Source organism: Pecten maximus, chromosome 12, assembly GCF_902652985.1.
Source record: "Pecten maximus chromosome 12, xPecMax1.1, whole genome shotgun sequence".
NCBI classification, from domain to species: domain Eukaryota; kingdom Metazoa; phylum Mollusca; class Bivalvia; order Pectinida; family Pectinidae; genus Pecten; species Pecten maximus.
Window position 1 is genome coordinate 27643429 of NC_047026.1, and position 288358 is coordinate 27931786.

General features: G+C 35.6%; 8 protein-coding genes and 1 long non-coding RNA gene across 10 annotated transcripts; all 9 read right to left on the minus strand.

The window, feature by feature from the left end:
- Nucleotides 1-338: 338 nt before the first annotated feature.
- On the minus strand, nucleotides 339-86633 carry LOC117338962. The gene is made up of 91 exons (XM_033900327.1): nucleotides 86467-86633; nucleotides 85757-85890; nucleotides 84179-84329; nucleotides 83903-84081; nucleotides 82156-82450; nucleotides 80525-80694; nucleotides 79463-79553; nucleotides 79026-79192; nucleotides 78048-78139; nucleotides 77426-77493; nucleotides 76858-77054; nucleotides 76122-76293; nucleotides 75562-75722; nucleotides 73438-73597; nucleotides 72747-72913; nucleotides 72565-72653; nucleotides 72015-72085; nucleotides 69190-69395; nucleotides 67690-67804; nucleotides 66782-66942; nucleotides 66126-66309; nucleotides 65416-65549; nucleotides 63568-63718; nucleotides 63292-63470; nucleotides 62764-63058; nucleotides 62260-62429; nucleotides 61206-61296; nucleotides 60776-60942; nucleotides 59799-59890; nucleotides 59176-59243; nucleotides 58608-58804; nucleotides 57869-58040; nucleotides 57315-57475; nucleotides 55213-55372; nucleotides 54522-54688; nucleotides 54340-54428; nucleotides 53789-53859; nucleotides 50930-51135; nucleotides 49425-49539; nucleotides 48451-48611; nucleotides 47797-47980; nucleotides 47207-47340; nucleotides 45403-45553; nucleotides 45126-45304; nucleotides 44629-44923; nucleotides 44125-44294; nucleotides 43458-43548; nucleotides 43021-43187; nucleotides 42047-42138; nucleotides 41425-41492; nucleotides 40863-41059; nucleotides 40127-40298; nucleotides 39573-39733; nucleotides 38316-38475; nucleotides 37907-38073; nucleotides 37725-37813; nucleotides 37173-37243; nucleotides 35304-35509; nucleotides 33789-33903; nucleotides 32823-32983; nucleotides 32164-32347; nucleotides 31456-31589; nucleotides 29579-29729; nucleotides 29302-29480; nucleotides 28805-29099; nucleotides 28302-28471; nucleotides 25670-25760; nucleotides 25220-25386; nucleotides 24245-24336; nucleotides 22418-22485; nucleotides 21856-22052; nucleotides 21401-21572; nucleotides 20846-21006; nucleotides 19584-19743; nucleotides 18870-19036; nucleotides 18688-18776; nucleotides 18138-18208; nucleotides 15443-15648; nucleotides 13951-14065; nucleotides 13304-13464; nucleotides 12656-12839; nucleotides 11944-12077; nucleotides 10507-10657; nucleotides 10224-10402; nucleotides 9696-9991; nucleotides 6538-6605; nucleotides 5061-5260; nucleotides 3879-4046; nucleotides 1101-1260; nucleotides 699-865; nucleotides 339-346 (listed from the first exon to the last, which is right to left on the minus strand). The coding sequence occupies exons 1-91, from the start codon at nucleotides 86508-86510 to the stop codon at nucleotides 339-341; spliced, it is 13695 nt and encodes a 4564-aa protein (XP_033756218.1). The 5' UTR covers nucleotides 86511-86633.
- A 2657-nt stretch (nucleotides 86634-89290) lies between these two features.
- On the minus strand, nucleotides 89291-93299 carry LOC117338963. The gene is made up of 5 exons (XM_033900328.1): nucleotides 93171-93299; nucleotides 92982-93070; nucleotides 92433-92503; nucleotides 89614-89819; nucleotides 89291-89352 (listed from the first exon to the last, which is right to left on the minus strand). Exons 1-5 carry the CDS (start codon nucleotides 93295-93297, stop codon nucleotides 89291-89293), a joined length of 555 nt encoding a protein of 184 aa, XP_033756219.1. The 5' UTR covers nucleotides 93298-93299.
- Nucleotides 93300-112702: 19403 nt separating this feature from the next.
- LOC117339586 lies at nucleotides 112703-120283 on the minus strand. The gene is made up of 3 exons (XR_004535269.1): nucleotides 120081-120283; nucleotides 114554-114592; nucleotides 112703-112805 (listed from the first exon to the last, which is right to left on the minus strand). It is a non-coding gene; the product is annotated as an uncharacterized LOC117339586 (long non-coding RNA).
- A 2559-nt stretch (nucleotides 120284-122842) lies between these two features.
- On the minus strand, nucleotides 122843-125484 carry LOC117338964 (mucin-5AC-like). Its single transcript, XM_033900329.1, has 3 exons — nucleotides 125423-125484; nucleotides 124848-125014; nucleotides 122843-123981 (listed from the first exon to the last, which is right to left on the minus strand). The coding sequence occupies exons 1-3, from the start codon at nucleotides 125482-125484 to the stop codon at nucleotides 122843-122845; spliced, it is 1368 nt and encodes a 455-aa protein (XP_033756220.1).
- Nucleotides 125485-134208: 8724 nt separating this feature from the next.
- On the minus strand, nucleotides 134209-135744 carry LOC117338965. Its single transcript, XM_033900330.1, has 4 exons — nucleotides 135635-135744; nucleotides 135239-135335; nucleotides 134491-134860; nucleotides 134209-134279 (listed from the first exon to the last, which is right to left on the minus strand). The coding sequence occupies exons 1-4, from the start codon at nucleotides 135742-135744 to the stop codon at nucleotides 134209-134211; spliced, it is 648 nt and encodes a 215-aa protein (XP_033756221.1).
- LOC117339600 lies at nucleotides 134403-138220 on the minus strand. The gene is made up of 6 exons (XM_033901291.1): nucleotides 138047-138220; nucleotides 137405-137565; nucleotides 136863-137032; nucleotides 135635-135791; nucleotides 135239-135335; nucleotides 134403-134860 (listed from the first exon to the last, which is right to left on the minus strand). The coding sequence occupies exons 1-4, from the start codon at nucleotides 138139-138141 to the stop codon at nucleotides 135780-135782; spliced, it is 438 nt and encodes a 145-aa protein (XP_033757182.1). The 5' UTR covers nucleotides 138142-138220; the 3' UTR covers nucleotides 134403-134860; nucleotides 135239-135335; nucleotides 135635-135779.
- A 213-nt stretch (nucleotides 138221-138433) lies between these two features.
- On the minus strand, nucleotides 138434-186314 carry LOC117338966. Its single transcript, XM_033900331.1, has 4 exons — nucleotides 186195-186314; nucleotides 152228-152540; nucleotides 138746-138844; nucleotides 138434-138450 (listed from the first exon to the last, which is right to left on the minus strand). The coding sequence occupies exons 1-4, from the start codon at nucleotides 186312-186314 to the stop codon at nucleotides 138434-138436; spliced, it is 549 nt and encodes a 182-aa protein (XP_033756222.1).
- Nucleotides 186315-215890: 29576 nt separating this feature from the next.
- On the minus strand, nucleotides 215891-229205 carry LOC117339591 (putative GPI-anchored protein pfl2). 2 transcript variants are annotated; one of them, XM_033901278.1, is made up of 10 exons: nucleotides 229035-229205; nucleotides 225009-225315; nucleotides 224709-224813; nucleotides 222454-222489; nucleotides 221783-221886; nucleotides 221509-221576; nucleotides 220289-221214; nucleotides 219438-219549; nucleotides 218683-218828; nucleotides 215891-218119 (listed from the first exon to the last, which is right to left on the minus strand). In XM_033901278.1, the coding sequence occupies exons 1-10, from the start codon at nucleotides 229068-229070 to the stop codon at nucleotides 218097-218099; spliced, it is 1863 nt and encodes a 620-aa protein (XP_033757169.1). In that variant the 5' UTR covers nucleotides 229071-229205; the 3' UTR covers nucleotides 215891-218096. The 2 variants fall into 2 exon arrangements, with proteins under 2 accessions (XP_033757169.1, XP_033757170.1); XM_033901279.1 differs by having other exon boundaries at nucleotides 229047-229204.
- A 39121-nt stretch (nucleotides 229206-268326) lies between these two features.
- Nucleotides 268327-268812, minus strand: LOC117338967. The gene has a single exon (XM_033900332.1). The coding sequence runs from the start codon at nucleotides 268810-268812 to the stop codon at nucleotides 268327-268329; it is 486 nt and encodes a 161-aa protein (XP_033756223.1).
- Nucleotides 268813-288358: the final 19546 nt, after the last annotated feature.

A 288358-nucleotide genomic window follows, 5' to 3' on the forward strand; every position in this document is an offset into this window, starting at 1 on the left:
AGATAATTTGGTAACTAGATGGGTAGATGGACTTGGTTTAGACAGGTTATACTGCAAACATAAATACCATAGGTATTTGTATATAACAATTTACACCGGTATCTTCATATTTTTTCCGAAGGACTATTTATATCTTACATTGATTATAACTACATTGGTAATGCTTGTGTATTTGAAACATCATATCACACGTAAGAGTTGATAGGTATAATTGTTTTGTTAAAAGAAATATAATAAATTGAGATAAAAATAATTTGGCTATGAATATAAAAGGTATAGTTATCACAGTTTTTTCTTTGTACACAAATGTAGCTCTATCTTCTTGATGACACATTTCATTAGTCATCTGAAAAAAAGAAAATCAAGCCATGTTTAGTGAATATCAAAGTGAGTTATGATGAAAAATTAAGAAAAAGGTAAACTTATCCAAAACATGTTTCTTTTTAAAAGCTGAACACATTTTAATATGACATCCTTAGCCTTAAGAATATGCTTCATGGAAATTACTAACGTATGCCAGATATAATATTGTAACCGATGATCAGAATTTAGAAGAAAAATTGCAAGGATCACATTAGCAACCACACTTTATCAGATATTTTCATTTATATGCATTATGGTTTGGTATTTCTGTTGATCTTTCTATCATGTATTAAGACTGTATTTTTTCATTCAATATCTTTGATTGATAAGCATACCTTGATAAAAACACTTGGTCACATTCAATCCTGGGACCAGTTGGTCATACCAGTCCCCTTTCAAGATTAGGGAATCCAATACATCTTCTACTTTACACTGAAAGTATTGCTGGATATCATCGTTCATCGTGATGTTATGAGCACATTCAAATATATGATGTCCGACTCTAAAATGACAAATCAATGAACTCATATATTTATGACATCCGAAATTAGAATATGCCTGCGAGGTGCTTTAGACCTAAGATATATCACGTAAATAGTTTATTCCATCGCAAATATAACTTTCCACGTGCTGATATAGTTACAGAACGTATTTTACTTAATAAAAATGAACCAAACAAACCATGGAAGTTTAATCAATTGCAAGACAAAAAAAACAACAAATAAACAAAACTTTACCTGCATCCTATGTCATCTATCCCTGTATAATTGCCAAAAAGGACGGGCATAAGTACGTCAATCTCATCCCAATCAAGAAGACACGTCGACAACAGCCATGGTATAATATGATCTTCGTTATCACATATGCTTTGATCATCTATCCAAAATCCTGGTTGAGCTAGAATAGCAATCATTGTTAAATCATGATAAACAAGGAATCAAATTTACAAGCCTTGTCAGTGACATATAAATACAGGATACTCTTATGACAGAATAGTTCGATATATTTCACTCGGGAGAATATCGATCATCTTTCATACTCGTGAAATATATATTATATTAAGCGGGAAACCCTTCAATTTTCTTTTTATTGCATTTTATATACTTAAAAAAAAAAATTAAAACATCGGAAAAATTAATAGTGTGAAAAAATGCGGGAATCAGTAACATAATTCATTACGTCATCTCTTTGTGACGATACTCCACGTCAATTTGACGGCGCCATTTTGAAAGGACCAATCAACATAATTTAAGCGTTTTCTGCAGTTATCGGATAATCTGTGCATGAATAGCTAACGTCTAATGTTATTTGTCAAAAACTAGTCTGAATATTTCACAAATACAGCAAAATAACAAATTTATCTATCTTCGCTTCGATTGAAAAATCGGCAAGTTTCAATCAATTTGAATACAAAGTTATGATCATTTTATTAATACATGTAGGTATACTTAGTTTTCATTTACACAGTACAACAAATCGGAACAAGAGGCCCAGAAGGCCTGTTTAGCTCATCTGGGTATTTCAGTAGTTATGGTAAAACACTCTAATCTAAGTTATATTACATGTGCTTTTTCCAAATCGGGGATCTGCCAATCAGTATCGTGCACTACAATCTTTTAAGTAACATTTAGATTTTTGGTTCGAAAAATGTGACACCAAAACAATAGCAAGGAAGCAAACTATACATTATACATGTCCTGTGATGCGACTCTTGTTTCCCCCTCAAACTCCATATTTGTAAATACCAATATAATATTCATATCTTAGCTTTAATTTGATTTATTTATTATTTCATTGACCTTTAGACCCGAATGGCCTTGACATTTGGTTCAGTGAACTCCATCTTGGTCAGTATACTCTTGTTTAATTCCAATTTTGCTTCATAATGTCTTAATGGCTTAAATTAATATTTATAAGTGAAAAGATACAAAATTTGCCCTTGACCTTTTGCCCTAATGACAACAGTTTTCCTTGTTTGTATACTCAAAATTTCATGTAAATCGGTCAATAAATACAAAACAATTGAACTAATTGTAGATGACAGGGTGATTAATATAGGGTAACCTTATCTTCGATTTGGGGACCTGATACGGCAAAAGTCATTTCTGCAAAAGAAAGATTTTAAAGAATTAGCCACATTTCCTCTTTTTGAACCACTCCTCAGTCCCATGGGGTTCCAGACTCACTGTTTTCATGAAATTAATTTCCATGAACCTAAGGATGCTATATATACCTAGGAAATGTATGAAATCTATTGAAGCATTGTTTTTTTTCAAAGCATAACAAAGGCCCTAAAACGACAGGATCAGGAATTGAGATGAGAAGTACTACTGCAATCTTGATAACCATAGCGAATTTCTTTGAAGGTCTGTTTATTCAAAGATCTAACCATCTGCACTGAAAAAGTTAACAGAAAAAGTTAATGTTTGATTATTAAAATTGATAGAGTGATGACATAGTGAAATAAAACTGTACAACAAGTAAACAAGAATTCCACAGATGTGGATGTGGCGCCTGCACAGAAATTTGGATGATTACTAGAGTTATTGCATGGAAACATTTTTTCTACATGAATTAACAATACCCTTGACCGTTGACCTTTCGACCAGTAAAAATATAACATGCAAACTCTTGTTGAAAGGATCTGCATACAGTTTGAGTTTGATCGGCCCAAGAGAACTAGAGTTATCGCACAGAAACAAATTGCGATTTTTAGTAAGTGAACTTGACTTTTGACCTTTGGACCTCAAAAATATTCCCAAGCTAGTACTTGTGGTAAGGAAGATCTGCAAGAAGTCTGAGTTTTATCGGCCAAAGGGGACTTGAGTTATTGCACGGTAACCTCTGTGGGGACGACGCTGGTGACGCCAACATAGTGATATCTATATGTAGCATGCTTTTTACTGACGACACAAAAAAACAAAAGCGTTCAGTATCAGGTAATTCGGGTCTGTCAACCTGTTATCGCTTATGTTGATAAACTGATTGAAATGTATACCTGTACATTGGTTGAGGGTAGTGTTCAATTTCATAGCATTTACACCAATTGAGGCGCTGTAATCTAATATAGTTGTCAAGGCAGTTTCTTTTGGACAGTGGTTTTCATTCCAAATGGCGTGAAGAGTTGTGTTAAAACAAGACCAACCAATGCTGAGAAGACTGAAACAGAAGTAATGTCGAATATAAACCCCTGGGGTTATTATAAGTTTTCACTGAATACTATCTACTAATAAGCTACAATATTATATGTATCATATAATCAAACATTTCAACTGAACGATATTTTACCTTTTCGATACATTGATGGTGTCGCTAATATTTAGCTACCAGAAACCTAATAATTGTATATATTGTTTAGTTGCAGGCGACGTCATCATGATAGAATGTGGTATTATAATTAGCATTCCCTACTAAAGGTATATGATGTAATTACAAACATGAGCATATTACATTACCAGGATACAGTAGATATGACGAACAAGATGAACAATTATTTGATCTGTTGACTTACCTACAGCTTTCACCATCGACTTTTGACAACAGGTTTTGTACATTGGCGAAACCAGTAAAATTGCCAAGTCCTGCTTGTAAGTAGGTAGATACTTGATATCCATGGAAACATTCAGAAAACACATGGTATCCGAAAGAGGGATCCGTCTGCTGATAACATACATCTCTGTGTTCTGTAAGGAAGTAGATCTTGAGAATAATTCAACCTTCAAATATTTATGTTACATAATTTGTTGATAACGACTTCCAAACTTTTCCCCTAACAACCTTTACCTTAGAAGAAAAATATCCCAGATTGAGAACTAACGGACAATTTGACACCGGACGGACAACGGACGTCACACAACGGCATAATAGCATATTTCACCACTGTGACCATGGCTGTAGGTCAAGGTATTTCATTTGAACAAATTTGGTAACTCATCACCTGAGCATGCTACAGGCCTAATATATAGGCCCTGGGCCATTTGGTTATTGAGGAGAAGTCGTTTTAAGATTTCAGTCTTTTTGACCCCAGTGACATTGATCATTCATTTGAACAAACTTGGTAGCCTTTCACCCAGAATGCTTCAATCCCAATATCAAGTCCCTGGGCCTCATGGATATTGAGACGAAGTTGTTTAAAGGAAAAAGCCGACGCCGAATGGACGGACGAGGCACCACGGCATAAGCGCCCTTCGGGCAGATGAGCTAACAATACATCTCCTTTGCTCTAGACCAAATTTCATCAAAAATCCATTCAGGTGCTCAGGACTAGCAGGGATTTAGAGAATTTACCTCAATTTCCCCTATTGGGTCCCGCAACTCTGGCCCCAGAGGAGCAACACCCATTGTTTATACAACATTAGATCTCTTTTGGCCAATAATACTCATGACCAAATTTCATCGAAATCCATTATGGCGTTCAGGAGTAGTCGGAAATGTTGACGGACGACGGGCGGACGGGCGGACGGACGCCACACCATGGCATAAACTCACTGGTCCGTCGGACAAGGTGAGGTAAAAGCTGTTGAACTAATATGCCGCTCAGTAAAAACACAAGTTCATATAATGATTTAAAAACTTTCAAAGTTTTAAGGAAATCGCGCAAAAATCAAATGCTGAAATGGAAATCATGGGCTATCATATTCTGACAAATTTACGACTGGCAATTGGGTAAATTTTTAATCTAAATACAAAATGCAAACCTTGGTCATCCTTCTTTTCTCCTACTTGTACTGTAGCGCCATAGAAAACACTTGAAATGTTCACTTTATTGATGGTCTCGGTGATGTTCCTTGTCACATTCACAACAGATACATCACTGGCAATCTTGATTTCACATTCCGCAGCAAATCCTGCAGTTGTGGAATTGTCTGATGCCTGTCTTTTTTGTCTGCTGATTTCACTATTAGAACCAAAAATAAATACACATGATTTACTCAAGTCACACAGAAATGTTCGAAAGTATTGGTTTTGCAAATTAATCTTTTACAAGGTCTCTCACAAGAGAAAAACCTTTATATTACAAAATTGCAAATAGTTTTCAACTTGATCCCTGTTATTGAAAGTACATGATTCTTCTTTGCCTTCTTAAGTTCTCAAATAAGCCTTCTATACTTGACATTCATATGAAAAACTGCGTTCGTGAGTTATGTTGTAAGACGGCATTGAAGGCTTACATTATTGTATAGTTTTATTTAAATTTGTATGAAGTTACCTTACAAAACTAGAGATAATGTAAAGTGATATGTTAACAGAAATAGTTATGCCCAGCATGCTTTGTAACAGGCCCAACAACATGATCTTGGGCCTCTTGAATTGGTAAATGAGAAGGTATCGTATACAAAATTTCAGAAGTTCGAAATGCACATGGTTCAAAGTTTACATTCAGTGCAGTGCAGTGATAACTTTTAAGGGGATAAGACATGGTCAAACATCTTAAACTGATTGTCATGAAAATTTACACAAGGGACATTTGCGCCGCCATTTAATCTGCAGGAAAAGTTTACATTCAGTGCAGTGCAGTGATAACTTTTAAGGGGATAAGACATGGTCAAACATCTTAAACTGATTGTCATGAAAATTTACACGAGGGACATTTGCGCCGCCATTTAATCTGCAGGAAAAATTGCCTACAGCTAGTTTTAGAGAAAACATGAAATTAAAAAAAGATTTTAAAAAAATACCGCTATTTTCTTTACATGTCTTATGGTTACAGGGAGTATACTATTTTAGCTGAGAAACTTGCAATTAAGAGTATTGTTTTTGGAGACATTTTCATTTCACCAAAATATAGAAGTTAAAAACATCATATAACTTTTCTTAATAAATCATGATCAACATCAGACTGTGGAAGAATGAAATTAATTAGCAATGAAAATAAAAATAGCACAACATATTATAAAGTTTTTCTTTGTGTCACATAAAGGGGAGTAATCTACCCTTGATATTTCATAAAGTTGCTTTGTCATTATGCTGGAGACACGTTTTCCTCGTGACAGAGACCAACACTGTCTCTTGGTTACCTCTGAACCGTATCAGTGCTCACAAGGAGAATAGCTCTTACGAGTTGTGCTCAAAAGTAGGTTTGATTGGAATTCTTTTTTCTAGAGCGATAGTATTTGATGAGTGTTTCATATTCCAGTTAATTGGGCTGTCAAAGCATATATGTAAATGACTCACCTGATAGATCCGACATAAAAACTACCCAAAATGTAACCCGTTAACGCCTGTCTCATCAAAGCCTCGCCCTAAAAAGAAACGTAAAGGAAAGCCAGCAATAAAATAACCTGAATTAAAGTATGACATAGCATGTACTAGACATTAGAATTCCAGTTGATATTCTATCTAGTTTTCAGAGCTAAAACAGGATTAAACAAAACATTATATAAACAATTGATCTTTTTGTGAAATTTTCAAGAATATGAAGAACGAATCATGTAACTTTTGCATCAAGTATTTCATGTCGTCTTCGAAATTGAAACCTCTGTTGTAATATACACCTCAATAAGATGCCAATTTGACATGGACTTGTGAACACAGTCTATGCCTTTCTAGTGATGAAATATAATTGATGAAACATGGTTCAGGTAGATATCTTGGATCACATCTCTCCCAAATGAATCATGGAAGTCACAATAAGTTGATTCACTTGAGCCGACTACTAATTAACATATTCAAAATAGTAATGTGTATGCAACCCTCACTGTTATTTTAATTCGGTATTCCATGTCTGCATTCCATCCGCCAGGAAAGAAAATAGTTATATCGAAGACTTTATATGGTATCTCAGAAGGATCTGAAACAAACAAAAGCACTATATTGGCAATAATGATACAGATAAAGTATAGTGAATGCGTCAAATGTGAATAACATTACAACATGAGGAAGACCTCACTGACACCAAAGAAAATAACAAGCATTCCAATATAAATATCCTAAGTGTTTCTTACATATTTTAATCCGATACGTTATATCTGTTACGTATCCTGACACATGCTGATTAAAGAAATTGAAACTGAAAATATATTTTCGTCATCACACCTGTAGTAGAGTAGTTTTAATGTGATTATTTGAATAGATTCTTTATTCCTGGCAAAAAAGTTCAATCATTTTGATACACTGTGCTGCTGAGAACTACACATTAAGAAGACATTAATTCTGGATTTACTTTATTTATATAATTTGATTTCGAATGTGTTTGAATATAAAGCTGTTCGTTAGAAATTATCGCAAAATAAATATTCAAGAACCGTGGACAGCAATTCCGTGTCTTTTGTAATTTCCCACAAGTAGTAGTACTTTCAAAATGTTTACGTTCATAGTCAAAGATTGCCATAGCGTATCTTATTACCTTTATCTCCACTATCCTCACACTTGGAAGTATTCAAATGTGGATATATAAGATTTTTCAAGTGATCTCCGTCCTTCCATGCTTGTACTATCTGGTCGTAAGTACAATTATCTTCAGTGGAAAACGTGTTGTTACTTAAAACGCAGTGCTTGAAAACTTGGAATGACCTACAAAAGACAGCAGATGGTAGGTTGGTTATTGGACACATAAACAAGAAGCCAATGGACATAAATGGTCAATTTGGGTCCGATATATATAAATAGAAGTTTTGTTTGTTTTAAAGAAGAGAAAAAACCAATCAAAACCCATATCAATCAATGTGTTAAAACAATTTTTAAACAGTGTGACGATAATTCAGGATTCTCACTTTTCTATGACAGCAATGATTTTAGGCAAATACTTATAAGTATATGATAACTTCTTAACATTCAACTCACATGCAGGAATCGCTCCAATACCACAGACAGCTTGCTGCACGCTTCAGCATCAATTTTCTTGGGTTGCAAATGGATTCATTCGATTTCTTCACTATTAGTACAAAACAAGACAAGCATGTTCTTTAATAGTCACCTGAATTGCAGTTATTATTTTGCTGCTGTGCAACTGAATGATGTATACAAGGCAATAAAGCAAAATGCCCCCAAGACATTTTACAGAATTTAAAGCACGGCTTGTTAGATATATCTGAAAAATGTTGACATTATTTGGGCAAAATGGTTTTTGTTTTCTTGAGTCACAACGATATTCAGTACATGGATGTAATTGCCGATTGGGTGTCTGTGGCAATTAAGTTACCCATGTCATGCCACAGCTTGATGAAGTAAGCAGTGATACAGCCGTTAGGATCGTACAGGATGTTGGCCACTGAGCGTCACATTTAAAGTCATTCAATACGGGAATCACGTTGTTAACGTGACATCGAAAAGTTCTTATCACTGCGATGTTATCAATAACAGGGGCTTGATAACGTAATAATGCCACCTGTTCACAGAGTCATGATTATTTTGGCAGTGGAAGCATTAAATGTGTACTGGGGTACAACTGATCATCAACGTGGTTGAATGGACATCAATTTCCCCCAGATCACAATGCAATTAGCGCCTTTAGATCAGGTGGACAGAAGAACAAAAAAATAACGCCATTAGCCATGACCATTTATTAAGTTGAGAACGGACTTACAACGAAAAAAACAGGATATCCTAAACGAGGTCTATAAATTGACAAATTACTTCCATGGATTTGAAATGTGCTAGGTACAAACTAGGCGGGGTGATTTATGGTTGTCCATTTTTTTGGCTGTTTTGAACTGGTGAAAATAATTGTCTGATTTCAATATAATTCGAGAGCACCATGTTCATTTCATCCCAAATGAACTTCAAGAAGTCTGTTGTGACACACATATATTATCAAATTGCACAATTTGTTAGAATTTATCTAGTAAATGAATGAAATATCTGTTTAATCAAGATATCAATTGATTATGTCAGTATTTACCTGTCCCATTACAATTATCCAGTATTGCAGTGGGGTTAATATTTGGCCGAACATGATTAAACAAGAGTGCCACAGCAGCCTTCACGGAGGGTAGCATATTAGTCACACTGCAGTTGTTCTTCTCTTTGTCCAAATATGCCAAAATACGCCCAAGTTCCATCTCATACACACTGAAATAATTAGAAATCAATTAATCCATGCTATCATGTTTGATTATAATCATGTATCTTAAACAACTAGCGAGGAAACCATTATTTTAATTTTCAGATTTAAGAATATAATACACTTTGTTCATATTTTCATTTACTCTTCAACGTGTGGAAAATAGCCTATTTATATAATCAACGGCCATTGTCTGATGTAGACATAGACATTTCTGATCGAGGTCAACATTTGTAAGATTCAGTATGGTGTTTAGCACCGCGCCAATGTACTTCTAATCCATCCGAGATATGTTAATAAAAGTATACCCTATGGGGTTTCAATTAAATACCTGCACACAAGGATCTGCCGATTGGCTGGTATCGATGATGCATTCCGATGATCCTGGGGAATAAGGCATGTGAGAAGTGACATTTTCGTTAGTGCTTGATCCATTCATACGTAGGCCACTGGTTTCATTAGTGAACAGGCCGCTGTCTGTAGAGTCAGACCCATCAAAGCTCCTTATATCGATATTATGGAGCAAGCTCAACGTTCCCATCATATGAGTGTAGAGCAGGGACCCGTATGCATTGGAGGCATGGAAATATGCTGGCAAGGCACAAATCTGCCCACCACTGCTGTCGGCTGAAAAACGAAATGAATTTAAAATCAAGAAAAATCGTTAACATATCAACAATGAACTATATCGAAAATATACGTGTTGCCAAAAAGTAAATGTTGCTACAGCTAATATCACAGACTCAATTTTATTTAAAATCTAAGTTAATGCATTATCAGTGAAAATACCTCTTTATGATTTAAAGTAATCACTTGAAGAAATAGGAAAACCCCGCAATCCCTCAGTCGCAAATTTTACCTGGACATGTGTCTGCATCAAAGGCGACAGATGAATCAATCCTGGTTAATGACGTGTTCATACTCTTGACATATTGTGAGATGACAGGTATAGCCCATTTATTCATATAAGCACTACTACAGTTATATCCTTTGTTTCTTGTGGAATTCACTACACATTGTAAGCTCACGTTGTATAACCTGAAATGAATAATTTGATTTTCAACAGTGATCATAAAACATACAAACACACACACAAAGAAAAAGAAAATATAATTAAAAATGTACAATGTCTTCCTACTTACTTGCATAATGCTAGGTGAGTGACATTCCTGTTTACTCCAGTATTTATCATACTGTCTACCATCAGAGCTGTTACTAGCAGATGCATGCAGTTAGTCCAGTTCTGATTGGCAACTGATAATTGTCCATAGCTGCTACATACATCATTCGTACCTAGAAATACAAGTTATTTTTTATCAAGACGGGAATCACGTGTGAACATTTTGCATTCTACAAGTTTTTATAGAATCAAATGACAAACAAAAAGTCATCAAATAAAATCATACCTCACAGTCTATATAAAAAGATTTTTTGTTTGTTTTGCACAGCTAAACTGTCAGACGTTTGCTTTTCTGCAAATTAGACTCAAAATCAATGGACACAACTAGGGACCGAAGGAAACCAACATATAAAGTTTGAGACAAGCTTAATTCCGACCTACTTTGCTACATAATTTCAAAATGTTTATCAGTCAAGATACAAAATTTACGTTCATATTTGACAGTGACTTTGACCTCTGCCCCGTCGACCTCGACCTTTCGTCAGCTAAATACTTGCAACATTTTGTGTAAAATAATATTCCATAGGCCATTATGATTGCGTATGAATTTTAGATCAATGTAGAAACTTTAACATGACTCATTTATTCAAATTTCAAATAAGAGAAACATTAAAAGTTTGATAAAATCCTAATCTGAAATGTGCGTTGGGATGGTTATATATACATACAATCATATTGTAGGTACCATTATAATAGATTATGCATTAACAGAGAAATTAAAAGTTTAACAGAAATGATGACGCCGCTGCAGACTCCGTCGCCGTAGCTACTGCTGCGGAAAATAACGTTTCGCTATGCAACTCTATCACACGCGATACAAAAAATACTCCCAGTGCTTCTCAAGAAATGGCTTCAACAAACTTCAATTATCGAAATTCAAGAAAAATCCTTCCAGTACTGCTCAAGAAATAGCGATAATAGGGAGTATCTACATACAGACGGACAAGGGACGAATGACGGACCACGGAAATAGAGGGTTTTGAAAAGCCGAGGTAGGTAAATATTGCTGATTACTTTCACAATAATCAAGTCAAATGTTTCATTTTAGTTATGTAAAATACTACCAATTCATTTTAACTGGACTACTTTGTTTCCTTTTGGCCGGTACGTAATTTTTCCTAATGAACTATGAAGCTGAAATTGTCTTTCTTGTATTTGTACCCCGGTTGACTTCCCTAAAACAATAATTTAAGGTCTTTTGTTGAAAATCTACCCGTTCATACTCCTAGTCTCCGCTATTGCATGTGTCGGCATGAAAATGGTTTCAGTTAGAATTCTTCTAAATACGGTATTACACATCAATTATTAACAGTTTTACAAACAAAGTAGAGTTGATCCCCCTCTTTAGTTGATACATCATGAACATCAAACTTCATCTTTATCACTTTCAATTACTTACAGTTTTCCAAAGTGACGTTCTTTCCAAATATGTTCATTGAGTTTCTTTTCAAAACATCCTTGACATTGTGGCAGGTTGTATTAGCCCAATCCTTCATTGTATCATCCACACAGTTCTTCTTCCAAGCCGCAACCCTTTAACATTGAAGCTCAACAATTCAGAATCATCAGTGGTATATACTTTTTTCTTTCTATTGATCTGTCTCAAACATAATGATTGTCAACTGTATGAACCGAGGGAAACCTCAACTTGGAATTCTAGAACAATCATTGACGTATTTTTTCTGACCAAGAGAAATTAATGCAAACACAATTTTAAAATTGAAAATATGCAAATAAGGACTAAATGATTTAAGGGCAGACAGACGGAAGATCATCTCTAAAAAAAGACACTATGAATTAAGTATGATCTGAACAGTCCCGAAGCTGATGATGAGATAATAGTGAAACATAAACGCCGTTTCGTCCATATTCTAATTTTAAATGTACCAATTACTATCGGATGCAAAATTCCCAGCCTCACAGATAACAGTACAGATTTTGACAAACTAATTTAGCGCAAAAACGCTACATATAGGCTATTTTCAGTTCATATTTGGTATAAACCATTACATATAAATCGTATATTAATTAAATGTTTCATAAATCCTTGCTGTTTACAAAACTGAGTTTTCTTTTATTTATTTCTATCATGCTAATTTTTTACTACTTACCCACATGTGTCGTTCATCATCAAATGCCATTCTATATCAGACATATGCTCCGGCCGAATATTACAGTTATACTTGGCGATGTACTCTATGCTATTATTCTCACATGGTAAGCTCCCAAGTGTCTTCGTAATATTTTTAATGTGACTGCCATTCAGATGTCTATATTGAACATTGCCTTCATACACTGGAAAATACAAAATGAACTAATGAACGTTAAATCATTTTACACCTTTTAACAAGCTGACTAATTTAGAATCACCACCTTGATATTAGATCAGGTGATTTTGACAGAAAAACATCGAAAAGAAAACATCAAAACGAACACTCTTGATATCAAACATATACATGATTTACTGATATAATAAAAAGAAAACCTTATGATACATATTTGAATATTCAATGCGAAATTATTTAACATAATTCATACATTTCATATCAAACACAATCAATTGCAAATCAAGGACATCTCGCAAGGTTAAATCATTTAGAAAGTAATTGATTACGGTAATCCTTTCTTTGTCCCCGATCAAATCATTCTTAAACTACATATGTATAAGGAATTAAGAAATCTGACTTCTACAGAACAAGCCATGGAATTATTCACGAAATTCATGCTAAACCAGTCATGATTTATGTTGACATACTTACAAATGTTACAAGAAGATATATTCTTTCCACCAAAGACTTTTTTAAACTTTTCCTCATTGGACTTGATTGCCATAACCATTACACTGTCATTACATTTCCCAGCCATGTAAGGTCTGTTGTTAAATACTACTCTGGCGCACAGCAAACTGGCATGGAGGTGTCTGAATGAATCAAATATGTACGGTATTCTTCAAGGTTTCAGTTAATAAGTTCAAGGGAACACTTAAATTAAAAATTAAAACAGTCCTAGAAGTTACAAGTGGTGCTTCGCAATATATATAATTTCAAGCTGTACATTTAGTCAAGATTTCTGTCAACCTAGGGTATCAAAGATTGTCAGTACTCTAAAGCTCACTGTACTGCTGTCGCAATATACGACGGCACCATGGCCGTTGAGCGACATCACGCTCTGATTAAACATGGACAATACATATTGCTTGAAACACAGCCAGTAAATTCAATAATCAACCAGTAAATATCATAAAGAGTGTTACAGGCGGATACTAATATTAACTTATGAAATATATATCGAAACCAAACTTAATATCGCCTTTATCAAGCAAACGTTTGCACATCATATTGTACATCTGCAATTTAATCTCCCACTTTACATCCTTCACATAGACGGTAACCACAATTTAACTTACTTGCAGTAAGTTGTTGAGTCATTTGTGTTCAAATATTGCACTGATGGACAACTTTGGTTTAAATGAAACATAATCGAGTCGATATCGGAACAATCCAATACAGGAGCAGGCATACCTGAAAGGAAATAAGTAATCATTACATTGTAAGTCGATTATACTCATCGCATATAATTTGTGCACTAGCTCATATATCAAACGGACATATAACAAGGGAATCAGTAGAACTCATTGCTTATGTCCTCTTAAATTCCATCGCAACTGCATATTGTACAAAGCATATTGTGCGTTGACTGTTAGGTGAAGCACAAAGTCAGCATGCAATTAAATGGGAATAAATAAATAATTTAAATAATTAAACCACTGGGATACCAACTTCAACGTTATCACATAACTTCGTTGTGAGCCACAACAAACCACCTTGCCGCAAATGTTTGAAACATCCTTCTGGTACTTCTCATAAGATAAGGATATCAAGGAATCCTTATCTCCTGATGAGCGACAAGACAACGGACAATAGCAGCTTTGTGTGAACCACCAAATAATGATAATGAGAAATTAAGATAAAAACCAAGTCGCCCGGTTGTCCTGAATCGCTCATATGTTGAAGCAGTACCTGGTAATGAAGATAATCTTTTTTGGAGCATTGAAAATTCTATTCAGGTGACAAATGATATCAATTCATCAAATTTAAGGGACGCTAGGGTTATTCGGTAATTTCTTTTTCAAGCATGTGTGATCAGGTCGCTGTGCTCTTGATAATTCAGGGGGGAAATACTTCAAAAGGTTTTGGCACATTTGAACCTTGTGGCATTGAATGTAGGTCAAGCATATTTGACTCCTTTCATCTTGAATACAGGTTAAGGTCATTTATTACAAATAAATTTGGTCTAACCCTTCATTACAGCCTACATCAGGCCCAGTATCATGACTCTTATCCTCTTGATTATTTAGAAGTTATTCAAACGAAACAAAATGACGTCGGACAGACTACTGGCGGACGGTTCGGCGCACAATGCACCACGGCATAAGCTCACTTGCTTTTCGGGCAGGTGAGCTAACAAGAGTACCGTCGGGCGTAACAACAAACGACTATCTAATACCGCAGAGGAAGACACTGTTGTATTAAAATAGATGCAAATATAGAAATGAGATATGAATTGTGAATTTAAAAAAGGCATGTTCATGTCATAGCAAACTGTACAAATATATTGGAAGAAATTGGAGAAAACTGAGCGAGAGGACCTAAAAACAAGACCAAAATACCGATAGAACCAAAAGGCATTTTTCTTTTATTTATTAAAATTTTTTTTTTGAATTTTAAGCACAGGAACATAATAATAATTACAAACCATGCAATGTTTCTAAGAAATCTATTGAAAAAAAAATTAAAACTGAAATGAGCAAATATCCATTGGAATGATGAGGTTATCATATTCTGACTGACATTGACAAACGACTGGCTATGTGGTAAATTTTAATGCAAAATTCAAACCTGGTTCATCCTTCTTTTTAGCTACTTGGACTGTAGCGCCATAGAAAACACTTGAACTGTTCCTATTATATATGGCGCCGGTAATGTTGTTTGTCACACTCTGAACAGTTACAGCACTGGCACTGGCAACCTTGATTTCACATTCCGCAACAAATCCACCGCTACTGAAATTGCCTGATGTCTGTCGTTTCATTCTACCGATTTCACTGTATAAAACAAAGATACACTGAGGGTAACAAAATCAAACTCGAAATTCATTTCATAATCCAGTAACATTGACTTATAACGACTACCCAAGCATTAGTTTATCAAATGTTTGGGGCTGTAGGGCTAACTAACTTCTAATGAAACTTTTATTCAAATACATGAATATAGTCTAGGTTTATTGATTTATATAAATTCTGTAACCTTTTCTCCCAGAATTCTGCTAGCCAAATATCAGATCTATGGGTCTCTTGGTTATTAAGAATTCTTTTTTTAAACCCGTACTTGCTTCACCAGATGTGTCTAAATAAGCCTAATTGCACCAGACACTCATATGACAAGCTGCGTTATTATGTTTTAGAATGGCCTTGAAGGCTTAATATATGATTATTCAGTTACCTCTAAGCTTGTTTTTGTAAAGAAACACTGTACCAAAGCAATTTATGCAGTATATTTGTGTTCATAATTTAAAAAATACCCGATGGGCCTGTATCACTCTCCAGTACTACAAGTTTAATACCTCTTCATATATTCCAATATGATGATATACTGAGTTAATTCATCCAAGTTTTCTTTTTAATGACTCAATATCATGATATTTTGCCTCTTGAATTGACAACAAGAGGCCCATGTGCCTTACCAGTCACGTAAGTTTTGAAATATTTAAGTTAATCTAATTGATCCTTTTTGACCCCGTCCATCATCCCATGGGTCAGTCAGTGCCAACATGTGCAGACCATCAATCTGTCATCCAATTCTCATAATGTTAAAGTGAGAATGAATTCCAATAGAAATAAAACAAATGATAGTTAAAAATGTGATTTCCATTAAATAAACTATAGCAAAAAAATAACCCCTTCCTTAGTGGCAAACGTGGGACCACTGGGTAATGAAATTCACTGTTTTTGTAAAGAACCTTAAGACCTTCAATCTATGAAGATTATTTGATTCTACCTTATTTCGATTTGAGAAGAAGTTTCTTGATATTTCAATTAACTTAACCATTTTTGGCATGTCCCTCAGGCCCCTGGGGAGTTGGGGGGGGGGGGGGGGGGGGGGGGGGGAGAGGAGAGAGGGGCATATAATTCACAATTTTGGTTGACGTTTGGCAATGGAATCTTCCTGTTAATTTTCATTGAATGTGGTGCAGTGGTTTTGGAGAACTCGAAAATGTAAATTGTTTACGGACCGACGACGCATGACGCACGACGACGGACAAAAGGCGGTTAGAATAGGTCACCTGAGAGTTCGTCTCAGGTGACCTAAAAATGAGAAGCTGTCTCGGTAGATTTCCATCCAAGCATGCTACTGGCCCAAAGGATACTGCATAATAACATCGATTTACTTGCCTTTCGGGCAGTTGAGCTAAACTAGAGATGTGTTTTAAATGTGTTTTTGTGCCTTATATCCAAAGGAAACAGTTGACAACATCACTGTTCCCATAAGGTTCACGTAACTTGCCCTTTTGCTGGACTTGACTTAAAAACATACGAAATGCAGATATAAATGTATCTAATTTCAACGAAAGTATAACAGGTCACCTTAACGATGACCAATGACGACTCATGGCAGAACAATAATTACAGCTTATTATATATCTCGCCTATCCTACTTTGTTTATATACTGAAGTTTTAAACAACAAACATGCTGGGTATTGCTAAAGCAATACATGACCCTTAACGTCCCTCGCTAAAAATAGTTACAGTGACTTTTAAATCCTCAAACTTGTGCTTCTTGGAAAGACTTACAGACGGACGGGGAGGTAACCTATAGCCCCTCCTGTTTCACTGATAGGTGACTTAAAACAATACTTCCCTTAACATTTTTTTTTAAATAAAAAAACGTTCACATTAAAAGAATGTGTAAATATTGAAGCATTGAAAAAAACAACTTAAATTTCGCGAAATGATTTATTCTAACAATTCACCAAAATACGTCAAAACTTCTAGATTCCTGGCATGATTATTTTCAGAATCACTGGATCATATGTTCTGGAAGATATTCCGTAAGTGGAGGCCGTGTTCAGATGTCCACTGAGATTAATTTCAGAAAGTATGAACTTGTTTTAGGCCTGATACTTTGAAAATTGTATACCTGTAATGCACATCTGCACAACAGTGTATCACTATGTGAAATTTAAGAGAATTTTAGTCTTCTTGATTCTGTATCAGATTTATTCATATCCGGAATCGAAAGTTCTGACGGATGAACGGAAGAAATTACCAGAACTGAGGTTAATCATTTGTTCTCAAAGAATAAGCGAAACTCACAATATCAATACAATATGCCGGACGGACAACGTGATTACTATTTCATGCGGGGCTAATCAATAATGATCAAAATTTAATACAGCATCATCGCATTGTAAACAACACTCTAAAGATAGGTTCAAAGGTGGTCATCATAGGTTTCGTATGGCATACTAAACAATAAACATACAGTGTAGCGATGAAGTAAGCTGCACTAACAAAGCATGTGTAATGGACTCACCTGATAGATATGATCCGGAAACTCCCCGAAATGTAATATTGCATCATTGCCTGTCTCATCAAAGCTTCGCCCTAAAAAGAAGCGGATGTAAAAGCTCACAATAAAGTACAATATAACGAGGACATTCCTAAGTGATCTTTTTAAACAAATTGATGTGCCACTTTAAACCATATTATTTCATTAAATTTAAAATTCAGTTTTTCATTATGATGTTTGACTAATCCTGAAATAATCGTATCGGATATTTGTATATGGACTTCAACATTGCAACGTCTGACATAAAATACCGTTCAATAAGGTGTCGATGGGAACTGTGAACACATGATATTCCTATGATAAGTGAATAAGTGATAAAATCCAACTAATGAAACATGTTTCAGGTAAATATATTGAATAAAATCTAAAAATCCAGAATCATAAAGGTCACAATTAGAGGATTCAACTGACCCGAGGATTGTCTTTACATGCTCAAAATAACAATAACACAGGACAGAACAGGAGAGAGAAAGCTATAAATCTTTCTAATATATATATCGTTTGCAACCCTCACCGTTGTTATAATTCGGTGTTTCATGTCCTCATTCCATGCCACAGGAAAGAAAATAGTTATATCGAAGACGTGGTATGGTATCTCGGAATCTGTAACAAACAAAAGCAATATATAGCTAAGAATAAGAATACAGATAAAGTATCACTACAGTAAGGTTTGAAATATTTGATTACTACCCATACCTTGATGGAGACACTGTGTCACATTTAACCCTGGAACCAGGTTGTCAAACCAGTATCCTCCGAGGTTAAGGGCGTTCGATATATCCTCTACCTTACATTGGAAGTATTTTGGGATATCATAGTTCATCGCGATGTTCTGTCCACATTCGAATATGCGATGTCCGATTCTAAAATAACAAATCAATGAACAATATTATTTTCATTATAACAAAACCCTACATAAATGTCTCGCATCAAAAACCTCAGATTTTAAATGATGTTAAAACTACAACACAAAAAAAATATTTAGGACAAACTTCTATTAAGAGTATACATCAAATGAAATGTTAAGTAACCGACATGGATACACCCGTAATACCATCATTAGTTTTTAACAACTACCATTCACAATTGATTCAGCATCGTCAATTGGATCCTTTACGCTTACAGAACCGTTAGCTGTAATCATACCACCATATTTAAGCATATGTCTATAACTTATTAATGAAAACGTATACTTGAAGAAACCACTGTTTTAATGGTTTACCGTAGATATATGATATATATTTTTTTTTAATCGCCGATATCTTTTGTGATGTATGCCGATTTATTTATGAATCAAATAATTGTACTCGTATACACTGTACAACGAACCAAGCAAATTAGGCAAATTTTATTAGTTGCGAAGCTTACAGATAGCTGACCAAAAAAAGACATTTCAAGTTTTCACAGTACCTGCATCCAATGTCATCTATCCCGGTTTTATCCCCAAAAAGGATGGGCATAAGTAAGTCAATCTCATCCCAATCAAGAAGACACGTCGACAACAGCAATGGTATAATACGATCTCCGTCATCACATATACTTTGATCATACCTCCAAAAGTCTGGTTGAGCTAGAATAGCAATCATTGATTTATCATGATCGACGAAGAATTAACTTTGGAAATTTTGTAATATCAACAGTTGTGCAAATGTTACGAGTATTTTATGAATGGAGATAGATCATGCAAACAGAACACTGAACAAAGTTATTGTGAGTTAAGAAATGTTGGACAGACAAACAGGTGAACATTGATTTTGTATGGTCGACGACAGGACCTTTCAATGACATTTGTTAACATAGATCGATTCAGTACAAATAAAATGTTGCAGCACATCAGATTAAATGCTGTTGTTTTCAGATTTGAAAAAAAAATCAAAATAGAATATGCACAACTATAGGGACCAAGGGCAATCTACCTATGAAATTTGAGAATGACCCCTTCAGTGCTTTCTGAGAAATTGCGTTAAGAAACTTTAATTGTCAACATCCATGATGGATGCCTGTCGACCATGTTGTTTTCCGATTAGTCCGAAAATGTGATATGCATAACTATGGACCAAGGGGAACCATAAATGAAATTTGAGAACGATCACTTCAGTAATTTCTGGGAAATAGTGACAACAAAGCTTAATAGCAAAACTCCAAGATGGCTGCCTGTCGACCATGTTGTTTTCCAATTGGTCCCAAAATGCAATATGCATAACTAGGGACTAAGGAGAACCTACATATGAAATTTGACAAAGATCCTTTTCGTACTTTTTTCAAAAATAGCGATAACAATAATTGTTTACGGGCAGACGGACTAAGGACGCGATTTGAATAGCCGATCATCTGATGATGGTAAGCTAAAAACCAGTTTAAGTTCAATTTACGCACCAATCCAATCTTCTGTACAGTACAGTTAAAACAAAAAGTATTATTTTACCTCACCATCATATTTTTTCAGACCTTCCAGCATCTTTAGACAATGATTTCAGGAAGAAACACGGAATCACGTAAAAGAAATTTTCTAACAGACCAAACATTTTAATTTGTTTTCATAGAATAAACTGACACTTTAATGGCTAACTATTACAGCGAGAGTGATGACAAAATAAGATATACAACGAGTAGAAAAGACTTGTTCTGATGAGCTGTTATGAGTATAATGATAAATTATTTGTCAGGTTTACCTGCACATTGGTTGAGGGTAGTGTTCAGTTTCATAGCATTTACACCCATTGAGGCGCTGTAATCTAATATAGTTGTCAAGGCCGTTTCTTTTGAACAGTGGTTTCCTTTTGAAGAGGCATGAAGAGTAGTGTTAAAACAAGACCAACCAATGCTGAGAAAGCTGAAACACAAGTTATGTAGAATATAAAACAACTGAAGTTAGTATAAGTTTTCACTAGAAAAATATCTATCATGTAAGTATGTATCATAATAATAAAAGCTTTAAACTAAACCAAATTTCCCCTTTTCGATACCTTCGCTGGAAGAAGTGTCGCTAATATTTAGCCGAATAGAAACTTGATTATTTTATTCATATATTGTCTAGTTTCAGGCCACGTATTCATGATATACTGTTATCTTATAATCAACTTACCCTAGTAAAGGTATCTGCTAAAATATGAGACATGATGGAATTAAATAGTTGGCCGACACATTGAAAACGTGAGCATATTCCATTATCAGGGTATTATAACAAATATGATGAAGTGATCAAAATTATTTTAGCAATCACTAACCTACAGATTTCACCATCGACTTTAGCCAACAGGTTTTTTACATTGGCAAAACCAGTAAAATTGCCCAATCCTGCTTGTAAGAAGGATGATACTTGATATCCATGGAAACATTCAGAAAACACACGATATCCATAAGAAGGATCCGCCTGCTGATAACATACATCTCTGAGTTCTGTAAGGAAAATAAAACTTGAGAATAATTAAACCTTCCAACATTAATGTTACAGAAATTGTTAATAATGACTTCCCGACTTTTTTTTTTTAGTTTTGCCTGATCATAAGACGGTTAAAGGGCGGTAAAAAATTCCTCGTAACATACTTTCCTCAATGCATTTAACAATGTAAGAAATAGCGCAAAAATGTAATACTGAATTCGAAATCACGGAGTTATCATATTCGAACAAACTTATGATTCATAGTGTAGTTAGTTATCAATTTTAATTCAATATCCAAACCTGGTTCATCCTTCTTTTCGCCTACTTGTACTCTAGCGCCATAGAAAACACTTGACATGTTCACTTTATTGATGGCCTCGGTAATGTTCTTTGTTACATGATCAACAGTTAAATCACTGGCAACCTTGATTTCACATTCTGCAACAAATCCAGCACTACTGGAATTGTCTGTCTGTCTCTTTATTCTACTGTTTTCGCTGTATAAAACAAAAGTACACAGGAGTTACTCAGGGCAACAAAGTCAAGGTCGAAACTGATTTGATAACTCTAGTAACATTTATTTATTACGATTAAGAATTGGTTTTGCAAACCTTTGACAAGAAATTTTGTTTTGCTTTTGTTTTGCCTCACATAGAGGGGAGTAATCTACCCTTCATATTTCATCACATTGCTTTATCGTTTGTCACGTTTTCCTCGTGGCAGAGACCATCACTGCCTCCTGATTACATCTAAAAGTAGGTCTGACGTTCAATTGGAATTCATTTTTCTAGAGAGACAGTATTTGACGAGTGTTTCACATTCCATTAAATTGCCCTGTCGAAAGCATATGTAAATGACTCACCTGATAGATCCTACATAAAAGCTACCCAGAATGTAACCCGTTAACGCCTGTCTCATCAAAGCCTCGCCCTAAAAAAATAAACAGATATGTGCATTCCGGTTGAAATCATTTTACATGTTCAGAGAAAAATAGCACGAAACAAAGCATTTTATTAACAATTGATCTTTTATGACATTTTCAGGTGAAAATCCCTCAGGTGACATTTTCTTTACAAGAGGCCCATGGGCCTTAACGGTCACCTGAGATTTGAAATATTTCAGTTAATTTAATTGACCATTTTTGGCCCCGCCCATAAGCCCCTAGGGGTCAGTCAGGGCCAACATGTGCATATTTTCAAACTTTCATCCTATGCTGAAAATGTTAACCAAGTTAGAATGAATTCCAATAGAAATCAAACAAATCAGTCAAAAATGTGATTTCCCTATATAAACTATAGTAAAATTTACCCCCTCACCAGGTGTAAATGTGTGACCCCAGGGTCATGAAATTCACAATTTTAGTAAAGCACCTTAAGATTCCTCCATCTATAAACAGTATTTGATTCTATCTTACTTCAGTCTGAAAAGAAGATTTGTGAAATTTCAGTCAATTTGACCCTTTTTAGCCCCGCCCAACAGCCCCTAGGGGTCAGTCAGGGCCAACATGTGCATACCCTCAAACTGCCATCCCAAGCAGATAATGTTAACCAAATTAGAATGAATTCCAATAGAAATCAAACATATTGTAGTCAAAAATGTGATTTCCCTATAGTAAAGTATACCCCCTCCCAAGGGGCAAACTTGAGACCTCAGGGTCATGAAATTCACAATTTTAGTAAAGCACCTTAAGACCCTTATAACTATAAAGAGTATTTGATTCCATCTTATTTTGGTCTTGAGAAGAAGATTTTTGAAATTTCAGTCAATTTGGCCCTTTTTAGCCCCGCCCATCAGCCCCTGGGGGTCAGTCAGGGCCAACATGTGCATGCCATCAAACTGTCATCCCATGCTGACACTGTTTACCAAATTAGAATGAATTCCAATAGAAATAAAACAAATAAAAGTCAAAAATGTATATATAGTCTATATAAACTATTGTAAAGTTAACCCCTGCCCAGGGGCAAACGTGAGACCCCTGGGTCATGAAATTTACAATTTTGGTAAAGCACCTTAGGACCCTTCCATCTATGAAGAGTGTTTGATTCCACGATATCTGAGAGTAGTCAATTCAACCCTTTTTAGCCCCGCCCCTCAGGCCCCTGGGGGGTGGGGACCATATAATTTACAATTTTAGTTGACCTTTAGCCATAGAAGCTTCCTGCTAAATTTCATGGAATTTGGTTTAAGGGTTTTGGAGAAGAAGTCGAAAATGTAAATTGTTTACGGACGCACGACGGACGACGCACGACGCACGACGGACGACGCACGACGCACGACGACGGACAAAAGGGGATTAGAATAGGTCACTTGAGACTTTGTCTCAGGTGACCTAAAAAGCTGTGTGGTAATTTAAAACAGATTATTTTCATCTAAATTTTGCAAGTCAAACTTTTACAATGACAGTGGACTAATCATGTAACTATTGTATTAGGAATTTTATATCGACTTCCCAATTGAAACATCTGTTGTAATATAGTATTCAATAATGTGTCGATTCAACATGGAACTTTTAACACATACATGTACTATGCCTTTCTAGTTATAAAAATCCAATTGATGAAACATGGTTCAGGTAAATATCTTGGATCACATCTTTCACAAATGAATCATGGAGGTCACAGTAAGTGGATTCATTTGACCTGAAAACTAATTAACATATTCAAAATAGTAATGTGTATGCAACCCTCACTGTTATTTTAATTCGGTATTCCATGTCTGCATTCCATCCGCCAGGAAAGAAAATAGTTATATCGAAGACTTTATATGGTATCTCAGAAGGATCTGAAACAAACAAAAGCAGTAAATTGCTAATAATAATACAGATGTAGCATATTGAAGGATTCATCTGTGAATAGCATGACGACGTGAAACCATCTTTGAGATATAAAGAAAATAACAAGCCTTCCGATATAAATATCCTAAGCGCTTCTTCGATATTTTGATTCGATAATTTATATCCGTTATGTATCATGACAATTGCTGTTTTGTTTAAAGAAATTGGAACTTAAAAATATATTTTCGTCATCACACCTGTATTAGAGAAGTTTTAGTTTGATAATTTAAATATTAAAACTTCAATCGTTATGATACACTGTGCTGCTGAGAACTACAAATTACGAAGATATTATTTCTGGACTAAAAACCATCAGTTCACTCATTCTTTAATCATGATATTGTTTAACAAAATCAAATCTTTAAATTGATTTTGATTGAAGATGGGACTTTTTATGAATAACTAGTATTTAACCTTATGGATCTTTCGCAACTCTGCATTTAGATTATGACAATTCTATCGACATTTTTCGAAATGATTGGTCGCCTCTTATGAACAACATGTATGACCCTTTGCATCACAAAGGAGCCCAATCAGGATGTAGCTATTTCATTTTCGCTTTACTGTATCGAAATCTCAATTTGTTTTCGAATGTGTTAATATCTTGTCTTTTGTAAAATTCTTGACTTTGTATCAAACTCGGTTAGCGCATTGATGAATTAGTGCGGCCGAATCAATAGTACAGACAAAAGTTGAATAAGCATAAATAGAAATTATCGCAAAATACAATATTCTAAACCAGAAACGTGTCTATTGCAATTACCCACAAGTAGTAGTACCTTCAAAATGTTTACGTTCATAGTCAAAGATTGCCATGGTGTATCTTATTACCTTTATCTCCACTATCCGCACACTTGGAAGTATTCAAATGTGGATATATAAGATTTTTCAAGTGATCTCCGTCCTTCCATGCTTGTACTATCTGGTCGTAAGTACAATTATCTTCAGTGGAAAATGTGTTGTTACTTAAAACGCAGTGCTTGAAAACTTGGAATGACCTACAAAGACAGCAGGTGATAGGTTGGTTATATTGGACACATAAACAAGAAGCCAATGGACATAAATGGTCAATTTGGGTCCGATATATATAAATAGATGTTTTGTTTGTTTTAAAGAAAAGAAAAAACCCATCAAAACCCCATCAAAACCCCATATCAATCAATGTGTTAAAACAATTGTTAAACAGTGTGACGATAATTCAGGATTCTCACTTTTCTATGACAGCAATGATTTTAGGCAAATACTTATAAGTATATGATAACTTCTTAACATTCAACTCACGTGCAGGAATCGCTCCAATACCACAGACAGCTTGCTGCACGCTTCAGCATCAATTTTCTTGGGTTGCAAATGGATTCATTCGATTTCTTCACTATTAGTACAAAACAAGACAAGCATGTTCTTTAATAGACACCTGAATTACACAGTTATTATTTTGCTGCTGTGCAATTGAAAGATGTATACAAGGCAATAAAGCAAAATGCCCCAAAAAAGACATTTTACAGAATTTAAAGCACGGCTTGTCAGATATATCTGAAAAATTAGTTTGGGCAAAATGGTTTTTGTTTTCTTGCGTCACAACGATATTCAGAACATGGATGTAATTGCCGATTGGGTGTCTGTGGCAATTAAGTTACCCATGTCATGCCACGGCTTGATGAAGAAGGCAGTGATACAGCCGTTAGGATCGTACAGGATGTTGGCCACTGAGCGTCACATTTAAAGTCATTCAATATGGGAATCACGTTGTTAACGTGACATCGAAAAGTTCTTATCACTGCGATGTTATCAATAACAAGGGCAACGTAATAATGCCAACTGTTCGCAGAGTCATGATTATTATGGCAGTGGAAGCATCATAATGTGTACTGGGGTACAACTGATCATCAATGTGGTTGAATGGACATCAATTTTCCCCAGATCACAATGCAATTAGCGCCTTAAGATCAGGTGGACAGAAGAACAAAAAATTAACGCCATTAGCCATGACCACTTAACAAGTTGAGAACGGACTTACAATGAAAAAAACAGGATATCCTAAAGGAGGTCTATAAATTGACGAATTACTTCCATGGAGTTGAAATGTGCTAGATACAAACTAGGCGGGGTGATTGATGGTTGTCCAATTTTTGGGCTGTTTGGAACTGGTGAAAATAATTGTCTGATTTCAATATAATTTGAGAGCACCAGGTTCATTTCATCCCAAATGAACTTCATGAAGTATGTTGTGATACACACTTATTATCAAATTGCACAATTTGTTTGAACTTATCTAGTAAACAAGAGGCCCAATGGGCCTGTATCGCTCACCTGGCTCTACAACAAATTTGCAGTAGATACTATGCTGATAACCACTTTATTCAAATATCAGAGTAAGCTAGGTTTATTCATGTCAATAAATATTCTAGTCCTTCATTCCAGCATACTATTGGCCTAATATCAGGTCTTGGCGACTCTTGGCTATGGCAAGATTTAAAAATATTTCACCCCTGTGACCTTGAATGTAGGTCAATGTCATTCAGTTGAACAAACTTAGTAACCCTACGTACACCCAGCATGCTATAGACAGGCCCAACCTCAAGTACCTGAGCCTCTTGGTGTTTCAGAAGAAGTCGTTTAAAGATTTTAGCCTATTTGACCCATGTGACTTTGAATGAAGTTCAAGGTCATTTATTTGAGCAAACTTGGTAGCCCTTCACCCCAGCATGCTACAGGCCCAATATCAAGTCCCTGGGCCTCTTGGTTATTGAGAAGTCGTTTGAAGATTATAGCCTATTTGACCCCTGTGACCTTGAATGAAAGTCAAGGTCATTTATTTTAACAAACTTGGTAGCCCTTCACCCCAGCATGCAACAGGCCCAATATTAAGTCCCTGTGCCTCTTGGTTATTGAGAAGAAGTCGTTTAAAGATTTTAGTCTTTTTGACCCATGTGACCTTGAATGAAGGTCAAGGTCATTTATTTGAACAAACTTGATAGCCCTTCACCCCAGCATGCTACAGGCCTAATATCAGGTCCCTGGGCCTCTTTGTTATTGAGAAGAAGTCGTTTAAAGATTATAGCTATTTGACCAATGTGACCTTGAATGAAGGTCAAGATCATTTATTTGAACAAACTTTGTAGCCCTGCACTCCAGCATACTACAGGCCCAATATCAAGTCCCTGGGCCTCTTGGTTATTGAGAAGAAGTTGTTTGAAGATTATTAGCCTATTTGACCCATGTGACCTTGAATGAAGATCAAGGTCATTTATTTGAACAAACTTGGTAGCCATTCACCCCAGCATGCTATATGCCCAATATCATGTCCCTGGGCCTCTTGGTTATTGAGAAGTCGTTTGAAGATTATGGCCTATTTGACCCATGTGACCTTGAATGAAGGTCAAGGTCATTTATTTTAACAAACTTGGTAGCCCTTTACTCCATGATGCTTCAGGCCCAATATCAAGTCCCTGGGCCTCTTGGTTATTGAGAAGAAGTCGTTTGAAGATTATAGCCTATTTGACCCACGTGACCTTGAATGAAAGTCAAGGTCATTTATTTGAACAAACTTGGTAGCCCTTCACTCCATGATGCTTCAGGCCCAGTATCAAGTCCCTGGGCTTCTTGGTTATTGAGAAAAAGTCGTTTGAAGAGTATAGCCTTTTTGACCCATGTGACCTTGAATGAAGGTCAAGGTCATTTATTTGAACAAACTTGGTAGCCATTCCCACCAGCATGCTACAGGCCCAATATCAAGTCCCTGGGCCTCTTGGTTATTGAGTAGAAGATGTTTAAATGAAAAAGTTGACGCCGGACGGACGGACGGACGACGGACGTCGCACCACGGCATAAGCTCACTTGCCCTTCGGGCAGGTGAGCTAATGAATGAAATATCTGTTTAATCGATATATCAATTGATTATGTAAGTATTTACCTGTCCCATTACAATTATCCAGTATTGCAGTGGGGTTAATATTTGGCCGAACATGTTTAAACAAGAGTGCCACAGCAGCCTTCACGGAGGGTAGCATATTAGTCACACTGCACTTGTTCTTCTCTTTGTCCAAATATGCCAAAATACGCCCAAGTTCCATCTCATACACACTGAAATAATAAGAAATCAATTAATCCATACTATCATGTTTGATTATAATCATGTATCTTAAACCACTAGTGAGGAAACCATTATTTTAATTTTCAGATTTATGAATATAAAGAAAAATATGCACACTTTGTCCATATTTTCATTTACTCTTCAACATGTGGAAAATAGACTATTTATATAATCAACAGCCATTGTCTGATGTAGACATAGACATTTCTGATCGAGGTCAACATTGGTAAGATTTAGTATGGTGTTTAGCACCGCGCCAATGTACTTCTTATCCATCCGAGATATGTTAATAAAGTATAACCTATGGGTTTTCTATTAAATACCTGCACACAAGGATCTGCCGATTGGCTGGTATCGATGATGCATTCCGAGGATCCTGGGGATAAGGCATGTGAGAAGTGACATTTTCGTTAGTGCTTGATCCATTCATACGTAGGCCACTGGTTTCATTAGTGAACAGGCCGCTGTCTGTAGAGTCAGACCCATCAAAGCTCCTTATATCGATATTATGGAGCAAGCTCAACGTTCCCATCATATGAGTGTAGAGCAGGGACCCGTATCCATTGGAGGCATGGAAATATGCTGGCAAGGCACAAATCTGCCCACCACTGCTGTCGGCTGAAAAACGAAATGAATTTAAAATCAAGAAAAATCGTTAACATATCAACAATGAACTATATCGAAAATATACGTGTTTCCAAAAAGTAAATATTGCTACAACTAACTAGAATGCATTATCAGTCAAAATACCTCTTTATGATTTAAAGTTATCAATTGAAGAAATAGGAAAACCCCGCAATCCCTCAGTCGCTAATTTTACCTGGACATGTGTCTGCATCAAAGGCGACAGATGAATCAATCCTGGTTAATGGCGTGTTCATACTCTTGACATATTGTGAGATGACAGGTATAGCCCATTTATTCATATAAGCACTACTACAGTTATATCCTTTGTTTCTTGTGGAATTCACTACACATTGTAAGCTCACGTTGTATAACCTGAAATGAATAATTTGATTTTCAACAGTGATCATAAAACACACATACACAAAGAAAAAGAAAATATAAATAAAAATGTACAATGTCTTCCTACTTACTTGCATAATGCTAGGTGAGTGACATTCCTGTTTACTCCAGTATTTATCATACCCTCTTCCATCAGAGCTGTTACTAGCAGATGCATGCAGTTAGTCCAGTTCTGATTGGCAACTGATAATTGTCCATAGCTGCTACATACGTCATTCGTACCTAGAAATACAAGTTATTTTTATTCAAGATGGGAATCACGTGTGAACATTTTGCAATAAAATGACTTGGATTCGACATATAAATTTCATTTCAGCTATCATCTACAAGTTGTTATACAATCAATGACAAACAAAAAGTCATCAAATAAAATTATACCTCGCAGTCTATATAAAAAGTTGTTTTTTGTTTTTGTTTTTTTTTTCTTTGCAAAGCTAAACTGTCAGACGTTTGCTTTCTGCAAATTAGACTCAAAATCAATGGGCACAACTAGGGACCGAATGAAACACACATATGAAGTTGGAGATAAGGGGGACCTACATATGAAATCTTAAGAGATATATGAAGAACTTTGTGTGAATACGAAATCATCATATTAAACTTCGTCGTTCAGCCATTTTGATTTCTGTATCATATTCAAATTCCATATTTGCTGCCGAATTAAAAAACCAGTTTCAATTATTGTGTGAGAATTGATTCGTTTTATTTCAATCCAAATGATTCATAAGATAAGAATCATGGTCATAATTAGATAACCACTTTCTCCTTGTCCTTTGAAAAAATCCATTACATTAGACCCAGTGACTTTGATCTTTTGAAAGTTGACTTCTTGCTTAATTCCGACCTACTTTGCTACATAATTTCATAACAAAATGTTTATCAGTAAAGATACAAAATTTACGTTCATATTTGACAGTGACTTTGACCTCTGCCCCGTCGACCTTGACCTTTCGTCAGCTAAATACTTGCCACATTTTGTGAAAAATAATATTCCAGAGGCCATTATGATTGCGTATGAATTTTAGGTCAATGTGGATCCTAACGGAAAACTTTAACATGACTCATTTATTCAAATAAGGGAAACATTAAAAGTTTGATAAAATCCTAATCTGAAATGTGCGTTGGGATGGTTACATATACATACAATCATATTGTAGGTACCATTATAATAGATTATGCATTAACAGAGAAATTTAAAGTTTAACAGAAATGATGACGCCGCTGCAGACTCCGTCGCCGTAGCAACTGCTGCGGAAAATAACGTTTCGCTATGCAACTCCATCACACGCGATACAAAAAATAATCCCAGTGCTTCTCAAGAAATGGCTTCAACAAACTTCAATTGTCGAAATTCAAGATGGCCATCTGTCAAAATGAAATGGCTTCAAGTAGGAACCACGCAGAATATATTAATGAAGTTTGAGAAAAATCCTTCCAGTACTGCTCAAGGAATAGCGATAATAGGGAGTATCTATATGTACATACAGACGGACGAGGGACGAATGACGGACCACGGAAGTAGAGGGTTTTGAAAAGCCGAGGTAGGTAAATATTGCTGATTACTTTCACAATAATCTAGTCAAATATTTCATTTTAGTAATGTAAAATACTACTAATTCATTTTAACTGGACTACTTTGTTTCCTTTTGGCCGGTACGTAATTTTTCCTAATGAACTATGAAGCTGAAATTGTCTTTCTTGTATTTGTACCCCGGTTGACTTCCCTAAAACAATAATTTAAGGTCTTTTGTTGAAAGTCTACCCGTTCATACTTCTAGTCTCCGCTATTGCATGTGTCGGTATGAAAATGGTTTCAGTTAGAATTCTACTAAATACGGTATTACACATCAATTATTAACAGTTTTACAAACAAATTAGAGTTTATCCCCCTCTTTAGTTGATACATCATGAAAATCAAACTTCATCTTTATCACTTTCAATTACTTACAGTTTTCCAAAGTGACGTTCTTTCCAAATATGTTCATCGAGTTTCTTTTCAACACATCCTTGACATTGTGGCAGGTTGTATTAGCCCAATCCTTCATTGTATCATCCACACAGTTCTTCTTCCAAGCCGCAACCCTTTAACATTGAAGCTTAACAATTCAGAATCATCAGTGGTATATACTTTTTTCTTTCTATTGATCTGTCTCAAACATAATGATGGGCAACTGTATGAACCGAGGGAAACCTCAACTTGGAATTCTAGAACAATCATTGACGTATTTTTCTGACCAAGAGAAATTATTGCAAACACAATTTTAAAATTGAAAATATGCAAATAAGGACTAAATTATTTAAAGGCAGACAGACGGAAGATCGTCTCTAAAAAAGACACTGGATTAAGTATGATCTGAACAGTCCCAAAACTGATTGTAGGATAATAGTGAAACATAAACGCTGTTTCGTCCATATTCTAATTTCAAATGTTCCAATTAATATCGGATGCAAAATTCACAGCCTCACAGATAACAGTACAGATTTTGACAAACTAATTTAGCGCAAAAACGCTACATATAGGCTTTTTTCAGTTCATATTTGGTATAAAGCATTACATATAAATCGTATATTAATCAAATGTTTCATAAATCCATGCTGTTTAAAAAACTAAGTTTTCTTTTGTTTATTTCTATCATGCTAATTTTTTACTACTTACCCACATGTGTCATTCATCATCAAATGCCTTTCTATATCAGACATATGCTCCGGCCGAATATTACAGTTATACTTGGCGATGTACTCTATGCTATTATTCTCACATGGTAAGCTCCCAAGTGTCTTCGTAATATTTTTAATGTGACTGCCATTCAGATGTCTATATTGAACATTGCCTTCATACACTGAAAAATACAAAATGAATTAATGAACGTTAAATCATTTTACAATTTTTAACAAGCTGACTAACTTAGAATCACCACCTTGATATTAGATCAGGTGATTTTGACAGAAAAACATCGAAAAGAAAACATCAAAACGAACACTCTTGATATCAAACATATTACATGATTTACTGATATATATAAAAAAAAAAAAACTCATGATACATATTTCAATATTCAATGCGAAATTTTTAACAGATTTCATACATTTCATATCAAACACAATCAATTGCAAATCAAGGACATCTCGCACGGTTAAATCATTTAGAAAGTAATTGATTACGGTAATCCTTTCTTTGTCCCCGATCAAATCATTCTTAAACTACATATGTATAAGGAATTCAGAAATCTTCTGACTTCTACAGAACAAGCCATGGAATTATTCACGAAATTCATGTTAAACCAGTCATGATTTATCTAGTGTTGACATACTTACAAACGTTACAAGAAGATATATTCTTTCCACCAAAGACTTTTCTAAACTTTTCCTCATTGGACTGGATTGCCATAACCATTACACTGTCATTACATTTCCCAGCCATGTAAGGTCTGTTGTTAAATACTACTCTGGCGCACAGCAAACTGGCATGGAGGTGTCTGAATGAATCAAATATGTACGGTATTCTTCAAGGTTTCAGTTAATAAGTTCAAGGGAACACTTAAATAAAAATTAAAACAGTCCTATAAGTTACAAGTGGTGCTTCGTAATATATATAATTTCAAGCTGTACATTTAGTCAAGATTTCTGTCAACCTAGGGTATCAAAGATTGTCAGTACTCTAAAGCTCACTGTACTGCTGTCACAATATACGACGGCACCATGTTCCAATGAATCACTCCAACAGAAACTGTCCAGATAATTAAAATTAAAGCAAATACATGACCCTACCGGCCCCCGATCAAAATAGTTAGTGACCTTAACCTTTACCTAATAACCCTGTTATTCATCTAGCTACTCATACTGAAGTTACATACCAGATTTCACAACACAAACATATCTTAAAAGTATAGTTGAGACGGACGGACGGACCTATAGTTCCCCTTATTTCACCCACAGGGGGTTATAACTACTCACGACAGCCTATAATTCAATGTAAAGATAAAACTGTTTCGTTTGTTTTTTTTTTTTTTTTGCTTTGTTTGCTCTTTGAGCGACATCACGCTCTGATTAAACATGGATAATACATATTGCTTGAAACACAGCCAATAAATTCAATGATCAACCAGTAAATAATATAAAGAGTGTTACAGGCGGATAATAATATTAACCTATGAAATATATATCGAAACCAAACTTAATATCGCCTTTATCAAGCAAACTTTTGCACATCATATTGCACATCTGCAATTTAATCTCCCAATTTACCTCCTTCACATAGACGGTAACCACATTTTAACTTACTTGCAGTAAGTTGTTGAGTCATTTGTGTTCAAATATTGCACTGATTGGCAACTTTGGTTTAAATGAAACATGATCGAGTCGATATCAGAACAATCCAATTCAGGAGCAGGCATATCTGAAAGGAAATAAGTAAGCATTACATTGTAAGTCGATTATACTCATCGCATATAATTTGTGCACTAGCTCATATCAAACGGACATATAACAAGGGAATCAGTAGAACTCATTGCTTATGTCCTCTTAAATTCCATCGCAACTGCATTTTGTACAAAGCATATTGTGTGTTGACTGTTAGGTGAAGCACAAAGTCAGCATGCAATTAAATGGGAGTAAATAAATTATTTAAATAATTAAACCACTGGGATACCAACTTCAACGTTATCACATAACTTCGTTGTGAACCACAACAAACCACCTTGCCGCAAATGTTTGAAACATCCTTCTGGTACTTCTCATAAGATAAGGATATCAAGGAATCCTTATCTCCTGATGAGCGACAAGACAACGGACAATAGCAGCTTTGTGTGAACCACCAGATAATGATAATGAGAAATTAAGATAAAAACCAAGTCGCCCGATTGTCCTGAATCGCTCATATGTTGAAGCAGTACTTGGTAATGAAGATAATCTTTTTTGGAGCATTAAAAATTCTATTTAGGTGAAAAATGATATCAATTCGTCAAATTTAAGGGACGCTAGGGTTATTCTGTAGAATTTCTTTTTCAAGCATGTGTGATCAGGTCGCTGTGCTCTTGCTAATTCAGGGGGGAAATACTTCTAAAGGTTTTGGCACATTTGAACCGTGTGGCATTGAATGTAGTTCAAGCATATTTGACTCCTTTCATCTTGAATACAGGTTAAGGTCATTTATTACAAATAAATTTGGTCTAACCCTTCATTACAGCCTACATCAGGCCCAATATCATGACTCTCATCCTCTTGATTATTTAGAAGTTATTCAAACGAAAAAAATGACGTCGGACAGACTACTGGCGGCCGGTCAGACGCACAACGCACCACGGCACAAGCTCACTTGCTTTTCGGGCAGGTGAGATAAAATGAGTACCGTAGGGCGTAACAACAAACGACTATCTAATACCGCAGAGGAAGACACTGTTGTATTAAAATAGATGCAAATATAGAAATGAGATATGAATTGTGAATTTAAAAAAAACAAGTTCATGTCATAGCAAACTGTACAAATATATTGGAAAAAATTGGAGAAAACTGAGCGAGAGGACCTAAAAACAACAAGACCAAAATACCGATAGAACCAAAAGGCATTTTTTTTTTTATTATTTTTTATCAAAAAAAAAAAAAAAATTTGAATCAAAATGCCTTTTAAGCACAGGAACATAATAATAATTACAAACCATGCAATGTTTCTAAGAAATCTATTGAAAAAAAATTAAAACTGAAATGAGCAAATATCCATTGGAATGATGAGGTTATCATATTCTGACTGACATTGACAAACGACTGGCTATGTGGTAAATGTTAATGCAAAATTCAAACCTGGTTCATCCTTCTTTTTAGCTACTTGGACTGTAGCGCCATAGAAAACACTTGAACTGTTCCTATTATATATGGCGCCGGTAATTTTGTTTGTCACACTCTGAACAGTTACAGCACTGGCACTGGCAACCTTGATTTCACATTCCGCAACAAATCCACCGCTGCTGAAATTGCCTGATGTCTGTCGTTTCATTCTACCGATTTCACTGTATAAAACAAAGATTCACTGAGGGTAACAAAATCAAACTCGAAATTCATTTCATAATCCAGTAACATTGACTTATAACGACTACCCAAGCATTAGTTTAGCAAATGTTTGGGGCTGTAGGGCTAACTAACTTCTAATGAAACTTTTATTCAAATACATGAATATAGTCTAGGTTTATTGATTTATATAAATTCTGTAACCTTTTCTCCCAGAATTCTGACGTTTGGCAACGGAATCTTCCTGTTAATTTTCATTGAATGTGGTTCAGTGGTTTTGGAGAACTCGAAAATGTAAATTGTTTACGGACCGACGACGCATGACGCACGACGACGGACAAAAGGCGGTTAGAATAGGTCACCTGAGAGTTTGTCTCAGGTGACCTAAAAATGAGAAGCTGTCTCGGTAGATTTCCATCCAAGCATGCTACTGACCCAAAGGATACTGCATAATAACATCGATTTACTTGCCTTTCGGGCAGTTGAGCTAAACTTGAGATGTGTTTTAAATGTGTTTTTGTGCGTTATATCCAAAGGAAACAGTTGACAACATCACTGTTCCCATAAGGTTCACGTAACTTGCCCTTTTGCTGGACTTGACTTAAAAACATACGAAATTCAGATATAAATGTATCTAATTTCAACGAAAGTGTAACCGGTCACCTTAACGATGACCAATGACGACTCATGGCAGAACAATAATTACAACTTATTATATATCTCGCCTATCCTACTTTGTTTATATACTGAAGTTTTAAACAACAAACATGCTGGGTATTGCTAAAGCAATACATGACCCTTAACGTCCCTCGCTAAAAATAGTTACAGTGACTTTTAAATCCTCAAGCTTGTGCTTCTTGGAAAGACTTACAGACGGACGGGGAGGTAACCTATAGCCCCTCCTGTTTCACTGATAGGTGACTTAAAACAATACTTCCCTAAACATTTTTTTTTTAAATAAAAAAACGTTCACATTAAAAGAATGTGTAAATATTGAAGCATTGAAAAAAACAACTTAAATTTCGCGAAATGATTTATTCTAACAATTCACCAAAATACGTCAAAACTTCTAGATTCCTGGCATGATTATTTTCAGAATCACTGGATCATATGTTCTGGAAGATATTCCGTAAGTGGAGGCCGTGTTCAGATGTCCACTGAGATTAATTTCAGAAAGTATGAACTTGTTTTAGGCCTGATACTTTGAAAATTGTATACCCGTAATGCACATCTGCACAACAGTGTATCACTATGTGAAATTTAAGAGAATTTGAGTCTTCTTGATTCTGTATCAGATTTATTCATATCCGGAATCGAAAGTTCTGACGGATGAACGGAAGAAATTACCAGAACTGAGAATAAGAATAAGCTAAAGGCACAATATGAATACAATATGACGGACGGACAACGTGATTACTATTTCATGTGGGGCTAATCAATAATAATCAAAATTTAATACAGCATCATCGCATTGTAAACAACACTTTATAATCTAGTTAAATGTCCGTGATTCAATCGAACAGATAGAAGAAAGAAGATTGAAATATGTTTCTAAAGATAGGTTCAAAGGTGGTCATCATAGGTTTCGTATGGCATACTAAACAATAAACATACAGTGTAGTGATGATGTAAGCTGCACTAACAAAGCATGTGTAATAGACTCACCTGATTGATCTGATCCGGAAACTCCCCGAAATGTAATATTGCATCATTGCCTGTCTCATCAAAGCTTCGCCCTAAAAAGAAGCGGATGTAAAAGCTCACAATAAAGTACAATATAACGAGGACATTCCTAAGTGATCTTTTTAAACAAATTGATGTGGCACTTTAAACCATATTATTTCATTAAATTTAAAATTCAGCTTTTCATTATGATGTTTGACTAATCCTGCAACAATCGTATCGGATATTTGTATATGGACTTAAACATTGCAACGTCTGACATAAAATACCGTTTAATAAGGTATCGATGGGAACTGTGAACACATGATATTCCTATGATAAGTGAATAAGTGATAAAATCCAACTAATGAAACATGTTTCAGGTAAATATATTGAATAAAATCTAAAAATCCAGAATCATAAAGGTCACAATTAGAGGATTCAACTGACCCGAGGATTGTCTTTACATGCTCAAAATAACAATAACACGGGACAGTACAGGAGAGAGAAAGCTATAAATCTGTCTAATATATATATATCGTTTGCAACCCTCACCGTTGTTATAATTCGGTGTTTCATGTCCTCATTCCATGCCACAGGAAAGAAAATAGTTATATCGAAGACGTGGTATGGTATCTCGGAATCTGTAACAAACAAAAGCAATATATAGCTACGAATAAGAATACAGATAAAGTATCACTACAGGAAGGTTTAAAATATTTGATTACTACCCATACCTTGATGGAGACACTGTGTCACATTTAACCCTGGAACCAGGTTGTCAAACCAGTATCCTCCGAGGTTAAGGGCGTTCGATATATCCTCTACCTTACATTGGAAGTATTTTGGGATATCATAGTTCATCGCGATGTTCTGTCCACATTCGAATATGCGATGTCCGATTCTAAAATAACAAATCAATGAACAATATTATTTTCATTATAACAAAACCCTACATAAATGTCTCGCATCAAAAACCTCAGATGTTAAATGGTGTTAAAACTACAACACAAAAAATATTTAGGACAAACTTCTATTAAGAGTATACATCAAAAGAAATGTTAAGTAAACGAACCAAACAAATTTATCAATTGCGAAGCTTATAGATAGCTGACAAAAAAAAGACATTTCAAGTTTTCACAGTACCTGCATCCAATGTCATCTATCCCGGTTTTATCCCCAAAAAGGATGGGCATAAGTAAGTCAATCTCATCCCAATCAAGAAGACACGTCGACAACAGCAATGGTATAATACGATCTCCGTCATCACATATACTTTGATCATTCCTCCAAAAGTCTGGTTGAGCTAGAATAGCAATCATTGATTTATCATGATCGACGAAGAATTAACTTTGGAAATTTTGTAATATCAACAGTTGTGCAAATGTTACGAGTATTTTATGAATGGAGATAGATCATGCAAACAGAACACTGAACAAAGTTATTGTGAGTTAAGAAATGTTGGACAGACAAACAGGTGAACATTGATTTTGTATGGTCGACGACAGGACCTTTCAATGACATTTGTTAACATAGATCGATTCAATACAAATAAAATGTTGCAGCAAATCAGATTAAATGCTGTTGTTTTCAGATTTGAAAAAAAATCAAAATAGAATATGCACAACTAAAGGGACCAAGGGCAATCTACCTATGAAATTTGAGAATGACCCCTTCAGTACTTTCTGAGAAATTGCGTTAAGAAACTTTAATTGTCAATATCCATGATGGATGCCTGTCGACCATGTTGTTTTCCGATTAGTCCGAAAATGTGATATGCATAACTATGGACCAAGAGGAACTATATATGAAATTTGAGAACGATCACTTCAGTAATTTCTGGGAAATAGCGATAACAAAGTTTAACAGCAAAACTCCAAGATGGCTGCCTGTCGACCATGTTGTTTTCCAATTGGTCCCAAAATGCAATATGCATAACTAGGGACTAAGGAGAACCTACATATGTAATTTGACAAAGATCCTTTTCGTACTTTTTTCAGAAATAGCGATAACAAGAATTGTTTACGGGCAGACGGACTAATGACGCGACTTGAATAGCCGATCATCTGATGATGGTAAGCTAAAAACCAGTTTAAGTTCAATTTACGCACCAATCCAATCTTCTGTACAGTACAGTTAAAACAAAAAGGATTATTTTACCTCACCATCATACTTTTTCAGACCTTCCAGCATCTTTAGACAATGATTTCAGGAAGAAACACGGAATCACGTAAAGGAAATTTTCTAACAGACCAAACATTTTGTTTTCACAGAATAAACTGACACTTTAATGGCTAACTATTACAGCGAGAGTGATGAAAAAATAAGATATACAACGAGTAGAAAAGACTTGTTCTGATGAGCTGTTATCGAGTATAATGATAAATTATTTGTCAGGTTTACCTGCACATTGGTTGAGGGTAGAGTTCAGTTTCATAGCATTTACACCCATTGAGGCGCTGTAATCTAATATAGTTGTCAAGGCCGTTTCTTTTGAACAGTGGTTTCCTTTTGAAGAGGCGTGAAGAGTAGTGTTAAAACAAGACCAACCAATGCTGAGAAAGCTGAAACACAAGTTATGTAGAATATAAAACAACTGAAGTTAGTATAAGTTTTCACTAGAAAAATATCTATCATGTAAGTATGTATCATATAATAAAAGCTTTAAACTAAACCAAATTTCCCCTTATCGATACCTTCGCTGGAAGAAGTGTCGCTAATATTTAGCCGAATAGAAACTTGATTATTTTATTCATATATTGTCTAGTTTCAGGCCACGTATTCATGATATAATGTTATCTTATAATCAACTTACCCTACTAAAGGTATCTGCTAAAATATGAGACATGATGGAATTAAATAGTTGGCCGACACATTGAAAACGTGAGCATATTCCATTATCAGGGTATTATAACAAATATGATGAAGTGATCAAAATTATTTTAGCAATCACTAACCTACAGATTTCACCATCGACGTTAGCCAACAGGTTTTTTACATTGGCAAAACCAGTAAAATTGCCCAATCCTGCTTGTAAGAAGGTTGATACTTGATATCCATGGAAACATTCAGAAAACACGCGATATCCATAAGAAGGATCCGCCTGCTGATAACATACATCTCGGAGTTCTGTAAGGAAATAAAACTTGAGAATAATTAAACCTTCCAACATTAATGTTACAGAAATTGTTAATAATGACTTCCCGACTTTTTTCATTCCAAGATATCACTGAAATTGTCTTCTAATATAACTTATATATAGCGTAGCCTTTAACCTAAGATATGAGAGACTGAACATGATGACACTTTGAGTGGAGTGCGGGTGAAATCATTGAAAGCGTCTTTGAGTCATATATGATAGACATTCTAATATTAAAATCATCAGCGCTTCTTACATATTGGAATTTAATACTTTATCAACATTCAATGACTGCTATTATATTCAGTCTATTATGTGTTTCATTCTCTTATTCGCATTCTAATTAATTGTCAAGTAACGATAGTTTTGCCTGATCATAAGACGGTTAAAGGGCGGTAAAAAATTCCTCGTAACATACTTTCCTCAATGCATTTAACAATGTAAGAAATAGCGCAAAAATGTAATACTGAATTCAAAATCACGGAGTTATCATATTTGGACAAACTTATGATTCATAGTGTAGTTAGTTATCAATTTTAATTCAATATCCAAACCTGGTTCATCCTTCTTTTCGCCTACTTGTACTGTAGCGCCATAGAAAACACTTGACATGTTCACTTTATTGATGGCCTCGGTAATGTTCTTTGTTACATGATCAACAGTTAAATCACTGGCAACCTTGATTTCACATTCTGCAACAAATCCAGCACTACTGGAATTGTCTGTCTGTCGCTTTATTCTACTGTTTTCGCTGTATAAAACAAAAGTACACAGGAGTTACTCAGGGCAACAAAGTCAAGTTCGAAACTTATTTGATAACTCTAGTAACATTTATTTATTACGATTAAGAATTGGTTTTGCAAACCTTTGACAAGAAATTTTGTTTTGCTTTTGTTTTGCCTCACATAAAGGGGAGTAATCTACCCTTCATATTTCATCACATTGCTTTATCGTTTGTCACGTTTTCCTCGTGGCAGAGACCATCACTGCCTCCTGATTACATCTAAAAGTAGGTCTGACGTTCAATTGGAATTCATTTTTCTAGAGAGACAGTATTTGACGAGTGTTTCACATTCCATTAAATTGCCCTGTCGAAAGCATATGTAAATGACTCACCTGATAGATCCGACATAAAAGCTACCCAGAATGTAACCCGTTAACGCCCGTCTCATCAAAGCCTCGCCCTAAAAAATAAACGTAAAGAAAAGCAAGCAATAAAATATCCTGAATTCAAATATGAAACAGTATGGACTAGATATGTGCATTCCGGTTGAAATCATTTTACATGTTCAGAGAAAAATAGCACGAAACAAAGCATTTTATTAACAATTGATCCTTTATGACATTTTCAGGTGAAAATCCCTCAGGTGACATTTTCTTAAAAAGCTGTGTGGTAATTTAAAACAGATTATTTTCATCTAAATTTTGCAAGTCAAACTTTTACAATGACAGTGGACTAATCATGTAACTATTGTATTAGGAATTTTATATCGACTTCCCAATTGAAACATCTGTTGTAATATAGTATTCAATAATGTGTTGATTCGACATTGAACTTTTAACACATACATGTACTATGCCTTTCTAGTTATAAAAATCCAATTGATGAAACATGGTTCAGGTAAATATCTTGGATCACATCTTTCACAAATGAATCATGGAGGTCACAGTAAGTGGATTCATTTGACCTGAAAACTAATTAACATATTCAAAATAGTAATGTGTATGCAACCCTCACTGTTATTTTAATTCGGTATTCCATGTCTGCATTCCATCCGCCAGGAAAGAAAATAGTTATATCGAAGACTTTATATGGTATCTCAGAAGGATCTGAAACAAACAAAAGCAGTAAATTGCTAATAATAATACAGATGTAGCATTTGAAGGAGTCATCTGTGAATAGCATGACGACGTGAAACCATCTTTGAGATATAATGAAAATAACAAGCCATCCGATATAAATATCCTAAGCGCTTCTTCGATATTTTAATTCGATAATTTATATCCGTTATGTATCATGACAATTGCTGTTTTGTTTAAAGAAATTGGAACTTAAAAATATATTTTCGTCATCACACCTGTATTAGAGAAGTTTTAATTTGATAATTTAAATATTAAAACTTCAATCGTTATGATACACTGTGCTGCTGAGAACTACAAATTACGAAGATATTATTTCTGGACTAAAAACCATCAGTTCACTCATTCTTTAATCATGATATTGTTTAACAATATCAAATCTTTAAATTGATTTTGATTGAAGATGGGACTTTTTATGAATAACTAGTATTTAACCTTATGGATCTTTCGCAACTCTGCATTTAGATTATGACAATTCTATCGACATTTTTCGAGATGATTGGTCGCCTCTTATGAACAACATGTATGACCCTTTGCATCACAAAGGAGCCCAATCAGGATGTAGCTATTTCATTTTCGCTTTACTGTATCGAAATCTCAATTTGTTTTCGAATGTGTTAAGATCTTGTCTTTTGTAAAATTCTTGACTTTGTATCAAACTCGGTTAGCGCATTGATGAATTAGTGCGGCCGAATCAATAGTACAGACAAAAGTTGAATAAGCATCAATAGAAATTCTCCGAAAATACAATATTCTACACCAGAAACGTGTCTATTGTAATTATCCACAAGTAGTAGTACTTTCAAAATGTTTACGTTCATAGTCAAAGATAGCCATAGCGTATCTTATTACCTTTATCTCCACTATCCTCACACTTGGAAGTATTCAAATGTGGATATATAAGATTTTTCAAGTGATCTCCGTCCTTCCATGCTTGTACTATCTGGTCGTAAGTACAATTATCTTCAGTGGAAAATGTGTTGTTACTCAAAACGCAGTGCTTGAAAACTTGGAATGACCTACAAAGACAGCAGGTGATAGGTTGGTTATTGGAGACATAAACAAGAAGCCAATGGACATAAATGGTCAATTTGGGTCCGATATATATAAATAGATGTTTTGTTTGTTTTAAAGAAAAGAAAAAACCCATCAAAACCCCATATCAATCAATGTGTTAAAACAATTGTTAAACAGTGTGACGATAATTCAGGATTCTCACTTTTCTATGACAGCAATGCTTTTAGGCAAATACTTATAAGTATATGATAACTTCTTAACATTCAACTCACATGCAGGAATCGCTCCAATACCACAGACAGCTTGCTGCACGCTTCAGCATCAATTTTCTTGGGTTGCAAATGGATTCATTCGATTTCTTCACTATTAGTACAAAACAAGACAAGCATGTTCTTTAATAGTCACCTGAATTACACAGTTATTATTTTGCTGCTGTGCAATTGAAAGATGTATACAAGGCAATAAAGCAAAATGCCCCAAAAAAGACATTTTACAGAATTTAAAGCACGGCTTGTCAGATATATCTGAAAAATGTTGACATTAGTTTGGGCAAAATGGTTTTTGTTTTCTTGCGTCACAACGATATTCAGAACATGGATGTAATTGCCGATTGGGTGTCTGTGGCAATTAAGTTACCCATGTCATGCCACGGCTTGATGAAGTAGGCAGTGATACAGCCGTTAGGATCGTACAGGATGTTAGCCACTGAGCGTCACATTTAAAGTCATTCAATATGGGAATCACGTTGTTAACGTGACATCGAAAAGTTCTTATCACTGCGATGTTATCAATAACAGGGGCAACGTAATAATGCCTCCTGTTCGCATGAAGTCTGTTGTGATACACACATATCAAATTGCACAATTTGTTTGAACTTATCTAGTAAATGAATGAAATATCTGTTTAATCGATATATCAATTGATTATGTCAGTATTTACCTGTCCCATTACAATTATCCAGTATTGCAGTGGGGTTAATATTTGGCCGAACATGTTTAAACAACAGTGCCACAGCAGCCTTCACGGAGGGTAGCATATTAGTCACACTGCACTTGTTCTTCTCTTTGTCTAAATATGCCAAAATACGCCCAAGTTCCATCTCATACACACTGAAATAATTAGAAATCAATTAATCCATACTATCATGTTTGATTATAATCATGTATCTTAAACCACTAGTGAGGAAACCATTATTTTAATTTTCAGATTTATGAATATAAAGAAAAATATGCACACTTTGTCCATATTTTCATTTACTCTTCAACGTGTGGAAAATAGCCTATTTATATAATCAACAGCCATTGTCTGATGTAGACACAGACATTTCTGATCGAGGTCAACATTGGTAAGATTTAGTATGGTGTTTAGCACCGCGCCAATGTACTTCTTATCCATCCGAGATATGTTAATAAAAGTATAACCTATGGGTTTTCAATTAAATACCTGCACACAAGGATCTGCCGATTGGCTGGTATCGATGATGCATTCCGAGGATCCTGGGGATAAGGCATGTGAGAAGTGACATTTTCTTTAGTGCTTGATCCATTCATACGTAGGCCACTGGTTTCATTAGTGAACAGGCCGCTGTCTGTAGAGTCAGACCCATCAAAGCTCCTTATATCGATATTATGGAGCAAGCTCAACGTTCCCATCATATGAGTGTAGAGCAGGGACCCGTATCCATTGGAGGCATGGAAATATGCTGGCAAGGCACAAATCTGCCCACCACTGCTGTCGGCTGAAAAACGAAATGAATTTAAAATCAAGAAAAATCGTTAACATATCAACAATGAACTATATCGAAAATATACGTGTTTCCAAAAAGTAAATATTGCTACAACTAACTAGAATGCATTATCAGTCAAAATACCTCTTTATGATTTAAAGTTATCAATTGAAGAAATAGGAAAACCCCGCAATCCCTCAGTCGCTAATTTTACCTGGACATGTGTCTGCATCAAAGGCGACAGATGAATCAATCCTGGTTAATGGCGTGTTCATACTCTTGACATATTGTGAGATGACAGGTATAGCCCATTTATTCATATAAGCACTACTACAGTTATATCCTTTGTTTCTTGTGGAATTCACTACACATTGTAAGCTCACGTTGTATAACCTGAAATGAATAATTTGATTTTCAACAGTGATCATAAAACACACATACACAAAGAAAAAGAAAATATAAATAAAAATGTACAATGTCTTCCTACTTACTTGCATAATGCTAGGTGAGTGACATTCCTGTTTACTCCAGTATTTATCATACCCTCTTCCATCAGAGCTGTTACTAGCAGATGCATGCAGTTAGTCCAGTTCTGATTGGCAACTGATAATTGTCCATAGCTGCTACATACGTCATTCGTACCTAGAAATACAAGTTATTTTTATTCAAGATGGGAATCACGTGTGAACATTTTGCAATAAAATGACTTGGATTCGACATATAAATTTCATTTCCGCTATTGCATGTGTCGGTATGAAAATGGTTTCAGTTAGAATTCTACTAAATACGGTATTACACATCAATTATTAACAGATTTACAAACAAACTAGAACACTGACACGTCAGAAAGGGCCCCGCTATGTGTCTGACCCTTCAGGTTAAATGTAATAATTATTGTCAGTGTTTTTCCTGCCTATATAACTGGGTGCGCCAAACGACCCCATTCTCAATGCGTTTTAGCCTGATTTTTTCCCGAAATCAACTCGAAAATTCCCAATAATTTCAACCAATCAGAAACCTCCATTTGTTACCATGGCAACAGACGGTTTCATAAGTGGTACCATTGTGTTTGGCTTCCCCAAAAACCACTATGTACCAATTTTCACCGAAATCGAACAATATAGAAATTTCAACCAATCAGAAATCTCCATTTGTTACCATGGCAACAGACGGTTTTGTAAGTGGTACCAATTTTCACCGAAATCCTTCAACTCTTGTCAATAATTTGGCGCAAAGGAAAAAAACGGACAGACGGACGGACAGACAGACAGACAACCTGATTACTATAGGGCACCACATCTTCGATGCGGGGCCCTAATAAACCAGGTTATTTATTAAACAAAATTACAGTTAACCTGGTTATTGCTACAAATTAAAATTAATCAGGTTATAAGATTAACCAGGTTATAAGTACAAACTTCAATGGGAAATTTATATAATTAACCATGTTATTAGTACAAACTACAATAAGTTATATAATATTATATTCAACTTAGGTTATTAGTATAGGAGCAGTTGATGGTGATATCACGTCGGAAAACTAAGTAAGCACAAACATTTCATGTTATTAGATGATTTGTGCTGAATAAAGCCTTTTGAATATTGATATGATTACATTCCTTTTCTAAAAAAAAAGTAAATGACAATTTTAGACCTTTAAATCCTTCAAACGAATTTAAATTGTTGAAGCAATCAAAGTTTCCAATTGAGAACAAGATCATTCATTGATAAGAAAATGTCAAAATTGTTTTGACTGCTAAAATCCAAAAGGGTCGATTACCTGGCATTTTGAAGCCGACCCAGGATGACCTTGACCGTTGACCTTTGAACTTGTGACCTTGAACTATGAGTTTGATCATTCTGTCAGTTAACTCTTGGTTTATTTCTTGACAACTTTGCATAATCGAATAGTGAACAGTTAAAAACAACAAAGATCCAGTATTTTCATGTTAATGTTAAAATCCAATATGACCGCCTAACAGCCATTTTGAATCCGATTTGCATGAAATACTACACATCTGATCTAGGATGCATGAGGAATCATCAGTTCTAATTTGATACAAATCCTTCATCTCCTTCAATCATTTTTGTGCAGAAGAAAAAAACGGACAGACGGACGGACGGACGGACAGACGGACGGACAGACGGACAGACGGACGGACGGACAGACGGACAACCTGATTACTATAGGGCACCCGCATCTCTCGATGCGGGGCCCTAATTAGAGTTTATCCCCCTCTTTAGTTGATACATCATGAAAATCAAACTTCATCTTTATCACTTTCAATTACTTACAGTTTTCCAAAGTGACGTTCTTTCCAAATATGTTCATCGAGTTTCTTTTCAACACATCCTTGACATTGTGGCAGGTTGTATTAGCCCAATCCTTCATTGTATCATCCACACAGTTCTTCTTCCAAGCCACAACCCTTTAACATTGAAGCTTAATCAGTGGTATATACTTTTTTCTTTTATTGCAAACACAATTTTAAAATTGAAAATATGCAAATAAGGACTAAATTATTTAAGGGCAGACAGACGGAAGATCATTTCTATAACAGACACTATGGATTAAGTATGATCTGAACAGTCCCGAAACTGATGGTAGGTTAATAGTGAAACATAAACGCTGTTTCGTCCATATTCTAATTTCAAATGTACCAATTTATATCGGATGCAAAATTCCCAGCCTCACAGATAACAGTACAGATTTTGACAAACTAATTTAGCGCAAAAACGCTACATATAGGCTATTTTCAGTTCATATTTGGTATAAAGCATTACATATAAATCGTATATTAATCAAATGTTTCATAAATCCATGCTGTTTAAAAAACTAAGTTTTCTTTTGTTTATTTCTATCATGCTATTTTTTTACTACTTACCCACATGTGTCGTTCATCATCAAATGCCTTTCTACATCAGACATATGCGCCGGCCGAATATTACAGTTATACTTGGCGATGTACTCTATGCTATTATTCTCACATGGTAAGCTCCCAAGTGTCTTCGTAATATCTTTAATGTGACTGCCATTCAGATGTCTATATTGAACATTGCCTTCATACACTGAAAAATACAAAATGAATTAATGAACGTTAAATCATTTTACAACTTTTAACAAGCTGACTAATTTAGAATCACCACCTTGATAGTAGATCAGGTGATTTTGACAGAAAAAAACATCGAAAAGAAAACATCTAAACAAACACTCTTGATAACAAACATATTACATGATTTACTGATATAATAAAAAAAAAACTCATGATACATATTTCAATATTCAATGCGAAATTTTTAACAGAGTTCATACATTTAATATCAAACACAATCAATTGCAAATCAAGGGCATCTCGCACGGTTAAATCATCTAGAAAGTAATTGATTACGGTCATCCTTTCTTTGTCCCCGATCAAATCATTCTTAAACTACATATGTATAAGGAATTCAGAAATCTGACTTCTACAGAACAAGCCATGGAATTATTCACGAAATTCATGCTAAACCAGTCATGATTTCTCTAGTGTTGACATACTTACAAACGTTACAAGAAGATATATTCTTTCCACCAAAGACTTTTCTAAACTTTTCCTCATTGGACTGGATTGCCATAACCATTACACTGTCATTACATTTCCCAGCCATGTAAGGTCTGTTGTTAAATACTACTCTGGCGCACAGCAAACTGGCATGGAGGTGTCTGAATGAATCAAATATGTACGGTATTCTTCAAGGTTTCAGTTAATTAGTTCAAGCGAACACTTAAACAAAATTAAAACAGTCCTATAAGTTACAAGTGGTGCTTCGTAATATATATAATTTCAATCTGTACATTTAGTCAAGATTTCTGTCAACCTAGGGTATCAAAGATTGTCACTACTCTAAAGCTCACTGTACTGCTGTCGCAATATACGACGGCACCATGCTCCAATGAATCACTCTCACAGAAACTGTACAGATAATTAAAATTAAAGCAAATACATGTCCCTACCGGCCCCCGATCAAAATAGTCAGTGAACTTAACCTAATAACTGTTATTTATCTAGCTACTCATACTGAAGTAACATACCAGGTTCACAACACACACATTTCTTAAAAGTATAGTTGAGACGGACGGACGGCCGGACAGACAGACGGGCAGGGAGGGAACCTATAGTTCCCCTTATTTCACCCACAGGGGGTTATAACTACTCACGACAGCCTATAATTCAATGTAAAGGTAAAACTGTTTCGTTTTTGTTTTGGCTTTGTTTGCCCTTTGAGCGACATCACGCTCTGATTTAACATGGACAATACATATTGCTTGAAACACAGCCAATAAATTTAATAATCAACCAGTAAATAACATAAAGAGAGTTACAGACGGATAATAATATTAACTTATGAAATATATATCGAAACCAGACTTAATATCGCCTTTATCAAGCAAACGTTTGCACATCATATTGCACATCTGCAATTTAATCTCCCAATTTACCTCCTTCACATAGACGGTAACCACAATTGAACTTACTTGCAGTAAGTTGTTGAGACATTTGTGTTCAAATATTGCACTGATTGACAACTTTGGTTTAAATGAAACATGATCGAGTCGATATCAGAACAATCCAATTCAGGAGCAGGCATATCTGAAAGGAAATAAGTAAGCATTACATTGTAAGTCGATTATACTCATCGCATATATAATTTGTGCACTAGCTCATATATCAAACGGACATATAACAAGGGAATCAGTAGAACTCATTGCTTATGTCCTCTTAAATTCCATCGCAACTGCATTTTGTACAAAGCATATTGTGCGTTGACTGTTAGGTGAAGCACAAAGTCAGCATGCAATTAAATGGGAGTAAATAAATTATTTAAATAATTAAACCACTGGGATACCAACTTCAACGTTATCACATAACTTCGTTGTGAACCACAACAAACCACCTTGCCGCAAATGTTTGAAACATCCTTCTGGTGCTTCTCATAAGATAAGGATATCAAGTAATCCTTATCTCCTGATGAGCGACAAGACAACGGACAATAGCAGCTTTGTGTGAACCACCAGATAATGATAATGAGAAATTAAGATAAAAACCAAGTCGCCCGATTGTCCTGAATCGCTCATATGTTGAAGCAGTACCTGGTAATGAAGATAATCTTTTTTGGAGCATTAAAAAATCTATTCAGGTGACAAATGATATCAATTCATCAAATTTAAGGGACGCTAGGGTTATTCTGTATAATTTCTTTTTCAAGCATGTGTGATCAGGTCGCTGTGCTCTTGCTAATTCAGGGGGGAAATACTTCAAAAGGTTTTGGCACATTTGAACCGTGTGCCATTGAATGTAGGTCAAGCATATTTGACTCCTTTCATCTTGAATACAGGTTAAGGTCATTTATTACAAATAAATTTGGTCTAACCCTTCATTACAGCCTACATCAGGCCCAGTATCATGACTCTTATCCTCTTGATTATTTAGAAGTTATTCAAACGAAAAAAATGACGTCGGACAGACTACTGGCGGCCGGTCAGACGCACAACGCACCACGGCATAAGCTCACTTGCTTTTCGGGCAGGGGAGCTAACAAGAGTACCGTAGGGCGTAACAACAAACGACTATCTAATACCGCAGAGGAAGACACTGTTGCATTAAAATAGATGCAAATATAGAAATGAGATATGAATTGTGAATTTAAAAAAGACAAGTTCATGTCATAGCAAACTGTACAAATATATTGGAAAAAATTGGAGAAAACTGAGCGAGAGGACCTAAAAACAACAAGACCAAAATACCGATAGAACCAAAAGGCATTTTTTTTATTTATTATCAAAAAAAAATTGAATCAAAATGCCTTTTAAGCACAGGAACATAATAATAATTACAAACCATGCAATGTTTCTAAGAAATCTATTGAAAAAAAATTAAAACTGAAATGAGCAAATATCCATTGGAATGATGAGGTTATCATATTCTGACTAACTTTGACAAATGACTGGCTATGTGGTAAATTTTAATACAAAATTCAAACCTGGTTCATCCTTCTTTTTAGCTACTTGGACTGTAGCGCCATAGAAAACACTTGAACTGTTCCTATTATATATGGCGCCGGTAATGTTGTTTGTCACACTCTGAACAGTTACAGCACTGGCACTGGCAACCTTGATTTCACATTCCGCAACAAATCCACCGCTGCTGAAATTGCCTGATGTCTGTCGTTTCATTCTACCGATTTCACTGTATCAAACAAAGATTCACTGAGGGTAACAAAATCAAACTCGAAATTCATTTCATAATCCAGTAACATTGACTTATAACGACTACCCAAGGATTAGTTTAGCAAATGTTTGGGGCTGTAGGGCCAACTAACTTCTAATGAAACTTTTAAGTTAATCGTCATCATTTCAGTGGATGCTAAGTTGATTACGACTTTATTCAAATACATGAATATAGTCTAGGTTTATTGATTTATATAAATTCTGTAACCTTTTCTCCCAGAATTCTGCTAGTCAAATATCAGATGTATGGGTCACTTGGTTATTAAGAATTCTTTTTTTAAACCCGTACTTGCTTTACCAGATATGTGTCTAAATAAGCCTAATTGCACCAGACACTCATATGACAAGCTGCGTTATTATGTTTTAGAATGGCCTTGAAGGCTTAATATATGATTCTTCAGTTACCTTTAAGCTTGTTTTTGTGAAGAAACACTGTACCAAAGCAATTTATGCAGTATATTTGTGTTCATAATTTAAAAAATACCCGAGGGGCCTGTATCACTCTCCAGTACTACAAGTTTAATACCTCTACATTCCAATATGATGATATACTGAGTTTATTCATCCCAGTTTTCTTTTCAATGACTTAATATCATTATATTTGGCCTCTTGAATTGACAACAAGAGGCCCATGTGCCTTACCAGTCAGTTTTGAAATATTTAAGTTAATATAATTGATTCTTTTTGACCCCGTCCATCATCCCATGGGTCAGTCAGTGCCAACATGTGCAGACCATCAATCTGTCATCCAATTTTCATAATGTTAAAGTTAGAATGAATTCCAATAGAAATAAAACAAAAGATAGTTAAAAATGTGATTTCCATTAAATAAACTATAGCAAAAAAATAACCCCTTCCTTAGTGGCAAACGTGGGACCACTGGGTAATGAAATTCACTGTTTTTGTAAAGAACTTTAAGGCCCTTCAATCTATGAAGATTATTTGATTTTACCTTATTTCGGTCTTGAGAAGAAGTTTCTTGATATTTCAATTAACTTAACCATTTTGGCATGTCCCTCAGGACCCTGGGGAGTTGGCGGGGGGGGGGGGGGGGGGGAGAGAAGGAGGGGCATATAATTCACAATTTTGGTTGACGTTTGGCAACGGAATCTTCCTGTTAACTTTCATTGAATGTGGTTCAGTGGTTTTGGAGAACTCGAAAATGTAAATTGTTTACGGACCGACGACGCATGACGCACGACGACGGACAAAGGGCGGTTAGAATAGGTCACCTCAGAATTCGTCTCAGGTGACATAAAAATAAGAATCTGTCTCGGTAGATTTCCATCCAAGCATGCTACTGGCCCAAAGGATACTGCATAATAACATCGACTTACTTGCCTTTCGGGCAGTTGAGCTAAACTTGAGATGTGTTTTAAATGTGTTTTTGTGCCTTATATCCAAAGGAAACAGTTGACAACATCACTGTTCCCATAAGGTTCACGTAACTTGCCCTTTTGCTGGACTTGACTTAAAAACATACGAAATTCAGATATAAATGTATCTAATTTCAAGGAAAGTGTAACCGGTCACCTCTTAACGATGACCAATAACGACTAATGGCAGAACTATAATTACAACTTATTATATATCTCGCCTATCCTACTTTGTTTATATACTGAAGTTTTAAACGACAAACATACTGGGTATTGCTAAAGCAATACATGACCCTTAACGTCCCTCGCTAAAATAGTTACAGTTACTTTTAAATCCTGAAACTCGTGCTTCTTCTGTAGCTACACTCATACGCAACTTTCACCAATATACCTTTAAGCATGGCCGAGAAAAGTGCGGAAAACTGAGTGGAAAGACTTACAGACGGACGGGGAGGTAACCTATAGCCCCTCCTGTTTCACCGATCGGTGACTTAAAACCATACTTCCTTAAATTCAAAATTTAAAATATTTTTTTCTTTTCGAAATAAAAAAATATTCACATTAAAGGAATGTGTAAATATTGAAGCATTGAAAAAAAAACACTTAAATTTCGCGAAATGATTTATTCTAACAATTCACCAAAATACGTCAAAACTTCTAGATTCCCGGCATGATTATTTTCAGAGTCACTGGATCATATGTTCTGGAAGATATTCCGTAAGTGGAGGCCGTGTTCAGATGTCCACTGAGATTAATTTCAGAAAGTATGAACTTGTTTTAGGCCCGATACTTTGAAAATTGTATACCCGTAATGCACATCTGCACAACAGTGTATCACTATGTGAAATTTAAGAGAATTTTAGTCTTCTTGATTCTGTATCAGATTGATTCATATCCGGAATCGAAAGTTCTGACGGATGAACGGAAGAAATTACCAGAACTGAGGTTAATCATTTGTTCTCAAAGAATGAGCTAAACGCACAATATGAATACAATATCCCGGACGGACAAGGCGTTTACTATTTCATGCGGGGCTAATCAATAATGATCAAAATGCAACACTTCATAATCTAGTTAAATTTCCATGATTCAATCGAACAGATAAAAGGAAGAAGATTGAAATCTGTTTCTAAAGATAGGTTCAAAGGTGGTCATCATAGGTTTCGTATGACATACTAAATATACAGTGTAGTGATGATGTAAGCTGCACTAACAAAGCATGTGTAATGGACTCACCTGATAGATATGATCCGGAAACTGCCCGAAATGTAATATTGCATCATTGCCTGTCTCATCAAAGCTTCGCCCTAAAAAGAAGCGGATGTAAAAGCTCACAATAAAGTACTATATAACGTGGAAATTCCTAAGTGATCTTTTTAAACAAATTGATGTGGCACTTTAAACCATATTATCTCATTAAATTTAAAATTCAGCTTTTCATTATGATGTTTGACTAATCCTGAAAGAATCGTATCAGGTATTTTTATATGGACTTCAACATTGCAACGTCTGACATAAAATACCGTTCAATAAGGTATCGATGGGAACTGTGAACACAGGATATTCCAATGATAAGTGAATAAGTGATTAAATCCTACTGATGAAACATGTTTTTAGGTAAATATATTGAATAAAATCTAAAAATCCAGAATCATAAAGGTCACAATTAGAGGATTCAACTGACCCAAAGATTTTCTTTACATGCTCAAAATAACAATAACACGGGACAGTACAGGAGAGAGAAAGCTATAAATCTTTCTAATATATATATCGTTTGCAACCCTCACCGTTGTTATAATTCGGTGTTTCATGTCCTCATTCCATGCCACAGGAAAGAAAATAGTTATATCGAAGACGTGGTATGGTATCTCGGAATCTGTAACAAACAAAAGCAATATATAGCTAAGAATAAGAATACAGATAAAGTATCACTACAGGAAGGTTTAAAATATTTGATTACTTCCCATACCTTGATGGAGACACTGTGTCACATTTAACCCTGGAACCAGGTTGTCAAACCAGTATCCTCCGAGGTTAAGGGCGTTCGATATATCCTCTACCTTACATTGGAAGTATTTTGGGATATCATAGTTCATCGCGATGTTCTGTCCACATTCGAATATGCGATGTCCGATTCTAAAATAACAAATCAATGAACAATATTATTTTCATGATAACAAAACCCTACATAAATGTTAAATGATGTTTAAACTGCAACACAAAAACATATTTAAGGCAAACTTCTATTAAACGTATACATCAAAAGAAATGTTAAGTAACCGACATGGATACACCCGTAATACCATCATTAGTTTTTAACAACTACCATTCACAATTGATTCAGCATCGTCAATGGATCCTTTACGCTTACAGAACCGTTAGCTGGAATCATACCACCATATTTAAGCATATGTCTATAACTTATTAATGAAAACGTATACTTGAAGAAACCACTGTTTTAATGGTTTACCGTAGATATATGATATATCAATTTTGTTTTAATCGTTGATATATTTTGTGATGTATCCCAATTTATTGATGAATCAAATAATTGTACTCGTATACACTGTACAACGAACCAAGCAAATTAGGCAAATTTTATTAGTTGCGAAGCTTATAGATAGCTGACCAAAAAAAGACATTTCAAGTTTTCACAGTACCTGCATCCAATGTCATCTATCCCGGTTTTATCCCCAAAAAGGATGGGCATAAGTAAGTCAATCTCATCCCAATCAAGAAGACACGTCGACAACAGCAATGGTATAATACGATCTCTGTCATCACATATACTTTGATCATACCTCCAAAAGTCGGGTTGAGCTAGAATAGCAATCATTGATTTATCATGATCGACGAATAATTAACTTTGGAAATTTTGTAATATCAATAGTTATGTGCAAATGTTAAGAGTTTTTTTTATGAATGGAGAATGATCATGCAAACAGAACACTGAACAAAGTTAGTGTGAGTTAAGAAATGATGGACAGACAAACAGGTGAACATTGATTTTGTATGGTCGACGACAAGGACCTTTCAATGGCATTTGTTAACATTGATCGATTCAGTACAAATACAAGAGGCCCATGGGGCCTGTATCGCTCATGAATAATGTTCATGTTCAATTTGTTTTGTTTGTCAACATCAAACAATGCTATATATGGTTATAGTGTGGGGATCCTAACTGCTCTAAGTTTACAACATGCATTCATAACGTTATGACTAGTAGTGATTTAAAGGAATTACATCTATTTCCTCTATTGAGCCCCATCCCTTTGGCACCTTGGGGGTCAAGGTCACCATTTATGCAAAATCTGTTTCCCTTCCCCAAGGATGTTTCTGACCAAATTGGGTTCAAATCCATTCGTAACTTTATGACTACTAGCAATTTAAAAGAATTGCCTCAATTTCCCCTATTGGGCCCCGCCCCTTTGGCTTCTCGGGGGTCGGAGTCATCATTTATGCAAAATCTATTCCCCTTCCCCCAAGGATGTTTCTGACCAAATTGGGTTCAAATCCATTCAAAACTTTATGACTAGTAGTAGCGATTTAAAGGAATTGCCTCAATTTCCCCTATTAGGACCATCCCTTTGGCCCCTTGGGGGACAGAGTCACCATTTATGCAAATTCTGATCCTCTTCTGCCAAGGATGTTTCTGACCAAATTGGGTTCAAATCCGTTCATAACTTTATGACTAGTAGCGATTTAAAGGATTTGCCTCAATTTCCCATATTGGGCCCCGCCCCTCCGGCCCCTTGTGGGTCAGAGTCACCATTTATGCAAATTCTTATCCTCTTCTGCCAAGGATGTTTCTGACCAAATTGGGTTCAAATCCGTTCATAACTTTATGACTAGTAGCGATTTAAAGAAATTGCCTCAATTTCCCCTATTGTGCCCCGCCCCTCCGGCCCCTTGTGGGTCAGAGTCACCATTTATGCAAATTCTGATCCTCTTTGGCCAAGGATATTTCTGACCAAATTTGGTCAAAATCAAATAAGAGCTTTTTGACTAGTAGCGATTTGAAGCAAATGTTGACGGACGACAGACGACAGACGGACGACGGACGCTGCGCCATGACATAAGCTCACCGGACCTTCGATCCAGGTGAGCTAAAAATGTTGCAACACGTCAGATTAAATGCTGTTGTTTTAAGATTGGAAAAAAATCAAAATAGAATATGCTCAACTAGGGACCAAGGGCAATCTACCTATGAAATTTGAGAAAGACCCCTTCAGTACTTTCGGAGAAATAGCGTTAAGAAACTTCAATTGTCAACATCCATGATGGCTGCCTGTCAACCATGTTGTTTTCCGATTAGTCCCAAAATGCAATATGCATAACAAGGGACCAAGGAGAACCTACATATGTAATTTGACAAAGATCCTTTTCGTACTTGTTTTTTTAGAAATAGTGATAACAAGAATTGTTTACGGGCGGACGGACCAAGGACGCAGGGCGATTTGAATAGCCGATCATCTTATAATCTTCTGTACTGTACAAGTTTAAACAAAAAGGATTATTTCACCTCACCATCATGTTTTTTCAGACCTTCCAACATCTTTAGACAATGATTTTAGGAAGAAACACGGAATCACGTAAAGGAAATTTTCTAACAGACCAGTTTAGTTTTCACAGAATAAACTAACACTTTAATGGCTAACTATTACAGCGAGAGTGGTGACAACATAAGATATACAACGAGTAGAAAGGCCTTGTTCTGATGAGCTGTTATCGAGTATAATGATAAACTGTTTGTCAGGTTTACCTGCACATTGGTTGAGGGTAGTGTTCAGTTTCATAGCATTTACACCCATTGAGGCGCTGTAATCTAATATAGTTGTCAAGGCCGTTTCTTTTGAACACTGGTTTCCTTTTGAAGTGGCGTGAAGAGTAGTGTTAAAACAAGACCAACCAATGCTGAGAAAGCTGAAACACAAGTTATGTAGAATATAAAACAACTGAAGTTAGTTTAAGTTCTCACTAGAAAAATATATATCATGTAAGTATGTATCATATAATAAAAGTTATAAACTAAACCAAATATTCCCTTTTCGATACCTTCGCTGGAGGAAGTGTCACTAATATTTAGCCGAATAGAAATTTGATAATTTCATTCATATATCGTCTAGTTTCAGGCCACGTAATCATGATATAATGTGATCTTATAATCAACTTACCCTACTAAAGGTATCTGCCAAAATATGAGACATGATGGAATTAAATAGTTGGCTGACACATTGAAAACGTTAGCATATTCCATTATCAGGGTATTATAACAAATATGATGAAGTGATCAAAATTATTTTAGCAATCACTAACCTACAGACTTCACCATCGACTTTAGCCAACAGGTTTTTTACATTGGCAAAACCAGTAAAATTGCCCAATCCTGCTTGTAAGAAGGTTGATACTTGATATCCATGGAAACATTCAGAAAACACGCGATATCCATAAGAAGGATCCGCCTGCTGATAACATACATCTCGGAGTTCTGTAAGGAAAATAAAACTTGAGAATAATTAAACCTTCCAACATTAATGTTACAGAAATTGTTAATAATGACTTCCCGACTTTTTTCATTCCAAGATATCACTGAAATTGTCTTCTAATATAACTAATATGTAGCGTAGCCTTTAACCTAAGATATGAGAGACTGAACATGATGACACTTTGAGTGGAGTGCGGATGAAATCATTGAAAGCGTCTTTGAGTCATATATATGATAGACATTCTAATATTAAAATCCTCAGCGCTTCTTACATATTGGAATTTAATACTTTATCAACATTCAACAAATGCTATTATATTCAGTCTATTATGAGTTTCAATCTCTTATTCGCATTCTAATTAATTGTCAAGTAACGATAGTTTTGCCTGATCATAAGACGGTTAAAGGGCGGTAAAAAATTCCTCGTAACATACTTTCCTCAATGCATTTAACAATGTAAGAAATAGCGCAAAAATCTAATACTGAATTCGAAATCACGGATTTATCATATTCGGACAAACTTATGATTCATAGTGTAGTTAGTTATCAATTTTAATTCAATATCCAAACCTGGTTCATCCTTCTTTTCGCCTACTTGTACTGTAGCGCCATAGAAAACACTTGACATGTTCACTTTATTGATGGCCTCGGTAATGTTCTTTGTTACATGATCAACAGTTAAATCACTGGCAACCTTGATTTCACATTCTGCAACAAATCCAGCACTACTGGAATTGTCTGTCTGTCGCTTTATTCTACTGTTTTCGCTGTATAAAAAAGAAGTACACAAGAGTTACTCAGGGCAACAAAGTTAAGTTCGAAACTTATTTGATAACTCTAGTAACATTTATTTATTACGATTAAGAATTGGTTTTGCAAACCTTTGACAAGAATTTTTGTTTTGTTTTTGTTTTGCCTCACATAAAGGGGAGTAATCTACCCTTCATATTTTATCACATTGCTTTATCGTTTGTCGGCGACACGTTCTCCTCGTGACAGAGACCATCACTGCCTCCTGATTACATCTAAAAGTAGGTCTGACGTTCAATTGGAATTCATTTTTCTAGAGAGACAGTATTTGACGAGTGTTTCACATTCCATTAAATTGCCCTGTCGAAAGCATATGTAAATGACTCACCTGATAGATCCGACATAAAAGCTACCCAGAATGTAACCCGTTAACGCCCGTCTCATCAAAGCCTCGCCCTAAAAAAATAAATGTAAAGAAAAGCAAGCAATAAAATATCCTGAATTCAAATATGAAACAGTATGGACTAGATATGTGCATTCCGGTTGAAATCATTTTACATTTTCAGAGAAAAATAGCACGAAACAAAACATTGTATTAACAATTGATCTTTTATGACATTTTCAGGTGAAAATCCCTCAGGTGACATTTTCTTAAAAAGCTGTGTGGTAATTTAAAACAGATTATTTTCATCTAAATTTTGCAAGTCAAACTTTTACAATGAGAGTGGACAAATCATGTAACTATTGTATTAGGAATTTTATATCGACTTCCCAATTGAAACATCTGTTGTAATATAGTATTCAATAATGTGTCGATTCGACATTGAACTTTTAACACATACATGTACTATGCCTTTCTAGTTATAAAAATCCAATTGATGAAACATGGTTCCGGTAAATATCTTGGATCACATCTTTCACAAATGAATCATGGAAGTCACAGTAAGCGGATTCACTTGACCCAAAATCTACTTAACATATTCAAAATAGTAATGTGTATGCAACCCTCACTGTTATTTTAATTCGGTATTCCATGTCTGCATTCCATCCGCCAGGAAAGAAAATAGTTATATCGAAGACTTTATATGGTATCTCAGAAGGATCTGAAACAAACAAAAGCAGTAAATTGCTAATAATAATACAGATGTAGCATATTGAAGGAGTCATCTGTGAATAGCATGACGACGTGAAACCATCTTTGAGATATAAAGAAAATAACAAGCCTTCCGATATAAATATCCTAAGCGCTTCTTCGATATTTTAATTCGATAATTTATATCCGTTATGTATCATGACAATTGCTGTTTTGTTTAAAGAAATTGGAACTTAAAAATATATTTTCGTCATCACACCTGTATTAGAGAAGTTTTAATTTGATAATTTAAATATTAAAATTTCAATCCTTATGATACACTGTGCTGCTGAGAACTACAAATTACGAAGATATTATTTCTGGACTAAAAACCACCAGTTCACTCATTCTTTAATCATGATATTGTTTAACAATATCAAATCTTTAAATTGATTTTGATTGAAATGGGACTTTTTATGAATAACTAGTATTTAACCTAAAGGATCTTTCGCAACTCTGCATTTAGATTATGACAATTCTATCGACATTTTTCGAGATTATTGGTCGCCTCTTATGAATAACATGTATGACCCTTCTTTGCATCACAAAGGAGCCCAATCAGGATGTAGCTATTTCATTTTCGCTTTACTGTATCGAAATCTCAATTTGTTTTCGAATGTGTTAATATCTTGTCTTTTGTAAAATTCTTTACTTTGTATCAAACTCGGTAAGCGCATTGATGAATTAGTACGGCCGAATCAATAGTACAGACAAAAGTTGAATAAGCATCAATAGAAATTCTCGCAAAATACAATAATCTACACCAGAAACGTGTCTATTGTAATTACCCACAAGTAGTAGTACTTTCAAAATGATTACGTTCATAGTCAAAGACAGCCATAGTGTATCTTATTACCTTTATCTCCACTATCCTCACACTTGGAAGTATTCAAATGTGGATATATAACATTTTTCAAGTGATCTCCGTCCTTCCATGCTTGTACTATCTGGTCGTAAGTACAATTATCTTCAGTGAAAAATGTGTTGTTACTTAAAACGCAGTGCTTGAAAACTTGGAATGACCTACAAAGACAGCAGATGATAGGTTAGTTATTGCACACATAAACAAGAAGCCAATGGACATAAATGGTCAGTTTGGGTCCGATATATATAAATAGATGTTTTGTTTTAAAGAAAAGAAAAAACCCATCAAAACCCCATATCAATCAATGTGTTAAAACAATTGTTAAACAGTGTGACGATAATTCAGGATTCTCACTTTTCTATGACAGAAATGATTTGAGGCAATTACTTAGTATCTGATAACTTCTTAACATTCAACTCACATGCAGGAGTCGCTCCAATACCACAGACAGCTTGCTGCACGCTTCAGCATCAATTTTCTTGGGTTGCAAATGGATTCATTCGATTTCTTCACTATTAGTACAAAACAAGACAAGCATGTTCTTTAATAGTTACCTGAATTGCACAGTTATTATTTTGCTGCTGTGCAATTGAAAGATGTATACAAGGCAATAAAGCAAAATGCCACAAAAAAGACATTTTACAGAATTTAAAGCACGGCTTGTTAGATATATCTGAAAAATGTTGACATTAGTTTGGGCAAAATGGTTTTTTTTTCTTGAGTCACAACGATATTCAGTACATGGATGTAATTGCCGATTGGGTGTCTGTGGCAAGTTACCCATGTCATGCCACGGCTTGATGAAGTAAGCAGTGATACAGCCGTTAGGATCGTACAGGATGTTGGGCACTGAGCGTCACATTTAAAGTCATTCAATATGGAAATCACGTTGTTAACGTGACATCGAAAAGTTCTTATCACTGCGATGTTACCAATAACAGGGGCAACGTAATAATGCCACCTGTTCACAGAGTCATCATTATTTTGTCAGTGGAAGCATCATAATGTGTACTGGGGTACAACTGATCATCAACGTGGTTGAATGGACATCAATTTCCACCAGATCAAAATGCAATTAGCGCCTTAAGATCAGGTGGATAGAAGAACAAAAAATTAACGCCATGACCATGACCATTTTACAAGTTGAGAACGGACTTACAATGGAAAAAACAGAATATCCTAAACGAGGTCTATAAATTGACTAATTACTTCCATGGATTTGAAATGTGCTAGATACAAACTAGGCGGGGTGATTGATGGTTGTCCATTTTTTTGGGCTGTTTGGAATGGGTGAAAATAATTGACCGATTTCAATATAATTTGAGAGCACCAGGTTCATTTCATCCCAAATGAACTTTATGAAGTCTGTTGTGATACACACATATTATCAAATTGCACAATTCGTTAGAACTTATCTAGTAAATGAATAAAATATCTGTTTAATCAAGATATCAATTGATTATGTCAGTATTTACCTGTCCCATTACAATTATCCAGTATTGCAGTGGGGTTAATATTTGGCCGAACATGTTTAAACAACAGTGCCACAGCAGCCTTCACGGAGGGTAGCATATTAGTCACACTGCACTTGTTCTTCTCTTTGTCCAAATATGCCAAAATACGCCCAAGTTCCATCTCATACACACTGAAATGATTAGAAATCAATTAATCCATACTATCATGTTTGATTATAATCATGTATCTTAAACCACTAGTGTGGAAACCATTATTTTAATTTTCAGATTTATGAATATAAAGAAAAATATGCACACTTTGTCCATATTATCATTTACTCTTCAACATGTGGAAAATAGCCTATTTATATAATCAACAGCCATTGTCTGATGTAGACATAGACATTTCTGATCGAGGTCAACATTGGTAAGATTTAGTATGGTGTTTAGCACCGCGCCAATGTACTTCTAATCCATCCGAGATATGTTAATAAAAGTATAACCTATGGGTTTTCAATTAAATACCTGCACACAAGGATCTGCCGATTGGCTGGTATCGATGATGCATTCCGAGGATCCTGGGAATAAGGCATGTGAGAAGTGACATTTTCGTTAGTGCTTGATCCATTCATACGTAGGCCACTGGTTTCATTAGTGAACAGGCTGCTGTCTGTAGAGTCAGACCCATCAAAGCTCCTTATATCGATATTATGGAGCAAGCTCAACGTTCCCATCATATGAGTGTAGAGCAGGGACCCGTATGCATTGGAGGCATGGAAATATGCTGGCAAGGCACAAATCTGCCCACCACTGCTGTCGGCTGAAAAACAAAATGAATTTAAAATCAAGAAAAATCGTTAACATATCAACAATGAACTATATCGAAAATATACATGTTGCCAAAAAGTAAATATTGCTACAACTGACATCACAGATTCAATTTTATTCAAAATATAAGTTAATGCATTATCAGTCAAAATACCTCTTTATGATTTAAAGTTATCAATTAAAGAAATAGGAAAACCCCGCAAATCCCTCAGTCGCTAATTTTACCTGGACATGTGTCTGCATCAAAGGCGACAGATGAATCAATCCTGGTTAATGACGTGTTCATACTCTTGACATATTGTGAGATGACAGGTATAGCCCATTTATTCATATAAGCACTACTACAGTTATATCCTTTGTTTCTTGTGGAATTCACTACACATTGTAAGCTCACGTTGTATAACCTGAAATGAATAATTTGATTTTCAACAGTGATCATAAAACACACACACACAAAGAAAACAAAATATAAATAAAAATGTACAATGTCTGCCTACTTACTTGCATAATGCTAGGTGAGTGACATTCCTGTTTACTCCAGTATTTATCATACCCTCTTCCATCAGAGCTGTTACTAGCAGATGCATGCAGTTAGTCCAGTTCTGATTGGCAACTGATAATTGTCCATAGCTGCTACATACATTATTCGTACCTAGAAATACAAGTTATTTTTATTCAAGATGGGAATCACGTGTGAACATTTTGCAATAAAATGACTTGGATTCGAGATATAAATATCATTTCAACAAGTTGTTATACAATCAATGACAAACAAAAAGTCATCAAATAAAATCATACCTCGCAGTCTATATAAAAAGATTTTTTGTTTGTTTTGCAAAGCTAAACTGTCAGACGTTTGCTTTCTGCAAATTAGACTCAAAATCAATGGGCACAACTAGGGACCGAAGGAAACACACATATGAAGTTTGAGACAAGGGGGACCTACGTATGAAATCAAAGAGATATATGAGGAACTTTGTGTGAATACGAAATCATCATATTAAACTTCGGCTTTCAGCCATTTTGTTTTCTGTATCATATTCAAATTCCATATTTGCTGCGGAATTATAATACCAGTTTCAATTCTTGTGTGAGAATTGATTCGTTTCATTTCAATCCAAAATAATTCTTTAGATAAGAATCATGGTCATAATTAGATAACCACTTTCTCCTTGTCCTTTGAAAAATCCATTTCATTAGACCCAGTGACCTTGATCTTTTGAAAGTTGACTTCTTGCTTAATTCCGACCTACTTTGCTACATAATTTCATAACAAAATGTTTATCAGTAAAGATACAAAATTTACGTTCATATTTGACAGTGACTTTGACCTCTGCCCCGTCGACCTCGACCTTTCGTCAGCTAAATACTTGCCACATTTTGTGAAAAATAATATTCCAGAGGCCATTATGATTGCGTATGAATTTTAGGTCAATGTGGATCCTAACGGAAAACTTTAACATGACTCATTTATTCAAATAAGGGAAACATTAAAAGTTTGATAAAATCCTAATCTGAAATGTGCGTTGGGATGGTTACATATACATACAATCATATTGTAGGTACCATTATAATAGATTATGCATTAACAGAGAAATTTTAAGTTTAACAGAAATGATGACGCCGCTGCAGACTCCGTCGCCGTAGCAACTGCTGCGGAAAATAACGTTTCGCTATGCAACTCCATCACACGCGATACAAAAAAATAATCCCAGTGCTTCTCAAGAAATGGCTTCAACAAACTTCAATTGTCGAAATTCAAGATGGCCATCTGTCAAAATGAAATGGCTTCAGGTAGGAACCACACAGAATATATTAATGAAGATTGAGAAAAATCCTTCCAGTACTGCTCAAGGAATATCGATAATAGGGAGTATCTACATACAGACGGACAAGGGACGAATGACGGACCACGGAAGTAGAGGGTTTTGAAAAGCCGAGGTAGGTAAATATTGCTGATTACTTTCACAATAATCAAGTCAAATATTTCATTTTAGTTATGTAAAATACTACTAATTCATTTTAACAGGACTACTTTGTTTCCTTTTGGCCGGTACGTAATTTTTCGTAATGAACTATGAAGCTGAAATTGTCTTTCTTGTATTTGTATCCCCGGTTGACTTCCCTAAAACAATAATTTAAGGTCTTTTGTTGAAAATCTACCCGTTCTTACTTCTAGTCTCCGCTATTGCATGTGTCGCTATGAAAATGGTTTCAGTTAGAATTCTACTAAATACGGTATTACACATCAATTATTAACAGTTTTACAAACAAAGTAGAGTTGATCCCCCTCTTTAGTTGATACATCATGAAAATCAAACTTCATCTTTATCACTTTCATTTACTTACAGTTTTCCAAAGTGACGTTCTTTCCAAATATGTTCATCGAGTTTCTTTTCAACACATCCTTGACATTGTGGCAGGTTGTATTAGCCCAATCCTTCATTGTATCATCCACACAGTTCTTCTTCCAAGCCACAACCCTTTAACATTGAAGCTTAACAATTCAGAATCATCAGTGGTATATACTTTATTATTTCTATTGATCTGTCTCAAACATAATGATTGTCAACTGTATGAACCGAGGGAAACCTAAACTTGGAATTCTAGAACAATCATTGACGTCTTTTTCTGACCAAGAGAAATTATTGCAAACACAATTTTAAAATTGAAAATATGCAAATAAGGACTAAATTATTTAAGGGCAGACAGACGGAAGATCATCTCTAAAAAAGACACTATGAATTAAGTATGATCTGAACAGTCCCGAAACTGATGGTAGGATGATAGTGAAACATAAACGCTGTTTCGTCCATATTCTAATTTCAAATGTGCCAATTAATATCGGATGTAAAATTTCCAGCCTCACAGATAACAGTACAGATTTTGACAAACTAATTGGACGCAAAAATGCTACATATAGGCTATTTTCAGTTCATATATGGTATAAAGCATTACATATAAATCGTATATTAATCAAATGTTTCATAAATCCATGCTGTTTAAAAAACTAAGTTTTCTTTTGTTTATTTCTATCATGCTAATTTTTTACTACTTACCCACATGTGTCATTCATCATCAAATGCCTTTCTATATCAGACATATGCTCCGGCCGAATATTACAGTTATACTTGGCGATGTACTCTATGCTATTATTCTCACATGGTAAGCTCCCAAGTGTCTTCGTAATATTTTTAATGTGACTGCCATTCAGATGTCTATATTGAACATTGCCTTCATACACTGGAAAATACAAAATGAATTAATGAACGTTAAATCATTTTAAATCTTTTAACAAGCGGACTAATTTAGAATCACCACCTTGATATTAGATCAGGTGATTTTGACAGAAAAACATCGAAAAGAAAACATCAAAACGAACACTCTTGATATCAAACATATTACATGATTTACTGATATAATAAAAAAAAAACTCAGGATACATATTTGAATATTCAATGCGAAATTATTTAATATAGTTCATACATTTCATATCAAACACAATCAATTGAAAATCAAGGGCATCTCGCACGGTTAAATCATCTAGAAAGTAATTGATTACGGTCATCCTTTCTTTGTCCCCGATCAAATCATTCTTAAACTAAATATGTATAAGGAATTAATAAATCTTCTGACTTCTACAGGACAAGCCATGGAATTATTCATGAAATTCATGCTAAACCAGTCATGATTTCTCTAGTGTTGACATACTTACAAACGTTACAAGAAGATATATTCTTTCCACCAAAGACTTTTCTAAACTTTTCCTCATTGGACTGGATTGCCATAACCATTACACTGTCATTACATTTCCCAGCCATGTAAGGTCTGTTGTTAAATACTACTCTGGCGCACAGCAAACTGGCATGGAGGTGTCTGAATGAATCAAATATGTACGGTATTCTTCAAGGTTTCAGTTAATTAGTTCAAGCGAACACTTTAACAAAATTAAAACAGTCCTAGAAGTTACAAATGGTGCTTCGTAACATATATAATTTCAATCTGTACATTTAGTCAAGATTTCTGTCAACCTAGGGTATCAATGATTGTCAGTACTCTAAAGCTCACTGTGCTGCTGTCACAATATACGACGGCACCATGCTCCAATGAATCACTCTCACAGAAACTGTCCAGATAATTAAAATTAAAGCAAATACATGTCCCTACCGGCCCCCGATCAAAATAGTTAGTGACCTTAACCTTAACCTAATAACCCTGTTATTCATCTAGCTACTCATATTGAAGTTACATACCAGGTTTCACAACACAAACATATCTTAAAAGTATAGTTGAGACGGACGGACTGACAGCCGGCCGGACAGACAGACAGACGGGCGGGGAGGGAACCTATAGTTCCCCTAATTTCACCCACAGGGGGCTTATAACTACTCACGACAGCCTATAATTTAATGTAAAGGTAAAACTGTTTCGTTTTTTGTTTGTTTGTTTTTTTAGCCTTTGAGCGACATCACGCGGATAATAATATTAACTTATGAAATATATATCGAAACCAAACTTAATATCGCCTTTATCAAGCAAACTTTTGCACATCATATTGCACATCTGCAATTTAATCTCCCACTTTACATCCTTCACATAGACGGTAACCACAATTTAACTTACTTGCAGTAAGTTGTTGAGTCATTTGTGTTCAAATATTGCACTGATTGACAACTTTGGTTTAAATGAAACATGATCGAGTCGATATCGGAACAATCCAATTCAGGAGCAGGCATATCTGAAAGGAAATAAGCATTACATTGTAAGTCGATTATACTCATCGCATATAATTTGTGCACTAGCTCATATATCAAACGGACATATAACAAGGGAATCAGTAGAACTCATTGCTTATGTCCTCTTAAATTCCATCGCAACTGCATATTGTACAAAGCATATTGTGCGTTGGTTGTTAGGTGAAGCACAAATTCAGGATGTAATTAAATGGGAGTAAATAAATTATCTAAATAATTAAACCACTGGGATACCAACTTCAACATTATCACATAACTTCGTTGTGAGCCACAACAAACCACCTTGCCGCAAATGTTTGAAACATCCTTCTGGTACTTCTCATAAGATAAGGATATCAAGGAATCCTTATCTCCTGATGAGCGACAAGACAACGGATAATAGCAGCTTCGTATGAACCACCAGATAATGATAATGAGAAATTAAGATAAAAACCAAGTCGCCCGATTGTCCTGAATCGCTCATATGTTGAAGCAGTACTTGGTAATGAAGATAATCTTTTTTTGGAGCATTAAATATTCTATTTAAGTGACAAATGATATCAATTCATCAAATTTAAGGGACGCTAGGGTTATTCTGTAGAATGTTTTTTTTTCAAGCATGTGTGATCAGGTCGCTGATAATGGTAATTCAGGGGGAAAATACTTCAAAAGGTTTTGGCACATTTGAACTGTGTGGCATTGAATGTAGGTCAAGCATATTTGACACCTTTCATCTTGAATACAGGTTAAGGTCATTTATTACAAATAAATTTGGTCTAACCCTTCATTACAGCCTATATTGGGCCCAGTATCATGACTCTTATCCTCTGGATTATTTAGAAGTTATTCAAACGAAAAAAATGACGTCGGACAGACTACTGGCGGACGGTCAGACGCACGGTCAGACGCACAACGCACCACGGCATAAGCTCACTTGCTCTTCGGGCAGGTGAGCTAACAAGAGTACCGTAGTGCGTAACAACAAACGACTATATAATGCCGCAGAGAAAGACACTGTTGTATTAAAATAGATGCAAATATAGAAATTAAATATGAATTGTGAATTGAAAAAAGACAAGTTCATGTCATAGAAAACTGTACAAATCTTGGCAGAAATTGGAGAAAACTGAGCGAGAGGACCTAAAAACAACAAGACCAAAATACCGATAGAACCAAAAGGCATTTTTTTTAAATTTATTATAAAAAAATTGAATCAAAATGCCTTTTAAGCACAGGAACATAATAATAATTACAAACCATGCAATGTTTCTAAGAAATCTATTGAAAAAAATAAAAACTGAAATAAGCAAATATCCATTGGAATGATGAGGTTATCATATTCTGACTAACTTTGACAAACGACTGGGTATGTGGTAAATTTAATACAAACCTGATTCATCCTTCTTTTTTGCTACTTGGACTGTAGCGCCATAGAAAACACTTGAACTGTTCCTATTATATATGGCGCCGGTAATGTTGTTTGTCACACTCTGAACAGTTACAGCACTGGCACTGGCAACCTTGATTTCACATTCCGCAACAAATCCACCACTGCTGAAATTGCCTGATGTCTGTCGTTTCATTCTACCGATTTCACTGTATCAAACAAAGATTCACTGAGGGTAACAAAAACAAACTCGAAATTCATTTCATAATCTAGTAACATTGACTTATAACGACTACCCAAGCATTAGTTTATCAAATGTTTGGGGCTGTAGGGCTAACTGACTTCTAATGAAACTTTGAAGTTAATCGTCATCATTTCAGTGCATGCTAAGTTGATTACGACTTTATTCAAATACATGAATATAGTCTAGGTTTATTGATTTATATAAATGCTGTAACCTTTTCTCCCAGAATTCTGCTAGCCAAATATCAGATCTATGGGTCACTTGGTTATTAAGAATTCTTGTTTTTAAACCCGTACTTGCTTTACCAAATATGTGTCTAAATAAGCCCATCCGCACCAGACACTCGTATGACAAGCTGCGTTTGTGTGTTATTGTTTTAGAAGGGCATTGAAGGCTTAATATATGATTCTTTAGTTGCCTTTAAGCTTGTTTTAACTTACTTTCCAAAAGGTAGAGTGTAAGGAAACACTGTACCAAAGCAATATATGCAGTATATTTGTGTTCATAATATACAAAATACCCGATGGGCCTGTATCACTCTCCAGTACATTTTTGTACTACAAGTTTAATACCTCTTCATTCCAATATGATGATATACTGAGTTTATTCATCCCAGTTTTCTTTTTAATGACTCAAAATCATGATATTTGGCCTCTTGAATTGACAACAAGAGGCCCATGTGCCTTACCAGTCACGTAAGTTTTGAAATATTTAAGTTAATTTAATTGATACTTTTTGGCCCTGTCCATCATCCCATGGGTCAGTCAGTGCCAACATGTGCAGACCATCAATCTGTCATCCAATTCTCATAATGTTAAAGTTAGAATGAATTCCAATAGAAATAAAACAAATGATAGTTAAAAATGTGATTTCCATAAATAAACTAGAGCAAAAAATCAACCCCTTCCTTAGTGGCTAACGTGGGACCACTGGGAAATGAAATTCACTGTTTTTGTAAAGAACCTTAAGACCCTTCAATCTATAAAGATTATTTGATTCTACCTTATTTCGGTCTTGAGAAGAAGTTTCTTGAGATTTCAATTAACTTAACCGTTTTTGGCATGTCCCTCAGTCCCCTGGGGGGTTGGGGGGGGGGTCATATAATTTACAATTTTGGTTGGCGTTCGGCAATGGAATCTTCCTGTTAATTTTCATTGAATGTGGTTCTGTGGTTTTGGAGAACTCGAAAATGTAAATTTGTTTACGGACGGACGACGCATGACGCAAGACGACGGACAAAAGGCGGTTAGAATAGGTCACCTCAGAGTTCGTCTCAGGTGACCTAAGAATGAGAAGCTGTCTCGGTAGATTTCCATCCAAGCATGCTAACTTGAGATGTGTTTTAAATGTGTTTTTGTGCCTTATATCCAAACGAAACAGTTGACAACATCACTGTTCCCTTAAGGTTCACGTAACTTGCCCTTTTGTTGGACTTGACTTAAAAACATACGAAATTCATATATAAATGTATCTAATTTCAAGGAAAGTGTAACCGGTCACCTCTTAACGATGACCAATGACGACTAATGGCAGAACAATAATTACAACATACAGAAGTGTATTATATATCTCGCCTATCCTACTTTGTTTATATACTGAAGTTTTAAACGACAAACATGCTGGGTATTGCTAAAGCAATACATGACCCTTAACGTCCCTCGCTAAAATAGTTACAGTTACTTTTAAATCCTGAAACTCGTGCTTCTTCTGTAGCTACACTCATACGCAACTTTCACCAATATACCTTTAAGCATGGCCGAGAAAAGTGCGGAAAACTGAGTGGAAAGACTTACAGACGGACGGGGAGGTAACCTATAGCCCCTCCTGTTTCACCGATCGGTGACTTAAAACCATACTTCCTTAAATTAGAAAATTAAAATATTTTTTCTTTTTGAAATAAAAAAAACGTTCACATTAAAGGAATGTGTAAATATTGAAGCATTGAAAAAAAAACACTTAAATTTCGCGAAATGATTTATTCTAACAATTCACCAAAATACGTCAAAACTTCTAGATTCCCGGCATGATTATTTTCAGAGTCACTGGATCATATGTTCTGGAAGATATTCCGTAAGTGGAGGCCGTGTTCAGATGTCCACTGAGATTAATTTCAGAAAGTATGAACTTGTTTTAGGCCCGATACTTTGAAAATTGTATACCCGTAATGCACATCGGCACAACAGTGTATCACTATGTGAAATTTAAGAGAATTTTAGTCTTCTTGATTCTGTATCAGATTGATTCATATCCGGAATCGAAACTTCTGACGGATGAACGGAAGAAATTACCAGACCTGAGGTTAATCATTTGTTCTCAAAGAATGAGCTAAACGCACAATATGAATACAATATGCCGGATTACTATTTCATGCGGGGCTAATCAATAATGATCAAAATGCAACACTTCATAATCTAGTTAAATTTCCGTGATTCAATCGAACAGATAGAAGGAAGAAGATTGAAATATGTTTCTAAAGATAGGTTCAAAGGTGGTCATCATAGGTTTCGTATGGCATACTAAACAATAAACATACAGTGTAGTGATGATGTAAGCTGCACTAACAAAGCATGTGTAATGGACTCACCTGATAGATATGATCCGGAAACTCCCCGAAATGTAATATTGCATCATTGCCTGTCTCATCAAAGCTTCGCCCTAAAAAGAAGCGGATGTAAAAGCTCACAATAAAGTACAATATAACGTGGAAATTCCTAAGTGATCTTTTTAAACAAATTGATGTGGCACTTTAAACCATATTATCTCATTAAATTTAAAATTCAGCTTTTCATTATGATGTTTGACTAATCCTGAAAGAATCGTATCAGGTATTTTTATATGGACTTCAACATTGCAACGTCTGACATAAAATACCGTTCAATAAGGTATCGATGGGAACTGTGAACACATGATATTCCAATGATAAGTGAATAAGTGATTAAATCCTACTGATGAAACATGTTTTAGGTAAATATATTGAATAAAATCTAAAAATCCAGAATCATAAAGGTCACAATTAGAGGATTCAACTGACCCAAAGATTTTCTTTACATGCTCAAAATAACAATAACACGGGACAGTACAGGAGAGAGAAAGCTATAAATCTTTCTAATATATATATCGTTTGCAACCCTCACCGTTGTTATAATTCGGTGTTTCATGTCCTCATTCCATGCCACAGGAAAGAAAATAGTTATATCGAAGACGTGGTATGGTATCTCGGAATCTGTAACAAACAAAAGCAATATATAGCTAAGAATAAGAATACAGATAAAGTATCACTACAGGAAGGTTTAAAATATTTGATTACTACCCATACCTTGATGGAGACACTGTGTCACATTTAACCCTGGAACCAGGTTGTCAAACCAGTATCCTCCGAGGTTAAGGGCGTTCGATATATCCTCTACCTTACATTGGAAGTATTTTGGGATATCATAGTTCATCGCGATGTTCTGTCCACATTCGAATATGCGATGTCCGATTCTAAAATAACAAATCAATGAACAATATTATTTTCATTATAACAAAACCATACATAAATGTTAAATGATGTTTAAACTGCAACACAAAAAAATATTTAGGGCAAACTTCTATTAAGAGTATACATCAAAAGAAATGTTAAGTAACCGACATGGATACACCCGTAATGCCATCATTAGTTTTTAACAACTACCATTCACAATTGATTCAGCATCGTCAATGGATCCTTTACGCTTACAGAACCGTTAGCTGGAATCATACCACCATATTTAAGCATATGTCTATAACTTATTAATGACAACGTATACTTAAGAAACCACTGTTTTAATGGTTTACCGTAGATATATGATATATCAATTTTGTTTTAATCGCTGATATATTTTGTGATGTATCCCAATTTATTGATGAATCAAATAATTGTACTCGTATACACTGTACAACGAACCAAGCAAATTAGGCAAATTTTATTAGTTGCGAAGCTTACAGATAGCTGACCAAAAAAAAGACATTTTAAGTTTTCACAGTACCTGCATCCAATGTCATCTATCCCGGTTTTATCCCCAAAAAGGATGGGCATAAGTAAATCAATTTCATCCCAATCAAGAAGACACGTCGACAACAGCAATGGTATAATACGATCTCCGTCATCACATATACTTTGATCATACCTCCAAAAGTCTGGTTGAGCTAGAATAGCAATCATTGATTTATCATGATCGACGAAGAATTAACTTTGGAAATTTTGTAATATCAATAGTTATGTGTAAATGTTACGAGTATTTTATGAATGGAGATAGATCATGCAAACAGAACACTGAACAAAGTTAGTGTGAGATAAGAAATGCTGGACAGACAAACAGGTGAACATTGATTTTGTATGGTCGACGACAAGGACCTTTCAATGACATTTGTTAACATTGATCGATTCAGTATAAATACAAGAGGCCCATGGGGCCTGTATCGCTCACCTGGTTTGATTTGACCAAATGTCAAAATAATGTTCATGTTCAATTTGTTTTGTTTGTCAACATCAAACAAAGCTATATATGGTTATAGTGTGGGGATCCTAACTGCTCTAAGTTTACAACATGCATTCATAACGTTATGACTAGTAGTGATTTAAAGGAATTACATCTATTTCCCCTATTGAGCCCCACCCCTTTGGCATCTTGGGGGTCAAAGTCACCATTTATGCAAAATCTGTTTCCCTTCCCCAAGGATGTTTCTGACCAAATTGGGATCAAATCAATTCAAAACTTTATGACTAGTAGCGATTTAAAGGAATTATCTCTATTTCCCCCTATTAGGCCCCGCCCCTTTGGCCCCTTGGGGGTCAGAGTCACCATTTATGCAAAATCTGTTCTCCTTCCCCCAAGGTTGTTTCTGACCAAATTGGGTTCAAATCCATTCATAACTTTGTGACAAGTAGCGATTTAAATGAATTGCCTCAATTTCCCCTTTTGGGCCCCGCCCCTTTGGCCCCTCAGGGGTCAGAGTTACCATTTATGCAAATTCTGATCCTCTTCTGCCAAGGATGTTTCTGGCCAAATTGGGTTCAAATCCGTTCATAACTTGATGACTAGTAGCGATTTAAAGGAATTGCCTCAATTTCCCCTATTGGGCCCCGCCCCTCTGGCCCTTTGTGGGTCAGAGTCACCATTTATGCAAATTCTGATCCTCTTCGGCCAAGGATGTTTCTGACCAACTTTGGTCAAAATCCAATAAGAACTTTTTGACTAGTAGCGATGTGAAACAAATGTTGACGGACGACGGACGACGGACGGACGACGGACGCTGCGCCATGACATAAGCTCACCGGACCTTCGGTCCAGATGAGCTAAAAATGTTGCAGCACGTCAGATTAAATGCTGTTGTTTTAAGATTGGAAAAAAATCAAAATAGAATATGCTCAACTAGGGACCAAGGACAATCTACCTATGAAATTTGAGAAAGACCCCTTCAGTACTTTCTGAGAAATAGCGTTAAGAAACTTTAATTGTCAACATCCATGATGGCTGCCTGTCAACCATGTTGTTTTCCGAATAGTCCGAAAATGTGATATGCATAACTACGGACAAAGGGGAACGATATATGAAATTTGAGAACGATCACTTCAGTAATTTCTTGGAAATAGCGATAACAAAGTTTAATAGCCAAACTCCAAGATGGCTGCCTGTCGACCATGTTGTTTTCCGATTGGTCCCAAAATGCAATATGCATAACAAGGGACCAAGAAGAACTTACATATGAAATTTGACAAAGATCCTTTTCGTACTTGTTTTTTTAGAAATAGCGATAACAAGAATTGTTTACGGGCGGATGGACCAAGGACGCAGGGCGATTTGAATAGCCGATCATCTTATAATCTTCTGTACTGTACAAGTTAAAACAAAAAGGATTATTTCACCTCACCATCATATTTTTTCAGACCTTCCAACATCTTTAGACAATGATTTTAGGAAGAAACACGGAATCACGTAAAGGAAATTTTCTAACAGACCAAAAATTTTGTTTTCACATGAATAAACTGACACTTTAATGGCGAACTATTACAGCGAGAGTGGTGACAACATAAGAAATACAACGAGTAGAAAAGACTTGTTCTGATGAGCTGTTATCGAGTATAATGATAAACTGTTTGTCAGGTTTACCTGCACATTGGTTGAGGGTAGTGTTCAGTTTCATAGCATTTACACCCATTGAGGCGCTGTAATCTAATATAGTTGTCAAGGCCGTTTCTTTTGAACACTGGTTTCCTTTTGAAGTGGCGTGAAGAGTAGTGTTAAAACAAGACCAACCAATGCTGAGAAAGCTGAAACACAAGTTATGTAGAATATAAAACAACTGAAGTTAGTATAAGTATAAGTTTTCACTAGAAAAATATATATCATGTAAGTATGTATCATATAATAAAAGCTTTAAACTAAACCAAATATTCCCTTTTCGATACCTTCGCTGGAAGAAGTGTCGCTAATATTTAGCCGAATAGAAACTTGATAATTTCATTCATATATCGTCTAGTTTCAGGCCACGTAATCATGATATAATGTGATCTTATAATCAACTTACCCTACTAAAGGTATCTGCTAAAATATGAGACATGATGGAATTAAATAGTTGGCCGACACATTGAAAACGTTAGCATATTCCATTATCAGGGTATTATAACAAATATGATGAAGTGATCAAAATTATTTTAGCAATCACTAACCTACAGATTTCACCATCGACTTTAGCCAACAGGTTTTTTACATTGGCAAAACCAGTAAAATTGCCCAATCCTGCTTGTAAGAAGGTTGATACTTGATATCCATGGAAACATTCAGAAAACACGCGATATCCATAAGAAGGATCCGCCTGCTGATAACATACATCTCGGAGTTCTGTAAGGAAAATAAAACTTGAGAATAATTAAACCTTCCAACATTAATGTTACTGAAATTGTTAATAATGACTTCCCGACTTTTTCATTCCAAGATATCACTGAAATTGTCTTCTAATATAACTTATATATAGCGTAGCCTTTAACCTAAGATATGAGAGACTGAACATGATGACACTTTGAGTGGAGTGCGGGTGAAATCATTGAAAGCGCCTTTGAGTCATATATGATAGACATTCTAATATTAAAATCCTCAGCGCTTCTTACATATTGGAATTTAATACTTTATCAACATTCAACAAATGCTATTATATTCAGTCTATTATGTGTTTCATTCTCTTATTCGCATTCTAATTAACTGTCAAGTAACGATAGTTTTGCCTGATCATAAGACGGTTAAAGGGCGGTAAAAAATTCCTCGTAACATACTTTCCTCAATGCATTTAACAATGTAAGAAATAGCGCAAAAATCTAATACTGAATTCGAAATCACGGAGTTGTCATATTCGGACAAACTTATGATTCATAGTGTAGTTAGTTATCAATTTTAATTCAATATCCAAACCTGGTTCATCCTTCTTTTCGCCTACTTGTACTGTAGCGCCATAGAAAACACTTGACATGTTCACTTTATTGATGGCCTCGGTAATGTTCTTTGTTACATGATCAACAGTTAAATCACTGGCAACCTTGATTTCACATTCTGCAACAAATCCAGCACTACTGGAATTGTCTGTCTGTCGCTTTATTCTACTGTTTTCGCTGTATAAAAAAGAAGTACACAAGAGTTACTCAGGGCAACAAAGTTAGGTTCGAAACTTATTTGATAACTCTAGTAACATTTATTTATTACGATTAAGAATTGGTTTTGCAAACCTTTGACAAGAAATTTTGTTTTGTTTTTGTTTTCCCTCACATAAAGGGGAGTAATCTACCCTTCATATTTCATCACGTTGCTTTATCGTTTGTCGGCGACACGTTCTCCTTGTGACAGAGACCATCACTGCCTCCTGATTACATCTAAAAGTAGGTCTGACGTTCAATTGGAATTCATTTTTCTAGAGAGACAGTATTTGACGAGTGTTTCACATTCCATTAAATTGCCCTGTCGAAAGCATATGTAAATGACTCACCTGATAGATCCGACATAAAAGCTACCCAGAATGTAACCCGTTAACGCCCGTCTCATCAAAGCCTCGCCCTAAAAAATAAACGTAAAGAAAAGCAAGCAATAAAATATCCAGAATTCAAATATGAAACAGTATGGACTAGATATGTGCATTCCGGTTGAAATCATTTGACATTTTCAGAGAAAAATAGCACGAAACAAAACATTGTATTAACAATTGATCTTTTATGAAATTTTCAGGTGAAAATCCCTCAGGTGACATTTTCTTAAAAAGCTGTGTGGTAATTTAAAACAGATTATTTTCATCTAAATTTTGCAAGTCAAACTTTTACAATGACAGTGGACTAATCATGTAACTATTGTATTAGGAATTTTATATCGACTTCCCAATTGAAACATCTGTTGTAATATAGTATTCAATAATGTGTCGATTCGACATGGAACTTTTAACACATACATGTACTATGCCTTTCTAGTAATAAAAATCCAATTGATGAAACATGGTTCAGGTAAATATCTTGGATCACATCTTTCACAAATGAATCATGGAAGTCACAGTAAGTGGATTCACTTGACCCAAAATCTACTTAACATATTCAAAATAGTAATGTGTATGCAACCCTCACTGTTATTTTAATTCGGTATTCCATGTCTGCATTCCATCCGCCAGGAAAGAAAATAGTTATATCGAAGACTTTATATGGTATCTCAGAAGGATCTGAAACAAACAAAAGCAGTAAATTGCTAATAATAATACAGATGTAGCATATTGAAGGAGTCATCTGTGAATAGCATGACGACGTGAAACCATCTTTGAGATATAAAGAAAATAACAAGCCTTCCGATATAAATATCCTAAGCGCTTCTTCGATATTTTAATTCGATAATTTATATCGGTTATGTATCATGACAATTGCTGTTTTGTTTAAAGAAATTGGAACTTAAAAATATATTTTCGTCATCACACCTGTATTAGAGAAGTTTTAATTTGATAATTTAAATATTAAAATTTCAATCCTTATGATACACTGTGCTGCTGAGAACTACAAATTACGAAGATATTATTTCTGGACTAAAAACCATCAGTTCACTCATTCTTTAATCATGATATTGTTTAACAAAATCAAATCTTTGAATTGATTTTGATTGAAGATGGGACTTTTTATGAATAACTAGTATTTAACCTTATGGATCTTTCGCAACTCTGCATTTAGATTATGACAATTCTATCGACATTTTTCGAGATGATTGGTCGCCTCTTATGAACAACATGTATGACCCTTCTTTGCATCACAAAGGAGCCCAATCAGGATGTAGCTATTTCATTTTCGCTTTACTGTATCGAAATCTCAATTTGTTTTCGAATGTGTTAATATCTTGTCTCTTGTAAAATTCTTTACTTTGTATCAAACTCGGTTAGCGCATTGATGAATTAGTGCGGCCGAATCAATAGTACAGACAAAAGTTGAATAAGCATAAATAGAAATTCTCGCAAAATACAATAATCTACACCAGAAACGTGTCTATTGTAATTACCCACAAGTAGTAGTACTTTCAAAATGTTTACGTTCATAGTCAAAGATAGCCATAGTGTATCTTATTACCTTTATCTCCACTATCCTCACACTTGGAAGTATTCAAATGTGGATATATAACATTTTTCAAGTGATCTCCGTCCTTCCATGCTTGTACTATCTCGTCGTAAGTACAATTATCTTCAGTGGAAAATGTGTTGTTACTTAAAACGCAGTGCTTGAAAACTTGGAATGACCTACAAAGACAGCAGATGATAGGTTAGTTATTGCACACATAAACAAGAAGCCAATGGACATAAATGGTCAGTTTGGGTCCGATATATATAAATAGATGTTTTGTTTGTTTTAAAGAAAAGAAAAAACCCATCAAAACCCCATATCAATCAATGTGTTAAAACAATTGTTAAAAAGTGTGACGATAATTCAGAATTCTCACTTTTCTATGACACCAATGATTTTAGGCAAATACTTATAAGTATATGATAACTTCTTAACATTCAACTCACATGCAGGAATCGCTCCAATACCACAGACAGCTTGCTGCACGCTTCAGCATCAATTTTCTTGGGTTGCAAATGGATTCATTCGATTTCTTCACTATTAGTACAAAACAAAAAGACAAGCATGTTCTTTAATAGTCACCTGAATTACACAGTTATTATTTTGCTGCTGTGCAATTGAAAGATGTATACAAGGCAATAAAGCAAAATGCCCCCAAAAAAGACATTTTACAGAATTTAAAGCACGGCTTGTCAGATATATCTGAAAAATGTTGACATTAGTTTGGGCAAATTGGTTTTTGTTTTCTTGAGTCACAACGATATTTAGAACATGGATGTAATTGCCGATTGGGTGTCTGTGGCAATTAAGTTACCCATGCCATACCACGGCTTGATGAAGTAGGCAGTGATACAGCCGTTAGGATCGTACAGGATGTTGGCCACTGAGCGTCACATTTAAAGTCATTCAATATGGGAATCACGTTGTTAACGTGACATCGGAAAGTTCTTATCACTGCGATGTTATCAATAACAGGGGCAACGTAATAATGCCACCTGTTCACAGAGTCATGATTATTTTGGCAGTGGAAGCATCATAATGTGTACTGGGGTACAACTGATCATCAATGTGGTTGAATGGACATCAATTTTCCCCAGATCACAATGCAATTAGCGCCTTAAGATCAGGTGGACAGAAGAACAAAAAATTAACGTCATTAGCCATGACCATTTAACAAGTTGAGAACGGACTTACAATGAAAAAAGCAGGATATCCTAAACGAGGTCTATAAATTGACGAATTACTTCCATGGAGTTGAAATGTGCTAGATACAAACTAGGCGGGGTGATTTATGGTTGTCCATTTTTGGGCTGTTTGGAACTGGTGAAAATAATTGTCTGATTTCAATATAATTCGAGAGCACCAGGTTCATTTCATCCCAAATGAACTTCATGAAGTCTGTTGTGATACACACATATTATCAAATTGCACAATTTGTTTGAACTTATCTAGTAAATGAATGAAATATCTGTTTAATCAAGATATCAATTGATTATGTCAGTATTTACCTGTCCCATTACAATTATCCAGTATTGCAGTGGGGTTAATATTTGGCCGAACATGTTTAAACAAGAGTGCCACAGCAGCCTTCACGGAGGGTAGCATATTAGTCACACTGCACTTGTTCTTCTCTTTGTCCAAATATGCCAAAATACGCCCAAGTTCCATCTCATACACACTGAAATAATTAGAAATCAATTAATCCATACTATCATGTTTGATTATAATCATGTATCTTAAAGCTGACAGTGCAAGTTAAAAAGCATCCAATTGAGATTAAAAAAAAATAATACATGTACAGATTTCCAAAAATCGTTTCCGAGACATCCCCCAATTATTGTTGTGTCGTATCTAAGGACGGGCAGACATTTTTGTTTTTTGTAATGCGTAGATACGAGCCGCTATAAAAGCGCGTGCGTTCACTGAGACAAATATCAGTATATTGATACACGCGCATAGCGACACATCTCTCCATTATACATAGTATACGTTCTCAATACAAACGCAAATGAGTTTTTGTTCACATTACGGAACTTGAATATGGAATTTGAAGAGGTAACTTTATATATATACATATATATTTTATTTTACAATAAAAGAAAGAAAAGAAAGTATTGACAACACAAACTATTTGGGCCCCAACAAAACATGTACCTAATGAAAATATAGAGTATATTTAGAGTAAATATGAGTAAATTCCTACCTGAGTCTTTCCAGTGGGATATGCAGCAAGAACAACTTTACAACTGTTACCTCATTATATCCATAGTTTCCATCGAAATATTTTCCGTGTCTTCGTACAAATGTATTATTTGTGCACGTGCCATAACGCAATTAAAACGTGATAAAACCGCACAACAGCCCTAGTGTAGTGTAGACAATAGGAAAACACCCGAGGAGTGCTAGTGTAGAATACGAGTAAAAATCGGAACTCCTCGGACTGTTTACTTGTTATGAAAATTGCTGCACCCACGAAAAACACGTGAGAAGATGGATAGAGTATTTGGGATTAATTCGTTATGCATTTTCAAGCATTTATTTGGAGACTTTATTTTCAACAAGATTTGAAAGATAACTGAGAGACACTGACCATCTTTCTGCTCAAGTTACAGGTAAGTGCTTCTGTTTGGTGTCGTTCGCGAATACAGTTGTAGTGTAGAAGATACAAAGTGTGTCACTGTGAACACCTGAGGTTAGAGTGAATGCGAGTGTGACGAAGCACGTTCTTTTTATAGCAGCGGCGGCTTGGTTGTATCCACGCGTAACAAAAAAGAAAAATGTCTGCCCGTCCTAAGATAGGACACTACCATAACTGGGGATTGTCTCGGAAACGATTTTTGGAAATCTGTACAGGTATTTTTTTTTTATTTCAATTGGATGCTTTTTAACTTGCACTGTCAGCTTTAAACCACTAGTGAGGAAACCATTATTTTAATTTTCAGATTTATGAATATAAAGAAAAAATATGCACACTTTGTCCATATTTTCATTTACTCTTTAACGTGTGGAAAATAGACTATTTCTGATCGAGGTCAACATTGTTAAGATTTAGTATGGTGTTTAGCACCGCGCCAATGTACTTCTTATCCATCCGAGATATGTTAATAAAAGTATAACCTATGGGTTTTCAATTAAATACCTGCACACAAGGATCTGCCGATTGGGTGGTATCGATGACGCATTACGAGGATCATGGGGATAAGGCATGTGAGAAGTGACATTTTCGTTAGTGCTTGATCCATTCATACGTAGGCCACTGGTTTCATTAGTGAACAGGCCACTGTCTGTAGAGTCAGACCCATCAAAGCTCCTTATATCGATATTATGGAGCAAGCTCAACGTTCCCATCATATGAGTGTAGAGCAGGGACCCGTATGCATTGTAGGCATGGAAAAATGCTGGCAAGGCACAAATCTGCCCACCACTGCTGTCGGCTGAAAAACGAAATGAATTTAAAATCAAGAAAAATCGTTAACATATCAACAATGAACTATATCGAAAATATACGTGTTGCCAAAAAAGTGGACCCTCGATAATCCGAAAACATTCGTTCCCAGTCCAAACCGTCCGGATTACGAGTTTTCCGGACTGCCGAATTTCGTGTACCAGGTCAAAAAAATTGTCGTGTAAGAGTTATCTCCCTTGATTATATAGGCCTACAATCCGGGACGTTTCATAAACACGTCTAATTGTCAGACTTTTTAATAATAAATATACTTATGTTTCTGATATGTTTTTTTTTTTGCTTTGTTTTGTAGAAAGTTTCTTGTTTTTTTTTTTTTGTAGAAAGTAAAAAATAAACTGTTTTTAAAAGAACATGTAAAGTGAACGTTGTTTTATTTATAGCGGGCATATGTGACCTACAAACAACACACATGTGTCACGTCTCGGAGGTTCACAAACAAGTAGAAATTACAAACGTTAAATACCTTAAATAAATTACCCGGATTTTACAACTTACCGTCAGTCCATGTTTTTTTTATGATTTTTACGTACCAGAAACCCCAAGCTATCTATTTAAAAGTACGCGACACCAGCGAGAACTACCCAAGATGTCCGATAATTATTAAACCCGTATTCACTTAACAATGTGACGCTTAGTTAAGTATCAGACGACTATTGACTAATGTGTGTGTAATCAACCCAGTTCTTGTGATCACTGCTTAATACGTACATGTGTATGTAATTAATAACATGCATCTTTCAATGAGTCGTCGTTTCACGTAACGGTGTTACAAAGCCGATATCCGTGTTTACCCAATACAAGTGTTAATGCTGTTAATTACCAATCATAAATTTATTACATGCATTTGAGATTGATTAATTATCGTATCACGTACTGTATGTTTGTGCATAAATTCTGTAAAATTTAGGTCGTAGAGAAAAAGCAATGTACCGTTATAAAAACAAAAACTACTCATTGTAGCACAGGTAAACACCCGGGGCTATGACCTGGCAGCGGTCGCTATGACTACGCACAGTGTCAAGCGATAGTCTGTACAGCTGTCGACACGGGTGACTTGCCTCGACATTTTTTTCTCCTCGTGGTGAAAAAATCGTCCGATTATTGAGGGAAATTTACTAATGAAAAGTACGTTCCGTTCCCAAAATGGGCTTCCGGAAACGGAATCCGAATTTCCGGACTGGTGAGTAAAAATAACGTTACGGAAATCCGTTCCCGTGCATTTCCGTCCGGACTGTGAGTTTTCCGGACTATCGGCGTCCGGATTATCGCGGGTCCACTGTATTGCTACAACTAACATCACAGATTCAATTTTATTCAAAATCTATGTTAATGCAGTATCAGTCAAAATACCTCTTTATGATTTAAAGTTATCAATTAAAGAAATAGGAAAACCCCGCAATCCCTCAGTCGCTAATTTTACCTGGACATGTGTCTGCATCAAAGGCGACAGATGAATCAATCCTGGTTAATGACGTGTTCATACTCTTGACATATTGTGAGATGACAGGTATAGCCCATTTATTCATATAAGCACTACTACAGTTATATCCTTTGTTTCTTGTGGAATTCACTACACATTGTAAGCTCACGTTGTATAACCTGAAATGAATAATTTGATTTTCAACAGTGATCATAAAACACACACACACAAAGAAAACAAAATATAAATAAAAATGTACAATGTCTGCCTACTTACTTGCATAATGCTAGGTGAGTGACATTCCTGTTTACTCCAGTATTTATCATACCATCTTCCATCAGAGCTGTTACTAGCAGATGCATGCAGTTAGTCCAGTTCTGATTGGCAACTGATAATTGTCCATAGCTGCTACATACATTATTCGTACCTATAGAAATACAAGTCATTTTTATTCAAGATGGGAATCACGTGTGAACATTTTGCAATAAAATGACTTGGATTCGAGATATAAATATCATTTCAACAAGTTGTTATACAATCGATGACAAACATAAAAGTCAATCAAATAAAATCATACCTCGCAGTCTATATAAAAAGATTTTTTGTTTGTTTTGCAAAGCTAAACTGTCAGACATTTGCTTTCTGCAAATCAATGGGCACAACTAGGGACCGAAGGAAACACACATATGAAGTTTGAGACAAGGGGGACCTACATATGAAATCTAAGAGATATATGATGAACTTTGTGTGAATACGAAATCATCATATTAAACTTCGGCTTTCAGCCATTTTGTTTTCTGTATCATATTCAAATTCCATATTTGCTGCGGAATTATAATACCAGTTTCAATTCTTGTGTGAGAATTGATTCGTTTTATTTCAATCCAAAATAATTCTTTAGATAAGAATCATGGTCATAATTAGATAACCACTTTCTCCTTGTCCTTTGAAAAATCCATTACATTAGACCCAGTGACCTTGATCTTTTGAAAGTTGACTTCTTGCTTAATTCCGACCTACTTTGCTACATAATTTCATAACAAAATGTTTATCAGTAAAGATACAAAATTTACGTTCATATTTGACAGTGACTTTGACCTCTGCCCCGTCGACCTCGACCTTTCGTCAGCTAAATACTTGCCACATTTTGTGAAAAATAATATTCCAGAGGCCATTATGATTGCGTATGAATTTTAGGTCAATGTGGATCCTAACGGAAAAATTTAACATGACTCATTTATTCATATAAAGGAAACATTAAAAGTTTGATAAAATCCTAATCTGAAATGTGCGTCGGGATGGTTACATATACATACAACCATATTGTAGGTACCATTATAATAGATTATGCATTAACAGAGAAATTTTAAGTTTAACAGAAATGATGACGCCGCTGCAGACTCCGTCGCCGTAGCAACTGCTGCGGAAAATAACGTTTCGCTATGCAACTCCATCACACGCGATACAAAAATTAATACCTGTGCTTCTCAATAAATGGCTTCAACAAACTTCAATTGTCGAAATTCAAGATGGCCATCTGTCAAAATGAAATGGCTTCAGGTAGAAACCATGCAGAATTTATTAATGAAGATTGAGAAAAGTCCTTCCAGTACTGCTCAAGAAATAGCGATAATAGGGATTATCTACATACAGACGGACAAGGGACGAATGACGGGCCACGGAAGTAGAGAGTTTTGAAAAGCCGAGGTAGGTAAATATTGCTGATTACTTTCACAATAATCAAGTCAAATGCTTCATTTTAGTAATGTAAAATACTACCAATTCATTTTAACTGGACTACTATGTTTCCTTTTGGCCGGTAAGTAATTTTTCGTATCACTTTCATTTACTTACAGTTTTCCAAAGTGACGTTCTTTCCAAATATGTTTATCGAGTTTCTTTTCAACACATCCTTGACATTGTGGCAGGTTGTATTAGCCCAATCCTTCATTGTATCATCCACACAGTTCTTCTTCCAAGCCACAACCCTTTAACATTGAAGCTTAACAATTCAGAATCATCAGTGGTATATACTTTTTTATTTCTATTGATCTGTCTCAAACATAATGATTGTCAACTGTATGAACCGAGGGAAACCTAAACTTGGAATTCTAGGACAATCATTGAGGTATTTTTCTGACCAAGAGAAATTATTGCAAACACAATTTTAAAATTGAAAATATGCAAATAAGGACTAAATTATTTAAGGGCAGACAGACGGAAGATCATCTCTAAAAAAGACACTATGAATTAAGTATGATCTGAACAGTCCCGAAACTGATGGTAGGATAATAGTGAAACATAAACGCTGTTTCGTCCATATTCTAATTTCAAATGTACCAATTAATATCGAATGCAAAAATCCAAGCCTCACAGATAACAGTACAGATTTTGACAAACTAATTTAGCGCAAAAACGCTACATATAGGCTGTTTTCAGTTCATATTTGGTATAAACCATTACATATAAATCGTATATTAATTAAATGTTTCATAAATCCATGCTGTTTACAAAACTAAGTTTTCTTTTGTTTATTTCTATCATGCTAATTTTTTACTACTTACCCACATGTGTCGTTCATCATCAAATGCCTTTCTATATCAGACATATGCTCCGGCCGAATATTACAGTTATACTTGGCGATGTACTCTATGCTATTATTCTCACATGGTAAGCTCCCAAGTGTCTTCGTAATATTTTTAATGTGACTGCCATTCAGATGTCTATACTGAACATTGCCTTCATACACTGGAAAATACAAAATGAATTAATGAACGTTAAATCATTTAAAACTTTTAACAAGCTGACTAATTTAGAATCACCACCTTGATATTAGATCAGGTGATTTTGACAGAAAAACATCGAAAAGAAAACATCAAAACGAACACTCTTGATATCAAACATATTACATGATTTACTGATATAATAAAAAAAAAACTCATGATACATATTTCAATATTCAATGCGAAATTATTTAACATAGTTCATACATTTCATATCAAACACAATCAATTGCAAATCAAGGACATCTCGCACGGTTAAATCATTTAGAAAGTAATTGATTACGGTAATCCTTTCATTGTCCCCGATCAAATCATTCTTAAACTACATATGTATAAGGAATTAAGAAATCTTCTGACTTCTACAGAACAAGCCATGGAATTATTCACGAAATTCATGCTAAACCAGTCATGATTTATCTAGTGTTGACATACTTACAAACGTTACAAGAAGATATATTCTTTCCACCAAAGACTTTTCTAAACTTTTCCTCATTGGACTGGATTGCCATAACCATTACACTGTCATTACATTTCCCAGCCATGTAAGGTCTGTTGTTAAATACTACTCTGGCGCACAGCAAACTGGCATGGAGGTGTCTGAATGAATCAAATATGTACGGTATTCTTCAAGGTTTCAGTTAATTAGTTCAAGCGAACACTTAAACAAAATTAAAACAGTCCTATAAGTTACAAGTGGTGCTTCGTAATATATATAATTTCAATCTGTACATTTAGTCAAGATTTCTGTCAACCTAAGATATCAAAGATTGTCAGTACTCTAAAGCTCACTGTACTGCTGTCACAATATACGATGGCACCATGTTCCAATGAATCACTCTCACAGAAACTGTCCAGATAATTAAAATTAAAGCAAATACATGTCCCTACCGGCCCCCAATCAAAATAGTTAGTGACCGTAACCTTAACCTAATTACCCTGTTATTTATCTAGCTACTCATACTGAAGTTACATACCAGGTTTCACAACACAAACATATCTTAAAAGTATAGTTGAGACGGACGGACGGACAGACAGACAGACGGGCGGGGAGGGAACCTATAGTTCCCCTTATTTCACCCACAGGGGGTTATAACTACTCACGACAGCCTATAATTCAATGTTAAGGTAAAACTGTTTCGTTTTTTTGGTTTTTTTTGGCTTTGTTTGCCCTTTGAGCGACATCACGCTCTGATTTAACATGGACAATACATATTGCTTGAAACACAGCCAATAAATTCAATAATCAACCAGTAAATAACATAAAGAGAGTTACAGGCGGATAATAATATTAACTTATGAAATATATATCGAAACCAAACTTAATATCGCCTTTATCAAGCAAACTTTTGCACATCATATTGCACATCTGCAATTTAATCTCCCAATTTACCTCCTTCACATAGACGGTAACCACAATTTAACTTACTTGCAGTAAGTTGTTGAGTCATTTGTGTTCAAATATTGCACTGATTGACAACTTTGGTTTAAATGAAACATGATCGAGTCGATATCAGAACAATCCAATTCAGGAGCAGGTATATCTGAAAGGAAATAAGTAAGCATTACACTGTAAGTCGATTATACTCATCGCATATAATTTGTGCACTAGCTCATATATCAAACGGACATATAACAAGGGAATCAGTAGAACTCATTGCTTATGTCCTCTTAAATTCCATCGCAACTGCATTTTGTACAAAGCATATTGTGCGTTGACTGTTAGGTGAAGCACAAAGTCAGGATGCAATTAAATGGGAGTAAATACATTATTTAAATAATTAAACCACTGGGATACCAACTTCAACGTTATCACATAACTTCGTTGTGAACCACAACAAACCACATTGCCGCAAATGTTTGAAACATCTTTCTGGTACTTCTCATAAGATAAGGATATCAAGGAATCCTTATCTCCTGATGAGCGACAAGACAACGCACAATAGCAGCTTTGTGTGAACCACCAGATAATGATAATGAGAAATTAAGATAAAAACCAAGTCGCCCGTTTGTCCTGAATCGCTCATATGTTGAAGCAGTACCTGGTAATGAAGATAATCTTTTTTGAGCATTAAAAATTCTATTTAGGTGACAAATGATATCAATTCATCAAATTTAAGGGACGCTAGGGTTATTCTGTATAATTTCTTTTTCAAGCATGTGTGATCAGGTCGCTGTGCTCTTGCTAATTCAAGGGGGAAATACTTCAAAAGGTTTTGGCACATTTGAACCGTGTGGCATTGAATGTAGGTCAAGCATATTTGACTCCTTTCATCTTGAATACAGGTTAAGGTCATTTATTACAAATAAATTTGGTCTAACCCTTCATTACAGCCTACATCAGGTCCAGTATCATGACTCCTATTCTCTTAATTATTTAGAAGTTATTCAAACGAAAAAAATGACGTCGGACAGACTACTGGCGGCCGGTCAGACGCACAACGCACCACGGCATAAGCTCACTTGCTTTTCGGGCAGGTAAGCTAACAAGAGTACCGTAGGGCGTAACAACAAACGACTATCTAATACCGCAGAGGAAGACACTGTTGTATTAAAATAGATGCAAATATAGAAATGAGATATGAATTGTGAATTTAAAAAGACAAGTTCATGTCATAGCAAACTGTGCAAATATATTGGAAGAAATTGGAGAAAACTGAGCGAGAGGACCTAAAAACAACAAGACCAAAATACCGATAGAACCAAAAGGCATTTTTTTTTTATTTATTATAAAAAAAAATTGAATCAAAATGCCTTTTAAGCACAGGAACATAATAATAATTACAAACCATGCAATGTTTCTAAGAAATCTATTGAAAAAAAATTAAAACTGAAATGAGCAAATATCCATTGGAATGATGAGGGTATCATATTCTGACTAACTTTGACAAACGACTGGCTATGTGGTAAATTTTAATACAAAATTCAAACCTGGTTCATCCTTCTTTTTAGCTACTTGGACTGTAGCGCCATAGAAAACACTTGAACTGTTCCTATTATATATGACGCCGGTAATGTTGTTTGTCACACTCTGAACAGTTACAGCACTGGCACTGGCAACCTTGATTTCACATTCCGCAACAAATCCACCGCTGCTGAAATTGCCTGATGTCTGTCGTTTCATTCTACCGATTTCACTGTATAAAACAAAGATTCACTGAGGGTAACAAAATCAAACTCGAAATTCATTCCATAATCCAGTAACATTGACTGATAACGACTACCCAAGGATTAGTTTAGCAAATGTTTGGGGCTGTAGGGCTAACTAACTCCTAATGAAACTTTTAAGTTAATCGTCATCATTTCAGTGGAAGCTAAGTTGATTACGACTTTATTCAAATACATGAATATAGTCTAGGTTTATTGATTTATATAAATTCTGTAACCTTTTCTCCCATAATTCTGCTAGCCAAATATCAGATCTATGGGTCACTTGGTTATTAAGACTTCTTTTTTATAAACCCGTACTTGCTTTACCAGATATGTGTCTAAATAAGCCTAATTGCACCAGACACTCATATGACAAGCTGCATTATTATGTTTTAGAATGGCCTTGAAGGCTTAATATATGATTCTTCAGTTACCTCTAAGCTTGTTTTTGTAAAGAATTAAACACTGTACCAAAGCAATCTATGCAGTATATTTGTGTTCATAATTTAAAAAATACCCGATGGGCCTGTATCTTTCTCCAGTACTACAAGTTTAATACCTCTTCATTCCAATATGATGATATACTGAGTTAATTAATCCCAGTTTTCTTTTTAATGACTCAATATCATGATATTTGGCCTCTTGAATTGACAACAAGAGGCCCATGTGCCTTACCAGTCACGTAAGTTTTGAAATATTTAAGTTAATTTAATTGATACTTTTTGGCCCTGTCCATCATCCCATGGGTCAGTCAGTGCCCCAACATGTGCAGACCATCAATCTGTCATCCAATTCTCATAATGTTAAAGTTAGAATGAAGTCCAATAGAAATAAAACAAAAGATAGTTAAAAATGTGATTTCCATTAAATAAACATAGCGAAAAAAACAACCCCTTCCTTAGTGGCAAATGCGGGACCACTGGGTAATGAAATTCACTGTTTTTGTAAAGAACCTTAAGACCCTTCAATCTATGAAGATTATTTGATTCTACCTTATTTCGGTCTTGAAAAGTTTCTTGATATTTCAATTAACTTAACCATTTTTGGCATGTCCCTCATGCCCCTGGGGAGTTGGCGGGTGGGGGGGGGGGGGGGGGGGGGGGAGGGGCATATACTTCACAATTTAGGTTGATGTTTGGCAACGGAATCTTCCTGTTAACTTTCATTGAATGTGGTTCAGTGGTTTTGGAAAACTCTAAAATGTAAATTGTTTACGGACCGACGACGCATCACGCACGACGACGGACAAAAGGCGGTTAGAATAGGTCACCTGAGAGTTCGTCTCAGGTGACCTAAAAATAAGAATCTGTCTCAGCTGATTTCCATCCAAGCATGCTACTGGCCCAAAGGATACTGCATATTAACATCGACTTACTTGCCTTTCGGGCAGTTGAGCTAAACTTGAGATGTGTTTTATCAAATGTGTTTTTGTGCCTTATATCCAAAGGAAACAGTTGACAACATCACTGTTCCCATAAGGTTCACGTAACTTGCCCTTTTGCTGGACTTGACTTAAAAACATACAAAATTCAGATATAAATGTATCTAATTTCAACGAAAGTGTAACCGGTCACCTCTTAACGATGACCAATGACGACTCATGGCAGAACAATAATTACAACATATTATATATCTCGCCTATCCTACTTTGTTTATATACTGAAGTTTTAAACGACAAACATGCTGGGTATTGCTAAAGCAATACATGACCCTTAACTTCCCTCGCTAAAAATGGTTACAGTAACTTTTAAATCCTCAAACTCGTGCTTCTTGGAAAGACTTACAGATGGATGGGGAGGTAACCTAGCTATAGCCCCTCCTGTTTCACCGATAGGTGACTTAAAACCATACTTCCCTAAACATTTTTTGAAATAAAAGACTGTTCACATTTAAAGAATGTGTAAATATTGAAGCATTGAAAAAAACAACTTACTACCAAATTTCGCGAAATGATTTATTCTAAAAATTCACCAAAATACGTCAAAACTTCTAGATTCCTGGCATGATTATTTTCAGAGTCACTGGATCATATGTTCTGGAAGATATTCCGTAAGTGGAGGCCGTGTTCAGATGTCCACTGAGATTAATTTCAGAAAGTATGAACTTGTTTTAGGCCTGATACTTTGAAAATTGTATACCCGTAATGCACATCTGCACAACAGTGTATCACTATGTGAAATTTAAGAGAATTTTAGTCTTCTTGATTCTGTATCAGATTTATTCACATCCGGAATCGAAAGTTCTGACGGATGAACGGAAGAAATTACCAGAATTGAGGTTAATCATTTGTTCTCAAAGATTAAGCTAAACTCCCAATATCAATACAATATGCCGGACGGACAACGTGATTACTATTTCATGTGGGGCTAATCAATAATGATCAAAATTTAATACAGCATCACAGCATTGTAAACAACACTTTATAATCTAATTAAATGTCCGTGATTCAATCGAACAGATAGAAGGAAGAAGATTGAAATATGTTTCTAAAGATAGGTTCAAAGGTGGTCATCACAGGTTTCGTATGGCATACTAAACAATAAACATACAGTGTAGTGATGATGTAAGCTGCACTAACAAAGCATGTGTAATGGACTCACCTGATAGATATGATCCGGAAACTCCCCGAAATGTAATATTGCATCATTGCCTGTCTCATCAAAGCTTCGCCCTAAAAAGAAGCGGATGTAAAAGCTCACAATAAAGTACAATATAACATGGAAATTCCTAAGTGATCTTTATAAACAAATTGATGTGGCACTTTAAACCATATTATTTCATTAAATTTAAAATTCAGCTTTTCATTATGATGTTTGACTAATCCTGAAACAATCGTATCAGATATTTTTATACGGACTTCAAAATTGCAACGTCTGACATAAAATACCATTCAATAAGGTGTCGATGGGAACTGTGAACACATGATATTCCTATGATAAGTGAATAAGTGATTAAATCCTACTGATGAAACATGTTTCAGGTAAATATATTGAATAAAATCTAAAATCCAGAATCATAAAGGTCACAATTAGAGGATTCAACTGACCCGAGGATTTTCTTTACATGCTCAAAATAACAATGACACGGGACAGTACAGGAGAGAGAAAGCTATAAATCTTTCTAATATATATATCGTTTGCAACCCTCACCGTTGTTATAATTCGGTGTTTCATGTCCTCATTCCATGCCACAGGAAAGAAAATAGTTATATCGAAGACGTAGTATGGTATCTCGGAATCTGTAACAAACAAAAGCAATACCAGGTATATAGCTAAGAATAAGAAGACTGATAAAGTATCACTACAGGAAGGTTTAAAATATTTGATTACGACCCATACCTTGATGGAGACACTGTGTCACATTTAACCCTGGAACCAGGTTGTCAAACCAGTATCCTCCGAAGTTAAGGGCGTTCGATACATCCTCTACCTTACATTGGAAGTATTGTAAGATATCATAGTTCATCCCGATGCTCTGTCCACACTCAAATATGCGATGTCCGATTCTAAATTAACAATTCAATGAACAATCTTATTTTCATCATTACAAAACCCTACAAAAATGTCACACATCAAACACTCCAGATGTTAACATCAAACACTCCAGATGTTAAATGACAAGAGGCCCAGAGGGCCTGTATCGCTCACCTGCTTTCATGAGATATGAAACAAGAATGATGCTGAAGTATATTTGTTACTGGTATTGCTATGTCAATGTATATCATAAGCATTTTATATGGGTACATGTACATTGGTTTTATTTTAATACTGAAAATTCCAAAAAGTGCATTAATCCATGAAATGATATTGACTTTTGGCGCGACCTCATAGGGATGCTACCACACAAATGTGAGTGATATCCATTGCTTAGTTTAAGAGAAGAACTTGTTTAGACCAATTGACCCCTTTTGACCCTGACCTCTGCCCCCTTGGGGGTCAGCTCCTTCCTTTATGCAATTTTGAATCCCTACCCCAATAGGATGCTACCAGTCAAATCATTGCTAAGTTTCAGAGAATAAGTTGTTTAAATCAATTTAGCCAATTTGACCCCTTTTGGCCCCACCCCTCAGCCCCTTGGCGGCCCGGGTCAACCCCAACATTTTGACAATTTTGAATCCCCACCCCATAACCATGCTACCATACAAATGTGAGTATTATCCATTGCTTAGTTTCAGAGAAGAAGTTGTTTAAACAAATTGACCAATTTTGGCCCCGCCCCTCAGGCCCCTTGGGGGGATCAGCCCCACCATTTGTACAATTTTGAATCCCCATCCCATAGGGATGCTACCCAGGAAATATGAGCGATATCCATTGCTTAGTTTCAGAGCAGAAGTCGTTTATTTCAATTTTGCAAAACTGACCCCCTTTTGGCCCCGCCCCTCAGCCCCCAGGGGGTCGGCCCCGTCATTTGTACAATTTCAAATTCTTACCCCAAGGTGATGCTACCAGGCAAATATAAGATATCCATTGCTTGGTTCCAGAGAAGAAGTCAATTATATGAATATAGCCCGATTGACCACATTTGGCCCCACCCCTCAGGCCCCTGGGGGGTCAGCCCCATCATTTGTACAATTTTGAATCCCCACCCCATAATGATGCTACCAGGCAAATATGAGCGATAGCCATTGCTTGGTTTCAGAGAAGAAGTCGTTTATATCAATATAGCCGGATTGACCACATTTGGCCCCGCCCCTCAGGCCCCTGGGGGGTCAGCCCCATCATTTGTACAATTTTGAATCCCCACCCCATAATGATGCTACCAGGCAAATATGAGCGATAGCCATTGCTTGGTTTCAGAGAAGAAGTCGTTTATATCAATATAGCCGGATTGACCACATTTGGCCCCGCCCCTCAGGCCCCTGGGGGGTCAGCCCCATCATTTGTACAATTTTGAATCCCCACCCCATAGTGATGCTACCTGGCAAATATGAGCGATAGCCATAGCTTGGTTTCAGAGAAGAAGTCATTTATATCAATAGCTCCAAATTGACCCCTTTTGGCCCCACCCCAGAGGCCCCCAGGGGGTCAGCCCCATCATTTGTACAAATTTGAGTCCCCTACCCATAGGGATACTTCTGACCAAATTTGTTCAAATTCTGATCAGCGGTTATGAAGAAGAAGTCAAATAAGTCAATTGTTGACGGACGGACGGACGGACGACAGACGCCACGGTATGGCATAAGCTCACCTTGGTCCTTCGGACCAGGTGAGCTAATAATACTTAAAACTGCAAAACAAAACAAATATTTAGTGTAAACTTCTATTAAGAGTATACATCAAAAGAAATGTCATTAGTTTTTAACAACTATCATTAACAATTCGTTCAACATGGTCAATTTGATCCTTGACATTTACAGAACAGTTAGTAGGAGTGATACCACCAGATTTAAGACTATGTCTATGACTTATTAATGAAACCATAAACTTGGTGAAACCACTGTTATCATACAATTATTAACCTGTTTTCAGGTGAATACAATGATTTATCAACTCAAGAAAGTGATATTTCCCGATGCTGAAGACTGAGGGAAATATCATTTTCAAGGGTTGATAAATCATCGTATTCACCTGAAAACAGGTCAATGACTGTTTTATTATTAGAATATGACAAAACAGCAACATATTCTCATTACAGAATGTTTCTCATTACCTGTCATAGAATCGGGTATTGACTGGAGGAAAGTTTTAAATGACAATAAATAAGAAAGTATCCGCAATGAATTTAAACTTGATTATAGTTACTATTGCTTAAAATTCAACAAAATGTAAATGTAACATCATTTACGAAATTTAAGCTACTAAACTATAATAGGGAGCACATACATACATGTATATGTAAGCATACACTTTTGACCTGACGAATAGTGGGAAAGTCCCTTGTTACTATATTTGGGTATGAGAACCAGCTGTTGAATTTTTATATCACCCTGTAGCCCGGATCGGACGTCAAGAATTGTGGGAAAGACCCTCGTCATTATATTTGGGTATGAACTCTCGTTGTTGGATTGATATCTTACCCTGTATCAGGCATTGGTAGTTGATATAATATTTGAGCAAAGTGAGATTGTTAAGAATTGACCAATCAGGAAAGGGGGAAAATCAGTCATATATTAAAATGGTTTTCCATGACTGAAAAATTGAATTGTACAGGGTGTTGTCCTAGACATAATGGTATATCAATTTTGTAATTCCTTCGCTGATATAAATATTTCTTATGTATGTTGATTTATTTATGAATCAATCAAATAATTGTACTCATATACAACAAACCAAATTTAATTAGTTGCCAAGCTCACAAACAGCATTTCAAGCTTTCACAGTACCTGCATCCAATGTCATCTATTCCTGTTTTATCTCCAAAAAGGATTGGCATAAGTAAGTCAACCTCATCCCAATCTAGAAGACACGTTGACAACAGCCAAGGTATAATACGATCTCCGTCATCACATATGCTTTGATCATACCTCCAAAAGTCTGGTTGAGCTAGAAGAGAAAATCATTGTTTTTTCATGATCAACTAAGAATTCATTCTAGAAGTTTTGTCAGTGACCAAAATAAAAGATTATCTAGTCCAGTAAATAACAAGTACTGATTCCCCTAAACATCCCCACAGTCATACCAATGTGTTCCGTATTATTTATAACCTATCTATACTAATTTTCACTTTAATCTGACAATCTCTTAATTTCGACCAATCAAGAGGCCTCAATTTAGTTCCCATGACAACTAAACTTTCAGAAAATGTTACTGTGCTATTCGGCATCCCCCAAACAAACATGCATGCACCCCCACTACCCGCCCCTAATGAGTATATTTGTGAATTAAGTTTCATGAAGATCCTCTCAGACGTTCATGAGAAAAGTGACAGAAACCACTATGGCGCATGAAATGAGAAGAAACAATTGGTTTGCTTGTTTTTGTTTAACGTCCTATTAACAGCCAGGGTCAGAAGAAACAATAATGATAATAATAATAACAAGTGCTTATTGTAATGGGATGACATTAAAGAATTTTAAGTCCCCTAAATGCCTCCACAGTCATACCATTATGTTTGGGATCCCTCAAACCTCCTGACCATGATGAACCCGTGTGTCAAGTTTCATAAAATTAATTTGAATAGCTTTCGAGAAATGTGTCGGAAAGTTTTATGGAGGAAGAAGAAGAATAGCCTCAATAGGAGGAATAATAATAATAACATTAAGAAATGGAGTAATCACAATAAGTCCCCAAAACTTTTGTTTGGGGGACTAATGAGCAAATATAATATGTATGTCCCCACACTTCCTTTAAGGAACATAATAACCACTTAATATTAATAATAATGTTAGTAAAAAGATGTAGCTTAATTCTTTTTCAAAGAAATGAAAAGAAAACACCACTCTTAATTAGTTATATCAACAGATATCTGCAAATGTTATGAGTATTTTATGAATGGATATTGATCTTGCAGATAGAACAAAGTTATTAAGAGTAAAAATGTGGGACAGACAGACAGGTGAACGTTCAAATTTGTATGGTCAATGACAAGGACCTTTCAATGACATTTGCTAACATTGATCTAGAGAACCTTGATTAACAGTACAATTAAAAAGTTGCAGCACATTAGATTCTATTTGACATCTACCCAACTACAGTATCTCAACTTGATAATACAAAATTAATCTAAAACACTTTCTGTTACATATGACTTTGTGAGAGTCTACCATGATTTAAATTTAAAGGTAGGCATTACCGATTGTGAAATGGTTTTTTTTTTTAATTGTCTGGACTAAAAGCTTATTCAGTTACCCTCAGGTTTTTCACACTAACCCACACCATCAGTTGATAAAAGATATCCCTAAGAGATTTTGGCTCCAACCATTGAATGAACTATGCAATATGCACAACTAGGGACCAAGGGGAACTTGCACATAAAATTTGAGAAAGATCCCTTTGAAACTTTCTGAGATATAGTAATAACAAACTTTTTATCAAAATCCAAGATGGCCACCTGTCGGCAATGTTGTTTTCCGATCAGTCCTCGAATGGAATGTGACTAAGGGAAACATACATATATAATTTCAGAAGAATTCTTCCATTACTTTTTTAGAAATAGTGATAACAAAACTTCCAATTGTCAAAATCCAAGATGGCTGCCTGTCAGCCATGTTCTTTTCTGATCAGTCCCAACATACAATATGAACAACCAGGGACTAACCGGAACATACATATTAATTTTCAGAAAAAAATTTCCATTACTTTTGAGAAATAGCAATACCAAACTTTAATTGTTAAAATCAAAGATGGTTTCCTGTCAGCCATGTTGTTTTCTGATCGGTCACAATATGTAATGCACAACTAGTGACCAAGGGAAACGTACATATGAAATTTGAGAAAAATCCCTTCAGAACTTTCTGAGAAATAGCGATAAGAAACTTCAATTGTCAAAATACAAGATGACCGTCTGTCGGCCGTGTTGTTTTCTGACCGGTAACAAAATGCAATATGCAAAATTAAGGACCAAGGGAAACCTACATATAAAACTTGAAAAAGATCCCTTCAGTACTTTTTGAGAAATAGCGATAAGAAACTTAAATTGTCAAAATACAAGATGACCGTCTGTCGGCCGTGTTGTTTTCTGACCGGTAACAAAATGCAATATGCATATTTAGGGACCAAGGGAAACCTACATATAAAACTTGAGGATGATCCCATCAATACAGAGAAATAATGATAACAAGAATTGTTTATGGAGGGACAGACAGACGGAGGGACGGATTGAAGAATGATGAACCATGCACGAACGCAGGGCAATTTAGATAAAAAAAAATAGCATCATCTGATGATGGTGGACTTAAAAACCAGTTCAAGTTAAATTGACACACCGATCCAATCTTCTGTACTGTACAAGTTAAAACAAAAAGGATTATTTTACCTCACCATAATATTTTTCATACCTTCTAACATCCTTAGATAAGGGTTTCAGGAAGAAACTAGGAATTACTTAAAGGAAATTTGGTATCAGACCGACAATTTTGTTTTCACAGAATAACTGACATTGTAATGGATAAACATTACAACCGCTACAGTGGTGACAAAATGATCAAGATACACAATGAGTAGAAAAGACTATTTCTAGTTGTGATGAGCTGTTGCCGAGTATGATAAACTGTTTGTTAGGTTTACCTGCACATTGGTTGAGGGTAGTGTTCAGTTTCATAACATTTACACCCATTGAGGCTGTGTAATCTAATACAGTTGTCAAGGCCGTTTCTTTTGAACAGTGGTTTTCATTCGAAATGGCATGAAGAGTTGTGTTAAAACAAGACCAACCAATGCTGAGAAAGCTGAAACACAAGTTATGTAGAATATAAAACAACTGAAGTTAGTATAAGCAAGTTTTCACTAGAAAAATATCTTCTTATAAGCTAGCTATCATGTAAGTATTATCATACATTCAAACATTTAATTGAACCAAATTTTTCCTTTCCAATACCTTTGCTGGAAGAAGTGTTGCTAATACAGTCAAACCTGTATTAAGCGGCCACCCAAGGGCCCCACAGATATTGGCTGATTAAGACAGGTGGCTGCTTAAACCAGGTTGGCCAGGAACGGCCTGTTGCCCAATTCTTTTTTCAAAAGTTTATTGAATTTATTATATTATAATGCAGTTATTGATATTGATAACAATATACCATGTACAGTGTATTTTGAAAGGAAAACCAACAAAGATCAAAGTTTTGATGAATTTGATAAAAATACCTGGTCATGTGATCATCACGGATGTCTACTTCCGGATGAAATGGCCGCTTCATACAGGACGATACAACAACTCAGGGCACATTTTTCTGGCTGTTGGCCACTTTAGACAGGTGACCGCTTATTTAAGGTTCATTATATAGTGTTTTCCATTGGGCGGACCACAGACTGGCCGCTTAACAGAGGTGGCCACTTATTCAAGGTGGCCGTTAGAGCAGGTTTGACTGTATTTAGCCGACCAGAAACCTGATAATCATATATTGTTTGTTGCAGGCCACGTTTTCTTGACAGAATGTGATCTTATTTATATAATTAACTTTCCCTCTATGAGACATGATGAAATTAAATTGTTGGCCGACATATTGAATAAATGATCATCATGGTATTATAATAAATATTATGAATGTGATAAAATTATTTTAGCAATCACTTACCTACAGATTTCACCATCAATTTTTGCCAACAGATTTTTTACATTGTCAAAACCAGTAAAATTGCCCAATCCTGCTTGTAAGAGAGTTGATACTTGATACCCATGGAAACATTCAGAAAACACACGATATCCATAAGAAGGATCTGCCTGCTGATAACATACATCTCGGCGTTCTGTAAGGAAAATAAACTTGAGAATAATTAAACCTTCCAACATTAATGTTACAGAAATTGTTAATAATGACTTCCCGACTTTTTTTTCTATCCAACTATTAAGCCTATAGTCATTAGAAAAAGTTATCCAAGATATTACTAATATAACTAATATATAGTGCAGCTTTTAAAGGGACATCACGGTAAAAACGTTGTTATTTTCAATGAATGTACATGTTTTGTACCTTTCCAGTTATGTTTCTGTGCTACATAAATGTATCCCAATATTCACAGTCTATCCCTATGTCCAGCTTGACCACTCAATTTAGTTGGGAAACCCCCCTCTAAATTTAGCGCAGAAATTATATTCAAATCATGTGTTTGTGATGGAAATGTCTCAATTTCAAATCAGTCACATGATGATTTGAATATAATTTCTGCTAAATTTAGCGCAGAAATTATATTCAAATCATCATGTGACTGATTTGAAATCGAGACATTTCCATCACAAACACATGATAGCTTACATGTCAAAATATGCTATCTAGGTTAGTTGGATAACGATGTTTATACATTGTTTTAAATGTTTTACCACGTTCTGCATATATTCTGGCGTATATATTTATGTGTGTTAACCCTGTGCATATAGTAGTGAAAGACAGTAGCGAAGTACTTGTACAGACTCTATAAATATTGTACCAAGTTTGTTATTGCTTATAGACATAGCAGCAAAATACGAGCAGCGTATGTATTCATTGTTCGCTTGTTTGAACTGTTCCCATCTACTGTACTTTCCCAGTGTAATTCTAGGATTGTATTTGACCATTTTGCCATTCTTCTGTTTGTTGCTGAAGCTGTTACTGTTTCCAACCGCGGTCGACTCACGCAGAACAACATTTTTGTTTTCAATTGTTGTGGCTTGTTGTGCGCATGCGTTTTATCGTGAATGACACAAAATTTACATATCCAGACTTTTGATCAACGAATTGTGATTACCTTTTTATAATTAATCATTTATGTTTTATGTACAGATTTCATCAAAATCAAATTGTCATCGTTCATAAGGTTATATTTTAAAAATATATACGCAATAATATGAAAAAAGTCCAAAATAAAAATTGGTTTACCGTTATATCCCTTTAACGTAAGATATCATAGACTGAACATGCTGAACCTTCGAGTGGAGTGCGGGTGACATCATTGAAACTATCTTTGAGTCATAAATGATATAGCCATTCCAATATCAAAATCCTGAGCGCTTCTTACATATTTGGTAGTACTGCCTCACCTTACATAATGTACCACTCTTCAGGCTAGATATAAAGCCTCTAGGCTTCTTGATTATTGATAAGTACACTTTGTAGTTTAAACGGATAAGTTGATGCCAGAGAAATTTCAATGTCATGTCATTGCAAAAAATTGTACAAAGCTTATTGGTTTATGGCTGAAAACTGAAGGAGAGGATAGAATAAAAACAATCAGCAAGATCAAAATACCGAAGTGATCAACGAGCAATTACTTTCTTTATTTAAACTGTTGATTCCCTATGCCACTTAGAAAAAACACAGTTCATTTAATGATTATAAACCCAAACAAGTTTCAAGGAAATGCATTTAACAATGTATGAAATCTCGCAAAAATCTTATACTGAAATTGAAATCATTGGGTCATCGTATTCTGACAAACTTACGACTCATAATGTAGTAAATTATCAATTTTAATGCAATATCCATACCTGGTTCATCCTTCTGTACTGTAGCGCCATAGAAAACACTTGAAATGTTCACTTTATTGATGGCCTCGGTAATGTTCTTTATTACATGATCAACAGTTTGAGGCCTGGCAACCTTGATTTCACATTCTGCAACAAATCCAGCACTACTGGAATTGTCTGTCTGTCGCTTTACTCTACTGTTTTCGCTGTATAAACAAAAATACACAAGAGTTACTAAGAGTAAGAAAATCTAGGTCGAAATTAATTTGAAAACTCCAGTAACATTTTCTTATTATGACTAAGAATAGGTTTTGCAATCCTTTGATACAATCTCTCATGGCAGAAAAAAAGCAATATAGTACAAAACTGCAAAAGAATTTTCCACTATAACACTGCTATTCAAAGAACATGATCCTTCTTTGCCTTACTAAGTTCATGTCTCAAACAAGCCCATCTGTACTAGACCATCATATGAAAACCTCAGTGAGTTTTTATGTTGTAGGACGACAATGAAGGCTAAGATTATTGCTTTGTTATAGTTAATTTGAAAATGTAAAGTGATATGTTGACAGAAACAGTTATGCATTATATTTATGTTCATAATATACAATACACCCAGTTGTCATGTATCACTCTCAAATGTTACTAATACAGTTCTAAAATTATTATCAAGTCATTAAGGTGGATATTATCAAATAGCTCCACATTTCAGTAAGTTAAGTTTATTCATTTGAAAAACTGTTGCCCTTGATCCCAGCATGCTTTTTAACTGGCCCAATAACATGATAAACACATCTTGAATTGGTAAATGAGAAGATATGTTTAAAACCTTACTGTTCATAGTTCAAAATTAACATTCAGTGTAGTGATGACTTTTTAGCTAATACGACATGGTCAGGAAATAATGAACTGTTTGTCAGGAAAACTAGAACACTGAGAGGTCAGGAAGAGCCCAGCAATACATCCCCCATTATATTGAAGACATCTGCCCATATAGCTGAGCTTGACTTTGACATTTGAACTTCAAAAACAATCGCAAAGAAATAAAACATGCATTTTACATTTACTATGACATGCATCTTGTTTCCTTCCACCTCCATATTTCCTTGGCTAACAGAAATGTAAATACCAAACCAGGTGCAATCTTCAGTTGTTAGGTAAAATGTTTTTGTGTTTCAAGAAGCTTAGAAATGGACACTTAGCAAGACTTATTGCTCTGGATGGTATATAAAAGGCCTGCCTTACGTTGTTCATAGAGGTAGCGACTACTACACAATCGTAGCCACTAACATGACGATAAAACAAACAAACAAACAATCCTTGATCTTTGGTGAGTTGACTTATCCTTTAATTCAGACTAATTATGCTCAATAGTGTCAACAAAATGTTCCATCGGTGAAAAAATACTAAACCTAAGTGACCTTGAACAACTGGACCCTGTGACCCCTTGTTTAGTTCTCTCCAACTTTGCTTCATGATGATAAAATAACAAAATGACTATCACTAAATTGATACAAACTTAACCATGACCTTTGATTAAGTGACCTTGACCTTTGGTCACTTTACCTCTTCTTAAATTCAAATCAAATTACCTTCATATGGTCATCACAGAGTGTTAAATTAATGTCACATTATACTGACAACGGGCGAACCAGTGGTCCCATTCCTTATAATTATATGCTGAGCGCTAAGCAGGAAAATCAACTACCATTTTTAATGACTCTGGTATGTCTCGGCCAGGGGACAGAACCCAAAGCCTTCCTCACAGGGACGAACGCTCAACTGAAGACCAAAAGTGAGGCATTGTCAAGGGAGACATTAGGAAGAAGAAAGTTGTTCAGAAAGAAGAGAAAAGATAAGATCCCAAATTTAGTCGCCTCTTACGATCATGCAATGGGGGCAGCAGGTACAATTCTTAAGCCTTGGCACTTTTATTTCCCCAAAATATGAAAATTTTTACAGTCAATGCTAACAAGGCGAATAACTCTTACGAGCTGTACCCAAAGATAGGTCTGACATCCGATTGGAAATACTCTCTCTGGAGATAGTATTTGATGAGTGTTACATATTCCATTAAGTTGCCTCGTTGAAGCATATGTAATTGAGTTACTGACTCACCTGATTGATGTGACATAAAAGCTATACAGAATGTAATCCGTCAACGCCTGTCTCATCAAAGCCTCGCCCTAAAAAGAAACGTAAGTAAAAGCAATAAAATGACCTGTATTCAAATATGACATAGTACAGTTATGTGATCGCACAACATTCCCCGATGTGCGACGTGCACACGAAGTCTTCACGATGTGCGATATGTGAGATACGGATCGTGCAGGAAAATGTGCGCACGATTGGGCAATTGGAACAGTACTTGTGCGATAGGTATCGTGGTAGATATAAAATGAGGAGTGCATCATCTAATTTTTTAAATGTGTAGAACGATTGTAAGATTGTAAGAAATGCATAAATCGGCAAGATTATATACAGGCTATTTAATACATGTAGAACTAAACAAGATAAAACGACTTATTTTGAATAGAAACATTTCTTTTTTGTTTAAAAATACATATTATATGTAATTTATGTATTAAGTACGATAAATAATCATAGTGGATCCCGTTTACCATTCTGGTACATGTACATGTAGATATATCACCAGGCCGTCGAAAACATCACGAATACTTGCGAGACAAAATGACGGTACTTAAATGGCAAAAATTAACAGGTCACGATGTCTGCACGATGTGCGCATGATATTTTTGGAACGTTGCGCGATCACACAACTGTATGTGCTAGATATATGTGTATTCCAATTGATATCATTTCTCATCATCAGAGAAAAAAAGAGGATGAAACAAAACATTATATCAACAATTGATCTTTTATGACATTTTCAGGTAGAAATCCCTTACGTGACCTAACAAAGTAATTTAGTATTTTAAAAATGATTATTTTAATTGAAGTTTTTACAACTCAACTTTTAATAATGATAGTGGACTATAATCATGCAACTATTGCATCAGGAATTTTGATATAAACTTTAAAATTGCAACTTCCATTGTAATATACTCTTCAATAACACATTTGGTTGTAATCCACTAAAATTTTAAGAAAGAGTAGGGTTTCAAAGCAAAATTTCAGTAAAGTTCCCCTTTTTGGACCCTGTCCCTCTGGTCCAAGGGGGTCGGTTCAGCTCATTTACATAAAATATAATTGTCCAACCCCAAAAATGTTTCACACCAAATTTGGTTGTAATTCATCAAATGGCTAAGGGGGAGGAGAATTTTAAAGCAAAATTTCACCAAACTTCCCCCAGGGGTCACACCAGCCTCATTTATAAACAAGAGATCCCAGAGGGATCTTGGCGCCCACCATTGAATGATCTTCATAGGTTCCATGTCAGATTGATCTTTTCTCTACTTTTCGCTTCCTCTAAGTCTTACTTATCTGTGTAAATTCAGAAACAGCCCTCTATAGCTAGTACTTTTCAAACAAGGGGAACCTATATATAGAATTTAAGATATAGCGATAATGGCTGTCTGTCGACCATGTTGTTTTTGGATTGGTCCCAATATGCAAAACTAAGCACTGAGGGGAACCTACATATGAAATTTGAGAAAGATCCCTTCAGTACTTTCTGAGAAATAGCGATAACAAACTTCAATTGTTAAAATCCAAGATGGCTGCCTGTCGGCCATGTTGTTTTCTGATTGGTCTTAAAATGCAATACGCATAACTAGGCACCAAGGGGAACCTGTGTATGAAATTTGAGAAAGATCCCCTAGTACTTTCTGAGAAATAGCGATAACAAACTTCTTTTGTCAATATCCAAGATGGCTGCCTGTTGGCCATGTTGTTTTCCGATTGGTCTCAAAATGCAATATGCATAACAAGGCACCAAAAGGAACCTTCATATGAAATTTGAGAAAGATCCCTTCAGTGCTTTCTGAGAAGTAGCGATAACAAACTTCAATTGTCAAAATCCAAGATGGCTGCCTTTCAGCCATGTTGTTTTCCGATTGGTCTCAAAATGCAATATGCATAACTAGGCACCAAGGGGAACCTACATATGAAATTTGAGAAAGATCCCTTCAGTACTTTCTGAGAAATAGCGATAGCAAACTTCAATTGTCAATATCCTAGATGGCTACCTGTCGGCCATGTTGTTTTCTGATTGGTCTCAAAATGCAATATGCATAACTAGGCACCGAGGGGAACATATGTATGAAATTTGAGAAAGATCCCTTCATTACTTTCTGAGAAATAGCGATAACAAACTTCAATTGACAAAATCCAAGATGGCTGCCTGTCGGCCATGTTGTTTTCCGATCGGTCCCAAAATGCAATATGCATAACTAGGCACCAAGAGGAACCTACATATGGAATTTGAGAACGATCCCTACAGTACTTTCTGAAAAATAGCGATAACAAACTTCAATTGCCAAAATCCAAGATGGCTACCTGTCGGCCATGTTGTTTTCTGATTGGTCTCAAAATGCAATATGCATAACTAGGCACCAAGGGGAACATATGTATGAAATTTGAGAAAGATCCTTTCAGTACTTTCTGAGAAATATCGATAACAAACTTCAATTGTCAAAATCCAAGATGGCTGCCTGTCGGCCATGTTGTTTTTCGATTGGTCTCAAAATGCAATATGCATAACTAGGCACCGAGGGGAACATATGTATGAAATTTGAGAGATCCCTTCAGTACTTTCTGAGAAATATCGATAACAAACTTCAATTGTCAAAATCCAAGATGGCTGCCTGTCGGCCATGTTGTTTTCCGATTAGTCTCAAAATGCAATATGCATAACTAGGCACCAAGGGAAACCTACATATGAAATTTGAGAAAGATCCCTTCAGTACTTTCTGAGGATTAGTGATAACAAGAATTGTTTACGGACGGACGGACGGACGGACGGACCACGGACCACGGACGCAGGGCGATTTGAATAGCCCACCATCTGATGATGGTGGGCTAAAAATATGCTTGGTTCCCCCGATGTTTCACACCAAATTTGGTAGTATAAATCCCCTTTTGGGTTAAGGAGGATTAGCATTCTGAAAGTTAAAGACAACAACAGACAGAGCAAGATGGCTGTGTAGGTCATCCTGACCCTTTGGGTAAGATAACCTAACAAGAGATCCCAGAGGGATCTTGGCGCCCACCATTGAATGTTCTTTATAGGTTCCATGTCAGATTGATCTTTTCTCTACTTTTCTCTTCTTCTAAGTCTTACTAATCTGTGTAAACTCAGAAGAAACCTCTAGTACTTTTCAAACAAGGGAAACCTATATATAAAATTTAAGATTTAGGCATCAAGGGGAACCTATATATATGGAATTTGAGAAAGATTCCTTCAGTGCTTTCTGAGAAACAGTGATAACAAACTTCAATTGTCAAAATCCAAGATGGCTGCTTGTCGGCCATGTTGTTTTCCAATTGGTCTCAGAATGCAATATGCATAACTAGGCACCTGGGGGAACCTACATATGAAATTTCAGGAAGATCCCTTCATTAGTTTCTTAGTAATAGTGATAACCAGTTTCAATTTTCGAAATCCAAGATGGCTGCATGTCGGCCATGTTGTTTTCTGATTGGTCTCAAAATGCAATATGCATAACTAGGCACCAAGGGGAACCTACATATGAAATTTGAGAAAGATCCCTTCACTACTTTCTTAAATGGTCAAAATCCAAGATGGCTGCCTGTCGGCCATGTTGTTTTCCGATTGGTCTCAAAATGCTATATGCATAACTAAGCACCAAGGGGAACCTACATAACAAATATGAAAAAGATCCCTTTAGTACTTTCACAGAAATAGCGATAACAAACTTCAATTGTCAAGTCCAAGATGGCTGCCTGTCGGCCATGTTGTTTTCAGATCGGTCTCAAAATGCAATATGCATAACTAGGCACTAAGGGGAACCTACATATGAAATTTGAGAAAGATCCCTTCTGTGCTTTTTGAGAAATAGCGATAACAAACTTCAATTGTCAAAATCCAAGATGGCTGCCTGTCGGCCATGTTGTTTTCCGATTGGTCTCAAAATGCAATATGCATAACTAGGCACCAAGGGGAACCTACATATGAAATTTGAGAAAGATCCCTTCAGTACTTTCTTAGAAATAGCGATAACAAACTTCAATGGTCAAAATCCAAGATGGCTGCCCGTCGGCCATGTTGTTTTCCGATCGGTCCCAAAATGCAATATGCATAACTAGGCACCAAGGGAAACCTACATATAAAATTTGAGAAAGATCCCTTCAGTACTTTCTCAGAAATAGCGATAACAAACTTCAATGGTCAAAATCCAAGATGGCTGCCCGTCGGCCATGTTGTTTTTCGATCGGTCCCAAAATGCAATATGCATAACTAGGCACCAAGGGGAACCCACATATCAAATTTGAGAAAGATCCCTTCAGTACTTTCTTAGAAATAGCGATAACAAACTTCAATTGTCAAAATCCAAGATGGCTGCCTGTCGGCCATGTTGTTTTCCAATCGGTCCCAAAATGCAATATGCATAACTAGGCACCAAGGGAAACCCACATATCAAATTTGAGAAAGATCCCTTCAGTACTTTCTTAGAAATAGCGATAACAAACTTCAATTGTCAAAATCCAAGATGGCTGCCTGTCGGCCATGTTGTTTTCCGATCGGTCCCAAAATGCAATATGCATAACTAGGCACCAAGGGAAACCAACATATGAAATTTGAGAAAGATCCCTTCAGCTCTTTCTCAGAAATAGCGATAACAAACTTCAATGGTCAAAATCCAAGATGGCTGCCTGTCGGCCATGTTGTTTTCCGATCGGTCCCAAAATGCAATATGCATAACTAGGCACTAAGGGAAACCAACATATGAAATTTGAGAAAGATCCCTTCAGCTCTTTCTCAGAAATAGCGATAACAAACTTCAATGGTCAAAATCCAAGATGGCTGCCTGTCGGCCATGTTGTTCTCCGATCGGTCCCAAAATGCAATATGCATAACTAGGCACCAAGGGGAACCTACATATGAAATTTGAGAAAGATCCCTTCAGTACTTTCTGAGGATTAGCGATAACAAGAATTGTTCACGGACGGACGGACGGACGGACCACGGACCACGGACGCAGGGCGATTTGAATAGCCCACCATCTGATGATGGTGGGCTAAAAATACTATTGCTAAAACATGGTTCAGGTAAATATATTGGATAATACCTTTTAAAATTACTCATGGAGGCCATAAAAAGTGGATTTTGTTCAAAATAACAATATGTATGCAACCCTCACTTTTATCATAATTTGGTATTCCATGTCTGCATTCCATCCGCCAGGAAAGGATATAGTTATATTGATGACTTTATATGGTATCGCAGAAGGATCTGAAACAAACAAAAGCAACCTATTGCTTATAACAAGAACACAGATATAGCTTAGTGGAATTTACGGAGTTGGGTGTGAAATCGAATCACAACGTGAATGCAATTTCACTGAAACCATCTTTAAGTCATCAATAAAATAGTTTGGATTCCAACATAAATATTCTGAGCATTTCTTATATACGTTAATTTGATACTTTCTATCTGTATCCTCCCTTGCCAAATTCAAGTAGCAATTCAGTACAATCACAGAAGCTTAGCAGTAGACTATAGATAATTGCAGTAGAATTGCAGTAGCTGGTTAGTAGTATGTAAAAACAATTTTTTCCAATCTACTCTGATTATCCTACCAACTGCAGTTTTTTCCAAGTAGCTCCAATTATCTAAATCAACCTAAACAACTACTGAAAATACTACTGCATCTGCAGTATGATAAACTACTGCATTTTTAATAGTATATAGAGGATATCTAACAGTGTCTTCAGTAATATCAAATATATTTCACGAGTGGGGCTAATATTTTGATATTTTTCACGAGTGCGCAGCACGAGTGAAAAATATCAAAATATTAGCCACACGAGTGAAATATATTTGGTATTACTGAAGACACTGTTAGATATTCTGTTTATTACATTTTTTATCAACGAAAAACCTACCCCGTATGCTAACTAGGCCTATTAATGTAAACAAAAAAAGTAGTTTCTCCTGTCCAGGTGCTGACATATATGTCGGGCTTTCTGATTGGTCAATTATTTTGGTATTTTCTAATCATTAATTTGATTGGTCAAATTAGCAAAAGTGAGATTTTTCACTAGTGAAAAATATGATACCACTTTTATAGAATGAATAATTTTTGATATTTCACTGGTAAAAATGTAATAAATCATAATGTTGCAGTAATTTGACTGTAGTACTGCAGTAGTAATGCAGTAGAATGCAACTATTTTTTCCTATACACTTCTCTGGTTCAACCGTCAACACCTCCTTATTGGACAGCAAGCTCTATTTACTCAGAGACAATGACACAAGGTATTGGCGGAATATGGCTCATCTCTTCGATGGCCGATCATTTATTGTTAAGTTATTTTGCCATTGGATTTGCTAATATTGGTAATGTATAGGTGAAGTACACAGATAGTATGTCCTTTGATTGTACAAGTGCAAGGTAGCCTGGGGTCCATAAGGGTAGAGTATACATTTTCAATGGAATCGTAAATAACAACAGTTTTCAATTTCGTTAAATACTCAATGCAGTACCTCACCAGCAAAACCTGTTTCGAAGCCAGCATGGTGTCTGCGGTCAAGCACGATGGTGTTACAATAGGATTCACTGAGAGTGTTGTCTCAGTAGCCCTTGGCATATACAGCCAGGTGTGATTACTGTAGTCGCTTTGTAAGAAACCCTTGGTTTACAGGTATAATATATCTGAACGGTGATTTTATGTCAGAAGTGTGGTCATGAACCTTAAAGTTTCAGTCATAGGCATGCAATAGTTTTCCAGTAGTTTTAATTACTTAAATCAACCTGCAAAACTACTGCAAATACTACTGCCTCTGCAATTTTCTTTCTTGCTTAATCTAAAAGATTCTGAAATTGTTGTCAAATCTTATAACACTATCACATTTAGGAATAACTGCAAGAATAACAAATTCTGTAACTTTTTAAAGAATGGAAAACTAGAAATTATAGTTATTGTTGATAGACACACTTTAAGAGTTGTTTACATTGATATACATGTATGCATGTGTATATATACAAACCAAGGCATTGGGTGTCCATCATAGTGGAAAAAGGTAATTTTGCATGTGCCAATGTTTGAGCTATAGTTGATACAGAACATTCTGGATTCTGGTGCAAGTGCTGGTGTAAACAACCTATGAGTCCACGACTGGCACTGTAAAGGAAAAGGAATTGCACAGAATGTAATTTATTATATATCAAATTTTGATTCCAGAAAATGAATAAAATAGCACATTATAGCATGCTTAATAAACAAATGAAAAAGAATAGGAGCAACTCCCAAATCCAGGTTTTCAAATTATACCTGATTGCTGATATGTTTCAGCCTGAGGCAGGCCATCATCAAGGTATAGCTTACATGGTGTACATATAGTTAGGATTGACTACATTTTAGTGATTATGCAACAATGGTATGACATTACAACAACAGTGAACACTACAATGATGTCATGTCAACAATTCAACCACATTAACAATGCATTAAGGTATCATAAATATTGCAAACAATAGGAAAAACATGGTAAGAGAATTAAAAACATTCATCTCCTTGGGAGTCAGACAGAAGAATCACAATCCTCTAGATAAAATTCTTCAGATGTTAAATGCTCTACAAAACCTCATGTCTGCAACAAATAAATATTTCCCCTTAGGATCAGATACCTAGTGTCTTTGCCTTCAACTGCCCCAGCCAGATTTCAGTTATATTTCAAATATTTTCTTACTTTTGAACTGCCTCTCCCAACAATGATTCAAACTACAAACAGGCAGACTAAATCCTGTCATTCTTAAAAAAGAAAATATTTTAAATTTTTTGCCACATCCTTCATTTATACATTAGATCTCATTTGCCTAATGATGCTCTGGACCAAATTTCATCAAAATCCATTTGGATTTGTAGCGATTTAAAAGATTGTAGGCAGTAGATTTTTAAAAGATTTACCGCAATTTCCCATATTGGGCCCTTCCCCTCCAGCCCCAGAGAGCCACACCTGTTTATACAATGTTAGATCTTCTTTGTCAAATAATGCTTCAGACCCAATTTCATCAAAATCCTTTCAGACATATAACATTAGTAGGGATTTAAAAGAAAAGTTGACAGACACTGCACCATCGCATAAGCTCACTAGCCCTTTGGCTAGAGGTGAGGTAAAAAAACAATTCTATAAAGATATTACTGCAAAGAGCAATTACTCTGTAAGTTACTGTCAAATAATTCCCATTTTCAAAATTGTATACAAAGTTTTCTCAAACTTCGCTAAGTTTTCTCAAACTTGGCTAATATTTACATCAAACTTAGCTGATATTAACATCAAACTTGGCTAATATTAACATCAAGCTTGACTAATATTTACATCAAACTTAGCTGATATTAACATCAAACTTGGCTAATATTAACATCAAACTTGACTAATATTTACTACAGTTATCATGTTCACAATGTCCAGTAATAATATTACTACAAAAGGCAATATCTTTATAAGTTACTGTTGAATTATTTCCATCTTTGAACCGACATCCGCGAAAGGCAGAAAGGCCACGGTATAGCATAAGCTCGTACACCTTGGTCCTTTAGACAATTAAAGGTAAGCTAACAAGGGGGATTTTTATATTTTAATATCCATTCATTTGCATTTTCAAATATGAATATAAATATTTTAATATTTAATCATTTGCATTTTCAAATATGAATATAAATATTGTATTCTATCTCATATACTTGCCCACAAAAGTCAGTTCCATGTTGCAGTTCATTGATAGCAGAAGCACACGCGATTTCCCAATTATCTGGCCAATCATCCACCAAGCAGAGCAAAGCTGGTGTACCTATGATTATCATTTGAAAGAAATAAGATTATTAGATTCCATTAACAACTAAACAAAGTTTCTTTTCTAGATATTTTGGTTAACAACTATCATTTAGTTAGAAAAAGGTTGGAATATTGAAAAGTTACAATTCAACATTGGAATTCATTAAATAATGAAACCATCAAATATTTTTCTGCACTGAGAAAATGTGACTCGATCAAATAAAACTCAGTTCATCAGGGGTCTGAATTTTGGATTCACATTCAAAATTACAGAGAAAAATTCAATGCTTAGGTATCAAAGCAGGTTAGAAAAGTCTCAGATGATGAAGAAGTTTAGATGGGAAGTCATAAATGATGAATAAGCAGTTTTGCTAAGATTTCAATAACAATTGCAAAGTTCCACAGAAGTGAAGGGTGTCATTTACAGAACTTCATGGTTGCCATATGTATCATCCTTTTTGTTGCCAGTTAGTTGGTTGATGGAGTTCAAAGTTCACACATCGTCTGATATGTCATAGTGAATGGTAATCATGATTGCATTATAACATTGTGTGTGGCATAACTCCAGCAATACATGAAATTTGACCCAAACTGTAATCCCTTATTCCTAAAAAAAGCCAGGCATCAAGTAGCATATTGATGTGACAAGCGATAGTGAAAACTTATAATTAGAGTCAATAATTAAAAAATTCCTGTGTGCAAAGGGTTATTACTCCAAAATAAAAAGAATACTGACTAGGAGGTCAACTCCAACTGTTAATTCACTTATATTATGGTTAAGTTACATACAAAGTTAGATATTGATGTGGCAAGCAGTTCATTTAAAAAATATAGAAAACTATTATGAGAATTTTCTGTGTGTAAGTACTTCAGCAAAAAAAACAGGAATAATGACAGGGGTTCAAACTCAAACTAATTGACAGTGAAAAAGTATCATATATAAATATATATGCATTGAACGTCTTTTTTCAGTTGATAGTTATGAGCTGATAATGCGTATGAACTTCATTAATTTTGCCTTTGGCCAGTTGGCATTATCAGCCCATAAATGCAAACTGAAAGCAGATTTGCTTAAAAAATAGGACATTGACACAGGGTTCAAACATGATCTGTTATCTTATATGATAAAGCCACATGCTAAGAAACGAATCTAAAGAGATGTAGACCCTGAAAGTTTGATATTATTGTGTAAATATGAACTTAATCTGTTAAACATAATTTATGACACAACATTATGTACTCACAATGTTACCTTCCTTTATTAAGTACACATCAAATGGTTTCAATGAAGGCTTTCATTTGAAGCAGATTTAATGAAGTGAATTAAGAAATACACATTTCAAAGCATGAGGCTTGGTTTGCACAGGTATTCAATTAATAGTGGTAAATTTCGTGTTGGCAGTGTGAACGTGTTTTCTGTAGAGAATATTCAATTAAAATGGCATCATATGTATTGTATGAGATTCCAGAGGAAGTATAGTACAGACTGTATTGTGATCTTTCTGGAAAAGATTTTTTATTACTATAATTGCTACATAGTATAGTATTTCCAATGAAAGTGATACAACTTATGTTGATTTCACAGGAGATGGAAAGGTTTTCAAACAAATTTCATGGAAACACAACATCAGGTTTGCTTTCAGAGGTTTTTTTAAGATTACAAAGGAGTGATATAGTTTTTGGCCACTAATGTTACAGCATACTGAGAAATACACTGAAAGACATTTTTAATCCCAGCTTACTCTATTCTTGTGACATACTTACTGGTAGGTGTTGTCCTTATTACAGGTACCAGAATGATGTCTGTAAAAAAACAAAAATTACACATGATTATACATTAATTGCCCTATTCACCAAATTTTCAGGATAAAGCAAAAAAATTGTATTTATTTTATTTAGCTTACTCATAACTATAAACCATTTTTTAAACATTTCATAACTTTAATACAAATCACAAATGTAATAAAGAAACAGGAATCTGTATAAAGAATGGTTTAACAAAAAATGATAAAGATTGCAATACCAGATCATTTTTTACATATGAAGAATTTGACATATGCAAAGATTTTTTTTACATATCAAGGCATTATTAGTATTCTAAAACAAGAGGCCCATGGGCCTTAATTAAAAGTCACCTGAGTTCCGAAATACATACTGATCACTGATGTTTATAAATTCAGAATTTAACACAGTTGACCAGTATGACCTAGCCTTAGGTAAAGTCATTCAATTGAACAAACTTTTCAGTCTGTTAACAAAGTATGCCACTGTCCCAATATCATGACCGGGGCCTTCTTGGTTATTGAGATGTGCCATTTAAAGATTTCAACATGTTCAACCTCTGTGACCTTGAAAGTACATATAGGTAATTCATTTGAAGAACTTTGGTACAAACAGCCCTTTACTCCAGCGTGAAACTGGATCAATATCATGACTATTGGCCTCTTCGTTATTAAGCACAAGTTGTTTGAAGAAATATCATGACTATTGGCCTCTTCGTTATTAAGCACAAGTTGTTTGAAGATTCTAACACATTTGACCCATGTGAACTAGAAGTAGGTCAAGGTAATTTTTATGAACAACTTTTATAGCTTTTTATCTCAGCATGGTTTTGGCCAAATGGATACATTGTATCTTCTAAACTGGTTATTAAAAAGAAGACATTTAATTAATTAAAGATTCTGAAATATTTTACCCCTGTGACCTTGAAAGTAGATTAAGGTAATTCATAACAACAAAATTTGTAGTCAATATTTGTGGTCAATATTGTGACAAAGTAGTTGGAGAGATACTACATCTGGTATTGTTATCATTTATGAAGGTGGACTGAAACACATGTTCCTTCTACTGTAAGCAGAGTTAGTCAGACAACAGTTTCATATTTTTCACTGCTGACACGTACTACTTTTCTACCAGAGGGTTTAATTATGTACAAATTATTCTGCTGAAAATGAAGTGGATATTACTGTTAAATTTCTTGAGTTGAGAGTGAGGAACATAGATGTTGTTTAGAATAGGGTGATTTAGATTGTACTTTTAACTTAATATTGTGAATTTACAAGTTTGTGAACCTTTATGGAGATTTGTAGGTTTGTTCAGTAAAACTCACTTGAACACGCTTGAATGTTTTGTTTGGTACTGATTTTTTCCCTTCTTTATCTTAGTAAATTAAAGATGAATGATACGAACACTATTGTTGAATCGAACTGCAGTTGTGTCAAATATATTTTGTGGTCCCTCCCTTCTAAACTATACTAAAATTTCGTCAAAGCATCATGCTTTCTCAGGAAAAAATTTGCTGACATCTGCTTGATTGACCGAGTGTGACCGATCAGCCGCAAAGGTACGTGTTACCAGAGCCTATTGTTGGTTTCCGGCTGTCTCTCGCACATCATCCCATTGTTTATACAGGTGCACAGGTGAAGTAAAACATTAAGGTATACATAATTTAGAATAAAATGTACACGTATTAAGTCTACTAACCATAACATCATGACCTACTGTGTTCTGTTGACTGTTTTGATACACGTTTGCCAAAAAATATAAGGAAAAAATAAACGATAAATTACATCTCTTCCACCCAAAAAAATGCACAGTAAAAATACTTGTCTGCCATTGATTTATGTATCTATGCCTAAATTATGAATGTATTATACACTATTGCAATAGTCACAAGAATATGCTGGATCTTTTTTATTCTGTACAAAAACATTGTGGCAATACATGATCATGCAGCCGATAAACACTGACTGCAACCTTCACCTTTTATACAAAATCAGCACACGTACGGTTGATCAAATTTTCCTGAACTGCTTGTTGTTTTATATTGTTTAATTGTAGAACAATATAAACAGATTTTAAGAGAAATAATGGGAGTACAATATATACATTTATATTCTTATAATGTAGTTATTGTTTTCAAAGAATATTATGCTGTAATGAGTACGACTCCTTGTGTAAATCGCATGTCAGTATGGCAAAGATAATTTTACCACAATCTGAATTTTGTTTTGATCTGTAACCGTGCACAATATTGTTTATTAGTTAAACAATTCGTTATCATGTACAATTAATTTCTTTGTTACTGTAAATCACTTATATTTCGCGAGGGATTTATTTTCGCGTTAATTCGCGAGGAGAGTCAAACGCGAATTCTAATCCCTCGCGAATATTTGTATTTATATAAGAATGACAGAAATACTAAGTGGCGTCCATTTTGAATCTACCGTAATCTTTAGTTGGTGAGCAAATACCGCCGTTGAAGTAATGATAGAGTGATAGATTATATACTTATATATCAGAGTGTGTTTTTATATCACAAAACACCGAAATTTCACACACAAAAAAACCCACTGAACACTGATATTGTGGTTGAACTCGGACTTAATTAACTTCTAGATGACGTTTTACATGTAGTTAATTTAAGTACAATAGGTACGGTCCCGAGGATTCCGGATGGTCACCCAGAATACGTCGTACTTTATTACCAACGCTGTTGTAATTAAGTTATGTAAGCTAGGTTACATGTATATATAGCACTTCACATCGCTTGATTCTCGAAAAAAATATTTGCCATAACAAAGTTGAAATCAAACAAATTATTTATTTAATTCAAGCATTCAGAGCAAATAATCGCCTGGATCTGTTCATCGGTATCACTGTATACACACGTACTTTAATTACAATGTACGTTAACTCACAACCTATTGTAGTCCCGTCATCTTCCAGGCATTCTTAATGACCCATGGGTTTTGTTCAATGTCTGACATCGCCTTTGTAAGCCATTTAGCATGTATACGGTAAATACAATTCAGTATGTCCAGACACTGATATCACATGATTGAATCACATGACTTTTCTTGTACCGTCGCATGACTCTCGTAAACAAAATGGCTACCAACATGGAAAAATCGCGGATCTGTAACGTCATTCGCGAATTTAAAGTCATTATATGAGATCAGAATTCGCGAAATTATGTATTCGCGAATAAGTCAAATTAGGTGAGTTCGCGAAATTAAGTACTCGTGAAATATAAGTGATTTACAGTATTATTAATTGCTTATTTTCGACCATGCAATCAAGCACTTGTTTGGCATCTGATGATGGTGGGCCAATGAATAGCTGAATGCAGTTTTGCATCATGGTTGTCATTTAACAAAGTTATAAAGTAATTATCTATTCAGGTGTTGGGTTGGTGCAATTATTTTTTCAGTAAAGGGGTAGTAGACAATAATCTGCGTAACTATCTGATTCTTTTGTGATGGTAAACATGCTACCATAGGCTATTTTTCAAGCTGAGTCTAGGTACAGAGTCCTGGCCACTTGACTGTCACATGACCATAGGCATCTTGATTACTAAAAATCATACTTAAAGATTTTAACACATTTACATATGTGACCTTGAAAGGAGGCAGGGTCATTGATTTGAACAAACTTTTTGCCCTTCCTCTCTGCATGCTACTAGACCAACATCATGACCTTGGGCATTTTGGTTACTAGAAGAAAATGTTCGAAAATTTTAAAACATTTGATCCTTGTGACAATGAAAATATGTCAAAGTCATTTTTTGAACAGCTTTGGTCACCCTTCATCCATGCATACTACTGGCCTAATATCATGACACTGGGCCTCTTAGTAAATTAGGATAAGTTGTTTAAATATTTTAATATATTTGACCCATGTGACCTTGAAAATAGGTCAAGGTCATTGGTGTGAAGAAATGTCCACTCCATAACAGGAACATATTGACCAAAGATGAAAGCCCTGGGTATTTTAGAACTTGAGAAGAAGAAGATTCATTATTCTTAACTTTTTGGCCCTATGACCTTGAAAATAGGTCAAGGTCATTTATATGACGAAACTTTTCAGTTCTCTTTCAAATGTAGAATTGTCCAAATGTAAGTTCTCAGTTTCTTATAGTTTTATAGAGGTTAAAAGTTGAAAGCCAATTTGATTATACCTTACTCGAGTCTTGAGAAGAACATTTTTGACATTCCAGGCGATATGACCTCTTTTTTTTTTTTTTTTTTTAGAGCTAAGAAATCGGCTCTTTTTACGTATACATGGTGTATGATGCACACCTGGGCAATGCACGAAGACAAACAAAAGTCGATGAAATTAGGTCACCAGAGACTTTGTCTCAGCTGACCAAAAAATACCAAAAAGGCAAAAATTGCATGTTTATATATAAAATGGAAAATAATTTAACCTCCAGCTATTTATCGGCGCTTTTGCCAAACTCTGTGGGTGTCAATAATCGGTACAACTTAGAAAATCAAAATAATTATAATGCATACATGTATTCCTTCTTATCAGACATTCGTTGAGTAATTCATCTTTTCTGCCATCGAGTTTACATCTTTGGAATTCATTAGATAATGCGATAAAAACACTATATCTTCTTTAAGTACTTTCAAATCTGCTATATCCGATGGAGCAAATTCGCCTCCACCACCATATTTTAACTTTGGCGACAGAAATTTAAATATTTTACATACAAGACTCAGGCATCAGTGTAGCTCCTTGAAATATGATTTGTTCCGTGTTAAGATTGTTGACAACCCTTCATGTAAATGTGGACATTCCCGTGAGGATGTTACTCAATTTTTCTTAGAATGTAAACTTTATAATGCAGCACGAATCACACTATTTCAAAACACTAGGTCGTTAAATATATATCCAGTTAATTTAGACTTGTTTTTATTTGGAAATGAAAATCTGTCCGTAGACATAAATAAAGAAGTTTTCAGACACGTGCATATTTTCATCAAATTCAGCAACAGGTTTTAAGTAAAAGGTATTGATTGTATATTATGATTTGTATGCCTTGTTAAATGTCATAATGTAAATATCAATATATGAACTGTATTAGAGGAAAAGGCGTTGATACGTTGCAAAAACTTGTGCCTAATCCTCTGCTCAATTTTGGGGCAATAAATATGTTTAAATCAGATCAAAAAATACCAGTGTGTCATTTTTCAAACTACTGCATTATGTTTTTCATTACACAATAAAATTTGACACAGTGTAAAAGTGAAGAGTATATTAGGTCACTTTACTAAGTCATACAAGCATGAATTTCCTTTTATCATAGAGTTAGGAGGTTTGCCATCAGAGCGAGAGGTCACCAGTTTGAGCCCCACCTGTGCTCGTAGTGTATTTTTCTTTACTCCTTCCTATTACAACTTATATAAAATTCATGTTACAAATAGAGAATAAATTTTTTATGAAAACTGATGTCTTTCAGTTCATTAGTTATGATACAATCAATGCAATTCCTTTATATAGTTACCTATTTTCTGTGTAACCTGGACCTCTTCAGTGATAACAGCTATCCCAATTCTTTCTTCAAAAACTGGTATATTATCTGCAATAACTTGAATCACTATTGAAGCTGTCAGAGTCACTTCAGTAACAGTCTTGTTGTCTTTCTGACTATCACTCACTACAGTGACAGACAGATTCAGGAATCTCACTATAAAATTAATCCTGACACTGCCATTTCTGAAAAAAAAACAACAACAGAATAAATCATTAATTCAAAACAGTATATTATATATTTTGTCCTCAATTCATAATTCAATTTTGATAAAAAGCTTTTGAACATTTATTAAATCCAAGATACCATCTCTATTAAGAGACCGTTTTTCAACTTCCCTTGAGTGATCGCTTAATATGAATACAGATTTATAAAGACTTATAAAGAAATATTTCAAAGCAAAAATTCAGCAGAATTCCGCTATAAATAACACTTTTTTCTCATTTTGGTATTCTAAAATACTATATTATTATAAGCAGAGTTATAAGAAATTCTCAAAATCAAGCAAACAATTATGACAAAAATGACTCAGTTCCAATTAAATTTGACACAGTGTAAAAGTGAAGAGTATATTAGGTCACTTTACTAAGTCATACAAGTATGAATTTCCTTTTATCATAGAGTTAGGAGGTTTGCCTTCAGAGCGAGAGGTCACCAGTTTGAGCCCCACCTGTGCTCGTAGTGTATTTTTCTTTACTCCTTCCTATTACAACTTATATAAAATTCATGTTACAAATAGAGAATAATTTACATAATATAATATTGTTTACTTACGAAAATGAGTTCACTTCTGTTCCATTATAGTTACTGTCTCCTTGAAATGCCTCATCCATCTGTTAAAGAAATTCACTTTTTGAAAATTTTAAAACTCATTCTAGATACAGTTAAATCTTTTCAATTTCCAATTTTTTTTTCACAAGTTCCCTGAATATTGAGTGATATAACAATGCAAAAAGGAAGACAGTTTGAATTCAGGCAAACAAATAATTTCACATACAATCTATTCACAGGAATTGTCAAACTGGAGTGTAACTTCCCAAAACCGATCACCTCTTGATACGGACTGAAATGAGGACGTACGGATTTGATCGTTCTTTATCATTGTAATAAAAAAAATTCCCAATACTGATCCCTCTGCAGTCCACATACAAAACCAATTTTGTGTCTGACATGGTTAAAATATACCCAAAATTACTTCTGTAAACCACGTTATCAGAGTTAACATGACAAGTGCCGTCCAACCGACAGTAAAATCAACACCTCTGATGATTGTTTCTGATTGCTTTGTCTTGGGGCATACATTTGTAGGAAGTAAATGGTACATAAACCACCTACGACTTAAAGAGCATTATAATTTCATTGTGTACTAATTAAAATCGGCAACGATGAAACCAAATAAGGTCTGTAGGAACTGTCTTAAAAATGTTTAAAATCATTGTTCTTTTTTTTTATTTGCAACAACTTTTTAGTTTGCAATGAAATAAATACCCCTTATTATATATGCCCCATTAACACAGACGTTTAGCGACAGACTAGATGCAGGTCAATGACAATGACAGCATTAATTTGTGAAATTATATGATTATGGCATATGGTTTCAATCAGTATTATAACTTATCAATTCCGTATTCTATGTGTTCATTAATTACCATAACATTATGAATGCTTCAAAAATACAAAACCCCAACCAATCAATTGTACCTGAATCCTATCGGAAATTGAGTGGTCAAAATGGATAACTTTTCCAAACTGAACCCTCTCTAAAATAGCCAAATATTTATGTAGCGTGCATGATCAGTTTAGAGTTGTTCCACTGCTCTAGGAAAATAATGATATTTCTATTAGAACTATGGTATTGATTACCTACCGAGTCTATAAATTGTTGAGATAAATTCTTGAATGCCTCTGATGAGGAATTTTCCAAATCTGTGTTAAATTCTTCTGCAAGTGAGACACTACCTTCAAATTCTGCAATGTAATTGAACACAAACAGGAATTAAAATTTAGTTTTACAGTGTACAATGATAAATTACAATACAAATCTTACTTATGATGAGAATTTAAGGTACCTAAAATTGTACATTGTACAGTGTACAGTAGTCATTAATAGAACTGAAAACAATAGCTTAATAATAATACCCATCATATGCAATAATTTCAACCAAATGGCATCTATTGCTGCAGAAAATATAAACACCATTGTATTGCTATTCCTCAAAAACCTTATACTTGATAATCTCTCAATTTTCTGGAAACAACTGATGTCTCAAGTTGAAGGCATTAATAAATTACATCATATTTTACTAAGTTTGAACAAAGTCTGTTTCACTTAGTGGCTATAGAACTGTAATGCATCCAAGGGCCATAACTCCAGGGCGTTAAAATTGAATGAAAACACTGAACTAGTGATAATATTGCTAAGAGAGCAAGCATGGCTTTGGTACTGATTGCTAAACAAGTCCAAGAAAGGAAAAACTGACATTTTTCATTTGTTTAACATTGTTTCTTTTCATAAATTTCAATTATTATTATTCACACAATTTTTGGTGGTCCTAATGTCTTTTTTGTGTTGATGGGCCATTAAATATATAATGGGACTAATTGTCAATCAGTACACTTATAGAGGTCCTGGGCAGACAAATGCCTAGGCCATGAATGATACTCTTTTGTCACAGATACTTACAATTAGATCATTAAAAGAACGTAAAGAAACATATATGCAGGTACCTGTGGACTTATAGCTCACCTGATTTGGGAACAGTTTTGTTGACATACTCAATCTCAGTGGTCATCGTAGCCATGGTCATGTTTGCAGCAGGTGTGGTGTAATTGTTTGGAGGCATAGTGTAGTTGGTAGGTGGTGTAGTATGGTTTGTAGGAGGCATAGTATAGTTGGTAGGTGGTGTAGTATGGTTTGTAGGAGGCATAGTGTAGTTGGTAGGTGGTGTAGTATGGTTTGTAGGAGGCATAGTATAGTTGGTAGGTGGTGTAGTATGGTTTGTAGGAGGCATAGTGTAGTTGGTAGGTGGTGTAGTATGGTTTGTAGGAGGCATAGTGTAGTTGGTAGGTGGTGTAGTATGGTTTGTAGGAGGCATAGTATTGTTGGTAGGTGTTGCTGGAGCTGCAGTGGTTGTTCCCTGGGCAGCAGTGGTTGTTGCTTGAGCTTCAGTTGATGATGCTTCAGCTGCAATGGTTGTTTCTGGAGCTACAGTTGTTGTTCCTGGGGCAGCAGTGGTTGTTGCTTGAGCTTCAGTTGATGTTGCTTCAGCTGCAATGGTTGTTTCTGAAGCTGCTGCAGTTGTTGCAGGATCTGCAGTTGTTGTTCCCGGGCCAGCAATTGTTGTTACTTGAGCTGCAGTAGTTGTTCCTGGGCCAGAAGCTGTTGATGCTGGAGCTGCAGTAGTTGTTCCTGGGCCAGCAGTGGTTGTTACTGGAACTACAGTAGTTTGTCCCTGGCCAGCAGTTGTTGTTGCTGGAGCTGCAGTGGATGGTCCCTGGTCAGCAGTTGTTGTTGCTGGAGCTGCAGCGGTTGTTGCAGGAGCTACAGTGGTTGTTGCAGGGCCAGCAGTGGTTGTTGCTGGAGCTGCAGTGGATGGTCCCTGGCCAGCAGTTGTTGTTGCTGGAGCTGCAGTGGTTGTTGCTGGTGCTGCAGTGGTTGTTGCTGGAGCTGCAGTGGTTGTTGCTGGCGCTGCAGTGGTTGTTGCTGGAGCTGCAGTGGTTGTTGCTGGTGCTGCAGTGGTTGTTGCTGGAGCTGCAGTAGTTGTTGCTGGCGCTGCAGTGGTTGTAGCTGGAGCTGCAGTGGTTGTTGCTGGAGCTGCAGTAGTTGTTGCTGGCGCTGCAGTGGTTGTAGCTGGAGCTGCAGTGGTTGCCGTTGCTGCAAAAGTTTTAATTTAAAAATTACCAAAATAAACAAGAGCTAATTAAGGATGTTGCCATTTGCTTACTTGATGGATACAAATATTAGTGACACAAACAACAGATGAGTGATTTTTCTCCAAATGAAAATGTTAAAATGAAAATGACTTTATGATCATCCTGGTAGAATATGAATCTTAATGCTTTGTACCAAAGTTCCAACTTAGCGGGTATAAAAACAAGCAAGTAAAGGCCAAACTCAGTAACCTGAGTCTTAAACATATAACTATCTTCTATGTATTTACAAGGTATTTCTAAACAGTTCCTATATAAATAGAAGTATAGTTTCGCTCCCTCTTCATAATCTTAACTAGACCAGGTGAGCTAAAAATGTGACTAGACCCAAATAAACTATTTTGAAAGAATTTTTTATTATTCTTACTTTGAATGAAGGTCAATGTGAAAGATAAGCATTTTTAGCCAGCCATATATGCTATCAATATGCCAAAAATCAAGCATTCATGTGTATTGGTAAAGGAGCTGAAACCTTTTACCGGGTATGTACAATTTTGGGTGATTTTTTTCAAAGTACTATATCTTCATAATTTTTTATGATTTGACCTTGAAACGTTGCACACAGCTTCATCAGATCAGATTTTTTTAAATGTGACCCAAATAAGCCATTTTGAAAGAATTTTGAATTTATTTTAATTCACAATGTACGACAGCCGACAAAGGATGAAGCCAGATGGGAAATAGTCACTGAGCTTTACTCAGATGACCTAAAAAAATGTAATTACACTTTAGTAGTACTAGCTAGTGATTTTTTTCAAATCGTTTCAGTATTCAATAATTTGTTTACCTTTACAAAAATAAATAACTCACCAGACTTAACATCCAAAGAAGCTGTGTCAATATTGGACAAAGGTCCATCAGCTGAACTAGCCTGCTGTGTGATAGCTGTCTTGACATCACTTGCTGTATGGCTTGTGCTTCCTGAACTTCCAGAACTTTTTAGTTTCACGTTAGCATCAACTATGACACTACCAGAGCTGCAAATACATGTATTTCAAAATAGTATTTAAAAGACATTTCATTGCAATATTGTACCTAATGATAGGCTCATAGGTACTCCCTCAATCACCTGATTCTTTTAAATTGATATCTGATCTAGACCTAAATTTATTAATGATTCTTCATATTATGGGCTATGAAAAGTATATGACACTTAACCCTGAACATGTTCACACAATCTTATAGTATCCCAATTCCAAAATCCCTTCTCAAGGCAAGGGAAACCCATGTGAAATATGATAAAGACCCATGAAGAACTTTTTGAGAAATACACAGAAATAATAAACTTCAACTGTCAAAATCAAAATGGCCACCTGACTGCAATCTTGTTTACAGATCAGTCCCAAAATGGATCATGTGGAACTTATGGACCAATGGAAACCTACAAGTGAAATTTAAGAAAAATCCATGAAGAACTTTGTGAGTAATCAAAATTTTTAATGGTCATCTTTCACCCATCTTTAGTTCATCTATTCTAAAATCAAACATACACAACTAAGGACCAGGGGTAACCTACATATCAAATAACTGACAATGATCAATCCAGTGCTTCTCCAGAAATTACCATAACAGCAGCAGTTTAAGGACAGTCAGACTGACACCAGGCAATAAGCAGTACAGATGGTATGCTTACAAAAATTAACATACCTAAAACTATTGACAGTGGCACTTTCGTATGAGTCACTCAAACCGCTTGCTCCAAATATTTGGTTTAGCTGGAAATAAAAAAAAAAATGGCATCTTAATGTTTAGAATTGGCAAGTGCTTTCTAGTACAAACAGGCATCCGCTTTTACAGTGAAGACATATATGAGTTCCCGAAGGGGTTTTAGTATCTACCATACATGTATATGTATCTTTTCTTTATTTGTTTTCTTCATTCCTCTTATTGCTCTTGCTGTCCTAATTACCATATTGTTAAGTGGAAACAGCATATAGTAATGTGAAAAATTCACTTTTAGGACATGTTTTCAAATTTAACTGTGATTGGAGCTATTTGCTAGATCAGTAATATGTTAACTTAAGTGACTATGAGGAACCTGCATGACATGTCAGTAATATGTTAACTTAAGTGATATATGAGGAACCTGCATGACATGTAAGTAATTTCTTGGATTCATCATTTGATAAAAAGATGAATCTAAATATGAAGTCTACAAAGAAAGATCTAAGAAGAGCTGAGAATTTTTAATCATAAAAAAATTCCAACTGTCAAAATCCAAGATGACCTCCTGTATGCCATTCTCAGATTCCTATATCAGACTAAAAATTGAATGGCACATGTACACCAAGGGAAATCTACTCATCAAGTTTGAGAAGTATCCCTTTTATACCCATAAAGTAATGGTGATAACAAACTTCAACTGTCAAAATTCAGGGTGACCACTTGCCATTTTGTTTTCCTCATCGAACCCATAACTGACACATAACAGACCCATTTATGGATCAAGTTTCAGAAATATCCTTCTAATACTTAGAAATACAATTGTAGACATAACAAATGTCATTGCTGACAAAAAAACAAGATGGCCCACTGTTTACTTTCTCGATCAGATTTAAAATTGACACCTATTACAGATACCAATGGGAACCTACACATTAAGATATTCAGAAATTCTGATGATGGCGAGCTAAAAACTGAGGCTGATTGTGAAGCAGTTTGTGAAAATTATACATTGCCTTTTTTAATGCATTTCGATATAGAGTATAGACCATGCATCTCAAACACCTCTTCATTGTAATATTTCAGGTAAAAGTCATCTAACATGATCCCTAAAGCCTCTTGGTTCAGTGAAAATTAACTTGTTTAAAAACATCTAAAACTTTCCCACAATATGGACTGAAGTTCGTTTATTTATTTGATTTCCAAAATCTATATACAGCCAATTTAATTCTAGCATTCTACTGGATAAATATGTCATGATTAAGGCTATCCTGCCAGTAAGAGGTCATTAAAAGATAATAAAATACACTGTATTTGACCTAGTGTAGGTCAAGATTATCTATTGGAACAAACTTGATATCACTTTATCCCAACTTCTTACTACCTGTAGCCATCATATCACAGGACTCCATGTCTTTTTTTGTTACTGAAAAGATGTTTGGGAAATTTTTAACCCTATGAAGTTTGAAGTGATTATAATCCCCTTGGTTAAACAGTCATTCCTTAACACAAAACAAACACTTCATTTATTGTTATGTATATTGTCCCAATATCAAGACAGGCCAGTCTGAGCCTATTGATTAATTTCAAGAAAAGTAATTTGCCAGCAAGCATGAATGGTATAATCAAATTAACGACACTCGATCATCAAACTTCTAAAACAAAATTGTGTGATTTCTATCATACATCAGAAATGACTTGGCTCTCCAGGTTGGCATATGCTGAGCTACTCGAATCTGCAAGATCTGATGTCCATGTCTCACCAAGCATTCTTATTTGAGCATTGAACTCTGAAATCATACAAAGTAAATATGACACAAAAGATTTAATTACTGAATCTGAATATTCAAATGATGCAGTTTGTAACAATTTTTGTTCTGTTTATTTTGAGCAATTCCTTAAGTAAAGAATAAATACAATATAGGGATATGTTATTTACAGGAATCACAATTAAATGAAAGTACCACCAGGCAGTACAATATAATCTGCATCAACGTATGAGTGGTTACAGGTGGCATGCTCATTACCTCTCACTACAAAGTCAATATTATTTAAAGTTTCTAACATTTTGAGGAATACTAGTATACAGGTAGTTTCCAACTCTTTAAGCATAACTTGATATTATTATTTAAAAGCCTACCAAGTTTCAAAGAAATCATTAGAAAAATGGATCTCGGGGCAAAAATCAAACACTGAAATACACAACAAGAATTACACATAATTACCTGGTATACGACTTTGTCAATAGCATAAGCATCAAGGATATTTTTGAAGAGACTAATGAAATTGAAGGTCATATCTTATAGTGCTAAATAACCAGATACTTATTAGGTAATACATGTACATTGTAATTACTGATATTTTAGGTTTATACACCAAAAACACTAAATCTGTTGAAAACTGCAGACAATTACAAAATAAAAGCAAATGTTTTAATGCAGCAAAGAGGCTCTACTACCATGATGCATGAATGACTAAGGTTTGGGTGGTCTCATACATAATCAGAGACAGATCGACTTAAACATATATATATTATAATCCTAATAATAATCACAATCCTAACATTAATTTTGTTCTAATTGCAGAAATTTGAAGTTTTTATCCCAAAAACTGCATAAATCCATGAATTTCTTTTAATGCAGTAGACTTATGATCATGAGGTTTGGTTGGTCTATAGTTATTATACTTTGTCAGAAACATGCAGACTTCAAACTCTTAACCTTAACATTGAAGTCCAGAAGTTTTAGGTTTTTACCCAAAAAATACAAACATTGTAGAAATTAGGCTAGTAAAGAATAATAATTAATGCATTCAACAAAACATCCTATGATTCACCTTTAACCAAAGCTTGGTTGCTCTAGTTTTTATAGTTTGTCAGAAACAGCCTAATATGCAAAAGTTTTACGCATTAAAATATTTGTAATGTCGATTTATTTTTTCCAAAGTCCAGAAATTTGAGATTTTTACCCAAAAAGGTTTAGAGTATAGTAGGCTACTTCCCATGCTTAATCTATGATTAAGGTTCTGTTGGCCTTGCTTTGTCAGAAACAAAGCTATATAAAACCTTAACATTTTTTAGACTGCCGTCGTTATTCAATTCCTAGGTACCACCTTTCCGAAATCTGTCATTGGCAATACAAAAATACACAGTAATTGAATCAAAATGCCTCTCAGAGCAAAACAGCATAACATTTCGTACTTATAATGTTTCAAAGAAATCAGTCAAAAAATGTAGGCGATACCTGTATCCTGACAAAAATCAAATACTGAAATAAACAAAGGGAAATAGCTTTTGCAAAATTAGTAAAATCTGGGAACACAACTTCATCATGATTATATTGCATACCAATGTTCAAAGAATTTGATTAATAAATGTACCGGGAGTAGGAATTCCCTGGACAAACAAAGATTTCAGCAGATTGGCGGACAGACAGACAGACAGACAGACATACAGACAATAAGCGATAATAATCATAATCGTCGAATAACAGACAGACAATGCCATACCATTATACTGTACCATGAAAGACAGGCATATGAAAAAAGTAATACAGTATCACGTAGTGAAAATATCTAATATCAATATCAATCTACATTTAACTTACCTACAGATGCAGAAGTTGATGTATCTGAGCTACTTCCATCACCAGACACTGCTGTAGAATAAAAATTCAGATATGAAGCTAGAGATTGGCTTTTGTATCATTTAAAAAACATCGATCATTTCTCTTTTTCATTTTCGTTTAGTTTTAAAATGGAACACGCGCAACAAGGGATCACAGGGAACCGTCATGTGAAATCAGAGAAAGTTCCATGAAGAAATTACTTGGAAATTAAATAAGTGATAATAATCATAATCGTCGAATAACAGTCACAATTATAAGAACAGCCACCTTTAGGCCATTTTGTTTTCGTTTAACTAAAATTGAAACATGCACAACTAGGGACCACAGGAAACCTTCAGGCAAAATATGAGCTATATACAGCCATGAAGAACTTATCTTCAACTGTATGTACAAAAACACAAAATGACCACTTGTCGGCCATCCTGTTTTCCCCATCAGTCACAAAATAAAACATACACAACTAGGGATCAAGGGGAACCTACAAATGAAATTTGAGAAAAAAACTTTCTGAGAAATAGCAATAATGAGAACTGTTTTTGGCAGACATACAGATGGACAGACGGACAGACAGAAGGAAGGAATGATGCCAGACAAATAGTGATTTAATTAGCCCAAGACCTCCCACTTTTTTGAAACATTTTTTTTCTACAACAAGCACTTGTAGGCCATCTTGTTTTCCCATGGCATAAGTCTAAAAATGAAACATGCACAACTAAAGGCCAAGGGGATCCTCCTTCTGCCAAAACAAAAAACAATAATGGGAATGCGGTTGCATGCCTATAATTAATGATGATCTACATTGTAGCTTGCCAGAACTGAAACTTGTCAGTGATATTATATGGTCCTTTGTTTTCGGAAAGTGAGGTGGACAAACCATGCCCCTTATCCTCCAGTTCGCTATGGAAACTGGATATTACCCATACAGGATGCAAGTGGCAATGACAAGGTATTCGTGTAACAGTAATTAACAGCTAGTACAAGTTTTTTGAGAATACATGTTATAATCATAACCTTACAGTGTTTTGAATATTGTTTTGATTTAAATCAGTTTGCAGACTGGTAGGGGTGACTCCCTACATCTCCACTAACAGACATATGTGTGTTTAGTTCTTACCATTATATCATGTAATATTTTAAACCAAATTGGTCCAGTGCTCCTCATGACCAATGGGTGATACTTAGTTTAATAACTATCTTGGATTGTCCCCCTTGGATCACAACCTGCGATCAGTTATTATTATATATATATATATATATATATATATACATCTGATTTGTCCACCAGTATTGGTGATTTCAGATTTTATATTGGGATTAATCTATTATATTGTAGAAGTGTAGCTTGGAGTTATATAATGGTCCTTTAAATTAATATCAACACACTACATTTACATGTAAATGCACCTAATTATGGTACCCTTTCAACATTATACCAGTATCGAGTGTTTTTCCACTTGAGTATTAATTATCTCATGTGCAGGAAGAATTAATGATTTTGAATCAAACTATAGCTTAGTTTCAATCACATTTACATATTAAAGTAACATGGAATTCACCAGCTAGCATTGAAAATGCTTGGAATAAATTATTGAATTCACTCAGCTGTGCAATATTTAGACTGTGCAGTGTACATTTTCTATGCATTTGTATTAATCTTACTGTGCCTTAATTATTTATGTATATTGCTAAAGACATAACCAGTGATATAAATTAATGTGTTAGGTTGGCAGTAAATATAAGTCAGCTACTGTATCTGACCATACATATATATATTATATAATCCCCTGAAGAGCGGCAGAATGTAGCCGGGAAAGTACTAGGGAGACAGCAGATCTGTGTTTGGCTTTTTATTTTATTATGTATATATATAATATGGGTACCTGTACAGCTGTCATGGTAACTTATTACATCTGGTCATCATGACGCATGCATTGTTACATATTGTATATATATAGCATGCCAGTCTATAGTTGAGTCAGGTCCCAGTCTGTATTAATAGACACTGGTATACAGATTATACCTGCATCCAAACTGTACAATAGTCATGTTGAATTTGTAATTGCTATAATTACTATTTTTTCTCAGATATTATATGATATACTTTTGATATTTATGATACAGCTATGTCAATTAATGAATTCCATATATAGATTATTCATATCTATAATTCAATGTTATTATTTATGAACAGGTACAGCACAATAATGTAGCACATTTGTGTACACATAAGATAAAGATTTTTTTATGTGAATCAGACTAATTCAGATTAATATGTCTGTATTACAGATGAATCTTTTAAACCTTGTTAGATAGAGATGATTTGATATTTATCGATTACATGTACAGTAATGGGGTTCATCGGCTGCATTTTTTGCCGCCAGATGGCGTTTGTGCTCTAGTTGGTATGTTCTCGAAAGACTGAAGAGTTCCAATACACTTTTACAAAGGTCAAGCTGGTGTAACTTTTACGTAGCGTTTGTAAAATATGCCATATTATTGTTGCGTTCCCGGTTGTAAATCTGATGGAAGCGGACATACATTCCCTTCTGATCCAAACCTTAAAAAGTTATGGCGAGTTGCTATTCGTCGTGTCGACGAAAAGACTAAAGGTTTATGGGAACCAGGCAAACATTCCAAGGTCTGTTCGGAACACTTCTTGGACTCTGACTACGTTCAACAGACTCTACTCGGTAAGGATATATCGATATTATCGCTGTATACGGCCTTCTTCAGAGGAAAGACGAACTTTTATAAAGGAACATTAAAACGTTCATTGATAAGATTGACTTGTTATGATTATGCCGAATGAAATGTCGTGTGTCAGCATACATGTAATATAACCTACCTTTGTCTTGTAAGTTGGGACTTGTCACGAAATGTTACCCGCTTCCGGTTCAGTTAATTATTATATACATAATCATAATTGCGTGAAGTTTCTTATCTGGATACAGCAGTGTGATCACACACCTACATGTATTTTGTTTTAGCTGAAATAGATGTTAGAAAACGAAACTCACCGTTTTTTCTGTTATAATGACAACATTTCACTCATAACATTAATTCACATAAGCGTTTTCCAATCTGTTAATGAAAAAAATACACTTACTCCATTTCCAACCTAATATCATTTTATTATATTGCTATACATGTATAAAGACACCAATAAATGACCAGATCATGTTAATATAATTCAGTTTAACTGATCTATATTTTATGTACATGTATATAGACATTACAAAAGATACAACATCATGAACATGTAGTTAACACAATATTATCACTTCATGGGATAGCAATAACAGAAATATATCAAACTGAACATTAGGAACAATATAATGCATTTACCTGGTATACACCAGATAGATATTTCACCATTTATGAAATCTGAAGGGTTCAATATAATTATGGTCAAAGTGTAATTTACATCTAGCAACACCCAAAAGTAAAATACTGCGAGTGTTTTTTTCTCATCAAAGACCTTATCCTTACTTGGTGTTTTATTTCAGGAGAACGCAAAAGATTAAAACCTAATGCTGTCCCTTCAGTATTCTTATTCTCATCTAGAAATACTGCCAGTCCTTCTGCTAAAGCACGTAGTGAACGTCAAAAGAGACAAGAAGACATAGTAACTCCTAGTGATGTAGTGCCCACCCCTAGTGTAGGAGACAGTGTTATCATAGAAAGTGAACCTGAGATAATGATAAATACTCAACATGTTGAAAATGATCAATGTCAATCATTCAGTGATATGTCTGTTCAGTGCGAGATTCAAGGGGGAAGACAAGGATATTCCATCGAAAATTATCGCAGCTGTCCCAAGATGCTCAAATACTATACAGGTTTCGATGACTACGACCATTTCATGCTGTTTTTTAATATACTTGGTCCAGCTGCACATGATTTGCAGTTCAAATCCTCTGTCTTGTCACCAGAAAATCAGTTATTTTTAACACTTATGAAGTTACGCAGAGCAACAGAAAACATTGAACTTGGTCATCTCTTTCATCAGTGAAACCACTGTTTCAACTCTGCTAAATGTTTGGATAAACTTTCTATATTTTCAATTGAAAGAACTTGATATTTGGCCCTCACGAGATATTGTGGATGAACACATGCCAGAGAACTTTTCCCAATTTAGCAATACAAGAGTTATTTTGGATGCAACTGAAATTCCGATTCATAAGCCACGCAATGTCAATGCCCAGAGCGCTACATTCTCCTCATACAAAAACAAAAACACTCTTAAGACTATGGTTGGGTGCACACCAAAAGGTGCTATTTCCTACATATCTGATGCCTATGGAGGCTCTGCAAGTGACCGTCAGATTATTGAGCGCTCTCGTCTTTTACATGATCGTTCAATGTTTGATTCAGGTGATAGTATCATGGCAGACAGAGGAATCATGGTGCAAGATCTGTTTGCATCACGTGATGTTAAAGTAAACACACCAACTATGCTGAAGGGCAAAAGTCAGTTAGATGCAGAAGATGTAGTAAGAGATCGGCGCATTGCTTCCAAAAGAATTCATGTTGAACGTGTGATTGGCTTAGCTAAAACCTTTAAAATATTGAATTCAAATCTTTCACATTCAAAGGTTGCTCTTGGATCTAGAATATTGTATATATGTTTTGTTATTCAGAACTTCAGACAATCCATAGTAAGTTAAATAAGTTGACTTTCAAAATCTTAATCTTTCATCATCTTTCTTGTTCCAGGAATATAACAGACTAGCCATTCCAAGAAAAAAGTATTTGAAAAATGATTCTTGTAAAGCATCTGTAATGACTTTAAAACAACATTGTACAGGGTATTTGTAACATAAAAATACTTCTGGGTTTGCCATTATGTGAATTATGGCATATATAACTCAAAGATTGCAAAACTACATTTTCCCTGCAACGAATTTTCTGTAGTATTTCTGGTAAAATAACTCTAATTTTGGCAGCATACTACCTGACCAAAAAGAATTGTCAACATAAATTTCCTCTACAAAAATATCTTTAAAAGTATAGACTACAAAAAAGCACCTCTGTTTCTTACAAATGTTGAGTTGCCCTTGAATTTGATAAAAAATAATTGTGATTTTGCTTAAGATGCATGTCTCCATTTTCATCTTTTCCTAAAAAAGGAAAGTTGCTATTTACAGAAATTGCATTATTTCTACCTTTATATGGACACTTGATCTCTACAATGTCACCCTGACTTGTTATGCCATCTGGTGAGGCAGCAAGGAAGTTGTTATCAATGTCCACTCTCAAACCACACAAGTTGACTGTTATACCATTAATTTCTTCAAATTTTTTAATAGCAGCCCTCTCAAAAGTTTGTCCATGGATGATGGCTGGTGAAGTGAGTCTGGCAGGCCTGAAGATAGACTGGCACAGTTTTTCCTTATTTCTACGGTCTGTTGCCTTACAAATCTCGCCAAATCTGGAGGATGTCAAACGCCATCTTCTCTCCTGGTGCCATTTCTTGCACACACTTTGCTTCTTTGTAGTTTCTTCAATCTCCAGGACTTCTTCCATAGATGACACCTATAGAAAACAGAAACATATTTTTATTGTTAGGATTTAATTAATGTACCAAACATTGGTTATCTGAGTTACTTGAACCTCATACTGAACCCAATTTCTTTTCTTTTGAAGAATTCGACAACTTCACTAATAATAAACTTTGTGAATAACCCATTGGTATAATCACTCTCTCTGTATTACTTTTATGATCCCATTCACTGAAATTATTTTCTTTAAAAGTACAGTTTCTGCAATATCCCTCATCACGTTATCAGTATTTATATTTTGGAAGGGAAGTGGCAGAAAATGGTTTTAAGTATAAGTCTTTGACAATCATGTATGTCTCATTAGGAAATCAAACATTATATAACATATTTCTTTGATTTTTGATAACCATACCTTAGTTCCGGTATCAACCCAATGTTCTGTCATTGGTAGTGTAGTGTAGTCATGGTCTCTTGCTGCCACTTGTATATTTGCCTTCGGCATAAGATATCTGTTTCAAAATTACTGAATGTTATTGTATGTATGCATTCATTTCCAACTATATATTATTTAGTAATTTCATAGTACAAGGTGTTGCATTGTCTATAATTTTGCTATCAAGTATTAGTCTGGATATAGAATGGATAAAGTTTTGTAGAACTTTTGACATCATTGTATAATGATACTAGATAACTTATAATAGTGGTAATTTATGGCTGCTAAAATGAATTAAAGATGTAATATTTTTACCAATGTTAATAGATCTAATTACAATAATGCACTTCTATGATTAAGTGTTTATCATTTTACCTAAATGCAAGGTCCTTGGATGATACTGCACAATAGTTGATCACTTGGCTCCTTACAAATGAGTTGTATCCATTATTGCCTCTGAACCTCTCAGGTCTTGGATCATCCATGTTAATGTCGAAGTTGGATTCAATATCTTCAGCCTTTACTGGTGAACCTGTGACAGCCAAAACTGATTAATGTTAGTTACTTTTAAGTTTTCATTGGTGAAGTTCAATATTGAATACAGTAACATACAGCGAATAATTATACAAATGTTTAAAAAAAAAAAGATATATAAATAGTGAGTTGAGAGTTGTGTTATATTGACCTACATGGTCTGTTGTAATGTAGTGAACTTATGTATTATATATTCGTTCAGAGATATGTAAAATTCCCCTAAATTGAGGTTGTATATTCTGTTAATTATAGCCATCATACTGAAATGAATATACTAAACTAAAATAAAAAAGTTATCAAAAGTAGCTGATATGGTTTACTTTATTTTTAAGTAAATGCTTATTACATGGTTATTATGATGTAAATCATTAACTTATCACTATATATCATTTCTTATGACAGTATGTTTTGGATCCATGAAAAAAACAGCATAATAATGAAAAACAGAAACAATTTACTAACAACAACAACAAAAAGTTTTGTGGGTGTGGCCATTGACTTTAGTAACATGTTACCATATCAGTATAACGTTCTGAAAAGGAACTGAACATTTTCAATTAACCAAAGGCAGATTTATAAAACTATGAGTTTCTTTGAAAGCTTCAACTTTGTAAATGGACATTCAGCAATATAAAATGGAGCCATATTTCAGAAATGACTATCTGCCACTGGTTCATTGATTGGTTAAAAAACACAAGCAAATTGAACGAACACTTCTTTTGTTATTGCCTTGATAATTCTTCTTCGGTTTGTGAAAAGTTTGTAGATGGTCTGTACAACTTCCCCGAATAGCAAGCCTACCAGTTTCAATAAACTTGATAAGCACAAGGAGAATAGCTGCGATATGCTTGCATGTCCCACACGGACCTTTGCCAGCTGGACATTCACAATCAGTATTTATTATTTCACCATTTGCCCCAAGTCTAATCTTGTAGTTGTAAGAAATCTGTAAAAACCATACCACATTGAACGAAATTACAGTGTTGCAAATCTTAGGTCATGAAGCATTGTTTCAAGAGCTAAAATCATGTGATTTTTTTTCTGGTGTATTGCAATTGTGTAAGCTTACTTTTTTCTTCATTGCCGCTGCAACTGTTCCGGTCAGAAACACATCATGTCCATTTGCTTTGAAGCTGCATGCCTCAACCCTTCCTGATTCCATTAGCAAGCTCCCTTTGGAAATAGCCTGAATGTCTGACTGGCATTGGTTGTCTGCTGCCATTCTATACAGAAAATAACCTACAAAAAAGTTTATATAATTCATAGGTTAGGATTATATACAAACAAAATTATATTAAAATGTAAATGATGATTAAAACTCAGTGATGATGATAAATAAAATGTTAGTTTCATCCAATTTAATTCAATTGTTGCAACAGTTTTACATATGTTTACATATTATGTCCTGTAAAGATTAAGCCATGTGTTTGTTACTGAATCACTGTGTTACTCAATACTGTATCAATGTTATAATCATACAGAATGTATTCAAAGGATAAATATTTTTATATACACTGAATATGCAGGCTTCTCAATGTAAATCACACACCAATGTATGTAAAAAATATGACGAGCAATGTTTAATATAATTAAATAAAATGTGCAATATACCTTCTACCTGTGCCATTCCAAGAGTTGGCAATTGATTTTTGTGGTCAAGTGTCAACTGCCGAAACCCGAATATCCCTACTGGCCAATTAGGCAACGCAGGAGGTCTTGGTAAAAACGCAACATTGTCCCTGAAGTTGTGGTTCCTGTCGTATGCCTCTAACCTGAAAATAATATGCAACAATACACTTGAAACTTACAATTATTACATTTCATATGACAGCATAGTTTTCCAGATAACATATTCTAAGTATAATTTGCAATAGACAACTCGGTGCAATATACAATTGTAATTTGTCAACAAGTAGTTATACTTGGTGCCTACTCGCGATCGGTGCCCCGATAGGATCTCACAGGCCTACGCATTATTCTTATCGCCGCACAAAATTATTTGCCCATTATTAATTTATAGGTATACATACAATCATTTCGACGTCAATTAACCTAAAAGTGGATAGACTGTATTTATTCGTGTTATGAGAACCATCTAACGATTTTATTGTGATCGGGTCTCGACATCACATGTCAAGTTGTTTCACTGTCATGTTGACAGCTCGTTCTTCGCATTTGACTTCCTATTCCACTTTTTATGAGTAAACCTACCATGATGAAAGATATTCATATACACAAAATATCAAAGTTTACCTTTCAATCAAATCTGCTTTCCTCCCCCGCAATACTGCACCACGCTTCGCTAATTCCAACTTCAGCCGCTCAACTTTCCAGCCGTCATACGCCATATTGTTTACGTTTACGTTATACCAACTAAAACACGGGCGCCCCCTAGTGACGTCAAGAGGGATAACTCCCCGATGAACCCCATTGGCTGTATATTTGTCATGTTTATTTAATCATAATTAAAAATAAACAAAGAACTTACATCCATATTGTCAACTCAATGGATGAAAAAGGGAAATGTTACAGTTTAAGTTAAATATATATACCTTTTTTGATAATATTTTTGATAAATAAAACTGTCCATTGTGCATTATAATATGAAACACAATAAATCAATAGGATAATCAGCCATCATTAAAGAATCAGGTGGACTACATTATGGAAATATGTCTGGAGGATCCGAGGTGGAGGTCGGAAAGGGGGGGGGGGGGGGGTTTAGGTATAGGTTTTTACCTTCTTTAACAGTCAATGGTGAAGTTAAGAACATTGAATATATAATCAACACATATACGTAGGCAGCTGTGAAAAAGTCATTGGATAGATGTAAACTACCATAACATACTGTAAATATTTCAAAAAGAAGACCTGTCCATTTTGAATTAATCATAATATACATCACATATGTAATGCAAAAGTGACATGTCAGCTTTAAATATATAAACTTACTTCCAAAATAGACTCCAACACCAATCAGAATAAGAACAACCAATACAGCCAATGCTACAGCCAATGCAATGCAGGGTTTTCGTCGAGAAAATGTAGATCCTGAAAATATCAAAAGAGATTATGTAAATTGGATATTTTGGATACATGTATTTCTAGGTATGCATGACTACAAAGTTAGTACTTGTAAATCATATTAATAATGATGCATTGTTTCATAATAAAACTTACTGAATTGTCATTTGATCATCAGAATTATTGACAATTCATGGATGAACTCCGGCAGTTGTTGAATATGTTATACCTTATGATTCGCCATGGATCCACCTTTAAACATGCATGCTTTGCATTGATTAATGCTCTATTGGCAATATTTTGTGATATTGATCATACTTAATAATCTGGTATGGATTTCATCTTTCAAACTATATTGAGTATATTCATCAATTACAGTTGTGGGATTGCACAAAATTACACAATGTACGCATGATGTAGTAAATGTGTGATTGTGTCATGCAGGCAAACATTTTTTTTCTATGCACACAATGGGCGATAGAAAGGAAGTATGCAATAGCTTTCATGGTTCATATCAATTTAAGAATTGAATAAGAATAGTGTTAAAATTCTCAGAAAAGTTTTGATAAACACCATAGCTCGTCTCACAAATGTTAGTTAATATTAACTAATAATGTCTAAAACATGTAAACAAGAGGCCAAGGGCCTTAACAGTCATCTGACTCTAAAATCCTTTGTACTATTGTTAGTATACATACTCAGTAGCAAGTATAGTGGTACTGTTGGCCATGGTGGCCATCTTGGATTTTGTAACAACCTAAAAAATAGCAGTACTTGGTAAGGTTATTTCAGGATCATTTAAGGTAAGTTAGAGCTGAATTCTACTGGTGGAACTTAAGAGGAATTTTGAAATATCTGTGATGCTAAGGAAAACGATTTTTCTGCTCAATGGCACTAGTGGAACTGGAGCCTGAAGAAGTTTAAAATGTGTTTTTCAAGATGTCTGCCATGGAGGCCATCCTGGTTCCGAACTGAACTAGCTGAAAAATAACACTTGGTCACAGGACCATCTCAGGATTATTTGAGGTAAGTTACGTACAGCTGAATCCCACTATTGGAATTTGAGAAGAAGTTTGAAATGAGAAATGTTAATGGATGGCGCACGGCACACGGTGGATGATGATGGACATGCAAGTCTAGAAGTCATTCTGACCCTTTCGGGTAAGATGACCTTAAAAGGTCTTTCAATATTAAAACCTTATATGACTGATCATTTATCATTGCTGCATGAATTCGCACATTTTGAGATTCCGTTTAAATCAATGACCTTACCCAGTCTATACAATCTTCAGTATTAACCAACTGCCAATCCTGAACTCTCAAATACATAATGAAGCTGTTTAATTCATCAAGGCATACAGGTAAATTAAAGCCTGAATTTATGTAGAACTTTTAGCTCCATATGATCAGCTCACCTGATCATTACCACAATACAGCCAACCAGTTTTAAAAGGACAGGTGTGATAGACAGTTAATTATCATGAAGAAATTATCCAAATAATCAATATATAATGCACACATATGTATTATTGTGTAGGTGGCAAAATACTAATGTTTTTAATGAATGTTCTCCAGCAAGTGATCATGATGTGCATTAAATTATATTGACGTTGCCATAAATCAGGTTTATGTAAATTCATTTGTTTATTTTCAAGCTGTCAAGGATACCCTAATCATATATAAAGATCTATAAAAAAGTATGGAAATATTAAAATTGTAAATACATATAAAGAGATCTTCAAAATGGTCCTATACATAAAATAGGGCAGACCTATTCAAATAATTCTGCAGGCATTTTGCTTAATAATGTTTTTTTCCCCATCTTTTGGGTTTTGAGAAATGATTTATAGGTTATATTAATACTAGTCTTATCTTATTTACACTAACTATCACAATCAGTTAACACTATCAAATTTAATGAGTCAACAAACTGATGATATTGACTGAACGAGTGGACAAAGCTATTAAGTACACATACTCACATTAAAGCATTGATGTAATTGTTCTCAGCAGACAGAGCTTAAAAAATTAAGGTCATGGTCTTCTGTTGTTATTACAGGACCTGTCCCCATATCATTTTCATCTTTTATATTTTGAGCTGCGTTAGGCATATTGTATATTCTAATCAAAATTAAATATTGTCATCAGAAAATTTTTTTATAAATATTTCCATAACACAATGCCTCATATGCATACATGTTTTATCTTACAAATCATCTTACAATAGACTTTAAGTTGGCACGGTCAGCTCATTGTTAAAACTTAAGTTAGGATGTTAAACAATGCATACAAAAAATATAATGTATATATTGTCAACACATCATTTCACATTTTATCACAGAAGTCATGTGAAAAAGGACACTAAGTATCGATGGTGTTCATACCTCTACAATTAATTGTACATATATATCTATTCTTGGTCATTTATGCACTGATTACCACCCGATTCATAATAAGAGAAGGCTAGGTTTATTTCATCTAAAATATGTGTAGCCCTTCATTCCAGCATATCACTTGCACAATATGAGGTTCATGGGCCTCTAGCTTGGTTATCGAGAAGTCATTTAAAGATTTTAGCATATTTAATCTGTGACTTTGAATGTAGGTAAAAATCATTCATTTGAACAAATTTTATGGCCCATCAATTCAATCCAGAATGCTATTGCCCCATCATCAGGTTCCTGGGCCTTCTGACTTTTTCGAAGTTGTTATTTTAGCTTTGACCCCTTTTACCTTGAATGTAGCTAGGTTGATTTAAAGTCATTCATTTAACAAACCAGGTATCCCTTCACCCATGCATGTAACAGGCCCTATATCAGGTCGCTGGGCCTCTTGGTTAGTGATAAGAAGTTTTTTTAACAATTTTAGCATACTTGGTATTTGACCTCTGTGACCTTGAATGAAGGTTAAGGCCACAGATTTGAACAAACTTGGTAGCCTTTCTCCCCAGCATGCTGTATTGAGCCCAATATCAGGTCCTAGGACTGCAGGGCCTCTTGGTTATCGAGAAGATCGAAGTTGTTTTAAGATATTAGAGTCCGTGGAATATTTGGATCTATGTAACACATAAGTAATTTATATAATCTGTTTAGTTAGTAGGTTTTAAGTTTTATTTGATTTTGTTGTTATTCCTGATTACAGGATAGCTAGGCTGTTAGCAGGTTATCCGTTTTTGGGTATAAATTGATTAGAGTGGGCCACAAAGTTCAAAGGGCATATGACCATGTCACTGCAAAAATTTTGTAAACAGTGACATAAATCTCATTTTTCTGAAAGAAAAAAATAGTTATTTACTTTCCTCTGAGAACATGCAAGTTTAAATTAGGATATACACTTGATGATCAGAATCACTAAATGTGCTGGAAATACAAAAGGTACATCATTATTATTGTAAGCATAAAAACCTTAATAGTCATGAGTCATTTATTTAACAATTGCACCATCAACCTCAAACTAATTTCAATTGAGTTGATTGCTCTTTTTAGATATCAAAGTCCCCTAAAATCAAACTTCAGGAAAATATTCTTTGGCCTTCAGGTTGAGATAGTATCAGATAAAAAGATAAGGAAGTCAATATGAAGTCTATGATTATCTACCTCATTTGCAATGCAATACTGGATGTATGAAATTAACTGTATAGCAAGACTAACAGAATATATTACATTTGCCAAAATTGAATGCTTTTTGAACTTGCCAATATTGGCTATAAGGCTATACAGTGGAGTATTACTATCTTTAGCGATCAATTCACACTGAAAAAATGGCCAAGTCCATTCATGATTACCATCAAAGAGGTATATCTATATATTACGTATACATTTTTTTGGTCCGATTGTTGTATTCGAATTACCGAAACATACAACTTTTCCAACCCGATTAAGCGATTTTTTCTAACATGATATTATATATATGACCTCCTTAAACATACAAACAATGTGTACAGATATTTTATGGCAGATATGGTCGTCTGGAGAAAAAAGTCCCATGCAGTGACTTTGAACTGACCTAATTACATACCCAGACCTGTCAAGTGCCCCGCATTTTGTGGGTCACTCCGGAAAATCGGTCTATAACCCGCAGACAGAAATAGCTCCCGACGGGTGTTTTGAATCTCCCGCATTTCAGTAAGATCTCGTTTTCGTTCGAGCTACCTCAGATTTTTTCTTTGATGCGTAGGAACACAATTTGAGACACCGAACAGATAATCCAACAACAACAAAAATGGCGTGTACGAAGGCTTGCACAGGTAAGTGTTAATACTTTCTTTTGTTTTCTGAACGATGTTCACTATTTAAAAAGAACGATATAGGCATAATCGATAGCTAAATGTATCACACCGCAGTTAGACATCTGTAGGAACCGATCGAATGTCTACCAACAGAAAGCGAAATTTATTGGGACCGGCTGCCGTGAGCAGTCCTAGTAAAAGAAAAAAATATGTATGTAACTATCAGAAGGCATGGGAAAAGGATTTCTCATGGATCAGGAAGAGTGCCGTTGGTCCACATGATGCTTTTTGTAATTTATGCAATACAAATTTTGGGATCGGTTTTGGAGCAAAAAACGATGTCACACGTCATGCCACGTCAATCAACCACACCAAACTTGAAAGAATCAAAGTCAATTCTAGATCGATTTCTGCATTCCTATCTCCTTGTAAAGATCGTGTACAGGATAAAGTTACTTTGGCAGAGACTTTATTTAGTTACTTTGTGGCAGAACATAACCTCCCTTTTGCAATCGCGGACCATTTTACAAAATTAACTAAAAAAATATTGAAAACAAACATTATTTCATTACCTATATAATGTCCTTTTTATTTCAGTAATAAGACTTATTAAGAGATTCCCATCTTTGTCAACTGATGAAAACCTTCAACAGCTGCAGGATCAGTTTGATGACTACATGCTGTCACCTGATTCAGATCTGCCACCCATAACAGATGATCTTGACAAGTTTTGGGGTGAAATGTCCAACAGAAGGATGTGTTTTGCAAAAGTGACAGGTTTAATGTTCTATCTAAGCTAGCTTTTGCACTGCTGTCACTTCCAAACAGCAATGCTGATAGTGAGAGAGCATTTTCAATGGTAAGGAAGATCACGACAGATTTCAGGAGTGACATGAACAATGACACTTTATGTGCACTGCTTTCTACCAAAATAAACTGTGACAGTGATTGCTGTGATTATCAACCTTCCACCAATGTTTTGAAGATGGCAAAAACAGCTACAACAACTTACAATGTAAAACATTCATGTAAATGAATGAAGTATGCATAGAAATGCTTATTAAATGACACATGTTGATAAATTTTTTCAGTTTTATTGTTTTTATTTCAAGTGAAATGCCGTTACGCGCAATGACCTGCATTGGAGTGCTATGACCTGCATTTTTATGAGTAATGACCTGCATTTTGTTCATGAGAACTTGACAGGTCTGCATACCTCTATTTAAGTTAATATGGGATTAACTCAGCATTTGTCACTGGAAGTTTTATATGTGATGTGTTATCTTATTTAGTATGCAAAGTGAAATAATAGTGGAGAGATTATGGAAAGTTGGCATAAACCACACCACAACAAAATTAGCATCTTCAACATAATGCTTCTTAGGTGTCCATGCTTTTTTCATGAACCTTTGAAACAATTAGACCTAATATTTTGCCTATTTCTTATGATTTCCGTTAAAGTGTGTAAAGGGTATATTTTATAAATGGAGTCACATATAGCTCCCTCCCTAAAATAGTGGGGGGCTTGTTAACATGAGCTAATACATATTAGGTATACAGAGTACTAACTGGCAAATATGACAGAATCAAGCACCTGATCTCAGTCTTATTTTTAGAATATTGTCATCAGTCAGCAGTATTACCACTATAGCAATGTTTATATTGCCATGCCATAGCAACACTGCACATGTCATTAATTCACTGCTGTTTTCTTGATATTCCCACCTTATTAACTGCCAGTTAACTTCCCATTATATTGAATATTATAGATTGTGCATAAGAGCGCTCAGACTTTTATGGTATTGCATTTTGTTAAGAAATAATTTAATGGCTTTTATTTAATGGCATATCATGATTATTACAAATCCACCACAATTTCCATATTACATTCTGGCACAAAAGTAAAATCTATATAAAAGCATAAATGTACTAAATTTTAGAAACTGAACAAAACTCTAAGGCTCTATATAAAATTGTTTTTAAGACATCTCAGAATCCAGATTGCACTGTCCATATTTCAATTGCATCGGTGAATGCAATTTAGGTTACAGACAGACATAATTATTATTCATGTCATCTTGAACATCTGATATAGTCTGAAACTCCTTCAACAGATATATCAATTTATATTATAGTGGCATTTCAAATATTAAAATTATCATGTTTATACTCTATCAAGTTGTAAAGGTTTCTATCATAAATGTGTTCACACATACATGTACAATGATCAGCCATCAAATCACAGCATACAGATCTACTCTCCAATTGCATAATTATTGAATGGTACAATATTCCTTCCGAAAATTTTGAGAATATTGATCTAACTTTTAAGTATTCCAATTTCAGATAATGGATTTAAAATCTAAAGTATATGAAACAAATTTTCATAAAATCACTAGTTTTACTGACCTGATGGAGAGCCAGGAATGATAAGATTATCATCCTTATACACAGGGAAAGAAGGTTCAGGAGGTGGGGTCCAAATATTCCTCTTTTTTTCATATATATGTTCATCAGGCGGAGGGCTGAAGGATATTTCAAAAGAGTTTTCCTTTCCATTATCCTGCAATGAATGAGACTGGAAACATTGAGGTGGTGCAGTCCAAGTGAACCCTGAACGTTCCGAAAAAGACGACCCAGGCACCCAGCTAGGAACCTCTGACCCAGTGGCTAACTCTTCCTCATTATTGAGACCTTCCAACCTCAATTCCTGCCGAACTGGGGGCCATTTTGCCTCTTTAGATCCAGGCCGTGATGGAACTTTGTTGTTCTTTTCTGCACTGGGTGGACGGGAAGGTACTTTGTTATCCTTTTCTGCAGTTGTGGGACGTGACGAAGTTTTGCCATTTTTATCTGCACTTACAGGACGTGAAGGTGTTTTCACATCTTTTTCAGCAGATTCTGGTAGGGAAATTGTCGTCACATCTTTTTCTGCTGTTGTAGGCCGAGAAAAAGCTTGCACCTTGCTGTCACCAGTACCTGGTCGCGAGGGTACATTCCCATTTTCTTCATCTATTTCAGCTCCAGGAGGTGGAGTATATGCTGCTACTTGTACATTCTTTATGGTAGGCATACCACCAAACTCTGAGTTTCTCCTTTAACCAGCAATGGAGAAATGGGTAGTTCTGAACTTACTATATATATATAAAGGTGTATACCAAAGTTGAAAATGTGGCAGTTCAATCCCGTTATTGGTACTAATTGCGCAATGCTAGTTAGATAGCTGGTGACGTCTATAAATATCCAGGTATTATTCCTACCCTGTTGTTGCCATCATGATTTCTTTCACCTGACTAGTACATTAAACCCAGGTATGTAGCATCCACTACCCAGGTATTGATTGGCTCTCTGAATATGTTAACAGGGCTTGACGGCTAGGCATCACAATAATCAATAAATAATTTTTGAGTCAAAGCCTTTTTGTGAGAGAGGGGTGGCATTACAAAATAGAAAACCCAGAACTTTATTGAAATGATAGGTTGATTTAACAACATTGTACTGGAGTAGATAACTGATATACAGTATACCATCCAATCATATACTACATACTCAGAATACATATTCGAACATAGTACATCTGAAACTGCATGTGTTCCACTACAGCAAAACCTTAACGTTGTATTTGATGATTTAATAAACATAACAAAGAAAACATTGTTCTTTAAAAGGAGTGTACGCTTATGAACATATGTGTATATATAAATATATATACTTTTATAGGGGTTATGTCTGAACTGATAAAAAGCAGATGAATTTAAAAAACATTATTTCAACTGTGACCGCAGTAAATAAACTGTATAGATGGGGTATATATCTAAATGAGTTTAGAATTGAACTGATCACTTTATGATAAATACAATAATAAAAAAAAAATTATTCATGGCTTATAAACTGGTTAATAGATTTATGTGTACTTAACATATTCTATTCAAAACATTTGTTAAAATTCTTCAAAAAAGGGGAGGGGGGGGGGGGTATCATAATTGTCAGGTCTTTCTGGCAACTTACTAATTATATATAATCAGGGGAAAGTGATTGATTGATTAAAGGACCATGCAGTTTTCCATATTTCTTTTTCACCAATAAATACAAACTTGAATCTGTTAGGTTGAGTATTATTTTTATCCCAGCAATCTGTTAGGTTAAATCAGACTCACATTATACAAAAGCTCAGATGATGATGGAATGAGAATTAGGACATAGGGCAATGCCAACAAACAGAGGCATACCTGTCAGATAATTAGTTAATGTTACAAATGATATAACCATTTCGGACCTGTTTTTTCACATTCATCCAAGGAACAAGGAGGAACTAAAGGCACCTATAATTTCAAAGAACTCTACATATATATGTGCCTGGATTTATGCATGTATACAGAATGTCCTCACAGTAACATTGAAAGTGTTTGCAATGATGCCAGTGTACAGTAAATGGCTACCAGAAGTTTGACATTTCAATTCATGTATGCATGATGGTTTTCCATTCATTATTTGTGTATTGTTAAGAAAGTTTTAACAAATATTACTTTACATAGTGCTATCTTTCTGTGTTTATTTTTTTGCTAGGTTAAATTGGTAAAAAATCCTACTTATCAATTCTATTTTTATTTTTTTTTTGGTTAGTAGAAACAATCTTCTTTATTTGGCCTAAATATGTGAGGTGACCAGCTGGGGTGTCTTACTGGGGTCATCCCACAATTTGTAGCGTTTTGAATCCCCACCACCTTAAGATGCTAACAGTCATATATATGCAGTATGCACTGTTTATTTCCAGAAAATAAGTCATTTACAGTATAGCAATTTTAGCCAAATTGATCACTTTTGGCCCCACCCCTCAGCCCATGGGATGGTCAGCCCCACCATTTGTAGCTTTTTGAATCCCCGCCACTTACAGATATGCTCCCAGTCAAATTAGTTAAATTCCATTCAGTTATTAAAAAGAAGTTGTTTTACTTAAATTGTTGATGGTCACAGGCAGATGGAAGGTTGGACTAACAATAATGGATGCCAGACGGCACAGTATGGCATAAGTTCACCTCAGTCCTTCTCACCAGGTGATCTTAAAATACACTGCTTTCATAAAATCAACTGAAATTTATCCCTACTGCATGGTCTTAACTGTGCAAGTCTGCATGATGACACAATCTGAATCTAATATTTATTAGAAATGGCTTCAATATCTTACTATTAATGCAAACAGTGATTATGTGATTACTCCAACTGTACAGTAGAAACCATGGTACAATTCAAACATCAAACATTTATTATTTCAAAGCGATCAATCCTAAATCGATACCAACTCCAGTTTTAGGGACCAGTTGAGCATACTTTAACAATATAATATACATAAGTACATATTGTGCTATTATATAATCAATTTATGTTCTTCAGGTACAAATGTAAGTAGGAATTGGAATAGACTTTGATGTCACAACCAATATTGGAACAGGGATCTATTTGATCTCTACTTGCATAAAAAAACAAAATGATATCATCAAAGAAGTCCAACAATGTATTAATTTTTTTTCACATATACAAAGACAGTGTAAAGGCAATAAATATTGTAAAAAAAAAAGCCAAATCTTATCAATAATAGGTAACCTGATTAAGAGATGCTAATGAATGCATATCAAACCTTTCTGACCTTCAGTGATAGTGTTTTTTATATACCCTATTTTAAAGTATTTAGTACAAATGAACCCATTGTCAAAAAAAAGCAAGCGATAACATGAAAACTTTCACAAAAAATTTTAAAAAGTCCTAAACACGTCCAAAATGGTTGAAATAAAGATGTAAAGGAAGTCAAGGTTATTCATTTGAACAAACCTGGTAGGCCTTCATTCCATTGCTACATGACCCTGTGCCTCTTGGTTATATATATATATATAGTACCTGCAGTGAAACCATGGGAAAGGGAGGCTATCAGTTGCCTTTCTGTCCCTGTTGTACATGCATACGCTACACCCCTCGTCAGCCCTCGATCTTGATCAAACTTCACACCAATACAAACAACTATGATATCTCGGACTAGTTTGAGTTTGACGGCTGTTTGGTCAAGATCTAGCTCAATCTAGCGGCTTCATTCCCTGAAGAATTTTTATCAAACTTAACATAGATACAAAGGACTATAATATCTTGCACAATGAGTTTCATGGTTGTCGGGTCAAGGTTACTTGGCACGCTCTAGCAGCTTGACATTCCTTTAGGGTTTTCGGTTGTTTTCTTTTTTTTATCAAACTTCACACAAAGGAACATGATATCTTGGACAAGTTTGAGTTTCAGGGATTTTGGGTCAAGGTCGAGGTCACTGTTACTATTTTTTGTAGGGGCCAGTTGGGTATGCTGTAGCAATAGTATACCCAGTATGCTTGCTGGTAAGAAGTTGTTAAAAGATCTCTAGATACAGTGGAACCTCTATAAACCGAACATGCAAGGGACATGGATATTTGTTAGGTTTACAGAGGCTTCGGTTTGGAGAAGTTGATCGAAAAATGACCGGTCGAATTCCGGATATAATTGGTCGGGATGAACTTTTGTTAGAATGTACCCGATTACAAACTGGCACTATGTACCTAGACAATTTAGTTTGTCTGAATAATATGAATATTATGAAAGTTAATCAATGTTTATATTGCAGATTATATAAGAAAGACAAATAACGATAACTGTAGTTTTAAACAGTATTTTTCCATGTATAACTGCACTTTACGATCGACCTACATTTTGTTACATCCGGTGAAGCTTCGATCTTCATGTGGATGGGGCCGATACGGAATATTTTACACACCAAATAATATGAAAGGTGTGAAGATTTTTTGTTTCAATATTAATTACAACTGATCAGTTGATACTGGGCGTATTTCCGACTCTGTATTGTCTAAAAAAACATCACGGGCTTCATTTACGACCATGCAAAAACAACCCCCTTTGGGCCTCATTTAAATAAGATGCGAAACTTGCGATCGGGCTTCTAGCTCTACTTGCATTGTGAAGATAAACAAACCGCTGCACTTCAACGAAGTGTGGCATTGTTTCATAATTGTCATGTTGATTATACACTTGGCCTACAATCATAATGCCCCCTTGGGGTATACAGAGCAACCTGCTTATTTGCATAGCCCTTTTTCCATGACAAAATATGCAAATAACCGGAGTATTCATATAGGCGGAGTTGGGTTTTGGCCCCTCTTATACACATGTAGTCTTGTAGATCGTCAGGTAGGTACTCAAAATGGGAGCTATAAGATTGTTTACGTTATTTGCATTAAAAATATGTTTAAAAAAAACATTATTTAAAATAAAATAGTAAATACAAAAAATATAGGTTGTTATTCTTTGTGAATGTACAAATAAAAATATTTGCATACAGCCATACACTTCATTGTTTACTACTTGTCACTCTGGGTCGGATATCGGTCATACACACACGTACGTGGGTTGGCACTACGATGTACAATGTCATCGTTTCAATAAACATTCATTATCATCTTGAGGTGCGTTGTGTATCTGCTATGAATATATTAGTTGTTTGATCATATTGATGAACTGCTGAAGCAATAGACTGTCTTAATGACCGTGACATGTAAACAATCATGGTGATCGCAACATGCCTCAGCTGATGTTCAAGTGCACAGAACACAGGTTTGGATCGATGCTATAATAAATAAACAAATCTCATCAAAAGATGAGGCATATAAATATTTTATTCAGTAATTCTTCTGCACAATGCTACTGATAATTGGTCTTGATAATAACTAAATGTTGATATTGATGCATCGAACATAGCCAGTAATGACGAAGCGTGAACCAATGATTAGATAACGTTGTACATCGTGTCAAATCAATATGCAAGTTCAAACACTTCTCATAAAACTTTTATTACGGAACTCATAAAACTTTTATTACGGAAAAATCACTTAAAATACCCTAAAATCAATTAAAAATTTTCGATTTTTTGAATTTTTATATGCATATAAGCGAGAGTCTGTGTTTTAGTCGATGCAAATACACGGGATTAAAATACAAAGATAAAGAAGAAAAAAATTGGGACCTGACAATTTTATTCAAACAAGCGGGATATTCAAATAAGCGATATGCAAATAAGCGGGCTCCTCTGTATATTGGATACCTGAACAAATCACCTACATGTATACGTAGGTCCCGAGACAATTAGGCTTCACACAATACCCGTCACAGGTGTTGTTTCAGGGTTGACTGGCCTAACCTCGTGTCATAATCGCTCAGGTAAGGCCGGTTTTCAGAAGTAATTTTAGGTATATTTTAACAGGAACCGGACACAAATTCAGTCCGGTGTTCGGAATTCAGAGGGATCAGTATTTGGAATTTGTTCAATACTATAATAAAGAAGGACCAATTCCGTACAATGACAATTCGTTCGGTATTCAGAGGTGTTCGGTTTTTAGAAGGTTCAGTTTTCGGAAGTTGCACTGTATTTTATTTGAAAGTAGGTCAAGGTCATTCATTTGAACAAACTTAATAGGCCTTCGATCATCCCAGCATGCTGCTGGCCCAACATCATGACCCTGAGCTAGGCCTCTTGGTTATTGAGAAGAAGTAAAAAATGAAATTGTTTTCGACCCATGACGCCAGATGACACTAAATAAAAGGCGATCACAATAGGTCGCGTGAAACTTCGTCTCAGGTGATCCATAAAAAAATGGAAGGAGATAGACTTCTGTATGAGAAAAAGTTACTATAAAATAAACAAAAGCAAACACTTTTGCAAAAATTCATCTTGCATAGTTTTAAATTGAAAAGGTTGTTTTTCTCAAGTTGTTTTCATGTTTATCAAGCATGATATACATAAGTATACTTTTAACTACATAAATATTTCAGTATTAGGACACGAAAAATATTAATTTTTTCCTATAGATTTTGAAGGTGTTTTTATGACTTTCCTTAATTTTCAAATGGATTTTCCTGAAATTCCATACACTTAGAGACAAAATTTCGTGAGCTCTTTTGTGCGATAATTCAAATAATTATCAGAGGAAGGAATAAATGATATAATTATACAATATATAATTTGTGAGATTTCAAGAAAATCCATGAAGTTATAATATATCATTGAAGGAACGAAATGCAAGTTCAAAATAGCAAGGTTTTGTGTCCCAATACTTTTTGCATGTCTCTATTTCAACAAAATTAAATGGCATAAATACCTGTGAAGTCTGAACTGGACTGGTCAGATAATGCTGGACGGTGCTTCACATAATTCCCACCACTTTTGTATGCTGCTGGGCTATAGGGGACATTGTCATAAAACATTTCATTTGTATAGGCATATCTGTCTGTTGGTCCATACATAAGGTATGGATCTGCTGAAGGAATGCTTGTGGAATAAGGGTTATGAGAACTGTCCTGTGACTCAGCATCATAGAAATCTGGAGTTGTTGCTCCCCTGTATAAATAGCGTCCATCCTTAGTTTTCTCTCCTTTACTGGCTTTAGGCTTTACTTCTTTCCAAGGCAGATTCTGTCAATTACATGTTAAAAACAACTTAAAACTGTGAAAAAAGTATAGGCTATATATATGTAAATCCATAATGTATTACTGAAATGAATTTATAAGCATAGAATAATTGTAAATGTTATAATATATCATTGAAGGAACGAATAATAAGGAATTATAATGACAGGCTGCACTCAGACCTACATGGTCAGGGGTCTTTGAGATCAATTCAAACTAAAATGATTTCATATTACCTGGTAAAAATTTACTCTTCACCTGTGTGGGAATTGTGTAAGTAGGTTTATGTTGGGTGGTTAGTACTTTTTATTGGTTATAGGCGAGTGCGTGGCTACCCCTTTTCAAGGGACATTTGCTTTTGCTTTGTTTTAATTGGCTGTCTAGACAGTCTAGTGGTATAGTTTTCATGCCTCGATATGGTCATTTCCTTGAAGACCGACAGAAGTACTGATTATTTATCTTTTATGCAATTGACTGGAGTTTGCTGACGAGCTTATTTGCTCTATTTCACCCTAGCCTGGTACTAGTATTAGTTGAGAATTACCAAATACCATCTCATAAACCACCATCCGGCGCATTAACAATTAAATCATCTTTAAAAGACGACCATTAATTCAAAATTCTTCTATGAATTATGCAATTAAATTAAATTCAAACTGACATTCATCACATGGCCGATGATTATACATTATGTTAGGCCTACCACTTGTTACATTTAGGCCTTACTCTTTCCAAATGAGAAGCAGACGACACCATCACTAGACTATACAGTATGGATGTACGGGTACTCTCTGCCCTGACTGGAAACAGAAATCCCTAATAAAATCCTACTGGCCAGTATGACTAGAGTATGACTAGAGTACGTCCGTGTCGAACCAACAAATAAAATAAAATAACTGTTCTCTGAACTTGTCCCTAGATTATCTATGTTAAAAACATTTGTCCATCATCTGCCGACTGTCATGTTCCGTCATGTTCAGCATCATGCATCATATTCACACAAACGCTTCGATTATTCGAGCGTTATAAAATTCTTTCTAGGTCTCGCACAACCAAAAATGATTCTTGTATATTAGGCCTATTACTACTGTAGTGGCTAAATCCCATCAGTCGCTCATTTGAGTTATAATTTGTAACTTATATCGAATAGGGGGCGGGGGGGGGGGGGGGGGGGGGGGGGGCGTTTTCTTTAAATGGCTATGAAAAAAAAATCCTCATCCGATAAAAGGGGGGGGGGAGGGGGCCTTGACCCCCAGGACCTCCCCCTGGATCCGCTAATGACCCAGGGCATTTGATAATAATAGCACACGGGGATTCGAAAGACTAACCCTGATATTTAGGCCTACATGTATAGTTAATGGGGAACCCCCACCTGGAGAATTCCTTCTTTTTAGCTTCCTCTTGTAGGCCTAGGGTCTAGATCTATGCTTATTGAGTGGGATCCCCAAGGTTTTAAAAAGACAAGAGGTCGTTTATAGCAATATATCAAAATTGTTCCCTGTTGTCCCGCCCCTCGGGCCCATGGGGGTCAGCCTCATCATTTGTATAAATTTGAATCCCAGTTACACAGGGATGCTTCCTAACAAAAAATGGTTAAGGGGCATTTGATATGGCAAACCGACTGGGCCTTGCTATTGACATGTAATTTGTTAAGCTATTTGTAAATTTCAACAAAACATGCGAAACATGCATGTTTCAGGGGGAAATAAACAGCTCATTAGTATCACATATATTGAACAAAATAGCCATGTCGTTTTGTACCCAAGTGTCCAAAGCACATTTACCTGCTAAAATTTGTTCCAGGGAGTACCCCCGGAGCCCCCGTAATTTGGCACGCCCCCCTATCTGAAAATCTTGTATCCGACCTTGGTTTGTACGTACATGTAGATAAAGTCCAATCCGGTCAAGCGCATGCTCCTACCCTGTGCTATAGATACTTGTGAGCATGACAGGTTTGCTATTTTTCAGGTTTGGTTAATTGTGTGATTTCGATTTATTCCATGCTACATCTTACCACAAAGTAATTTTATAGAAGAAACCGTTAGCATCTACAGCAAATTATTGGTAGTTTGAAGAAACTATATGTTCAAACAAACATTTTGGTATATAACATGACTATTTTTGAGCAAATTTTTAGATATTTATTCGTGTTTGAAAATGCATCATCAATTACATCATTTTTTATTTCACTTATTGTTTTTATCATTTAGACTCTACTAATTTATTTATTAATTTATTCAATTTACTATATCATTCTATTTATTTTTTTGTTGTTTAGGATTTTTGATTTGCCAGGAAAACTTAGCTGTTAAAGCCACCTATATTGTTTACATAAGTTTTTGAGACAACCAGGATATATATTTTCAGTTTTTGGAGAAACAGGATGACACCGGTACAGTTTGGTGTGAAATGGAATGGTCCCACATGAAACATCTCGTCAGTGTGACAGGCGAGTACGCTACCAACTTAAAGTTTAGCCGTACACTTTGGATATTGAAAATCAAGTTCACCGAGATTTATTTTCAGAATTGTATGAGGTACTGCTGCACCATATACCACATTACCAATATTGTCTAATTACATTGTAGCAGTTGGCTAGGCCAGAGAACTAAATAACAATCGGTTTCTGGCTTGGTGTACTAAATCACAACGGGGCAAAGCCACAATGCAACATAATACCAATCTATTGTACTAACAGTAGCTAGCATATGCAAGATAAAGCTGATTCTTTTTTCACATCGCACCACCTAGTCCAGCTAATGACTCCGATATCGTGACTAAATTGATTGTTAACATGTCTCAGCAATTTTTTTTCTTTTTCTTTTTTGACAGGATGGTCACAAAATTTAATTCTATAGCCGATATTATATTTGACATTATTTCGTAATACCAGGGTCAAGGGTCAGCATGGAGCGTTTCAACTTTCTGAAAAGCTCATGTCTTTATACCTCCAATAATACAAAACAGTTAGTATCCAGTATTGTATACATGTTATTGTTTTGTAACCGTCGTCATAGCCACGCGAACTACGTGTACGTGTATCTTGCTTTAAATATTTGCTGTATATAGAAGATTCACGTATAGTTAGATTCACATGTCCTGTCACAAGGACACCTGTGATATGGCCTACTTACCTTACATTCACACCTCCCTACTCACATACATAACCTTCGTAACACAAAGACCCTCTCTCAAACATAACCTTCCTTATATACAGACCCTCCCTCACATATAACATTCATTACATACAGACCCTCTCTCAAACATAACCTTCCTTATATACAGACCCTCCCTCACACATAACCTTCCTTACATACAGACCCTCCCTCACATATAACATTCATTACATACAGACCCTCCCTCAAACATAACCTTCCTTACATACAGACCCTCCCTCACACATAACCTTCCTTACATACAGACCCTCCCTCACATATAACCTTCATAACATACAGACCCTCTCTCAAACATAACCTTCCTTACATACAAACCCTCCCTCACACATAACCTTCCTTACACACAGACCCTCCCTCATACATAACCTTCCTTACATACAGACCCTCCCTCACATATAAACTTCCTTACACACAGACCCTCCCTCACACATTACCTTCCTTACATACAGACCCTCCCTCACACATAACCTTCCTTACATACAGACCCTCCCTCACACATAACATTCATTGCATACAGACCCTCCCTCACACATAACATTCATTACATGCAAACCCTCCCTCACAGATAACCTTCCTTACATACAGACCCTCCCTCACATATAACCTTCCTCACATACAGACCCTCCCTCACACATAACCTTAATTACATACAGACCCTCCCTCACACATTACCTTCCTTACATACAGACCCTCCCTCACGCATAACCTTCCTTACACACAGACCCTCCCTCATACATAACCTTCCTTACATACAGACACTCTCTCAAACATAACCTTCCTTACATACAAACCCTCCCTCACACATAACCTTCCTTACATACAGACCCTCCCTCACACATAACCTTCCTTACATACAGACCCTCCCTCACACATACCATTCATTACATACAGACCCTCCCTCACACATAACATTCCTTACATACAGACCCTCCCTCAAACATAACCTTCCTTACATACAGACCCTCCCTCACAGATAACCTTCCTTACATACAGACCCTCCCTCACATATAACCTTCCTTACATACAGACCCTCCCTCACATATAATCTTCCTTACATACAGACCCTCCCTCACATATAACCTTCCTTACATACAGACCCTCCCTCACATATAACCTTCCTTACATACAGACCCTCCCTCACATATAACCTTCCTTACATACAGACCCTCCCTCACACATAACATTCATTACACACAGACCCTCCCTCACAAATAACATTCCTTACATACAGACCCTCCCTCAAACATAACCTTCCTTACATACAGACCCTCCCTCAAACATAACCTTCCTTACATACAAACCCTCCCTCAAACATAACCTTCCTTACATACAAACCCTCCCTCACATATAACATTCATTACATACAGACCCTCCCTCACACATTACCTTCCTTACATACAGACCCTCCCTCACATATAACCTTCCTTACATACAGACCCTCCCTCACATATAACCTTCCTTACATACAGACCCTCCCTCACACATAACATTCATTACACACAGACCCTCCCTCACAAATAACATTCCTTACATACAGACCCTCCCTCAAACATAACCTTCCTTACATACAGACCCTCCCTCAAACATAACCTTCCTTACATACAAACCCTCCCTCAAACATAACCTTCCTTACATACAAACCCTCCCTCACATATAACATTCATTACATACAGACCCTCCCTCACACATTACCTTCCTTACATACAGACCCTCCCTCACACATAACATTCATTACATACAGACCCTCCCTCACACATAACATTCATTACATACAAACCCTCCCTCACATATAACATTCATTACATACAGACCCTCCCTCACACATAACCTTCCTTACACACAGACCCTCCCTCATACATAACCTTCCTTACATACAGACCCTCCCTCACAAATAACATTCCTTACATACAGACCCTCCCTCAATATAACCTTCCTTACATACAGACCCTCCCTCACATATAACCTTCCTTATATACAAACCCTCCCTCACATATAACCTTCCTTACATACAGACCCTCCCTCACACATAACCTTCCTTACATACAGACCCTCCCTCACAGATAACCTTCCTTACATACAAACCCTCCCTCACATATAACCTTCCTTACATACAGACCCTCCCTCACACATAACATTCCTTACATACAGACCCTACCTCACACATAACCTTCCTTACATACAGACCCTCCCTCACATATAACCTTCCTTATATACAAACCCTCCCTCACATATAACCTTCCTTACATACAGACCCTCCCTCACACATAACCTTCCTTACATACAGACCCTCCCTCACACATAACATTCCTTACATACAGACCCTACCTCACACATAACCTTCCTTACATACAGACCCTCCCTCACACATAACTTTCCTTACACACAGACCCTCCCTCACATATAACCTTCCTTACATACAGACCCTCCCTCATATATAACCTTCCTTACATACAAACCCTCCCTCACATATAACCTTCCTTACACAGACCCTCCCTCACACATAACATTCATTACACACAGACCCTCCCTCACAAATAACATTCCTTACATACAGACCCTCCCTCACAAATAACATTCCTTACATACAGACCCTCCCTCACACATGACCTTCCTTACATGCAGACCCTCCCTCACACATAACATTCCTTACATACAGACCCTCCCTCACACATAACATTCCTTACATACAGACCCTCCCTCAATATAACCTTCCTTACATACAGACCCTCCCTCACACATTACCTTCCTTATATACAGACCCTCCCTCACACATAACATTCCTTACATACAGACCCTCCCTCACATATAACCTTCCTTACACACAGACCCTCCCTCACATATAACCTTCCTTACACACAGACCCTCCCTTACACATAACCTTCCTTACATACAGACCCTCTCTTACACTTAACCTTCATTAAATACAGATCCTCCCTCACATATAACCTTCCTTACATACAGACCCTCCCTCACACCTAACCTTCCTTACACACAGACCCTCCCTCACATATAACCTTCCTTACATACAAACCCTCCCTCACACATAACCTTCCTTACATACAGACCCTCCCTCACACATAACCTTCTTTACATACAAACCCTCCCTCACATATAACCTTCCTCACATACAGACCCTCTCTCAAACATAACCTTCCTTACATACAAACCCTCCCTCACACATAACCTTCCTTACACACAGACCCTCCCTCATACATAACCTTCCTTACATACAGACCCTCTCTCAAACATAACCTTCCATACGTACAAACGCTCCCTCACATATAAACTTCCTTACACACAGACCCTCCCTCACACATTACCTTCCTTACATACAGACCCTCCCTCACGCATAACCTTCCATACGTACAAACGCTCCCTCACACATAACCTTCTTTACACACAGACCCTCCCTCACAGATAACCTTCCTTACATACAGACCCTCCCTCACTCATAACCTTCCTTACACACAGACCCTCCCTCACATATAACCTTCCTTACATACAAACCCTCCCTCACACATAACCTTCCTTACATACAGACCCTCCCTCACTCATAACCTTCCTTACACACAGACCCTCCCTCACATATAACCTTCCTTACATACAAACCCTCCCTCACACATTACCTTCCTTACATACAGACCCTCCCTCACACATTACCTTCCTTACATACAAACCCTCCCTCACATATAACCTTCCTTACACACAGACCCTCCCTCACACATTACCTTCCTTACATACAGACCCTCCCTCACACATTACCTTCCTTACATACAAACCCTCCCTCACACATAACCTTCCTTACATACAAACCCTCCCTCACACATTACCTTCCTTACATACAAACCCCCCCTCACACATAACCTTCCTTACATACAAACCCTCCCTCACACATAACCTTCCTTACATACAGACCCTCCCTCACACATTACCTTCCTTACATACAGACCCTCCCTCACACATAACCTTCCTTACACAGACCCTCCCTCACTCATAACCTTCCTTACACAGACCCTCCCTCACTCATAACCTTCCGTGCATACAGACCCTCCCTCACACATAACATTCCTTACAAACAGACCCTCCCTCACACATAACCTTCCTTACACACAGACCCTCCCTCATACATAACCTTCCTTACACACAGACCCTCCCTCATACATAACCTTCCTTACAAACAGACCCTCCCTCACATATAACCTTCCTTACACAGACCCTCCCTCACTCATAACCTTCCGTGCATACAGACCCTCCCTCACACATAACATCCTTTACACACATACGCCATTCACAAAACTTTCCTTACACCCAGACCATCCCTTAAACATACAATGTAACCTACCTTACATCTACGTATACAAACTCTCCCTCACACAAAACCTACAACGTACCTTACATACAGACCCTCACACAAAACCTACAATGTAACTTACACAGACACTCACACAAAACCTACAATGTACCTTACATACAGACCCTCACACAAAACCTACAATGCACCTTACATACAGACCCTCACACAAAACCTACAATGCACCTTACATACAGACCCTCACACAAAACCTACAATGCACCTTACATACAGACACACTCACACAAAACCTACAACGTTCCTGACATACAGACACTCACACAAAACCTACAATGCACCTTACATACAGACCCGCCCTCACACAAAACCTACAATGCACCTTACATACAGACCCTCACACAAAACCTACAATGTAACTTACACAGACACTCACACAAAACCTACAATGTAACTTACACAGACACTCACACAAAACCTACAATGCACCTTACATACAGACACACTGACACAAAACCTACAATGCACCTTACATACAGACACACTCACACAAAACCTACAATGTAACTTACACAGACCCTCACACAAAACCTACAATGTAACTTACACAGACCCGCCCTCACACAAAACCTACAATGTAACTTACATACAGACACTCACACAAAACCTACAATGCACCTTACATACAGACCCTCACACAAAACCTACAATGCACCTTACATACAGACCATCACACAAAACCTACAATGTAACTTACATACAGACCCGCCCTCACACAAAACCTACAATGTAACTTACATACAGACCCGCCCTCACACAAAACCTACAATGCACCTTACATACAGACACTCACACAAAACCTACAATGTAACTTACATACAGACCCTCACACAAAACCTACAATGTAACTTACACAGACACTCACACAAAACCTACAATGTAACTTACATACAGACCCGCCCTCACACAAAACCTACAATGTAACTTACATACAGACCCGCCCTCACACAAAACCTACAATGTAACTTACACAGACACTCACACAAAACCTACAATGTAACTTACACAGACCCGCCCTCACACAAAACCTACAATGTAACTTACATACAGACCCTCACTCAAAACCTACAATGTAACTTACACAGACACTCACACAAAACCTACAATGTAACTTACACAGACCCGCCCTCACACAAAACCTACAATGTAACTTACATACAGACCCTTACTCAAAACCTACAATGTAACTTACATACAGACCCTCACACAAAACCTACAATGTAACTTACACAGACACTCACACAAAACCTACAATGTACCTTACATACAGACCCTCACACAAAACCTACAATGTAACTTACATACAGACCCTCACTCAAAACCTACAATGTAACTTACATACAGACCCGCCCTCACACAAAACCTATTGTACTTTTCACAAAGACCCTCCATTACACAAAACCTACAATGTACCTTAAATACAGACCTTCCCTTACACACAGACCGTTATACACACAGACCCTCCTTTACAAATTACCTTCCTTACATACAGACCTTCCCTCACACACAAACCCTTATTTGCACAAACCTTCTCTCACACAAATCCTTCTTTACGCATTTTCAAATCAAACTTAAAATAAAATGGGCACAACAAGGGGCCAATGCTAACATTTCCTGGGTAAAACCCCGATAGCCAGGTAAGGCCTAGCCCAAATAGTTGAGCGCCCGTCTAGAGTTTGGAGAACCCGGGTTCGAGTCTCGATGTGAATCTATTATGACCACAGAAGTTGGTATGGTCCGGTAGCACCGGAGGGACTCAAACAAAGCTGTTGCATGACCTTGGCCTTTGGTGTGCTATGATCAGAGATATCAAACACTACTCAAATATTAAATCTATAGGCTGACCTGTTTTGTTCCGACGATGTTAAACTGGGATGTTATGTTCAAATCTAGATTGTTTTTCAAATGGAATATTGAAAAATGTTTTGTTTACTTTGCTTTGTACCCTTGCATAAATGTGATTGCTTTCTGTCACGAGCTCATTTAAAAATCCCTCCACACAATAGGCTATACAGCATTTTAAAAACAACTATTCATAGCCTCGTCACGATTTTAAAAAACTATGAGTATATCATCCATCGGTACTCGACCCTCCATTAACCCTAACAACACTTAAATAGAGAGGAGATTAAATTCTCTAACCGTACAGGGGGTTACTGGTATAGTCATTGCCATAATAGCCTTTATGTACCTATGTAGATGTACCTACACGGTTCTCAGTGCTTATAGAAATAACATGTTGCGAAATACAATGTACTTACTCTCAAAATGTATTTTTAGCGTATACTACGGTATCTGGGAACAGACCTTATTTGTTGTGGGAACGAAATGTTATGGCATTGGCACGATTGATTGCCATCATTAGACTTTCACTTCACGTGTTTTCATTCTATTTACACATTGCACATTGTTTTGTAGCTCAGACTATCGCGGCGCGTGGTCTAGGTCAGGATAAGCGAAAAACGACCTTTATTCTTTAGCAAATTGAAAACACCAGATACAAAATGTACCACTATTTGGCGATACAGCTCCTCAGCTTACTAACATGCGGTATTAATTCGATCAGATGGGAAACAAATGTTCAACATGAAATTTTACTACAAAAAATGCGTATACAAGTTTTCAACTTACAGCCCCTGCACATGTATATATGTATAGACCTTGGGTTGGGAATTCGTGTCAAGTCCCTGTGTGTATTATATGTACTAGAATAGATATATGAATAGCGATAGCGACGGCCAGGACAAATAAATCGTCAAATGTTCGAGTTAGAATTCCCCTTTTTCATGATACAGAACAAAACAGTTACATTAAAGACATGTGCCATGAAGACAATGCATCACAATACATGTATATTTTATTTAAGATATGTATTAAGAAGAAAATGGTAATGAAAACATAAACCCTTCGGCCGGTTGGACCTAGGCACACACGGCGATCATTTACATGTGTGTGTGTCCGATTTCGTAAATTACAGGTAAAATATCATGTGACCTATACATAGTATCGTGATCCAGGCAGTACCGAAACAGAACCGCTGCGCGCGCTGTGCGTTGTCAATAGATTATTACGAAAGCATTGCGATTATGCGAATAATCTCAAATGAGAATTCATGTGGTGAAAACAGAACCACTCAGCTGCCAATCAATACCATATGAAATAAAAGTAATGTACTTTATATCAAACATGATTTTTATTTTGAAATTATCCTTTGAATATAACCAAGGAAAATCAAATGATAGTACAGTTAGACACATAACAAAATATATAAAAGACATTTTTTCGAAGTCCGAACCTTCAGTGCTCTACCATATGAGTTGATTTACGGTCAGTGCAGTTATATAAATGCATAAAAAGTTATCTCCGGACTATTTAAATGATCTCCTTCCACCTACTGTTGCAGAAAATACCGATCTGCTCTGAGAAATAACAGTGATTATCACAAATCTCTCGTTTATACCTGCCACTATTCGTAGCTAGAACTTGTTAGATCTATCTGTACGCTCGTTACCGTCCCTGAATTTGTGCAAAAACTCTATAAACTCAAATGTACAGCCATCTCCACCTACCTACTACAGTTATTGTGAAAGAAAGTTAAACATTTTACATACTACATGTGTAGATTGAGGCACAAATGTAGTGTTCTCCAATATGATCTGTATCGAGTAAATCTTATTAATGATCCGTTTTGCACCTGTGGACGTCCTTGCGAAAATGTCTTTTATTTTTTTCGTTAGATGCAAATTGAATGCATTGGTAAGGTTTCAATGTTTGAATGCAACATATTTGGTTTTGGATTTAGAACTTCTCTTGTTTGAAAATTCAGATCTTTCTGTAGACCTAAACTCTCTGGTGTTCTGACATGTGCAACACTACATCACATCAAGCAATATATTTTGATATTTGATCTTGTACTCTTTCTTGCAAACTTGTGTCTATGTCAGATATTCTATATGTTTATACCTATCTCAATGTTTTCATTTAACGTGTTTGTATGACGGGAGAGGGCGTCTATAAGGTGAAAAAACTTTGGCTATTAAATATGTTTAAATTAAAAAAAGCCATTGCAACATTTCATCAACTACGGTTTTTTTTAGATACCAGCGCAACGGAGGATTACTTTTTAGGAATATCATTTTAGTTGACTTTTATTAAAAGTTTGTCGCTTTATCTCAAAAATGATTTTATTTCCAAAAAACATTGAAAGTTATAGATAGCCCGATGATGCAATTTTAAGGTCATATTATAACCACCATTGCAATTAACAAACACAATTTCGCAAATAAGATTATTTAAATGCTATGTTTATATTCGATAACTCATTTTTTATCTACATTTATTTTCAAACAGTTATCTTTAGGTCGAAACTGGCAAATACTACGACTAGTATGTGCCATACCTCTAAGAAATATACGATTTAGGCAATCAATAAATGTGTACAAACATCTACACATATATTGATAAAGGTTAAATTCATTAATTAAGCGTATTCGCGTTAGATTATTTTCGCATTCGTGTCGGTTTATTCTGTGATCGTTGGTCCTGCTGAAGATATTCGGAAACAAGTTATGTTTATAAATATTTTAAATGTATTGTAGTGTAAATTTAGTATGCTTTGGTAGACAATTAACCATGTACTTTAGTATACAAATGAGTCGTGGCACTCTGGGGTTATCTGATAAATTACTCTTTTTACTGGGTATAGTCCAGGAACAACTCAATCAATATCAGACAAATACCATTATTCAGGACACAAAAATATGATATCTGAACCCATCTCCGTTAGCACCGGGAGTTGATGTAGTTAGTAGGTGAGAAATCAATTCCGATTTGATCGTGCTTAATTGCAGCTGCTGAAACGGTTCATCGTTACCAGAGATTGAAGACGTCGGGGAGTTGGGGTGTAAAACGCGGAGAGCTTGACCTTTAAGATATAGACAGTTTCATCGGGTTCTATTCGATGTGCAAGATATTGATGTAAGTCTGACTACCAGAGGTTACTCCTATCATTTAACCTTGAAGGTGTAAATTGATCACATTAACAGAGGTCACTGACGTCATTTGACATTGAAGCTTATAGATCACTGTCGTCATTTGACCTTGTATCTATTGCAGGAATCCACTCCCAGAGGTCACTGTCGTCAGTTGACCTTGTACATATGTATCTATTGCAGGAATTCACTCCCAGAGGTCACTGTCGTCATCCACTCCCAGAAGTCACTATCGTCATTTGACCTTGCATCTATTACAGGCAACCACTACAAGAGGTCACTGTCGTCATTTGACCTTGCATTTATTGATGACATCCACTCCCAGAAGTCACTGTCGTCATTTGACATTGCATCTATTAGTGGCCTACACTACTAGAGGTCACTGTCGTGGGTTGACCTTGTATCTATAAGTGGTCTACACCCCCAGAAGTCACTGTCGTCATTTGACCTTGTACCTATTGCAGGCAACCACAACCAGAGGTCACTGTCGTCATTTGACCTCGTAGCTGTTGTTCGATCCCATTAACAGAGGTCACTGTCGTCATTTGTCCTCGTAGCTCTTTTAGGTACCCCTAACTTAGGCCACTGTCTTAATATGACCTTGCTGTTGTTGTTTAACCCCACTGTGACAGGTCACTATCATCGTTTGACATTGTTGCTGTTCAGATGTCATCGTTTTCTTCCGTCTTTCCGGATAAATCTCCGATTTTGGTAAAGAAAAAATAACTGTCCTTTACCAGGGTAGGGCAAGGCAGCTGACACGTGCTATGACGCCACTCACAATACCGTAACGTCATCATTTTATGTAGCATAACCACGTCGCAAATTGATGACGTCATCAATTTTGACGCACATTTCAAAGACATTGATGATAATGCGATGAAAAGGTTCCACAACACTTTACAAATGGTCGTTTTAAAAGAAGTATGCGAGAAAAAAAAACATCAAACATGGCCTGTACAGTGGACAGGGATAGATCCATACTCGGGTAAGAGTTTAGCCGGGCAGCTGTTTTCAAGGCTCGTGCTGACTAGCCAAACTCGTACACTCGAGTTGAGATATCCCTGTCCACGTGACAGACCCATGTAAGGTTCTATTAGTCGTATGATCTTGTAGCTGTTTGAATTCCTTGTATTACGTCTGTATCACACGACTTTGTTGTATTTTGTCGAGACGTTTCAGACTCTCACTTTCTATTGATCAGACCGTTAATGGTAATTGGTCAAGAAACTATCTTAATGACACTGGGACTGTACATTCCCTTTAACGATCCGAGATGATGCAAAACAATCATGTCTAACGATAATTAGCAGAGAGAAAACTGTCCATGAACTTGGTAGAGAGAATTTCTCCAGAAAACAAACTCGACTTTCCTGCATCAACACCAATTTTAGTATACAAAGGTAGTGGCTTTTTACCTACATTTCAAAGACGTCTTCTGTTCGAGTAAATTGGCAAAATTTTATATGAAACATTCAAAGGCACCCCCCCCCCCCCCCCCCCCCCCCCCCCCATTTTTATTTTTAACCTTACCCTCCTGTGTCATTAGTTGAGTTAGAGCCCCCCCCCCCCCCCCTTTTTTTTTTAAACCTTGTACGAGTAATGATGTGATGTCATCATGATAAGAAAGTACATCGGTACTAATGTTAGATTGATAGTACGGACCCTATATGTGTGTAGATGGTCTACCACAATACATTTAGAGTGTTTTAATGAAAGCGGGTTGCCATATTTATTAAGCATAAATAAAAGATATATACAGTGTACATCAATTATGAATGATATTGTAATTGCTACGGTACATACAATGTACGTAGTGTAGTCAGCTGAGACCAATTGTCAGTCAGCCGATCGGGAATGGTAGCTTGAATGTAACAAGAAATATCTTTAAAATAGGATAAACGGCATAGTTTTAATGCTGGTGGTTTTAATGTAAAACTGCTGGTGAAATAAATCAACGAACTAATGCGTTTCAGCACGGATAACTAAAATTATATCAGTCTGAATCATTTTTAGTGATAATAAGACTGCATTTGAATCAGGAATATAATCTTATCAGTGTGTCCTTTGAATGGATACATCCACTTATTCAGCTTGCACTTCAATCTTAACTTTGTTTCGTTTTTAACTGCATATGCTGCATTTTGCATTTACCGTTACATTGACCAATCACATTCTTCATCTTGAACAGTAACTTCCAACTGTCGCATTATATCCGGGGCCAAAAGAATATAATACGGCTATGCCGGAAAAGTTTATATGAAAGTCTAAACATTGATATGTACACTAATTTACTACATTTTACCAGGCTCTCGATTCTCGTGCTTTATCGACGTGTTAGGATCGGAACAGTTAGGTAACGTTTACACGTGTTAGGACCGGTACAGTTAGGTAACGTCTACACGTGTTATGATCGGTACAGTTAGGTAACGTTTACACGTGTTAGGACCGGTATAGTTAGGTAACGTCTACACGTGTTATGATCGGTACAGTTAGGTAACGTTTACACGTGTTAGGACCGGTACAGTTAGGTAACGTCTCCACGTGTTAGGATCAGTACAGTTAGGTAACGTCTCCACGTGTTAGGATCGATACAGTAAGGTAAAGTATACACGTGTTAGGATCGGTACAGTTAGGTAACGTCTCCACGTGTTAGGATCAGTACAGTTAGGTAACGTCTCCACGTGTTAGGATCGATACAGTAAGGTAAAGTATACACGTGTTAGGACCGGTACAGTTAGGTAACGTCTCCACGTGTTATGATCGATACAGTTAGGTAAAGTATACACGTGTTAGGATCGGTACAGTTAGGTAACGTCAACACGTGTTATGACCGGTATAGTTAGGTAACGTCTACACGTGTTATGATCGGTATAGTTAGGTAGTAACGTCTACACGTGTTATGATAGGTACAGTTAGGTAACGTCTACACGTGTTAGGGTCGGAACAGTTAGGTAACGTCTACACGTTTTAGGGTAGGTACAGTTAGGTAACGTTTACACGTGTTAGGACCGGTACAGTTAGGTAACGTCTACACGTGTTATGATCGGTACATTTAGGTAACGTCTACACGTGTTAGGGTAGGTACAGTTAGGTAACGTCTACACGTGTTAGGACCGATACAGTAAGGTAACGACTGCACGTGTTATGACAGGTACGGTTAGGCAATGTCTACACGTATTATGACAGGTACAGTTAGGTAATGTCTACACGTATTATGACAGGTACAGTTAGGTAACGTCTACACGTGTCATGATAGGTACAGTTAGGTAACGTCTACACGTGTTAGGACCGGTACAGTTAGGTAACGTCTACACGTGTTATGATCGGTACAGTTAGGTAACGTCTACACGTGTTATGATCGGTACAGTTAGGTAACGTCTACACGTGTTAGGACCGGTACAGTTATGTAACGTCTACACGTGTTATGATAGGTACAGTTAGGTAACGTCTACACGTGCTATGATCGGTACAGTTAGGTATCGTATACACGTGTTATGATCGGTACATTTAGGTAACGTCTACTCGTATTAGGATCGGTACAGTTAGGTAACGTCTACACGTGTTATGATCGGTACATTTAGGTAACGTCTACACGTGTTATGATCGGTACATTTAGGTAACGTCTACACGTGTTAGGATCAGTACAGTTAGGTAACGTCTACACGTGTTATGATCGGTACAGTTAGGTAACGTCTACACGTGTTATGATCGGTACATTTAGGTAACGTCTACACGTGAATGCTTGCTATTGATATTTGATGAACTTTGATAATAGTAATAAGTGATTCGGAAGGGAACTTGGAGGCCATCATTGAATGATTTTTATTGTTATAAAGTTTTTCTCCACTTTCCTGTTTATCTTAAACATTTGATGTCAAAGGAGCCTGTGTATTAAATCTAGAGAAATTCTACAACACCCCTCGCGCGCTCCAATTCGGACTTAAAAGCGTTGGTTTGTTTGTTTTTGTTTAACGTCCTATTAACAGCCAAGGGCGTGCCAGGTTTTGGAGGTGGAGGAAAGCCGGAGTGCCCGGAGAAAAACCACCGGCCTACGGTCAGTACCTGGCAACTGCCCCACGTAGGTTTCGAACTTGCAACCCAGAAGTGGAGGGCTAGTGTTAAAGTGTCGGGACACCTTAACCACTCGGACACCGCGGCCCCATTAAAAGCGTGATTGACATAAGTTAATATAATTTGTTTTGCAGTCGCTTTAAAATTTACATCTATGTTTTAAGATCTACGAAAAACTTTTTAGATATAGCAATAAAGATGCAATTCCAAAACCGTTAGCCGTTTTGTTTTACTTGAATTGATATACCTCAAAACTGAATTGGTACAACTAGGGAACCATGGACACCTAAATATGATGTTTGAGAAACATCCTTCCATTGTACTTCTCAGAAATAGTGGTGACTATCTTCAAATGTCACAGGAAAGATACCTGTCGGCCATATTGTTTTCCTGATCAGACTGAAAATTACACCGGCACAAATGTAAACCAAGAGGAATGTACTCATTTAGTTTGAGAAATATCCTTCCAGTATTTTTCAAGGAAATGGGATAACAGTCCTCATTTGTCAAAATCCAAGATGACTGCCTTTTTACCATTTTGTATTACTGGTCAGTTCAAATGTCAAAAGGGCACCACTACTGACGAAGGGAACCTATATATGACATTTGAGATCCAGTGGTACTTTCATTGTCAAAATCCACGGTGGCCGTCCGTCTGCCATTCTGTTTTTCTGAGAATTCCAAAAATCAAAAGATCACAGCCAGGGACCAAAGGAAATGTTCATATGAATTTCAGAAAGATCCATTCAGTGCTTCTCAAGAAATAGCGATAAGAAGAGTGGTTTAGAGCCTGAAGAGTGACGATGTGTAGGGCGATTTCGTTTCATTCATTTTATCGACTTGATGCTTTACAGCTCATCAGTACATATAGCATATATACAATACAATAAATTGAACAGCCTGCCATGGTGGGCGTAAAAATATGGCAGAAGTGATGTTATTTCCTACCACAACAAACACACAATTCACTAATAACGTCATCACGATTGGTGACTTTACACAATTAAGAACTCAATTAACTGTCCAATGTAGATGTCTACGCCTCGTATTTCCATACGTAATCAACCGTGCAACATAACAGATTCAGATTCAGATATGTTTATTAGTAACAAATAAGATAAGGCTCTGAGTTCAACAATGCATTTTTCTATATCATAATTATATTGTTTGATTATTAATGTCGACTGGTATTCATCCACTGACGTACATGTAGCCATGTCAGGTGATGATTTCTGGAACCCAGCCAGAAACCGTAATGAATATGTTCACAGGAGGGAAAATGGTACATTATGAACAATGACGTTTGATCTGTAGCCAGGAGTTATATGTCTGTGTAAACTATAAAACACATTATGTACCACGTGACGATTTTGTCCTGGTAATGTAAGGGACACAATAGTACCACCCATTACATTTATTTGATGTAAAATGGTAAATATATTGAATTTCATTAAAGCAAATACTCCGTGCCTGTTGTATTACTCACGTTGTCATATTGTATGTGTGGACTGAAGCGCTAGGACGGTAAAATATAATGTTTCTTTTTGCTTGGCAATCAAGTATTTCGATCGTATTTGGTAAATAATTTAGCGCCACGGTGTAATTCAGATATAGAACGGAATCAATATCATCGGGATGACACATAGTCATCACTTATATATTTATGATTTTGTTTTGTTTTTTATCCTCTGCTGGGTACATTGTAAATACATAAACGTTTGGATTTTAAACATGCCAATAGCAGTAACACAGGGGCCTGAGAATTGTTGTAACAGTCCATGAAGATCCAGACCTGAAACTCCATATCCTATAGTGTGCACACAATTCCAGACAGTTGGGAAGGTACTAGAGTAAAACAAAAATGGCACTCACCCATGCTCATTATCACACAGACTGTTGCAAATTCCCAGGCCCCTGTGTTTTATGATTAATCAATATATGTCCATGGACACCGATCGTCATGTTCTGGGCTACTGTACCTTACAACATATTGTCTAACGAATAAGTCTGCAACTACACATGCATTGTGCAAGTCCTGGATTTTAACCTCAAAATCGGTCACCATATACCAGCAATCATCTCACTTTATAGATAATAGGAAGATTTGGCAAAAACAAATGCAGTAAAATACATAATTCATTTGCAGGTCAATTTACTAAGCTGGTAGATTTTATTTTATCCGTTTGCACCTTTTTCCAAAACATTTACTTGGATATGGGAGTAGGATTATGCATGTTTTGATATAACTCTGTAAACACCGATATAACCTCTTAGAAGTCATTGCGAAATTTTAAGTTTTTAATGCGTTTATTATTAAAGACTATATTTATATTCTCTTTGTAATTCCGTCTCTATTTTGGAACGAGCTGCCTGGGTGATACCATAAACTGTTTGTGTGTTCCTAAGTTATGTATAGGTTATACATCGATGTGTTGATGTTGTTACAATGTGCAGTCAACTAAAACAATCTAATGATTCTTTTCATTATTGTCAATTTCATTTTAAATCTGGGGCCCTACGGCCCATATGTATATTATCAATATTATTACATATTATTGAATACTGACATAGACGTGATGTACATTGACCATCTTAACTAAGGCATACTAACTAAAAGCATTAAAGCGACTACATCTGTAGATTCCATACTCATTAAAGCGACTACATCTGTAGATTTCATACCCATTAAAGCGACTACATCTGTAGATTTCATACCCATTAACGCGTTTATATCTGTAGATTTCATACCCATTAAAGCGACTACATTGTACATCTGTAGATTTCATACCCATTAAAGCGACAATATCTGTAGATTACATACTCATTAAAGCGATTATATCTGTAGATTCCATACTCATTAAAGCGACTACATGTATAACAGTTGATTTCATACTCATTAACGCGACAATGTCTGTAGATTACATACTCAATAGAGGGACTACATCTGTAGATTTCATACTCAATAAAGCTACTATATCTGTAGATTTCATACCCATTAAAGGGACTACATCTGTAGATTTCATACTTAATAAAGCGACTATATCTGTTGATGTCATACTCATTAAAGCGACTATATCTGTAGAATTCATACTCATTAAAGCGACTATATCTGTTGATTTCATACTCATTAAAACGACTATATCTGTAGATTTCATACCCATTAAAACGACTATATCTATAGATTTCATACCAATTAAAGCGACTACGTATATTTCTATATTCCATACTCATTAAAGCGACTACATCTGTAGATTCCATACTCATTAAAGCGACTATATCTGTAGAATTCATACTCATTAAAGCGACTATATCTGTAGATTTCATACCCATTAAAGGGACTATATCTGTACATTTCATACTCATTAAAGCGACTACATCTGTAGATTACATACTCATTAAAGCGACTATAACAGTTTATTTCATACCCATTAAAGCGACCATATCTGTAGATTTCATACCCATTAAAGCGACTATATCTGTAAAGTTCATACTCATTAAATCGACTATATCTGTAGAATTCATACTCATTAAAGCGGCTATATCTGTTGATTTCATACTCATTAAAGCGACTATATATGCAGATTCCATACCCATTAAAACGACTATAACAGTTGATTTCATACCCATTAAAGCGACTATATCTGTAGATTCCATACTCATTAAAGCGACTATATCTGTAGAATTCATACTCATTAAAGCGACTATATCTGTTGATTTCATACTCATTAAAGCGACTATATCTGCAGATTCCATTCCCATTAAAACAACTATATCTGTAGATTTCATACTCATTAAAGCGACTATACCAGTTGATTTCATACCAATTAAAGCGACTACATCTGTATATTCCATACTCATTAAAGCCACTACATCTGTAGATTCCATACTCATTAAAGGGACTACATCGGTAGATTTCATACTCATTGAAGCGACCGTATCTGTAGATTACATACTCATTAAAGCGACTTTAACAGATTATTTTATACCCATTAAAGCGACTCTATCTGTAGATTTCATACTCATTAAAGCGACTATAACAGATCATTTCATACCCATTAAAGCAACTCTATCTGTAGATTTCATACCCATTAAAGCGACTATATCTGTAGATTCCATACTCATTAAAGCGACTATATCTGTTGATTTCATACCCATTAAAGCGACTATATCTGCAGATTCCATACTCATTAAAGCGACTATATCTGTAGAATTCATACTCATTAAAGCGACTATATCTGTTGATTTCATACTCATTAAAACGACTATATTTGTAGATTTCATACCCATTAAAACGACTATATCTGTAGAATTCATACTCATTAAAGCAACTATATCTGTTGATTTCATAATCATTAAAACGACTATATGTGTAGATTTCATACCCATTAAAACGACTATATCTATAGATTTCATACTCATGAAAGCGACTATACCAGTTGATTTCATACCAATTAAAGCGACTATATCTGTATATTCCATACTCATTAAAGCGACTATATCTGTAGAATTCATACTCATTAAAGCGACTATATCTGTAGAATTCATACTCATTAAAGCGACTATATCTGTAGAATTCATACTCATTAAAGCGACTATATCTGTGGATTTCATACCCATTAAAGGGACTACATCTGTACATTTCATACTCATTAAAGCGACTATATCTGTAGATTACATACTCATTAAAGTGATTATAACATTTTATTTCCTACCCATTAAAGCGACTATATCTGTACATTTCATACCCATTAAAGCGACTATATCTGTAGAGTTCATACTCATTAAATCGAATATATCTGTAGATTCCATACTCATTAAAGCGACTATATCTGTTGATTTCATACTCATTAAAGCGACTATATCTGCAGATTCCATACTCATTAAAGCGACTATATCTGTAGAATTCATACTCATTAAAGCGACGATATCTGTAGATTTCATACCCATTAAAGGGACTACATCTGTACATTTCATACTCATTAAAGCAACTATATCTGTAGATTACATACTCATTAAAGTGACTATAACAGTTTATTTCATACCCATTAAAGCGACTATATCTGTAAATTTCATACCCTTTAAAGCGACTATATCTGTAGAGTTCATACTCATTAAATCGACTATATCTGTAGAATTCATACTCATTAAAGCGACTATATCTGTTGATTTCATACTCATTAAAGCGACTATACCTGCAGATTCCATACCCATTAAAACGACTATAACAGTTGATTTCATACCCATTAAAGCGACTATATCTGTAGATTCCATACTCATTAAAGCGACTATATCTGTAGAATTCATACTCATTAAAGCGACTATATCTGTTGATTTCATACTCATTAAAGCGACTATATCTGCAGATTCCATACTCATTAAAGCGACTATATCTGTAGAATTCATACTCATTAAAGCGACTATATCTGTTGATTTCATACTCATTAAAACGACTATATCTGTAGATTTCATACCCATTAAAACGACTATATCTATAGATTTCATACTCATTAAAGCGACTATACCAGTTGATTTCATACCAATTAAAGCGACTATATCTGTATATTCCATACTCATTAAAGCGACTACATCTGTAGATTCCATACTCATTAAAGCGACTATATCTGTAGAATTCATACTCATTAAAGCGACTATATCTGTAGATTTCATACCCATTAAAGGGACTACATCTGTACATTTCATACTCATTAAAGCAACTATATCTGTAGATTACATACTCATTAAAGTGACTATAACAGTTTATTTCATACCCATTAAAGCGACTATATCTGTAGATTTCATACCCATTAAAGCGACTATATCTGTAGAGTTCATACTCATTAAATCGACTATATCTGTAGAATTCATACTCATTAAAGCGACTATATCTGTTGATTTCATACTCATTAAAGCGACTATATATGCAGATTCCATACCCATTAAAACGACTATAACAGTTGATTTCATACCCATTAAAGCGACTATATCTGTAGATTCCATACTCATTAAAGCGACTATATCTGTAGAATTCATACTCATTAAAGCGACTATATCTGTTGATTTCATACTCATTAAAGCGACTATATCTGCAGATTCCATTCCCATTAAAACGACTATATCTGTAGATTTCATACTCATTAAAGCGACTATACCAGTTGATTTCATACCAATTAAAGCGACTATATCTGTATATTCCATACTCATTAAAGCCACTACATCTGTAGATTCCATACTCATTAAAGGGACTACATCTATAGATTTTATACTCATTGAAGCGACTATATCTGTAGATTACATACTCATTAAAGGGACTATAACAGATTATTTCATACCCATTAAAGCGACTCTATCTGTAGATTTCATACTCATTAAAGCGACTATAACAGATCATTTCATACCCATTAAAGCAACTCTATCTGTAGATTTCATACCCATTAAAGCGACTATATCTGTAGATTCCATACTCATTAAAGCGACTATATCTGTTGATTTCATACCCATTAAAGCGACTATATCTGCAGATTCCATACTCATTAAAGCGACTATATCTGTAGAATTCATACTCATTAAAGCGACTATATCTGTTGATTTCATACTCATTAAAACGACTATATCTGTAGATTTCATACCCATTAAAACGACTATATCTGTAGAATTCATACTCATTAAAGCAACTATATCTGTTGATTTCATAATCATTAAAACGACTATATCTGTAGATTTCATACCCATTAAAACGACTATATCTATAGATTTCATACTCATGAAAGCGACTATACCAGTTGATTTCATACCAATTAAAGCGACTATATCTGTATATTCCATACTCATTAAAGCGACTATATCTGTAGAATTCATACTCATTAAAGCGACTATATCTGTAGAATTCATACTCATTAAAGCGACTATATCTGTAGAATTCATACTCATTAAAGCGACTATATCTGTGGATTTCATACCCATTAAAGGGACTACATCTGTACATTTCATACTCATTAAAGCGACTATATCTGTAGATTACATACTCATTAAAGTGATTATAACATTTCATTTCCTACCCATTAAAGCGACTATATCTGTACATTTCATACCCATTAAAGCGACTATATCTGTAGAGTTCATACTCATTAAATCGAATATATCTGTAGATTCCATACTCATAAAAGCGACTATATCTGTTGATTTCATACTCATTAAAGCGACTATATCTGCAGATTCCATACTCATTAAAGCGACTATATCTGTAGAATTCATACTCATTAAAGCGACGATATCTGTAGATTTCATACCCATTAAAGGGACTACATCTGTACATTTCATACTCATTAAAGCAACTATATCTGTAGATTACATACTCATTAAAGTGACTATAACAGTTTATTTCATACCCATTAAAGCGACTATATCTGTAAATTTCATACCCTTTAAAGCGACTATATCTGTAGAGTTCATACTCATTAAATCGACTATATCTGTAGAATTCATACTCATTAAAGCGACTATATCTGTTGATTTCATACTCATTAAAGCGACTATATATGCAGATTCCATACCCATTAAAACGACTATAACAGTTGATTTCATACCCATTAAAGCGACTATATCTGTAGATTCCATACTCATTAAAGCGACTATATCTGTAGAATTCATACTCATTAAAGCGACTATATCTGTTGATTTCATACTCATTAAAGCGACTATATCTGCAGATTCCATACTCATTAAAGCGACTATATCTGTAGAATTCATACTCATTAAAGCGACTATATCTGTTGATTTCATACTCATTAAAACGACTATATCTGTAGATTTCATACCCATTAAAACGACTATATCTATAGATTTCATACTCATTAAAGCGACTATACCAGTTGATTTCATACCAATTAAAGCAACTATATCTGTATATTCCATACTCATTAAAGCGACTACATCTGTAGATTCCATACTCATTAAAGCGACTATATCTGTAGAATTCATACTCATTAAAGCGACGATATCTGTAGATTTCATACCCATTAAAGGGACTACATCTGTACATTTCATACTCATTAAAGCAACTATATCTGTAGATTACATACTCATTAAAGTGACTATAACAGTTTATTTCATACCCATTAAAGCGACTATATCTGTAAATTTCATACCCATTAAAGCGACTATATCTGTAGAGTTCATACTCATTAAATCGACTATATCTGTAGAATTCATACTCATTAAAGCGACTATATCTGTTGATTTCATACTCATTAAAGCGACTATATATGCAGATTCCATACCCATTAAAACGACTATAACAGTTGATTTCATACCCATTAAAGCGACTATATCTGTAGATTCCATACTCATTAAAGCGACTATATCTGTAGAATTCATACTCATTAAAGCGACTATATCTGTTGATTTCATACTCATTAAAGCGACTATATCTGCAGATTCCATTCCCATTAAAACAACTATATCTGTAGATTTCATACTCATTAAAGCGACTATACCAGTTGATTTCATACCAATTAAAGCGACTATATCTGTATATTCCATACTCATTAAAGCCACTACATCTGTAGATTCCATACTCATTAAAGGGACTACATCGGTAGATTTCATACTCATTGAAGCGACCGTATCTGTAGATTACATACTCATTAAAGCGACTTTAACAGATTATTTTATACCCATTAAAGCGACTCTATCTGTAGATTTCATACTCATTAAAGCGACTATAACAGATCATTTCATACCCATTAAAGCAACTCTATCTGTAGATTTCATACCCATTAAAGCGACTATATCTGTAGATTACATACTCATTAAAGCGACTATATCTGTTGATTTCATACCCATTAAAGCGACTATATCTGTAGATTCCATACTCATTAAAGCGACTATATCTGTAGAATTCATACTCATTAAAGCGACTATATCTGTTGATTTCATACTCATTAAAACGACTATATCTGTAGATTTCATACCCATTAAAACGACTATATCTGTAGAATTCATACTCATTAAAGCAACTATATCTGTTGATTTCATAATCATTAAAACGACTATATCTGTAGATTTCATACCCATTAAAACGACTATATCTATAGATTTCATACTCATGAAAGCGACTATACCAGTTGATTTCATACCAATTAAAGCGACTATATCTGTATATTCCATACTCATTAAAGCGACTATATCTGTAGATTTCATACTCATTAAAGCGACTATATCTGTAGAATTCATACTCATTAAAGCGACTATATCTGTAGAATTCATACTCATTAAAGCGACTATATCTGTGGATTTCATACCCATTAAAGGGACTACATCTGTACATTTCATACTCATTAAAGCGACTATATCTGTAGATTACATACTCATTAAAGTGATTATAACATTTCATTTCCTACCCATTAAAGCGACTATATCTGTACATTTCATACCCATTAAAGCGACTATATCTGTAGAGTTCATACTCATTAAATCGAATATATCTGTAGATTCCATACTCATAAAAGCGACTATATCTGTTGATTTCATACTCATTAAAGCGACTATATCTGCAGATTCCATACTCATTAAAGCGACTATATCTGTAGAATTCATACTCATTAAAGCGACTATATCTGTTGATTTCATACTCATTAAAACGACTATATCTGTAGATTTCATACCCATTAAAACGACTATATCTATAGATTTCATACTCATTAAAGCGACTATACCAGTTGATTTCATACCAATTAAAGCAACTATATCTGTATATTCCATACTCATTAAAGCGACTACATCTGTAGATTCCATACTCATTAAAGCGACTATATCTGTAGAATTCATACTCATTAAAGCGACGATATCTGTAGATTTCATACCCATTAAAGGGACTACATCTGTACATTTCATACTCATTAAAGCAACTATATCTGTAGATTACATACTCATTAAAGTGACTATAACAGTTTATTTCATACCCATTAAAGCGACTATATCTGTAAATTTCATACCCATTAAAGCGACTATATCTGTAGAGTTCATACTCATTAAATCGACTATATCTGTAGAATTCATACTCATTAAAGCGACTATATCTGCAGATTCCATACCCATTAAAACGACTATAACAGTTGATTTCATACCCATTAAAGCGACTATATCTGTAGATTTCATACCCATTAAAGCGACTATATCTGTAGATTCCATACTCATTAAAGCGACTATATCTGTAGAATTCATACTCATTAAAGCGACTATATCTGCTGATTTCATATTCATTAAAGCGACTATACCTGCAGATTCCATACTCATTAAAACGACTATATCTGTAGAATTCATACTCATTAAAGCGACTATAACAGTTTATTTCATACCCATTAAAGCGACTATATCTGTAGATTTCATACCCATTAAAGCGACTACATCTGTAGATTTCATACTGATTAAAGCGACTATATCTGTAGATTTCATACCCATTGAAGGGACTACATCTGTACATTTCATACTCATTAAAGCGACTATATCTGTAGATTACATACTCATTAAAGCGACTATAACAGTTTATTTCATACCCATTAAAGCGACTATATTTGTAAATTTCATACCCATTAAAGCGACTATATCTGTAGAGTTCATACTCATTAAATCGACTATATCTGTAGAATTCATACTCATTAAAGCGACTATATCTGCAGATTCCATACCCATTAAAACGACTATAACAGTTGATTTCATACCCTTTAAAGCGACTATATCTGTAGATTTCATACCCATTAAAGCGACTATATCTGTAGATTCCATACTCATTAAAGCGACTATATCTGTAGAATTCATACTCATTAAAACGGCTATATCTGTTGATTTCATACTCATTAAAGCGACGATACCTGCAGATTCCATACCCATTAAAACGACTATATCTGTAGATTTCATACTCATTAAAGCGACTACATCTGTAGATTTCATACTGATTAAAGCGACTATATCTGTAGATTTCATACTCATTAAAGCGACTATAACACTTTATTTCATACCCATTAAAGCGACTATATCTGTAGATTTCATACCCATTAAAGCGACTATATCTGTAGAGTTCATACTCATTAAATCGACTATATCTGTAGAATTCATACTCATTAAAGCGACTATATCTGTTGAGTTCATACTCTTTAAAGCGACTATATCTGCAGATTTCATACCGTTTAAACGGCGATTTATTCTTATCAATACTAAAATGGTTTTAAGAAATAGCGATACCCGAGCCTACACCGTAAAAATCGTTCCACAAATATATATTTATGAGTTTTTTTAACACTGTTTACCCCGTTGATGTTTGTAAATTAGCTAGAGCTGTTGGTAGAACGTTAAACAATACAAACCAAACTATTCAAAAAGAGGCCTATTGGGCCTTACGGTTGTCTGACTTTCATACAAATATATAATAAAAATTAATACATGATGGATAATACAAAAGTCCCACATGACCGACGAGACATAAGGGGATATTTTGTTTTTACTATATTCAACACTGTAGAGATATCTTTGTCCATTTTTCCTCCTTTAAGGTCCCAATCCTAATGGTCTCAACGAGGTAACTTTTGAATGTTCAGCGGCTGAACATACGACATACGACATTCAGATTTTGAATGTTCAGCGACTGAACATACGACATACGACATTCAGATTTTGAATGTTCAGCCGCTCAACATTCAAAATTTGAATGTCGTATGTCGTATGTCGAGCCGCTGAACATTCAAAATCAAAATCATAATATCGTATGTCGTATGTTGAGCGGCTGAACATTCAAAATCTGAATGTCGTATGTCGTATGTTGAGCGGCTGAACATTCAAAATCTGAATGTCGTATGTCGTATGTTCAGCGGCTGAACATTCAAAATCTGAATGTCGTATGTCGAGCCGCTGAACATTCAAAATCAAAATCTGAATGTCGCATGTCGTATGTCGTATGTTGAGCGGCAGAACATTCAAAATCTGAATGTCGTATGTCGTATGTTCAGCCACTGAACATTCAAAATCTGAATGTCGTATGTCGTATGTCGAGCCGCTGAACATTCAAAATCAAAATCTGAATGTCGTATGTCGTATGTTCAGCCGCTGAACATTCAAAAGTTACCTCGTTGGCTGGTAAAAGCACAAGATATGAAGTTTTGAATGTCGTATGTCGTATGTTCAGCGGCTGAACATTCAAAATCTGAATGTCGTATGTCGTATGTTCAGCGGCTGAACATTCAAAATCTGAATGTCGTATGTCGTATGTCGAGCCGCTGAACATTCAAAATCAACATCTGAATGTCGTATGTCGTATGTTGAGCGGCTGAACATTCAAAATCTGAATGTCGTATGTCGTATGTTCAGCCGCTGAACATTCAAAAGTTACCTCGTTGGCTGGTAAAAACACAAGATATGAAGTTTTGAATGTCGTATGTCGTATGTTGAGCTAACTTCACACAGCCTATTGAACTATAAATCGTGACAGAAAATGTCTCAAAGGAGCGAAATAGGTAGTTCTTTGTCATATCGTCTATAAATCTGAGCGAAAGAAAATGACTCGTATACATATATATGTCAGGTTACGACGGATAGTGTAAACCGAATAGATTTGGTATTTGAGTACATTAAGACGTAATATGATACAATCGAACATTTAATTAAATATTCTGCCAAGGGAAGTTAATATTTGACATCTCTTACTACTTTTACAGAAATGTCCCATATTGACTATGGTTTGTAAGCAGATTAATCCTTCTAAATAGAACAAGCATGCTGGGTATTGCTAAAGCTGTACCTATAACACTAGTAACCGATTTATAACTCAAATCTTATAGTGACCGATTCATAACTCAGATCTGAAAGTGACCGACTTATCCATTGATGTGTTTTTGCACCTGATATTAACCATTATTATGATTTACACCTGATATTAACCATTGTTATGATTTACACCTGATATTAACCATTATTATGATTTACACCTGATATTAATCATTGTTATGATTTACACCTGATATTAACCATTGTTATGATTTACACCTGATATTAACCATTGTTATGATTTACACCTGATATTAATCATTGTTATGATTTACACCTGATATTAACCATTGTTATGATTTACACGTGATATTAACCATTGTTATGATTTACACCTGATATTAACCATTATTATGATTTACACCTGATATTAACCATTGTTATGATTTACACCTGATATTAACCATTGTTATGATTTACACCTGATATTTACCATTGTTATGATTTACACCTGATATTTACCATTGTTATGATTTACACCTGATATTACCATTATTATGATTTACACCTGATATTAATCATTGTTATGATTTACACCTGATATTAACCATTGTTATGATTTACACCTGATATTTACCATTATTATGATTTACACCTGATATTAATCATTGTTATGATTTACACCTGATATTAACCATTGTTATGATTTACACCTGATATTTACCATTGTTATGATTTACACCTGATATTAACCATTGTTATGATTTACACCTAATATTTACCATTGTTATAATTTACACCTGATATCAATCATTGTTATGATTTACACCTGATATTAACCATTGTTATGATTTACACCTGATATTAACCATTGTTATGTTTTACACATTATATTAACCATTGCTATGTTTAACACATGATATCAACCATCGTTATGTTGTATTAACCATGGTGATGGTTGGTTTTGTGTGTGTGTTTTTATTTCCACAATCATGTTATACCCATTTAGATAAGCCGACCTTTAATTTGATATAGATACTCTGAGACGTTACCATGCCGACCACAGGTAGTAAAGATGTCTAATCCTCCATCCTTTGCCAGTCTTCCGGGCAGTTATTGATTATACGTCGGTGCCTTATTAGGACGTTCTAGCTTAGTATCTAATTAGTTTGTGGGTAGATGATGCGAACCATGTTTAAGGGTTTACCAGTTTACATAACACTGATTGGTTTTTAGCTGCTAAACATATCTACACAAATGAAACAAGTTTAATAATATTTAATATAAAGGCGATAAACTGGAATTAATCGCTAATAACCTACAGATGATATTTGATACTCATTGGAAAAATCTTGAGCTGAAATACAATTATTTTGTCATAATGAAATATTGGGAAATGACAATGACCGATATACGTTAAAACTATGTTGATGTATAGAGAGGTGGACTATCTGCCTCCATCCTTTATCATATTGTGCCTATTTGCACTACGTGGTAGGGGAGATAACACTGACGCTTCGATGCAACTCTCAATCTAGTACAGAGTACATGTACAAAAAAATGTATACATTTTATCATAATTACATCTCCGTTTGCTTTGGAATATGGACGTACATATATGTATCAAATAATGGTTTATTAACGAGACTTAATATATCTGTATATTTTTTGTATAGTTCTTATGAAAGCTGATACCTTTTTACATGCACTGTATTTAGGCCTGTTTAACAAATAGTTTGCACTGCATTATACTAACCAGAGTTAACTCCCTTGGATTATACAATATGGACTGATACATCATTATCGTGCCTAAGGACATAAATGCATATATTTAACTTCCATAACGATGACTTCAGAAATGCGATCAAGTTTTAGTTCCATATGTCATGACCTCAGAATGCAATCACGACTTTTAGTTCCATATATCATGACAACAGAATACATGCACGTGTTTTAGTTTCGTATGGCATGACAACAGAATATGTGCACGTGTTTCAGTTTCATGTCATGATAACATAATTCGTGCACGTGTTTTAGTTTCATATGTCATGCCAGCAGGATGCTTGTGCGTGTTTTAGTTTCATATGGCATGGCAGCAGAATAAGTGCACGTGTTTTAGTTTCATATGTCATGACAGCAGAATAAGTGCACGTGTTTTTGTTTCATATGGCATGACAGCAGGATACGTGCACGTGTTTTAGTTTCATATGACATGGCAGCAGGATACGTGCACGTGTTATAGTTTGAAACGTCATCATAGCAGAATACGTGCACGTGTTTTAGTTTCATATGGCATGACAGCAGGATACGTGCACGTGTTATAGTTTCATACGTCATCATAGCAGAATACGTGCACGTGTTTTACTTTCATATGGCATGACAACAGGATACGTGCACGTGTTATAGTTTCATATAACATCAATTCATAAATGCGTGCACGTGTTTAAGTTTCAGAGTCATTACAGCATAATGCGTGTACGTGGAAATAGTTCCATAGTCATTACAACGGCATAAGTGCGCGTGTCTTAGTTCCATATAGCACGACTACAGCATTACGTTTGCGTGTTCTATTTCCATTAGGTTTCATACCATGACTAAACAGAAATACGATTACAGTGAATCAAGCTTAACCTAAAAAGATTCCCGAATACGTTTCGTTCAATATTTAAATAAGGAAGGAGACCTTCCATAGAATCTACAGCCTATAGAAAACAAGTGTGGTGGTCAGGGATTGTATCCACAAGGGTTTGGACTTCGCTTCATTGACCACAAAGTTGTCCAAAATGAAATGTGATCGGTCATTGTATACTTTATCAACACGGATTAGTCTAACAATCACACTCGAGGAAAAACAGATCATTTGTGTATTTTTCATTGTAGAATTTAGGTAACTACTTACAATTTTGCTTTAAGTTACTGAAGCGTTTTTTTTTAACTCGGTGATCAACGCCAGTGATGTAATCTGTGATATATTCAATTAATTCACTGGATTTAGATGTACCGTATGCCTTTTACAGAATACAAATTATTATTTTTATTCATTTTTTACACATTCTGACAAGAAGAAAAACATTACAAAAACATCCAAATGAAAATTGACATTTGTATGAAGAAAAGTATTCCATGTGAAGCAATCACGATCTATAAGCTAATGTTAATCACATACGTTATATTTGTTCCACTATATCTATACGTTTATAGTACGGATGGATATGCATCATATTTCGTACATGTAGGAGAACAAACAAAATTAAACTCACTCTATTGTTCAATCAAATATCACCAACAAATGTCAAACATTTATGATCAGCATAAATAAAATAATGACAAAAACAGACCTGTACATATTAATAAAACGAGGATCTATTAAACAATGAAATATGGGAACAAAATAAAGGCTCAAATGGAGGATTTTCAAGGAAGTACAAAGACCACATGTTCCTAAAGGGTGAGCGTCGTCTACTGCAACACCGGAACCCAATATGACAAAGATAATCTAAAACGACAACCGCTGAGAATCAGGCCAGGTGTTCCGGAGAGTATTAATTTGTTCTGTTTTGTCGACGGCGCCTAATGTGTATATCGAGTTTGATCCATGTAAAGTCCACCAACGAGCATTAACAACAATAAAATATAAGATCATGTTGGCTACCACTGCCAATAGTTTCATCCAATCTACGTCAAGTATCCGTCCGCAGTCGCCATGGTTATCGTTATGTTGGGTACACTCAGATAAATATAAAACCAGCTGTGACATTCAAGGACATGTGGGAAACAGACATGTAACTATAAAGAAAGGGAAAATTTACATCTGGCTTTAAATTAGTCATCTTTTTTTTCAGCGTAGATATAAGCCGTTCCTGTTGGTCATATTGCATGTCGAGATCGAGATTATTGACTGGTTTGGAAGAGTGTTTGACGTTCATCTCATAATTTACATGTAACAATAAGCTGCATTATGCTTATATATATAATAACATTCGTCCATTACTTCTACCCCATTTCATTGTTAGATAACACAGTATAACCTGAGCTATTGAACTTCGCCTATTTCATTTACGTTGTGTATCTATTTATATATCATTATATGTTGTATGTACACTACCTCGACCCTATGTGTTCTGTGTTATGGTTTATCTAGGGCAGCCATATCGTGATAATTAACACTTTAAACGTAGTATTTTAAAACACAAGTCTGCCTACCTTATACACCTGAGCACTGCCTACAGCCTAATATATAGCGACTGTCGGTATGTCACACCCAACCATTAACCCATTGAACCGATTCGCCACTCACATCTGCCGACCTTCGCCAGATGATCTTTGATCCAACTTTAGTCATCCATCTAAAATCAACCCCAGGATAGCCCAGTGAATTCTGTCGTAGGGCATTTTCTTCTAACAATTCTAGAGACATGTTCTTATTGCTAGTCTGCTTGTCTCGTTTGGGGTACTGGTTGACCTGTAGATCCTCCTGATACCGCTGTTGTAACAAGTGTTGATTTCGTGCATGTTCTTCTCTGCCACCTTCCAACACTCAAAACCATGCAGCCGTACTGATGGAGTGTTGCTATAGTAGCATTTGTCCTGTGTTTAGCGGTAGGAGATCCAGGCCAGAAACAAGACTCAACAGCATACGGGAGGACCAACCAGACCACGCACCAAGAGAGATCACCGACTTGCCTAACTTCAGGAATGTCTTCATTTTCTTTTCTCTTTTTTTTTCAAACGAAACTTATTAACACGGATTTTAAAAAAAAAGACAGAGACGTATGTAAATGTTTCATGATGTAAACACGTCTTTACTGAAGATGGAATTATTATATTTAGATTATTAAAAAAGATTAGTATATATTGCCAGGCCAGTGGATTTTAAGGATGGGCTTAAAAAAAGAACAGATGGTTTTTTAAATCATGCTTAATTAATTTAGCACATTAAGATTTCTATGTCCAGCTTATGCAGAGTTAAGAGTTAAGTTTATAAAACAATATCGTTATAGACATCCGAGTGTTCATAAGCAAAAATGTTAAAACTTTAAGTAAATTTGGTAATTTTTTGATGCAATCAACAAATATGAAATGTCTTATGAATCTGTAGTTAGTGATTATATAAAGTTCGTTCATTTAATTTAATTGTGTTTAGTACTAATGTAAGGAATTATCCTCCGCCATCTTGAGAAGTATGGTCAGTATGATTATTGTATTATGTAATTGTATAACCTATATACTGTATTGCATTTGGTGAATAAAAAAACTTGAAACTTGTTTACATACAATCCGAAAACCACTCGGGCCTTTCTGGTGATAAAACAAAAAAACAAAGTAACATGTACTTCGTCAGTTACATCAGCTGTTGATGTCACGATGAAATCTGTATTATAATGCCAGTTTAATTAGTTGTGAAAGTAACGTGTGCCAAAGTAACGTGTACTATGTCAGTTACGATGATGATCAATAAATCTTTAACAGCTTTAACATATTTTTTGTCATTACTTTGGTTCGTAATCCTGTTCATGCAATTTTGGACTAAATCAAAAAAGGATATCGCAAGGAATAAAACAATTTCGACTATAGATATTAGAAATACTGTAGCTTCTGATTAGCAGCACCCTAAACTTGGAAGCCCCGGTCACACCTAGTAAGGTACATGTACATTGTATTGACAAATGTCATATTACATTTAGACTAACTCGTGGTGTACTCGTAAGTAGAGCAACAAAAACACATGGACGGTTATAAGTAGCTGGCACTGTCAAGATTGAATAATGAGTTCAAACAAATTTCGGATAAAGATTACGCAAGGAGTCGCATCATATTCAAGGTGGGGTCAACGCCTATTGAGGTTTAACATGAGCGCCGGCCCCTACTTCAATTTCTATCATTTTTGCACCATATGTAGATACAGTAAATGCACCATAGTCGCATAAATTATAAAGTTATTATATCAACCGATAGTCGAGGTAGACCTCCTTGTATAATATCAAAGTTGAATGACGGAGGTGCCCTAACAAAATGGTTAATAATTGTCACAGGTTAATGTAGATTTGAAAATCAATAATAGCAGCTAACAGTGTACATGTGTGCCCCCCCCCCCCCCCCCCCCCCCCACTAACCCCCCACCCAGCTTGAAACTTTACTATGCTACTGTTTCATATTAAAAAGCCAATATTGTATGTGAAAATGAAAAAGAAATGGATCTGACGACAAACGTTGTATTACACTACGATAAAAACATTGGAATTGTGCTTTATGGCGTTATAAAAAGCAGTTCATTAAACCAACACTGATTCTGTGTCTAAACATAACAAACTATACTTGTCGACAAGCTAAATCTCTGAACGAAAGCAATTAGCTAATGTTATTGCTTTAAACATATTTCATTGACGAAATTAGTTTGGAAAAAGATTGGGTACGCTTTATTACAACATAGAGACTTCCCTCCTCATAAATTTACAATTACACGATAACAATGAAATAGACATAAACAAGGAGTATATATATAATACCACGTTCAAGTATATCACATAAAAAATGTTTACAAAATATTAACGAAGACTACAAAAGAGACGTCTAAGAAGATTTTTCACCTGGTTAAGATTGCGTGAACATGACATAGAGATAGCTATATGGCAACATGATTTAAATGCATATGATCTACGATATTTTATCACAAAAAAACATCGCCGTTTAAATTGATTTACAGCTGTATAATGTTTTACAGAAAAAAACGAACGAAACTTTCTTTCATCTTGAATATTCCGCGAGAATTGCAATTTTTTAATGTTGAAAATCGGTTGGTAATTATTATCAGTAGAATGAATTGTCGGAAAACAATCGTCAACAATATTGATCACGGTGGGGAATCCCGTGGTCTGCGGTTGGTGGTAAACACGAATACAAAATGGCGACCGCCAGTGTGAAAGGTGAAAATAGAGGAAAACACTGAAACTAGTCATTACGTCAGCATTTCATAGTGACGAACATATACCATATTTAATTCTTGATATATCGATACCTCATTTGTGCTGCAATTATCCGTAGTAAAATTCTGACCAAAATTCAATCGGAGCGATTCTCTTCCAACGAGGGGTGGTGGTTTACACGAACAGATGCTATTTCGTAGTTTTTATAAGTCTAGACAAAATATTTTGCTATTAAACTGGTCGTTGCAGAAAGCGATGGTCTGGTGTCGATTGTACAACGAAACTTTCTGTTGAAATATATCGTTTTCAGTAATGTGGCACAGGTGCCTGACTCGTTTTATAAAATAATAACATATAGAGTACATATAAATGAGAAAGGTTCTGAACTCCCCCAGGCTTGAAATCTGATGTATTTATTTCTAAGTACCGTAGCTTCGGTTGTATTGGGTGGATTTTTTCGAAGTAGGACTTAACTTGAAAAGAAATGGTCAATCTTTAAAATATTGGATTATACAATATGGACTGATACATCATTTATCGTGCCTAAGGAAATAAATGCATATATTTAACTTCCATAACGATGACTTCAGAAATGCGATCAAGTTTTAGTTCCATATGTCATGACCTCAGAATGCAATCACGACTTTTAGTTCCATATATCATGACAACAGAATACATGCACGTGTTTTAGTTTCGTATGGCATGACAACAGAATATGTGCACGTGTTTCAGTTTCATGTCATGATAACATAATTCGTGCACGTGTTTTAGTTTCATATGTCATGCCAGCAGGATGCTTGTGCGTGTTTTAGTTTCATGTCATGACAGCAGAATAAGTGCACGTGTTTTAGTTTCATATGTCATGACAGCAGAATAACTGCACGTGTTTTTGTTTCATATGGCATGACAGCAGGATACGTGCACGTGTTTTAGTTTCATATGGCATGGCAGCAGGATACGTGCACGTGTTATAGTTTGAAACGTCATCATAGCAGAATACGTGCACGTGTTTTAGTTTCATATGGCATGACAGCAGGATACGTGCACGTGTTATAGTTTCATACGTCATCATAGCAGAATACGTGCACGTGTTTTACTTTCATATGGCATGACAACAGGATACGCGCACGTGTTATAGTTTCATATAACATCAATTCATAAATGCGTGCACGTGTTTTAGTTTCATATGTCATGCCAGCAGGATGCTTGTGCGTGTTTTAGTTTTATGTCATGACAGCAGAATAAGTGCACGTGTTTTAGTTTCATATGTCATGACAGCAGAATAAGTGCACGTGTTTTTGTTTCATATGGCATGACAGCAGAATACGTGCACGTGTTTTAGTTTCATATGGCATGGCAGCAGGATACGTGCACGTGTTATAGTTTGAAACGTCATCATAGCAGAATACGTGCACGTGTTTTAGTTTCATATGGCATGACAGCAGGATACGTGCACGTGTTATAGTTTCATACGTCATCATAGCAGAATACGTGCACGTGTTTTACTTTCATATGGCATGACAACAGGATACGCGCACGTGTTATAGTTTCATATAACATCAATTCATAAATGCGTGCACGTGTTTAAGTTTCAGAGTCATTACAGCATAATGCGTATACGTGGAAATAGTTCCATAGTCATTACAACGGCATAAGTGCGCGTGTCTTAGTTCCATATAGCACGACTACAGCATTACGTTTGCGTGTTCTATTTCCATTAGGTTTCATACCATGACTAAACAGAAATACGATTACAGTGAATCAAGCTTAACCTAAAAAGATTCCCGAATACGTTTCGTTCAATATTTAAATAAGGAAGGAGACCTTCCGGTTGAACAGGGTGGACACGTATTTACCGGCTCCGACAATGAAATTAAGATGTTTAGTCTCCGCAGCATGTAACAACGGAAATTTGAGAAGACATTATCAGTACTAAACCTGCAAGTAAGATAAGTGTGATTTTCGTCCGAAATAGACCTTGAAATATTGTGTTTAAACACATATCTATATATAGATGCATGTACTAGTGTAAACGTGCGAGTACTATTCACGGACTGCGCGTGCTAACGCACACCTGGAACAAACCTAAAGTGTAAATATGGGTGATAAAAATAGTACATCAGAAATACTTGCTCAGACTAGAGAAGTAATATTTGATGGTGAGAATAGTCAACTCAGCCACATTATCTCTCTTATACAAAAACTTGATGTAAGACTTCAACACTTAGAGCCAATTGTCAGTAAGTTGGACCTGGTTCAAAAATCGCTGGATTCGTTAGCGGCAAAAGTCAACATCATGGAATCGGAAATAAATGAGTTAAAGACCAAACATGTCGAGTTGGAATCTAGTTGTTCAGCAATCGGTTCGATGTACGACCAAGTTAAATGTGTGACTGAAAAAAATAAACAAGAAGTCCAAAAATTGAAAAAAATCACGAACAACCCTGTAAATAATGAAAAGGTCACAAATCTTGAAAAATCCATCAATGAACTGAAGGAAGACAAAGAGGAACTAACCAAGAACGTGACCGAGCTTAGATGGAGGTCCATGAAGGATAACCTTGTGTTTAGTGGACTTTTTGAAGAGCCTAATGAAAACACTGAAGCTAAACTTCGCTGTTTCCTACATGAACAGTTAAATATTAGCCAAGTTGAAATAGGCAACACTCATCGCTTTGGTAAATTTGTGCGAGGCAAGTCTCGCCCAATTGTCGCAAGATTCATATATCATCACGAGAGGACTAATACTCTCCAAAACGCGCGTCGCCTGAAAGGTACTCCGTACTACATAAACGAACAATTTCCCACGGAGATCGAGGAAAAACGGCGTGCGCTCTACCCCGTGATGAAAGAGTTCCGTCAGCAAGGGAAACGGGTAAAATTAGTCCGCGATCGCCTCATTGTCGACGGTAAACTTTATGCATCCCCCGACGCTGGTACAACTGCTAATGACGCCAGCGGGAATCGAAAATACAGTGACGTCACTAGGTCACAGCCCACCGCCGTTGGATCAAGGTCATCTAACCTGCCTAACCAACAGTATCCACCAACGTCATTTGCAACGCCCAAGTCATACCCGACGTCATATGATAAATCTAATAAGTCTACTTATCAGACTCACAAAGTAACACCACCTGCTAAACGTCCCAAACATGGAGGTGACCACGACGAAGTCGATCCTGATGAAACCTGTGTTAAAAATGTATAGTATGCCGCGGAGGGAGTCCACATAGACTGTAATAATAAAAAACAATTTAAAATCCTGAGTATTAATGTCAATGGTCTTGTTGGTAAGCTTAAGTGTCCCGATTTTATTGAGTATCTTTCCAGCTATGACTTAATATGTCTTACCGAAACTAAAACTGATAATGCTGACCCCATTGATATAAATGGTTATACAGCGTTTTGTAAACACAGAAAATGTTTGTCCACTGTGAAATCTGGTGGTATAGTTGTTTACTGTAAACATGAATATATGAAACATGTAAATGTAATCAAAACTGATTGTAGTCACGTTTTATGGCTCCAAATGAAGGGGGACGTCTTTAAACACAAAGGGCATATGCTATTTGGAATCGTCTATATCCCGCCCAGTAGCTCCAAGTATTCCTCACCTGACCTTTTTGATGACGTTGAAAATGATTTATTATCTTTCAAAACACAAAATAACAAGTATGTTTGCCTGCTTGGGGATTTCAATGGTAGGACGGCGGATCTTCCAGATTTCTTTGAACCCGAAAGTGGTGACTATGGCTATTTTTCAGATGTTGATAATCTAATTGATATTAATGTACCTAGAACAAGGTCATCAAAAGATATTTTATATAATGATTATGGGAAGCGGTTAATTGAGCTATGTAAACATTGTAATATATTTATACTCAATGGCCGAATGGGAGATGATAATGGTAGAGGAAATACGACATGCAAAAATGTAAGTGTAATTGATTACTGTATAGGTAATATTGATACATTTAGTATTGTGGATGTATTTACTATTAACGAGTTTTCTCCCCTACTATCCGACGTACATTCTCCGATACATATAGGCCTACTATTGTGTGTAACAAATAAAGTAGGCGATCACTTTGATACAGATGTTGGATATAATACATGCAAACCCAGAAAGTGGAATGATGATCAGAAAGATGTTTTTGTAAATTTTCTAACTGAAAAAAGCTCCTGTATAAATAAACTTGTAAATAAATTACACAATCATATAACTGTTGACGATAACAATGATTTCATCGACTCTATAGTAGATGATATATGCAATCTTTTTATAGATGGTGCCAAACATGCATTTGGAACTATATACACTAAACCAAACTCTGTAAATAAACATGCATTTAAATTTAAAAAATCGTGGTTTAATAGAGAGTGTCAGTCTGCTAGACAAAACTACAGAAAAGCAAAGCGATTGTATAAAAAGTTTGGTAATGATTACCTCAGAGAGGACATGTATGTAAAAGAAAAGTCATATAAAAAGACAATAAATCGATGTGTAAATAATCATAAGGTATATATTAAAAATAAACTCCGATAACTGAGATCAAGAAATCCTAAGGAGTACTGGAAAATAATTAATAATGGCTGCTCCAAAAAAAGTAGTTGTAAAGCTGATATTGAAGATCTTTTCAAATTTTTTAAGACATGTTTTAACAAAAATTTTGAAGGTGAAGATAATCACGTGTTGACTATCAATGAGCTCACTGAGCTCTCTACACTTGAAGGTAATGGTTTTATCAATGAACCAATACTACCGAATGAAATAATGAATTGGGTCAAAATGCTTAAAAATAATAAGGCTGTTGGAGACGATATGCTATGTAACGAGTATATCAAATCAACTATTGATTTATTGATGCCATTATATGTAGAATTATTCAATTATATTTTGAATACTGGTCATGTGCCCGAATCCTGGCTTATGGGAAATATTATCCCTGTTTTTAAAAATAATGGTAGTTTGTATGATCCCCATAATTACCGACCTATTACTTTGATTAGTTGCCTGGGTAAATTGTTTATAGCTATAATTAACGAACGTTTAAATAAATATGCTGATAATGTTGAACTCATTCTCGAAAATCAGGCAGGGTTTCGAAGAAACCACTCCACAACTGACCATATTTTCACGCTCTATACATTAATTGAGTTATCTAAACATTTTAAAAAGCAATTATTTTGTGCCTTTATAGATTTTGAAAAGGCATTTGATAGTGTATGGCGAATTGGTCTTTGGAATAAACTTTTGATAAATAATATAGACGGTAAATGCTTTCGGATTATTAAAAATATGTACAATGGTATCAAGGCCAAAATAAGTAAAGATGGTGTATTCTCAAATGTATTTTTGTGTACATCCGGTGTCCGGCAAGGCGATAACCTATCCCCGTTTTTATTTTCACTATTTCTTAACGATTTAGAAGATTTTATTAAGTCACATGATTGTAAAGGTTTGTCTTATATAAGTGACAAATTAGAACAAGAATTGAATATATATTTGAAATTGTATGTATTGTTATATGCTGATGACACTATTTTACTATCAGAAAATGCTGATGACTTGCAAAAGCAGCTAAATATATTTTTGAAATATTCTAAACTTTGGCATCTTAAAGTTAATACCAGTAAAACCAAAGTAATGATTTTTGGAAGGAAAAGAATTCCTAACGATCTGAATTTTATATACGGTGAATATAATCTAGAAATAACCAAAGAATTTAAGTATCTTGGGGTTTATTTTACCCAAACTGGTTTAACACAATTCAATATCAAGCAGCTTTATAAAAAGGGGATTAAAGCAATGTATGGTGCTATTGCTAAATGTAGAGATCATAATTTGTCTATAGATTGTCAACTTGATATATTTGATAAAGCTATCAAACCAATTGTTTTATATGGATGTGAAGTTTGGGGTTTCTGTAACTATAAACTTATTGAACGTTTGCACCTAAAATTTTGTAAACATATTCTTAATGTTAAAACATCTACGCCAAATTTTATGGCATATGGAGAACTTGGTCGGTTCCCACTTGATATTAATGTTAAAGTCAGAATGATTGGATTTGGGGCTAAATTGACAAAAAATAATCAGAATAAGTTGAGCAACAAACTCTTAACGATTATGTCATATTATAACTCGTCTTGGTTGAGACATGTGAAAAATATATTTGTAGAATGTAGATTATTAGATATATTTAACAGCCAAGAGTTTTCAAGTATAAATTGGCTGAAGAGTACAATATTTTATAAACTTAAGGCAATTTTTTTAGCAAACTGGAGAAATGAAATTTTTACTTCCACGAAAGGTATCAATTATAGAATTTACAAGACCGAACTTTGTTTAGAAAATTATTTATTAGAACTCCCTCCCAAATTAGCCAAAGCGTACTGTAAATTTAGAGTAGGTAATACAAAAATTCCAATTGAAAGTGGTATATGGACTAATATACCACGGGAACATAGAATATGTACTTTATGTAATTTAAGAGAAATAGGCGACCAATTCCATTATTTATTTAACTGTGATCAGCAATTTATAATCAATAGCAGACGGAAATATATGTCTAGATATTATTACGAAAGACCAAATACATTTAAATTTCATACATTATTCAATTACGTAACTAAAAATGAACTTATTTCATTGGCTAAATTTATTATTGATATAATTATAATTAATTCACAATCCTGATGTCCATCCTGTTTTACCATGTTTTATTATTATCCATTTGTCTGTATTATTATTCTCTACACTGTACTGTTTACGAGAATAAACAAATTGTCATTGTCATAGAATCTACAGCCTATAGAAAACAAGTGTGGTGGTCAGGGATTGTATCCACAAGGGTTTGGACTTCGCTTCATTGACCACAAATTGTCCAAAATGAAATGTGATCGGTCATTGTATGCTTTATCAACACGGATTAGTGTTACAATCACACTCGAGGAAGAACAGATCATTTGTGTACTTTTCATTGTAGAATTTAAGTAACTGCTTACAATTTTGCTTTAAGTTACCGAGGCGTTTTTGTAACTCGGTGATCAACGACAGTGGTGTAATCTGTGATATATTTAATTAATTCACTAGATTTAGATGTACCGTATGCCTTTTACAGAATACAAATTATTATTTTTATTCATTTTTTACACATTCTGACAAGAAGAAAAACATTACAAAAACATCCAAATGAAAATTGACATGTGTATGAAGAAAAGTATTTCATGAGATATTGTCACTCCCATACGTTATATTTGTTCCACTATATCTATATGTTTATAGTACGGATGGATATGCATCATATTTCGTACATGTAGGAGAACAAACAAAATTAAACTCACTCTATTGTTCAATCAACTATCACCAACAAATGTCAAACATTTATGATCAGCATAAATAAAATAATGACAAAAACAGACCTGTACATGTTAATAAAACGAGGATCTATTAAACAATGAAATATGGGAACAAAATAAAGGCTCAAATGAAGGATTTTCAAGGAAGTACAAAGACCACATGTTCCTAAAGGGTGAGCGTCGTCTACTTCAACACCGGAACCCAATATGACAAAGATAATCTAAAACGACAACCAATGAGAATCAGGCCAGGTGTTCCGGAGAGTATTAATTTGTTCTGTTTTGTCGACGGCGCCTAATGTGTATATCGAGTTTGATCCATGTAAAGTCCACCAACGAGCATTAACAACAATAAAATATTGGTTTGTTTTTGTTTAACGTCCTACTAACAGCCAGGGTCATTTAAGGGCGTGCCAGGTTTTGGAGGTGGGGGAAAGCCGGAGTACCCGGAGAAAAACCACCGGCCTACGGTCAGTACCTGGCAAATGCCCCACGTAGGTTTCGAACTCGCAACCCAGTGGTGGAGGGCTAGTGTTAAAGTGTCGGTACACCTTAACCACTCGGCCACCGCGGCCCCTAATAAAATATAAGATCATGTTGGCTACCACTGCCAATAGTTTCACCAATCTACGTCAAGTATCCGTCCGCAGTCGCCATGGTTATCGTTATGTTGGGTACACTCAGCTAAATATAGAACCAGCTGTGACATTCAAGGACATGTGGGAAACAGACATGTAACTATAAAGAAAGGGAAAATTTACATCTGGCTTTAAATTAGTCATCTTTTTTTTTCAGCGTAGATATAAGCCGTTCCTGTTGGTCATATTGCATGTCGAGATCGAGATTATTGACTGGTTTGGAAGAGTGTTTGACGTTCATCTCATAATTTACATGTAACAATAAGCTGCATTATGCTTATATATATAATAACATTCGTCCATTACTTCTACCCCATTTCGCTGTTAGATAACACAGTATAACCTGAGCTATTGAACTTCGCCTATTTCATTTACGTTGTGTATCTATTTATATATCATTATATGTTGTATGTACACTATCTCGACCCTATGTGTTCTGTGTTATGGTTTATCTAGGGCAGCCATATCGTGATAATTAACACTTTAAACGTAGTATTTTAAAACACAAGTCTGCCTACCTTATACACCTGAGCACTGCCTACAGCTGTACAGCCTAATATATAGCGACTGTCGGTATGTCACACCCAACCATTAACCCATTGAACCGATTCGCCACTAACATCTGCCGACCTTCGCCAGATGATCTTTGATCCAACTTTAGTCATTCATCTAGAATCAACCCCAGGATAGTCCAGTGAATTCTGTCGCAGGGCATTTTCTTCTTACAATTCTAGAGACATGTTCTTATTGCTAGTCTGCTTGTCTCGTTTGGGGTACTGGTTGACCTGTAGATCCTCCTGATACCGCTGTTGTGACAAGTGTTGATTTCGTGCATGTTCTTCTCTGCCACCTTCCAACACTCAAAACCATGCAGCCGTACTGATGGAGTGTTGCTATTGTAACATTTGTCTTGTGTTTAGCGGTAGGAGATCCAGGCCAGAAACAAGACTCAACAGGATACGGGAGGACCAACCAGACCACGCACCAAGAGAGATCACCGACTCGCCTAACCCAGGAATGTCTTTATTTTCTTGTCTCTTTTTTTCAAACGAAACTTATTAACACGGATTTTAAAAAAAAGACAGAAACGTATGTAAATGTCTCATGATGTAAACATGTCTTTACTGAAGAGGCAATTATTATATTTAGATTATTAAAAAAGATTAGTATATATTGCCAGGCCAGTGGATTTTAAGAATGGGCTAAAAAAAGAACAGATGGTTTTTTAAATCATGCTTAATTAATTTAACACATTAAGATTTCTATGTCCAGCTTATGCAGAGTTAAGAGTTAAGTTTATAAAACAATATCATTATAGACATCCGAGTGTTCATAAGCTAATAGAACTATTTTCATGCAAAAATGTTAAAACTTTAAGTAAATTTGGTAAATTTTTGATGCAATCAACAGATATGAAATGTCTTATGAATCTGTAGTTAGTGATTATATAAAGTTCGTTCATTTAATTTAATTGTGTTTAGTAATAATGTAGGGAATTATCCTACGCCATCTTGAGAAGTATGGTCAGTATGATTATTGTATTATGTATTTGTATAACCTATATACTGTACTGCATTTGGTGAATAAACAAACTTGAAACTTGTTTACATACAATCTGAAAACCACTCGGGCCTTTCTGGTGATAAAACAAAAAACAAAGTAACATGTACTTCGTCAATTACATCAGCTGATGTCACGATGAAATCTGTATTATAATACCAGTTTAATTAGTTGTGAAAGTAACGTGTGCCAAAGTAACGTGTCAGTTATGATGATGATCAATAGATCTTTAACAGCTTTAACTTATTTTTTGTCATTACTTTTGTTCGTATTCCTATTCATGCAATTTTGGACTAAATCAAAAAAGGATATCGCAAGGAATAAAATAATTTCGACTATAGATATTAGAAATACTGTAGCTTCTGATTAGCAGCACCCTAAACTTGGAAGCCCCGGTCACACCAAGTAAGGTACATTGTATTGACAAAAGTCATATTACATTTAGACTAACTCGTGGTGTACTCGTAAATAGAGCAACAAAAACACATGGACGGTTATAAGTAGCTAGCACTCTCAAGATTGAATGATGAGTTCAAACAAATTTCTGATACAGATTACGCAAGGAGTCGCATCATATTCAAGGTTGGGTCAACGCCTATTGAGGTTTAACATGAGCGCCGGCCCCTACTTTAATTTCTATCATTTTTTCACCATATGTAGATACAGCAATGAACCATAATCGCCTAAATTATAAAGTCATTATATCAACCGATAGTCGAGGTAGACCTCCTTGTATAATATCAAGTTGAATGAAGGAGTGCCCTAACAAAATGGTTAATAATTGTCACAGGTTAATGTAGATTTGAAAATCAATAATAGCAGCTAACAGTGTACATGTATGCATGTACTGTTAACTCACGCACTTAACCTGGTGCTATGTAAGGAGGTCCACTACGACTGTCAGTTGTAATAATGACTACTCATTTATGGGATTCATTTTGCTCATCTACAAATGGTTAAAAGAATAAAAGGAATTGAAGTGAAGCCAAGTGTTGACCCCCCAGCTTGAAACTTTACTATGCTACTGTTTAATGTGAAACAGCAAATCTTTTCACGATGGATTCTTGCCAATATCGTATGTGAAATGAAAAAAGAAAAATATGCATGTAGATCTGATGACAAACGTCGTATTACACAACGATAAAAACATTGGAATTATGCTTTCTGGCGTAATGAAAAGCAGTTCATTAAACCAACACCGAGTCTTTGTCTAAACATAACCAACTATACTTGTCGACAAGCTAAATCTCTGAACGAAAGCAATTAGCGAATTTTATTGCTTTAAACATATTTCATTGACAAAATTAGTTTGAAAAAAGATTGGGTACGCTTTATTACAACATATAGAGACTTCCCTCATCATAACTTTACAATTATACACGATAACAATAAAATAGACATAGCTGTATAATGTTTTATAGAAAAAAACGAACGAAACTTTCTTTCGTCTCGAATATTCCGCGAGAATTGCATTTTTTAATGTTGAAAATCGGTTGGTAATTATTATCAGTAGAATGAATTGTCGGAAAACAATCGTCAACAATATTGATCACGGTGGGGAATCACGTGGTCTGCGGTTGGTGGTTAACACGAATACAAAATGGCGACCGCCAGTGTGAAAGGTGAAAATAGAGGGAAGACACTGAAACTAGTCATTACGTCAGCATTTCATAGTGACGAACATATACCATATTTAATTCTTGATATATCGATACCTCATTTGTGCTGCAATTGTCCGTAGTAAAATTCTGACCAAAATTCAATCGGAGCGATTCTCTTCCAACGAGGGGTGGTGATTTATACGAACAGATGCTATTTCGTAGTTTTATAAGTCTAGACAAAATATTTTGCTATTAAACTGGTCGTTGCAGAAAGCGATGGTCTGGAGTCGATTGTACAACGAAACTTTCTGCTGAAATATATCGTTTTCAGTGTTGTGGCAAGAGGCATTTTACAGCCTTGCCAATTTGAGAAGGCACATGTACACATGTATTTGACCTAAAAAGGTTCCTTTTAAAGATTTCCGTTTATCCTAGCCATGTGCACGTGCTTGAGGTTTGGTTTTTTCTTTCCAACCGTCTTCATTAAGAAAATATCATATTTCTCAGTTGGGAAAAATAACGTATTTAATAATTTTCGAACTTCTACTGTTAAAAATGAAATAAATAATTACATCAGTAATTTCAAGCTTACGTAATAGTATTTTCAATGTCTTACCTGTATTTTCCCTTTCAAACTGGCGGCCACCATTTTGTATTCGTATTGCCCACCAACTGCAGGCAACGTGATTCACCATCGTGTTTATCCCAGCTTTAAGTGATCGCACAATAAATATCATGACGTCATTCAATACGAAGATCATACATGTACTTTAGACCTGTTTATTTATTAAACAGTCATTATAACCGAGGGAAGTCCGGCCAACATCCAGTCTGTTTAGTTGTAATATGGTGTGCTTTATAGGATTACGGTAAAGTCTTACCAATTCCATCAAATATATTTTCTGGCAGTAATAAGGTGTGTTTTATTGGATTACGGTACAGTCTATTAAATTCCATCAAATATATTGTTTGGCAGTAACAATATGTGTTTTAATGGATTACGGTACTACAGTACTAATTCCGTCGGCCGACAAATATTTTTTCTGGTAGTCATCAGGCGTGTTTTATGGAATATTAACTGTACTATATTACTAATTCCGTCGGCCGACAAACATTTTTTCTGGCAGTCATAAGGCGTGTTTTATGGAATATTAACTGTACTATATTACTAATTCCGTCGGCCGACAAACTTTTTTTCTGGCAGTCATAAGGCGTGTTTTATGGGATAACTGTACAATTTTACTAATTCCGTCGGCCGACAAACATTTTTTTCTGGCAGTCATAAGGTGTGTTTTATGGGATAACTGTACAATCTTACTAATTCCGTCGGCCGACAAACATCGTTTTGTCTGTTATAACGTGGTGTATATAGGTTTCATAATTAATCTGGAGTAATCTACATGTAGTTACAGGATTGACGATAGGTATGTAATTTGAAGAGGACCTTTCTCTCTTAAGATGTTTATCTCGAGACTACTTTTGGCAGAGTGGAAATATTGACGTTTAAGTGTAGACTTTTGTTTTGTTGACATTACCTTGACATTTCATTGATCATTGACATAACTTCAAAATTGATATTAGATCGACATTGTTTTGACATTGTAAAACAGCAACAGGTAAATCTGTAGTACTGAACACATTATCCTGTCACATCCCTGACTGTGTGTTTAATGAGACAATGGTCGATTTTGTATGACAACAGCTTGTATAGCCGTATGTTGACTAACTGTATTATAATTTTACTTATTCATTAACCAATACCCATCACAGAGTAGATCCCCAAACTTTTACTCCGTACACAGTGGAGCTCCCACAACTTTTACTCCATACACAGTGGAGATCCCCAAACCTTTACTCCGTACACAGTGGAGCTCCCCAAACCTTTACTCCGTACACAGTGGAGCTCCCCAAACCTTTACTCCGTACGCAGTGGAGATCCCCAAACCTTTACTCCGTACACAGTGGAGATCCCCAAACCTTTACTCCGTACACAGTGGAGCTCCCCAAACCTTTACTCCGTACGCAGTGGAGCTCCCACAATTTTTTCTCCATACACAGTTGAGATCCCCAAACTTTTACTCCGTACACAGTTGAGATCCCCAAACTTTTACTCCGTACACAGTGTAGATCCCCAAACCTTTACTCCGTACACAGTGGAGCTCCCACACTTTTTTCTCCATACACAGTTGAGATCCCCAAACTTTTACTCCGTACACAGTGGAGCTCCCCAAACCTTTACTCCGTACACAGTGGAGCTCCCACACTTTTTTCTCCATACACAGTGGAGATCCCCAAACCTTTACTCCGTACACAGTTGAGATCCCCAATCTTTTACTCCGTACACAGTGGAGATCCCCAAACTTTTACTCCGTACACAGTTGAGATCCCCAAACTTTTACTCCGTACACAGTGGAGCTCCCCAAACTTTTACTCCGTACACAGTGGAGCTCCCCAAACTTTTACTCCGTACACAGTGGAGCTCCCCAAACCTTTATTCGTACACAGTGGAGCTCCCACACTTTTTTCTCCATACACAGTTGAGATCCCCAAACTTTTACTCCGTACACAGTGGAGATCCCCAAACTTTTACTCCGTACACAGTGGAGCTCCACAAACCTTTACTCCGTACACAGTGGAGCTCCCACACTTTTTTCTCCATACACAGTGGAGATCCCCAAACTTTTACTCCGTACACAGTTGAGATCCCCAAACTTTTACTCCGTACACAGTTGAGATCCCCAAACTCTTACTCCGTACACAGTGGAGATCCCCAAACTTTTACTCCGTACACAGTTGAGATCCCCAAACTCTTACTCCGTACACAGAGGAGATCCCCAAACCTTTACTACGTACACAGTGGAGATCCCCAAACTTTTACTACGTACACAGTGGAGATCCCCAAACTTTTACTACGTACACAGTTGAGATCCCCAAACTCTTACTCCGTACACAGTTGAGATCCCCAAACTCTTATTCCGTACACAGAGGAGATCCCCAAACTTTTACTACGTACACAGTGGAGATCCCCAAACGTTTACTCCGTACACAGTGGAGATCCCCAAACTTTTACTCCGTACACAGTGGAGACCCCCAAACTTTTACTCCGAACACAGTGGAGATCCCCAAACTTTTACTCCGTACACAGTTGAGATCCCCAAACTTTTACTCCGAACACAGTTGAGATCCCCAAACTTTTACTACGTACACAGTTGAGATCCCCAAACTTTTACTCCGTACACAGTTGAGATCCCCAAACTTTTACTCCGAACACAGTTGAGATCCCTAAACTTTTACTCCGTACACAGTGGAGATCCCCAAACTTTTACTCCGAACACAGTGGAGATCCCCAAACTTTTACTCCGTACACAGTGGAGATCCCCAAACTTTTACTCCGTACACAGTTGAGATCCCCAAACTTTTACTCCGAACACAGTTGAGATCCCCAAACTTTTACTCCGTACACAGTGGAGATCCCCAAACTTTTACTCCGAACACAGTGGAGATCCCCAAACTTTTACTCCGTACACAGTTGAGATCCCCAAACTTTTACTCCGAACACAGTTGAGATCCCCAAACTTTTACTCCGTACACAGTGGAGATCCCCAAACTTTTACTCCGAACACAGTTGAGATCCCCAAACTTTTACTCCGTACACAGTTGAGATCCCCAAACTTTTACTACGTACACAGTTGAGATCCCCAAACTTTTACTCCGTACACAGTGGAGATCCCCAAACTTTTACTCCGTACACAGTGGAGATCCCCAAACTTTTACTCCGTACACAGTTGAGATCCCCAAACTTTTACTCCGTACACAGTTGAGATCCCCAAACTTTTACTCCGTACACAGTGGAGATCCCCAAACTTTTACTCCGTACACAGTTGAGATCTCCAAACTTTTACTCCGTACACAGTAGAGATCCCCAAACTTTTACTCCGTACACAGTTGAGATCCCCAAACTTTTACTCCGTAAACAGTTGAGACCCCCAAACTTTTACTCCGTACACAGTGGAGATCCCCAAACTTTTACTCCGTACACAGTTGAGATCCCCAAACTTTTACTCCGTACACAGTTGAGATCCCCAAATTTTTACTCCGTACACAGTTGAGATCCCAAACTTTAACTCCGTACACAGTGGAGATCCCCAAACTTTTACTCCGTACACAGTTGAGATCCCCAAACTTTTACTCCGTACACAGTTGAGATCCCCAAACTTTTACTCCGTACACAGTGGAGATCCCCAAACTTTTACTCCGTACACAGTTGAGATCCCCAAACTTTTACTCCGTACACAGTAGAGATCCCCAAACTTTTACTCCGTACACAGTTGAGATCCCCAAACTTTTACTCCGTAAACAGTTGAGACCCCCAAACTTTTACTCCGTACACAGTGGAGATCCCCAAACTTTTACTCCGTACACAGTTGAGATCCCCAAACTTTTACTCCGTACACAGTTGAGATCCCCAAATTTTTACTCCGTACACAGTTGAGATCCCAAACTTTAACTCCGTACACAGTGGAGATCCCCAAACTTTTACTCCGTACACAGTTGAGATCCCCAAACTTTTACTCCGTACACAGTTGAGATCCCCAAACTTTTACTCCATACACAGTGGAGATCCCCAAACTGTTACTCCGTACACAGTGGAGATCCCCAAACTTTTACTCCGTACACAGTTGAGATCCCAAACTTTAACTCCGTACACAGTGGAGATCCCCAAACTTTTACTCCGTACACAGTTGAGATCCCCAAACTTTTACTTTGTACACAGTTGAGATCCCCAAACTTTTACTCCGTACACAGTTGAGATCCCCAAACTTTTACTCCGTACGCAGTTGAGATCCCCAAACTTTTACTCCGAACACAGTTGAGACCCCCTAACTTTTACTCCGTACACAGTGGAGATCCCCAAACTTTTACTCCGTACACAGTTGAGATCCCCAAACTTTTACTCCGTACACAGTGGAGATCCCCAAACTTTTACTCCGTACACAGTTGAGACCCCCAAACTTTTACTCCGTACACAGTGGAGATCCCCAAACTTTAACTCCGTACACAGTGGAGATCCCCAAACCTTTACTCCATACACAGTGGAGATCCCCAAACTTTTACTCCGTACACAGTGGAGATCCCCAAACTTTTACTCCGTACACAGTGGAGATCCCCAAACTTTTACTCCGTACACAGTTGAGATCCCCAAACTTTTACTCCGTACACAGTGGAGATCCCAAACGTTTACTCCGTACACAGTTGAGATCCCCAAACTCTTACTCCGTACACAGTGGAGATCCCCAAACTTTTACTCCGTACACAGTGGAGATCCCCAAACTTTTACTCCGTACACAGTGGAGATCCCCAAACTTTTACTCCGTACACAGTTGAGATCCCCAAACTTTTACTCCGTACACACTTGAGATCCCCAAACTTTTACTCCGTACACAGTTGAGATCCCCAAACTTTTATTCCGTACACAGTGGAGATCCCCAAACCTTTACTCCGTACACAGTGGAGCTCCCACAACTTTTACTCCGTACACAGTGGAGATCCCCAAACTTTTACTCCGTACACATTTGAGATCCCCAAACTTTAACTCCGTACACAGTGACTCTTTTACTCGGTACTCAACAGAATGAATAAATACAGAAGCGACCTTACCCTTCCCAAGAAGAAGGGATGGATACTCCGGTGTTGTGTTTGGCCCCCTAACATCTTCAACTCATAACAATGATGTTCATAATACCATGTCTAAGGAATACTGCACGTGATGGTACATGTACATTTTCTTGGACATATCATGATCTGTTCCCCAATGTTCGGAACTCCCGAACACCTAAACCTACAATGGGATCCCCTGAACTCCATATCGCCACACCTCTTAAGTGGGATCCCCTGAACTCCATATCGCCACACCTCTTAAGTGGGATCCCCTGAACTCCATATCACACTATAGATGTCCGCTTCACACAATAATATCGTCAATATCGGTAATCCACACACACGTGTGGTAGTGTGTGTGAGCTTGGTGTAGTAACGTTCAGGAACCATTCTGGAGCTGTCTGTAGCTACTGAAGGTGTTATAATGTGGTCATTTGATTATAGGGACAAACACTTGTTTATTGATCTCATCAGAGATCTGTATGTCTCTGATCTCATACTACTGTTTTTGTGGTGCGGCCTGGCTTGATCTCGTCACCCTTGTCAACACCCTGGAGACGGACCCTATCTCGGTTCATCAGACCCTAAGACCTCCAGACACCCCACCCACCTGTGGACCTTTACAGACTTATTGATACCTTTAACTATATAACTACACGCATAAATCATAACACGCATGTACATATAATGGTACAATGAAAGATGTTTAAAATCGGAGAGTAAAACTTACCTTTCGTCCACCTCCTCCCCACGACATGCTTGCGTGGTTAAGTTCTCAATATATCCCAAAGGAATGACCCCAGATGACAGAGGAAAACCACACACCCAAAAATGTTACCCACGTGAGGTCAGTCATTTACGTGTATACACATACAGGTCATGCTCCAACGGGTGTATTCTACACCCGTATTGAATGAAAACGGAAACTAGAACAACTGCGCATGCGTGTTGAATGGTCAGTACCTGTTAATTCTGGCCTAGCGGCATTTACATGTATATACGACATTTTGGTTTGAGTTTCGGATTTAGCGCCCAGTCACTGATATACAATGTACATTGTACTTATATATGGTTATTTGGTACATATATGTATTTAGGGCATGCAGGACGTGGGCAGGCATGAAGACTGGACATTTAAACATTAGTTAACACTAATATTCCGACAGGTGCGGACGTCTGCCGGTGAATTATTGATCTTACTCTTTATTAGAATTTATAAGTTACCTACTGTATGTGAATAATTGACAACAAACGATCCATCGTTTACTTTTTTTTGGGGGGGGGGGGGGTCAGATATCGTTACAAGTGCCCGTGTTTGTGTTTCATTGCACGGTCTTTGATATGTATACATGTGCGTACAATGTATGCATTTTAATTACAGGTTTAACGGCTTTTAAAATGCCTTTACCTGCAGACAACGTGCGTTGTATGTTATTTGTTGTCGGTGCTCCACCCATACCAGATATAACTCCAATGGTGTGTAACTTTAAGGACACAATTGATGTAATAACATCTTATGTAATATATCTATATAAACGCACGAGGAAATATCAATACTTCAACATTTTGCTGGAGTATCTGGTATATTATACAAATATATCATGGGTGTCTGTGCCCAGAATATTTGACACGAGGTACTGGTAATCGACCGATGTCCTATTGCACAAGGCCGATGGCCGATTATCTGTATCGAGGGTCAAATATTCTGGACTTTTTGCACAGACATCCATGATATGCTTGTTCTGTTACATAATCACTAAAACACACTAAAAAACACTGAAATCTCGACTTTCCTGTAGGCCTAGAAGTCGTAATGACTGTCGTCTGGCAGTGTTGGCATCTGATCATGAGTGACTTAGACGCTTGAAAGGGTTGGACTAAATTCTGAAACGTCATAGGTGTTCAATAGTTCGCACGTGACCAAATTCTAAAGCGTCACATGTTCACTAGTTCGTACGTGACCGTGCAATAGTCCTTTTAACCGTGCAATAGTTCAAAATATAGCTTTTGCGTATAGTTAAGGAAAATAAAACGCATTATGTAATAAATATATATATATATAACACCAAAAATGGACATAGGTTATACGCCACGCCCCATTCCGATAATAAACTGCATATACATATTGCACAGCTGTCCAAAACTCGTAAAACAACGAAAGTGTGCATTTAGTTTTGGGTCTCTGTCTTTTCCCCACTCCAGAAAATGCATATTGTACTTTTTTGTTTGATTTCCTTCGAAGGGAATCCAGGTTATCGACTTGACTTTCAGTATCTGAGAATTAAGATACATGTACCAAGTCTTTTTTTTAAGATTTAAAAATGCTTTAATTGTATTTCAAAAATAAATTTATAATAAATAAATAAATGAATAAATTTTAAAGAAAATACAAGCGACGTGTAAAATAAACCCGTAATTTTAATTCAAAATCCATACGAAACCAGGCAAATAATAAGAAATAAATTCAGGTAGAATAAGATCGGTTGTTTCGGAAAGGGACAAATATTTTGCTTAATAGACAACGACCATTATGTAAATCTAGCTCTACTCCAAGTACAGATGTATTTACTCGTTCTCAAACTGAGAACTGATATTGATGCGTATCGAACACGTCGAACTTCACGTCTGATGAGGATATCCAATATTTCCCAATACAAGGTACTAAGCCTACGAAGACTACCATAAACATTTACCATGCTTTCTAAATCTGTGATATTTAATTATGGATTCGATTCCTTATTCAAGGTCTTACCATTTCCATACTTCAGGAATAATAATCCAGAGACGCAGGTTTTGGAGGTGGAGCCTGAGTAGCCGGTGAAGAACCATTGACCTACGGTCAGTAACAGGCAACTACCTCTCTTGGGTTTCGAACTCGCGACTCGGAGATGGAGGGGTAGTGGTAAAGTGTCGGGACACCTTAACTGATCACCGCGGCCCCCTTCGGTGCCGACTTCCCCTCCTACAATTTACAATAGTCCAGTTACAAAATGTAATCAATTCATACTTTGATATACATTTCTCGCGTTCTTTAAGTTTTATACATTGTACATGTGATATTATTCCGATGTCCTCTCATCAGATAGAGCGAGGATCATTTCTACATGGTTTTCGAATTCTCCTCTGGCTTTGGGTATACACGTGAAGCGACAGCTAAGTCGGTTAGGGCACCGGCCACGTAACCTCAGGTGAAGATCCGAGGTGCATGGTTCGACGCACCCTACCTGGTACATTTCGTGTTTTTCGGGAAGAGTAGAAACGGGCCGCTCTGTGCAATCGTGGTAGTGTCCCTGGGCAAGACACTTTACCCAAATTGCTTTCGATGGCACATGCGACGATTATCCTGTATGTGTTGTTCAGTGAGCTCGAGGTAGTCACCAACTACTCTAAGACACCGCTTCAAAATGACCCTGGCTGTTCACGGGGCGATAAATGACCTCTTGCCTACAAAATTACATCAAGCGCGTGAATAAAGACAATAGGATGCTGATGTTGTAAGTACATTGCCTGTAACAATAGGATTTTATTCTGAATACCTTGACTGAGGTATATGACTAAATGGCGATCTAACAATTCAGAATGCAATTCCTAATGGTGATCGACTGTGTCATGCAGTTTTTATGATGGCGTTAGAAATCTAAAGTTTTGCTGCAAAATATTGTACATTTCTTGTATAATCATTGATGTTGGCATTATTACGAAGAGCTAGAAATCTACAATTTACATAATTTTCCTACAAAATATTCTGTAATTAAAAAATATGTAGATCTTGTAAACAGTTGAACCTGTCACTGGATATTGGTCAAAGTATTTTGAGACATGATATTCCTTATTACCTTCAGATTTGGCGCTCATTTGATTTTAGACGATAAGGATCAGCGTCTCAAGTACCACGTCTCCCTATAGAACCCACGGCTGACCGTATCCGCGACCACAATACACCCAAGATGACGAAATGGTATAATATGTAATGGAGTTTGTTGTCAGAAAAAAATAGTATGTAATAGTGCAATTTGTTGAGAATGAAAAAAATATAATATGAACCTCTATTTAAAATCGTTTACAAATTTAACAATCTAATTAAAATCTAGATGGCCATTTTCTTACTACGTTACATGGACATCTAACAACATCCCATATGATAAGGGATCACGTTCTGATGACCTTTGAAATGTGTGTATTTCACTTTCAGGGCGAATTGCCAATTTGTCGATATCATCGAAGCAAACCATTTCGTCACAGCATGCATCTGAAGCAAATTAACCATTTCGGTACAGCATGTACATATTGCTATATGCTTTGTGGGACGAAATGACTTGAAACAAATTGACATATTATGTAGGCTATGCGCTCAGTCATGCTAATTCGGACACATGAAATTCACCTCCCAAGATTCTGGAAGTAGTCATTTGATTGGCTAATCCAAAAGGTCATCAGAACTTGACCCCTTAAGGGATTAGATGTTAATGTAACCATCTATATTTCAATTAGATATTGCTAATTTAATTTACAATATGATCTCTGTAGAACAACGATTAAGTAAACCAATGTTGTTTTGGATGTGAGAAAAAAACTCAGAAGGGAAACCAAACCAATGGTCAAAACACTGTGTTAGCAGACATCATGACCTGGTGCCAGTGTGTATCTAAAAAAAGTTACAATTTCAACTATCTTTCCAATAACGCCATTCCAACATTAAATTGTTTGTTATTCGAAGTTTTAACCTTATTGAAGCACATGTAAATATAATGATAATGATGATGGGTTTGGATGTTTGATGGTCACATTTGAAGATAGAAAAAAAAAATCAGTATTGATTGCCGGTGTTGAAATGTCTCCGGATTAAAAAAAGGTATATTTTTTATGTGGTGACGCTGAGTTAGTTATATCTCAGTTAAACCCCGTAAACACATTTCTACTGAGTCCGAGTTTATTGGTGTCGGATTATCTCGTTCCGCACCAGATGTTCAGAATGACATTGAAAAGTGACGCTTTCATCTATCGTGACGTTTGGGTGTGTCCTTCTCTAAAAATAGACCTCCGTTTCGTAAAGGATAATGTATTCGTGTCAATTGATCTTGTCATAAATGAGCGACCGTCTCCATTTGTACACCTTGTTAAATGGCTATCTACCCTGCCCTTTATATACACAGGAATGGTAATTTTATGAATACGGCGGGTGTTAGAGATGCTGACCTAAACATCGTAAGTTAAAGTTTGGGAAGAAGCTGTGCCCGTGTTGGCTTGTATTTGCTTTCATACGAAACTGATTATACTGAAGAGCTTATCAGATATAACAGAGACCTTGCAAAGTCCTTTAATTTCGCTATAGGTATAACGACGATATGTTAACCTTTAAATAACAAAAAAAACAAAAACATTTACCGTCTCGATCGGATATATTGTATAGACCTTAAAATTACTACAGACTCTTCAATATCAGCCGCTTTAAAACCTCAATCTTTACTTACAACGTAACGAACAGGGACAGTTTACAACTAAACTGTATGGTAAGCGTGAACCTCCAACATACATTGTACCTACACCTGTACATCCCCTATCCACGGTGTTTATATATCTCAGTGAATTCGACATTCAAGGGCTAGCTTGTTCCAATTATCACGATTTCTGTGACAGATATCGGCTACTGACCGAGAAATTAAATATTATTATTATTTATTACAAATATATATTTTATATTGCATGCATATTAATACATTTGACACGGAAGAGTGAAACCCTAAAATAGATTTATCTTCCTTAATTTCAAATTGATTTTATGAATCGATCGAGAGGCTAAGATTTTTACTGGCGTTAATCTGCTGGATGATAGGGCATATATCTAGGGAGCAGTATTGTACAACATGGAAGTGTTTTAATGGCATTGTAGTACATTGCATCCGAATAAACACCACTGACATGAGGATTGCACGAGCACCAATCTTTATATATCAAGTTACTCTATTTTCCCCTTGGGAAATGAGTACAATTTATTAAGCAATGAATGTCTAAATGACGGTAGATGATATTGAAATCACATTTTTTACAAGAGAAGACAAAAGTACTTAATTTATTTAAATTATTTTAAGTAGGTCAACTAATCACTTTTAGTATGTAATCGCGTGCTCACTAGACGACACTGTATAATTGCTTTAGATATAAAGAAAATTGACGTGTATTACCACCAAAGCATACAAGATGATAGTATGTAGAGAAAATGGCAATTATTTAAATTTTCAACCACAGCGAGTCTCGTTTGGCATGAATGAACTAAGTAAATAAACACTTTTTTAATTGATCAGATGTATCGTAATCATATAACTATTATTATAACTTCTTTGGCAAAAGAAAGAAAAGTACAATGTCGGGCCTGGAACAAAGTACGACTTCCACGTTTATGCATGATTTAATGATGATATTAGCGTGCTGTGAGGTTAGATTTGTATTTCTCTGTCGGTTCATGTTCTTGGTGTATAAATAGGAAGATTACAAACCAGTGAAAAGATTCCATCACGTTGACTCGGCATTCTTACAATACCTAAGACACGAGTCGAACGGGTGGTAACATAATATCTGAACGGCGTAGTATCTTTTATGATTCGAGTGTTTGATAAATATTTAATGGAGTAGACAGTAAGGATTCCTAGGTGTGTCCTCCTATAACCTAGGACCCAGGGGTATATCTGGTTACGTGTTATAATGCGTGGTCTGGCTTTAGAAAAAAGTTTGTTTGGAACACATTTCTATTTATATGTTTATTGAAATATACAATTCGATCTGTATGTTGAAAGTAGTAGTAGCTTATCACTTTATAATGGCACTGAGAAAACTTTCAATATGAAAAGAAAAGGATAAACGTCCACATGACCTTATAAATGAAGTAAATCAGTTGAAGACTATTTCTTACGCTGGTATGCTAATTAAACATTTATACTGGCGGTAGCGTATTTTAGTGTACTATTTCAAAACAATTCTTTGCGTGTATGTGAATGAACCTTAGCCAAAGCCTCTATTCACATGGCCAGAATATTACCCCTTTAACACATACTCTGTATAATACTTAATTCATGCTGTATCTTGGTAAAAGGATTAGTATTTCAAAAGAAACTGGCATACAAAAAGTGGTCACCGATATATATATATATAGAGATTTAAAACTTTCTGATTCTGATTTCTGTCTCATACAGTTATTTCTGTACGTTAAAAGTACGTGTACTGTTGAATTAGCTTTACTATTTTGGGTCAAAGGTAACACATAAAAGTACATTATATTATACCAAGTAGAACGATCAATCTATTTCATATGAACCTTTCCTTCTCCACCCTGGTCTCACAACCATCAGTACATATTGTAAGTGTTATATGATACCCCGATCAGGACGTGGTGCGATAGAATTCAACACCAGATCACATATCTTAAATTAAGTTTTGATTAACTTTCTCCGTAACAGTGACTACACCTATACCTGTAGTCTTGGCAACTTTTCAACTGCTTTACGTAGCAAAAATAAGTACTTAGAATATGATAAAAATCTAAATATGTACCAATTCAATATGTGCTTTTTCCAATTTTTAAAATATCCGTTTAAGAGTACGGTTATTATTTCAAGTACGGTATCGTCCCCGTAAAGTCCATTAACTTGAATATTGACATTTGTGTATGTATGTGAGGGTGTGTTTGTTTGTGTGTGTATATGTGTATGTGTGGTTGTGATGATAAATTCATTCGGGTACATATACCTTTTCTTATACCCATTTCTTTTAGGGTCTTGCGCATATTATTATTAACAAAACAAATTAGCACATTTTCAATAATCTTTAATTAACTTACCTATCTCCTACATATTGTAAGAGAGCCAGAAATTTTCATTCAATGATTTCATCAAATGTTTTGTTTTATTTCAGTTTTGTTCAAAGTCTAATCAACTCCTTTTTGCACCACGTTACACTTTTTTCTTGTGCAAAAAATGTATTCATTTCTGAACCGCGTTACACGTTTTTCTGGTAAAAAGATCGTTTTTGTTTTGAGTTTCACTCTTGTGGTACATTTGTTTGGTAGCATGTGTTTTTAACAAGTTTCTGTTCCAATGAACAGCCGAAAGCGGCAGTGGTATACCTTTACATGTGCATCGTCCTTTCCACCTTTTTGGAATGTTTTTTTTGTATTTTTTTTTATCTCGGTAACATGTATAACTCAACATTAACGATTTCAGACATAATGGCGGAATGACAGTACCCTAATTCACGCATTCTCTGCACGGTTGTTCATTGGCGGTATTAACCCATTCCAGTAGTTTTTTGTCGTGTGCTATTTGGTTTCGGCAGTCCATGAAGATTTTATAACAGTTACCAGTTAATGAAATTTATTTAGTCTTTCAGATACGAGGCATCCCGCATATGGAACTATCTGCCGAACGACCTGCGCAAGGTTTTTGCTCTGATACTGTTTTAACTTTACCTCCAGTAATACTGTGCATCTTAACATATGTCAGTCTTTGTTTCTCAAAGTTAATTTTATATTTCCTAATGCGTTACTGTGATTTTATGTATTGTCCATGTGCTTTGCATCATGTTATATGTTTTACATCTATTGTTATGTTTGCAGTATAATTTATATATATTTGTCGAAGTGCAAGCTCTTGAGAGCTTATGTTACCCATTGCCATATTCGACATGAAATAAAGCTTCTTATATCTTGTATCTCTTGTATCGGATTTCCCTCCCTCTTTGAATCGGATGTTTTGAACGGTAAATTCTGACTTGTTCTTGGTTAACAGAAATTCATAATTATCACTTTGTATTTATGTGATATACAGTATGTTGATCATATTCAAGTCAGTATGATACTGACTGTTTCCTTCTTTACACAATGAAACTGATATTATAAACTGAGAAAAAAAGTGGCTCCGGATGAATTTGGGCGCGATATGGGTAATCCGAATAACAGAATTAAAAAAAACGATTCCGTCGATATAGATCGATACAGATGATATGCAGCGAAAAATTCTTCCGTACCCTTTGGTGTCTCTCAGCAGATGCCAACGAATTCCACTAATTCAAATGAGAATGGTTTAATCATACAAGTAGCATTTCTGTACAATACAAAAGTGTAATGTGGTACAGAAACGAGTAAGCAATGTTTTGTTTGTCTACCATACACAAGTGTTACTTGGTACAGAAATGAGTAAAAATGTTTGGAATCAATGCCTTTCCGCCTTCTGCCATCTTGAACGCCAGCTTGACAGTCCTAAATGCACATCACTGACCATGAAGTATACTGCTGAAGACCAGCTGAGCACCCCGATTATCTTATAGCCATCATACTCCCAAAATGCTGAGCATGAAGCAGATAGTAGAAACTACCATGTTTAGAGACTGGTGCGTCTAGGTTAAGGCTCCTCACAGGGGCAAACGCTCAACTAAAGGCTAAAAGTGGGACATTATCATCAACGGAGACATTAACACTATGGCTGTTGAATTTGTTTAAAGGAAAGTGCTTATCAAGTGTCTTCCTTTACATGTGTGTTAAGGAGTCAGATTAGTATACTCGCATTCTTGTTTTCATTTTATGAATGTTTGTATGTCGGCTGTCATCGATGAAGCAGAAGACGCTTATCCTTCCGGAATCCTGGTCTTATTATCTTTGCGCTATTAAAGGGTTTCCAGAGTTGATCTCATTATTACAGAAGATATTTCGAGGTTACATCAACAGATCCATAATAGATCTGTGGAATCATAATACAACTATAGTGGCAATTGCTTTAATACCTATGTGATCATTGAATAGACTTAGGAGTCAACAAAGAATGATATACTTGGATAATTCTTATTTTTAATTTATCATTTTAATTGATTATCATAGTTAATAGCACCGTGGCTGAATATGTTTAAAGGTAAATCGAGGAATCTACTTTGATACATTGTATACAATGGATGTACCGTAAACAATGTAATGTCTTTTTTTATTTATTTATTTTTTTTTAATTTTTATTCAGTGAAACGAATATCATACATGAATTTGTCAGTTTATTTGTTATTAATGTTCCTTTTATGTAAAGTTTTGTACAAGTGTTTTATGTTTTATGTCTCGTTATTTCAGACTGCCTTGAATACATGTATTGGCAAATTTCTCTCTCTGTACTGTCGTAATCATTTCTCTGCTGATGTATCTATAAATAAATTCTTCGTAGACATACATGTTCACAATGGCTTCCAGCAGTGTTCGTAACATATAGGAAAGGAACACATTTAGATATTATAATTTTTATTAAAAATGGTAGCAATCATCATGTATGAATACAAGATATGTGCATGTTATCAAATTAGTTTCTATTATAAATAGCAATGCCATTTTGAGGTGCTGCTCCGGCCGATATGATAATTATTATTAGTTATTTCTACATGTATATACATCAGTTTGTGAACTTCCTGAATATGATTAGTATTTTGTAGACCTCTATGTTCATCTGTATTTTGTAAAGCATAGATGTTTTAAAGACAGTACATGAAACTCAACTAATATCTGTATTCTATATTCGATATATTTGCGAAAGTAACCAGCATTATGTCATTTGTATTTTGCAAAATCTTGAAATATTTGAGAAAGTATATTGTAGCTTACCTAATATCATCTGTATTTTGTAATTTCTAGATTACTGTCGGCGTTAAACATAAATATTTGCAGAATTAACGTCCCGCATACTATCTGTTCTTTGAGTAATCTAGATATATACAAGATAAATGATGTGATTTATTATGTACAAACCATACGGTATAACACGAATGTGTTGTTTCTTTATTGATTTGAAGCTTTCAAATTATTTTGTGGGTACAAACTTTCGTGGTTAGGCCATGCAACAATAATATGACAACAATTGTCGTTCTATTTATATTCGTATATTCGTAGTTCCAGAGAAACCATGCAAACAACCAGAGTTTATATACAAAAAGAAGCTTCATTTAATAGAGTACATGTATATATAAATGTATATGAGGTAGCAATATCACGTGTGTTTGTAGCAATCACAGAGTAAATATCACCAGTATTTTCACGATACCATTTTTATCATACCTTACTTCTATCAAGGGTATTCAGATGTTATCAGGTTAGAAACATCATGACTACTGAATTTCACATCCATAAACTCGAATGTCAATCCAAACATTTAGCGGATAGTTATTTGATACACGGTATAATCGATTGGTCTGGTGACACAATGGTTACACACTAGCCTCTCACCTAGACCGTCGGGGTTCGTTCTCTAATCGGACATGAACAGATATAGGTTCATCTGCCCGACAATGTGAGGTTTCTCTGGGTAATCCGTTTTCCTTCCAAAGTATAAGATCCCTCACGCACTTCAATTTGGGCCAACAGAAGTGATTGATATAAGTTAATAAGTAATTGTTTAGGAATTGTTGTATAACAATAAATAAAGTTAACATTTTACAGAATACATTTGAACATGTATACGCATTGTTATTTTAAGTATTCGCCAACTGATCCTCGAGCAAAAATACACAGGATGAATAAAGCAATGGAGAACAAAACGTTCCGCATTATGACACGAATACACTGCAGAAACTCCTCTCATCCACACTATGTTAATTCATACTTCGTCATCTCGGACTTTGGTAGCTCGAAGAAAATGCTATGTTAAATACTCTGTTACCTCCAATACACCTTTCTCGGTCACATCGACTATCAAACCATCGCTATAGTGAAACGAAGGGAAGTAGCTCCGATAGATGCGAATACACCAGGTATCTCGATTCTTTTTTTATCCTACTGTCTTTGAGATAACGATGTTTGACTGTCTATCATTATGATAAATAGTTCTGAATCTTTAACATTAAATATTAAAAACGTTTCACATTCGTCATAACTTGCATAGTATTTCATTTCAATGTAATTTCATATCGTCATACTTTAAACTATATAGCTACATACATGTAGTTTCATGATGTCAGTCATATGTTCCATTAATTTTCAATACACATGGCCTTAGATGTGCCAATTGCTTCAAAACACCGAAAAGGTATTAGGAAGAGCTACATCCAGTTGCAGTGTACATCTTATGATTAGGGCTGTTTTTCTTGGAATCCCGTCCAATCTACCATGGAATGGAAATAAGTAGTTCAGTCATATAAAAAAATGTGTACAGGTTCAAAGGATGTGAAAATCGTCCATGGAATCGCCAACGAGTAAAAGCCAATGACTAGCCAATACAGTATATGATGTATTTCCATTCGTGACTTTAATGTTCATTAAACATCAATTGTACTTTGTTGTTGAAGATAGAACCAGTGGAACTAAAACCAGGCAAAGTGAAAGAATGCTGTTTTTGAATCGTTTTTACAATGAAGAATATGGCTCCGTCCATTTTCGTCCAGAACGTAAATACTCCATTACAATTGGGATCGTAATAAACATTCATGTAATTACGTTAGCAAGCTTTCATCGCCGCCTTTGAAAATCACCTGGAATAGATATATGTGTAAGTTACTATATATTACGTTTCAATAGCTTGATGTGTACGAAACTAATTAATACCATCAAATGAAAAAGAACAATGTCCTTATGATGATCACCTCACCTATAAAAGTTACACACCACCTATAGGGGCGCATTAAGTTATTTATTTACTTCAACTTCAACATAAAATTAGCAGCTAAGCGTTTCGAAGAGTGGTCCATTAGAAAGTATGAAAATACAACCTTTGGTATTTATACATATATGAAACAACCTTACATTGTTTTCAATCGATAATAGTTACTCATTCGGAGATGTAGCACCTTCACATAAAACTACGTTTTTATGCTTCATTTTCTATAAAATTAGAAAGCTAATGTATTCTTGATACCCTTTCTACTTTTCCAACGACATATGACATGTTTATCTAAAGAGTTGTCTACTCTTTACCATTCAATTTTAAGCATGCCGCATCTTTGTTTACTGGAATTAAAAAGAAGGCTTTTAAATGCTGTCTGATCCTATTGCCATTTTCACGGAATTAATAGACTTATTGCAAAAGCATACTTACATATTGTGATTAAGTCAAACTGAAGCGCTTGTGTAACTATCCCAGCAAAGGAATTGATAATGATGAGTTGGTCACTATATGTACAGGTCACGTTATAGCTTGTCTCTATTTTCTCCTCAAGACAATTACCGACACCAGTAAGGTACCTACAACATAGACAGTCGCATTAATATCAACGACGAAATCGTGAATCTGTTGATTCTGGCATTATCAAGTCTTAAATAATCATTATTGTTGTATGCGGTGTCAAGGCTATTTCCTTTCCTGGACGCAGTTTGAGCGTAGTTGAGTTTGTGACGAAGATGTGTTTCACCGATTACAAAGGTAACAAAATTTTTTCACGAGGGCGGCCTGTGTCTATAATCGTGTAGTGAAAAGGCATTCACTTCATGCAGACCAAAATTGTGTAGTGAAATGTTATTTACATAAGGTGGAAGACCATCATATAGTGAAATGTCTTTTATCTAAGGCGGACCACCATCTGGTAGTGAAATAGCATTGACCTCAGACGGACAACCAACAAATAATGAAGGTTTGTTTCTACTATTCAAAGATTACTACTATTAATTCTACATGTATCTCAAATTGTTACAATATATCACTACGCACATTACCTCCACCTAATAACATTTATTTGAAGCGTCGTCAAGCTTTCTAATAGTTTTTTTTCAAACGTGAAATTCAAAACCATAACGACGGATGAATGTAATTTACCACACTTCAAAGTTACATTGTATTACAATACTTGAACTTACGTGCATTTGGCAAGATCAGTGCTCAGGTTCATGAAAGTTTGAAAGTTGAAACATTGAAATAGTAATTGAGCAGCCAGAGTAGTGTTTCGACAGACAGCAGGAGTCATTGGTCCTGAAATATATATACTTTACTATAACAAAATGTATGAAGTTGGAATTATGAATGGTTCACATATCGGACAAATAAAAGAGGCCGCACTACTGAAGTGTGTTTATTGGTGGTATGCAAGATTGGTTTTTCTCTTCCATTTCCCTTCTTCCCCTTCATCCTCATAACTCTTTGATAAAAATGGGAGCCTACATATTATGTCTGAAAAGATCAAAGAAACACTTTCTAAGAAATTCCGAAAAGAAGATTCAACAAATAAAATCAAGGATAGGCACCTGTGAGCCATTTTGATTTCCCGGTTATACTTAAAATTAAATGAACACAGTACATTCTACGAAATAGCGATAACAACTACTTTTACTTGTCATATTTCAAGATGGCCGTTTGTCGGAACCAACCAAAGAAGTTTGAAATATATCCTTTCGATGATTCTCAGGAAATAGCGATGACAGACTTCAATTGGCAAATCAAAAAAGATACTGGTCTGTCGCCAATCCCCCCCCCCACCCCACCCCACCCCCTCAATCCAAACCAAAATTGAATAACAAGGCTTTGGGGACCAGGGAAATCTACATAATAGAGTCTGAGAAGTATACTTTCATTACTTCTCACGAAATAGCGATAAAAAGGGTGGCTACGGACGGATGCTGGACTGACCTCGGACCACAGACGAACAGCGGTTCGAATCATCATCAGATGGTGGGCTAAAAATCAACTTTTGAATAAGCATTGCATCACCTACCTGTAGTTGTTTTGATGACAACTGGTGTGGTAGTTGTAGTTGGAGTGGTAGTTGTGGTTGTAGTTGGAGTGGTAGTTGTGGTTGGAGTTGAAGTTGTGGTTGTAGTGCGAGTGGTAATTGTGGTTGTATTTGGAGTGGTAGTTGTAGTTGGAGTGGTAGTTGTGGTTGGAGCTGGAGTTGTGGTTGCAGTTGGAGTGGTAGTTGTGGTTGGAGCTGGAGTTGAAGTTGTGGTTGCAGTTGGAGTGGTAGTTGTGGTTGCAGGGGTTGTCGTTAGAATGGTAGTTGTGGTTGATTGAGTGGTAGATGTGGTTGTTGCAGCTGTAGTTGGAGTGGTAGTAGTTGTAGTTGGAGTGGTGGTAATTATAGTTTTGGTTGTTGGAGTGGTTGTAATTGTAGAGTTGGTTGTTGGGATGGTTGTAATTTTTGTAGTATTTAGCATGGTTGTTGTGGTTAATGGAGTGGTAGATGTGGTTGTTGGAGTGGTGGTGGTTGCAGTAGTGGATGTTGGAGTTGTAGTACTTGTAGTTTTGGTTGTTGGGGTAGTTGTAATTTTTGCTGGAGTTGTTGTAGATGGAATAATAGTTGTTGTAGTTTTGGATGTTGGAGTAGTTGTTGTTGAAGATGTAGTTGTAGTATGTGTTGTAATTAGTTTGGTTGGAGTTGTGGTTGTTGGAGCGGTAGTAGTAGTAGTAAGAACAGTTATAGATGCATCATGAGTGACAGGAGGACTAGCTGTTGGTTGAATTGTAGTGGTTGTAGGCTGCGCCACAGTAATTGTGATTGCTGTAGTATCTAGGGTTTTGACGACCTTAAGCGTGACTTTGTCTATGGAATTGTAGGACTGGATGAAGCTGGACTTCACGTCTTGCGTAGAAAGGACACCTGCCAAAAGCTTCATTAAACACTCGACTTTAATACTCCCCGGACTGAAAACAGAATTAATGATAACAATGGAATAACGCAGTGCTACTAGAAATAAAGACACAAATTGTAATTTATACAACGGTAATTTATGTAAAAGTTATATAAATAAATGGCAATACTTACACTTTCTATAACGCTAATCTATATCAAGGTAAATAAAGCGATAAATCAGGGTAAATCATATGACGGTAATTCGTAAATATCAGATACATCTATACAGCCGATTATGATAATTACCGTTACATGTATACCAATTACCTAAGATACATTTCTGCATGACGGCAAGCATGACCTACCGGAATCTCGACACCTCCACACTTTGGTATTCAGAGCTTAGACTACTCTGACGCATTATTTTAGTCAGCTGGAACAGAATAATAATTATTTATGAAAATGAATTCATCCTGTTATTCGATGCCTGTGCCGAAAATGGAAATACAGCAACATAATATTTTTGTTTGATATTAAATCATCTTTTTAATTCTAACCTTTCAACATATTATTGTTAATCTTATTAATATTCAAACGTTTTAAGTACGAAATGGAGTATGTAATTGATATTGAACTTACGTCCGACTGAATATCTGCCTTCATTGTAGCAAATTGAGCACTTGTTGGGTCTCCGAGTCTCGTGTCCCACGTCAGACCTGTCAGTCGTAACTCCGTGTCGAACACTAAAGAAAACGATAAAACTATGTTGTCTACCCGGTAAGTATAACCCGCGATTTGTGGTTAGGAACTCGTATGATTGCTTCCGGTTTGGTTTTGATGACCGTATTAAATGACTATTTATCCTAAAAATTGTACCAAATTTTAAAGATAAATAAATTGGTAGCTACTATTTCAGGACTTTGATCATGAGCGAACGCAACCGTGGTGTTGCCTGCCAGGTACTTGCCTTATATAACCCGTCACCTTCATAATAACGTCATAATTTCCTTGTGCTTAATATCGTGCAATTTTTAAGAATTTATCAAACATCAGGCGAACTAATTTTTGTTTAATGACTTTTGAATAAAATATAGTGTTGTAACAATACATAATTCCATTGTTTGTATCTACGTCACGACGATTTCTCCTCATATGTACAGGTTAACATCGATAGGTATCATACAAAAGTACTAATCTAGATACAAAAGTACACATATTTAATTTTATCTAAGAAGAATGCTGCGATCTGGTTTTGTCTATAACATTATCAAACCATAAAGACTGAGAATAAAGCTTATATACATACGTACCTGTCAGTGTAGCTTGTGTTGACTCATTTCGAAAAACTAAGAAAAAAGTAAAGTCAAGTTTAAATTGTGAAAGAAAAAAACAATTATCATATAGATAATGCTGTTAATCAATATTCTAAGCTATGTGGGGAAAAGTAAAGATATTATAAATCATACTTATTCTTAAAGTTTATTATTTCAAAATGAAATGTCAATAAATATAGAATAAAAATAGAATTTTGAGTTATAGTATACTACATGTATCTCATTTCACGATTATGAATCATTTGATAATTTTACTATGAATTTTGTTCCGGTAACTCAACCTTTGTTTTACAAAACGATAGACAGAGTAATTATAAAGAGCCTTACATATGTTGTAAATCGCAGTAGTGGTGACTAAATATCCATCGCATGTGGAAAGTGTCACAACCACAGCCTCTGTTTTGCAATATCTGCATTTGTTGTTGTTTATTCTGCTGAACCAGAGACGAACCCACTCAGATAACTAACCTGCCACTAGCTATATTCCCTCTTAATGTAAAGCGTGATTACTTGGATTAGCTGGTAAGGTTCAAAGAAGGGGGAACGACTACTACCTGCATACACACACACACACTACTTTATGATATAGATATTGGTTGATGCCACGGCTATCATCTCTTTTGCTATCTTCTTCCTTTGCCGTTATTGGTGTGCTTTAATTTCCACAAGAATTTAAAGATTCTGAGCTTAGTCAAGGGTTTAAAAAATTGTTCCTTCAATAAAATTCTTCGCTATATATATATATGTAAATCTACCATTTTTTGTTTTTATAATAAATGATCTCCCATCAAATATAATGTAGGTGCAAGGTTTAAACCACTCCTAATATAGGGTCAAAAACAGTATAAGTGTCTGATACAGCAGGCTGTGACTTATCCAAATCTGATTGTCTAGGGTCATCCAGTGTCACATTCCTTTTAAATTGTCTGTATTACAGGCTGATAGGATAGAGGGGTGCTTGCTATGATGGAACAGCACTTTTTTACTACGCATTCCGTGTAGTTTTTGTCTTATTGTCTCCAAAATGACATGAAACATCATTTAGCTAGTTGTAATGATTTCCTGATAAAGGTTTTCTACATTTAAAGGAAACCTAGACAACAATAAGGCATAACTTTTACCCGGGAAAAGACACTTTGTTGGGGGAGTCATCCGATTGGTCGGATGTTATACAACAGGGATAACGTTCACTTTTGCTTTCTGCACCCCTAGAATATATCATGACAAAATAATTGACGGCACATTCACAGCCATTGATAAAAACGACTAGTTTGATCCTGTGATGTGCATGTGTAAATCAAACCAATTTCGAGGTAGTCTTACCATTAAATCGACTTGCTTTGAACTTGGTTGTCGTTCTTTCAAAAAATCCATCATCAGCGATTGATCCGTTTTCTTAAATAACTTGTTTTGTATCTTCGATTTTGCCATGATAGATTCCAGGGGTGCAGTGAATGAAAAATGTAACCCCTAAGAGTACCGAAGGCGGAAGTTTGCCGATTGGTATCAATCCATGTTAGAAATGATGCACTATCCTTTCTGTTGTCTGTGTAGTAATTCGCTACAATAAGTGTTTAGGAATGTTATCAAACAGACAAAAATATGAACCTGGTGTTTCCGTTGAAAGTCACCGGACTGAAGATTTCCGAATTTAACCTGGTATCCTTTTCATTATTTGATGTACAGAAAATATACCTACAGTATCAGCAATATCTTTACGATTCATCTACATGCCATGGATAATCAGAATCCTTTCATGTGTGATACAGACGCCATTGCTGGACGAGGTTATCTTTCAGACTGCCCCTTTCACATTTATCGCTGCCCACCTTTTAACGTTGACGAGGAAGCTTCCCCAAGTATTATAATAATGGAATTATGGATATCTAGTCATGCTCGCCTCTTTTTTATACGCGCCATCACCGATCGCTCATCAGGTTTGAAAACACTCAGAAGTACTAGTTTAAGATGACGTGTTCCCTTACAAAACAAGGAAGATGACGTCATATTCATTGGATAACAAAGAAAAAGTTATGCTGTTGGAGTTTCAGTATTGCCAATAGCGACCTCATTCCTGGAACAGTCTAACATCGTATATTTTCCGTCTTACACGTGATTCCTGGTACATGGGACGAGATGAAACAGTCAAAAGGACACTCAAACGGTTACATCAGCTACTTCGTGTTCATTACTCAGCCACTAACCATTGACCATGTACATGTATGACTTACCTCCAAAGTAGAGTCCAACACCGGCCGCCCCGAGAGCAATGACTACTAGGACAACTATGGTCCCAACAACGCACGGACGGCGACATATTCCTGACGACGTTGACTCTACAGGGGAGATAATCGTTTTAGACACAAGGCAGGTATGTTGGATTTATTGACTGGAAATATATTACATGCTACATAGATAAACAAATGAATAAACGAAAAAATAAAATTGTGTTTAATTTTATTGAAAGTGAACCCAGAAAATACTTTACTCACTGATCAGAATTTAATTATGTATGTGCTATTATTACATACCTGAAAAAGTCCTATGTTTCTTGTATCGTCCGGCCGGAAACTGTTCAGGTGTGTAAGCCAGGTTATCGTACACAAGCGCAGGGTCGCTGAGAGAATATTGAGACCCGTTTCCTTGATACTCCATTAGTTGGAGGTAGTCAGAGTTCCTGTTTGTCCGATTGGAATTCGTTGGCCGACGACCGAATGTGCCAGTGTTATCTTCGGCCTGATCTATATCATTTATTCCGGTTTTGGCCGGATGTGACTTTTGGTGACCTTTCTTGTTGTAAATCCGGTCATCCATGATGTTCTCCCAAGGTACGTCATACTAATGGTGTAAAGAGTAACATGAAACATCAACACAATTGTTATTAATTATATATATATATATATCAATATTAAGGGATTCTAACGGGCCAGGTAGGGCACCCTCACCATTTACAGCGATTGTCCTGGTTACACTGTAGTTATGTCAATAACGATATATTGATATTTGAAATCACAAGGCGTGTTTTCAAAATAACATAACAAATGAAATTAGTGAATAAAAGAAGAGATATGTAAGATATGTAATGAAATGTCGAAAGAACCTTCATGTGGCTTAAATGATTCACAGCGACGTTGTTCTCTAATAGAGTGATCATGAGTTTATATAGATTGACATCAGCAGGACTCAAGGTGGAAACAGCTTTCTTTATAAATGACATCCTGGTGCTTTCCAATATTAGAAAAAATCATAGCTGTAATATTTGTTGACCAATATTTTTGCACCTTGTTATTATGAAATGGAACTAAAAGACACCGACAACTTTGTGTTAGGTCAAACATAAGCTGATAAGTTTTGTAAAATGTTTTGATGAAGGTGTGTTTTGACTATCTGAAGGGGTGGTCGAGTTGGATGGTGGTAACGGTCTGAGTTTTCGCCGGGTCTTCTGGTCAAATAGGTCCTTTGATTGGATCTTATTTTCTTCATTGACTTGCCAAATAATCCAGCATAAATAATAAATATTCAGCCAAAGCCTAATATTCCGACACAAAATTTCGTCTGATTTCGTTTCTTCTCGTGTTCTTTTAATAAAAATAAACACGATCCATGTTATATGTACATAAATCCAACGTTGTTACGGCCTTCTAAATGTTCAAAATATAAAATCGCTTCAAAAATCTCACAGAATAATGTTATAGATGGAACAACATTTTGTTTATGTTGTTATGGGGGTTGCTAAGACCGTGCCAATACTGTAACTGTCTGAGACTTTCCCTCGAAAACGACTGTTCTCTCTCAGACGTCATTCTCAAGCAAAAACATGAAAAAGGGCGTTTTTTTTGTTAAATTATTGTGGGCTTTAGCAGAAAAAATTAAAAAACAACCATAATGTTAATGTTAATGTAAGGAACGGAATTGAATTTTTTAACATTCATGAATGTTGAAGAAAATCATTTCTTAAATCAATATATTTCAATATGATGCTATCGTGTAACATCGCATATGTGCCTGTCGAGTCTGGGGTCCCTCAGGATTCAGTACTTGGTCCAAGTCTCTTTCTGCACTATATCAATGCCCTTGCTTCAGGTCTTAAATCTAATGTCAGTTTATTTGCTGACAATACGATTGCACACCTGATAATATCATCAGATTAGGCTGCAAAATTGTCTTCAATCAGACCTGAGCATACTGGCGAAACGGAAAAGTGATTGGAGCATGTCTTTTCATCCAGAAAAATGCAAAATACTATCTGTTTGTTTATATCCAGGTTCATGTAGATTTGTGTCAATACGTGCAGTAGAGCTACAGAGATTCAACAGGAATCTTACCGCAATGTAGCGCTGGTCCGTAGAATTAGACGGTGCCCAAACACTATCATCACAAAATAAAAAAACAAACAAAAAAAACCCCTCCTACTACTCACTTGTAATGTGATGACGAGTCCGTCATTTCTATATGTACATCATTAATCAGTCAGGAATAGACTATCTAGACCTGATAGCGAAAGCGACTTCAAATAACTCGATGACGTCATTGTGAATATTAAGCTAGGTGTTGCTAGGACATCTGTGAGTGCTACACGGAGTTTGATTCTACTCAGGAATGCAAAACGTTATTTCAGATATGAATATATCATGATCAACATCGATTTATTTCTCCTTGATTTTAATTGCGTGTTAAATAGACCGTAAATTCCTACATACAAATGTACATCCTCTTGTTTGAAGTAAACAGACCTACCTCTACTAAACATATCGAACATATCACTTGTAAAACAAACGTACAGTGCAATACATGTCAATATTTCAAGGATATATAGTAATACACACAGGATTAATCTTTCCAAAATGTCCTTAAAGTAATAGTTGTGTTTAGAAATTAGTGCAGTAAATGCATTTCAAAACACTATCTTATTGTGTTAAGCATTAGCATGTGTTTGATAGTAATGATGGTGCTGTTAAATATATAATACACTTATCAAGGCCATGGTGTTAGGAATTCGAGTAAAATCCCTGAAAAGATGCAAATGGTACCAAAGTACCAAATAGGGAAAATAATGAATGTTTTATTGCATTAGATAAAGTCAAAAGCACCACTACATTAGATTTAGGTCAATGAACGCAGACAAAAAGTGAATTGGTGACAGCTGATCATCAACATTTTGACTGTTGGCTTGAGACAGCTAAACATCAATAGTTGGACAGTAAGCTGGGGAGAGCTGAACATCACCATTTGATCAGATAGCTGAACATCACCATTTTGTCAGTTGGCTCGGGAAGCTGAACATCAGAATTTGGTCAACTCCATCATCTTTTGGTCAGTTGGTTGGGGCCAACTGAACATCAACATTTGGAGAGTAGGTAAGGGGCAGCTGATGAGCACCATTTGGTCAGTAGGCTGGGGACTGTCACACATTAACATTGCGACAGTCGGCTCGGGACGAAAACTCATTGATATTTGGACAGAAGACTCGGGTCGGATGCTCATTTATATTGGAATAGTTTGCTTGGGACGGGTGCACATTGACATCCGGACAGTAGCCTGGGGATGGGCGCATATTAACATTGGAATTTAAGGCTGGGAACGGATGCGAATCACAACATTAGGTCAATAGGCTAGGGATGTGCGCATATTAACATTGGAATTGTAGGCTTGGAACGGATGCAAACCACATCATTAGGTCAATAGGCTAGGGATGGGCGCACATTAATACTGGAATTGTAGGCTTGGAACGGATGCGAATCACAACATTAGGTCAATAGGCTAGGGATGGGCGCACATTAATATTGGAATTGTAGGCTGGGAACGGATGTAAACCACATCATTAGGTCAATAGGCTGGGGATGTGCGCAAATTAATATTGGGTCACTTAGGTTTAGGACGGGTGCAGATTGGATCAACATTGGGTCGGTAGGATGGGGGCGGACGCTCATCACAACATTGGGTCAGCGGGATGGGAATAGGAGAACATCACAACGTTGGATCAACATTCGGTCTGAGGACGGGCGCTCGTCGCGCAATGGGTCAGTAGGCTGGCGAAATGCGCACTTAAATATAGGGTCAGTAGGCCGAGGACGGGCGGTCTTCACAACATTGGGTCAGTTTGCTGGGGACGTGCGCATGCGATATTGAGTTATTGTCGCTGGGGACGTTCGCAGTTTAATATTGAGTCAAAGGTCTGGGGACGTGCGCAGTTTAATATTGGGTCAGCGGGTGGGGACATGCGTATTAAGATATTGGGTCAGTAGACTAGGGACGTGCGTACATCAAAATCTGGACAGTATGATTCCCGACTGTATACATAGATTGATTTGCCCATATATACACAAATAAACATTTAATCATAGGCGAAAAGTCACCGTCTCTTTATACGTGTACGTGCATAAACAGTTTATGTATGAACAAGTCTTATATATTGTAGTCGATATTACAACATATTAATTTAAAGCCTACATGCATAAACTGAAGTAACTAATTCTGCTACATTGTACATATTTACAGGAGAATCATGAAATAACCACAACATCCACTGGCCTTGAAATCAATATATTACAACGTACATCTGTTCTCACCTGTCTCCCTTGTTGTCTTGCCATAACTCCGGGGATCGACTACTATATAACCAAGCCCACAATGACCTGTATGAAGCAATTCCAGCTGATTGGCCCGGTGCCTTACACTTTCATGTTTCTGGGTACCAGCCACATACACACCTACATATTGCCTTTACATATACCTGGATTACAGGTGTGTGTACTAAGTTTAGCGTTTCAGGCTTTCACGCTTCAGTTATCTTCAATAGATACACATTTTTTGCGTGTTAACAGTTAACTGACAGGCAGGCGAGAGGACACAAGTCGATACATACGTTTGATTAATGTCCCCTTCAAGGTAGATCAATATAACATTATTATAATACGTTTTCTTTATAGCCTTATATTTGCTAGGTTGTTAATATTGCGTCTAAACTTTGAATAACAAGTCTGTGGTAGAGTATTGTGTGAGCTAACTAAATAAAAACTGTCATAACTTTGCCCTTTGGCTGAGATCAGAGACGTATATACGCTTAGATATAGATCAATGGCCGGTGCGAGTTGTTTAGTTACACATGGATGGTCATGGATCGTCGACTGGTACAATGATACTTCAGCTTAATCCACAGGGTTTCGTGGCATTATTTCCACTATTATGGATGAATTTATTTCTCTAATTAGTTTTCATCGGCGAAAGTGTTTATATATATATTTTTGATAGTTTACGGAAAGACTTATATTGATATATAGGTCCTGGTTTACACAACCATTTCATGCTGCTTTGTTTGGACATATGATTCAAGAGGACAGACACCGCCGATTATATATACAATATAACAGCGATATATTTAAGGATCTCGATTGAGCGGGTTCCATTCCCCTATCTAAATTATAAAATATAAGGTCACCTGCCCGTCCTTGTGGGTTTTCCCCTGGTAGACAGCTTTCATCACCTGTCAAGTATCTCTCCCTCTGCCACATACTCAAGACTACATATACATATTGTATATGTATATAATGAAAGTATTGCATGGCATCGTGCACATATTTCTTTATCTTGGAATTGTATGTTGTCATATATAAGAAAAAAATTATACAGCGGCACCACCCAAGAGCGCATATTCGCAGGTTAGATAATTTTACAAAATTTGGAAGTCAGAGGACCTAGACAGGATTGATGATAAACTGATATTGCGCATTTTAAGAGTATGCTAACAATGCTGTGTGTTGTCCCGAGTGACAGTTATATGTAGGTCATACTATATTACTTGTTTAATAGCGTGTGCATCGCTCCACTACTTATTTGTGTTACAGACAATCAAGATTCGTGGTTCTTTAAACACCTTGTCACGGTTGTTGTACCTTCAACAAAAGCAGAATACAAAACCCATATTAATTTACATTGTACCCATGACCTTTTGTACCTTTGTATATGATACACATATCTGTGGAGATTATACTATACACTTATGTGTAAATAGTGTTTTTATTGAATTTTGATAAAATCATCTTATGTCTGATTGCCACCACAGGGACATGATAATTAGTGATAGTCCATGTGTACTCTCCTCCAAGTCACAGGGACTGAGCATTATGGCAGTCCATGTGTACTGTACTGGTCACAGGAACACGAAAATTAGTACCAGTTTATTTGTATTATCCTAGTCATAGGGATATGATAATTAGTGATAGTCTATGTGTACTATCCTAATAACAGGGACACGATAATTAGTGATAGTCTATGTGTACTATCCTAATAACAGGGACATGATAATTTGTGACAGTATATGTGTACTATCCTAGTCACAGGGACACGTAAAATAGTGACAGTCTATGTGTATTATCCTAGTCATAAGGATATGATAATTAGTGACAGTCTATGTGTACTATCCTAATAACAGGGACATGATAATTAGTGACAGTCTATGTGTACTATTCTCGTTACAGGGGACTGAAAATTATGGCAGTGAACCCATTTTAGTATGTAAACATTTCATTCGTTGAATCGTTCGTTGAAGCACTGTGTCACCGATAGTTAACACACGCATTCGTTGATTCGCTCATTACAGCAGCGTGTCACCGATAGCTAAAACACTCGTTCGTTGAAGAAGTTTCACCAAGATCTTAAACAATCATTTGTTGATTTATTCATTGAAACACTCTGTCATCGATAACTAAAACACTTGTTCATTGAACCAGAGTGTGGTACCGATAACAAACAATCGTTCATTGAACCAGAGTGTGGTACCGATAACTAAGACACTCTTTCATTGAACCAGAATGTGGTACCGATAACTAAAGCACTCGTTCTTTGAACCATAGTGTGGTACCGATAACTAAAACACTCGTTCATTGAACCAGAGAGTGGTACCAATAACTAAACTAAAACACTCATTCATTGAACCAGAGTGTGGTACCGATAACTAAACTAAAACACTCGTTCATTGAACCAGAGTGTGGTACCGACAACTAAAACACTCGTTCATTGAACCAGAGTGTGGTACTGACAACTAAAACACTCGTTCATTGAACCAGAGTGTGGTACCGATTACTAAAACACTCGTTCATTGAACCATAGTGTGGTACCGGTAACTAAAACACTCGTTCATTGAACCAGAGTGTGGTACCGATAACTAAAACACTCGTTCATTGAACCAGAGTGTGGTACCGATTACTAAAACACTCGTTCATTGAACCATAGTGTGGTACCGATAACTAAAACACTCGTTCATTGAACCAGAGTGTGGTACCGATAACTAAAACACTCGTTCATTGAACCAGAGTGTGGTACCGACAACTAAAACACTCGTTCATTGAACCAGAGTGTGTTACCGATAACTAAAACACTCGTTCATTGAACCAGAGTGTGGTACCGATAACTAAAGCACTCGTTCATTGAACCAGAGTGTGGTACCGATAACTAAAACACTCGTTCATTGAACCAGAGTGTGGTACCGACAATAAAACACTCGTTCATTGAACCAGAGTGTGGTACCGATAACTAAAGCACTCGTTCATTGAACCAGAGTGTGGTACCGATAACTAAAACACTCTTTCGCTGAAGCACTGTGTAACCGATATCTAAAGCACCTGTTCGTTGAATCACTGTGTAACCGATATCTTAAGCACCTGTTCGTTGAATCACTGTGTCATCAATATCTAAAGCACTTGTTCGTTGAACCAGTGTCACCGATACCTTAAACACTATTTAAACAGGATTTGTTTGTGAAACAGTATCATGCCAATATCTCAAATAGTCATTCGGCGAAGCTGTCTCAAAACACAAATTGAAACCTCGCTTTGTTGGAATATCTCAATGTGTATAGGAATGCTTCAAGTGAGCAAAGCATGTTTGTATTACATTGTATGTATATATCTTCAAATCCGTTTAATTATTAACCTGTCTATAGAACTGAAGAAGAGCGGTTCACATTCAGTTTGATGTAGTATTATGTATACAATATTTTGTTATTTTCATAAGATAAGTGATTTTCTAAGGCGAGGATATCTTGATGAAATTGAGGTCATGCAAATAACTGACATGTGCTTAATAGCCCGGAGATAAAATTGAAAGGTTGTCATATTAAAATATATCTGATGTCAGGATAAATAACCATGTATAGTGATTAATCAAAAGAATAATCATTTTGTCTTTATCAATCCTGTCCTAATCAACACAGAATACAATGTCAATAACATAATGTGATATATTTAACAATGAATCTAGATAAAGTAAATGGAGTGACGGATATAAGTTTTTTGTGTGTAAATTTGACAGCGTGTAAATGTACAGTCAATAACAATAAAAATCAAACATGTGATCTGTTTCAGTCTTTATGCAGCATTACAAATTAAAACTCAACAGTAAATTATAACACTTCCTCACAACCCTGACTTGATATACTCGTCCTGAATTCGACGTGTCGACAGTGCGTGTCCTCAGTCAGCGTAGTATACACCTGCGGTTAAGGGTGATCTATATAGGAAAATGAAGTTAAATTTTGAAAGGGAATGAATGCTTCTGCACAAAACTAGTCACGTAATATACCGAACAGTTGGCCCGGACAAGTATTTTCTCTAAATAATAACAATTCTGTAAAGCTGACAGTTTCTTCTGTGGAGTAACTTAGTGGTCAGATGCAGCATGGAATAATTACAAGTCAAACAAATAATAATACTACCTGAAAAATGCCAAGCTGTTATGCTCACATATGTATATAGCACAAAAAGGAGCGGATTTGACTTTGGCTACGTATACAAACTTACTTTGCTTTGACCTTGAAATGCAAATGGTGACTGTGAATAAAGATACACTAATATGACATAAAGGGAGGCATTTTAATCAATGACAAACATCCCGTTTCATACAATTAACACTTCTGATCATAGTAGGAGTGTTGGTTTCAAGACAAGTAGTTAAACTGTGGAGTTTGGGGCCCTTTTAAGAAATATGCATCTTATACTTCAAACTCAGCGGTGAACAACTGTTCATAAAACAGTCTTCTTGTCATGGTAATATTTCCTAAGAGTGTCTAATAAAAGCATTTTTGATGTTGACCCCTGATGGTCGGAGTTTTCATGTATAAGCCCGGGAATGATTATCCCAATGGACGCTACGTCCTTTGGAGCAAATCGAATGTCGATTCATAGCGTACACCTTTACACTCAATAGACAAATATGTATCTTGCATAATGGATTGATTTCTTTAAAAAAAAAACCTGTACTAAATCACATTAGAATTTAAACAGACCCAACAATCTCATTTCTACTGAAACATTATTGACATATATGTTTTTTTATACAATAATACGGAATTAAATGCTTTAGTAGATTTTCGCATTGCTGATTTAAAATAGTTTGGATACGGATACCTACAATACGTCTTATATATTGATATTCAATCAGATGTTTTATCCAGACAACTACCAATTTACTCTAAACTATGTGTTCATTGTTTTACTAATAATACTGTTTTCATCAGTTATTCATTTCTTTATTTCATTGGGTTATTTCTTAAATCAACACGCCGAATTTGTATAAAAATGTATATGTATCGTAATATTGATAGTTTATGCTGATAAAGAAGTTTCTAATCATTTTTTGATTGTCGTGCACGAGTTGTTTCCCTTCTCACTGTATTCAGATTAAGCAATATCCTATACCGAAGGTTCAGAACTGCTCCTATGACAACTAGCGTACAGTTTAACACTAACAGACAAATAGGCTTACAATATATATTGTGAGTGCGAATGTCTATGACGACAACTGTACTCATGTTCTGACGATGGACGTTCTCAAAAAAATTCGAAATTCGAAAGCAGTAAAAAGACAACATATATTTTTCAGTGTTACACATATTTAAATCCAGCATTAACATGTCCACATGCACTATTTTGGTAGCTTTCCTTCAAAGGCTACATCGCTATAAGTAAAGCAGTATATCGATGGAGAGTTTTATACGTATAAAAAAGCCACGGTCACGTGATCATTTCTGACGCTATGACCTTTATTTCATAATTTACATATCTTAGTTTTCTATCCTCGGCGTGGGGGGCCGCCATGTCGACCTATTTCACAATGCACTGAAGTATATAAGACATCGGTGTCAACAGTTTCTTTCAAGTTCTTTATTTCTTCAGCCGACATGTGAATATTTGCAATACATTAACCTTTTAGCTACCGGGGGGCCGATGGGGCCGATTTGACGTTACGTTAACTGACGTGGACCGATAGGGTCGATTTGACTCGTGTTATCTACCCGGAAAGAGGCGGGGGTGGGGGACGATATATAATGTACATTTAGTGACACAACCTCAAACATTAAAGACTCTAATTTTGAGGAAATAAAACAATAATTGATTGTTTGCTTATTGGTTATATACAGATACCATTTGTTACAATTACATGCTTCATAATATAGTAATCATATGTAATTGATTTATTGAGAGATATTGTAAAAAAAACTATCTAAGTATTCCGAGTCACATTTGAGTTCCATGCATTGGCAAAATGCTAGGAAGCAGTTGCTACCATACACTTATAAAGAATAACGCTCTTCCGTGAATTAATTCATATATTCTTCTCACTGAGAACCTGCTTCTTTATGGAGATTCTAATATATCAGAAAGCTCTCGATCGATCGATCGACTATATCGACAACAACATGAAAATCACTGTTCATAGCTTAAATGTTCCACAGGTAAACGCAGGTAATGTTAATATAGCAAAAACAACATGTTGGCAAAGTGGGGATGAATCATATGATGGTGAGAACGTGACTGCAGTATACAAATGATTTTCCTTGTTTGTCATAACGAGTTCCGATATAGACTTTAACAATATTATATTTACCATTGTATGGCACTGCCACTATATAACCCTACCAATTCAGTTGCGAGTTCACCAGCTTATGAACTGCCAACTGAAATTTGAATTTGAAAATTTCCCAAAAAATCGCACGACAAATAAAAAATCGCAGATGGTAAATATAAGCATTGAACGGCTTTCAGTTGGCATTCATAGTCAATATGAATGCCAACTGAAAGCCGTTCAATGCTTAAGTGTGTACATGTTCACGCATATATACTATATTCCATTGCTAACCACTTCCCGCGGCTTTCACCGAGTTTTGTGGAAGGAAATGAACCAACTGCGGAAAAAAACAAAATCATTTGCTACATATAGGACGTGTTGGCAACTTGCGCTTTTACTATATATACCATCTGTTCACCATCCAAGATGTTTTCTAATTAATTACAACAGGCCTTCGGCGAACTGATTATTGACCGAAGGGATCTTTAACACAAACATAACGATATTTTCCGTTGTTTATTTTCTAAACATGTGTAATTGTTCCAGGCTCTTTGTATGAGATCGGTTGACATTTACGTGTGTCTTGATTAAGAGGTTGATTGCCTCGAAAATCATATAATTGGTCATGAAGAAGTAACGTCAGTACAGAAAGGTAAATTGTCGAATTTCCGTGACAATCTGCGTCTTTATGTAGACACAAGTATATTACAAACGACCACATATAGACATAAAACATCTTTGATTCATGCCGAGTGGGCAGGCGGTTTGGAGTTGGTGTATCCAATGTCGTTTTTAATGGGGATCACCTGCGTGTCATGCAAATTATGACTCAGCATGTTGAAATGTCTCGATACTGCCAGGTCCTGGCGTTTCTACTCCGCAAGGCCTTTCTGTCTTCACAGGCGTCTTCAGGCGGACTGTTTGTTTATTTGACGTCTCCGGGGTAGAAGACGTCATAAATTAACAACAGCTTGTACATGTACACCCTTACACATAAATAGAGGATACATGGTGAATATCTTTAAATATAAAGTGTATTTTGGCGAGGGTTTCTGTCCCGAACATTTTATTCATCATATGCAACAGTCATAAAAAATAAGCATTTTTAAGTGAAACGGTATCAACAATGTTCCAAATATGTTTGCCTTATAACCTATTGAGCGACACAGGAATATCCTTTGTTGTTTCACATGAAAATAGGTAAGTTGAATAGCCACACGTGCTACGATTCTAAAATACAGCAAACGTATACTCTGACAATGCGGATGCAAGTTTCAGGTTGAATTTGTATGTACTTCTCTTTGCTTCTGCTTCCCACTTCCTGTCGTGGTTGTCGAGAAGATTTTTTTCGGCGCAAAGTAATCAAAAACCGAACTGAACTGTTGACATCGAGATCGTCGTATATGTCTTAAGTGTATTGTGAAATGGATCAACATGTCGGCCGCTACACCGAGGAAAGAAACTAAGATGTGTAAGTTATGTATTATGGTCATGACGTCAGAATTAAGTCATTTGACCGTTGCATTGGTTGCAGGTATATAAACTCTCCGTCGATATGTTTTTTTTCTTTCTAATAATAATGTAGTCTTTGAAGGAAATGTACCAAAATTGTGCACGTGGACATATCATTGCTATATTGATGTGTGGCATAGGAAACAATATGCTTTTTTACGTCATTAGAATTTAGATTTTGAGAACGTCCTACGTCGGAACGTGAATACCGTTTTTCCCGTGTACAATTTACATGCATACTAGTGCACGCATTCCCTAGTCTATATACGTAGTACGTCAATAGCTCATGGCCATGGTGTCCTAATTTCTATATTTTTAGTAATTTCTGTTTCTGTAAGAATTCCTATCTATTTAATCATTTTGATCTCCGCACTTATTTTGATCTCTTTAATAATTTATATTTCCGTACTAATATATATCTTTTAAATGTTATTCATTTCCGTAATAATATCTTTTCCCATAATAATTTCTATTTCCATATTTATTTCTCTCTTTTTGAAAATATCTATTTACGTAATCATACAGTGTATGTATTACCGTAACAATATTTATAACCGTAATAATTTTTATCTGCGTACTAATTTCGATCTTTTTATTGATTTCTATTTCCATACTAATTTCTATCTTTTAAAGCATATTTATATCTGTAATAATACTTATTCCCGTAATATTTACATTCGCTTTGCATTGTCCCTATATAACACTACCAATGGCAGTTCCGTGTTATGAGGCCATAACACGGGCGTAGTGATATGCAAAATACATGTTGGTGATTAGCCTAGCTTTCTGACGTCGTTTTTTCTCAACGTCACCACATTTGAAAACATCTGAAACCCCATCAGTCCTCAATTCAGAACCAAACAACTAATGTTGGCACTACAACACAAATAAATCAATCCACAAACAATATTACACCTGGATTCTTTGCAAATTCCACATTCCACGGTTGTAGTTTCTCCTTCTCTCACGTTTGAGCTGTAGCCGGTTTCAACTGGTTCCCCGGGTACGACTAACTACCGAATCGGTAGTCCTCTCCGCGCCACCTAGCGTTTTGTAACGAAAAGTAAGCGCTGCCAGATATTTCTTATCTAAAGACAGAAAATAACATAAAATGTGAATTGCAAATATTGATTGATTAAATTTTTAAAATTATATCAGCGTCTATGTGTTTCTTTGTCCACGCACTACATTTTTTGTGCAGGGAAAGTCACGAGAGGAAGTTCCGTGGGCAATTCCGTCGGCTGTTCTAGTTGTTGAAGAGACATCGAAAAATTTGAATTAAAAAGTTACTTGCAAACGAAAACACGAATGTTACAAATATGAAAAATGTAAATATAAGCATTAAACACGGAACAGGATTGCAGACAAATAATCATAACGCGCTAAAGCGAGTTATTCATTTTGTCTGCAATCCTGTTCCGTGTTATAGGACCATAACACGGAACAGAATGCGGTTTAATACTTAAATATTATTTATATTATGTAATAATTTCTATCTTTTGAATCACATCTATATCCGCAATAATATCTATATCAGTAATAATATCTTTTTCCGTAATGATATCTTTTACCGTAATATTGTCTTTTCATTAATTTCTATCTCTGTACTAATTTCTATCTTTTGAATTTTTTCTATTTCCGTACTAATCTCAATTTCTATTCTTTAAATAAGACATGTTTTCTTAATAATATCTATTAGCAGCCCTGCAGGTAGGGCGTAAGAACTGTACCTGCTGCCCCTATTGCATGATTGTAGGAGGCGACTAAATTTGGGATTTTATCTTTTCTCTTCTTTCTGAACAACTTTCTTCTTAATGTCTCCCTTGAAAATGCCTCACTGTTGAGCGTTCGCCGCTGTGAGGAAGGTTTTGGGTTCTATCTCCTAGCCGAGACATACCAAAGTCTTTAAAAATGGTAGTTGCTACTCCTGCTTAGCGCTCAGCATATTCGGAGTGGGACGACTGGTTCGCCCGTTGTCAGTATAATGTGACCGGGAGGGGTGTGGTGCTAGGTGTTTTCGGCAGTATGCTTCAGTGAGGTAGCATTATAAATCGGCAAAAGTTCCGGTCTGCACAAGGAGACTTAACACGAACATACCGCAGCTTCTCAAAACACAACGATCAAAACGTTTGAATCCCGATTGGATAAACATTGGGCGCAAACTGAATGTTTTTATAATCATGAGATATACCATAACGAATCTATTCCCCTTCCGCCAAGGATCGTTCAGACTAAATTTGGTTGAAATCCATTCATAACTTTATGCCTAGTAGCGATTTAAAGGCATTACCTCTATTTCCCCTTCTCCGAGGATCTTTCAGACTAAATTTTGTTATAATCCATTCATAACTTTATGACTAGTAGCGATTTAAAGGTATAACCTCTATTTCCCCATTGGGCCACGCTTCTTCAGCCCAATTTAGCACAGCGGATAGTAGAAAAACACTGCACTTTGTGATAAAAGCACCAAATTTGGCATCAACATTTCTTCAAATGTATTTATCAATTTTAGATATGGAGGCAATCACAAAAATCATCACTTCCGGTTTTTTTCCAAGATGGCCGCCATACGCCATTTTGGCGATACAAAATATGGATTGGTAGTGTATTTATATTCGAAAAAGACTTTAAAAACGCTTGAATAATTATCTAAATTGCATAAAACATTGGTATTCATTTGCATTTTAATACATTTGTGCATTTGTTATTGTCAAAATATCAAATACCCACCACTTCCGGTTTGAATTTCAATATGGCTGCCATTTCCTGGGTAGTAAAGTTTTTCGAAATGCGTTCTCAAACAATGAACATAGCGTCATTAACAAAATACAGTTTCTTTGGAGTGTTTCAATTAGGATTTTTTTTTCACTTCTTATCTAATCTTTCTTTTCAAATTGACTCACTACTCATATTTTGTAGGATTTGTACCTTCTTCAATTTTCCTCGCTGTTGCAGTTTCCTTCACATGCGCACAATGCTGTGCATTCCAATGATAATTTTAGGCACTTACAAGCCTTTTTGCAGCCCATTTAACAACCACACTTGATTAGTTCCTGTGCTAATGTGGCGACATCAGGAAATGTTGTCCACAAAGGGTTCCATCCACTTGTTTCCTTTTTCCATCCCCAGTTAGACGGTGAGGGTAGTTCTTGAATTGGCTCAAGACATTGTCCCCATGCATAACCTCCTTGGAAAACTGCACGTTTCGCATGCTGCAGCAGTGAAGCTTGGTTGGTGGTAAAGTTTCTATGGTACGGTTCTTCTGGGTAAAAAGTTGTTTCCATGCATCATTGACATAAGTGAGTTTGCTTCTTCTGCAATACAACATGACTACAAACCGTTCCAATATCCTCATGTCCTCCTCGGTGATGCTCGCAGGACAGTTGCTTAAATGACCCAGTGTTGTTGTAAGTTCTTGAAAAGCATTCCATGTATCCCAACCAGATTTCTTGCCTCTTCCGTTAAATGATGAGACAGTATCACACCCCGTGAAAGCGTGGAACAGCGGCGGTGTATTTGCCTTATCATTTCCTAAAGTGTTCACCATGTCATGTATAGGGAGAACGCTGAAATGCTTCCCTACGGCAAATGCTATCCATAGCTTGTCAATATTAATCTCGCTGTAGTTAGACAATGCCAACACGACCACATCTGTGTCCACTGTACGGGGATTCACATTTTGGTATTTGTTTGCAATATCTGCAGTATGAAGCAGCATTCGAGTGTCGGCCTCTTCATGATTACAAACAGATAGTAAAGTAATCCCTCCCAACTCACTTCGATTGGATGTCACATTTTCATCATATGTTACAATAAGGTCAATAGGACTCTCTGTTGCAGAAATTTTCTCAGCTAGGAAGTGAAAGGGTTTGTTTTGTTGTTGTCATTGCGAAGGAAATCAGACCAACCGCCAGGAAGTGGAGTAGAACCACAAACACGCCTTCTTGTTCCTGATCCTCTGTGAACCCGAATGGCAGCTTTCAAGCTTTCTTCTCTATAGACATCAAAAACAACATCTTCACGCTTGATGCTTTTGCTCTGGTTTAAAATATATGGTATGAATACTTTGTCAGCATACTCGTCAAAGGTTTTTGCTGTCCGCGGTTGCTTATAGTTAACAACAGCCGCGCCATCAAATACCACAGCTTGCACCTTGTGATCAGGATGATCTTCTCTTTGTGGAAGTACTTCAATGCACTTCATCAGGTTATTCTGATTTGGTTGTGTGGCGAATTTGTCCATTCACTGATAGAGAAGGTGGACAGCTTTGGTTTTCATGTTTGAAAATTCATCGAGGTTACCGTTCCTTGTTTGACAGGCGATGTATAGCTTTGCAAATAACGAACAGTTGCTCTGTATAATTCGCAGTTTCTGTGAATCTCTTTTCACGATGACTTCTTTGGGACTTGAGAATAGTGCCAGTTTGTTTCTCTTGATGGTAGAAAATCAGATGTTGTTCTTTTTACAAGTCTCTCTTCAATGAATTGTTGAAACTGGTCTCTTCCAAGCTTTTGTATTTCATGCACAGTTTTCACCATGCTTTGAAGTGGCAATTTCTTTTGAATCCAGCATAAGTAAGTGATCACTTTGGTCCAAAAATGGATTGCCTAAATCCTCAAAAACAGTGACCAATGACTCCACATCATTCAAAAACTTAGTTTGGTAGCTCGGCTGTTGTTCGTGATGTCTGAACTGGATTTTCATCAGAGTTATCAATACTTTCTTCAAACTCTTCTACAAGTCGTGCAATCTTAGGTCCTGCAACCATCCATCTTCTTAAAGCACCAGGGTTCTCAGTCAGTCCAACAGCACCTCCATCAGACTTCACTGTGGCATTGTTCTGTTCATGTGCATAGTCGATTGATATGGCTGAAAATGTTCTATTTGTCTTTTTCACAACAAAGAGGCCATTCTGGAACTCTTCACACACCAAGGGATGAATTTCCGCTAAGTTTTCCATGTCACGTAGATGCACTGGCAACCATCTGGCATAGTTTACATGGTTTAAGGCAAAGAACCACGGGATCGTCTTTTTCAGCGCATCAATGTACAAAGAAAAATTGCATTCTCTGATAGATCTGACAGGGAGAAGAACTGTCAGTTCCATATCAAGTACCATATTCCAATACTTAAACTGAGGTGACAATCCTGATCTCGTCTCTTTCCAATCTTTGAAATCAGGAGGAGGACCATCAATCATGTTGTTTTGAAAAAAATCAACATGAGCCTTTTCTTGAAGTATGTGCAAACATGCTGCAGTAACTTGGTGTGCATATCTTGTTCTTCCAATATGGGTTGCTTTCAGAAATGAATCGGCCATCCCAGACGTTGCGATTTGTGCTTCGGTGAGTGCAGAAACCCAGCTACTGCCATTTAACCAGTCACCGATAGTTTTCAAAGCTGCCATTTCGATATGTAGTCCTCCGGACATAATCACAAAACGATGCTCACCATATAATTTTGGCCAATTCCACTGCACCAGTTTTGCCAACGCGTACAATGGCTGATCAAATGCAATGACAGGAACCTGACCTGGATTTAGTGTGTCAAGAGCTTTCTTAATGATATCCATACCATGTTTGATCAAGTACTCTTGGCATTTTCGTCGAATTTTAATGCCCCAGAACATTTAAAATTTTGGACTGCTGCCAGGGTTGAGGCCCTGGATTCAGTATCCTGACAAATATATCCTCATACAAGAGGGCTCTCATTCATCACCTTACATTCATTTACACATTTCATTCCTTTATTTTCTTTCATTGTATTACACACATTCATACACTGGATTCATTACTTCCTAAATAATTTCACTCACCATATATACATATTTAATTATCACGTCACTCACTTGATTGCATCTCGCACATTGATTTCGCATATACATACCTACCTACCTACCTACCCACCCACCCACCCACACATACATACATACACCGTATGATATTTGGATACTTCAATCATGATCACCAGCTGTGAGTCAGTCTTGTTATGGTCTAGCGTGGAAATCCACACTTACCATTACTGACCCACAACCTGTAATCACACTTGATTGACCCATATCACACATACATAACTACATACATACCACACATGTACATACATACATACATATATACATACACTTCATGATAGTTGGATAGGTCAATAATGATCACCAGCTGTGAGCCAGTCGTGTTATGGTCTAGCGTGGAAATCCACACTTACCATTACTGACTCACAACCTGTAATCGCACTTGATTGACCCATATCACACATACATACACAATACATGCACACATACATACATCATACAATCGACCTACACAATTATACAATAAACATACGTGTTGAGTATATTCACCAAATATATCACAACTTTCAATCTCCTTTACTTTCGACACCGCTCTAATTTTCACACCAATTATAATCACTTGTGAATCCACACTTACCACTACTTGGAGGTATTCACAACATTACATAACGTATTACTTAATGCATAATAATATATAAATACACACAGTATATAAATAAATATATATTTAAATGGCATTATTACGTTAGTCTTTTATTATTATTATTATCATTAATGGCATTACTGTTTGTTTAGCTACGTTAGAGTGATCGGTGAGAGTGTGTATGTGTGTTTTGGTTCTTTTATCGTGTTGTCGGAGTAGATAGTCTCGCCGGAGTAATTAGTAGTACCCAATATTTGTAAAGTAACTTCCAGTTGTGCTTACCGACATGTGGCTGTGTATTAAATTGGACATGAAGTAAGTTTTGAGTTAATTATCGTCATTGTACCGATACTATGTAATATAAACTTGCTATAACTTATCAAATCTAGACTTTTATATTTCCTGGAGGTATATAAAGTATGTTAAATATTGTTCGCGAGTAATCTAAAAATAGGTTTCAGGTTTCTACCATGGGTCTGTAATTCGCTGTGGATTATGTTTTTTAGAATATGAAAAGCAGAATTAGCAGACATTTGTTTGTGTTGATATTTTATTATATTTCGTACTTTCCATATTGTCCATTTGACACAGATAATTATTAAGTTTGTTATTCTGTGCATCTCACTTTCTTTTTCGTTCAATTCACCGGTTATCATCTTTTCTTCATTTAGTAATATTCTGATATCGTGAATTTTGTCGATAATATTGCACTTAACGAGTTGGATTAGTTGTTTAGTGAACGTGCAGTGATAAAAAAAGGTGGGTTAGTGTTTCTATTTCATTGTTGCATAGGTGACATTTTCCATCCGAACGGTTCATTAATTGTAGTTTATATTCTGTATGTATAATCCTGTGCAAGCACTTCCATTGCAATTCTTTCATTTTTAGTGATATTGGTAATTGCTTTAGTTGTTTCCAAACTTGATCCCAAGAAATTTCTTGGTGTAAGTAATTTTCCCATTTCTCTTCTGCTTTTGGTTTAGTATATGGTTGCATGATTTTTTGTATTGCATATTCATTTAGTTTTTTAACTGGTTGGAACACATCATTTTTATACTTACCAAAGCACAAGTTATCATCTAGTATATGTTCTGTATTACGTGACTGTAATAATGTATCTCGCTTTAGTTTTTCGATGAAAGTTCCTATTATTGCCTTTTTCACTTTTGAGTATTCAGCAATCCAGTTTTGTTTGTTAGTTAGTATAGCTAGTAACGAGTTGGAGTCTATACATTTTGTGTTGACTTTGTTCCATATATCCTTTATTTTGTTAATACCACTCTGTGCGAAGGATTGTATCATAAGAGGCCTATTATTTACCTGTAGATGTATGTTGCCCAATAAATTTTGGTCCAGCACATCAGATGTGGTCTGTACTGGCATCTTTGCTTGCATTTTTGCCCAGGCTAGTATGGCTATGTAGAACTTTGAAAATGTATTCAAGTTTATTTCTTTAATGTCTGAGCATTTGCATATGAAGTATTTAGTATTATATTTATTGTCAATGTGTTGTAGATAGAATCTACCTATCTGGTTCCAACTTTGTGGTTTGGAATGGATAATTCTATATATTGTTTTGATGTATATACTTTCTATGAAAGTTTCTATATTAATCACTCCCATTCCACCTTTCACAATATCATTACAACATACATGTACTATTCTATCCAGTTGGTTATTTTTTCCATCCCAAATATATTCCCATATAATTGTATTTATCTCTTTAGCATATTTTGATGGTATTCCTCTGGATTCAATTTCAAATCTAATTACTGAAAGGATTAACGATTTAATTATCAGTGTTTTCCCAGTTATAGTGAGGTTTCTTGTTTTCCAAACTTGCAAGCTATTTTTTATTTTAACTATTTTTTCGCGCCATATTTTATCATCATCAATTATTCTTCCATGGTAAACTCCTAAAGTTTTGACTGCAGTTTTTGACCATTTGATTTTTTTGAAAGAAGGTATTTTATTTTCCCATGCACCAAGGTATATTGCTTCTGTCTTATCATAGTTAATTTTTGATCCTGATGCTTTTTCATAAATAGAGAGTATTTCGAAGGCTTTTATTATGGACTGTTCTGTTCTATTGAATAATTGAGTGTCATCAGCAAACATGTTAAGTTTAGTCTCAATTTGATTTATACCTGGCAATTCAATTCCTTTTATATTTTTATTTGCTCTTATAGCACAGGCTAGAGGTTCTGCCTGAATTATATACAGCATCGGGGCTATTGGGCAACCTTGACGCGCAGATCTTGAAATATTGAAATACGATGATGTATTGGCCAAATGTGATTGGATATCTTCCATGTTATTGGAATGAAATGATGGCCATGTTATATTTCCTCTGTCATTGTCGTGGCCATCAATGCAGTCCTTGATTCTACCCAACCACCTGAAACAATTGATAATAAGAAATTATTACAAGTTGGCATGGAGGGAAATTACAAATCATAGAACCATTTTACGCGATTTTTTATGAATTCTTTTTCTGTTTTCCACCACAAATGATGTGTTATATCATATTAACCCTTTCTTATCAATGCTTAATGAATATATAACCAAGAAGAACTAAAAACGGTAGCCGCTGCATCATTCAAAGATCACCATTCAAGTGAAATTTATAAACCATCTACTACTTTTGAAAAAAAATCTGAAAATATCACTGAAAACAGTATTCCATGCTTTATGACAGATTTATTATTAATGTTTTATTAAAAACTGTGAATTTGATTATTTAGAAACAGCGTTTACTTACCTAGTTCCGTTGTGACCTTGTTGACCTTTTCCATGTTGTCCAAAATGTGTCATGCAATAAAAGTGCCCCATTTAAAAGTTGGTCCAATAAGAACTTCATGACAAGTAGCTATTTAAAGAAATTATTCTAGTTCACCTATTTGACCCCGCCCCTCTTGCCGCTTGGGGTCAGAATCGTCATAAATGCAAAATCTATTCCCCTTCCGCCAAGGATCTTTCAGACTAAATTTGGTTAAAATCCATTCATAACTTTATGCCTAGTAGCGATTTAAAGGAATTACCTCTATTTCCCCTATTTGACCCCGCCCCTCTGGCCCCTAGGGATCAGAATTGTCATTAATGCAAAATCTGTTCCCCTTCCCCGAAGGATGATTTTGACCAAATTAAGTTCAAATCCATTCATAACTTTATGACTAGTAGTGATTTAAAGGAATTGCCTCAATTCTCCCTATTGGGCCCCTTGGGGGTCAGAGTAACCATTTATGCGAAATCTAATCCCCTTCTGCTAAAAACGTTTATGACCAAATTTGGTCAAAATCCAATAAGAACTTTTTGACAGACGGACGGACGCCGTGCCATGACATAAGCTTACCGGACCTTCGGTCTAGGTGAGCTAAAAAAAGCATCAGAGGTCCAAGAACAGTGACCTTAGGAACTCGAGCCTTAATATCAACCAAATCAGAATTTACGTTTTTATATACGACTCTGTTTCCTGTTATACAATAATTTTCAAACCATTTTAAAAGTGATCCAGATATACCATTTTCGGATAATTTATGAATAAATCCTGAATGCCAATCCCTTTCAAAAGCCTTGTTATATAAAATAAAATACTACTCTTATTTCTTTACCAGAATCAAGAGCATTCCCAAAATCGTTAGATAATCAACAGAAGTAAAGCCCGATTGGCATTTTCCGACGAACTAGGAAATAGTCCTGTAGATAGAGACTTGTTAAAGAGAATAGATGATGACCACATATCACTGATGTTGCCCCCTTAAGTATAACAGCACTGACAACGTTAGGCCCTTGTGGTTCCAAAGACGATAATAATCCTTTACATCTGGTGGAAGTTATTATAATATCACTAAATGTATTGTGAATATTCCCATTACTAGGTAGGAGATCAGTAAAGTTGTCATCAAATTTTGCTTCACTAGAGAAAAACTCATTGAATACAGTGGCTTTGTCAAAATCGTTATCATAAAAGTTGTCCATAAACGAAATAGTATTAATATCATTGGATATAACATAATTTTTGAAAAACTCGTTAATTGTTTTACACTGAGACTTTCTATTTAGTTTAGGATCTAGAAATGTTTTTGCAGGCTGATTATCTTCGACTTGACAAATTAAATTCACCTATTTTTTCCAAAGGGCCTGTTTCCAGTAATGTTAATTCTCCATAGGAGCCTGCCCCCGTATAATTTCTTATCTAGCTCAACTACAGTTTTTTTCTTTTCCGAAGAAAAATTTTACACCTTTCCGACACCCAGATTTCATAATGTCAGTGAAAATGTATTTTTATAAAGTTGTCATTTTGAGCATCAAAGACATAAGGTCGTAAATAAAAGAAGGTTATCTCGAAATTGTAATTCGCAACATAGTATAAATTTCTTTTGATAAATATTTCCAAAACATCGTGTTTATTCATAAAACATCAAACAAAAATTTTCTCGGATGAAAATGCACTTGCAGAGACACAATTATGAAGAAAAATGCCATAAAATTGCAATTTTCTCCCGTTATATAGTTTTGGATGCAAATTTCCATCACAAAATAGGATAGAGCTTTACTTGTTTCATATGTGTACCAAAAATCAGCTAATTCCATGTGGTGGAACGTTCTCATCTCCGCCTGAATGTGGTTGTAAATTGAAAGAAAAGGGGAAATGAGTAACAACCTTGTCTGAAACCCTATTATATAGCTTATTATATACAAAATTTTATATTGATTATCAGAGCGGATATTTTCATGACAGTTTTATGATATCTAACGACTAAATAAACAATATCGATATAAAGATTTACACTGCGGACACCCTGATACATGAATACTGTTCTATCTCAAGTTGTCCTCTTTTGAATTTTCTGATCGTGTGGCCTTGTACATTTATCCGTTTCTTCTTGTCTTTGTCTATACGTTTACGGAATTATTGACTCGACGCTAGCTATTCTTGTCTCACTTTCCTTGTTTTATTGTCCCATCTCCAAAGCGTTGTGGCTCTGTCAGGGTTGGGACCCTGACTTGTCTCACTTTTTTTGTGCCTGCCGACCACGTCACATCGAATAGATAGATTATCCATATGAAATACTTAATTTTGTTCTAAGTAATCAATCAATTCTGCGCTTCTTGGAGGTATTGAATGTGATTTATTATATTGTCTTGTTATTTTGTGTAATTAGTTGTTCGTTATTTATCACACATTTTCGCATAATTGTACCAAACTACTAAGTATTGGCTGTTTACAGCAATCACCGGTGGCTTGCTATTTTGTTACTTTATCGACGCTTCATAAACCAATCGAAAGAAGAGAAACTATCTCAAATTCATGAGCATCGCCTTACCAGATGGCTACATTCTGGACACAGTAGGACCATTCACTGGCAGCGAAAATGATGCTACAATTACAAAAAAAGTCATGGACAAGCTAGTTACTTGGCCACAACCAGATGACAATGTTGTCGTTGACCGAGGTTTTAGAGATGTCCTACCAGTTCTCGAAGCCTCTGGCCTCAATGCTAGCATGCCGTCATACCTGAAACCCGGTCAAAGTCAACATTCTGACGTCCAAGCAAATTTTGACAGAACTATCACCAAATCGAGGTGGATTGTGGAATCCTATCATGGTCGTCTGAAACACTGGACGTTCTTCCGAACGCAATTGGTGTCTAACAGCTTTATCAATGTCATCGAGGCTTTGCTTCGAACCGTCACAGCCTGTCTGAATGGTATTAGAGGACCGATCTACCAGATATCTCCAGAGAGAGATGCCAAAGATAGGCTAATGGCTGAACGTATGAAGGACCGTTTGACAACACCGAATGGTTTAGCTCAGAGAGTCAAGACAGATCCGGATCTATCTAGACGGGCAAGGTCCGAGTTTGTCAAGATGGATGCATCTTCCGTACGTTTCCCCGTCTCGATCTCGATTACTTGAGAACCATTACGTGTGGAACGTATCAGATATCTCTGGCTCCTGGTTACATCGCCGAACATTTAAGTGATGACGGAGACTATGAGGTGTGGCTTTACCAGCAATCCCCAGACCTTCTCCGATGTCAAATACATTCTCGACACAAAACCAAACGAAAAATAACGTTTGGATACGGTTCACCGTTTCACCCGATGATGAGGCCCCAATAAAGGACTACTACTGCCAGTGCCCAGTTGGAGAGAGAACGATGGGAATGTGTGCGCACATCTCCAGTATCTTGTACTACCTTGGGTATTACAGGGCGCTGGAAAACCCTCGACCATTACAACCACAGGTGAAGAAATTCCGACAAAACTTGAAATAGTTTTCAATGCGGCATCGGAGTGCATATGTCGAAAGTATGTTTGGGGCTCGATATGAAAGATCCCCGTTACCATGTGACTAACCAAACTTATAAATATAGGTATTATACAATCGCCCGTAGCTATGAACACTCACGTAAATGCGAAAACCAACCAAAATCATAAGGAACACGTTTTGTTTGTTGTTCTGTCTATATGTCAGCCAATGTCTTCAACCACGGGGACATGTGAAGTAGCCATCTTGGATTTTTTTCATGAAAAAGTGTTTCTCGCACTTTTTTTTTCATATCTGTGTACATATTCCCAACATACCGAGCAAATACTCTCGTTTTTGTTAATTATCTAAAGAAAGTCGAAAATCGGCAATTCAACCATAGGCTAATTCAACCCAAGGTTTGAAAATGTTCCACCACTTACATGTTGATGATTTTTCCTCTCATCAATAGCATATTACGTACTGTTCAATAGGATAAAAATTGGTTTGCATCCAACGCCCATAAAAGGGTGTATTCTCTAAAAAACACAGTTTTTGTGTCTAAAATGTTATCATCGAAAATGGCATTTTTGAGATTGTTTCTTCCATAAAACAGCCAAATGGCGCGATGGAAACATGATTTTTTGTCACAATCATGCCATGAATGTATTCTTTACGGTGACTATCTTTTGATTAGATTTTCATTAACATTTTACATAACATGCACATTTTATCAACAATTAGACAGCTTTTAAAAGGTTCAACTTTGAGGAGCCATAAAAAACAAACCAAGTGACCTAAATCTTTATACTTTCTAGATTTGTGACCACAACGGCATGGGCAATGCACCACCAACAGGAAATTTGAATCAGAGAAGGGGCCATTTTGGAAACAGGCCCTTTGTTAAAAAGATATCCAATCTAATAAAATGGTTCCGATTTCAGAGCCTTTCTATGTAATTTCTTCCGTTTAATTTATAGTTTTCCTAATGTGATGAGACATCCACGGATGGTCTTTATTCCTTACTTTCGCGTAATTTCACATTACCACCATATTTGTATAACCATATATTTCTTTTAGGTGTTTGAAAAGTTCCAAGGGCTAGACGTATCCCCTCGTTAGGGATTTGGTCATCTGCAAGTAAGAACTACGCGCTGACCTGTATACCAATGAACTTAATCCAGTTTTGTTAGAATATGTGGTTGATAAACAAGTAAAAAGCCTTTCACGGTGCCCTCCTCAATCAGTATGAGAAAGGACTCTTATAATGTTCAACGCCTTGATACACTTATCACTTACTTTATGTATTGTGTGAAAGAGATACTTTAAGTGTGGTGTGAAAAAGAATTAAGAATAAAAGTTTATGCCTAGAATTTTTTTTATTCAACAGCATGTTTTTGTGCCATCATTGTAAAATTTTGGTCATTGTCCGCTTTTCGGTTTTTTTGCAGAAATGCATGCACACATTTTTTGATTTAGAGAATTTTTGTCTACCTAATTTGGTAGTTTGTTTAAACTATGTTAAAAGTTGTCGTTCTATCGATACCTAGATCTGTAACAGATCAAAAAGTCATGTATGAATAACGACCCGTCTGTTGACAGACCCAGCCATTTTAATATATCGTTGATTTCAATCCAAAACAGAATAACTGATATTCCACCCTGTTGAAATCACATTTCCTATTTGACTGTTTTAGAAAAAGTTAAACCGACATGGATTTTGAAGTGTCTATCCGATAGGTAATAAGATATAAAATATGGGAGATTCAACGTACGCCAAGGTCACAAAGATCTTTCATGATGGCATACTGTCAATTAGTACCATAGGCCGTCTCATGAAAACAAACTAATCTTTTGTTTGTCACTCGTTTTAAAGTTTTATATACAATAATATACACCAGTATTCATAGCAACAGGGCGATAATTGTGTTGGCGAGTAGCATCATTCATCGGTTTTGGGATAGATTAAGCTTGGGAGTTTTCCGGAAACATAAACTTTGTTGAAATAAGGCAAGACAGTGACGAGATATAAAATATCATCTGGACCTAAAACAGAATCCTGTGATTTTCAAGTGAATCTAAAAGTTCTGGTAGGATGAATGGTTCCCTGTTATTTTCCGAGTTTGTTGACTTGGAATTTAGCCGTTTTTGTCTCGTTTTTGCGTGCGCGTGGTGAGTGCGTATGTGTGTTTTGGGAGGCTGCGGTATGTTCGTGTTAAGTCTCCTTGTGATAGGCCGGAACTTTTGCCGATTTATAGTGCTACCTCACTGAAGCATACTGCCGAAGATACCCAGCAGCACACCCCAAACGGTCACTTTATACTGACAACGGGCGAACCAGTCGTCCCACTCCTAATATGCTGAGCGCTAAGCAGGAGTAGCAACTACCATTTTTAATGACTCTGGTATGTCTCGGCCAGGGGACAGAACCCAAAGCCTTCCTCACAGGGGCGAACGCTCAACTGAAGACCAAAAGTGAGGCATTGTCAAGGGAGACATAAGTACGATAGCTAGAATGTGGGCAAACGACATATTTCCAGATTCTGAGGACACTGCGTCCACCTTTGGCTTTTTGTTCCCTTACATTAATAATTTGTTCGTTAATTGCACGTTTGTAACATCGAACAGCTGAAGAACGTAAAATTGTAATCTAGTTTTCTCTACAAGTTGCTCGTCAATTCCAGCGTTGTATTACCGAGTTGCACGTATATGAATGGTTGGTAAACAATCCTAAGAATCCTGCAGACCTGCACAATCTTCCGACTGTTTGCTGTAACTGATGTTCCCCTATAGGGACAAATCAACCAATTGTTTTTCCATAGACTTTAGTGTTAACGTTTTGGAGTATATACTTAAACTTCTTGAATTAAATATGGCAATTATGGTTTAAAACAAAAGTTTAGGGTGTCATATAGCACGTAATAAAAAAAGAGAATTTTTTTGAAATTTTGAAAATGGGTGAATTTCGCAGTAGATATTCTCAGAAATCTGAAATGTTTACCTGTTAATTATTATTACATAAATGTACCTGCACTTTTTGGAAAAAAATAAATCGGACTAACAAAATGTATATCAACATTTCTTATGGATAGTTACCTATCAGGCTACATATCTATTTTGTTGCTTCATAGCATACCGGCCAATCAGTGACTGCCAGACATTTTATCCCTGGCTCATCTTTCTATACACAGGGGATGTTTCAAAAGTTTATTCTTTTTCAATTGGTTGGTTATTCCCTATAAGCGAATCGCTGAACAATACATCACTTGAAGGGAATGTTCTAGGCCGCAGATAGAATGCATCATATTTTCCCGTTTTAAAGAGCTTTTGTTTATGTTTTCTGGAATTTTATCAGTACAACTTTGAAAAAAAATTGTCCCAAACTTTATTAATGGATAGAATTGTTTCAGAATAATATACCATATTAGGTATAGAATATGATGTAGACTAACACAGAATTACTAAACTTTATTTCGACAAAAAAAATCGCAAAACTTAAGTCTTCAATATCTATATGGAACAAAAGAGTGTTAACAACAATAGATAAAATATTTGTTATCAAAATTACAAATATCTCGGTTAAATAATTTATTTACCTCACTTTCAAATCCTAATGAATTAAATATTAAGGATATTAACAATCTGTTTTATGATTTTCTGTGGAATGGTAAACCTGATCAGGTAAAAAGAGAAATACAATGAAGAAGGGGGTTCAAGATTATTCATCCAAATTCGTTCATAACTGCTCTTAAAGCAACTTGGATTAGACGTATATACAATAAAGAAGGTAATTGAGTTATTGTTCTGGAATCATTTTTTAAAATTTTTTTTTGATCAAAAGAAATTAGCCAATACTGGAATTCCATGTATAAAGAATGAATACAAAATCTGTTAAAATATTTTTTGGAAAGATGTTGTAGAAGCCTGGTGTAATACTCTCAGTTTTAGTAATGAATACAAGACAAACATTCTTGAACATCCAATATGGTATAACAGTGAAATCAAAATAAATATATATTTTTTAATAATGCATGTTTAAAAAAAGGTAATACTTTATTCATAGCATCATGAAATTAGATAAATCTGTTTACAGTTTTGATGAATTTTGTGAAAAATATAACATTCATGTTTATCAAATATTATAAGTAAAATATCAGAGTATACAAACTGCCATAAATCAATTCATTATAAAAATCATCAAACATTTGACTACGAAAAAAATATCTTCCTTCCCATTATACCCATAAACCTAAATTTTGTTGTAAATATTGTATATTCTATTACTTAAAGGTATCTTGACCATGTGTTAGACGAGGTTTTAAGCTCAACATATTATCAAGTATAAATAAAGACCATTATTATTATTATTATTATTACAAGCTTAACCGGTAATAAGTATTTATATATTAAAGTACTTAAAATGTTGCGGTATCCATCCATCCATCCATGTAAAGAATATATAAAAAAAAATTGTGTGACCAGTAGCATTGAGTTCTTATACTTTTTTCATCTAGGGACAGCATGGTCTTTCGTTGATATGTGTAGTATCTTTCTATCGATAGTTACACTATCTTTAACATTTGTCGTTCAAATCTTAAGCTACATGTTGTATTCTAAGCAGCTGTTTTCATTTGACAGAAATAGTTACATTGACCTTTGACATCAGAGTCTGAAAGATTACTTAACGCATTGTGCAGCAATCAAACAAGAAGCCATATTGGCCTGCATTAATCACCTTCCTCTCTGGACCTTTTTTGATATTGAGAAAAAGGTTTTAAACATGTTTGACTGCTCTGACCTTGAATGTGCGTCAATGTTGCTCGTTTTTAAACAAATTTTGTATCACTTCATTTTGTAAGCTGTCTGGCTCGAGTGGTCATTAATGATGGTAAAGGTCATTTATTAAAACAAACCTGGTAACATTCAAGATTTGGGACCAACACTACAGAATGTATGTGCATTTGAATAGTAGAATCGTCCTTTAGTGTCCCATCCCTCATCCTTTGGAGCCAGCATAGTGCCTTAAGATTCTTAAACAACAATTAGACCAGCCAAATAATGCCCCAGACCAAGTTTGAAAAGATTGTGATCATCAAGTTAGCCATACAGAAGAAAAACAATTGAACATGGATGTTATCTTGGACTATGTGCTGAATATGTGCTGATCTGACAGATCTGCCAATTCAAAATGTCCAACAACATTACAGGAAGTTTTAACCAAACTAAAAATTTCATTAAATTATTGTTAAAAAGGAAGAAGCAGAGCATTTCTATATATGTTTCTGAGACATGCAAAATATTGATCTACATGCATGTATTGCAAAATTAAAAGAAAATTGTGACAATCAACCAATTCTCAAAAGCCACTAAATATGACAATGGTTTAACAAAAAGGAAACTGGAAACTGAAAGAAATGAGAAGAAACTTTTGAATATATTAAACAGAAGGAAATGTAAAGACTATAACCACAGTTTGGTTTGGTTTGGTTTATTTTGTTTAACGTCCTATTAACAGCTAAGGTCAGCTAAGGACGGCATCCCGTGCGTGCGACATGCATGCGTGTGGTGAGTGCGTATGTGTGTTTTGAGAGGCTGCGGTATGTTCGTGTCAAGTCTCATTGTGATAGGCCGGAACTTTTGCCGATTTATAGTGCTACCTCACTGAAGCATACTGCCGAAGACACCCAGCAGAACACCCCACCCGGTCAATTATACTGACAACGGGCGAACCAGTCGTCCCACTCCCAATATGCTGAGCGCTAAGCAGGAGTAGCAACTACCATTTTTAAAGACTCTGGTATGTCTCGGCAAGAGGACAGACCCAAAGCCTTCCTCACAGGGGCGAACGCTTAAGAGGAAACTCTGAATACTCATTAATTAGTCTCCCCAAAGATATTTGACCTGTTAGAAGGTGAGGTTGAGAAAATCTTAAATTCTGTGTATTGAAATCAGACCAAAAGTATTGCAGTGTCATGTCAACAAGTATTTTTGGATTGATACACCAAATATGTTAATATGAATGTTTAAAAAAATATGTTCTTATTACTGCAAACACATACATGTACATGTTTATGTACATGTATGTTCTATAATTATTTCAATTACAGATTTGGGAATGAAGGAAATATTTCTATGTTCGAGTGGATCCAAAAATATATAACACAATATTCTAATAAAGAAATGTATTGTCACAGAAATATGTCAACAAACAATATGATGTGGAGCGCAATGGATTTTTTGAAAGCTAAATTCTTACTTTGTAGTCAAGTTGTCCAGAATCATATTCTTTTATATATTTACATGACTTAAAAATGTGTTGCAAGGATTTACAAAACAAAACCCCACAAAAATAATAATAATAAAAAACTAGATTTGATCAAGATCAAAACACGGGATTGCCAACCAGAAAATGATCACAGACATGTTCTTGTTATGACGAACGCTTTTGTACGTTTTACCTACGTTTTCTCTTCGTTTTCTCATCGCTTCCAGTCTTTAACCGAGCAGTGGACTTTCAACTGTATCTGTGACCTTCAACTTTGAAGGTCAAGGTCAAAGATTTGCCTAACTTTTCTAGTCAGTCAATCAAACTATAGATGTGCCAATTATCAAGTCTGTAGGGGTCAGAGTATTGAAAGAAAAACATTTCAAGTGTAATTGTAGGATTATATTTAATTTTGGGAGTAAAATGTTTTCCAACGGGCTTTTAATGAGATATACAGTGGAACTTCGTTAACTCGAAGTCGACGGGACCACGAAAAAACTTCGAGTTATCCGAGTGTTCGAATTAAGCGAGTTATCATTTTTGGTGAAAAGTTTGGTCAATATTTGTCAACATTATATAATCATTATAACTTCGCTCTGTCGCTCATCAGTTTAGTGTGAAGACTGGTCAATACATGTAAATATATATGTAATGTTTCGTTATGTTACTTGTAATTTGGTGTAGTTTTGCCGATATACAGTAACGATAAAGTTTCTTCACTTAGTCACTTCAAGAACGATCTGATGTCCAAGTCATGTTTGCAAAAGGTAAACGATAAAACGGAATTCGACAATATAACAAGTTATTCATGGCAAATCAAATACCCGGTAACCGTTTGAGTTTAACACAGATTGCATGCAAAACGTAACAGAACCATTACCTTTTATTGGACATATAAAATACTGTTTGATCGGCCTACTTACTTTTTATTGATAACCACGCCATTTCCATGTGTATTAGGACCGGAAGTTAGGTTGCGCATGTGCGTATAAAATGTTACTGTAACTGAGCTGGCGTTTTATCCGATCTAATAGACAGCACTGACCGTTACAGTTGTACTCTGAACACCTTGGCAGTAATTACGCTATAGTTTCAGCAGTTTAAAGATTTAATAGGCGCCGGTGACTGTTTCATTTCTACACCTGTAAAAACATCAGCCGGGTAGATCTACCGGTGTGTCAGAGATTAGTTCCGCTTGAGCGAACGGGTAGATAAGTTGTTGACTATCGTGTGTACTAATATCGGCGACCGCCTTAGGAAATTACCTGATGTAAGTACAGCAGTACTTTTTATCACCAAGACATGTTGTTATAAGATTCAACCGACAATTTCTTTTATGAATTTATGAAACACTTATAATAGCATGTAGGTTAGTAGTGCCGATATGTTCAGTATTACAAACGGAATTTAGCTCTTAAAAAATGTCGGCGTTTACCACCGATCGACGAAAATTATACTTCGAGTTATTCGATTATTTCAAATAGGATTTTTATTGATGGGACCAAATTTTCACTTCGTATTATCCGAGTTCTTCGAGTTTTCCGAGTTCGAGTTTTCCTAGTTTTCTTTACTAAGATAAAGAGAGAATTCGGCCGGGACCGACGAGGTACTTCGAGTTAAGCGGGGTATTCGATTTATCCGAGTTCGAGTTAACGAAGTTCCACTGTATCTGATATTTGACCTTGAAACGTTGCTAACATCTTCAAAACAACGTTTTCTGTCACAGATGATGAAAATAAACCGTTTTTAAGAGAATTTGATTTTTTATCATTTGACCTCTGTGACCTTGAACGAGGGTCAAGGTCAATAAAAAGTAATAGAATTTATAGGCATTTGAACATGCTATCATCGTGCCAAATGTCAAATATGTGTATGTAAAGATAAAGGAGAAGGGGAAAATTAAGTGCGTTTTAAGGGAAAATTTGAATTTTGGCGGGAAAATGAACCCTATCCGATGTCGTTAGATGTTCATGTAACGTAGTGAGAATGAACATCTAGATTTTAATTAGATTGAAATGTGAAATACCAGTATCTCTGACTTAGGTCAAAAATTTAGCTGCTATAAAAAATATATAAAAAAGATTTTAAGCCATTTGTTTAGATATTTGTTTTACCTCACACTGATTTATTTTTTGTTGAAGTTGACTAGGGCATCTGTCTGGGTTAACATCATCTCTGTATGCCCTGGTTACATTTGGTTTCATCTTGCGAGGGGGGTTTCAATGATAACCTCTGCCTGACAGAGTTTTCACTTTGGAATAAATCTGACGTAACCCCGGAAATTCCCTGTCATTCAAAATATTTGTAAAACGTCAATAGCTTCTTAAATGATGTTGAATAGCTATGATCGATTCAAATAGTGTTTGTTCGATATTCCTTTCCCTGCTTGATTTCTGACCTTTTTCAAAATAACTGAGGTATCACTTATTTCATTTCCGTTGAAGTGTCACATATCAAATTTGTTCTTTTTCAAAATGTTCCATTTCCTGGTTGATCTGTCCCTCAGATATATCCAAAAATATGTCCGACTTATATATATATATATACTACATATATATGTAATATATACCATCTGTATCAACAGAAGAGTCAAGAGTCTTTGAATTGGGATTTATTAATGAAAATTGCTACATCACTGTCTGAAGACATTTTGGAAAATGAACGTACTGCATAGTACGACTGTCATGTAACCAGTGCAAAACATTGACAATAAACTTGATACGCATGGCTGCACTTACCTAGCTACTTGTATGAATAGGTGAGATATGTAGAAGCATGTTTGACCCTCACATGTCCAATAACTTCTCAATCGAATGGACCTGCATGACTGCACTCACCTGGCTAATGGCATAAGTGAGAGGGCCAAGGTGGGCTTGCTATGTTCAAGGTACATTTATGACAGGAAATTCAAATCTGTGCCTTCGAATCAAGAACGCATAGTACATATGATACACTGTGCTAATGGTTAGACATATAACACAGTAACACAAATGACGAAGGAAGTAAGTTTTATGACTCGGGCCCTGAACAAGTCTTGAACTCAATTGGCACAATGTATCATATGCACTATGTGTCGTTAATTTATTGTCTGTATATATGTATATACATTGTGATTATCCAATATACGACTTGTAACTATGATCATGTCAGGGTATCAACCGACCACCATAAGGCGCCATTAAAACGTTCTTTTTTTTTTATAGAATTTCTGACAATGGGTAATAGTGTACTACTAAACCCGGCGCACCAAAATTTTAGCGCAAAAACAAATTAAAACAGCTTAGCACAATGATGAATTAGCGCACCAGCAATGATTGCCATAGTACCCAATGATAATAACAGTAACTACAATGAAAAAATAAAAAAAAAATAACGTTAAATATGATTACGAGCTATAAGATTGCGATCGGACTCTTAAATTAAAGCGCATAGCATGTGTGTGGAAAAAAACCCCAAAAAGTTTAGATAAAATTATCAGCACAACATTACAAATTGTAACAAGTTATCATTGTGCCTGAAAGATATTTAAACAATAACACGTAAACAGTCATCTTATTATTTTTATTACCGATGTGTATGATGTTTAATCAAATCCCGGATCAAACATAAATGGCCTTTCTATTTTTCATCTAAATAGGAACAGTTTTTGAAATAAATTCAGTTTTATTTAGGATACAGTTAACCGACACCAGGCAATTTTAAATATCATGAAAACTTTTGGTTTGCGAAATCTTATAAATTCACCTACTACGATTGGTAATGCTCGTAAAAAAAGTCTTCTTGATCCAGTACTCTTGTCAGAACTGAATAAAAGTTAGAATCAGTAATTTTACCAATCGGAAGATCTCGTAGCGATCATGAAGCGACTTCATTACATGTTGAGATAAAACATACGTAAATAACATCTTATATACGGGAAATTTGGTGTTATTAACGAGTAGATATCAAAGAACTCAATAGATAAATTGTTTTTTTCCGTAGGCGGAGGTGTTTTTACAGTCGGAAAATGGAAATGAAGTGTGTACAACTTTAACTGAATATCTTCAGCTAAGCTTAAATGTATTCCAACAAGATCGGATGGATGACGTCAGACCCACAAAATATATTAGAATACCTGGTAATTTACATAAAATTAAATAGACCAATGGCATTGCTAAGATTAATATAAGTAGCATTAATCTTTGGTGAAGTGAAAGCACAGCATATTTCTGTCAGGCCTATAAATGATGACTTGAATGTAATAAAATAATTAATAAGGATTCACTCACACATTCAAAGTAGAATGTTGTTGCAGATAGAAATATTTATCTGTATATATAGTATGTTTGCTACCAACGTCATGTTATATAGAGAAGCGCTTAGAAGATTTAATATATTAGTTAACATGAATAAGTATAAAATCATTTAAATGATCAGATGCATTGAGGATACCGTATCATAAACAATGAAGATTTATATAACCTGATAAATTATAAATGGATGCAATATGGTGTATAAATTAAGTTAGAATACAGGGGGCGTTAAAAAATGCACAGTATCCTCTCTATGTTCACCGCACGCACAGGCGGGGTTATCAACCAAGTGATGTTGGAATGTATCGCTATTTAAATCACTTTTAAAATTTCTTAGTTAACATAATAGTTAACAAAATAGTTAACATAATATTATGTTAAGTTTCCTCGGAAGAGAATTGATGAAAATTTCAGATACAGTCAAATTGATAGTTAGTTTTATAGTACTTTTAAAGGAAGGAACTAAAGTAGTCTCATACGGTACTGTCAAGTGCATTCCACAGTCATTGTTGAAGGAAAGAAACTTGCGGTATATTCAAGAGTCTATTATTTCTGAAGGTTTAGACATTGTTTACATTTAAAAATGGCTCTATGATATTGAAAAGATAAGTTGGAGTTATTGATAATTTTAAACATTAGTATCAGTTTATGATTTTGTCTTCTTGAGCTTAATGACTCTTGTTGTGTTTCAGTGTATAATATGTCATGAGATTATTATCATAATTATTATTATTATACGCATAGCTTCAAGTTGGACAGATTCGAGAGGTCAGATTCAGTTTTGGTACAGTTATCTCACACAACATCAGAGTATTCGAATACTGGTCTAATATATGAAATATACAGAGTTTTTGTTTTCCTATCAATTGATTTTTTTTAGAACACGAAGTATACTTAGTCTAGAGTTAGCTTTGTGATAAATATTTGAGATATGTTCCACCCATGTTCAGTCATTGAAGCTAAATCATCATTAATCATAGAGGGAGGTGTCATCAGCAAAGAGTTTTATATAAGAAGTTACATTATTGGTGATGTCATTAATGAACAGAAGAAATAGAAAGGGACCAAGGACAGATTATTGAGGGACTCCTGCAGATATAAGTCTAGTGCTTGATTTATAACCTTTAAAGACAACCCTTTTGTTTTATCTCAGATAAGTAAGCTTTGAACCAATCGAATAATCTACCTTAAATTCCATAAGTTTTTAATTTGTGTAAGAGACCTGAATGCCATGCTCTAGAAAAAGCTTTACTTATATCACAGAAAACAAAGCACAAATGTTTACCTTGGTCTAAATTATTACTTATAGTATTATAAATATTAGTTAATTGATTTACTGTTGAGTCAGTATGTCGAAAACCTGACTGGTGTTCACTTAACCTATTATGACTAGAAATATAATTATAAGTTTATTTAAAAATAATCTTTTCCAGCATTTTAATAAAGATAGATGTAACAGCAATAGGTCTATAATTATAAAGGTCACTGACTTCACCTTTTCCATTATAGAGTGCAGTAATACTGGTAACTTTTAAAATATCTTGAATTTCACCACATGATAACGATTATTGAACAACAGTTTCAATAGTAATAAAATTCAAAATTTTGTTAAAAGACTTTAAGACCTTTTCATCTGTGGAGAGTATTTGATTCTACCATATTTGGGATTAGATTTTTGATTATTTTTTTGTCAATTTGACCCTTTTTGGCCCCGCCCCTCAGGCACCAGGGGGATCGGGACTATATAATTCACAATTTTGGTTGACCTTTGGCCTTGTAACCTTTCTGCCAAATTTCATTGAATTTGGTCCAACGGTTTTGGAAAGAAGTCGAAAATGTAAATTGTTTATGGACGCCGCACGACGATAGACAAAAGGCGATTAGAATAGGTCACTTGAGACTTTGTCTCAGGTGATCTCAAATGAATGAGCAAGTTGTCGTGAATATGATATAGTACTTTTCAAGTGCGTTAGGAATCGAGTTAACAATATGGAAATTACGCATGTGGATTTTTTGATGGAAATCTAGGTAGCGTTTTAGAAAATTACGTCTCATTAGATTCGAAATCATACTTAAAACTTTTAAGAAATATAAAATCTAGTATCCACCATGTAGAAATGCTCATGTTCTATACGAAGCTGATGAAAAAACCAACATATTGAACAATTGTTTTCCGTCTATGAGCAATTTAGATGATCCTAAAATCCATTTTCCATATCTAATTACATAAAATAATGCATTACTTAGTTCTTTAAACACAAAACTAGGCTGTCGTGTAGGAAAGGCGTGAGAATTGTACCGGTGTCCTATAAAATTCTGATCCCCATGAAATACCGACCCGGGTCAGTATTTCATGCATAAAATACTGACCCCCCCCCCCCCCCCCCCCTAACTGTGCTGAAACAGTTTACATCAATACAAGATTTAAAGCATTATTAAATCATCTAATCTGTAATTCATTGTTTCCACATGTTAGCCCAGGTGATACACAGGGTGTCATATATGTGTACCTGCTTTGTGGGACCCCGGGGGCTAATTATAGTTATAACAGTACAGATGTGAGCAGGTGACACAGACAGGTGACCAGCACACATGTATAGATGTGATATTTTACTGAAGTGAAATAATTTGAAGCCTTATACAAGTTGTAATTATCAAATACTGTAGAAGTGAAATGAATTAAGATTATACACTAAAATTTTACTTTTATAAACATTTATATCTTATGTTTTGAATATACTGCATTCAAACAAAACATGAGTTTTTATGAGGGTAGAAGAGTGCTTTATGATATGTTTGATTATATATACAATGCAAACTTCCCCTTCATATTTTCATATTTTTAAACAAAATTTGGAAGGAGGTGTGTAAGTGAAATAAGTTTTTATTTAATTGGTGAGGCTGTACAATTCATTCGATATTGAAGAACTGAACATAAACATCATGGTGACCACATAGGTAAATTTGGTTTCTAATTGATAGGCATACATGCATCTGCAATTATTGTATAGTTTCCAGATACTTAATATATACCAATAACATTAATACAATTTTCATTTGCCAAAGATATAGCATATCTATATCCCCCCCCCCCCGCCCCCAAAAAAGGGTGATTTAATTATGTCCTTTACTGAGGAACTTGACAACATTATTGTATGTAGAAAGTAATTAAGTGAAACAAGTTTTATACCAATATAACAATTTAAATGAATCCATGTTTTTTAATATATATTATTACTGATGATATTTATATTGTGTACATCAAGGTTTGACAAGTATTTTCACTTGCTTTCGGAGCAATTAAAAGTTCTTCGTGCAAAATGAAATGTTTTATTTTTGACATCATTGTATAACATAGTAACAATGATAATGTAAATCACATCATCATCATTTATGGATGCATACAAATGTATATAAAAAAGAATATATGAGTATTTTACAAAAAAATGATACGTATTTCATGGATATAACCTTAGTAAGCCAAGCATAGGGTGGTTGTATACAGTGGGAGTTGATAGGTGTGTTATAAATGATATTAGTGATTATGTATTTTATCGGGGTAGGTCAGTATTTTATCAGGGTACATGTAGGTCAGTATTTTATGGTAGATGGTCAGTAATTTATGGGAGTAGATATTACTTAAACAGTGATGATATGTATATTATAGGGCGTAGATCAGTATTTTATGGGAGTAGATACATGTATTACTTAATTGGTGATGATATGTATATTATCAGGGGTATAAGGTCAGTATTTTATGGGGGTAGGTCAGTATTTTATGGGAGTAGATACATGTATTACTTAATTGGTGATGATATGTATATTATCAGGGGTATAAGGTCAGTATTTTATGGGGGTAGGTCAGTATTTTATGGGAGAAGGTCTGTTGATGTAATTTTCTGCACAGGTAACAGGAACATTAATTTACCTGTTCTGGTAAGGTACCTGTGTACAGGTTACATGTAGTAATTACTCAACTGTTAAAACAAGCATTCTACCTAGAATGTTTACAGGAGTTTTTGTGAAAATAGCATGACACCTTTATTATAACTGAATTTTATTTGAGGCATTTATCTTATTTATATATATATAAGTTAATATCAAAGTAATACCATCTATATACATTTATTAGTATCCTAATATAAGCAATGAAAATATACTTGTATACCGTATTTGACCTAATAAGTGCGCAGGGCGCGGGTAATTGACAGTGGGGGCGCCCTTATTAAGATTAGTTATTCTGGGGCGCGCTCGATTCGCTGTCCAGAACATCTCTCGGGGATCTCCAGAATACATCGCCAATCGAACGCAAACTGACACAAGGAACAGGAAGCGACTAAAACAAAATGGCGTACGAAACAGTTATTGCCGTGTTGATGGAAGAGAGAGATGAAGATGACGACGAAGAGGACGATTTTTTTTATACTAGGAGCTTGCACTGCCCTTTTGTACGGGTTCATTTGTATATTTCAGTTTAATTAATCACCCTCAAATGACGGTCAATAATTTATTGGATAAACAAAGCCAAGGCTGATAATAATCCAAAGTAATGCCGTGCTAGATCATGTAGATCTATCTATTCTACTCCATCTATGTGCTTTCGATATTGTTTATTAGTGATGCCCAACGATATATATAGACTATGTCGTTATTTATGCTGATGCAATTTCTGATTCCTGTCGTTTGGTTTTATTCTTTTTCCTTATCAATTGCATTAACAAAAACAATGTACTAAGTCATAAAAAAGGAACAGTTTACAGCTTCCAAATCATGTTTTAAGCAATACATAATTTGAATGTCAGAAATATACTCATAAATAACAACAATTGTGTCAAATTTATAAATAAAATTTGTCAATAACTTCGAAATACAATGTACATGTACTGTACATTGTACTTCAGATGCGCCTTAGCCTGGTTACAGGTTTTCCCCACCAAAGCTATTATTTGTGACACTGTATCGTCCATTCTAGAAATTACGGCATCTGATTTCAATCCAATAAAAATGACATAGTATTAACTTGTGTATTTTGTAGATCAAGGGAGAAAAGGTCAAGAATATCGGGATATGTGGATATGGTTGTTCCAGAGTACAATGAAACTGAATTCAGAAGAATGTTTCGGATGTCACCTCAAACATTTGATATCTTATCTGGGTACTTGGAAAACTGCCCAGAGCTTCAGAAAGAAGGAACTGGTGGGAAAGTGCCGGTATCTGTTAGGACACAATTGTTACTGACATTGTGGTATGTAGGCGGACTGGATACAATCATTAAGATAGCAGATAGGTTTGGGCTGTCTGAATCAACAGTCATCTTGTCAATAACGCGCATAATTGGTGCTATACTTCACCATTTAAAGGAAAGGTTTATTTGTTGGCCTGTAAATCAACAAGATGTTGTTACCAAGTTTGTCCAAAGGAATGGGTTTCCAGGCATTATAGGAGCCTTAGATGGGACACATACGAATTAAAGCACCACAACTTCACCCTCAGTCATATGTAAACAGAAACAACTTTCACTCTATTCAGTTACAGGCTGTATGTAACAGTGATATGATGTTCACTCACTGTATGGCAGGTTTTCCTGGCAAGTGTCATGATGCTCGGGTTCTCAAAAACTCGGATTTATGGGATGATGGACTACATTTGTGTCAGAATAATCATATTATCGCAGATGCAGCCTATCCATTACGCAGATGGCTGTTGACGCCTTATCGTGACAATGGTCACTTAACACAGGAACAAAAAAACTATAATTACAAACATTCAGCCAACAGAGTTGTCATTGAAAGGGCATTCAGTCTATTAAAAGGGCGTTTTAGAAGACTTCAAAACCTGGAAACAAACAAGGTTGAAACATCTGTTAATGTTATAATGGCTTGTTGTGTTTTACACAATGTTTGTCTAGCTGAGGAAGATGAAATTGACGAGTTTCTACAAGAGGAAGACGGAGATGATAATCCTGCTCCCCATCCTGTATTTATAGAAAACAATGGTGAAGGTCTAATTAAAAGGAATGCAATTGCTAGGAATCTTCATTAAACTCATAAACATTATGATGAATAACAAAGAGCTGTTATATCTCAATTCCACAAAGCTGTCATTCATTTTACTTATTAAAGGATGAAAAAGTGCTAATCCAGTTTTGTTTTCTTTCTGTATTTTATCACCAAACTAAATGAATTTACTTTATTTTGAATGCCCTTCAAGTCAATCTTTAATAACATTCTAATTTCATGTCAGCTGGATAGTGTATTTTTCAACAGCCAATGTCTTTAATAATTTGTTATGCAATTTTGATGACTGTTCAATATAAATATAATCAGCGCTTCAAGTCACCAGCTACAGCAATCATTATCCAGCATAAATAATACTTTATTTTGTTTTCTTTCTTTAATTACAGTATAACCAATGCTTAACCAATGATTCAATAGTCATCATTAAGTACAGTTCCAACATTAATGTTGTTACATTATTATTTGGTCTTTTCAAATATGACCATGATGATTGTGGTTCCTTTGCTAGACCACAAATGAAATAATGTCCTTAAGAAATAACTAACAAAACATTTTATAATCTTTCTGAAGTTTATTGTAAAACAAATCTCAACATGTAAAAAAAGATAATACTGTAAAAAAAGAGAATTGAAGCCAAACAAACTTAAATGTTTCTGACACTAAAATTAAGACATGTTCTCAAAAACCTATGTATGAAATTAATATACAAGAATGTTTTCCAATAAAAATGGCCACTGTCAGCCCTAGTCTGTAAGCAAGTGTCAGAAAAACTTAATGTTATTTGGCTTAATTCTATTCAACCTTACCTAGGTTATTGTACGCAAAAAAAAATTTCTCGGCTAATTATAACAAGAGCCTCTTTGAGGCACATCATTCTATAGTCATGTTCAATGCTGGGACGAAGAAGAATGTAGACATGAACAAAATTTGAGAGAAAAATTTTCACTTATAGTAAAAGAGAAAATATACATATATTACAATGTACTAAATAATAATATCAGCACCTTTTCCTAATCCTAATCTCATTGTGACTAGTACTCCACTATGAAGAGAATGATTAATAATTAACCACAACATTTAAAAAAAAATAAAAAATAAACTGGGAAAACGCCAAGTTTAAAAATGTGGCACAATTGGATTGTTTTTCCTGTTTGGACAGCTAGACAGAGAAATCTCAGCACGAGTGTTGAGAGTGATTGATGGATTTGAGGGTTTCCCTGAGGTTAGCTCTCAATACTCTTACAAGGGTTGAGATTTCCCTGTCCATTCCCTTAATAATACACTCCTTAAATGCTGTAGGAGACTCAAAAAAAAAAAAAAAATGATAATACTGAGTAAACCCAATGTATAACTATAGCTAATACATTATCAACAAGTCAATGACAGCTATTTCCTTGCAATGTTCCATCAACATTTGTAGACTTTAATGCGATTTTTGATATTTCCACGGCACATGGGACAATTTTCTAAAGTTTTGCCACATGGCATGCAGGTTACCAGATGCCCGCAATCCATCAACGACAGTCAGCTGCATTGTCCATGCATACACAACATTCTGAAAAAAATTATATGCAACATATATTATTTTTTAATGCTCAGAACTTTCAGCAGACTCCAATCTATATTATGCAACAAAAAATCACAATAGTATTTTATGAAGTCTAAATGATAGCAATATTAGGTCATATATTAAATATTTGACAAGGTCTTCTGAGTAAAGGAGTCCTTATATGATAACTTAAAAAAATTCAAATTATGTTCATTAGCTTTTTGCATCATTTTATGGGCTGTTTAAATTAGATTTGCCTTTTTTTTACAAATGCATATTGAGATTTATGTTCAAGTTATAACTAGGCCTACCCCTTCAAAATGAAAACAGAGGTAATTGTCAGAATGAAATTAAACATCAAATAATTATAATACACAAAATGATGTAATGTCTACATCTACTGCAAATGCATAATTGAAATAAGCACTAACAAATGTATATCACATCATTGATGGTTTGTTAAATATCAATTGCAGTTTGTGAATCTCCAAATACCATATGGAGGGAAATGTTTCCAGTTTTTATGACCATGAAATCTGAACATAACAAAAATCCATCTAATGTTTCAAATTAACTGTCGTTGTAAAGATCATGAATCTATTAAGCACTTCCTGTACTTTTAGGTCAACTAAATCATGAAAAGTTAAGGGCAAAAACTGATCATAACACTCTTGATATCTTTAGTTAATTGTCAGGTTTGGATTTGTTTATAGCAGACACTAGATTTGAAAGCAGGGAAAGCTTGTCAGCATGCATTTTCTCTTTTCGTGCGCCTTCCTCTTTTTGGCGTTCCTTTTGCTGTGCAGCATGTAGTCGAAGAAATTCCAAAATTTCTGAAGAATTGGATTTTCTTGGTTTTTTTTCTCGTGGCGACTGACTTTCCACATCAGTATCACTGCATTCTTCAGATTCAATTGTTTGACTAGCTGATTTCCTGGAACTTTGCAGATGTGGAGGATTCACAGTTGGACAATCACCCATTAATTCATCAAGTTCAGTGTCATATTCATATGTTTTTCTTGAGTTTCCACTTTTGTTGTTGTGATCTTTAGTGTTCTTGTAAGCTCTTGTAATGGTTTTCCACCGTCCTGCTACTTGATCTGGGGTAAAGTTGTAGCCTTGGTCTCTCAAACACTGCGCAATTTTACTCCACATGACCTTCTTCCTCATTGTGCCTGATTTTACTTTTTCATTTTACTTTTTCATTAAATGTTTTATAACTTGCAATCAAAGATAGGGTTTGTTTTTTGGTCCAGGAGTTACCTTCATTTTCTCTGACTGCCTCTGGAGCGCTTGATGATGGTAATGTTTCAGTGACTGTGAGACTTGATGTACCTGTAGCTCCACTATGTGATTGGACAGGAGCTGAAAACAATTGAAACACATATACACGTAAAGCTAATGAGCTCTGATCATAAGTGAATAAAAAATGTGGTTTAGCATCATATTCAGAAATTGCTTTTACTTCATGTTCTGATTATTAAACCTCCTGACCAGAAGTGGGAATCCAGGTTAAAAAATCTGGAAAGTTCTATCGAAATGATAAAAAAATTCAAAATATTTTCAAAAGCAGATATTTCAATGTGTAATCGATCCCATATGTTTCAAATTTCTGAGATGTACACCGAAACATCAAAAGAATGTAAGTAATTTGTAAATGAAATTGAATAAATACATTCTAAATATGTGCTTCAATGCATACTTGGTATGTTGCAAAATGGATGTAAAAATGTTACAGAAATTAAAACAAAATTTATATACCTTTTTTGCAAGGGTGGCTTTCATATTCTTCAGTTTCTGAAAACCACCCTTTGCAACTTCTACATTGAAACATGGTCTTAGTGAAATATGTCTCATTGCAATTGTTTGGTGCCGGGGCTCTGTCACTCAGATCTATAATGTGCAAACAAAGTAAATATAAATATAAGTAATCACAATGCCTAGTAAGTTTAATACATTCAACATTGTACTTTAACTACATGTATAAATCACATTTCCTAATATTTCTGAATAATTTAACATAATCTGTATTGCCTCTTGTTTAAATTTAAGATTTGATTTAGCCATCCTCAACATTGAGCTCGAGGATGTTGGGAAAATTGTCACATGTATAAGCAGCATAACTGTCTGTTCGCTTTATTATTATTAAGGTTATAGTGTTACATACTTTCATGCACAGAATTGAATTTAAGATTGTTGAGTGTGCTCATCCACCAAGGTAGTCAGGTATTGATCAGTAGTGGAGTTATGTTTCTGAATGCATCTAGTATCTTATATTTACCGGGTATATTACATACATGAATCTCATGCAATTTATAGAGTCAAGGAATTTTAATCCTCCACATGATATATAAGTTCAATAAGTATAAAGTCTATCTAAAATAACATATTGTTTACAGTATAAAATTAATTATCTATGTTATTGTGAATTTGATGTAGCATGTGATTGTGCTTACGGTCTACTAACTCAGTACTTTCGTTTTGTGAAATCGCCTTACCACGTGTTTTGTGACTCACTGACTGAATCAGTTATATTACAGTTAAAAACAGTTGCAATGCATATTTTTTATCTACAGTTACATATGTATATCAATACCTTTTACGCATCCGTGTTTTAAAAACTCTCCTGTTGTCAGGAAAAGAACTTCACAACTTTCACACCTGTAAGCAGTACTAGTGCCAGCCATGTTGTTTTTTGAAGTGACGTCACGTCTTCCCAACCACACCACCTTTTTCGCGGGGAGAGCTGGAAGATGTCCTCGGCACTGTGAAATTGCGTTCGATTGCTGTTCTCGTTCTTCTGGAGATCCCGGACAGCGAATCGAGCGCCCCCCCCCCCCCCCCCCCCCCCCCCCCAGAATACCCAAGGCTGTGGAAACGGTAAAATATTCAGTCATCAAAATATTCCTGATGAAGATATATATTCATTATCATATATTAAGCTTAAACATCACTTAAATATTCCTGTAAACTTGTAAACCATGCCAGCTGATCTTTAGACGAGAGAATGTGTGTTCCACCATTTATGTTCAAATGGAACTCTTGTGTTCTATTTATAGACACAGGTGATTTCCCAGATCATATCAGACATCGTTTTCTTTGACCTAATAATTGATTTACAATGTCCTCTTACTAGCTTTCTGCTCTGAACAAAAACTATTTATCAACAAGAATGAGGTCTTTTACTTCATCTTCAAATAAAGATGGTAAAAATAAAGATGGTAAGTTATTATTTGTATGTGCGTTTAGTTTCGGGTGCTCTTTGCACTGACATGTCATCTGAATAGACAAAATGTGGCGAAAACTTGTGTTCCAGTTACTTAATTTGCTGAAGAAAATTGAACACATTAAGTAGCAAAACATTTCACATGAATTATTACTTTTGAACACCATTTTGACACTCAGTCAAACATTTATTTCCTTGAAAAAAGGTAGGTGCACCCTTATTAGGGCAGGCGCCATTATCAAGTCAAATACGGTATACATAATTACAAAACAAAAGGTTTTAATTAGGGTTTAAAACATCTTCACTTAATGCATCATAAGTTATATATTTTTAAGTTGTTAAGTATGATTTACCCCAAAACTCTAATAAAATCTTCTTCTGCCATATTGATTTTAAATACATGTGTCTATGACATTATATTTCTTGTACTGAAGTACAAGTTTAAGAATCAATTAATATATATACAGTGCATGTTATCAGAGATCTATATACAGGTATATAACTAACTACATTTGTATATATATAGTTATATAGAATTCTTATATAATATACTTATTTATTTAAATCAGAAAAATAATAGTATGTACATGTAGATCATGTTTAAATAATGTACATATTAGATTAATTAATTTATATTAATTATTAACACTATAAGCTTCCTTTAACCATATATATTATACATTGTATATGCCCGAAGGCCACACCTGTCTGCTGGTCACCTATAGCAACAGGTCATGATCTCATCTTTGCAGCTGATTATAATTAGCCCCCTGGCCCCATCATCTGCTGTGTGAATGACCCCCTATGTATTACCAGCAGAACTGACATGTAGGAATTATGTGTAAGAGCTCAGATGATTTAATAATGCTGTTAAATTTGCTTTTATATAAACTGTTTCATCAAAAGTTAGGGGGGATCAATATTTTATGGGGTAGGTCATTATTTTATGCATGAAATACTGACCAAGGTTTGGTTTGGTTTATTTTGTTTAACGTCCTATTCACAGCTAATTAGGTCATTTAAGGACGGCCTTCCATGCATACGTGTGGTGAGTGCGTATGTGTGTTTTGGGAGGCTGCGGTATGTTCGTGTTAAGTCTCCTTGTGATAGGCCGGAACTTTTGCCGATTTATAGTGCTACCTCACTGAAGCATACTGCCGAAGACACCCAGCAGCACACCACACCCGGTCACATTATACTGACAACGGCCGAACAAGTCGTCCCACTCCCCGTATGCTGAGCGCTAAGCAGGAGCAGCAACTATCATTTTTAAAGACTTTGGTATGTCTCGGTCAGGGGACAGAACCCAAAGCCTTCCTCACAGGGGCGAACGTTCAACTAAAGGCCAAAAGTGAGGCATTGTCAAGGGAGACATTAGGAAGAAGAAAGTTGTTAAGAAGGAAGAGAAAAGATAAGATTCCAAATTTAGTCGCCTATTACGATCATGCAATAGGGGCAGCAGGTACAATTTTTACGCCCTACCTCCAGGGCAGTACTTACCCGGGTCGGTATTTTATGGGGAGGGGTCAATATTTTTTATGACACCGGCTATCCCCATTGCATTTTTGTAAGAGGCGACTAAATTTGGAATCCTATCTTTTCTCTTCTTCCTAAAAATCATTCTTCTTCCTAATGGGTCTACTTGTTTCTAAGCCGCCGGCGTAATCGGCGATGCGGATTTATCACTTGTTTCTGAGCCGGTTATGTGTACGCATCTTCGGTGCACGCCGGTCTGCGCCGGACAATTTTCAGCGGCGCCCCGGCTTTCAAAATGGCGGCTAAAAGGTAAACATGAGCTAATAACACTGGTTAATTGATATTTGCATACATTTAAAATATTTCCGTTTGATACCGAGTGCAGAAATATGTTTTTTTTTTTTTACATTTTTAGTGGATATATTACTTAGCAATGCAATGACAAGTTACAGATATTTTTAAAAATAAGTGACAATATTCTGTGCAGTCAGGCACTAGCAAATCGTCATATGCGATGTTTTTTTCGTGTGAAATGGGCTCATGACACATGGTTTTGCTTGTTTCAGCACTACACCAGATTTAATGGACGTAAAGGTTAATATTGATGGGAAGGATGTGACTATACGTGTTGACGCTGACACGATAAACTGTTTGAGAAGGAAAGGTAAAAACTAGGCCAACATTTTTAAGTGAAACCAAATAGATTTTGAACACCATTTCTAATACACATATTATATTCAATATGTTACACGTTATATATGATATTGAAATCATGAAGTATTTAGGTGTCCGTAATAATGCATAATGATAAAAAAAATGTTTTTTTCACATGTTCTCTTAAAAATGACTTTCCATTATTTTGTTTTGAATCTCACTTCCTTTTCCATTTTTAGATTCATCTGTTATTGAACTAGTCATGAAGTTGGCAAGGGAACAGTTGGCAAATGATACAGACGAAGAAGATCATACTAGCACCGAACATGCAGTCAGAAGGCTCGTATTGTGTATTATAATCATCCTACTACAGTATATAATATAGTAATATTAAAATGCATATGTAAAAGATTAATATTGAAAATTCTTAATTGTACTATCTAGGTTTACGATAGATAGTATATATCGAATTTGAGGGAACGGACATCACCAGATTATGATAAATATTTGTAGGGCTGGCGGATGAGTTGCCTGACATTGAAGAAGACTCATCAATGTCTGCTACAAGGTCTTCTCCTTCTCCTCACTCTTCGAGTGACAGCACGGGCACATGCAGCTGGAGTGAAAGTTTACTCTTAGAAAAGTTTCAAAAGCTAAGTAACAGCAAACAACCAATGGAATCTAAGTGGAAACATAGAAGCAAATCACTAGAAGATGAGGGATTCTTTTTCTCTGCTGAAAGATGCAGGTTAAAAGTAAAAACAATGAAGGAAAGACATGCTAGGATACAGAGAAAACGAGGAAAGTCTGGGGAGAGTCCACCAACAGACAGTATGGAGGACAAGTTGGATGAAGTTTTCCAAAACATGCCAGATGTTAATCCATCATGCATAATTGAATCTGGTAATTTTTATGAATTATTAATCTTAAAAAAATATAGTTAAACTGTTGTTATACTAATTTGTGCAATTATTTTTCGACTAGTTGTTAGAATGAAGTGTACAAGTGTAATGTATAACTAAATCCCTTGTTTTTCATGATTTTCATGATTGATTGATTTTTAACTATTCTGCTACAGTTATAAAGGGGTTTGATGTATCTCCTCTTATAATTGTCAATGTTCCTCAAAAAGTATGGTACTCATTTAGAGCAACATCAAATAAAATATCATAAGTATTGATGAGTCTTTTCATTCTATAGGTACTAGTGAAGATGTTAAGAAGACACACAAGAGACCCATAACAGGTGTGTGTGTGTGTGTGTGTGTGTGTGTGTGTGTGTGTGTGTGTGTGTGTGGGGGGGGGGGGGGGGGGGGGCCTGTTGAAATTGGTCGCAGAGCGAGAAAAGGGGATGCTCCTTAATAATCCATGCACCTTCAACAAGATTTCATATCTGATAGTTTTTCCAAATACAAAGCCTAGGTACATCGCTATACAACATGGCACATTGAAGGAAATAAAGTTTCATCCAGGCTGTTAAGATGGTTGTTGAAATGGTAAATATTTTTCATCTATGGAAACAATTTTGATGATACTTTTAAAGCAACATGTCAGATTGAGGTTGTTCAACACATGAGTTTTGAGATACCAAAATGACATTGGTAAAGTATGATTTACTGTGGATTAGTCCCACCTTCCGGTGATGGTGACGTCACAACAATCGTGTCAAAATATTGCGTCATAAAATAAGGTGGGACTAATCAACAGCAAATCATACATCTGCCACATCAATTCGGTATCTCAAAATCCCCGTATTGAATGCTGCTATATGAAATTTGAATATGTTTTTATTTTACATTGAAGGTCAGAAGCAGGCAGATCAGAAGTCCGAACTGATGGTTTTACTGAAATACTCAAATGATTATGCAGAACGGCGGCATAAAGAAAAGCTTACTGTGTTCAAGCAATTCCTGGACATTGTAGGGAAAAAATGATTCAGAGAAACTTATTGATGTATTCTCTATAAGTATTATTTTGTATGGGACAAAGAAGCTGCAATATTTTTTCCTTATTTTTTTTTTTACTTTTGTAATGGCAAAGTAGCTGTGATATTTTTGTAATGGCAAAGTAGCTGTGATATTTTTGTAATGGTAAAGTAGCTGTGATAGTGTGTGATCGGTGAGATTGTATTACTCTTCCCAACACACTAATAAGTGCACTCTAGTTTCTAGAGAACGTGCAAAGTTATTTAGATGGATAATAATGTTTTGATCGTCATGTTGGACATCAAATGTCCAGAATCACATGAAAAATGACAGATAGAAATATTACCTGGTGGTACGCTGATTTGCATTTTGAAATTTTGATGTAGTACTTGATACTAAAGTATGATTATCCCAATTTTTGTAAGATTATAACTACAAAGTTTATACATTGCTGACCATTTATTTCACTAGAAAATAGAATTTTCAACTGTAATGACTAAAAACTTGAAATGATGATGTCTTTTTAAATTTTTTTATTTTAATATCGTCATTGAATATTGTGTTGGCAAATACAAGTTGTGATTTGCTATTCTTTTGTGTTCATTAAATTGTTCATGTTTTCCATTCATCTTTGTTTTCTATGTTCAATCAAAAGAAACCTTTCCATTTTGTTTCGAAAACATGAACTCTAGTCTGTTTGTCATGTTGATCCTTTTAAGGGTTCCTTCTGCATCATTCTCGCCAAACTGGACAACATGGACATCATCATCATCATCATTGACGTCTGTTTTAAGAAATTCTGCCAGATCTTTTCTGTTACAAATGCACATATTGTGAAGAATACATGCTGACTGAATAACTGTGCACATGTGTACAATTGATCTCTAAAGCGGCCTTTAAGCAAGCCAAACGCTCTTTCTATAACTTGACGCTTTGACGAAAGACTCTTGTTGAACTTGGTTTGATTTCTTGTGAGATGTCCTGTATCTCTGTAGGGAGTTGGTAACCATACTTTGATTGGGTAGACACCATCACCTAGAATATTGAAACGATCATACCGACATTTTTCAAAACCTGTATTCCAAAGATCAGAATTTATTAAGACCTTTGCATCGTGGACTCTCCCTATGTTTACATGAATTAATTTCATATCACTTGTACATACACCCTGCAAGATTAGGGAATGGATTTTTTTGCGATTGAATTAGGCTTGTGGGTTTTCTGAGGGTGGTTCGATCCTGATATGTGTTCCGTCTACTGCTCCTATTATGCCTCAAAATCCATAAGTACCCATGTCATTAAATTTCATGGCTATGTTGTCCATTTCCTCGTTACTTGGCCACCTGATAAATTTGTGCATTAAGTTATTGTTGATTGCATCAATCACTTGGTTGTGGTGTTTTAAAAAGCTGTACTCTGTAACACCGAATCTATCACTTATTTCCATTAAGTTTTCTTGAGAAGCTAGATATCGCAAGGTCATTAGCACTTTTTTCTGAACAGGTACCTCATCTCTACCCCCTCGGTAACTTCTTTTTCTTAGTTCCCGGCATCTTGCAAGAGATTGGCACAACAGTTCAACTGTTCCTCTTGTCATACGAAAGAACCTCTTCAATGTATCCGAAAAAAATTCAGGAACAGTTGTTTCAAAAAATCCCTGGGTCTTTCTTCTTCTTCGACGAGTCCTGTGAAGAAATTGCATATTAGTAACCTGTTATTCAGTTGTTTGCTACAGGTAATATATGTCATATTATAAATATAGAAGTATAGAATTCTATTTATATTTATCATAATATTGTTGGTAGCATAAAAGTTTGTTAAAGTAGACTAAACACTCGTGTATATGTACGTGTATATGATAAAAGTACACGCCGTATTCTAAGAATAGTTAATTGAAATATAGTACAAGGATACGACCTTAAAAAGCAACATTGCGACAACATTCAACGTTCCAGAACACTAAATTATTATATAATATAATCCGTGAATAACAATTCACAACAAGCATTGTGTGTACATCAGTAGTGTATGTATATATGTAAGCTACATGACAACTGCAACAGACAGAATAGTACTACATGTACATATCTCTGACGACTCAAAAGCAGCAACAGCACACATAACTAAGCTTAAATAATTACTTACTTTTTATCAGCATATGCCAGAAAGCAAAGTATGTCTCTTTTAAATCTTTCTTCCTCAGTATTATCAAACAATTCCTCAAATATGTACATAAACATGGAGAGGTCTTCTCCGCTGAATCCTGTGTCAGCCATGATGGATTTTTATATCCTGTCGCGGCCGGGACGCTTGTTTCTTAACTCAAAACCGGCGTGCGCCTGATCCGGAAAATCTGCCACAAACAAGTAGACCCATTGTCTCCCTTGAAACTTTTGGCCTTTAATTGAGCGTTCTGTGAAGAAGGTTTTTGATTCTGTCCCGTGGCCGAGACATAACAGAATCTATAAAAATGGTAGTCGCTGTCGCTACCCCTGTTTAAAGCTCAGCCTATGTGAGTAGGACGAGGAGTCCGCCCGTTGTCGGTATAATGTGTCCACACAGGACGGGATAATACCTTAGTTGTCGACGTTAAACAATCCTAAACCAAACCAGTCATTAATGGAAGAAATAGTCGATGTAAAAAAATACTAAACCTTGGATTTTGATGTTATATACCCCCCCCCCCCCCCCCCCCCCCCCCCAAAAAAAAGTAACAAAGATTTATTTATCGCTAATATAACATAAATTATTATTATGATTCTAAACTAAATTTTCAATGAGACAAATATGCGATTCTCAAAATCCACAGTTTGGTTTGGTATATTTTGTTTAACGTCCTATTAACATCCGAGGTCATTTAAGGACGCCTCCCGTGACACTAATGTGTGGCTATGTAGAATTGTCATAGGGGGGTTCTCTCCGTCGAACCAACAGACCAAACAACTAGGCAAAGTCATTCCAAATACTATTTATTAACTGGAATCGTAGTCCCTAAAATATACGAATAACATATATAACTATACGATACATGTACACGATAACCATTACAATCGAACGCACCTAAACAATCACACATTTGTAAAATAACACTGAATATATTACGTATCTTTCTCACAAGAAAATAAAAGGTAAAATACTATATAGCTTATTATAAATATGCTATACATTATCCAAATACTTTGATATAAAATAAAAACGACTGCAAGCAAGACCTACATATATATATCGATCTAGCATCGATCGACCAGAAGAAAATAGACAATAGATATGAAACAATAATATACTAATTTGGAATAAATAAATACGTAATAATCTTTATAAATAATTTATATTATCATAGATGCATTAGAAATATAATTCCTTAAACTATTTAAAATATCTAAAGTAAACTCACCCCGTGTATGGCACGAAGGACAAACTCCTTGGGAAAAATGGCGTAATCAGTACATACATCTGTCTTGTTCAAAACCCAAATAAGAAGTAAGAAAAGAAAGATTAGGCGGGAAAAGGAAGAAAGAATTAGACAGCGCATGTCACGGGTCAAGCGGTCAGTCATTGTCCATACATATACGACACCTATACATAACAATAGTATACCTATTCGGGGCCTACTATAACAACGGTACATACAAACGAAACGAAAGTATACGCGCGCTTACGCGGTTACGGAAAACGCAAATAACAGACTACGGGCACGCCTCCACCGCAGGTCTCCTCTAGTTTAAACGATGGCGTTGGCTATGGTCCATGATGACACGACACCCAATACGCAGATGACCATACTGTCCACAGCGATAGCATTGTGGCCCAGGATTCCCCATCACATCCTGATGATGTTGATCTTCTCCCCACTGATGAGACTGGGGTCCACCACCAGACTGAAATCCGGGTTCATCACATCCGGGTTCATCACAATAGTATGAAGACTCAGGCTGTTTCCTCTGGTAGTAATTGTCGCCACGCCTTTGCTGTCTACCTCTCCGACCATCATTGAAATTGCGTTGTTGATGTTGTGTGGGAGCAGGAGCATGCTGTCCACCTTGTTGTTGATGATTGGAAGATGTTGGCTTCTTTGACTTCTTGCTATCCGTCTCAAACTTATCAAAACGAGAAGTCAACTGTTGCATCATAGTCTTCAACTCCGATATATCCGAGTTACTGTCGGAAACAGATGGTGTACCAGTAGCCATCATCTTGACTTGCGTCTTGGAAGAGGTAGCTTCCTTCTTGACAGGTATCAATCCCCTTGCATTCTCAAGACGACGTATGGACTGGCGCAGCTGATCAAAGTCCTTTATGGTGTCAAACTTGTAGCCGGCCATATCACGTTGAACAGGTCTTAGCCCTTCGAAAAAAACAGCACACAACATGGAGTTGACCTTCCTCGGCGCAATATAAGATCGTTCCGTCACTCTTCCTAAAATCTCCTCCAGCCTAAATCCCCAAGCAGCAACAGTCTCGCTCTCCATCTGCTTTGCTCCATAGAATTCTGCTAGTAAGGATTCGTCAGATTCCATGCGGTCATATACTGTTTCCAACTTGTCCAATATAGTGGTAAGATCTGTCAAAGGTCCAAGTCGCATGACAACTCCTTTCGGTTCACCCTTAAGAGACATCCGTACTGTCTGGGCAATGGTTTCCCGAGAATAAGTTCCCTCTCCCATCAGACACTTGAGCTCATATTTCCACTGCTCATAAGTGACATCTCCCTTAGAGACAGGTGGATCTCCAGAAAAGGTAGACAAACACCTCTTGGGACTGAAGAACATCTGCTCTATGTTAGGCTTCTTATCCTCAGTTTCAAGATGTGCAAGATCAGGCTTGTCCTCGGGCTGGTTGTCCTTTACATAAGATTCCATCCAGACCCTAAGTTCCTCCGGGGACCTAAAATTAGGTACCGTTCCTAAGGCACGAAAACCTTCCAGTAAAGCTTTTGCTTCCATCTGGTCATCAGTCTCCTCACCGTGCATCATGGTTGTAAGTTTACACAAGGGCACACATATAAATAAAACTTAGTAACATGCAAGAAAAACACTCAACATAAGTAAACAGCACCAAATATTGAAATGGCAAAGTGTCACTTTTACGAACACTTGCCAAAAGTCCAAGAATGAAACACACTGAAAATGAAAATGTCCAAAGTGGAATCAAAATCACATGCGAAATGCTGAAATTCAAAGAAAAATAGTCCTGTAAATGCTCAAATAAACACATGTACAACACAGCTGAAAAAGAAAATGAACAGTCCAGGTATGAAATCTGAAAAATAAACTTAACTAAATACCCAATACTTACATCTTACCAAACAATTCTGCAGACTCAGGATCTCAGCAGGCAAAAATAGATAACCGCCGTTTAAACTTTAAAGTGATTAACTAAATTAAAATGCAAAATGTAAATAAATTTACCAAAATATGTGCTAAATACAAACTACTACCCTAAATCAATGAAAACTCCAGGTAACTACACAATATACACAAGACAAAATCACAAATGTCACAGTCTGTCAAAATGTCTAAGTAATATTTATGTTAGTAAACAAAAAAGGACAGAAGAAAAATACAAGATTCCCCAAAGATAAATAAACCTAAGCTTCAAAAACAAAAATGGAATCAAAAATATGTAAAGTACCACACACCGGGGAAAATATAAATAATGTATCACAAAAATTCAAAGAATAATTTATGAAAAGTTTTCGACAAACAGAAAAAAATCAATGAATGTTTGAATGAAAAAAAAACACAGATTTACGCAAAATCAAATTATTTTGATGAAAAGAGAAAAAAAAATTTAAAAAAAAATCTATCAATTAATTCTATTTAAAGCAAAAGACAAAAAAAAAAACCAAAATAAATGATATGAAAAAAAAATGTAAACAAAAAAACACATGTTTCACAAACCGGAAATGAAACATACACACAAAGTTCAAGGTCACATAATCAGACAAAAACTTCAGTATATATATATTGCACAGAGTAAAACTAATTCAGGAATGACAAGAAAAATGTAAACAATATGTATCACAGATGGCAAGAAAACACAAGATCATCATCAATTCAAAATCACAGATAAATTTAATTAATGTAAAAGTCTATGAATCTCCATATGAACCCGCTCCTCTTCGAAGATGAACTCACGTAGAAAAGGCAAAGTCTATACAGTATATCGTATACTATATCATGAGTGCACGCGATTGCAACACAAGCAAACAAAAGTCACAGTAGCTACTGAATAATACAATGTCACTTACGGTGAGCATTAACAACAAAAAGTTCCAGAATCCAGTCGTCGCACAGGAACAAGGAACACTGCTGTGCAGTAAACATGGAATAAACACACTGATCACACGTGTTACACATAATTTCCCACACATGGTATGTTGACTTCCGGTCTAGGTTGGCGGGCTAATTCAAATCGAAGCATACATGGGCGCCATTGTAGAAGTGTCATAGGGGGGTTCTCTCCGTCGAACCAACAGACCAAACAACTAGGCAAAGTAATTCCAAATACTATTTATTAACTGGAATCGTAGGCCCTAAAATATACGAATAACAGATATAACTATACGATACATGTACACGATAACCATTACAATCGAACGCACCTAAACAATCACACATTTGTAAAATAACACTGAATATATTACGTATCTTTCTCACAAGAAAATAAAAGGTAAAATACTTTATAGCTTATTATAAATATGCTATACATTATCCAAATACTTTGATATCAAATAAAAACGACTGCAAGCAAGACCTACATATATACATGTATATCGATCTAGCATCGATCGACCAGAAGAAAATAGACAATAGATATGAAACAATAATCTACTAATCTGGAATAAATAAATAAGTAATAATCTTTATAGATAATTTATATTAGCATGGATGCATTAGAAATATAATTCCTTAAACTATTTAAACTATCTAAAGTAAACTCACCCCGTGTATGGCACGAATGACAAACTCCTTGGGAAAAATGGCGTAATCAGTACATACATCCGTCTTGTTCAAAACCCAAATAAGAAGTAAGAAAAGAAAGAAAGATTAGGCGGGAAAAGGAAGAAAGAATTAGACAGCGCATGTTACGGGTCAAGCGGTCAGTCATTGTCCATACATATACGACACCTATACATAACAATAGTATACCTATTCGGGGCCTACTATAACAACGGTACATACAAACGAAACGAAAGTATACGCGGTTACGGAAAACGCAAATAACCGACAGACAAATATAAAACGCATAAATACATTATTTAACAGGGTGCCACATCTATATCAGCTTTAATGTCAAGTGGGACGACCATATACAGTAGAAAACTTATATCGGTCAACATAGAAACAAATCAACTAGAATCTCCCATTCCCAGATAGCATGACTACGTTGGGCCAACGTTGGCATATGGTTGTACAGTTGGCCAATGGTTGGCGTTGGTCATACAACGTTGGCCCGACGTTGGCCCAACAACAACTTGTTTTACTCGACAGCAAGTGAAGATAAGTTGGGAGCACTACGTTGGCCCAACATTGGCCCCCTGTTGGTACATTTCAGTGCTGAATTACCTAGGTTGGTCCAACGTTGGTCCTACGTTGACCCGATGTTGTAAGCCCAAGCAGGTTTACAACAAATTCAAACAAAAGTGATTATCTGTAATCAAAGTTGATATATATATTATCAATCATTTTAAAAAATACACTTCATAAGATTTTTTAATAGTGATTTTTTTTCACTATATAATAAAATGTATTGTTTGCGTGAGAATAACTAATCATAAATTAAAGTCTTTTATACTGTAGTAAAACAGGAACAAGGACATAAATGTTTTGGTAAATATTTTAGTGGCAGGTTAAGGATGCCATTATCTATGCATGTTTACTGCCCACAAAACTGAACACTACATGAACATGTGTATGTATTGTAAAATTAATATGAAGATTCAGTGTATTCAGCTCAAGTAATTTTATCATGTGTTGATTATCATACACGAGTTTATTCGGGCATAATAAAATAATAAATTATACAGTAGGTTCATTACTGTCACTCTAAAGGTACCAGACAAATATACTGATGATATATATTGTGACAGTGGATGTCTATAGGAAAGCTTCTGGATAAATTCTTTCATTTATTCACATATATTTAAATCTCTCCCTTTTTCAGCATAGTAAACTTTGACTACGAATAAATTAGCGTATACGCAGTGCAAAAAGGTTCAGCTGGTTAATAAGCGCCAAAATCGGTAACATTATTATGACGTCGTCAATTTGTGACGTTACCGGAACGTCAACTAGACGTCGCCATTTTGAAAGGACTGATCAATGCAATTTTAGCAAAATACTTACGTCAAGTGAGTATTTTGTCAAAACATATACTAAATATTGCGGAAATGGGTGCATATTTCATCTCTCCATTACGTAGTCTAACAACATACGGCTGATGCGTAAGTTCCTAGAGAACATTTGACTCTTGGATGTCTCGGCCAGGGGACAGAACCCAAAGCTTTCCTCACAAGGGTACACGCTCAACTGAATGCCAAACGTGAGGTATTGGCAAGGGAGACATTAGGAAGAAAAAAGTTGTTCAGAAAGAAGAGAAAAGATTAGTCACCTCTTAAGATCTTGCAATGAGAACAGAAGGTACAATTCTTACGCCCTACCTGAAGGGCAGGATGTGCATTGAAGGTCAAGACGTCAGAAATGAGTCACGCGACCGCGACATTGGTTGCACGTATATAAACTTTGTCTTTGTAGGAAAGCTTTCAAAATACTGTCCGTTGACATGTTTATACTTGATTGATGTGCGACATTGGGACATGCATGTGTGTTGCGTTAATGGATTTAAGATGTTTCTTTGAAAACGTGAGTACCGGTTTCCTGTATACGTCTGTACAAGTAAACAAGTGTATGCGTCTCGTAGCAAAAGCACCAGGTATAGGACATTATTTACTCTATGTTGTAGTTATAATTAATCCAATCATAATTTTAGGTGTTTAAGATTTCAAAGAAAGTGATAAACCCACTTTCGGTTCTTGTGCACAAACAAATTTGTTGGCGCATTTTGTTTGCTTTATTTATAGAAAATTTCAAGAAATTTCACGACCGGTAAATTTGTCATTTAAAACAATATATGCAAGGAGACAGCATCTCAAAATCGCCATCATCAAATATAATGTTATTGATATGGCTGGGGGACCGCCATGGCCGAGTGTTTAAGCCGTCCACCTCTAGGTTGCGAGTTCTAAACGCACATGGGGCAGTTGCCTGGTACTGACCGTAGGTCGGTGGTTTTTCTCTGGGCTTTCATCCACCCCCAAAACCAGGCAGGTCCTTAAATGACACAGGCTGTAAATAGGACGTTAAACAACAACAAAACAAAAAACAAAAAATAAAAAACAAAAAAACAACAACAAAAAAACAAAAAAACAAAGGGCTGTTTTCAGAATTTATCTTCAGTTTCTTGTTTTTCAAATGATGATATAAATATTTTGAAAGTTTTAACATTTTATAATTTTGAAACCATGTTAACTTTTTAATTATGATATTTTGAAAAATATAAAATGAAAAAAATGACACATATCAAACAAATATAGTTTTATTCTAAGTGAGTTAATCCAAACAAATGCCAACATAGAAAATGGATATTTATAATATTTCAGAAATATTTATTTAAATTGTAATTCTATACTTAAAAAAAAAAAGCTTGATTTATGTTGTAATTAAATACTACAAATGTATTTTAAATCCAATTTCTTTTCCAAGTCTTGCATAGCAAGGAACATCAGCAAAATATGGTTGACAAATGACAGGTTCCACAATCAGAATATAATTGTTTTCACTACATTAGTACCTGTACACTTGTTATATTTGGCAAAGGTGTGAGAGTGTGTCTGTGTTTTTATGATTATTATTACTTATTTTTTCTTGTTTATTTTTTTTTGGGGGGGGGGGGGGGGTAAGATAGAAGCGGATAATTACTAATGAATGTGTCAATATGAAATTGTAAATTCAATAACAACTGTTTGATACGTCTAAGGCTTACCTTGATGATCGCAGGCAGTCGTAAGATCTCGATATAGATCTGCATTACTGTGATATGATTTGGAGACCTACATCATACATCATTAAGTGTCCTAACATTTAGTTGAGCAACCAGTCAGTTCAGCAATTAATTTGCTCTGCCTTATGGTATTACTTTTGGTTGTTGTTTGCCGTCTGCTGCTAGAGTTACTTACAGTGTAAACCAGTATCTCTGGACGACGGACGATTAATATGATCGTCCTCGGAGATTGTAGGCAGGCTATGAATAAAATGTGATCAGATCTAACCCCTCTATTAAAATGTTGTAGTCTCATTTAATACAACATGGCGCTTACAATGCTACCTTCATTTATAACGATCTCGTATTTTGACGTTAATTTTTTAAAGCTTTTAATACTGATATAATAAGACGAGAATATAAACATAGTGACACACACACACTTACCCACAAACATTTCCCATGTGCACACACTAAATCTCACGCTGTACCATCACCATTTGACAGTACAGAGAAGCACATAAATACGTGTATAATTAATGCATGTGTTTTCATCCACACCCAAACACACATGCATGTAAAGAGAGAGAGAGGGAAAGACAGGCAGACAAAATGGAGACAGACAGGCAGACGAGATGAGATATAGAGACAGACAGGTGGAGAGGTTCCCATTCACTTTTATTTTTGGATAAGGTACTACTTACAGATGTTTAGAAAATATAAATACAAGCTATGATTTTTCAAGTATGATGAATGGTCAAGGCATGATCCATTAAAATATATATGTATATAGTACACATACCATATTAAGTTATATTTTTATGAAAGGCATCCACTTTCTCAAAATACTTTCAAACTTATTTGAATTTTATGACTTTTACTTAAACTTCAATACATTCCCATAGATAATGTACTATTGTTTCCCTTTTTTTTTATCACACAGTGAACAAAACTGACTAGGATTTAAATCAATTCTAAAAAGAAAGGTATCGGTTACATAAATGTGGTGTATAAGTATCACTTGAAACTTTGAAGTTTGGAGCTTTTTGTTACAGTAAACGAAATTATAACGATTTACCCCCATTACTCCTTGTCATACTCAAATTCCATTTTCTTGTTCCTGTTGGTGTGATTGCAGGAGTTATCATCGGTAATAACAATCTTTTAGAGCCCGATTCTTAAAACAATATTTCAAAGCTAAGGGGTATGTAAGGCAGATAGTGTCTCCAACCGAAAATCAAATCTTCGCAGACAATGCTTGGCCACTGATACAATACATTGAAACTGGAGAAAATTTGTATTTACATGGAATTTATTTGAAAACTCATTAAATGTGAAAAAAGTGAAGTTGTCAGATTCTTAATAAGGGCGTTTAGTGTATTCACGCTTACACTGTACCAGTTTGGATAAAAAATGAAATGATTTCCTACTTGAACATCTATATTGAACCATAAAGGAGTTTTAGATATGGATTCGCCCTTTTATCTAGCTTGCTTAAATGATAAGTAATTATGCAACTTAATAAGACTTTTAAGTACATCTTTCCAAAATATATTTTGAAACATTCAGCCAAGATATTTTTGAAAAACTATGAAGTTCATTGAACGTTCTTAAATATCTCTCTGACCCATTTAGTATCAAATCTGTATCATCAGCATATTGTAAATTCAACATATCTACTTATTCAATCTGTATCCCTTTGATTTCATTATTGGTCATTATTCTAGCTGCTTTCACTTTAACACAAAGTATAAAAAATATATGGGGAGACCGGATCCCGCTGATGCCAACCATGTTCATTATTACAGGTGTAGAAAGATTTTCAACTTGATTAACTAAAGAAGACACATTAGTGTGTAATGTCCTGACCAATTTCAAGATACCCACCTCGAAATGGAAATAATTTAACACCTAATCAATAAATTTCCACGAAACAGAACTGAAAGCTTTTTCAAAGTATATCATGAGTATCATTCCTGGAATATTCAAATCTTCTGCATGGCACATTACATCATATAGAGTCCGAATATTTCCCCTAATATATATAATTCTAGTTTGTAATATCACCATTGGTATTTTTCCAATCTAATTAAAATCTAGATGGTCATTCTCACTACGTTACATGAACGTTATATGTTCAATATGTTCATGTAACGTAGTGAGAATGAACATCTACATTTAAATTAGATTGGTATTTTTCTGAATAATCTTGGAGATAAAATTTCTATTTTCAAGATTCAGAAAATATGACGTAGGTTACTCCCCCTCTTCGATCCATTTTGCTCTAGATCTTATTATACTGCCATTTACTTTTCTGATACGTAATGATTCTAGTTCCTTTTTTAATCTTCTAACTCAACCTCGTCTGGGTTTACACTTTCCTCTTGAACTTATTTTTTTCTTAAAAAATTCTTCTTGAATTTTATTTCTTCTTATAAGATGCATAGTAAATTGATTTTCAAGAGTACGGTTTTTAAGAATAGTTGGTCGTTAATACAGAACTGAATATCACTACTAGAAATAACGGAAAGAGAATCTAAATTATATGCAGGCAAGACATATTGTAACTTAGTGTTTTCAATACATTTTTTTTTTACTTAATCTCTTTTAAAATCATTTAATTTAAACTTCATGACAACGGACGAATGGTCTGATCTGTAGCTAGGTTTTATACTTGACTTAATAATACTAGACGAACAGTTTTTAGATAAAAGAAATAAATTTAGTTTTATTTTATGTTTAATTTGATTGTGCCTACGCCAAGTGTACTCCTAATGTCTGGGTGGTGTTCTTTGTAAATATCTATCAAACTATAAGTGTCAATGGTTTCGAAGACCTTTTCCCTAGCAGAAGTGTTGTTAATACTCTTGTAGGTGTCATCATAATCTAATTTCGGACTTGGAACCAAATTAAAATCCCCACAGGCTATAATTGTATCGCTGCCAAAATTGTCAATTGTATGTGTTATTAAATTACGAAATTCAAGGTTATCTTGATTAGGCCCGTACATGTATATGGTTATTAGAGTAGTTCTTGAACCTTCTTTATCTACATCGATAGCAAGGAATTTACCATTTAGATCTTTCTTTTCTCTGTAAATGTACCTTCAAAATCACTGTTCATGAGAATAGCGACCCCTCGAGAATTAGATGAAAACAAACTGAAGAATGTATCATAAGATTTGTGTCTTGCAAACAGTTAATATTTTATTTATTATCTCTTAAGTAGGAATACGTCTTCCGTCTTGAGTTTATTACAAATACCCTGAAAATTCACCGAGAGTACTGATATACTACTCATCATAGATGCATAATGGACAGAAAGAAGACAGACATAAAACCTATCACAGGTCAAACAAAAGAATCACTACTACCCTAGCACTGTGTATCGCTAAT

Excerpts from the sequence above, each read along its gene's own strand:
- LOC117338962 (XM_033900327.1), bottom strand. The coding sequence starts at position 86,510 with ATGTCTGATATAGAAAGGCATTTGATGATGAACGACACATGTGG. Across the intron at positions 62,430-62,763 it reads CGGCAGATCCTTGTGTGCAG|TGTGTATGAGATGGAACTTG; the intron begins GTATTTAATTGA and ends TAATCATTTCAG. Across the intron at positions 19,037-19,583 it reads ATAGATGACATTGGATGCAG|AATCGGACATCGCATATTCG; the intron begins GTACTGTGAAAA and ends TTGTTATTTTAG.
- LOC117338963 (XM_033900328.1), bottom strand. The coding sequence starts at position 93,297 with ATGAACTATGATATCTTACAATACTTCCAATGTAAGGTAGAGGATGTA. Across the intron at positions 92,504-92,981 it reads AACACCGAATTATAACAACG|GGCGAAGCTTTGATGAGACA; the intron begins GTGAGGGTTGCA and ends GCTTCTTTTTAG. Across the intron at positions 89,820-92,432 it reads TTCCGGATCATATCTATCAG|TGAAATCGGTAGAATGAAAC; the intron begins GTGAGTCCATTA and ends TGTTTTATACAG.
- LOC117338964 (XM_033900329.1), bottom strand. The coding sequence starts at position 125,484 with ATGACCATTAAAAATTTTGATTACTCACAAAGTTCTTCATGGATTTTT. Across the intron at positions 125,015-125,422 it reads ATTTTTCTTAAATTTCACTT|CTCTGGTAGTGTCATAGTTG; the intron begins GTAGGTTTCCAT and ends ATGTATTTGCAG. Across the intron at positions 123,982-124,847 it reads TTCTTTGGATGTTAAGTCTG|CAACGGCAACCACTGCAGCT; the intron begins GTGAGTTATTTA and ends AAACTTTTGCAG.
- LOC117338965 (XM_033900330.1), bottom strand. The coding sequence starts at position 135,744 with ATGGATGATCCAAGACCTGAGAGGTTCAGAGGCAATAATGGATACAAC. Across the intron at positions 134,861-135,238 it reads GGGTTGATACCGGAACTAAG|GTGTCATCTATGGAAGAAGT; the intron begins GTATGGTTATCA and ends TGTTTTCTATAG. Across the intron at positions 134,280-134,490 it reads GATCAAGTGTCCATATAAAG|GTAGTATGCTGCCAAAATTA; the intron begins GTAGAAATAATG and ends CTTTTTGGTCAG.
- LOC117339600 (XM_033901291.1), bottom strand. The coding sequence starts at position 138,141 with ATGGCGTATGACGGCTGGAAAGTTGAGCGGCTGAAGTTGGAATTAGCG. Across the intron at positions 137,566-138,046 it reads AAAGCAGATTTGATTGAAAG|GTTAGAGGCATACGACAGGA; the intron begins GTAAACTTTGAT and ends TATTATTTTCAG. Across the intron at positions 137,033-137,404 it reads TGGAATGGCACAGGTAGAAG|GTTATTTTCTGTATAGAATG; the intron begins GTATATTGCACA and ends ACTTTTTTGTAG.
- LOC117338966 (XM_033900331.1), bottom strand. The coding sequence starts at position 186,314 with ATGTCTCTAGAATTGTTAGAAGAAAATGCCCTACGACAGAATTCACTG. Across the intron at positions 152,541-186,194 it reads TCTGGCGAAGGTCGGCAGAT|AATCTGCCTTGGAAAGAAGT; the intron begins GTGAGTGGCGAA and ends TGTAATTGACAG. Across the intron at positions 138,845-152,227 it reads GTCCAGTTCAGACTTCACAG|GATCTACATTTTCTCGACGA; the intron begins GTATTTATGCCA and ends TGATATTTTCAG.
- LOC117339591 (XM_033901278.1), bottom strand. The coding sequence starts at position 229,070 with ATGGCAAGACAACAAGGGAGACAGGTGAGAACAGAT. Across the intron at positions 225,316-229,034 it reads GGAGACAGGTGAGAACAGAT|TATGACGTACCTTGGGAGAA; the intron begins GTACGTTGTAAT and ends TTACACCATTAG. Across the intron at positions 221,577-221,782 it reads AGGCAGATATTCAGTCGGAC|CTGACTAAAATAATGCGTCA; the intron begins GTAAGTTCAATA and ends ATTCTGTTCCAG.
- LOC117338967 (XM_033900332.1), bottom strand. The coding sequence starts at position 268,812 with ATGAGGAAGAAGGTCATGTGGAGTAAAATTGCGCAGTGTTTGAGAGAC.